The sequence below is a fragment of the Phalangium opilio genome, unplaced genomic scaffold, assembly GCF_054372755.1.
Source record: "Phalangium opilio isolate 3A_F unplaced genomic scaffold, DU_Popi_V2 ptg000041l_1, whole genome shotgun sequence".
Classification (NCBI taxonomy): Eukaryota; Metazoa; Arthropoda; class Arachnida; order Opiliones; family Phalangiidae; genus Phalangium; species Phalangium opilio.
Window position 1 is genome coordinate 5,952,279 of NW_028324165.1, and position 229,348 is coordinate 6,181,626.

At 37.0% G+C, this 229,348-nt stretch overlaps 11 protein-coding genes across 30 annotated transcripts; 6 read left to right on the top strand and 5 right to left on the bottom strand.

Moving 5' to 3' along the window:
* The first annotated feature begins 13,654 nt into the window (after positions 1 to 13,654).
* Positions 13,655 to 17,586, top strand: LOC149679573 (uncharacterized). The gene is made up of 11 exons (XM_089835690.1): positions 13,655 to 13,658; positions 14,011 to 14,094; positions 14,463 to 14,515; positions 15,258 to 15,311; positions 15,369 to 15,389; positions 15,489 to 15,509; positions 15,629 to 15,658; positions 17,117 to 17,180; positions 17,250 to 17,314; positions 17,396 to 17,449; positions 17,517 to 17,586. The coding sequence occupies exons 1-11, from the start codon at positions 13,655 to 13,657 to the stop codon at positions 17,550 to 17,552; spliced, it is 486 nt and encodes a 161-aa protein (XP_089691816.1). The 3' UTR covers positions 17,553 to 17,586.
* On the bottom strand, positions 17,475 to 24,849 carry LOC149679574 (ileal sodium/bile acid cotransporter-like). The gene is made up of 5 exons (XM_089835403.1): positions 24,542 to 24,849; positions 22,033 to 22,238; positions 20,489 to 20,696; positions 20,173 to 20,433; positions 17,475 to 18,772 (listed from the first exon to the last, which is right to left on the bottom strand). The coding sequence occupies exons 1-5, from the start codon at positions 24,701 to 24,703 to the stop codon at positions 18,632 to 18,634; spliced, it is 978 nt and encodes a 325-aa protein (XP_089691529.1). The 5' UTR covers positions 24,704 to 24,849; the 3' UTR covers positions 17,475 to 18,631.
* A 1,518-nt stretch (positions 24,850 to 26,367) lies between these two features.
* Positions 26,368 to 43,471, top strand: LOC149679575 (uncharacterized). 8 transcript variants are annotated; one of them, XM_089835393.1, is made up of 5 exons: positions 30,257 to 32,146; positions 32,203 to 32,803; positions 32,862 to 33,219; positions 40,110 to 40,362; positions 41,097 to 43,471. In XM_089835393.1, the coding sequence occupies exons 4-5, from the start codon at positions 40,158 to 40,160 to the stop codon at positions 42,146 to 42,148; spliced, it is 1,257 nt and encodes a 418-aa protein (XP_089691519.1). In that variant the 5' UTR covers positions 30,257 to 32,146; positions 32,203 to 32,803; positions 32,862 to 33,219; positions 40,110 to 40,157; the 3' UTR covers positions 42,149 to 43,471. The 8 variants fall into 8 exon arrangements, with proteins under 8 accessions (XP_089691517.1, XP_089691516.1, XP_089691519.1 ...); XM_089835394.1 differs by having other exon boundaries at positions 30,284 to 30,391; positions 32,663 to 32,803; XM_089835391.1 differs by lacking the exons at positions 32,203 to 32,803; positions 32,862 to 33,219 and having other exon boundaries at positions 26,368 to 30,391; positions 40,115 to 40,362; positions 41,178 to 43,471.
* Positions 43,472 to 43,804: 333 nt separating this feature from the next.
* IleRS (Isoleucyl-tRNA synthetase) lies at positions 43,805 to 61,541 on the top strand. 2 transcript variants are annotated; one of them, XM_089835375.1, is made up of 19 exons: positions 43,805 to 43,993; positions 44,293 to 44,449; positions 44,514 to 44,670; positions 44,743 to 44,862; positions 45,546 to 45,765; positions 46,356 to 46,484; positions 46,583 to 46,731; positions 48,869 to 48,964; positions 49,040 to 49,353; positions 50,486 to 50,686; positions 50,746 to 51,027; positions 52,330 to 52,679; positions 52,795 to 52,886; positions 56,178 to 56,477; positions 58,180 to 58,557; positions 59,923 to 60,195; positions 60,272 to 60,387; positions 61,104 to 61,227; positions 61,320 to 61,541. In XM_089835375.1, exons 2-19 carry the CDS (start codon positions 44,331 to 44,333, stop codon positions 61,455 to 61,457), a joined length of 3,558 nt encoding a protein of 1,185 aa, XP_089691501.1. In that variant the 5' UTR covers positions 43,805 to 43,993; positions 44,293 to 44,330; the 3' UTR covers positions 61,458 to 61,541. The 2 variants fall into 2 exon arrangements, with proteins under 2 accessions (XP_089691501.1, XP_089691500.1); XM_089835374.1 differs by having other exon boundaries at positions 43,807 to 43,993; positions 44,323 to 44,449.
* Positions 61,542 to 65,898: 4,357 nt separating this feature from the next.
* On the top strand, positions 65,899 to 81,012 carry LOC149679577 (E3 ubiquitin-protein ligase UHRF1-like). The gene is made up of 12 exons (XM_089835356.1): positions 65,899 to 65,943; positions 66,579 to 66,645; positions 66,730 to 66,954; positions 72,656 to 72,873; positions 74,101 to 74,304; positions 75,452 to 75,585; positions 75,662 to 76,167; positions 77,686 to 77,792; positions 79,024 to 79,186; positions 79,253 to 79,390; positions 79,483 to 79,695; positions 80,674 to 81,012. The coding sequence occupies exons 5-12, from the start codon at positions 74,192 to 74,194 to the stop codon at positions 80,896 to 80,898; spliced, it is 1,599 nt and encodes a 532-aa protein (XP_089691482.1). The 5' UTR covers positions 65,899 to 65,943; positions 66,579 to 66,645; positions 66,730 to 66,954; positions 72,656 to 72,873; positions 74,101 to 74,191; the 3' UTR covers positions 80,899 to 81,012.
* Positions 81,013 to 84,115: 3,103 nt separating this feature from the next.
* Positions 84,116 to 99,194, bottom strand: LOC149679578 (E3 ubiquitin-protein ligase UHRF1-like). Its single transcript, XM_089835357.1, has 11 exons — positions 98,754 to 99,194; positions 98,534 to 98,683; positions 94,351 to 94,679; positions 92,272 to 92,478; positions 90,927 to 91,060; positions 90,310 to 90,827; positions 89,145 to 89,254; positions 88,311 to 88,473; positions 88,109 to 88,246; positions 85,848 to 86,108; positions 84,116 to 84,412 (listed from the first exon to the last, which is right to left on the bottom strand). Exons 1-11 carry the CDS (start codon positions 98,919 to 98,921, stop codon positions 84,185 to 84,187), a joined length of 2,406 nt encoding a protein of 801 aa, XP_089691483.1. The 5' UTR covers positions 98,922 to 99,194; the 3' UTR covers positions 84,116 to 84,184.
* A 15,902-nt stretch (positions 99,195 to 115,096) lies between these two features.
* On the bottom strand, positions 115,097 to 227,021 carry PMCA (plasma membrane calcium-transporting ATPase 3). 7 transcript variants are annotated; one of them, XR_016365827.1, is made up of 22 exons: positions 226,754 to 227,019; positions 226,126 to 226,191; positions 159,594 to 159,656; positions 157,793 to 157,990; positions 156,648 to 156,842; positions 156,295 to 156,528; positions 154,412 to 154,537; positions 153,432 to 153,566; positions 150,776 to 150,814; positions 142,519 to 142,599; positions 137,819 to 137,989; positions 136,766 to 136,968; positions 136,563 to 136,698; positions 136,128 to 136,476; positions 135,610 to 136,054; positions 135,341 to 135,535; positions 135,081 to 135,272; positions 134,801 to 135,014; positions 134,500 to 134,711; positions 133,077 to 133,367; positions 118,770 to 122,105; positions 115,097 to 118,668 (listed from the first exon to the last, which is right to left on the bottom strand). XR_016365827.1 is itself a non-coding variant. In XM_089835368.1 (21 exons), the coding sequence occupies exons 4-21, from the start codon at positions 157,950 to 157,952 to the stop codon at positions 121,500 to 121,502; spliced, it is 3,984 nt and encodes a 1,327-aa protein (XP_089691494.1). In that variant the 5' UTR covers positions 157,953 to 158,041; positions 159,594 to 159,656; positions 226,126 to 226,191; positions 226,754 to 227,020; the 3' UTR covers positions 115,097 to 121,499. The 7 variants fall into 7 exon arrangements, 6 of the variants coding, with proteins under 6 accessions (XP_089691494.1, XP_089691493.1, XP_089691495.1 ...); XM_089835368.1 differs by having other exon boundaries at positions 115,097 to 122,105; positions 157,793 to 158,041; positions 226,754 to 227,020; XM_089835367.1 differs by having other exon boundaries at positions 115,097 to 122,105.
* LOC149679580 (uncharacterized) lies at positions 143,756 to 146,051 on the top strand. The gene is made up of 2 exons (XM_089835386.1): positions 143,756 to 144,014; positions 144,089 to 146,051. The coding sequence occupies exon 2, from the start codon at positions 144,166 to 144,168 to the stop codon at positions 145,768 to 145,770; it is 1,605 nt and encodes a 534-aa protein (XP_089691512.1). The 5' UTR covers positions 143,756 to 144,014; positions 144,089 to 144,165; the 3' UTR covers positions 145,771 to 146,051.
* On the bottom strand, positions 146,026 to 148,902 carry LOC149679581 (uncharacterized). Its single transcript, XM_089835384.1, has 4 exons — positions 148,650 to 148,902; positions 148,141 to 148,575; positions 147,888 to 148,064; positions 146,026 to 147,826 (listed from the first exon to the last, which is right to left on the bottom strand). The coding sequence occupies exons 2-4, from the start codon at positions 148,430 to 148,432 to the stop codon at positions 146,511 to 146,513; spliced, it is 1,785 nt and encodes a 594-aa protein (XP_089691510.1). The 5' UTR covers positions 148,433 to 148,575; positions 148,650 to 148,902; the 3' UTR covers positions 146,026 to 146,510.
* Positions 179,706 to 181,802, top strand: LOC149679582 (uncharacterized). 2 transcript variants are annotated; one of them, XM_089835364.1, is made up of 3 exons: positions 179,706 to 179,961; positions 180,028 to 180,153; positions 180,229 to 181,802. In XM_089835364.1, the coding sequence occupies exons 1-3, from the start codon at positions 179,706 to 179,708 to the stop codon at positions 181,758 to 181,760; spliced, it is 1,914 nt and encodes a 637-aa protein (XP_089691490.1). In that variant the 3' UTR covers positions 181,761 to 181,802. The 2 variants fall into 2 exon arrangements, with proteins under 2 accessions (XP_089691490.1, XP_089691489.1); XM_089835363.1 differs by having other exon boundaries at positions 180,028 to 181,802.
* On the bottom strand, positions 181,747 to 188,390 carry LOC149679583 (uncharacterized). Of its 5 annotated transcripts, none has more exons than XM_089835361.1 (3): positions 183,676 to 188,390; positions 183,173 to 183,599; positions 181,747 to 183,100 (listed from the first exon to the last, which is right to left on the bottom strand). In XM_089835361.1, exons 1-3 carry the CDS (start codon positions 184,036 to 184,038, stop codon positions 181,818 to 181,820), a joined length of 2,073 nt encoding a protein of 690 aa, XP_089691487.1. In that variant the 5' UTR covers positions 184,039 to 188,390; the 3' UTR covers positions 181,747 to 181,817. The 5 variants fall into 5 exon arrangements, with proteins under 5 accessions (XP_089691487.1, XP_089691485.1, XP_089691488.1 ...); XM_089835359.1 differs by having other exon boundaries at positions 181,747 to 182,709; positions 182,779 to 183,599; XM_089835362.1 differs by having other exon boundaries at positions 181,747 to 182,455; positions 182,567 to 183,599; positions 183,676 to 188,389.
* Positions 227,022 to 229,348: the final 2,327 nt, after the last annotated feature.

Consider the following 229,348-nt stretch of genomic DNA (forward strand, 5'->3'; position numbering starts at 1 on the left):
GTGCATTGCGATATATTTTTCAAAACAACAACCAAAATGGGAAGCTCCTCTCAGAAACATAATAATTTCTTTTCTCTGTATATGAAATGAAAATATGGATAATATTGCGCTCCTTCTTTAATGGTATCAATCCTTGCCTGTCTATTAATATTTTACGTAGTAGTAATACGTTTTTAGCGAAGTCTAGAGAGGATAAACATAAGCGAGATTGTTTCGGCAAAAAAATACTGCTTCCACTAATGGGTTTATACTCCTTGTTACTCTTGTTGTCTGTGTGTGTCCGTCCATTGTTACATTAGTGCGTCGCGTTAGCAGTTAGCCTTGTGTTGATGTGTTAAGAAATCATACAGAACCTTAATATTCCCTTTTTCCATAATATAAAGTGAATATGTGGAAGTATTTTTCGTAATTATGATGCATTTAGTACTTTTGTAGCTTTAAAGCTCCGTTTCATTTTGATATTCCAAAGATTTTTTTTAATATTGTTATTTGAAATGGCTGTTTATATATTGCTTAAGCTATACTACATCTGTATATAGAATAATGCTTGGTTTAGTGAATTCATGAAGAAAACTAAGACTTAGACTCCGGCGCGTATAACAAGGGCTACGTTCAGTAACTGCTAGCGTACGCAGCGCTGCGCGCATCGGAGACCGATTTTTTTACTGTACGGTTTTTCGCACTTCCGGTTTCTACGTCACGCTACGCATCGATGTGACACCGATCGCAGCGGCTGGAAGAGCAGGTTTTTTCGATGCGAATCGGATTTATGACGTCATTAATTGAACTTCAACACCGCGAGCAATGCAGTCCAAAGCCACTAGCGAAACGATAACACATATTTCCTTTATAGATCTTTTCAAATGAACTGGAATTAAGGTTATTTCCGATTCATCATCGTTAGATAGATCATTTAATAACAAAAATAACAGTTTTCTCCTCAATCCAAAATCTCTAGCAGACGCCATCATGGAAAGTATCATCAAACGCAACAGAGAGAGGAAAAAAACGTTCAGTGACGTCTGACGTCACTCTGACGTAGCGCTCGGATAAAAACACACCGGTAGCGATAACGGCTTTTTCCGATTCCTAGTTACTGAACGTAGCCAAGTATTATCCGCAATAGGCTTAGTGAAACAAAGAGTAAATAATTGAGGCCTGAGGTGAAGTAAACTTTTGGCTTTGATTTTCGTGTCTGAAATGAACAGACATCAACGGTTCAGAGTGAGCCGAAAGTTAAATACACTCTTAAATAATATAATAAGATTAGTGAAAGGGATAATGGTAAAAGGGTAGTAACTACAGGCTTATTATTCTCTTTATGGTGCGCATTGACTATTAGTGCGTCTAGCTACAATTTAGCTTTGGTGTTATTTAACGTTAACATTCATGTTGGCAAACTAAGAATATTGTTGAGGTGAGACGAGACGATAGTATTTACACTGCAAACCAGTTGTGAATGTAGCTTTCAGAATATAGGGTAAACAGCTGAAGCGTAGACTTCATTTCCTGTTCTTTTCCCCATTGGCTGATTTCCATGTGTCCAAGATTTATCCTTATTGGATGTAAAATGTCGTCTGCTTTACTGTACATTCGCTATGTTTGGAATACTGCTTCAATATTTCGTAAATTTTTATTTCAAAAAAGTGAAATAATTCCATATCTAGGTAAATACGTTTGTAGTAGTAGACCTCTTGACACGGAGAGGTAATATTTTGGTTTTCCCAACTTGTCTGTGATCATTTAATCAGTAATGTGACCTACCAACGGATCGTGTTTTTGAATTTTTATAAAGTACACTTACATACGTACTATTCTTCAGGCTGTTATCAGTTTATAATATTTTGGAAAAGGCATTTTATAATTCGAGAAAGGTTATTTATTTTGGAAGTAGATGATTGTAAACATTAATTTTTTTGGAAAAGGCGTAACATTGTTACACCATTTCCAAAATATTACTAGCCTAGCTAAGTCTAACCAAACGAAACAAAACCTAACCTAACCTGACCTAATAATATTTAGTTGAAATAATCAACTTTAACCTAACCAAATTATCCATATCTGACCAAGTTCTTTTTGAGTTCATATAACCCAGCTGGGCAAGCTTACACCATAATTAATAACTATGGTTTTTCGCATATCTGTTTTTCCGCTCTTTAGAGAACTGCTGTAAAAGATACGCCGCGTTTTCGAGAACCGCTGTATCGGTAATTGCTGTAATGGGTAAACTGCCATTTCGGGAACCGCTATTTAGAGAACTGTTGTTATGAAGACCGCGATTATGAAATCCGCTCATAAGGGAACTGCTCATGTGAAGGCTTCCCACGTTAACTTGTTAAAATCGCTTTTAGCAATTTGTTATACGTTATCACGACCCCTAACATAATTAAATTAGGATTTTATACAATATTATGTTATTTTTCATATGAAAATCACTCTATCTCAAAACATAACGCGTTAAAATGTTCCCATATCGCGCTTCCAACACACAGACTCAAAAGGCGCCTTCCTTCTGTTGGCTACTCAAAACGCGTCATAGTCTTAGTAAACCAACACTAAAATCAAATCGACAGGCTAGAAAGGGTCTAGCATACGGATGTATATTCATTGTTTCATAGATTCATAATTTTACTTATGGCACTTGTCACTTTCGTTTTAACAGAAAATGCTAGCAATGGGCCCAGGAACAGCGAAAAAAATAAAAATGGCCTGCGAGGTAACAATTAGTAAAATCTACCTTAAGTTTGCATTTCAAAACCTCATTTTATTACTCTAATTTCACAGTTTAAAGCTGACTTGTTGAAAGTTAGTAAATAATATCCATTTATAGTTTAAATTCATTTATGTATTTATTCTTACTCATTATAATTTTAGGCAGGTATGACTCTAGGTAGGGTAAGTCAGTCAAATTTTGTAATTATAAATTATTAACAAATTCGTCAGCCTGCTTTCAAAATTAAAAGTTTTGCTAACATTTACTTGACAGATAATTGTGAAATTTTTGGCTAGTCTGGGTGTAAGTGTAAATACAAGCAAAGGCAAATAGTAATATTAGAAAGTATGCGTATTTGAAGTTAGAGCTTTGCCTCAGAGCAGTGAATACAAATATTTGTGCTCCCTGCTCAGAAATAACGGAAAATATTTATTGCCACGCCCTCCCCCCTGCCCAGCGCGGTATAGATCTATTTCAATTCAGGGGGAAAGGCGGGTTTTTGAGGCGGGTTTTCGCCAGTCCCCGCCCAGGCGCCTTTGTACGTGAAATTTTGCTTCTTCAGCGGAGGGAGGGTGAAAACTGTTTATTGGCAGGCCCAACTGTGACGTTTCCCCCTTTCAACTGATATAGAGGAAATTCGCGTATAGACCGTTTCGATGTGAATAAGGGGGTAGACAACCCTCCGTATCGGGACGTTCAAGTGGGTTGATCCCTATAGCTAACTCTACGTTCGCACACTAATGATCTCCCAAGCCCACAGCGCAGGCGCTAAAAAACGGGATAGAAGGCAAAGTTTTACCTTCGTGCCTTTCCTGTTTAGTTACATCGAAGTGGTCTATAAATACTAGCGAGATTACATGGGCAAACCAAATTATAACTACCAAGTTTACATTATGATCACCAAGAACCAAAAATATTCAAACGTGCCCTTAAAGTCGGACCAAAGAAGCTAGAGAGGTGTCGAACACGTTAGACCTTGAGCTTCACGAAAGCGTCACTGTCTGTTATTTATATTTGCCTTTGATATGACTTGACGTTACACACAAACTTGAATGTTTCATCTAACAAGTGTTCCTTTATATCAGCCTGAGTGCGTGATGAAACCTAAATAAGAAGATCATCGTTTCAATTAAATGGCGTACATTAATAATTATAATTGTGTTTAAAAAATAAATTAATAAGAGAATATATTCTTTAAATGCTTTCAATTTTTACCTCTCCGAGTGACGTATGTCACGGAGAGGTTCTAAATTCGACGTGTCTGTCTGTCTGTCTGTCTGTCTGTCTGTCTGTCTGTCTGTCTGTCTGTCTGTCTGTCTGTCTGTCTGTCTGTCTGTCCGTTGTTATACCCACGTGACCGCGTTCGCAGTTTGCAGATCGGAGCAAACGTGTATTCAATTTCCAGACCGCATTTACCGTCCCGGAAATTGTATTCCACTTACAGGCTATAACTCCATTGTCTGTCTAACAACTGTTCATTTGTCCACCCCACATGGACACCAGTCTGAACTTTCTAGCTTCTAAACACCACCATCTTCTAGTCTTTCGCCCATTCCACATGGACACCAGTCTGTACACCTGGCTTCTAACACCACTATCTTCTGGTCTTTGTTTTTGTCCATCCCACATGGACACCAGTCTGTACACCTGGTTTCTAACACAACCATCTTCTGGTCTTTGTTTTTGTCCATCCCACATGGACACCAGTCTGTACACCTGGCTTCTAACACCACCAACATCCTTAAGGTTAAGACATACGCGGCGATCGGCTAGGGTTACGAGAAACGTCTAGCCTTCCAATGGAGGGGTCTTCCTCCAAGGTTCACGCAATTGCGATGTTCTTATCTACAGCCGCGATTCGAATCCCTTATATACTACCTATTTGAGTAAGTCGAAGCAGCCGGCGTATGCTTCATTTCAAACGCCAATATTAGTCAAGTCTCTCTAGAATGTTTAATTGTTCTATATCAAAACGATGTAACGTTCAATAAGGCAAACAACTGACGAAGAAAATATTTAATATTAATTATATTTATTTTAATATTTAAGATAATCTTGTTTCTCATCTCAAAATTAATACGGAAAGAGTTAAAAAGCAGCTTATTTTTTTGTCTGTGTGTGTCCGTCCGTTGTTACACTAGTGCGTCGCGTTAGCAGTTAGCCTTGTGTTGATGTGTTAAGAAATCATACAGAACCTTAATATTCCCTTTTTACATAATATAAAGTGAATATGTGGAAGTATTTTTCGTAATTATGATGCATTTAGTAGTTTTGTAGCTTTAAAGCTCTGTTTCATTTTGATATTCCAAAGATTTTTTTTAATATTGTTATTTGAAATGGCTGTTTATATATTACTTAAGCTATACGACATCTGTATATAGAATAATCCTTGGTTTAGTGACTTCATGAAGAAACCTAAGACCTAGACTCCGGCGGGTAAAACAAGTATTATCCGCAATAGGCTTAGTGAAACAAAGTGTAAATTATTGAGGCCTGAAGTGAAGTAAACTTTTGGCTTTGATTTTCGTGTCTGAAATGAAGAGACATTAACGGTTCAGAGTGAGCCGAAAGTTAAATACACTCTTAAATAATCAGGTAAAGATTTTATAATAGAAGAAAAGATCATGGTGGCAATTAGATTAGTAAAAGGGCTAGTGGTAAACGAGTAGCTACAGACTTTTTATTCTCTTTACGGTGCGCTATGACTATTAGTGCGTCTGGGTATAATTTAGCTTTGGTGTTATTTAACGTTAACATTCGTGTTGGCAAACTAAGAATATTGTTGAGGTGAGACGAGACGATTGTGTTTACACTGAAAACCAGTTGTGAATGTAGCTACCAGAATATAGGGTAAACAGCTGAAGCGTAGACTTCATTTCCTGTTCTTTTCCCCATTGACTGATTTCCATGTGTCCAAGATTTATCCTTATTGGATGTAAAATGTCGTCTACTTTACTGTTTGCTATGTTTGGAATACTACTTCAATATTTCGTAAATTTTTACTTCAAAAAAGTGAAATAACTCCATATCTGGGTAAATAAGTTTGTAGTAGTAGACCTCTTGACTCGGAGAGGTAATATTTTGGTTTTCCCAACTTGTTACCTCTCTAAAATCGACAGGCATGTCTGTGTGTGTGTGTGTATGTGTGTGTGTGTGTGTGTGTGTGTCAGGCTGTTGTTATTGACTTACACCCCAGGGGACCGCGTTCGCAGTTTCCGAATCGATGCAAATGTGTTCGCCATTTCCGGACCGCATTCACAGTTCCTGGAAAATTCAAAACTTGAGGCTATCCACAATTAAACTGGCCACTACTATTTCATCTGACTAGTCAATTGTCCATTCGACATGAACACCAATCTGTATTCACTGGCTTCTAACACCACCACCTTATGGGCGTTGCTTTTGTCTATCCCACAAAGACACCAGTCTGTACTGGCTTCTAACACCACCATCTGCTGGTCTTTGTTTTTGTCCATCCCACATGGACAGCAGTCTGTACACCTGGCTTCTACACCACCATCTTCTCGTCTTTGTTTTTGTCCATCCCACATGGACACCAGTCTGTACACCTGGCTTCTACACCACCATCTTCTGGTCATTGTTTTTGTCCATCCCTCATGGACACCAGTCTGTACACCTGGCTTCTACACCACCATCTCCTGGTCATTGTTTTTGTCCATCCCACATGGACACCAGTCTGTACACCTGGCTTCTACACCACCATCTTCTGGTCATTGTTTTTGTCCATCCCACATGGACACCAGTCTGTACACCTGGCTTCTACACCACCATCTTCTGGTCATAGTTTTTGTCCATCCCACATGGACTCCAGTCTGCACACCTGGCTTCTACTCCATCATCATCCTTAAGGTTAAGACATACGCGGCGATCGGCCAGGGTTACGAGAAACGTCCGGCCTCCCAATGGCGGGGCTTCCACCAAAGGTTCACGCAATTGCGCTGTTCTTATCCAGAGCTGCGATTCGAAATCCTTATATACTACCTATTAGAATAAGGTGAAGCAACCGGCGTATGCTTCATTTTAAACGCCAATATTAGTCAAGTCTCTCAAGAATGTTTAATTGTTCTTTATCAAGACGATGTAACGCTCAATAAGGCGAACAACTAACGAAGAAAATATTTAATATTAATTATATTTATTTTAATATTTAAGATAATCTTGTTTCTAAACTCAAAATTAAAACGGAAAGAGTTAAAAAGCAGTCTATTTTTTGTCTGTGTGTGTCTGTCCGTTGTCACACTAGTGCGCCGAGTTAGCAGTTCGCTTTGTTTTGATGTTTTAAGAAATCCTACAGAACCTTAATATTCACTTTTTCATAATATAAAGTGAATATGTGGAAATCTTTTTCGTAATTACGATGCATTTAGTACTTTTGTAGCTTTAAAGCTCTGTTTCATTTTGATATTCCAAGAGTGTTTTTTAATATTGTTATTTGAAATGGATGTTTATATATTACTTAAGCTATACTACATCTGTTTATAGCATAATCCTTTCTAAAGTGATTTCAAAAAGAGTGCAACTATATTGGTCAAATGAACTTTTATTTGTCAATAGGCCTAGTGAACCAAAAAGTAAACGCTTGGGTTTGGTTTTCGTTTCTGTAATGCAGAGACATTAACGGTTCAGAGTGAGCCGAAAGTTAAGTACACTTTAGGCTTAGATATTATAATCATGGTGGAAATCTGGGCCGCGTTCAGCAGAGCTCAGCGCTGTTAGCAGTGTCGTACAGGACGGGATTTTGCTTTTGAATTTGACGTCACGGCGCTGAGCCAGCGCGGTCTTCAAAGAAAATAGTCGGGTTTTGGGAAAACGTGACGTAAAACGCGTAGTTCTCAGCTTGGCGAAAAAACATGGAGGAATTAATACAAATAGCTCTTGCTGATTCTGATGGGACTATTTAATTGGCGTGAAACCATTTGATGACGCGAGAATTTTAAGAGACATGTTACTTTCTAATTTTAATTATAAAAGACGTTGTTATCTATCTCTTTAAATATGTTATCATACAATTTTTGTTAAGCCTTGGTACCTTGCACGCTTTATTGCGCTAGCGTCATTTTTAAAACACCGATGACCGGAAAAAAGCTATGACGACCGTTTTCCAAAATCCGCTGTCATTTTGGGGAGCTCTGCTGGACGCAGCCCAGACCAGTGAAAGGTCTGATCGTAATCGGATTATAGCTTCGTGTTTTCATGCTATTTATGGTGCGCATTTACTTCCAGTGTGTGTAGCCACAAATAAGCTTTGGTGTTATGTAACGTTAACAGTCATGTTGACAAACTAAGAAAATCGTTGAGGTGAAACGAGAGGATAGTGTTTACATGGCAACCCTGTTGTGAATATGGCTTTGAACATAGAGGGTATACAGTTGAGGAGTAGAAAATTCGGCCTTTACAAAAACGTAAAGGTAATATCCCTCCAAAGGTTTAGCTCTTCATTTCCCGTTTTTCCCCCATCGGATGATTTTAATGTGTACAAGTATATCCTTATTGGATGTAAAATGTCGTCTGATTTTCAGTATATTTGCTATGCTTTGTATACTGCTTTAATATTTCATAAATTTTAACTTCAGTATTTGTTCTTAAAAAAAGAAACATTTCCATATCTGGGTAAGTAAGTTTGTAAGTAGTCCTCCTCGGAGAGGTAATATTTTGGTTTTCCCAACTTGTTATATTTATTCTATTTTTTAAGGCTCCCGTCATTCAGTCGGGAGTCGGGACATTTTTGTTAGTTTTCGGAACTCAATTTTAAGAGCAGACGTCAAATCGAGCAACAAGAGCCATAAGGCCCGTATAAACGAAACCAGACCGGTACACTAATTCTTATTGAACTCGGTTGAAACGTGCAGACACTATTTTCAGAAGGGGATAATAGAAGAAGGATGACACTCTGTATGCTCTTAATGCTTTAAGCATGGTTTTCACTTGACCGAAAAAAAAACTACTTTGCAGCTGGACGTCAAACGTCAGATTTGCTTATTACGTTGTCGCCCAGCGTTATAGCGTTTTCACTTAGCGTAGTTTCCGCAAATAATGGAACCAAGGCTTAACAGATAAACTGAACACTGCACTAATTGCGGCCCATCTCTTGTCTTTCGTTTTTGCAATCTTTGTTTCTAATATCATACAGATTTGTATTGTTCCTAACCTCTTCAATAAACCTTTCAGCATTGAACTTCGGCATTTTAAGGGATTTGTATTTGTAACTGACTCGATTAGGATCGAAATAAATAAAAAGATGGCGGACCGCGGACGGCCTCTTCCGAACACGCGTGGTCGAAAATGACGTCACGACTCTAGCTTATTGCTGATTGGCTCGCGCAGAGCGTTAACGTTGAACGCGGCCGAAAAAATAGAAAGCTAATATCGCCACACTCAACGTAATTTCTGTCCAGCGTAACTATGTTTTTTTTTCGGTTGTCGCTTGACGTCGGGCGAAAAGTCGTGATTTACGTCAAGTGAAAACCATGCTTTAGTTATGTAACGTCATTCTTCCCAGGCTCACCATTTTAGTTTGCTTTTCCGTTCATCAAACTACAAATAGGCATCGCATCGTAAGGTGAATTCTAAAATTGTTTGGCACTAAATCCCCAGCAATCATCCCACAAACCTCGTCTTGACGTGCGAAAAAAATGCACAAGTGCGTCTTGCAAAATATTTCAACGCTAATAGAGTAATGATGAGGAAACTATTTATCGTGTATGTGATTCGGTTTAGTAACCTTGCTCTAAGGGTTCCGATGTTGGGAAGAGTGACGTTACACTCACCCCCGCTTTGTGGTACACTTCTCTCGAAGAGAAGTATTATATACTTCTGCTATTATATAAAGAAGGTTTTTAGTTTTTGGACAGCCATTTAAAAGATAGCGGCAATTGAAACCCAAGAAATTTAAGAAATATAATTTAAAAATAATGGAAATTAGAATCTATTCCTATTTTTCACGGCATTTTCCGAAAAGAAATGAATTAGCCAAGAAACCATCCACAAAAATCGATACTGTTATCGATACTGAATCGAGTTACTCGATTGAAACGAATACTGGCCCGTGACTAGTTTTCAGTTCGCTAGAACTCGGCAAATATTAGATCAAAAATTTAATGATCCATTCATAAGCTCTACCATAAGATATGTACCATAAGTTTGGCACTGGTTACTGAGAGCTTGTCATGAAGTGACGTCACGTAGGTGAAACGTCACAGATTCTCGTAAAGCGATGACTGGTGAAGCGCTGTCAAAGACGTAGTAATGCAGACTAAATAGGAAGATTTACTGCAAAATTAACCGAGTGTATTAAATTCTCGCGCCGTTCTCGAACTAAGTCTCAGTAAGTCTCTAAAATTACGAAGTAAATGTATTGTCATACTTATGTAACACATCTTAGACACTTATGGCTATAGTATCCTTCTAAATTTTAATCCGCGCTGTTTAAATATACCATTGAATGTTCTAGGGATATCACCGTCTTGTACTATACGATCATTAAAGTCATGTCGCAATGAAGTTAACAATCTGTTTAAATAATTCGTTTCGAAATAATAAACTAGAAATTTCTACATCATTAGCGTATTAGTTTTAGGGATTTATTTAAACTTGTTTCCTTACCCCTCCGAGTGACGATAACGTCACTGAGAGGTATTACATAGTACATGTATGTCTGTATTACGCTGTCCGTGTGTCCGTGACAATGTTTGGAGTTTGCAAATTTCTGGAGCAAGTTCAAGGTTCACAGAAGTTTTGTAAATCTCTATTGCACTTAGCAAAAACGGATTTATGTAGGAAGAACGTTGAACGAACCCATCCTCTACTACTTTGTATTTTTTGATGGGAGTGGCTTATACTTTCAAAACTCGCGCTCTCCATCTATCGGCCTTATTCTCGTATATCTTGGCCTTTAAATATAGATAAGGCAAGTAAATAATAATAATAACTTATAAATTTACTACAATAATAATTTTAGTACAAAGAAAGAAAAACCAGGTAATTAAATGTAAATATTTAAAGAAACATCAATTATATATATATTCTTAACTTTAAAACTTAATTCCACTAAATCGGGAGTTATATCGCACTGTTGTCCACTTTGCTTTTTTACCACTACTAGCGCATTTCGAAAAAAAAAAATAAAAAATAATTTAACCTCGAAAATAGAGATAAGAATGACATTTTCGACCACTAGAAGTCGCTATATACAAAATTTGTGGGTGGAGTCAAAATATAAGCAGACGAAGTTTCTCAATAAAGTATGCGAGGATGGTACTAGAGGCTAAAGCTATGATCATGGAGAAAGGGGGGAGGAGTCGAATTGAGTAGCGTTTCTCGGTCACTATGCGTAGTAAGTTTCACCCCCAAGTGGGAGAATACTGTGGGGGATGGAATGGGGAAAGATTCTTACACACTGTGGTAAAACCACCATGATGCTTCTTTGGCTACATTTATCACGCCCTCTCTCGACCATGTCACGACTTAGCAAATTCAAAATATAGTGGCAGCGTGGTTCCAGGCTTTCATCGTTTTAGATAATAACTTTGGCTTTTATACACGCAGTATATGCCCATATTCAAATAATTAATACGTGAAATATTACCAAATTCACAAAATGCTTGCCTCCGTTCCTCCGTTGAAATCTACGCGCCACGAAGTAGCAGAAGGCAATTAAATTAAACTCGCCACCATGGTGCCACAGACGGCGCCAGCTAACTAGGTCACGTGTGTTTACCACTATTTCAACCCACCCCGTCCTCCCGTTTTTTATTCACGGACTTCATTCTTGTACACGATGTCAAAAAAATCTTTGAGATGACCCCAAAGACTTTTTAGCAAACCACCGTTTATTGTTTACGTTTGTGAATAAAAAACAATGCTGACAGTCATGACGCAAACGTAAAAACAAAACGGTGGTTTGCTATAAAGTAACGCGATGTTGTTGATAACGTCACAGTATCACTTCGAACGAACGTGTGGTAGTACAGTATGGCGTATACCAATGCAGAATATGCAGACATGCATCTCATGTATGGACTGGCGCAGGGCAATTCAGTGGAAGCACAGCGGCGATACCAGGAACAATTTCCGCAACGACGCATACCAAATCGTCGTACGTTCGAGGCTGTTGACAGGCGCTTGAGGGACATCGGACAAGTACAACCCAACAACGTTCGAGAGCGAGACATTCCAGAAGACATGGAGGAAATCGAGGAAGACGTCCTTGCCATGTTCGATGAGGACCCCTCGACAAGTACCAGACAAGTTGGACGACAATTACATGTTAATCACGTTTTGGTCTGGCGAATTCTCCGCGGACATCAGTTTCACCCGTATCATATTCAAAAGGTGCAAGCTCTTAACCCGGCAGATTATCCAAGACGCATCGACTTTTGCGAGTGGTTTTTGGCCAGAGTAGAGGACAATCAATTTCCACGGGTCCTTTTAGTAACCGACGAGGCACATTTTTCCCGGGATGGAATTCTGAACTATCACAACCACCACGAATGGCGCCAATTAAACCCACACGCAACTAGTGTTAGAAGTCACCAACAGCAATTTTCTTTAAACGTATGGTGCGGCATTGTCGGTAATCATTTACTAGGTCCGCATTTTCTTCCACCCAGACTAAATGGTGAAGCATATCTCACGTTCTTAAGAGACACTTTACCTGAACTACTCGAGGACATACCGTTAGCATTACTTCGTGACATGTGGTTTATGCACGACGGGGCACCCCCACATTTCAGCCGTGCAGTTAGAGAACATCTTAATGCTACGTTTAATTTGAGGTGGATTGGGCGTGGAGGACCAGTTGCGTGGCCAGCCAGATCTCCGGATTTAAATCCGTGCGATTTCTATCTTTGGGGTCATCTCAAAGACATCGTGTACAAGAATGAAGTCCGTGATGAGGAAGACTTGCGAAGACGAATTATTGAAGGTTGTCAAACAATCAGGAACATGCCAGGAATCTTCCAACATGTCCAAGAATCTTTCGAAAGACGGGTTCATGTTTGTCTTAACGCCGCTGGTGGACATTTTGAACAATACCTGTAACGTCCATGTTAACTTGTTAAGAATAAAAGTAATACCAACCGAAAGGTACCATGATACTTTGAATTTACTTTACTAGAGTAGGCATACTTCTACTCATTTAATACACTTCTGCCAGGTGAAAGTTCAATAACGATGTTAGAGGGAAACTATTGAAATTGTCTCATTATTTCTAAACAAGTTGATAAGGCTGAATTTGTTTTAGTCTACATTTTCGAATATTTTCTTGTTTTAGGGGCCAATGTTTGGGGGGCCATATCTTCGTTGCAAATTCTTGTACACCCCATGTTCTTTGACACTTTCCACTCAGTTTGACCCAAAGAACACGCCCCTTGATTTATGGCAGACTTATCAGAAACACCCTGTATTATGGTCTTGTAGAACCTGCTACAAAATGGTATAATTTTCCTATAATTTACCTTGTAAAACATTCGCGTGTGCACCAAATATCGAAGGCAAACACAAATAACGGAAAGTATTTAGATGCTGGGGTTGCGGAAAGCCTTTTGTAGTGCTAAGTATTAGCAAAGTATCTCTTTCTCTCTAGCTTCTTTTATCAAAGTTCTACTCATCTCTTTCCTTATCTTTTACTTCTCTACAACGAAAATAGTTCGACTTTTAAGGAAATTTGTTTCGGTAGAACAATTTTTGTTTCTTTTTGATCATAAATCTCCTGGTAAAAGTAGGTAGTAAGCGATAATATCAACCTCTTCGATGTAAAAAAGGGAGTAGGCAGTCCTCAATATCGAAGGGGATCTATCTATTGCCGTCTCTGCGCACTCTCTGGATTTGAAACCCCTAGAGCGCAGGCGCCAAGAAGTGAGATGGATGGCAAAGTTTCCCCTTGTGCCTTTCTCTTTTTAGTTACATCTAAGAGGTTTATTCATGGGTAAGGTTCCCCCTAGTACTACGCAGGGGGGAACGGTAAATATTTTTTCTTTGGCTCAGAGGTAAAACGAATCCCGCATATCGTCTACGGTCTCCTCCCTGCCTCACTTTCGGTTATTTCCATTTGCCTTTGAGCGTAGTGATTCGCTTACGTCTGCGAAAATCCTTTAATATTTGCTTAACTAAATGTGGTAAAATAAACGATTTACAAACTAACTAGGAGAAAAAGTCATTAAACCAAATGGGATTTAGTCTCGAAAATATCTTATGTTTAAAATAGAATTGAGCGTTTAAAATAATTTCAAATTTGAAAGGCTAAATGTTCGTTTGTATTTTCGGTTTGGTTGGATTAGGGCTAGTTATAGCTAAAGTTGAGAAAGAAGGGAGTACTGCAGAAGTGGGTAAAGTGATGATTGAGTCAATTTGCGGAAAACATTGTAAGATTGATGGTTTGTCTAATGTCTCAACATGTATTTTAGGAAAGGAGCGTTTCTATCGAGATGAAATTATGATTCATATACATGGCCGATATCGTAAATTAACTGATGTCGCTATCGAAGTTATACTAGAATTGATACCGATTTTAACCGATTAATATTCAAAATCGGTAAATTAACTTCGAACCGATATATCGCTTTTTGTTCATATTAAATTATTAATTAAAAATATTATTAAAATTTACAAATATTTTATGGTTGCATCTGGGTACAACGCTCTTAGTAATAATACTTGTTACAGTATCAAAAGACGGAAAATCTGGTGTATATTGTACTAATTCTTAAATCTTTTTGCTATATTTTCTTAGACGAGTCATTTCAAGCAAGTCAAAGCGTAAATTATTCCGCAGACTGCAAGAAGGTAGTATTTTATTCTTTCCAATCAAAATGTGTTCATTACATAATAATTTATAATAATCTAATAGTATATAATAATTATTTCACCTAGTAACTATGAATATATTAACACAGGGATAGATTAAATTTTAGATGTAGGAATGGAGAACAGAGTAATGTGGGTGCGCGTCAAAGTCCCGGACCCCCCTTCCACGAGACGGGGGTCGTTGTAAATCATTCTGTGTTATTTATTGGATGTTTCATTATGCAGACTGGTCTTATAATTAGTAGAAGAATCGATAAAAATTACTTGATTTTCCTTTTCACCCTCCCTTTAACGAAGGCAATCGGAACAAGTGCAGTTTACCAGGCACTCTTTAAAATAGAAAATAAAGTTGATATTCATCATCACCCTCAAAATAGCTAGAAACAACTAAAAATATTTGTCGAAAAATCTTTTGAAAAACCAAGGAGTATTATATCGGGCCCACGAAAAATTGTAATGTAGAATATTTTTTCAAATATCACTAACTTCACCTAGCTCAACCTAACCTGAATCTAAGACTTACACGCTTTCATTCATGTGCTAAACCGTAAATGGCTTAGTTCAAAAGGTTTTGGTAAGCGTTTTGCTAACCCAAATAATTTCGACAAATAAATTTCATTGTTTCTGAATAATTTGAAGGTGCTGAATACAAATATCGACTTTATTTTCAATTTAAAAAACTGTCCGTTAAACTGTACTTATACCTATTTGTAATTTACAGAGAGAACATGGAATCAATGACGAAATAAATAAAAAATATGTCGAAGCATGCGCGGTAAGTTATAGCACTGTTAGCTACACTTAATCTCTATTAATTCAATTTAAATTTCAGGGAAAGGATGATATAAAAAAGGTGAGACATATTTACTTATTTATTTATTTATTTATTTATTTATTTATTTATTTAATATTAGTTTAATTTTAAATAAAAATCTAATTAAACAATCTTTAGACTTGCGATGCTCTGGATGAGGTAAGAGTAGTCCCTTCACTTTGTTAGAGGGGCTAATCTCTTTCGGATTACACCGAGTGATTGGCCCCTCGATGTTGTAGAGTATCGAATGATGTTTTTATAAATGTATATAACATTAGGTCTTTAAAGAATATGGCAAAAAAATGGGAGTAAGTAATACAAATTTCATTTCTATTTAACTATGAATGACAATATAGACCATTCCATTAATTCCAAAAGAGAAGCAAACGCCTGAGGCGCTGGGCGGCTTTCTTGGCTTTTTTCAATCGCGCCAAGAAACACCGCTAGATCGAATCAGCACGAGTCGACTAGCCTCCCGCGTGTAGTGAACTCGGGCTCCGCCTAGCGTTGCCTCTTGGCGCGAATTGCACGCCGGAAATAACCTAGTAAGGCGACCTTCCGTTTATGTGTTGGTTGCTGCAAGTAGTTAGTCTGTTAGAGTTTCAATTGAAACTTGTGATGGGTTCTATAGGGCGTTGTCAGTTAGATGTAGCATTCTAGCTACCCACCACCATTGAAATATAGCCCCCCCCTGGCAATTAAAGGGACTGTAAAGAGGTCGGTGGACCGTTGAAATTGTTTTTGAAAAAGATAACCCCCACCACCATCATTGACGTCAGCAACTGATGTAAAACGCGCCATAGACGAATTAATTCGTGGTTGTAATTTTTAAAGCGGTTCCACACATCCGTTGAACCGCCCAGCTCCGGCGTTTCCGAGATTTTGAGACCCCCTCTGCGTTTGCTAGAACCGTCGACAAAGCAAAGGAGCTGTGATTGGCCCAATAGACCCAACCAACAAATATTTTAAATTTTTATAACGGCTCAGATCTCGTTCTTGGGTTTTGAGGCGAGAAAGGGAGAACCTGATTGGCTTGATTTTGCCATGCGCAGAACCCCAAGAGTCAGACTCTAATACAATCAGAAAAATAGGAAATTTATTTTTGTCGCTCAACGACAGATGGTACTACAGTCAACTTCGTTAGTCACGTGATCCTATCCCATGCCAACTTGTTTATTTGTTGGTTGGGTCTATTGTTTCTCCTGTCGGATAGGGTTTACTAAAACAAAAATAGGAAAATTTCTTTACATTCTTTTCTCGGAAAAACTTTTGTTTTGCTTCCTTCGGGGAGTTGTGACGTCGTTAACGACTTTTTTAAAAATAAGAAACTCAACGGTTCGCCGTCTTCAATACAGACCCTTTAAAGTACATTTTTATTATTATCAGAAGTAAGATAAGGGACTAGAAGTATCGAGCTAACCAAATTCTTCACTTGGCGAAAGTGAATATTCTTGATAACACACCAACAGTTGGCCCTCTAGTAGCGGTTTCTGAATTTTCCCTCCAAAACGTCAGACGCTCGTGGCGGTAGACGGCCGAACTAGATTCAAGCACCCGCGTCCGTGTTCCGCGGCTTTAGATTCAGAGGAAGGGGAATAGGAAATATTTTGGAACTCGACCAATTCTTTTCTCTGTAGTGTAGGCGCGATGGAAACGGCATAAAATCCTCAAATTTGTTCACTAGTGCCAGGATCTACTACCAATGCTAGAGCACTTTACTTCTAGTCCCTTATCTTACTTCTATTATTATTACATACCAATATCAGAAAATATGCATGTCGTCCAACCTGTGCTTCGATGACGTTGAAAAATCGTGCCAAAAGCAAGAAGGTATTCCACAAATTGTTTAAAATATGGGATTAAACTAAAAATAAAGAGAAACAAAAACTGTATTTATAGATGTTGAAAATTACATGATTTATCTGTCAAAAGTGGGATATCTTATGACGGATGCTTGTAAAAAGGTCTGCTTTAAACATATTAAAGGGATGGTAGCGTTAATTTCGACTACTTAATTATGACACTTGTTGATATCTTTTTAACAGAAAGTTCTAGCAGAGCGCCCTGCAATGTTGAAAAAAATGGAAATGGCCTGCGAGGTAAAAGATAGAAAAATTACCTTAATTATATATTTCAAAACATTATTTTATTACTCTAATTTCACAGTTTAAAGATAAAACGTTGATAGTAAGTATTTATTAGCCATTTTAACTTTAAATTCACCAATATCAGGGATAGATGTAATTTTAGAATCAGGAATGGAGAAGGGTTAGTATTTACTTCAGTCCGAGTCATAGCCCAGTATAGAGCTACACGTAACGAAAATTGGCTCACTTAAACTACGTTTTGATGACGTTGCTAACGGGGACGGCTAAAAATACGTTATTCCTTTTTACCTCTATCGCTATGACCCGCCTCTTCTTTCATACCCCTCCGTCCCGTGGAAGGGGGCCCGGGACTTTAACGCGCGCCCACATTACTCTGTTCTCCATTCCTACTTCTAAAATTACATCTATCCCTGCCAATATTTTAATTTTTATGTTTTATAATTTTAGACACTTGGGAATCTAGAAGAGGTAAGTCAGCCACAAATCGTTTTTTTAGTTATAAGTTATAACAAATTCGTCAGCCTATTTTCGAATTTAAACGTTTTGCTAACATTTACTTGACAGATACATATGAAATATGCCCTTCGTCTGAAAGTAAGTGTAGATATGATGAAAGGCAAATATGAATTTCAGAAAGTGTTCGTAGTTGACGTGAGAGCTTTGCCTCATAGATAACGGAAGATATTTATTGTCCCCCGCCCGCGGTATAGTAGAGGGAAACTTACCTATAAATATTAACGATAGTAGCATGGACAAACCAAATTATAAATATACCGAGTGCCTCTGAAGTCGAACTATTTTCGTTTGAGTGAACGCTGATTGGTCGACCATAGAAGCTAGAGAGAAAGCTAGTCTTGGCGTCGAAAACATTAGACCTTTGTCAGAAGCGTCTCTCTCTCTGTTAATTTTATTTGCCTTTGATATTACTTAGCCTTACATGCAAACTTGAATGTTTAATTTAACACGTGTTCCTTGATATCAGCCTGAGTGCGTGTTCAAACCTAACTAAGAAGATCATTGTTCCAGTTAAATGGCGTACATTAATAATTATTATTGTGTTTAAAAATAAATAAAGAAAAAATATAATTGACGTATTAGAAGCTTTTTGTCCACTCCACCGATTCTTTTATAGTTATGTTAATTTAAAGAAACTGAAGGTATTTAATTGTTACATTATTTTGGTAATTCCTTAGAAACGTCCTGGGTTTCAACGTGAAATCTTTTATATACTTTATATACGATTACCGCGATAGTGGCAGTTGCTAACATAGGCACCGGGTAAAGATATGAAAATGCAATTACTGACTTTTGCGTCTGAAAAATAGTCAAATATAAAAATGTGTAATTAAACCTATTAATTTGTTTGCGAGAGTAAATTACTAAGATTGAGGAACTTTAACAATGGTTATTTCAGTTGCATAAGAAGAACAGACATTTGTAAACAGGGTACGATCAAAGCACCTCAGGTTGCGTTGATGTTTATGGGGAGAATTGGATGGACTAAATCTAATCTAATCTAATCTAAGCTTTTGCCTACGAAGGGATTTCCACACTAAGCCTGTGGCTTATTTACAGGTGGGTCACTTTACAATGGATAGAGGGGTGGTGGCTAGCCCCAATGCACAGCTAACCTACAGCGCCCTATACTAACTATTACCGTTAACCTCTTCAAGTTTTGATGGAAAGGAGAAACCGGGTTAGACCACGGAGGAAAACTCCTTTAACAAGCGGGGAGAGAACTTGCAAACTCTACGCAGAAGGATTTGTTCCCAGATTTTCACCCGGTGCCACAGTCCGGGATCGAACCCGGGATCCTCTTGCTGCGAGGCGAAAGCGCTAACCGCTACGCCACCCCATATGTTGGTGGTAGTCTGGGAAATAAGAATATAATTTAAACTATTCCTTAATTGGGACCAGTGATCCCATAGTGTCCAAAATAATAAACCGGTCCTTCAACTTGTCCCACCTTAGTTTCCCTATAGATCTGCAAAAATAAACTGGTCAAAAGGATCAGAAACCGCAATTTCTGATCTAAAAACTGGTCCAGTCAATAATCAAATAAACTGGTTTCGGACCAGAGGAAGTGTGCTATTTCTCAGACTGGTTGGTGGGCTTTGTGCTTGGGAAAATGTCTCACAAAGGATACATTGCGACTTGTGCACGCTTCTACCTATGGTAAGGGACTTGCGAGTGCTTGTGCGTAGCGTCTTTTTTGGAAACTGTTTTCCATTTATTGCATAAAAACTAGCATCTATTTTTATTTTAAGATACAGGAACCATCTTCGAGTTTTTGGTACTGTACCATAAATAAACGCACTGTAATAACGTTTTGTTTAAAGAGGGAGAAAATAGGTGAGATGGAGTGGTAATGAGGATGGCCGACCTGCGGCAATGAAAGTCACCCAGTGCACGCCCCTTACTCTTCGGAAGAGGCGATTGTTAAATGCTGCGCCTTATAGCGCCATTGTATTTCAATGAGAACTAGCTTCTCTTTTCAAGACAAAGGGGGCATCCTTTACGTTTCCGTAGAGTACGACCCTACCGAAACGCTGAGCATGCTGGGAAGACTTCGTTGCCGTAGATGGGGGTACAGACTGCAACGTTGTAGGTAACTCTATCCCTCTCCTTTGTAGAAAGATTGTAAAATCACATAAGGAAACTGTAATTTTCTCGAGTTCCTAACTCTTAGTTGATTTACTCTGGCCCTGTCGCACCTGATAAGAAAACGATAAGGCAATAACAGTCAATGAAAGTCCAACATTCTGCATACTGCATTCCATGGCGATGGTACGTCGTATTTTTGGCGTCTGCCGAAAAACCAGGGCTAAGACATACCCCAAAATAAAACTAACTCCTGGTAAGATCAGCAGTATGGCGTATAGGTCCGAATTGATGGTGCTGAAGATATCCGGATAGATGATTAGTTCAAGCGCTTGCGCTAAAAAAATCAGCGCAAATCCGCAGTAAGTACCAACCTGCCGAGTTCAAAATATTATTAAAAGGATCTCTAAAGGTCAGGGTTGAGTTTACTTTTGAGGAGATTTCGGCCACTCTGGGTAATATCCGTTTGGTCAGTATACCAAATGCGACTGGAGTGGTTACAAATACTATGGAGAGGCCAATCTTACTGTACGGGATTTTAATGCATCCTTGGCTCTCAATTAGTTGCCCGTAAAGCCATACATTAGTGGGCATCATACCTAGTGCCAAGATAGTTGAACAAGTTGTCATAGAAACGCTGTAATGGATAAATGTGACAAGAAAATTCAAAGACCATGTTTCGGAGAGGAGCTAAAATTCGTGAGATGATTTCCACGGCCATATTTGTGGTTTGAATGCAGGGGGGAAAGCTGAAACCCACCAATTATGGCTGCCAGAACAGTGACTGAGGAAGGTTTCTTGAGTTCCTTGAAGGCAAGACTTTTTCGTTTTAATCGAAGGAGCTTATATAATGAATATGTCAATTGAAACCATGTTCCTATCTACAATATTAAAGAAGATACAAGCAATTAAAATTCCGTAATGGACACTACGCCTAAACTTTCCCGTGAAGCACTGGGGAGTATCCCTGTTAGAAGAAAACGTCAATTGGTACTAGGCCTCCAATAGGGGTACTCCCCAGTGCATCGCGGGAAAGCCTAACGCGTAGTGCCATCCATTACTAAAGCTAAATTCACTCGTATCTTCTTTAATATTGTAGATAGACACATGGTTCCAATTGATATATTCATTATTTTATACGCTCTTTCGATTAAAAAAGAAAAATGTCTACTATGCCTTTAAGGTCAAAGGTTGGAACGTAGGCCAACCCCTAGCCATTAAGCCTGTTAAGGACATTCAATTTCTAGACCAGTATAATTTAATTAGCTTTATGATTAAAAACATCGTTGCATTGAATTTGAAATTAGTAAAAAATATCATGCAGATATTTAATAGGGTTGGACTCAAAGGCTGTTTAGTGTTTAGCATCTTCTTTTAAATTCCGACTTCCATCGAAAAGAGTTCAAGCGAACTGAAAACCGAGTGCTCATCGAGACTAACAATGGAGCGACCGTGCCGAGGGTTCTAGCTAACTGAAAGCCGTGCAATGTGGTTCTAGCGAACTTGAGATACGCAATAGAGAATTTCCTTCTGGGGAAAGCAAAAATTCGAGAGGAAATAAATTTAAAAGGATTTCTGTTGTTCATCTTCAGTTCGCTAGAACCACATTGCAAGGCTTTCAGTTAGCTAGAACCACATTGCAAGGCTTTCAGTTAGCTAGAACCACATTGCAAGGCTTTCAGTTAGCTAGAACCACATTGCAAGGCTTTCAGTTAGCTAGAACCACATTGCAAGGCTTTCAGTTAGCTAGAACCACATTGCAAGGCTTTCAGTTAGCTAGAACCACATTGCAAGGCTTTCAGTTAGCGAGAACCCTTCCAACCTTTGCCCCAGTGGGGCTTCAAAAATCGGCACGGTCGCTTCATTGTTAGTCTCGATGCTCGGTTTTCAGTTCGCTAGAACCCTTTTCGCTGGAAGTCGGCCTTTAAAACCCGGGCGGGGTCGGTATAGTTTAGCTAATTTATTATATTTACCTTAGAGATAGGTCTCCTTCGGTAAAGTAAGTAAAAATATTTGAAGAGACACCTCCGGGTGAAGACGCCAAAATTAGTACTCCTGTGGCTTGTAACGAATCAGTTCCGAAAATTTTGACTAAGCTGAAAGCCGCGAATGGTAGTAGCACGAATTGGCTGACCATGCCGATAAGTACTCCTATTGGTCGACGTAAGTGAACCCATATCTAAATTCAAAACCATGAAACTCTTACAAGAAGACAGCAAGCTAACCTAACCCTAGACAGGCCTAAACCTAAAACATTATGAATATAAAGGGGTCAGGTTACTGCCTTTCACCATTAGCTTTTTGATCAATCATGAACACATGCGAAATTTAGAATAACCTTGACCCTAATCTCCCCTGCACGTGCCATATGGTTATGGTAACGCCAAACCACGTAAAGTTTACAATCTTAAGCAAGTAGTCCACTTAGCCTTGCGAAACCGTATCGTTACCGTTTTAAGTTCGTAAATCATCCGAAAGAGGGCGCCCATTACATAAGTCCGAAAGCATCGTTTAAAAAACGTCATCAGTTGGCGTTCTGTTCGTATTTGGATACGTGACGTTACGTTAACGATACGGTTTCGAGAGGCTTAGTGGACTACTTGCTTTTAGTCCATACTGAAAGTGGATTTTCTTTCGGCATAGAGCTTCGAATCTGAAATTCCAACGATCTTACACACCACGGATAGATTTAATTTTAGAAGAAGGAATGGAGAACGATTAGTATTTACTTCAGTCCGACTCATAGCCGAGTATAGAGCCCCTCCCTCCAACACGTAACGAAAATTTTAAATTATCTTATTGGCTCACTTAAACTACGTTCTGATGACGTTGCCGATGGGGACAACGAAAAATACGTAATTCCTTTTTACTTCTGTCGCTATGACCTGCCTCTTCTTTCATACGCCCCCCCCCTTCCCAGAGAAGGGGGTCCGGGACTTTGACGCGTGCCCATATTACTCTGTTCTCCATTCCTGCTTCTAAAATTACATCTATCCCTGTAAACACTTTGGTTTCCTATCTCTTATCTCATTGAAACAATTGAAATCGTCATTGTTCTAACTAAAATTACGACGGTTCTAAGAGCGAAATACAAAGTCTTAAGTATTAAGAAAAAATTGGAGAATTTATGAAAGCAAACAAAGTCATTGTTTTCCAAACAACTTGCGGGAAATTTATGACTTGAAGTCAAAATCAATATTGCAAAATTGGGGCTAAGGACGAATACTTTGTGTCCCAAAATGAGGTCGCGAAAAATCCAATATCATAAATTCCGGGTATCAGAGTTTCTGAGAAATAATATAAGTAGATATATATCGAAAAACAAGGTTAGAAGTTCATTTAATAGACATTTATTGCAACATAAAACCCTTTATATCATAAGCAACGTATAGTAACAACAACAACGAATAGCGTGACTCTGAATGAGATAGTTACTTGAACTTTGTTGAATACATGGTGTTTCTTAAAAGTCTGCCATAAATTATGGAGGGTGTTCTTTGAGAAATCGTTTTCGAGTCGAGAATAATCTATGGCATTTTGCTGTCCGGACCACCGTTTTCAATTTCTCTGGGAAGTGTTTTACTGATGACCCCTTAATTCAATTAGAAATCATTGTCCTTCAGTTTGTTAATTAAATATAAGGGATCATCTGTAAAACACTCCAATCATAACTTGGAAACAGGGCCGGATTAAAGGGGGGCCGAGGGGGCACTGGCCCCCGGGCTCAAGGCTTGTTGGAGGCGCTGTGAGTTAAACTATTCCTCCTCAGCAAATTTGCTGTTCCTTTTTCCTCTACTTAAGGGGGCGCTTACTATATCAGCCCCCGGGTGCAAAAATTGCTTAATCCGGTCTTGCTGAGAAACGGTTGCCCCTAGGGCAAAATGGCATAAAACATTTTCGACTTGATCTCGTTCAAAGAACACTACCCTTGATTACTGACAGACCTTTGAGAAACACCCTGTATGTGTAGAGGGATGAAAAAAACCCAGCCTTTCAAAGCACAACATACATTTCAAGACAAGGGAAGTAATTTTCCTAGAGGAAAGAGTTGAGATGGAGTAGGGATCTCCATACATATAACGCAGTCTACTCCCATCTAAGGACACGTAAGTCCTCCCAACATCCTCGGCGTTTTGTATGAAAACGTCGACAATGCCCCCTGTGTCTGACAAATATAATCTAATTCATGAGATCTAGCTTCTAATAATCCCATATCAAAGGTAGGGGCGTGCGAAAGTTACTGTGGCCCTTGGGAGACAAGTTTTCATTTCCACACATGGCCCTACAACATTACTATTCCAGCTCCCCTTATCCTCCAAGATTTTATCATTGAAGCTATATTGTAAAATTTGTAATACAGCCTCCATGGTTTTATTTAGAAAATATGTTTTAGCTTGCTAAATTTACATAGCCTTGAAATTACACAGCTAGTATCTTACGTAGTTTTAAACTTAATGTGAAATGTAAAATTAGAATCTTTACCTCATTGATTGTGATTAAACATCCCATTGAAAACATGATCATTACTAAGAGCGTAACGATCAATACGTCGTGTATTGTTTTAATAAGTGGAACTCCATTTTCAGTTGAATTACTTAAAGTTAAATTTAAATTTAAATCACAGTTATCCGTAGTGAAATTCATGATTTAAACTACACAATGAAGGCTAACCCAAAACTCAACAGTACAGTATAGCAAAGATTAAGATGGTTCAAAGGCTACTATTTTAAAACGTCTTGAAAAAGTGCCCTTGTTAAACACATTCTTGAACTTCGACTACTAAGGCCTCAATTGCTTCTACACAGAGCTGAATCAACTGAAACTAATAATAACATAAGGGTATAGCATTTCATTATTTCAGAAGTAAATAAGCCGAAGTTATCGAGTTCTTTTTTCATCCTGTTCCTACCCACCACTCAATTCTCCTTTTTTCATCTAATGTCCTTAATGGTCATAGATTTAAGAGCACCTAGCGTGAAAATTAAAGGGCAAGTCTAATTTAAAATTCTATTTTTGCGCAGAATTTAGTGAGGTAGGGTGCATTTTTGTCTTTAAAGGGACTGTGAAAAGGACATCAACGGATGGGTTAAAATTAATTGAAATACGTCACAGGCACTACAAGACGTCAAGACACAAGGACTCAACATGGAGTGGGACTGGACACCAAGTCCTTGTTTTTCGCGAGATTTCAGAGCCAATTCCCCGATGTGGTAGTTTTCGAAATAAAACGAACAAAGTTTCTTTGAACCACGCCTTTCCTCAGTCACGACTTATTTCAAATAATTTTTACCCATCCGCCAATCCCGCTTTACAGACCCTTTAAAGTAAATCAAGTTGTGTTAAAAACTTTTAAGCAATTTAAAAATCAGGTTCACCCAAAAATATCTTCTCATATTTGAAAAGGTCTGGGATTATTTATCTTTTGCCTTTTGCGTCATAGACATAGTTACGTGAGAGGATGGTTCTCGCAAAAGCGCTTATCAATAGCATTAAGAATAAGATTAGGCCTAATCCTAAGCCTTATTTCCTGTATACTTTTCATCTTCTAAGCTAAGTCACAGGGAACTAACTTTACTAACTTCAACTTTAGATAACGCGAAATTTTGAGGATTTTGTTTTGAGGTGACAAAGCCACTTTTTGTCATGTATTTATCATTTCATAAGGCAAAATTTTTAAGTTATTGAAAAATTATTATTGTATTTATACGTACTAACGTATTTTATTAACTTATGGTAATTGCGTGTTTCAAATTTAACGATATATCTATCCCTTCATTGATAATGTCGGTTCATTTACTTCTCGTGATATGATAAATTAAAAATTCTTTTAATCTGAAATGCGTGAGTAAGATAAATCCGGGAAAGATATCAAAGAACAGACTACATTAAAATGTAACCAGGGTAATCGAAGCGTGTTCTCGCAAACCCGTTTAATAGGGGTTGAGGAACTTGAAGAATTTCGATACTCTTATGAATATCCTTCCCCATTTACAACTAATATTCCAATATATTCATGAGATTAAATAAAATCTTCAAAATTAAAATATCAATTCTGAAAACGTTAGCTACATTTAAATCCTATCTTTTGTAAACAATCAGGGATAGATGTAATTTTAGAAGCAGGCAGGAATGAAGGACAGAGTAATCTGGGCGCGCTTCTAAGTCCCGGACCCCCTTCCACGGGAGGGGGGGTATGAAAGAAGAGGCGGGTCATAGCGATAGAGATAAAAAGGAATTACGTATTTTTTTCCGTTCTTGTCAGCAACGTCATCAGAACAGTGAGCCAATAAGATAATTTAAAATTTTAGTTACGTGTTGGAGAAAGGGGCTCTTTACTCGGCTATGAGTAGGACTGAAGTAAATACTAACCGTTCTCTATTCCTGCTTCTGAAATTACATCTATCCCTGAAACAATATACTCAACATGAGTTTTGACGGTGTGTTTTAAACACAGTTTATTGAAACAAGAATCGAAATTCATCTATCGAATGACCTATAAAAATAAGAAATTAAATTAAGTTCAAATTTAGAAACACCCTTGAATATAAAATCTTTATTTATTTTTAACTTAAATTAATACAAAATAATGCAATAATTAATTAAATTTATGCATTTGTTACAATGGCAGTCATTTTTGAGACATTAATCACTAACAATTATAGGCCGTCTATTTTCAGAAAATTAGACTATAGTTCTGTAGAGTTTTGTAAAACAACGTACTCAATATCTTCCCGTAAATATCATGCCAAAGACCCTTTAAATTTGAATACTAACCTAACCCTATAATGTATAAGTATGGTTCTACCGTATCGGCATTGTCTATGCTGGTGTAATCCAAATTGTAATAGGATAGAGGCATGACTTACTGTTGTTTTCTTTCTCGGTCTAGTCGAATTACGCATACGATACTAACTATGAATAATTTGATTAATTAAAACAATATACGTCATAACCATTCCTAAGACAGTCAATATCAAATACTTCCTTATTGCGAAACAATCCCAACCGGTTAAATAAACATTGCGATAATTCAAAGTTGACATTAAAATGACCATATTGTTATAAACATAAGGATCTTGCTGTTGCAGTTTACAAGTCATTCTACGCAACAAATGCAACAGATCCTCGCTGCAATCGGCAATGGACGAGGCCGATATGGTGATCGATATAAACAAAAAAGAGTAAAAGATTGCCAAAGTTGCCAAAACAGATCCATCCAATACATTACCATTACCGAACATGTCAATCCCAGTTGGAAAATAATGTACAATACGATGCAACAAATCACTGTACCACAAAAACACAACCGCCGAGTATGTGTTATCAATATCCTTAACCAATGAGGAGAAAGCGTCCCATATTTGCATCAGTTCAACAATATGGTTTGTGTTAATTCGATCACGATTTGAACAATCTTCGAAATGGGTCAGCAATTGTTTCAATGTTTCTTTTAATTGTAAGCACAGCATTACGTATAGTACTATATTCAATACGCAAATGAATCTAACAAAACAGTAAGCCACGCCCCTGGATGTACGTATAATATATCCCATAATAATCGGACAGCCTTCACAATTCTTGAAGAAATAATATTTCATCATAGGGCTCGGTGTTATCCAAATGACAGCGATAGCCTGTCCTAAAAGTAGTACGAAATAAATCCACGCTAGTATCACCAAGAATATCGCTTTACGTTTCAAAGTCACAATGCGCGAACGTGGGAATGGTTTTAACATTGTCCAGTTCTTGTTGAAAGATGAACTGATTCTAGTTTGGTTTTTGAATAAGTGAACGGTAGTTCCCAAACCGACAACTAGTTCAAAAGTATCGCTGATGGCTGTAGGAGCTACTTTTATGCCGTATGTTAGAGCGTAGCTAATGGCAGTGGCTACTTTGAATACCATAAGGGCGAATAAGATTGTCAGAAAAATCCAGCACCGTATCTTCAAACCTTTCCAGGGTTTCTTGGATTCGATGTTTATGTTTATTACGTGTTTCTTCCAGAGTCCTAGAACTGTAAATAAATAAATAAATATTTTAGAACACAATATGGAAAGCTGGGAGCGCGTATAGGAGAGGTTGACAGAAGTTAAGGAAGTTGAACCAATCCCGAGCCGGTTCTGGCTAGCAGACAGTTCTAAACGAATGGCGAGGCAGTAGTCAGCGTTTTTAAGATAATGCCAAGAAGTGATTATTTATCTCCAGTCCAAACGTACGTACGGAGTTAATCCCCGCCTCTAAATTACAACCAGCATCTCATTGGTTCTTGAAAACTCACGTCAGCGCGACGCGAATGACGAAACTTACGTATTTTCCGACTGAGGAATAGCCCGGCCTCCTTTTACCTTGTATTTTGAAAGGGGGACTGGGACTATGGCGCGCGAATACTTCGGCATCTTATACCTTCTCCCTAGATATCACTTCTTGATAATGCTTACGTCCCCCCTTGTATTTTGAAAGGGGGACTGGGACTATGGCGAGCGAATACTTAGGCGTCTTATACCTTCTCCCTAATAAACTAGATATCACTTCTTGATAATGCTAATTACTTTTACATTAATTTTTTTTTATATATATATTTTCCCTTCTGTTTTTTAGAAAAAGGGCCGTTCTTTTAAGGTACATAAATTCAAGGATTAGATTGTACTAGTATGAGACAACAGATGAAGATTTCGCGTCACAACAGTTTCTTGCTTTTTCCATCGACTGTGCAGCGTTGGAACAGGAGGAGGGGGCAAGTAATTTTATTATGGTCTCAAGTTCTGCAGCGCCATAATCGAGGGGTTGAGTTACCGTAATTGACTTTTTAGAAAAGGCCACGCCAGTTTATTTGATGGTTTGTCCCATCGCAGTACCAAACCTTTAAGTGCTACCAGAAGGGGATAATGGAAGAAGGATGACACTATGTACCCTCTTAATACTTTATTTATTTAACATGATTCTTCCCAGGCTTACCATGTTTTCTCTGCTGCTCATCAAACTAGGGTGAATTCTATAACTGTTTGGTATTTACTAAATCCTCGGCAATGAACCTTGTCCTGACGTGGGACAAAAATCTTAGTTTTCGTCCCCTTTATAAAGGACGCTTGCTCATACCTCGTATCGTTTCGAGTTTTCGACCCATCTTTATGGAGAATATTATAGGGTTATGGCGGAGCCTCCGAAATGAACTAGGCCCATGCATGTCAAATTTTATGTGGGGAAATATCCAGTTTGTTTAGGAAAATATTTTCACCATATATGTGTACGAGATGGCGCTTATATTACCGTTGTGACAGGGCTCTTCCTTAAACTATCGTTGATATTATAGGGGTCACTCATAAAATTTTTATGATAGAGAAAAGTTTCATCCTAAAATTAACGTAAATGTTTTTGGGACTATTCCCTTTTTATTGAATCTTTTGGTTAGATTGTATTGATGACAACAAAATAAATTATTTCAATTAAAATAATTCAGTAAGAGTAATGAAAACGTATACTTACAATCCGCGACCTTGGCCCAAATACTTAAGCAGTCGACAGGGTCACGGGGTTGAACTTTGTTTATTTTACGGTAAAATAAGCGCCCCCAAGCGTAAAACCACGGCGAACTAAATTGATTTAAAAAATATTCTCGCTTCGCGACACGCATGGGCCTAGTTCATTTCGGAGGCTCCGATCTGACACCACCGAAAAATTTAATGGTTTTGGGGAACTTGACATTATTTTTTAAAGTAGCAATTGGAATAGAACAAAAAATGCAACGGCTTCATCCTTTTTAGGTCTCATTTTCATTATCACTTTACTAGGCCATGTTTTGAATTTTTTATGAGATATAAGTCTATTTTTCATCTGAGGCTTTATTACCGCATGAAGCGAGTGGAAGAAGTCACGTTTTTCCTTTAAATTTAGATAGTTTTCAAAGTAAAGGGTCTAGAGTATCCCTCTCCCTCAGTTTTAACTTCAGTGCAGTGTTGCCAAGCCCTTAGTGAGCCAATTTAGTTCAGTACTGATTCTAACTGTACCATATTGTCTCTTAACTCAACGAACGCCGATAAAACACTTTACTCTTACCCACTAACCTGAAACCAATGAAGTTAAAACGAATTTTAAAAAAATACCTTTAAAATGGCACAAAACGGGTTGCATTGCGTGGCAGTGATCGAGGGACCCTTCAACGTGAACAGCGTTTTTGCGTCCAGCTCCGAGTACATCGCAAATTCCAAGAGCACCAATGGACGGACCCCGAGAACAACCTTCCTCCAAGTACCTTGACGGCATGGCGCAACAACTAATGGATCTTTTAACACCAGAAGATTCCGTTGAACTGAGTCTCTTTTCCATAATAATGAGGTACGACAAATTTTCACAATAAAAATACCAGGATATGGCTTTTCAACTGCATTTATTTATAAAACGAGTCAGCTGTTTAGTTTCTCAGGGTTTCGAGTGCACGGACACTGAGAAATTGGGAATATTGAAACAGGGGACAATATCTATAGTGATTACTTGTAATGTATGCAATGTGCACGTCCACGGGGAAACCAACGTGAGGTGGTTTCTCATATAACGCTTAATGATTTACGATTTTCATACGTGTAGTAAAATTTCGCGCATCGAGGGAATATATATGTAGGGTTTAATCGAGATAGAAATCAGGCACCGCTCTAAGCTTACCTTAAAAAAGGGTTGGGGAAAGGGGATAAGTGTACTCGGTTCTTTGAAGGTGTTATGAACTAATTCGTTTGCGTTTTGTAGGCCTAGTAGCTAGGTTTTTGCACGAAAAAGTTGATGAACTGCAACCAACTTAACTTTAGAGAACCAGTCGCAATCAAGTTTATTTAATCCAAAGGGACCCGGTGTTAATTGGCTGTCAGGGAATTTTTCGATATTTTTGTGGCTGCCATTTTAAAATATAGTCATGGCATATTCAACCCCAAACGGGTAATGAATTATTGAGTCCGTGCATAGATCAAATTATCGGTATCGGTTGAAACGTACTACGGTCATTATTCCTTAAGAAAGGTTTTTAGCCGCCATTTTTCAAGATGGCCGTGGGTTGTGAATGTATATCTTTGTATGTATACACAAGTAACGTCTCTACAAATTTTCAACTTCCTCGGTAAAGCAGTTTGAGTGAGGCGTTGATTATCAGTCAGTCACCACTTCGAACGGAGGTTTTTTTTTGATGAGACTCAACTAGATGGGTCAAAATGTTTAGTCAAACAAAATTGGTCAGTGATAAATTTTTAATTTGGTGATTCAACTTGTTCAACTTCTGTTCACGACCCAACTAGTTTACTCAAGTCAAGCTGACTCATCTAAATAAGTTGAAAAGTTTTTAAGTCACTTGTTGGGTATTTCACAACTCCTTTAATCAATAATATTTTTCAAGGCAAAGGCTAGGGTATAAAGACGTTTTAAGCAATATTATAGGTTTGTTATTTGAAGGGTGTGGTTAGATTTATTAGTTTTCGTTTAAATGTAAACTACATAGCAGTTAAAGAAATCGATTTTTAGTTCTTTACCATAAGTAACGCAACTTCAGTAAGTATATACAACACTGAATCAAATACGTTAATGAAAGTACCCGGGATAGATTTAATTTTAGAAGTAGGAATAGAGAACGGTTAGTATTTATTTCAGTTCGACTCATAGCCCAGTGTAGAGTCCCTCCCTCCAACACGTAAGGAAAAGTTTAAATTATCTTATTGGCTCACTTAAACTACGTTTTGATGACGTTGCTGACAGGAACGGCGAAAAATACGTAATTCCTTTTTACCTCTGTCGCCATGACCCGCCTCTTCTTTCATACTCCCCCCCGTCCCGGGGAAGGGAGTCCGGGACTTTGACGCGCGCCCACATTACTCTGTTCTCCATTCCTACTTCTAAATATAAATCTATCCCTGAAAGTATATAATACTTCTCTTCGAGAGAAGTGTACCACAAAACGGGGTAATTGTAACATGATTCTTTAACAACATCAAAACATTTGGAGCAAGGTTAATAAATAGTTCCCTAATCATTACTCTGTTAGCACTTAATTATTTGCAAAAGTAATTTGCCAAGGCGTGCTTGTGGATTTTGCCCCGCGTCAAGACAATCAAGGTTTGTGTGTCGATTGCTGAGGATTTAGTACCAAATAGTTATATAATTCACCCTAGCGCGGTGCGATGCCCATCTGAAGTTTGATGAGCAGGAGAGCAAACAAAAAGGATGAGCCTGGGAAGAATCATGTTACATAACTAAAGTATTAAGAGGATACAGTGTGTCATCCTTCGTCTATTATCCCTTTCTGGCACCATGGAGTAATATGGTTTTTATAGTTGCCTGGATTTCACGTTAAACCTCTATAACCGGGGCATTTAGCATTACAGCAAAGATAAGTGTTTGCTTATTGCTGTTACATTACTTAAGTTTTACTTAAAAATAACACGCTATTTTGATACATGTAATGCACTTAAGTAAGCAAACACAAACTATAGAGTCTTTGCCAATGTTTGCCAAAGAAATAACCTTCACCTTGAAAACATATAAAATTGCTATATTATCCAGACTTTCATAAAATAGTTTTTCAAATTATATTTAGGAACTTTTCTTCCATCTTTTACTAATGTTGATCAGATAATGTGTGGAATTTGGCGAATATTTCGAGTACTTCTGTATCGCGGCCTAAATGATATATTGGATATAAGACAACCTAACAAGAAGTGGACCTAAAATTAGAAATAAATCTTTCCGTTGGATAAATTCAAAATTTTTACGGTAATATGTCGAACATTCCTATTTCAACTTTAAATCTAAATTCTATTCTTCCTACCAGTAATTCTTCAACTTGGAATCTTTTGACGGACATTTCTTGGGGTTTTCTGGTTGAATTAAAGCAAAGGGCGGCTCCGTTGATTCCCCTGAAAGATGCCTTTTCTGCTACACGTTGGCTAAGCTTGGCAAAGGCTAGTTAAACCAAAGGCAGGAACCAATGGGACCTAGTGCATTAGGTCTGATTGGTTCCTGCCTTTGGCAAGGTAAAATTCGTGTCCAGAAGATTAACCAGCATGCTAGGGGTGATAATGGAGCCGCCGGTTTCTTTAAAGGGGGAGGTGTAGACACCGTCACCCATGACGTCATGCATAATGCATTTGAACTTGGAAACCACGTGATACTAATGAAACTGCCATAAAGTAAGTAAGACTGATTGAAAAGTGTTAAAGGACACGGGGTCTAAAACATTTATTTTCGGAGGTACGGGCCCCCAAACATTAATAATAATAATAATCTAGGCTTTGTCTATGAAGGGATTTCCTCATTAAGCCTGTGGCTTGTTTACAGGGGGGTCCCTTTACATTGCATAGAGGGGTGGTGGCTAGCCCCTATGCCACAGCTAACCTACAGCGCCCTATACTAACTATTACCGTTAACCTCTGCAAGTTTTTGAAGGAACATTGGCCCCTATAACAAGGGAATTTAGCCCAAATGCCAGAGTAAGACATATCAGAGTACCCATCTTGTTTAGACAATTTCAATAGGCTCCAATCTAAGAACGTTAAGGAGCCTTTGTACTTTTAAAGGTAGAAGTGTGCCTAAGCTGTTAGTGTAAAAGTTGTTCTAATCGTAAGCACACCCTTCAATTTATGGCAGACCTATCAGAAAGACACTGTATATGAAATAGCCAATGAAACGCTAGGAAGGAGGCACGGGAGGTTTTTCGAAGTTTTAAGCCCTTCCCCTTACTTTTAATCAGATATTAGCATGGGGTCTATGGCCTCTTAAAGATTCCAAGTCGAAGAAATCTATATATTCCTGGTATGATAGAATTTTATTTGCATTAACATCGAGATAAAATCTAGGGTAGAGCTAGAGCTCTTTCTTCTTGAGAAATCGAGTTGTTACGTACAGAGTTTGTTTAAGGAGTGTTTGATGAATTTTAAGAGCGACTGCCAAGCTCAAGGCGGAATTTTTCTTGACGTATAGCCAACGCATTTCTGTTTCTATTTATTGCGAACCGTCAGTGTTGCTAGGCAAGTTTGGACTTTATAAGAAACTAGACAATTCAAGAAACTTAACGAAAACCGAGTAATCACATTGTAATTATAGTGAGTTAGGTTATGGTGATGTTAGGTTACGGTTCAGGTTACCGTCTTCTAGCCGAAAACGTGCAAATTTTCAAAGTTTTATAACGAATAGAGGTTTTCCAAAAAATTCATTAAAATTATGTTTGTGCATAATCACAACCTATTTGGTAAGCTAGGGATACTATACGAAATTAACTATTAGTTTTAAAACTTTGAAACTTTGCACCATAATTTAAAACTCTTCAATATACCTTTCACTAAAATTTCAAGAGATTTGAACCAAGTGAAATCGAAACCCCTTTGGTTTTAATTTTTATCCAAAAAACTATGAGAAGGAAACTTTTGAAACTTTGCACAAAATTGAAAAACCTCATTTTGCAGATCTCATTAAAATTTCAGGAGATTTTAACCAGTGTTTTCAGAATTAGAGTCAAAAAACGGCCTGAGTCCTTTGGTTTTTCGAGCAAAAACTTCGAAATTCCACGATACACAGGAACAAGGAAAGATTTAATTTTATAAGTAGGAATGGAGCAGGGGCGGACTGGCGGCGTTTTCGTGAGGTGGGCATTGAAGGGTCGCGGCCCCTAAAATTTCCTATCATAGCGGCCCCCAATTTCCAAAAGGACCAAAACCGTTCTCCAGCCACGTTTTACTTTTACATTATGAGGTGAATTAACCATAAAATCCTGTAAAACGGCTAAAACATTTCTGACTAATTAACAATTTAAATGTGACTAGTTATCAATTTAAATGTTACTAAGTAACATTTAAATGTTACTAAATAACATTTAAATGTGACTAATTAGCAATTTAAATTGACAGTAATTAACAATTCAAATTGACAGTAAGTAATTAAAAATCGTTTCAGTAGTAGCAACTTTTTATTTTCACACTGTTTTGATTAAAAGCATTTTATGTTAAAATACTTCTCATTAGTTGGGAAAAATTTACTACATACTGATGTATATCGCTAAATGGTACGTTGTTAAGTAGTTCTCTTTCAACCGAAATCAACATCAAAGCTTGAAGATTTTCTTGTCCAAGGGACGATCTCAGTCTGTTTTTTATCATTTTCAATTTTGAAAATGCTCTTTCGCAGCTAACTTGGCTAAATGACAATGTTAATAAATATTCGTAAGCCAGATATAGGTTAGTCATAAGTTTATAACTTATCTCCGATAAGTATGTCACTTCGGCAAATTCCATACAAATATTTCAAAGAGAGCTTGTCACGGAATGACAAAAGAAACTATAGATTGCCAAATGCTCTTAAAAACTTTGTATGCTGTGTTGTTTGTGTGGCTAAGGTCTTATTGGTCGCTAGCTGAAACATCTAACGAATAGGCAGTGAGATGGCGAAAGTAATACGGGAAAAAACGCTTACGAAACCGGAAATTGTATAGGAAACTCGTGAGTCGGTCAGGCGGGTGGGGCAGGCCTTTCTTCGGTTAATCTTATGTCGGTATTCATAGTTTACTGCAGTAAGGATAAGGGTATTTAAATTGCATTTTTAAGTTCAATTAACTAATGAAGAGCGCAAAATCAACCCAGTATAATTATTTCGCTTGAAATCCAAAGAAAAGCGCTTCGAGTCAACAAAAAACGTTGGTACGTTTACTTTGTTTACCGAATATGAAACCCCCTTCCCCATAAAGCCTTTCATAATGTTTTGAAACTTTTCTCTCTGTGGCCATATTGGCATGGGCCGTGGGATGGTGGGAACCAATTTTTTACGATTGTAAATTTGTAAAGAGCGGTCGTAAAGCTTATCTTTCGCCTAGGCTGCTAATATCATAGAGAAAAAATACAAGTCCAATGGCTTGCATTGCCTTGCAAGCTCATAACCTTCTTCTTGAGGCTTCTTCCCCATTTTCCTATCTTTTTTTTTCAAACTGTTTTTGAATTGATTCAAAATAAAAATTTCCAAACAGTTAGTACTAAGACATTTAAATCAACGCCACGGCCAGTCGGCGTGGCCGACCGACCGGCCCCCAAACCCTTATTTTGCCTCCGGCCCCGTGGGATATTGCCCACCAGCCCCCGTGGCCAGTCCGCCCCTGGAATGGAGAACAGAGTAATCTGGGCGCGCGTCATAGTCCCGGACCCCCTTCAACGGGACGGGGGTATGAAAGAAGAGGCGGGTCATAGCAACAGAGGTAAAAGGAATGACGTATTTTTCGCCGTCCCCCTCCGTAGCGTCATCGAAACGTAGTTTAAGTGAGCCAATAAGATAATTTAAACTTTTCGTTACGTGTTGGAGGGAGGGGATCTATACTGGGCTATGAGTCGCACTGAAGTAAATACTAACCGTTCTCCATTCCTACTTATAAAATTAAATCTATCCCTAGTAGGAACTTCTATAGCCCGAGCAGTCGTGCTTAAACTCTCGAATGTAATCATCGCCGACAGAAGGACAATCATATTCCCTATAAAAAGGTTTTAAGTGTTTACACTATCAAACTTGAACTTAACGAAAATAAAGTATTAGATCTCTCGAAATAGCTTGAATTAATGATGTTGGTAGATTTCAGTCTAGTGCATATTCTGAACTATAAAGATTAATGTTTTTATAATAGAAAAGCCTTCCACTTTGGTTTCCACCACACGAGAACGCCTATCAATAACAAATTTATCGACTGAATCAATTCACACCATCAGTCAACCTCGCTTTAGACAAAAACACCGATCTCATAATTCAATAACCACTAAAGTCTATGCAGAAATATATTAACTTAAAGTTAGCCTATTAAGTACTAGCTGTTACCCGCGGCGTTGCTCGCGTGTAATAAGAACTTCCATGAAAATGATGTAAAGAATGGGTAGATTTTACTGATGACTAATATTTTAGTAGCACCCTGTGAGCGAAGGCACTCGGCGTTGCCCGTCAGCCCGTCGGGACATTTTTTATTACTTTTCGTGCGGACATTATTCCATAAAGAAGGTGTTTTTAATTTCTGACCGCCATTTAAAAAGATGGCAACAAATCGAACCCGAAAGACCATTCAATTGTTGTATTTTATCTTATTGCTTGAAAATTTCTGTTTTAATTTACCTCTGGGGACCATATCCATTATAACATTTTAAGAGGTTTCGGATGGTAAACATCGCCATAAAAGCCGTGTGAACACATCACCTGTCAAACGGGTTAAGCCTAAATTAATAGTGGTAACGAAAACAGTTAAAAATATCCCACCATAAACGAACACAGTAAAAAGCCAAACTGCGAAGTTCTCGCTCGGACACAACGCACAAGAAATCAAGACTTTATAAAATGTCGACACGATTAGACAACAATCCGTATCGCAAACACAGCAGAAATTCAAATGGAATGGCTCGTAATACGACTTCAAGTCGTACTGAGGCATCTCCAGGAAAAAACCAAACAATGGAACCAATTTTAAGTCATTTCCGCGTACTTGGACTATGGAAAGACATAACACAAGCGCAAACGGAAGCCATCTACCGCAAGCTAAAACCAAGAGGAATTTTACTACTATTTTATCTACTACTTGGTATCGCCATAAAACTTATTTGCAGCGTATGGTTTACGTTACAAATCTACGGTATGTCCAAAATTACAGGCGCCGTAAGTGACATATTTGAAATGGTCGTGGCATACGGTACAATTGGACATTTTCTGTACAATCGAGATCGTATTGTTAATGCCTTTCAACTGAGTTGGAATTCCGTCGAAAACTTTTCAAATTTGGAGATTATGGGTATCAGACGACGTAATGTTCTTTTGTGCATATTGCCCTGGTTTTACCTTACATCATTATGCGGCTATTCAATATGCAGCCTGAATTTAATTGACGACTCGATGGTAACTAAAACCGTCAGTTATTTTACTGGAAAAGATGTTAAGTCGGTTAAAATTGCCATAAGGGTCGTGATGTTTTTAGCGTATAATCTAACCAGATTTCTTTGCGTATTGTCTATGGTATTTTACGTATCGTTGTGTTTGCAAATGAACGTCAAATTGAAAAAATTGAGTAAGCTTTACAAAGACGTTTCGGACGTAGGCCATATCAAACCAGAAACTATGAAGTACTTGGTATCATTGTGGGACGGATTCTGCACGGTTGTAACTGAAGCGGACGATATTTACTCAGGGGTTGTCGCTTTGTGGTACGCCGATTTGATGCATAGAATGATTTTCTACACTTTACAAGCTTTGGAATATTTATCAGGGAATCAAACGACCAAAAATTTGATGTTTGGAACTATTTATTTGATATTGGTGTGTTTTTATCTTGTTTTGATGACGGTGATTACGTTGTCGGCTGCTGGTATATCTGATATGGTTGATAACTTACAACATAGCGTACGCTCTTTATGTTGCAGGTTGCCATTTCAAGCTGATAATTTAGTTTACAATAATGCCATAATATTAATTTCTAGTTTTAATAATCCTAATATACACTTAACTGGTTGGAATTGTTTCATAATTAGAAGATACATTTTGTTGACAGCTTTGGGGATGGCTCTCAGTTATATGATGATAATTAAGCAAATACTTAAGTAATTAAATTTAATTTAGTACTGCTAATGAATTGACTTTGCAATTTAACAAATAATTAATTAGGTATCGTACTAAATAAATAGCAATTTGTAAAACTTAGCCATTGCTGTTGTATTGTAACATTTTTCTCAAATTAAGTAAGTGTACTTCAAAATTTAAGTGAAACGAAGGTGGTGAAAAGTAAAGGTTTAGTAAACTTTAAGCATTTAGAACTAATGTTTTGTGAAATTTATAGAGTAGAAATATAACGTTTGTGAAAAATTTGCAATCTTCTTTATTTCCCATTTAAACACCTACCAGAATTAAAAACCAAATGGTGTTTCTCATAAATTTGCCATAAATTAAAGGGTTAGACTGAGTGAAAAGTGTCACAGAACATTAGGTCTAAAAATATTTAGTTTTGAAAGTACGGGCTCCCAAACATTGGCCCCTAAAACAAGGAGTGGCACACATGTGGAGAGTAAGATATATCAGAGTGCCCATCTTCTTTAGACAATTTCAATAGCTTCCAACCGAAGAACGTTAATGAGCCTTTATTTAGCAGATGTGTAAGTTTAAATTTGGAAGTGTGCCTATGCTGGTAATGTAAAGTAGTTCAAAGTGTAATAACACAAGAGTGAACATTTGAACAATACATTTAAATAACGATGTTAAATTTGTACGAATAAAAGATACATCAACTTCAAACTCTTGTGCTATGACACTTTGAACTACTTTACATTACCGGCTTAGGCACACTTCTGCCTTTAAACGTACACTTCTATTAGATAAAGGCTCAATACCGTTCTTAGATTGGAGGCTACTGAAATTGTCTAAACAAGATGGGCACTCTGATATGTCTTACTCTCCACATGCGTGCCAATTTCCTTGTTAATTTTAGGAGTCAATGTTTTGGGGGCCTGTACTTTTGAAACTAAATGCCTTTAAATTATGGCAGACTTCTTAGAAACAACCTGTATATTTCATATGTTTGACACGGCTTACAAAGATTTGAACAAGGAATGACATATGAGAAACGTAATAAATTAAACTGTCGCCTGAAGAGACGCTAGTGTGTTTCTGTTTAACAATCTCATTCCGCTACATAATGCAAATTTATGTTCCTGTTAATGTAAATAAAAATATATTGTAGCCAAAAATAGACGCACTTTTGATTTCATTACACCAACACACGATATACAAACATAAACATCGATTGAACAATAATGTTTTTCAAGGTAAATAAATATGCGTGTGACAACCAAAACATTGTCTTTGTATGTATAAATCTATTGTTTCAAAGCTGTATTTTCTAAAGGCTATCGGATAGGCCTACCACGTGTTCGGCTCGTGATGTGAAAAGTGACATGTGTTTAAGGCTTTTTTCATAATAGACTTGTAGAAGATCTATCGATTAGTTTTTGCCACTTTATAAGGAAAATGCATGTATCAACGACATTGAATTCGAAATTAATTTTGCTTCTTTTTTGAATCCCAGTACAGAGCGTCTCTTTCGATAGGGACTCTGAGTCTTTTCTGCGTGTCGATGGAACAAGATATGTACGATATAATGGAACGGCTAGTGCCCCCTAAACCAAGCGATTTTACCACGACAAGTAGGAGAGCGTCATTGGTACCCAAAACGGCCAATTTAACTGGAACGCAACTGATGAAACCATTTTCGTCTCAGTTTAAAATTATTGGATTGTGGAAGGTCAGAAAGTCAGAGGAAGGGAAGTTCAATTTTAAAGGTAGGATTTAATTAACAATAAAATTGGTATTTCGAACAATAGGTTTCGGTTCTTATAATCTAATCTAGGTTAATTTCTCACTATGTTCTGTTTGTAGATTTTTATTTCCAATAATTGCCAATTTAGTTAATGGATAAGTTAAATCAGAAGTGTACAAAGAGGGGGTAATTGAAACATGATTCTTCCCAACATCATTTTACATTTGGAGCAAAGTTGCTAAACCGAATCACATACCCGATAAATAGTTCCGTCGTCATTACTCTATTATCGCTTAACTATTTGCCAAGGCGCATGCGCTTGTGGGTTTTTGTCCCACGTCAAGACAATCAAGGTTTGTGGGTTGATTGCTGAGGATTTAGTACTGGCCAAACAGTTATAGAATTCACGCTAGCACGGTACGATGCCCATCTGAAGTTTGATGAGCAAACAAAAAGGGTTGGCCTGGGAAGAATCATGTTACATAACTTAAGTATTAAAAGGATACAGAGTGTCATCCTTCTTCTATTATCCCCTTCTGGTTACATAAAAATGGTCTATATGTCACAGCCTCACAGGAGCTGAAAATGCTTGAGCCGTGTGCATTGACATCCTCAATTAGTATGTCGCGATGGACATCAGTTTTGAAGCTCCTTTTCAAAAATTGACAAAGGGCTCTTTGACCTCGCAACCGGTTGTTTTCGTAGCGCTTTTTTTAATGATAGTTAAAACAGCGTTTCATTTTCTTTTTAAATTAGGTATTCCATTTCGTTGTTTCGTACTTCTGCTAATCATCTACTCGGGTCTAACCTACAAGATGCTGGTATCCGTTTCCAAAGCGATTTTTGAAGGCATCAGTAAAGTTCCCATCGCTATCAGCGACGTTTTCGAACTAGTAACGGGAATCGCAACTTCAATCAACTTTCTAAAACACCAATTCCAAATTGAAAAGTTATTTCTTGTCAACTGGAACATTTTACAACCATTCAATTCTGAAGAATGTCAGCGAGTGACGCGACGCGTTAGATACCTAACAGCCCTTTCTTTAACATACGTTACTATTCTTGCCGTCCATTGTACGCTAGGTATCACTTCCGTTTTGCCAACCCAAATCCGTTTGCAAAAGGTATTTGGAATAGACTGGTCTAATTATTCTTGGGTGATTGTCTACGGTTTGCGAGTACTAGTCTCTGTGTCTTACGTCATCACTAGATTCATCTGTTCGGTTTCTATAATGATCTACGTCTTACTTTGTCACCAAATGAACGTCAAAATTAACCAAATGGTACGAAAGTTTAAAGAATGGTCCAGTGAAACTGAAATTAATTCCGATACCGTCATGAGAATGATGATAGCTTGGGAAAATTTCGCGTCGCTTGTTCGAAAAGTTGATTTAACATACGCGCCGATTGTTTTTTATTGGTTTGGTGATATGGTTCATAGGTTAGTATTGTATTTCCCCGTTGCGATACAAAACATAACGCAAGGTCATTCGTACGAAGCGGGAGCTATTTATTTGGTTGTGGGAACCATCTACTGCGTCTTTTTTATTTCGATGGCATCAGGAGCATCAGCTGTTAATGACGCTTGCGAAGACATGCAAAGAGTTGTTCAAAGTTTCTCGTACCGACTCAAAACCGCGGATAAGTTGGTGCATCAAAATACTATATTGTTTTTGTCGAGTTTGAATTGCGCTAATGTTAATTTGACCGGTTATAATGTTTTCGTTATTAAGAGGAACATTATTTTGACGGTAGGCGGAATGGTTTTCACTTATATTGTGTTGTTGGATCAAATTACCCAGAGATAAACTAATTTTCATTTAACTATCATTAAAAACTACTTATTTACATTAGTGAGAGCTTAAATTCGAGCTTTAATCTTTCACAAGCGGTCGCAAAAGCTTTAAAAGTTCGGCGATATTAATTTTTTCTCTCTTTTGTATGTTTGAAAAGCCCTCCAACATCTTCGCGTTAATTTCAATGCCCTTATCCCATATAAGAAATTGGAACGCTAAGGAACCACGATTTTTACGCGCGTTTAGAAGATCATAGTGCTGTAATATCAGTTTTACGGAGCCCCACTATTCGTGGTTACATTATATCAAAACCATAATATTTAAAATCAATAAAACTTGAAAAAAATAACTGGCCGAAATAGACACTACGAAAAAAGGCCAGCTCACGCGTTCTTGTGCCGTTTATGGGTTCTTGATCCGTTGCCTACGTTGATCAAGGCCTGTGCGCGGCGCCGATTTTTATTATTTTTTTTTGGCAATTTAAATTGCCAAATTCTCTCACCTGAGGCGCTATTAGCTGGACCTAAATAATTTGAAACAGTCTGGGAAATAAGGATAATTTTTAAACTAGTCCTTGGGACCAGTGACCCCCCCCCCACCTAGTGTCCTAAATAATAAACTGGTCTCCGGAGTGGTCCCAGCCTTTGTTCTCCTATAGATTTGCAATTAATAAACTGGTTCCGAGGACCAGTAACCCCACTTTTTGAATTAAAAAACTAGTCCAAGCAATTAATAAACTGGTTTTGGACCAGAGGAAGTGTGCTATTTCCCAGACTGATTTGAAATGTTCATTTTCTCGCGCTTAGAATTTTAAATACTCAGTTTCGCGCGCGTTTCGGTCCAGCTATCAATGAAATCACGGAGCTTCTATTAACAGGGAGAGGAAACTTCCTTCCCCTCAAGTACTGTAAAGGCCCTTAGGAAACGTAGATTCTATTTGTCCATAAAAAGGGGCACATTATTAACCCCCCCCCTCGGTTTTCACTGGTAAAAAAGGGGAGCCTATGTAAACAACAAAGATGGCCGCTTTCACTCGTTCGTATAAAGACATAAGCCTTGGACTTTTTAATGTTTAATTGCTATAACAATTGGTACAATTTTAAAAATTAAAATGGATTGCGATTACAATCAGTTAGTTTGTAAAAAGGGGAAGAAGAAGAAATGTGTTTACGGAAGCTGTAGAAGCGATTCACGATATAAATCGTCCTTTTATGGCCATGAATTAAAGTTTATACCGTAACTTTTCAGTCTTAGCAGGGAGAGAGGCTTTTGTCTCCATTTGTATAGTCACAAAACCTTTATTTTCAACATAATCACGGAGCTTAATATAATCTGGATTTGTTCAGAGTACAACGGAGCTACACGACCACGTTCAACGTCTTCAAACTTTCAACGGCGGTCGCATAAGCCTTCTCTACAAGCAGGCGTCGCGTTCCAACTTCCTTGCGACAAGAAAATTACGTCAGACTTTGTTCACATAGGCTCGGGGTGCGCGCGAGGAATGAAAACGGTGCGCAGAACCGAGGTACGCTAAGAGCGAGGGGGAAGAGACCGAGTTTCCTCTCCCTGTAATAGAAGCTCCGTGATGAAATCTCACGCTTAAATAGGGAGAAAATAAGAAGTCGCGTTTCTTAAAAGTCCCCCCTTCGAAGCCACTCCGCACAGGCCTTGATTAACGTAGGCAACGCTTGATCTTACGTCAAAAAAGTGACGTAATAATCAGTACTCGTGTACTTTTGCTTCTAGCAGAAGCCACGAACATTTTCCGGGTTTGACTTATTTTTTAAATTGTTTATTGTAATCTCAGAAGGAATTTCTGTCATCAATAAAATCCTAAATAGATGTAAACAAAACATCGTAAGTTTGGCCATTGAATAATTTTACTTTCAGTTATTTATCTGAATTTAGCGCTTGCCGGTAGTTAAGCCTTGGCTTTTTTTTTTAACTTGACATGTGGATTGTCGTGCAGATTGAAAAGAAAAGGGCAACATAGGGAATAGAATGATTTAATATTTGCAATACATTGCGTGTATTTTTAACCGCTTGTATTTTGTGATAAGATCTCCTTACTTTGCATTAAATTAATAAAAATATTTGCGATAATAATAAGAGGTGCAGCTTTTATCTCTGGTCTGATGTTTGCAGTAATATTTTAGTTTCACTTTTACGTTTCCTTCGTTGATAAGTATCGAACATGGCATACCAAGTTCCCGAGAATATAAATTTTCCGCAAGAGGAAGAGAAAATCATACAACTATGGAAAGAAATTGACGCGTTTAAAACAAGTTTAAAGCTTTCTAAAGGTCGTCCTAAGTAAGATAAGATTTAACATTAATTTGAATCTAACGTTACGTTAAGTTCATATTTCGTATTGTAGATTTACATTTTACGATGGACCCCCTTTTGCCACGGGTTTACCCCATTATGGGCATATTTTGGCAGGAACTATTAAAGATATAGTAACAAGATACGCCCATCAGTCTGGTTTTCACGTTGAAAGACGTTTTGGGTGGGATTGCCACGGGTTACCAGTGGTATGTTTCAAAATTAATATTGTTTCACGTATAAAGGTGTTTAATATACATCTAAATACTCTTATCGCTTAGGAATATGAAATTGATAAGACTTTAAACATCAAATCACCCGATGATGTTAAAAAAATGGGGATTAAAGCTTACAACGATGAATGCCGTAAAATTGTCATGAGATACGCGGGGGAATGGGAGGTACGTTTAATTTAATAAAAGCGAGAAGCGATATCTAGTTTACTAGGGAGAAGGTATAAATTCGCACCTACATTTATAATCTAGCTTTATCTCCAGTCCAAATTAACGTATAGTAGGTCCGGAGTTAATCCCCGCCGCCTCTAAATTACAACAGCAGTCATCTCATTGGTTCTTGAAAACTCCACACGTCAGCACGACGAGAATGACAACGAAAATTACAGTCATATTTTCCGACTGAGGAGAGGCTGCGAAATAGCTCGGTCTCCTTCTTTTACGTCCCCCCTTGTATTTTGAAAGGGGACTGGGACTATGACGCGCGAATTCACTACATTTCTAGCTTTATCTCCAGTCCAAACGTATAGTAGGTCCGGAGTTAATCCCCGCCTCTAAATTACAACCAGCATCTCATTGGTTCTTGAAAACTCACGTCAGCGCTACCTGCGCGAATGACAACGAAAATTACAGTCATATTTTCCGACTGAGGAGAGGCCACGAAATAGCCCGGGGCCTCCTTTTACGTCCCCCCTTGTATTTTGAAAGGGGGACTGGAACTATGGCGCGCCAATACTTAGGCATCTTATAACTTCTCCCTAATAAACTAGATATCACTTCTTGATAAAAGTTTTCAAATCTCATTGGTGTATTCTCTATAATATTTTAATGAGGGAAATTATCGTTAAAAGGAAATAATTGGACGCATGGGTCGTTGGATAGATTTTAAAAATGATTACAAAACTCTTTATCCGTGGTTTATGGAAACCATTTGGTGGGTTTTCAAGCAACTGTATAATAAGGGGTTGGTTTATAAAGGCGTCAAAGTAATGCCTTATTCCACAACGTGCAATACCCCTTTGTCTAATTTCGAATCGGGGCAGAATTATAAAGAAGTTGTAGACCCTTCTGGTAATAAAGTCAATTATAATCTAATCTCCTTTAAAGGGAGGGTGAAGTGGAAAATCAAGTGATTTTTTTATCGATTCTTCTACTAATTATACGACCAGTCTGCATAGTGAAACATTCAGGAAATACAGACTCCGAATGATTTTAAAATTATTTCAAATTAGGTTCAGATTTTAGGGATAATTTTAAATAAGCCCCTCCGACCAATCGCGTAACGTCCTGCCTTTTTATTAATAAAATTCTCGTGGCACGTTTCGTTTCGAATGAAATTTATCGCGAGATTTGATAAAATTTGCGCGCGATGTGACAATCGTGGCGCGAGACATGGAGCGTGCCACGAGAATTTTATTAGTAAAAAGGCAGGACGTTGCGCGATTGGTCGGAGGTCCTTCTTTAAAATTATCCTTAAAATCTGAACCTAATTTGAAATAATTTTAAAATCATTCGGAGCTGGTATTTCCCGAATGTTTCACTATGCAGACTGGTCTTATAATTAGTAGAAGAATCAATAAAAAATCACTTGATTTTCCACTTCACCCTCCCTTTAAGCCCGTGTTAACACACTAATTACTCTACATTAAATTTTATTACAGTTATTGTCAATTTTCCATTGGATGAAAACCCAAAAGTATCGCTATTAGCGTGGACTACAACACCATGGACTTTACCGAGCAATTTAGCTCTTTGTGTCAATCCTAATTCCGATTATGTCAAAGTTAAAGGTATATTAATTGTTTTATTTAAATTTATTTATATATAAAGGATGATCAACTGTTATAATAGTACATAATTTAATTATGGTTTTGTAATTGGAATAAAGATAACGCTACGGAGAATATCTACATCATGATGGAAGCTAGGCTTGAAGCGCTGTTTAAAAAAGCAACGGACTACACCGTTATCGATAAGTTTAAGGGGGAAACCCTTAAAGGCAAAGGATACTCTCCGTTATTCCCATATTACTCATCGGTTCGCATGCATTTGAATCCTATGGAAACGTTATTTATTTTCTTACACAGAAGGTTTTAAATGGATAGTAGCTTTTTTAATATTTCGAAGTGTAAAATAATATAGTTACAAACAGCGTGCGAAATAAGGCGGTGGCACAGGGCAAATGACCAGTTTAAAAATTGCCTGGACCAGTTTAATAATTAAATCGGAGGGGGGTCAGTGGTCCATGGGACCACTAAGAAAATTCAAGGGTTTCCAGGGTCCAGACATTAGCTAGTATATTGTAATTATCCGAGGGGTCGGATGTTTGTCAAAATCCCGTACACTTCGTTTGAAATCTGTTTAAAATCTCTCTCGAAATCCCGAAATCTCACGTCAAAGTCTAAAAATCTTAAAATCTCACGTCAAAATCTGAAAATTTTAAAATCTCACGTCAAAATCTAGAAATCCCAAAATCCCTACCTTAAAATCTGAAAATCCCGAAATCCCTATTTTAAAATCTGAAAATCCCGAAATCTTCACCTAAAATCCCGAAATCTCACATTAAAATCTAGAAATCCCGAAATCTTAACGTAAAATCCCGAAATCTCATCCTAAAATATCAAAATCTGAAAATCTCCTCAAAATCTGAAAATCTCCTTCAAAATCTGAAAATCTTGTTCCAAAGCCCGAAATCTCCTTCAAAATGTGAAAATCCTGAACAAAATCCCGAAATCTTCTTCGAAATCTGAAAATCGCGTTCAAAATCTGAAAATCTCCTTTAAAATCCCGAAATCTTAAAATCTTGGACTAGATTTCCAGAAGAAATCTGAGTCAGAATCTCAAAATCTTTGTCAAAATCTTGAAATCTCAAAATCCCGTACACTAAAATGCCGAACGTCCGACCCTTCGTAATTATCCACTTCTTCAATCTAGCAGACGACGCGCCCTGGTCAGTGGTCATGGACCAGTTTATTTATTCCAGGCCAGAGGGGTCGCTGGCCCAATGTCCAGTTTAAAAAAATCCTTATTTCCCACCCTGCTGACAAAACCCACTGTGAGACTACCACGAACTTTCTGGTGACGTCACACTCTCCTATCTCTTATCTTGGTTTTTTTCGACCATTTTGGAGGTTGTCAGATCAGGCCATACACTTTAGACTACCAATATTGACGACGACACGTCCTCGTAGCTCCTCCCCTATCAGTACCCCTCTATGACGTCATTACGGTGTCGCCATCTGGTTTTAAATGTGTGAAAATCCAAATAGTGCGTTAAAAGTTAGTTTTGTTATTCTGTATTCGAAAATGCCTCCCAAATCTATATCTATATAAATCAAAGTCCTGACTGACTGACTGAGTGACTGATAATCAACGCCCAGCCCAAACCACTTGCCCTAGAAGGCTGAAAATTTGCAGGAACGTTACCCATAAGTAGTAGGCGCGTACTAAGAAAGGTTTTTCCAATCCGCCGCCATCTTAATAAATGGCGCCCAGAAATGTAAAAAATCTTCTCTATGCAAAAAAGTCCGCGCGTTTCAACCGATTTCGCAAATATTTAATACACTGGTTTCCTTTAACCTATAGAGGGGCTGAATGGTCTTTTGAGTTCAATTTGTTGCCATCTTTTTAAATGGCGGCCAAAAACTTAAAAACCCTTCATTATGGAATAATGTCCGCATGAAAAGTAATAAAAATGCATCCCGACGGGCTGACGGGCAACGCCGAGTGCCTTCGCTCCTACGGTGCTAAACCTATAGACGGGCTGAAGGGTCTTTCGGGTTCGATTTGTTGCCATCTTTTTAAATGGCGGCCAAAATCTTAAAAACCCTTCTTTATGGAATAATGTCCGCGTGAAAAGTAGTAAAAAATGTCCTGACGGGCTGACGGGCAACGCCGAGGGCCTTCGCTCCTAGGGTGCTACAAAAATATTAGTCATCAGTAAAATCTACCCATTCTTTATATCATTTTGATGAAAGTTCTTAACAGCTAGTTAGTTATGAAAATAAGGTAGACACAGAGTCCGCCATTTGTCTGGCTTATGACGTCATGTTGTGTCGCCATGGTAAAGATCTGCAGCTTTCTTTATAGTTTTACACTACTATCCATTTAAAGGAAATAAATAACATATCTGGCTAGTTATTTCGATATTAAGTCATTGCGCATTGACTTTTAGATGAAATCTAAAGGAGCATTTCACGTATATTGTGACACCTACGTCACTGAAGAGTCTGGTACCGGTATTGTACATCAAGCTCCATATTTTGGCGAGGTACTTCATCCCTAGACGTTCTTTTTTTCATGGGAAATTTCAAATTTGATTATTTAATTACATTTTGCGTAATAGGACGATTACCGAGTTTGTCTTAACAACAAAGTTATAACCAAAGACCAAGATATGGTTTGTCCAGTAGACCCGAGTGGTCGTTTCACAGACCCTGTTAAGGATTTTAAAGGCGAATATATTAAAGATGCCGACAAAAATATTATCAAATATCTGAAATCTGCCGGTAGATTAGTTCAAAGTAGCAGTACTAAGCATAGTTATCCATTTTGTTGGCGTTCCGATACCCCTTTGATTTATCGGGCTATTCCATCTTGGTTTGTACGTGTCGAACAAATGTCAAATCAGTTGTTGGAAAATAATCAAGCAACCTATTGGTAAGTAGACTATATTGCGTTATTGTTAGTTCGTTTGTATTGGAAAGGGGGGGGGGATTTTAGTGATGGGGCAGGGCTCAAGAACTCTATCAAGTAATTGAAAATTGGACTCCATACTTGGCGAGTCCAGTTTTCTGTTACTTGAATTGGACTCGATACTTGGCGGGTCCGGTTTTATGTTTACTCGAATTGGACTCGATACTTGGCGGGTCCGGTTTTATGTTTACTCGAATTGGACTCGATACTTGAGGAGTCCGGTTTTATGTTTACTCGAATTGGACTCGATACTTGAGGAGTCCGGTTTTCTTTTACTCAAATTGGACTCGATACTTGGCGAGTCCAGTTTTCTGTTACTTGAATTGGACTCGATACTTGGCGGGTCCGGTTTTATGTTTACTCGAATTGGACTCGATACTTGAGGAGTCCGGTTTTATGTTTACTCGAATTGGACTCGATACTTGAGGAGTCCGGTTTTATTTTACTCAAATTGGACTCGATACTAGGCGAGTCCGGTTTTATTTTACTCGAATTGGACTCGATACCTGGCGAGTCCAATTTTCTGTTACTCGAATTGGACTCTATACTTGGCAAGTCCAATTTTCTGTTACTGGAATCGGACTCGATACTTGGCGAGTCCAATTTTCTGTTACTCGAATCGGACTCGATACTTGGCGAGTCCGGTTTTCTATTACTCGAATTGGACTCGATACTCGGCGAGTCCAGTTTTCTGTTACTGGAATTGGGCTCGATACTTGAGGAGTCCGGTTTTCTGTTACCTAAATTGGACTCGATACTTGGCGAGTCCAATTTTCTGTTACTGGAATCGGACTCGATGCTTGGCGAGTCCAATTTTCTGTTACTGGAATCGGACTCGATACTTGGCGAGTCCGATTTTCTGTTACTGGAATCGGACTCAATCCTTGGCGAGTCCGGTTTTCTGTTACTCGAATCGGACTCCACTTGGCGAGTCCGATTTTCTGTTACTCGAATCGGACTCGATACTCGGGTGAGTCCAATTTAATTGGACTCGCACAGCCCTGATTCCGTGCTATATTTCATTTCTCTTTATCTAATGTTTCGAAAAATTTGGGAAATATTAGCTTATTCATTTACATTAAAATTATATCATTAGGGTTCCCGAGTTTGTTAAGGAAAAAAGGTTCGCGAATTGGCTACGAGACGCTCGCGATTGGGCAATTAGTCGAAACCGATATTGGGGAACACCCATACCCATGTGGGTTAGCGATGATGGAGAGGAAGTAGTTTGCGTCGGTTCTATTCAAGAACTTGAAAAATTAACTGGCCAAAAAATCACGGATCTTCATCGGGAAAAGTAGGATTAAATGTTTTTAGTTTTGAACTGTTTGAATTAATCTTACGATAAATGTTTAGCGTTGATCACCTGACTATCCCATCCCAAACTGGGCGTGGCGTATTGAAACGTATACCGGAAGTGTTTGATTGTTGGTTTGAGAGTGGTAGTATGCCTTACGCTCAAGCTCATTATCCGTTTGAGAATCGTAAAGATTTCGAGGATGCCTTTCCCGCTGATTTTATCGCGGAAGGAGTTGATCAAACGAGGGGATGGTTTTACACCTTGTTAGTTTTATCAACGGCGTTGTTTGGAAAACCTCCCTTTAAGAATTTGATCGTAAATGGATTAGTTTTGGCTGGGTAAGTTTGTAATATACACTTAACGTTTGTATGCAAAGCGCATGCAATTAAGGCTGCTAGTTTTAGACAAATCTGCATGTTACTTACTTTTAATCGAGTAAGACTTGATTCCTTCACGAAAAAATAATCAGGGGGTTCATACAAACCTGGAAAACCGGGAAAAATCAGGGAAATAAATAGTTGACAAAAACCTCAGGGAAATTTCGAATTTTTAGTAAAGTTCAGGGAAATCAGGGAAATTTACGTCAAACAGGGGCCGAGTAATTAAGCAAAATGTTCGTAAACATACCCTTCATAGGATTAACATTACACCCAACTTTGAAGGCTCATAACTCTGATTATATTAGAGATACGGGGATGTCCTTTGAGTATGTTATGGTCCAATTTGTCCCCCATCCAACCATACTAAAAACTTAGCGCTACGACAAACAGGGGCCGAGTAATTAAGCAAAATGTTCGTGAACATACCCACCTCCATAGGATTAACATTACACCCAACTTTGGAGGCTCATAACTCTGGTTATATTAGAGATACGGGGATGTCCTTTGAGTATATTATAGGCCAATTTGTCCCCCATCCAACCATACTAAAAACATAGGGCTACGACAAACAGGGGCCGAGTAATTAAGCAAAATGTTCGTGAACATCCCCTCCATAGGATTAACATTACACTATACTTTGGAGGCTCATAACTCTGGTTATATCAGACATAAGGGGATGTCCTTTGATTATGTTATAGGCCAATTTGTCCCCCATCCAACCATACTAAAAACTTAGCGCTACGACAAACAGGGGCCGAGTAATTAAGCAAAATGTTCGTGAACATACCCTCCATAGGAATAGCATTACACTCAACTTTGGAGGCTCATAACTCTGGTTATATTAGAGATAGGGGGATGTCCTTTGAGTATGTTATAGTCATTTGTCCCCCATCCAACCATATTAAAAACTTAGGGCTACGACAAACAGGTGCCGAGTAATTAAGCAAAACGTAAACAAACAACCCCCTCCATAGGAATAGCATTACACTCAACTTTGGAGGCTCATAACTCTGGAAAATTCAGGGAAGTATGTGGGGGAAAATGTCTCAGTTGATCTCAGAATCGTGTTATAAAAATATTTCAAATAATTACTATCAAAACACAAAGAAAAGCTTGGCTGTAGATCCCCCTTGTATTTTGAAAGGGGGACTGGGACTATGGCGCGCGAATACTTAGTCACTTATACCTTCTCCCTAATAAACTAGATATCACTTCTTGGTGGGAACTATAGTACGGTTCTAAATTGCTAACCAATTTCAGGGATGGTCAAAAAATGAGTAAAAGAAAGAAAAACTATCCCGATACAATGGAAATTGTGAATAAGTTCGGTGCTGACGCTTTGAGGTTATATTTGATCAATTCCCCGGTTGTCCGAGGCGATACGTTAAGGTTTAAAGAAGAGGGAGTTCGCGATGTTCTAAAGGATGTATTCCTGCCATGGTACAACGCCTACCGATTCCTAATGCAAAGCATCGGAGTTTACGAAAAGGAAACAAACAATCGTTTCCAAGTTAAAGATAACGTGGCCAAATTGTCCGAGAATATCATGGATCGTTGGATCATGTCTTTCACCCAAAGTTTGGTCCTCTTCGTTAAGAAGGAAATGGCGGGTAAGCTATAAGCATTCAAGGTTTAAAGTTTCAGGTAGTGGCTTGACAGATAAAGTCCATTTCATGTTCCCACGTGACCGCACAAGATACCGTTTTAATCTCTAAAACGTTTCAGCATACAGATTGTATACCGTGGTACCTAGACTTGTGAAGTTTGTCGATCACCTAACTAATTGGTATGTTAGAATGAATCGGAAAAGATTAAAGGTAATTAACATAAATTAAAGGGTGCATGGGTGGAAAAGTTTGAAGTACATTACCCCGCGAGTTATGCGGGAAAGGGGATACAGGGTTCATATAAACCTGGAAAACCTGGAAAAATCAGGGAAATAAATAATTGACAAAAACCTCAGGGAAATTTCGAATTTTTAGTAAAATTCAGGGAAATCAGGGAAATTTCGAATTTTTAGTAAAATTCAGGGAAATTTCGAATTTTTAGTAAAATTCAGGGAAATTTGCGTCAAACAGGGGCCGATTAATTAAGCAAAATGTTCATAAACATGCCCCCCTCCATAGGATTAACATTACACCATAGAGAGCTTTCAGTCTGAAATACATTACTCCGCGAGTTATGCGGGAAAGGGGATACAATTAAGGTTCGTACAAACCGGGAAAACCTGGAAAAATCAGGGAAATATATAGTTGACAAAAACCTCAGGGATATTTCGAATTTTTAGTAAAATTCAGGGAAATTTGCGTCAAACGGGCCAAGTAATTAAGCGAAATGTTCATAAACATACTCTCCATAGGATTAACATTACACTATAGAGAGCTTTCAGTTGGGGGAGGAGCTGAGTCTTGTGACATAATTTACGCTGCCATATTGTTGGGTTTAAAGCAGGAATGAAGCTGAGACCACCACCCAATATGGCTACTAGAACAGAATGCTAAGACTTGGAAGGGTGTGACGTGCTGCTATCTCATCTGAATGCCCTCTATATTTTGGAGGCTCATAACTCTGGTTGTATTTGAGATACGGGGATGTCCTTTGATTATGTAATAGTCATATTTGCAAACCCCCCCCCCCCTCCTTCGTTAACATTTGCACCATAGGATACTCCATATACGGGAAAAACCTGGAAAATTCAGGGAAATATATGGGGAAAAACCTGGAAAACTCAGGGAAGTATATGGGGAAAAACCTGGAAAATTCAGGGAAGTATGTGGGGAAAAACCTGGAAAACTCAGGGAAGTATATGGGGAAAAACCTGGAAAATTCAGGGAAGTATGTGGGGAAAAACCTGGAAAACTCAGGGAAGTATATGGGGAAAAACCTGGAAAATTCAGGGAAGTATGTGGGGAAAAACCTGGAAAACTCAGGGAAGTATATGGGGAAAAACCTGGAAAATTCAGGGAAGTATGTGGGGAAAAACCTGGAAAACTCAGGGAAGTATATGGGGAAAAACCTGGAAAATTCAGGGAAGTATGTGGGGAAAAACCTGGAAAACTCAGGGAAGTATATGGGGAAAAACCTGGAAAACTTAGGGAAGTATATGGGGAAAAACCTGGAAAACTCAGGGAAGTATATGGGGAAAAACCTGGAAAACTCAGGGAAGTATATGGGGAAAAACCTGGAAAACTCAGGGAAGTATATGGGGAAAAACCTGGAAATCTCAGGGAAGTATGTGGGGAAAAACCTGGAAATCTCAGGGAAGTATGTGGGGAAAAACCTGGAAAACTCAGGGAAGTATATGGGGAAAAACCTCGAAAACTCAGGGAAGTATATGGGGAAAAACCTGGAAAATTCAGGGAAGTATGTGGGGAAAAACCTGGAAATCTCAGGGAAGTATGTGGGGAAAAACCTGGAAATCTCAGGGAAGTATGTGGGGAAAAACCTGGAAAACTCAGGGAAGTATATGGGGAAAAACCTGGAAAACTCAGGGAAGTATATGGGGAAAAACCTGGAAATCTCAGGGAAGTATGTGGGGAAAAACCTGGAAATCTCAGGGAAGTATATGGGGAAAAACCTCGAAAACTCAGGGAAGTATATGGGGAAAAACCTGGAAATCTCAGGGAAGTATGTGGGGAAAAACCTGGAAATCTCAGGGAAGTATGTGGGGAAAAACCTGGAAATCTCAGGGAAGTATATGGGGAAAAACCTCGAAAACTCAGGGAAGTATATGGGGAAAAACCTGGAAAATTCAGGGAAGTATGTGGAGAAAAACCTGGAAAACTCAGGGAAGTATATGGGGAAAAACCTGGAAAATTCAGGGAAGTATGTGGGGAAAAACCTGGAAAACTCAGGGAAGTATATGGGGAAAAACCTGGAAAACTTAGGGAAGTATATGGGGAAAAACCTGGAAAACTCAGGGAAGTATATGGGGAAAAACCTGGAAAACTCAGGGAAGTATATGGGGAAAAACCTGGAAAACTCAGGGAAGTATATGGGGAAAAACCTGGAAATCTCAGGGAAGTATGTGGGGAAAAACCTGGAAATCTCAGGGAAGTATGTGGGGAAAAACCTGGAAAACTCAGGGAAGTATATGGGGAAAAACCTCGAAAACTCAGGGAAGTATATGGGGAAAAACCTGGAAAATTCAGGGAAGTATGTGGGGAAAAACCTGGAAATCTCAGGGAAGTATGTGGGGAAAAACCTGGAAAACTCAGGGAAGTATATGGGGAAAAACCTGGAAAACTCAGGGAAGTATATGGGGAAAAACCTGGAAATCTCAGGGAAGTATGTGGGGAAAAACCTGGAAATCTCAGGGAAGTATGTGGGGAAAAACCTGGAAATCTCAGGGAAGTATATGGGGAAAAACCTCGAAAACTCAGGGAAGTATATGGGGAAAAACCTGGAAAATTCAGGGAAGTATGTGGGGAAAAACCTGGAAAACTCAGGGAAGTATATGGGGAAAAACCTGGAAAACTCAGGGAAGTATATGGGGAAAAACCTGGAAATCTCAGGGAAGTATGTGGGGAAAAACCTGGAAATCTCAGGGAAGTATATGGGGAAAAACCTGGAAAACTCAGGGAAGTATATAGGGAAAAACCTGGAAAATTCAGGGAAGTATGTGGGGAAAAACCTGGAAAACTCAGGGAAGTATATGGGGAAAAACCTGGAAAACTCAGGGAAGTATGTGGGGAAAAACCTGGAAAACTCAGGGAAGTATGTGGGGAAAAACCTGGAAAATTCAGGGAAGTATGTGGGGAAAAACCTGGAAAATTCAGGGAAGTATGTGGGGAAAAACCTGGAAATCTCAGGGAAGTATGTGGGGAAAAACCTGGAAATCTCAGGGAAGTATGTGGGGAAAAACCTGGAAAACTCAGGGAAGTATATGGGGAAAAACCTGGAAATCTCAGGGAAATTTGTTTTCCAAAAGTTGTATGAACCCTGGCCCGATACTAAACTTTCAATTGCCCTTAGAGGTGCGATTTTCACGACCTCCTTTTATTCCCAAGATACCACAGGCGATGATGTATTTAAAACTTTTCGTTGCACCCCCCACTTCGACTATTTAGTATTCACCATTCATTTAATTTAATATTATATCTGTACAGGGTGAGGGAGGTGAATCAGACTGGAAAAATGCCTTAGAAACCTTGTTCAATGTTCTTTACACCATGAACCGAGTCATGGCACCATTTACCCCCTTTCTGACAGAGTTGATGTACCAAAATCTACGAAATGTCCTAGAAAACAACCAAGATCGCGAAGACAATAAAAGCATCCATTATCTGATGCTCCCTCAACCCAGGGAAGATCTCATTCAAGAGGATGTTGAACGGAAAGTTAGTCGAATGCAAACCGTCATCGAGATGGGACGTCTCATGAGAGACAGAAGAACCTTACCAATCAAGGTGCGTAACAACAACGTTCATGGATGTCTCTCTGGGGGCTTAAAGAGATTCAAATAATTGACGTGCGTATCGCTCTACAATAAATCAGGGATGGTGTGGTTTAATTTTGGACTAAGGGCGCAATTAGAGCCTTGCGGGCGCGGTAGCTTTGCAACATGGATTAACTAACGCAAGCAGAGAGAATTTATAATAGGGAGTGGAAACTGAAGAATATTATGTAGCTTAAAAATCACAAGATGAACTAAACAGGCCAGGTCTATTTCCGGTATGATTTTTGTGGCCCCTCCCTCTAGGGTGGGTCTCTAGGGGAGATGAAATTTGAAAATTTGGCATCTGACTTAAAATATCTCCAGATGGCGCCAGTCGCACTCGAAACCGCGAACCCTTATTGGATAATTGTACAACCAACAGTGATTGAGGGCAAACTTTAAAATTAAAGGAGTGTCATGTGACCGCAAATTTACCTGGGCAATTTTGACGACAGAGCCTACTTGTTTGAGCTACATTATATTTAGCATTGTCAAGGGCAAGAGCTTCTACTCCCTATTATAAATTCTCTCTGACGCTAGGGATTGTTCGTAACCCCTAAAAGATTAAGCATGCGTGTTCCAAACACCCCCTAGCAGCAGCTACTATCAATAACCGCAAGTTATAAGAAAATTGGACGAAATGTCACGTGTCGTATTAAAAATTGGGCGCCGCCATCTTTAAAATCCACAAAAACGATTTATTTTGCCTAGATATGGCGCTATATCTACATCCGTTTTGGTCCAATGAATTGGGGGAATCAAGAGGGGAATCAAGGAATAATTCGGAACATGTAGTTGGCGATAGAAATACATGGGAAACACAGTTAGTGAACAGTCCCTAGCGTTAGTTCATCCATGTTTGCAAGAGGTAAAACAGGGTTCGTACGGAACATGGAAAACCTGGATTAGTCAGGGATTTTGAAAATGGGGGAATAGGTCAGGGAAAATTTGGTTTGGGATAAGCTAGAAAAGTCAGGGATTTTCAATATAAAAATTTCGTCCGAACTCTGTGAAAGCGGGTCCGCCATTTTGAGCGTGTAGGCATTTAGGCAAAGAGCTCAAGCAAGCCTGTCTTGTAAGAGTTCCTATTAAAATTAATACACGGTTCGTACGGAACCTGGATAAGTCAGGGATATGGAAAATAGGGAGATAAGTCAGGGATTTAAAACATTTTCCTAAAAGGTCAGGGATTTCGTTTGGTATATCAAACCATGCTTCAAACAATGCTAAATATGAGCCAGGTGTGAAAAGTGGGCTCTGGTAAATACCTTAAAATGGTCAGGGATATTTCGAAAATTTGGTCGAGATAACCTGGAAAAGTCAGGGATTTTTTCGGGTAAACTACCGATAAATTACCGGGTAAATTACCGATAAATTACCGATAAATTACCGGGTAAATTACCGATAAATTACCGGGTAAACTACCGATAAATTACCGGGTAAATTACCGATAAATTACCGGGTAAATTACCGATAAATTACCGGGTAAATTACCGATAAATTACCGGGTAAATTACCGATAAGTTACCGGGTAAATTACCGATAAATTACCGATAATTTACCGGGTAAATTACCGATAAATTACCGGGTAAATTACCGATAAATTACCGGGTAAATTACCGAAAAATTTCGTACGAACCCTGTAATAAGAAGAAAACGTAATTCAATTTCAGTACCCACTACCCGAGATGGTTGTCATTCACAGCGAGCAAAATTTCTTAAACGACGTCCTATCTCTCGAGAAGTACGTCATTGAGGAACTAAACATTAGATCGCTGGTCATTACAACGGACAAGGAAAAATTCGGAGTTCAACTTAAAGCCGAGCCTGATATAAAACGTTTAGGACAAAGGCTTTTGAAGGAATCGAAACCAGTTTGCCAAGCTATTAGGGAACTCGATGATCAATTATTGCAAAATCTCTTGAAAACTGGTACTCTTAATTTGGCTGGACACGAAATTGGTGCGGAAGATGTTAGAATCCAGTATAAGTTCAGTGGAAATGCGGCTAAGGAGTTATCGGAGAAATATGAAGCTCACGCCGAAGGGGACGTAAGTTTTCAAACATAACATAACCGGCCTTTTTAAAGGGTATGGGAATTTGCAATTACATATCATATTTTACCACGAAAGTGGTATTATGTGTTACACTTTCAAGTCTCTACTTTCAAAATATCAAGTTTTTAATATAATTGAACCAAAGTTTCTATTTTTAAAATCCATTGAAAAATCACGAAAACTCAGCTACAATATATTAATAATTTAGTCTTGTCGGGCTTGTTCGCCTGTTTGATGACGTCACTATGATGTCAGGGGAAAAAAAAGCGCGGGAATCCTATACGCGTCTCGAGCTTCTCGCCCATGGACAAAGCAATACTGATTGGCACAAAGCTAAGGGGATTGGCAACACATGGACAAAGCAATACTGAAGGACGGATGGCAGAGGGAGAAAGTTGGAAAATACTTGTTAATTCGCCTTCTAGCGGCAGATAGTAGCAAACCGGATAGTGGGGGGGGCATATAGGGGAATCAACGCTCTAGAGAGGAAAGCAGCTAACGTCTTACTTTGTCTAGATGGCGCTATCTTTTTCCGGGATTTGACTCAGTATTTTTTACAATCCCCCCGTCCATTTTGGGGCTGAAAAGGGGGAAGTAAGCTTAACATTGGTTGTTTAGTCGCTTAGTATGGGGCTCTATGGGTTGCCATCCGTCCTTCAGTATTACTTAGTCCATGCTGGGTCTGATAGCGGAGAGAGTGGCACCATCCGACGTGAAAAATATATCTGTGACGTCAGCCTACGGGAAACGTTTTAGCCTTTTCGTAAAAAGTGGATTTCAAATAATATCATATGAAGCATTTTCAAATGCATATCGCGGCCAAATAACCAGAAATCGGAGAATTAAAAGCTTCATATTTTTGAATTCACAGAAATTAAATCCGTCTTTTGTTATATAAATCAGAGGTTCTCATTCCCTTTAATGTTATGTTAGCTGACCTTTTTCCTTTAACAGGGTATACAAACCTGGAAAATCAGGGAAATAAATAGTTGACAAAAACCTCAGGGAAAACTCAGGGAAATTTCGAATTTTTAGTAAAATTCAGGGAAATCAGGGAAATTTGCGTCAAACAGGGGCCGAGTAATTAAGCAAAATGTTCATAAACATACCCTCCATAGGATTAACATTACACCCAACTTTGGAGGCTCATAACTCTGGTGATATTAGAGATACGGCGATGCCCTTTGAGTATGTTATAGTCCTATTTGCCCCACCCCCTCTGTTAACATTTGCTCCATGGAATACTCCATATACGGGAAAAACCTGGAAATCTCAGGGAAATTTGTTTTCCAAAAGTTGCATGAACCCTGTTTAAGCGATATTGATTTAACATGGATTTCATTTGTTACTTTCACGCAGGTTTTGGGTTTGTTAGACGTAACTCCCGATAAGTCCATGATGGATGAAGGGATAGCGAGGGAAGTTATCAATCGCGTTCAAAAACTGCGCAAGAAGGCTCTGCTATCTCCGACTGATGACGTCATTGTTTACGTTAATGTTACACCCTCTACTAGCGCTTTGAATGAAATTGTCATTTCCCACGCGGAGTTTATAGAAAATACTTTGAAAGTACCTTTCAAAAAATTTCCAGTGGCCACAAATGGCAAGGTTATCATTAACGAAACGCAAGATGTAGGCCTAAGAAATCTTTATTTATTCTTTTTTTGATTAAATGCGCGATTATTGACAAGGGATGGTTTTATCATAGCTTAAAGAAGCGAAATTGGAATTAACTATAACTGAAGTTGGCACTTCAGGACTAGTAACTATTGAGAATACGAGTAATTCTTCAAGCAATGCTAGTGGAGACTTACCTTTTTGCAGGTATGAAACCAAAATAACGCAATTTCTCCCAAGAGTCGCTCGAAAAACATTGGATATGTCGAAGGCGTAGAGATATGAATCGGTAATTTACCAAATACCGCGTAAATTACCGATTTATATCTTACCGTAATTTGAAATTGGTAAATTACCGCGGTAATAAGCATTTGAAAGTTTTTAAAAAATACCATATATTACTGACTGAACGATTTTTGTTATTCCAAAATTTTAATCGGTAATTTACCCGGTAATTTTTCGGTAATTTACCCGGTAATTTTTCGGTAATTTACCCGGTAATTTTTCGGTAATTTACCCGGTAATTTTTCGGTAATTTACCCGGTAATTTTTCGGTAATTTACCCGGTAATTTTTCGGTAATTTACCCGGTAATTTTTCGGTAATTTACCCGGTAATGTTTCGGTAATTTACCCGGTAATTTTAATCGGTAATTTACCCGGTAATGTTTCGGTAATTTACCCGGTAATGTTTCGGTAATTTACCCGGTAATGTTTCGGTAATTTACCCGGTAATGTTTCGGTAATTTACCCGGTAATGTTTCGGTAATTTACCCGGTAATGTTTCGGTAATTTACCCTGTAAATTAACAATTTTTATTATGGTAAATTCACATCTCTACGAAGGCGCCACTAAATTGACACTAGAAAACAATCATGGACCCATGACTGACTACAGTTTCAACTGACTTAATTGTTAATAATAGGTTCATTAACGTTGAGTTATGCGAAATTCAACCTGAACTTGGCGCTACCAGTCATCGTGGTACTATTCTATTAGAAAATCCCATTGGAGACTTTAATTTAACTTACGAAGAACTTCTCATTAGGGTAAGAAAAAAATATTAAAATTTTGTAATTAATTATTCAGTTAATTACTAATTAGGGTTTGTTTTTTTAAACGCTCTTGGCATTTATTTTAGGTTCGAGTTGTGTTTGGTCTGCAACAACGCAAAATTAAGTTATCTTTAACAAGGAGTAAACGAGAAGCTTTAGATTCAATGAGTACTGCCGATATTCTCAATTGTCATTCTAAAACATTGTACTGTTACGCGTTCTAAATGCTCTAGGAATTTATGTTAACTATTTAACTTAAAATAAAAACTTTCAAATTCAATAAAAACGATACGCCCTTTCAGTTTAAATCTGTGGTTATTACTTATTATCTGGAGTGTGCGGGTACCCGTCTTCGACCCGACCCGACCCGATACCCGAAACATATTTTTTAGGACCCGAATGGGTACCCGAGTCCCAATTTTAAGCCTTTGCCAATACTGGCGGAGTCGTTATTACTTTTCATCAGGAGTGTGCGGGTACCCGAGTACGAGTCTTTGACCCGACCCGATACCCGAAACATATTTTTTAGGACCCGAACGGGTACCCGAGTCCCAATTTTAAGCCTTTGCCAATACCAGCGGAGTCGTTATTACTTTTTATCAGGAGTGTGCGGGTACCCGAGTACCCGTCTTCGACCCGACCCGATACCCGAAACATATTTTTTAGGACCCGAATGGGTACCCGAGTCCCAATTTTAAGCCTTTGCCAATACCAGCGGAGTCGTTATTACTTTTTATCAGGAGTGTGCGGGTACCCGAGTACCCGTCTTCGACCCGACCCGATACCCGAAACATATTTTTTAGGACCCGAACGGGTACCCGAGTCCCAATTTTAAGCCTTTGCCAATACTGGCGGAGTCGTTATTACTTTTCATCAGGAGTGTGCGGGTACCCGAGTACGAGTCTTTGACCCGACCCGATACCCGAAACATATTTTTTAGGACCCGAACGGGTACCCGAGTCCCAATTTTAAGCCTTTGCCAATACCAGCGGAGTCGTTATTACTTTTTATCAGGAGTGTGCGGGTACCCGAGTACCCGTCTTTGACCCGACCCGATACCCGAAACATATTTTTTAGGACCCGAACGGGTACCCGAGTCCCAATTTTAAGCCTTTGCCAATACCAGCGGAGTCGTTATTAATTTTTATCAGGAGTGTGCGGGTACCCGAGTACCCGTCTTCGACCCGACCCGATACATATTTTTTAGGACCCGAACGGGTTCCCCAGTCCCAATTTTAAGCCTTTGCCAATACTGGCGGAGTCTGACAAAATTCCCACGGGTCCAGTTCATTCTCGCTCCAAAAGTCAAAGGAGTCAGGTTTTAACATGACCGTCTATGGGAGGAAAACCATTTTTTGGCCCTAATTTTGCAAATACTGCTGCAAAGATCTTGAAATTTTAAGAGATGTGTAAAACAAGGTTTGAATTTCTAGGGCAAAGTTTCAAAAGTTTATCATTTATAGATTTTTTTTGTTGAAAAATTAAAACGAAAATTAGCCATAAATAAAGGGTTTAGGATTCGAACGGTTTAAATGTGATTTCTTCGGTTTCATTGGTATTTGGTTCGAATCACTCGAAATTTTAGGGAGAGGTATATTGAAGGGTTTTAAATGAGCTTGCAAAGTTTTAAAACAAATAGTTATTTTCAAAAAAATTCATTAAAATTTTGTGTTTGCCTAATCACAACGTATTTAATAACTTAAGGAATTTTTATGAAAAGAACTATTTCTTTTAAAACTTTGCACAATCATTTAAAACCCTTCAATATACCTCTCCCTAAAATTTCAAGGTGTGTGATACGCGTTTGCGGCGTTATGAGGCGGCCGATTGAACGGGCTTCTATAGAGCTATTTCAGAGGGGGTAATGGCTACGTCACCAATGCTATTTGCCCATAGAGAAACCCTCACAAAATGGCCGCCCTCTACACTCAAAGGCAGGCCCAATTTTCGTAGCAGACGAAATATTTCCCCCACTGAAATAGCTCTATAGCGCTTGCAGCCAAAAGCGTGATCGAGTCGGCTGTGATTCCATCTTCGGTTGTCAGGACGCGCAAAGCAAGGTAGAGTGGCTTTGTGTGTACTGACAAGAGACGAAAGCAATACTGATTTTCAGGATTTAACATATCTCTAAAAAATTGGAAATGTCCGACCCCTTAAATATTCGGAAAACTTGATATTTCGTACACTAAAATGACAACTATCCGACCCCTCAACTATTCGTAAAACTTGAAATTTTGTACTACAATGCCTAAGCCAACCATGATATTGGCCGTTCCAGCTTTATTTCATTTTTTTTATATTTTTTTTGCGTGGCAACACTGAAAAAAAAAACACTTGACGTGACCTGCCCGAATTTCCGGTATCAACAATGTCTATGGGAGTATGGATATCAACAACAAAATAGGAAAACTGCTGTGGTGTAGTGCATTACACTTAAAGGTACTGTATCTGTATCGCATTGGCGGGTGGGTCATTCTAAATTTGAAAATTTAAAGCACTGATTAAAAACTGGAGATGTATTTCCCTACCAGTGGTGGGCACTATCCTATCATTTGATAGTTTTTACACTTGATACGATAGAGAATTTTCTTGAACACTATCAAACTATCAATTTTGATAGTTATTTTAAGAGAAATTTATTTTATAATGATCGATTGAGTTTGAAAGCTCAGAAACAACACTCTAATTTGAAATTATCGATTGATTTGTTAAGATCGCTCCGAAAAAAATATTGATTCTTTTATATGATTTAGCTAACTCCATCTTTTGGATATCTAGAAAAAAAATGATACGCAGTGTTTTTCATAAAAAGTATTGATTTTTTGAGTGATATTATGTGCAGCCATCTAGCGAAGAAAAGTAAAAAAATTATTGCTATGTAGTAAATAATGAAATGAGTTATAGAATTATTTCGTCTTATTTTTTACTAAATGATTTTGAGTTGATTTTTAGTAATAATGGCAAGTAACTTTGATAGGTGATATCTATCCATTTTTTCCCCAATAATTTTTAGCTGATTTTGAGTTGATTGTTACTAAGTAACTTTGATAGTGATTTGATAGTTTGGAATTATGATATTATAGGTCAAAAGACTCAAAATCCCATAATTGTAGTTTTGAAGAATGTTAAATTAATTTTTATGGCAAACTTGTCAGAGGGCTCTAATTTTCGTTAATGTATTTAGCGTAAATCTATTTCTCAGTTATCAACTTATCAGCCTCACCACGATAAATAATAGAGTAATTTCGGTTGAGAGGTGGAGTGAACTGTGTATCCCAACGTTGGCCAACTTTGTAAGAGAGTATACTATTTCCCCCCTGTAAGGGGGATATTACTAAGGTAAGAGATAGAGGGTTATGACGTTGCCATTTATGGGAAACAAATTACCAATATGGGGTTAGTATAATATCAAGCTAATTAAGATCTATAAAATTAAATTATTTCCGACACTATTTAAAATCAATTTCGTTCAATATTTCAATAAGATATCCAAAAACACACTACTTAACACTATGGTGATTGGTGAAAAACATTCCCCGGTGCACTGAAGCTAATTAAAAATTTTGTTGTAATTAGAAAATGCTATACAAGACAATAACAATAGTTCAATATATGTTAAAATATATTATTTTTCTATGGTTCACATTTGATGCGTATTTTCCTCTCCTTTATAAGTTGATTGGTGCATTTTTTCAAAATTTGGTTTAATTAAATAATTAATCCAATAACTAAGTTAATAAGGGACATAAATTGGTAGATAGTTGAAACTCTTAAAAATATGCATTTTTTTATGCAGGAGCAAAGGGGCCAGTTTTATATTTATTTATTTATTTTATTAATGAGAGTTTCTTATTATCTTTCAGAATATGATTGAAATATTTATCTACCGCGGAATTTTGTTTCGCAAGTGATTTAAAAATTGATTTGTAGCGATATTTCATTTATAAAATTGAGAGAAAAATTGATCTGTAACGATATTTTATATATAAAATGAGAGAAAAAATTGATCTGTAGCGATATTTTATATATAAAATGAGAGAAAAATTGATCTGTAGCGATATTTTATATATAAAATGAGAGAAAAATTGATCTGTAGCGATATTTTAATTATAAATATGAGAGAAAAATTGACCTGTAGCGATATTTTATTTATAAAAATGAGAGAAAAATTGACCTGTAGCGATATTTTATTTATAAAAATGAGAGAAAAATTTATAGTTCGGCAAACTATGATACTTTGAAAGGAAAAAAATGATCTGAAGTAGCAAGCGCTTACCCTTTTATTTTTTTATTGAAAGTGTATCGCCATCTGGCAGCAACTACGTGATTTAAAAATTTATCGATCGCTCAATATTATAAAATGAATCATCTTAAAATTGATAGTTTCGCCATCTATTGATATTTTGATAGTGAAAAAATTTATCTAAAGAGCAGTGCCCACCTTTGTTCCCTACACTCAGAGTCATAAGCCTTAAGTCCCCTATATAAAATATGTAGCTGGGGGGAGAAAGCAGCGATGGAACGCGTTTTTCAATCTGTTTCTGCGCAAGCAACTGTTAAAATTTCTTTTTTAAAATCGCCTATTGTGTTCGGGTTCCAAATAAATTACTTCTTTTCACTACCAAAAATTACTCCAAGCTAAACAGAAAACGACATTAGATAAATTGGCCTTTGCCAGCATGTTGTGTTACGAAGCTTTCAGCGTTTATGGTATGCATACAGTTGCTCTTACGGTTAGTTGATCTTATGAGACTTGGTCGGGTGTCTACTTTTTAAAAGGCTGGAAAATTCCGCTACCGCGGTCAGGAGCGGGCTCTGACGGGTTAGAAAAGGCGGGAAATTCCATAACTGTGGCAGTTGTGAGTGACTTGTAAAACACGTGCGATGCATTTGCGTTTATGGTATTTTGGACTTACATACAGTTGCTCTTACGGTCAGTTGTTCTTATAAGAGTTGGCCGTGGCTCTACTTTTTAAAAAGGCGGGAAAATTCCGCTACCGCGCCGCCGCTCTCAGGGGCGGGCCCTGACGGGCGGTTAGAAAAGGCGGGAAATTCCATAACTTTGGCAGTTGTAAGCGGCTTGTAAATCACGTGCGATGCATTTGTTCGCTCAGTTCGCCAATTGCTAGCATAGTCGCAAGTTCGGTGACTGCGCGGAGTGCGGGACTGCGGGCTCGGGGTTTAGTTCGTTAACATCATTTGAATTAAATTTAAGTGTTACTAGATAAATAGATTAAAAGTAGAGATATGCGACTTAAAGTCGATTACGCCGACGGCTCGCCGTCGGCAGTATTTTACACCGATCCAAAAAAATTTTCTAAAACACTAAGGGTACAAAATTTCAGGAACCTTGTATCAGAAACAATAAATATTCCTACGGATCGATTTAATTTAATCTTTAAAGGAAAAATCGTAAGTTACGCTTTGTTCTATTGTTCCGGTATTCATCTACTTTTATTTATATTGATTAATTAAATTAATTATGAATCAAAACAGCTTACCGATACACACACTGATAAACATGGTGCCGTTGAAGAAGCGCTGGTATATCACTACGGCATCGAAGAACGCAATACAGTTCAAGTGATTGTTAAGATTCAACTTGATGATGACGTTACCACTAACAGCGAAGCATCCAATAACGGCGAAGCCACCACTAACGATGAAGCTAGCACTAGCGATGAAGCCAGCACTAACGGTGAAGCAGCCACTAACAGCATTGTACGTAACGTTACAACTTTTTACATTTTGGGCGGTAATGGAACCAACCACCAATCATAACTGTAATTTAACCGTACTTAGTTCATGAAGGGGCAATATGTAGCAACATTGCATTTAGACAAGTTGCAGTTGCCAAAATTAATTGAGTATTTTCTACAGGGTTCGTACACGACCTGGAAAACCTGGTAAAGTCAGGGAAATTGAAAATGGGCCTAAAAAGTCAGGGAAATTGAAAATGGGCCTAAAAAGTCAGGGAAATTGAAAATGGGCCTAAAAAGTCAGGGATATTTAAAATGGGCCTAAAAAGTCAGGGATATTTAAAATGGGCCTGAAAAGTCAGGGAAATTTAAAATGGGCCTAAAAAGTCAGGGAAATTTAAAATGAGCCTAAAAAGTCAGGGAAATTTAAAATGGGCCTAAAAAGTCAGGGAAATTTAAAATGGGCCTAAAAAGTCAGGGAAATTTAAAATGGGCCTAAAAAGTCAGGGAAATTTAAAATGGACCTAAAAAGTCAGGGAAATGTCAGGGAAAAATATATTGGAGGGAAATTTAAAGTATAATGGTGACCAGAAAAAGTTTGGTCTGAGATTTGAGCAAGCCCCAAATTGGCGGAGCTCGCTTCGCTCGCTCAGGTTATTTATGATTTACTTTAAATTAAATTTAAACAAATTAATTGGCTAATTTTTATAAAAATAACTCGTGCAAAAATTATTTGAGTGAATATAGATTGGTTTTCATATACGTTCGCCATGTACGTTATTGCAAATGGTCAGGGAAATTTGTGGAATTGAGTCAGGGAAAACCTGGAAAAGTCAGCTAGGAATTTCATTCCAATAATTTTGTACGAACCCTGTTCTAGCAGCGCCCCAATTCTCGACTTAACATTATTTGTTGTAATTAGTCATGGGGTTTAATGTTAGGAATACCATTTCCATGATTTTGTTGCGTTTCTCACAAAGATGGCATCAAGTACGCTGGGGGAAATTGCGTGGGTCTTTCTTTGGAGTAAAACCTGTTAAACTAATTAATTGGACCAGTTTTTAAGTTTAAAAAGTGGAGGTTACTGGTCCTGGGGGAAACAGTTTATTAATTGCAAATCTGTAGCCTTTAGGAAAACTATGGGGGGAACTAGAACAAAATTTTTGGATCCCAAGAACTAGTTTAAAAAATATTCTTAATTCCCAGACTGGCATCAATTCTTAAAGATAATATTCTTAATAGAGTAATATCGGTTACGGGGAGGGTGACATTAAAACTCCGCCCATTCGCCCTTTTGGAGGCAGAATTTAACATGAGCTCTATAGCCACCAGAAGGTGACTCCATCTGTTGGCTTGTTGGTAGGATTGCACTTTACGTGACCCACCCAACTAACAATGGTTTCTAGTTAATTGGACCATGAGGAGTCCGAAAAAAATAGTTAAAAAATTATTTGGCCGCCGCAAGTTGGTAAAAAAAATTTTGAAAATTTTAAAATCCATGCACTTACCGCCATTGAAGCCGCTATCCGCTTAACGCATTCTGCACTCAATCTTGCAAAATAAGCCAGAGGGGACTGTGAAAAGTTGCCGGACTCGCGCCGGAGTTTTATAGCTATGGATTTTTTTAAGCTTACGGAAACATTTATTTCTGATAAAAGGAGGGAAATATAAATGCGAGAAAAACTGAAATGTTTTGGGAAAATCGTTGAATTTTTTGGGAATTCAATAATTGATAACGGTAAATTTTGAAAAAAACCGTCAAATTATTCGGGATTTTTTTTAATTCACTCAACATTATTTTTGGGAAAATGTGTCAAATCCCTGGTAAATATGATTTTTTGTAAAAAAAAATTTAAATAAAAGGCGTAGAGAAAAGGTGTCAAAATATAGGGAAATTAGCAAATGTCAACGTCAATATTTCAGAAAAGGAGTCTAGTTTTTTTGCAACTATATTTTGGGAAAGGCGACAAATTATTGAGAAAGAACCAAATGTCAACATCAATATTTTGGAAAAGGCGTCAATTTATTTCAACAATATTTCGGAAAAGGCGGCAAATTATTGGGCAGTTAGCAAATGTCAACATCAATATAAATGAGGCGTCAATTTATTTCAACTTTATTTTGGAAAAGGCGTCAATTTATTTCAACTATATTTTGGAAAAGGCGTCAATTTATTTCAACTATATTTTGGAAAAGGCGTCAATTTATTTCAACTATATTTTGGAAAAGGCGTCAATTTATTTCAACTATATTTTGGAAAAGGCGTCAATTTATTTCAACTATATTTTGGAAAAGGCGTCAATTTATTTCAACTATATTTTGGAAAAGGCGTCAATTTATTTCAACTATATTTTGGAAAAGGCGTCAATTTATTTCAACTATATTTTGGAAAAGGCGTCAATTTATTTCAACTATATTTTGGAAAAGGCGTCAATTTATTTCAACTATATTTTGGAAAAGGCGTCAATTTATTTCAACTATATTTTGGAAAAGGCGTCAATTTATTTCAACTATATTTTGGAAAAGGCGTCAATTTATTTCAACTATATTTTGGAAAAGGCGTCAATTTATTTCAACTATATTTTGGAAAAGGCGTCAATTTATTTCAACTATATTTTGAAAAAGGCGTCAATTTATTTCAACTATATTTTGAAAAAGGCGTCAATTTATTTCAACTATATTTTGGAAAAGGCGTCAATTTATTTCAACTATATTTTGGAAAAAGCGTCAATTTATTTCAACTATATTTTGGAAAAGGCGTCAATTTATTTCAACTATATTTTGGAAAAGGCGTCAATTTATTTCAACTATATTTTGGAAAAGGCGTCAATTTATTTCAACTATATTTTGGAAAAGGCGTCAATTTATTTCAACTATATTTTGGAAAAGGCGTCAATTTATTTCAACTATATTTTGGAAAAGGCGTCAATTTATTTCAACTATATTTTGGAAAAGGCGTCAATTTATTTCAACTATATTTTGGAAAAGGCGTCAATTTATTTCAACTATATTTTGGTCAATTTATTTCAACTATATTTTGGTCAATTTATTTCAACTATATTTTGGTCAATTTATTTCAACTATATTTTGGTCAATTTATTTCAACTATATTTTGGTCAATTTATTTCAACTATATTTTGGTCAATTTATTTCAACTATATTTTGGTCAATTTATTTCAACTATATTTTGGTCAATTTATTTCAACTATATTTTGGTCAATTTATTTCAACTATATTTTGGTCAATTTATTTCAACTATATTTTGGTCAATTTATTTCAACTATATTTTGGTCAATTTATTTCAACTATATTTTGGTCAATTTATTTCAACTATATTTTGGTCAATTTATTTCAACTATATTTTGGTCAATTTATTTCAACTATATTTTGGTCAATTTATTTCAACTATATTTTGGTCAATTTATTTCAACTATATTTTGGTCAATTTATTTCAACTATATTTTGGTCAATTTATTTCAACTATATTTTGGTCAATTTATTTCAACTATATTTTGGTCAATTTATTTCAACTATATTTTGGTCAATTTATTTCAACCATATTTTGGTCAATTTATTTCAACTATATTTTGGTCAATTTATTTCAACTATATTTTGGTCAATTTATTTCAACTATATTTTGGTCAATTTATTTCAACTATATTTTGGTCAATTTATTTCAACTATATTTTGGTCAATTTATTTCAACTATATTTTGGTCAATTTATTTCAACTATATTTTGGTCAATTTATTTCAACTATATTTTGGTCAATTTATTTCAACTATATTTTGGTCAATTTATTTCAACTATATTTTGGTCAATTTATTTCAACTATATTTCGGAAAAGGCGTCAATTTATTTCAACTATATTTCGGAAAAGGCGTCAATTTATTTCAACTATATTTCGGAAAAGGCGCCAATTTATTTCAACTATATTTTGGTCAATTTATTTCAACTATATTTTGGAAAAGGCGTCAATCTATTTCAACTATATTTCGGAAAAGGCGTCAATTTATTTCAACTATATTTCGGAAAAGGCGCCAATTTATTTCAACTATATTTTGGAAAAGGCGTCAATTTATTTCAACTATATTTTGGAAAAGGCGTCAATTTATTTCAACTATATTTTGGAAAAGGCGTCAATTTATTTCAACTATATTTTGAAAAAGGCGTCAATTTATTTCAATATTTTGGAAAAGGCGTCAATTTATTTCAACTATATTTTGGAAAAGGCGTCAATTTATTTCAATATTTTGGAAAAGGCGTCAATTTATTTCAATATTTTGGAAAAGGCGTCAATTTATTTCAATATTTTGGAAAAGGCGTCAATTTATTTCAATATTTTGGAAAAGGCGTCTAGTTATTTCAGCAATATTTTGGAAGTCATTGCAACTATATTTTGGAAAGAGTGCCTATTTTTCGGCAATTTGATAAATGTAAACACCTTTTCCAAAATATCGTCCTTTACATTTACCAAATTCGGGAATAATTTGATGCCTTTTCCAAAGTATCGTCCTTAACATTTATCAAATTCCCGAATAATTTGGCACATTTTCCAAAATATCGTCCCTTACATTTATCAAATTCCCAAATAATTTGACACCTTTTCCAAAATATCGTCATTCACATTTATCAAATTCCCAAATAATTTGACACCTTTTCCATATCGTCATTCACATTTATCAAATTCCCAAATAATTTGACACCTTTTCCAAAATATCGTCATTCACATTTATCAAATTCCCAAATAATTTGACACCTTTTCCAAAATATCGTCATTCACATTTATCAAATTCCCAAATAATTTGACACCTTTTCCAAAATATCATCCTTCACATTTATCAAACACCCAAATAATTTGACACCTTTTCCAAAATAACGTCCTCCAGATTTATCAAATTCAGATTAATTTGACACTTTTTTCCATGATATCGTCCTTCACATTTATCAAATTCCCGAATAATTTGACACCTTTTCCAAAATATTGTCCTTCAGATTTATCAAATTCAAGAATAATTTGACGGCATTTACCAAAATTTACCGTTATCATTTATCGAATTCCCCAAAAATTCAACGATTTTCCCAAAACATAGCAGTTTTTCTCGCATTATATTTCCGTCCTTTTATCAGAAATGAACAGTTTCAGTAAGCTTAAAAAATTCCATAGCTATATCTCCGGCGCGAGTACGTCAATTTTTCACAGTCCCCCCGGCTTATTTTGCAAGATTGAGTACAGAATGCGTTAAGCGGATAGCGGCTTCAATGAGGGTAAGTGAGTGGATTTTGAAATTTTCAAAAATTTTTTTAACTAACTTGCGGCGGCCAAATAATTTTTTAACTATTTTTTTCGGACTCCCCACAGTCTAATTAACTAGAAACCATTGTTAGTTGGGTGGGTCACGTAAAGTGCAATCCTACCGGCTTGTTAATTTCATTGGCTGAAAAACCAATGACGTCTCACCCCCCTCAGCAAATATAACTCTATTCCCAGACTGGCATCAATTCTTAAAGATAACATTATAGAGTAGATTGTAAGCTGCGCCCCCTTTAGTGAACTTTGCATTATTTGTTGTTGTAAATAATCATGGGTTTAAAGCAAAGCGCGGGCCACGTGGTTCCCCTACAATAAGTTGACTTTCCTTGTCGCGTTTCAGTACATTTTGCGCTCAAAGATAGCATCGAGTCTTTAATTAACACATCTTTATTTATTTTTTTGCTTTGAAGGAAGAGATTAGTACCTCGCCAACTCTTGAACCAGCAATTAGTCAGTACTTTAACATTGGGGAGCTGGTTGACGCTAAAAACTTCCAGGAGGGGTTTCAGGGAGCATGGCTGGAGGCCAAAATTGTAGGGATTTTTCAAAAACCCGAGGAAGGTACTCAACCTTCAACCTCAAACGATACAGGAGACTCGCTTATTTACTCCGTGGAGTTTGAACTGGAGTGAGTATATTCGAAAGCTATAGGGTGCTGCCAGAGAGGTGTGGCTTAAAATCATGGCTCCTCCCCTTTACACCACCAAAATGGCGGCACAGGGTTCATACAAACCGGGAAATTGATTTTTGCGTCAAACAGTCAGGGAAAAATCAGGGAAATTTCAAATAAATAGTAAATGTCTGGGAAATCAGGGAAATTTCAAATAAATAGTAAATGTCTGGGAAATCAGGGAAATTTCAAATAAATAGTAAATGTCTGGGAAATCAGGGAAATTTCAAATAAATAGTAAATGTCTGGGAAATCAGGGAAATTTCAAATAAATAGTAAATGTCTGGGAAATCAGGGAAATTTCAAATAAATAGTAAATGTCTGGGAAATCAGGGAAATTTCAAATAAATAGTAAATGTCTGGGAAATCAGGGAAATTTCAAATAAATAGTAAATGTCTGGGAAATCAGGGAAATTTCAAATAAATAGTAAATGTCTGGGAAATCAGGGAAATTTCAAATAAATAGTAGATGTCTGGGAAATCAGGGAAATTTCAAATAAATAGTAAATGTCTGGGAAATCAGGGAAATTTCAAATAAATAGTAAATGTCTGGGAAATCAGGGAAATTTCAAATAAATAGTAAATGTCTGGGAAATCAGGGAAATTTCAAATAAATAGTAAATGTCTGGGAAATCAGGGAAATTTCAAATAAATAGTAAATGTCTGGGAAATCAGGGAAATTTCAAATAAATAGTAAATGTCTGGGAAATCAGGGAAATTTCAAATAAATAGTAAATGTCTGGGAAATCGGGGAAATTTACGAGGATAGTGTACTTTTCGCCCAATCCAGTTTATTTTCGATTGAGGTAGCCGAAAGAAAAATAATTTTCGTATAATTTAAAAATAATAATTTCCAGCCGTAGAGATGGCTCAAGCGGTACTCGCGTTCCCTTTCCTCTCAAGGCCATGTTTGTAGTTTTATTAGCATACTCTATAAAATTAGGGGCTCTTACACTTGGAAATATCAGGGAAATTGATTTTCCAGATTTTGTATGAACCCTGCGGCAAACTTCACAGAGTGAAAGGCTAGTGGGGGAGGGGTAAGGCTCCTGATTGGCTAAGTGAGGCTCTGACGCTTAGTAGGGGAGATTTTCACCCCTTTGCCCACTCCCTACTCATGACCTTTTCTCAAAATTAATGCCAACCCCCTTTTTTTGGTTTGGTTTGGTTTTGTTTTGTTTCTAGCGAAACCAAGGCTGATCTCCCTTTAAAAAGTATTCGCCCAAGAGCTCGACAAAAGGTGCCATTTGACAAAGTGACACCTGGATCTAAGATAATGGTTAATTATAACATTGATGCTCCAACTAAAATCGGATACTTTTACGATATGATCGTCGACCGCAGAAGTGCAAGGAGATTGAAATTTGTCGTTGGAACGCTCTTGCTTGGGTATTTTATTTTTTTCTCGTTTATCATAATTTTTTGCAGGTTTGCTTTAATCAGCGAACACCCAATTTCTTGTCAACCCCAGTTCCAACGATATTTTCTCTAAAATTCCTAGTTTCATATTTTAAACCAATTGCGCATTTAAACTGAATTTCAAAGGCTTAATATGAATTTTGTAATTATAGCTAAAAGTTATTTAGTAAGTGCTGATTGAGGGGGTGGAGTGGCGTAGCGGTTAGCGCTTTCGCCTCGCAGCAAGAGGTCAGACAATCCCAGGTTCCATCCTGGACTGTGGCACCGGGTGAAAATCTGGGAATAAATCCTTCTGCGTAGAGTTTGCAAGTTCTCTCCCCGCTTGTTAAAAGGAGTTTTCCTCCGCGGTCTAACCCGGTTTCTCCTTTCCATCAAAACTTGCAGAGGTTAACGGTAATAGTTAGTAGAGGGCGCTGTAGGTTAGCTGTGGCATAGGGGCTAGCCACCACCCCTCTATGCATTGCAAAGGGACCCACCTGTTTAACAAGCCACAGGCTTAGTGTGGAAATCCCTTCATAGACAAAGCTTACATTATTATTATTATTCAGGGTTTGTACGGAACCTGGATAAGTCAGGGATATGAAAACTAGGGGGATAAGTCAGGGATTTGAAAGTTTTTCCTAAAAAGTCAGGGATATGTCAGGGATTTTGTTTGGTATATCAAGCCATGCTTCGAGCAATGCTAAATATGAGACAGGTGTGATGAAGTGAGCTCTGGTAAATACCTTAAAATGGTCAGGGATATTGCCAAAATTTGGTCGGGGATAACCTGGAAAAGTCAGGGATTTTCAATGTAAAAATTTCGTACGAACCCTGTTATTATTATTAACTTACCCTAATCCACTTTTAACGCATGCGCTGGAGTTAGAGAGGATGTTAAAAGTTTAATTTCACTTATATCTCATCTTAATCGCTTATTAAACTCCTGAAATTAATGGTTTGATCCTATAAAATCCTATCTTTCCTTTAAAAAAAAAATATTTTCTGTGAAAGTTATCGAGAGTCGAATCAAAAGAAAATTGGATTCAAGGCCTAAACAATTTTATGTTAAGACCTAGGGAAAAAAAGATTTAAGATGTTTCAGTTGCTTCAATCGCGTATTTTTATTTCCCAACAGAGTTGAAGAAACAGCGCTACAGGACCGCAAAATTTGTTTCGTGGATGAAATGTATATTATCGAAGAAAATGTCCTCTTGGCAGATAGAGACGCCGCTTTAAATGAACTTATGCTTAACGGCTCTAGTCTAAAAAGTACAATTTGTTTGTTGCTCAGCAAATTTTAATATATATCGCTTAAATTTTTCACCGTTATCCTTCCTTCCTATAGGACTTCAAAAACCCGAATGCGACCATTGTGATGATAAACCGGACGTTAAGTGCCGTAAATGTTCGTGTTCAGTTTGTGGTGGTAAAGATGAACCGCACAAACAAATAGTGTGCGATGAGTGTCCTCTCATCTTCCACCTTTGGTGCCTAAACCCTAAATTGGATGCGGTACCGGAGGGAGACTGGTTCTGTGACAAATGCAAAAATAAGGGTCCCTTCGTCAAACCTGGAGAATTGGGGGACAGCAAAAATTCCAAGGTGTCTAAAAAACCTTCCGAACGCGATTGGGGCAAAGGTGGCGCCTGCGCAGGCAGGACTAAAGAATGCACTATAGTTCCCATGCACCACTTCGGGCCCATACCCGGAATTAAAGTGGGGATGTGTTGGGAGTCCAGGAATCTAGCTTCTGAAGCTGGCGTTCACCGTCCACCAGTTGCTGGAATACAAGGACGCGCAAAACATGGAGCCAATTCAATAGCCCTTTCTGGAGGCTATGAAGACGATGTTGTTAGTACTAGTAGAGATCAGATTTTCGATGTACGCCGCTCTATCTTGGGAAAAAAAGTGATGCTAAGAGAGGGTTAAAATGGGCTTCTCAATGACTTTATAGAATTAAAGTCGTTTCACGACGTTTTTTGGCTCAATCGCAACGCCTAGTCTTAATAAAAATGGTGGTGGTGCTGATGGAACGTAACGTTTTTAGATTGGCGCTGCGATTGGTCTCAAAATAATGGCCCATTTTTCAAGTGCAGCGTAGATCGAAAATCCGTGTAGAAATTTCAAGCAAAGCTTAATTCAGGGAGCCCACCGATCCTATGATTCCTATATTTTGGAACCAGTCCTATAATATCCTTTATTTTTGACATAGTCCAAGTAATTTATATAGTTTAGCATTAAATTTATCAAAATTTAGCTGTTTTTATCGATATGACTCTTGAATAGACACTGAAATTGCGGAGCTCGATTAGGATTTTTTATATATTATATTAAGGTCTTCTGAATTTTCGAAGTAAAATCCAATTAGTTTTTTTGTTCTTTTTTGAGTTTTTTCTACATAGTTTAAGTCCCAAAATTGTATTATATATGAGCAATTTTAGTCCTATATTTTCCTATAAAAACACATTGTTTTTTCTCCTATAAAATCCTATAATTCCGGGAAAAAATTCCTATTTTTCCTATAAGGAATTTAAATCTCAGAGTGGGCTCCCTGTTAATTGTTTCCCATAAAGATTGCGCTTTTAATGAATTGTCACGTGTGTTGAGGGCAAAAATCAGGGCTGAGCAGCGGGTCCAGATTTTTGGGTGTCAGGTTCGGGTAATAGAAAATTTTACCCACCGCGGGTATCGGGTCCTTCAAAATCCCCAAAATTAGCTTTCGGGTCCAATTCGGGTCTTAGTTTTTCCTTACAGTCCAATTTAAAGCTAGATTTCAAAGCTGAGCAATTATCCCATAGTGTAATTCATTCAACAATATTAATTAATAACTTGTTACTAATTAAATTATTTAATTATGAAAGGCAGAAGTATTGAAACATGCGTGGTAACGTCATGAACTGGACCCGTGGGGATTTTGTCAGACACGGCGGGTATTGGCAAAGGCTTAAAATTGGGACTCGGGAAACCGTTCGGGTCCTAAAAAGTATGTTTCGGGTATTGGGTCGGGTACCCGCACACCCCTGGCAAAAATCTAGTGAGTGCGAGGAAAAATGGTTGCGAAAATTCCAAAAACACATTTCTCGTACACGGTCGATTTTTATCCTCAGCACGCCTCTGAAAACCCACCTTTAGTGTAGCGAGTGGTGCTGAAATGTTCACAAAAGGCTAGTACTGGTGTTTTAAGTAGCTTTTTCTCGCTCATGCAGTCATTTCTACGGGATCAATTTCTCTAGTGAATAAAATACTCGGCTTGAACTTCATTTATGTGGTTGTTGTTGCGTGTGGGAAACGCCTATTTGATAGAAGCGCAATGTTCTTGGCTCATATTATCACGGAACGATAGCAATTAACGTATTCGTTTCTTTTTAGGATGAAGGAGAGAGGTTCTATTATACCGGTAGCGGCGGGCGAGACCTCGTAGGGAATAAGAGAACGGCAAAACAGTCATGTGATCAAGTTCTAACACGATTTAACAAGTAATAATTATTTATTCTAAAAGGGATAAGTAGTTTTTGACGAGTTTAATGTTTTGGGGATCTACTAAAAAGAAAACATGTAACTGAGCCTTTTGAAAATTGAGACGGGGAAAATAAATTGGGCATACAAGCTTATGACATCATAAATATGGTGTCACCATCCGGTTTAAAGATCTGTAGTTCGCGCTGGCGTTTGCTTCGTGATAACACTGAAAAATTGTAATTAATCAGGGTTCATACAAACTTGGAAAAATCGGGGAAATATATGGGGAAAAACCTGGAAAATTCAGGGAAGTATGTGGGGAAAAACCTGGAAATTTCAGGGAAATATATGGGGGTAAAACCTGGGAAATTTCAGGGAAATATATGGGGGTAAAACCTGGGAAATTTCAGGGAAATATATGGGGGTAAAACCTGGGAAATTTCAGGGAAATATATGGGGGTAAAACTTGGGAAATTTCAGGGAAATATATGGGGGTAAAACATGGGAAATTTCAGGGAAATATATGGGGGTAAAACTTGGGAAATTTCAGGGAAATATATGGGGGTAAAACATGGGAAATTTCAGGGAAATATATGGGGGTAAAACCTGGGAAATTTCAGGGAAATATATGGGGGTAAAACCTGGGAAATATATGGGGTAAAACCTGGGAAATTTCAGGGAAATAAATGGGGGAAAACCTGGGAAATTTCAGGGAAATAAATGGGGGAAAACCTGGGAAATTTCAGGGAAATATATGGGGGTAAAACCTGGGAAATATATGGGGTAAAACCTGGGAAATTTCAGGGAAATAAATGGGGGAAAACCTGGGAAATTTCAGGGAAATATATGGGGGAAAACCTGGGAAATTTCAGGGAAATATATGGGGGAAAACCTGGGAAATTTCAGGGAAATATATGGGGGAAAACCTGGGAAATTTCAGGGAAATATATGGGGGAAAACCTGGGAAATTTCAGGGAAATATATGGGGGAAAACCTGGGAAATTTCAGGGAAATATATGGGGGAAAACCTGGGAAATTTCAGGGAAATATATGGGGGAAAACCTGGGAAATTTCAGGGAAATATATGGGGGAAAAACCTGGAAAATTAAGGGAAGTATGTGGGGAAAAACCTGGAAAATTCAGGGAAGTATGTGGGGAAAACCGGGAAATCTCAGGGAAATTTGTTTTCCAAAAGTTGTATGAACCCTGTTAATGCTACTTTTTTGAATGTGTAATTTACTTTTCTAGATCTTTAGCCGTAAATTGCGCAGCGCCTTTTAATGATAAGAAGGGAGCCGAAGCCAAAAACTGGAGGAAAGGGAAACCCATTAGGGTTATAAGAGGTTTCAAAGGTCGTAAACACTCCAAGTACTGTCCAGAGAAAGGTTATCGATACGATGGGATATATAAAGTGAGGAAATAACATGAAGACTCGTATTTAGTGTTTAGCTGTAGCTAACTAAAGTTAAAATTGTAGGTAGTCAAATACTGGCCCGAGAAAGGCCGTTCCGGATTTAAAGTATGGCGCTTCCTGCTACAAAGGGACGATCCGACACCAGCCCCATGGACTAAAGAAGGAAAAAAAATAATCGAACGTCTCGGAATTAAAATGGAGGTAAAGTAATTTGGAAGCGAAGAAATATTTTGGGTTGAATAGAAATAGTACTAATTTTTTAGCAAAGAGTTTAATTATTATATCCTTTGTAGATGAAATCGACAGAAACCAATGAAGAAAGCGAGGAAAATACGGCTTCTAGTAAGAAAAGAAAAGGATCCAAAGACTCTGGTGCTCCCAAAGCAAAAATAAACAAACCGGCTCCTTACGTTATACCTAAAAGTGTAGCAGCCCTGATATCAAAGGATAGCGTGAATAAAAAGATTTGGCAAGAGTGTGGCTCGTTCTGCGAAAAAGGCGAAATTGTAAGTTTATATTTTATAATTACAATTTGATCACACATTCCCTCGCATTGTTTTATGATAATGAGCAAAGAAAATAGCTTTCCCCTGAGCCAAATCTTAGCAACTTAAGAATAATGGTGTGGCCACAGTCCCTCACTAGGAGGAGCTATCTTTAGCCACACCCCTGAATTCTCCAACATCCATCTTGCATTGTAAAAAGAAAAGACCCACCTGTAAGCCTAAGGTTTAGTGTGAAGACAGGGTTGCCACGGGTCAGGGAAAACCTGGGAAAGTCAGGGAATTTGAAAATGGTTATGGGCCAAAAAATTTCAGCAAAGTCAGGGAATTTGATTTTAGTGGGTAAAATTTCTGTGGATAAGTCTTTATTGAAAGAGTAATGAAAGTTTCTACTCATCCTCTCTTAACACAGAGTGAACTCTAGAGCAATCCTTAAAAATGCTGTCTAGAATTGTTTTTGTAAAGTAAATTCTTTTTAAAGAAATCTCTCAGACTGTTATTTATAGTTAAAAATTTTCTTAATTAATTTTGGTACAACAAATACATTGGAGAGGGTTTATTTAATTATAAGCACTTATAACGTGCTGTAAACATTTACACTTTCGGCCAAAAAAAGGTCAGGGAAAACCTGGAAAAGTCAGGGAATTTGGTTCTGTAAATTCCGTGGCAACCCTGGAAGAACTGAAGATCCCTTTGTAAAAAAAAGCTTAGATTATTATTATAGTTCCGTTTATTAATTTAAATATTAATTATGTAAGATTAGATTAGTTTTTCGTGTGTTATGTTAAAAGGATAGTAGCGTTCAATTTCAACTACCATAAAAATGTGAAAGTAAAATGGACGGGTTGATGATGTTATAACGATGTCACCTTCTTGGCGTTTGTTTCAGAGACACAATATATTCTGTTCAAAATTATTTTAATTGATCTTTAAATTTTGGATCCTAAAAATAATGACAGCTTCTTTTTGTTATCATTTCAGAAATATAAAGACAAAGTGAAAGAATCCTTTACTTGCGTGATCTGTCAAGATTTCATTAAAGACCCTGTGACATTAGAATGTGGTCACTCCTTCTGTTTCAGCTGCTTGAAGCGGCAGCTCAAAGGGAAAATGTTAGAATGCTGCCATTGCAGAAAAGGAATTACAAATGTTCAGCCCAGTGTCAATGAAAGTCTAAAAAAAATTTTGACCAATCTAATATCTTGAACAAAAAAGGTCTTTGTAAGAAGCCGCTGTGTAAAAAAAAAGTGAAATTTACAAATTGTTAGTTTTAAAAATTTTACCAATATTAAAAATTAATTTCAAAGTTTTTAAGAAAAACTTTTTCATCCCCAACTAATTTGTTATCTAATACAGATTTTTAATTTTTATAATTCATTAATTCTAGAATGAGTTTAATTATTTACCTATTTGGTTTCACTGAATTCGAAATTCACCAAATTGTTTGCTTTTCCAAGCAAGCGTCTATAAACGCCCTACTGTTTGAGGGTAGGGGCCTAACCTAGTCTCGGTTTTCAGACTAGACACCTGGACCAGGCAGGGAGAGAGGGAGATGCCGCGTGAATAGCGCGAGGTGTCTCTCTTTTGGGTGGGGGAAGTAAATTTCCCAGCCAACGGGGGTAGTGTCGCCCGGGCCACCGCGAGCTCTACTGCGCAAAATCCAAAGTTTTTATATCGTGTAGCGACTATTCGTGATGTCACTTCGCGCATGCTCAATGATCCACCGAATGACCCAAGGTAGAGAGAGAGAACATAGTATTTCATACCCCCGTTTTCAACCCCTTCCCGCTAGATACGAGTTCTGTTAGCATTAGGCGGCTTCTCCCTCTCTCCCTGGACCAGGCTTGTAATTGTTCGTGTTCCCATGTTCCCGTTTTGCGTTTCCATTCCAGGGTTCATACAAACCAGGAAAATCAGGGAAATAAATAGTTGACAAAAACCTCAGGGAAATTTAGAATTTTTAGTAAAATTCAGGGAAATTTGCGTAAAACAGGGGCAGAGTAATTAAGCAAGATGTTCATAAACATACCCTCCATAGGATTAACATTACACTATACTCAGGGTTCATACAAACCTGGGAAACAGGGAAAACCTGGAAAAATCAGGGAAATAAATAGTTGACAAAAACCTCAGGGAAAATTCAGGGATATTACGAATTTTTAGTAAAATTCAGGGAAATCAGGGTAATTTGCGTCAAACAGGGGCCGAGTAATTAAGCAAAATGTTCGTAAACATACCCTCCATCGGATTAACATTACACCCAACTTTGAAGGCTCATAACTCTGGTTCTACTAGATACTGGGATGCCCTTTGAATATGTTATAGTCCTATTTGCCCCCCCCCCATTTAACCATACTAAAAACTTAGGGCTACGACAAACAGGGACCGAGTAATTAGCAAAATGTTCATAAATATATACATTACACTATACTTTGGAGGCTCATAACTCTGGTTCTATTAGACATACGGGGATGTCCTTCGATTATGTTATAGTCCTGTTTGTCCCCCATCCGTCCTTCGTTAACATTTGCTCCATAGGATACTCCATATAATAAGAGAAAAACCTGGAAAATTCAGGGAAGTATGTGGGGGAAAAACGTCGAAATCTCAGGGAAATTTGTTTTCCAAAAGTTGTATGAACCCTGCGATTCTTTACTGCAGGCCTCCGCCTCTTTCGTTCCCTCCTTGAATTCGGAAGTCAAATTTGGAACCCCTACATGGCCTGTGATATTCATATGCTGGAAGGTGTCCAATCTCGCGCGTCAAAAATCCCGTCCACTTTGCGTCACCTTCCGCGTAACGTGAGGTTATCAACCCTGGGTTTGGGGCTCGTTGGCTACAAGCCGTACCTACCTTGAACTTGTAACCCGATTCCGGTTGTTACTTAAAGGGGCTGGCCAGAGCTGTTGGGGTGAAGGGGGGGGGGTTAAACTGTTGGTTAGCATATTGCTTACCCGCCCACCGCGACGGTGGCGCCATTCCTTATGGCCAAAGATTTGGGTGTTTTCCCCCTGAACTGAGGGCGGACTTCACCCCAACAGCGCCGGTTAGCCCCTTTAATGGAAGCCAGAATGCCTTCACCTCTGCCCCCCTCACCTGGTCACAAGAGGTAATTAGCGTAAACCTTTTCTACCCCCCTCTCGTCGTGATCCATTGAAGTACTCTTTCTTGCGTCGGGTGATGACCATCTGGAATTCGCTTCCCACTGATGTGCATGGTATCCGCGACTTCAGTAGGACACGGTCTTATAAAACCCCTGTCCTCGAATTTCAGGTGTTTTATGGCTATCTTTTTCCCCTTAATACGACTAAGTACTTAAATTCATCTCAAACTATAATAACCTTTGAAATTAACCTCTAGCTTTAATAACCATGAAATTAACTTATATTGCTACCCTAATATTCCAGGGTTCATACAACTTTTGGAAAACAAATTTCCCTGAGTTTTCCAGGTTTTTCACGTATATGGAGTATCCTATGGAGCAAATGTTAACGAAGGAGGGGGGGGGCAAATATGACTATTATATAATCAAAGGACATTCCCTTATGTCTAATAGAACCAGAGTTATGAGCCTCCAAAGCAAAGTGTAATGTTAATAGTATGGAGGGAATGTTCACGAACATTTTGCTTAATTACTCGGTCCCTGTTTGACGCAAATTTCCCTGAATTTTACTCAAAATTGCAAATTTCCCTGAATTTTACTCAAAATTGCAAATTTCCCTGAATTTTACTCAAAATTGCAAATTTCCCTGAGTTTTCCCTGAGGTTTTTGTCAACTATTTATTTCCCTGATTTTTCCAGGTTTGTATGAACCCTGTTTATTCACTCTTAATCCAATGTACCGCGAATTTTAATAAATTTTCGGGTTAGTAAGGCTGTTTCAGGCCTAGCTCGTCAATTGCAAGGGGAAAATAAAATTAACCCCAATATGCTAAGGTTGTACAGCATCAAACAAGGCGCTAAGGACATACGGTGGCGCGCATACATTATAACTGTATGTAGACTAGACTGTACACTTTTATTTGAGTTATACTCCATTACCAAAATATTGATTGCCACCATGGAGCAGTAGTAAAGGAGACATACTTTCAAGTCAATAGGGACTTGGCAGTAATACGTCATGCAACGTCACCGTTAGCCTCTTCCACTAGTGCTAAAAATGTACCGGGAGGAGGCGCTTAAATAGTTTTTATTCTGTAAAAAAACATAGCATAATGGCGCTGGGGATGGAGCTAAGCTCGAACTGCCTAACTTTCGTTGTCAATGCAATAATAAAACTTTTCAATGGAAAATACCGATAGCAACGTCAACGGTTTTTCGGATGAAAACGTTTGCCTTTTACAATTGCAATATTTCCGTGGAATAGTTTTAATGGAGTGCGAACAAAAGTGCCACAGTAGAGCAATATTCAACGAGACATAAATTCATTAAAAGAAATTTAATTAAACTTTAATTACAATACAAAACAAAATTTTTCATATTTTCACTTTAATCAACGTACTAACAATTTTAAAATTTCTCTTAAGACCCCATTTGGGTCAGTGTTGAATGTTTTGGGTATAACATTTCTACAGTGTGCACACTCCCATTGCATTAATTTTAACTGGCGTTGAATGCAACATTGGCAAAAAGTATGGGCGCATGACAGAGTCACCGGCTCCTTTACAAAATTGTAACATATGGGGCACGTGAATTGTTCTATGACTTTTCGTCTAAATTCCTAAAATGATAACAATATATAATATTTATTTCGCGAACCAAGAACCGTTTAGTCGTTTGTTTTTTTTATAAAAATATAGGATTTTATAGGACGGTTTTCCAGAATTATAGGATTATATAGGACTAAAAATATTAATTTTTCGTTTATTAAATAGAACCAGTACTGCGAAAAAAATAATTTCCTGCCTTTTTTGATCTAGTAAATGACGTAACTAATAGAAACTCCCTATTAGCTGGCTACACGCAAAACTCACACCATGGTGGTGCGCATGCACTGAACGTTCAGTTATCAGAACCACAATATAACGAGCTACTTTTAACTAGTTAAAGGGACTGTAAAGAAGGGATCGGCGGGTGGGTAAAAATTATTTGAAATACGTCAGAGGCTCGTGACCAAGGAGCTTAGTTCGTTTTATTTCGAAAACTACCACTTCATGGAATTGGCGCTGCAATCTCGCGAAAACAAGGACTAGATGTCCAGTTTCACTCCATGAGGAGCCTTTGTATCTTGGCATCACGTGGTGTCTGTGACGTATTTCAAATAATTTTTACCCACCCGCCGATGCCTTCTTTGCAGTCCCTTTTTAAGCTACAATACTAGGGAAACCAACCCTATTTTATGATATTTTTTAGACCAGAGTCCTGGTTTAACCGATATGGGTTGCTTAAAATTCGCCCAATTTTCAAAATTATTGGATTTTTTGCGATTTTAGCCAAAATTATAGGATTTAAGCGATTTTAGGCAAAATTATAGGATTTTTGGCGATTTAAGCCAAAATTATAAGATTTAGGCGATTTTAGCCAAAATTATAAGATTTAGGCGATTTTAGCCAAAATTATAGGATTTAGGCAATTTTAGCCAAAATTATAGGATTTAGGCAATTTTAGCCAAATTATAGGATTTAGGCAATTTTAGCCAAAATTATAGGATTTTTGTCGATTTTAGCCAGAATTATAGGATTTTTTGCGATTTTAGCCAAAATTATAGGATTTAGGCGATTTTAGCCAAAATTATAAGATTTCGGCGATTTTAGCCAAAATTATAAGATTTAATCGATTTTAGCCAAAATTATAGGATTAAGGTGATTTTAGCCAAAATTATAGGATTTTTGGCGATTTTAGCCAAAATTATAAGATTTAGGTGATTTTATCCAAAAATTATAGGATTTTTGTCGATTTTAGCCAAAATTATAGGATTTAGGCGATTTTAGCCAAAATTATAGGATTTAGGCTATTTTAGCCAAAATTATAGGATTTTTGGCGATTTCAGCCAAAATTATAGGATTTAGGTGATTTTAGCCAAAATTATAGGATTTTAAAGGAAAGTTTTAAAAATATAGTATTTATAGGAATTATAGGACCTCTGGGGGCCCCGTGGTATTATTGAGGTGGTTGGTAAGACTCCCATATGCTTCTTATAAAATATCAAAACTTACCAATTCTCCTTTCTCGCAATAAGAGACGCACTCTGCCCAAATCTTTTCATTTAAGTTGTCCTCCTTTATCATCACCTGTACACCCATTGGTGGACTATAAGTCACTGGCTTCAAGTTCGGTCTTTTGACTTCAAATTCACTTTCAGAAAAGCCACTTTCATCTTCACTTTTTTTTAAACTCTCTATAGCTTTTCGTTTTTGAGACAGTTTGACCTTTAAAACTGATCTTTTCTTAGTTTGAGGCAAAACTTTGGTTTCAGCCTATAACATAAACGTATTCGAATTAAAAAAAAAACCCACTGAATGAAAAGGATTGCGCAGTAAAGAAAATTATCAAGGCTAGTACGATTCATATGGACTATGATCATGTGATAGGGTTAGTCCCCCTATTATCGGACACATTTTAAAACATTATGGTTAAATGTAAGGAAATCACAGAAAACCTTTGAAAAGTTTATGAAATATATATTTTGAACGTTTCTGCACCTAATGGTATAGAAATAATTCAAAAAGAACGATGTAATGTTGTCCCAATCATGGATTTTATTCGGCAAGTATCGTACCCTATTATCGGCTATTTGGATGTTGATTCGGACACCCATGTTCCATTTATCGGACGCCTATACATCCAACTCGGACACTGGGATCTCAGAATCGGACAGTGGGTCTTTGTAGCCCGGACACTGGGATCTCAGTATCGGACAGTGGGTCTTCGCTATCGGACACTGGGATCTCAGAATCGGACAGTGGGTCTTTGCTATCGGACACTGGGATCTCAGAATCGGACAGTGGGTCTTCGTTATCGGACATTTGGATCTCTGTATCGGACAGTGGGTCTTCGTTATCGGACATTTGGATCTCTGTATCGGACAATGGTTCCTCAATTGGAATACCAATTTTTTTTTAACAATAAAAGACCCGTGAAAATTGTTACTTCTCTGACACTTCTGGATCCATTCTGAACATCACTAACCGCTTTAAGCATTAAATATTTACAATCCCTCTAAGCCTACGTTAAATATTTGTCTTTAAAACGTGTTTGAAAGCTGTCCGATAATAGGTTTTCTACATTAGATACGATTCGCGTTTTATTTTCATGTAAAGAAACCTAGAACTAACTGTTAAAGTAGCAATTTATAGAAAAAGATTCGGGCTTTACAGCCATACACATAACTTATAGTTGGCTTCTATTTATATACCTCAAAACACGATTTAAAAATGGGGGGAAGAATTTTTCCGGCCCCTCAATTAGTTTTAATTAATCAAAAAAATTGGATATCTGGTTCGTTCGCGCTTTCCTCCTCTGACATCGCGCCCCTTCTCTGTTTTTACATGCAACATACAGATTTCGACACCCTCTTTAAAACTAGGTAACTTACAGTGTTCCTTTTTTCCCCGGCAGTTTTATAAACAACTTTTTAAAAATGTGTCCGATAATAGGAGCGTCCGATAATAGGGGGACTAACCCTAGTTTAAAATACTCTTAGGCCTGTGTTTGTCTTGAATTCTGCATTTCGAGTAATCTCAAACATCGAAAAACTTAACAAGTACTCAACTTGATACTAGATCGGGTAAGTAATTGGCTAGAAATTCGATCGAGTAAGTAGTTGGAAATTGTGCAAGTACTTGGTCCGATCAAGTAAATAATTGGCAATTGTGCAAGTACTTGGTTCGATCGAGTAAATTATTGGCAATTGTGCAAGTACTTGGCTCGATCGAGTAAATAATAGGCAAATGTGCAAGTACTTGGCTCGATCGAGTAAATAATAGGCAAATGTGCAAGTACTTGGCTCGATCGAGTAAATAATTGGCTATTGTGCAAGTACTTGGCTCGATCGAGTAAATAATTGGCTATTGTGTAAGTACTTGACTCGATCGAGTAAATAATTGGATATTGTGTAAGTACTTGGCTCGATCGAGTAAATAATTGACTATTGTGTAAGTACTTGACTCGATCGATTAAGTATTTGGTAATGGTGTAAGTACTTGACTCGATCGAGAAAATAATTGGCAATTGTGCAAGTACTTGACACGATCGAGTAAATAATAGGCAATTGTGCAAGTACTTGACTCGATTGATGAAGTAGTTGGCTATTATGTAAGTACTTGACTCGATCGAGTAAGTAGTTTGCTGTGGCGTTGTAAGTACTTGCCTCAATCGAGTATGTACGTTCGAATTTGTGAATATAAAATTAAAATATGCACAATCCAATGCTATAAATTCTCCAGCCTTAATGCGAGTAAGTTTCTCCATTGCTTACCAGAACTTCAATTCCAAGAGCTTTCATTCTTTCTTTTCCCTCATCAGTCCACGGGGCTGGAATTGGATCATCCCTCTGAAGGCGAAAGCGCCAAACATTAAATCCCGACTTACATTTTTCGGGCCAGTATTTTACGACCTAAATTTGTGTTCAAATTTTATAAGGTACAGCTAATAAGAGTCCTACAATGTTAAATATTCACTTTATAAATTCCGTCATAACGATAACCTTTGACGGGACAATAAATGGAATGTTTGCGACCTTTGAAGCCTCTTAAAACCCTAATGGGTTTCCCGCTCTTCCAATCTTTAGCTGTGGCACCTTTCTTACAATTAATAGGGGCAGCGCAATTTAGAGCTAAAGCTCTGAAAAGAATACAAATATTTTGTTTTCTACACAAAACATATTGAGAGTGGCAGCTTTTTCTTAACAAATAAAGAATTATATCAGGAAAAGAAGCACCACGTCTTTGCTGATGTCAATACAAAGAGGGATACATTTAATTTTCGAAGTAGGAATGGAGAACAGAGTAATCTGGGCGCGCGTCAAAGTCCCGGACCCCCTTCCACGGGACCGGGGGGGGGGGCTATGAAAGAAGAGGCGGGTCATAGCGACAGGGGTAAAAGTGAATTACTTATTTTTCACCGTCCCCGTCAGCAACGTCATCAAAACGTAGTTTAAGTGAGCCGCCAATAAGATAATTTAAAATTTTCGTTACGTGTTGGAGGGAGGAAGGGGCTCTATACTGGGTGGCCTATGAGTCGGACTGAAGTAAATACTAATCGTTCTCCATTCCTACTTCTAAAATTTAATCTATCCCAGCCCAAATATATATCATATATAAGGATCAGAATGTCAGGGGTGAGCTCGCCGCGCTTTGGTACAAACTGATTAGGTTCTACTTCCGGGAACCTGCCAACTTCGTCCAGCGCATAAGCGGAAGTCAACTGCAGAAGTTTGGCGTGCGCCCCCCCCCTCCCCCTTATATGGGATAAGGTAACCTACTAACGAGAGCTTAATAATATTTAATTATTACTTGTTCCGATAAGTTAGTTCTTGATCCTTAGATTGTACGGCAGCGGTGCGTTTGTTATGGGAAAGGTCCCGCCCGCCGGAACCAGTGAAAACAATAGATTCTCCCTCATCCTAAAACAATTAATGCAATAAATTTTACCTTCAATTTCTCTTTTTAAATCTTTACAAAAAACACGGCTCCATTGGCACCCCTAATAGCTAATCATGTACACACAAAGAACGTTTTTAAAAGTTTTACGGGGCCGGAGCATCTTGTTGAAATGGTATTGCAATGTGCGTATATTATTTGAAAAACATGGGCGCGTTTTATTATTCTGTAATTAGTTTAGGCCTTGCCCTTGTTTTAAAATTAAAAACTACCATTAAATTATACTAGCTTTTACCCGCGGCGTCGCTCGCGTGTAATAAGAACTTCCATCAAAATGATATAAAGAATGGGTAGATTTTACTGCCCGTGACTAATATTATGGGAGCACCCTCGGAGCAAAGGCACTCGGCGTTGCCCGTCAGCCCGTCGGGATCCCGTCGGAACATTTTTCTTTTATTACTTTTCATGCGGACATTATTCCATAAAGAAGGGTTTTTAAGTGTTTGGCCGCCATTTAAAAAGATGGCAACAAATCGAACCCAAAAGACCATTCAGCCCGTCTATAGGTTAAAGGAAACCAGTGTACTCAATTTTTGTGAAATCGGTTGAAACGCGCGGACTTTTTTGCATAGAGAAGATATTTTACATTTCGGGGCGCCATTTATAAAGATGGCGGCGGATTGGGTGGGAAAACCTTTCTTAGCACGCGACTACTGCTTATGAGTAACGTTCCTGCAAATTTTCAGCCTTCTAGGGCAAGCGGTTTGGGCTGGGCCTTGATTAGTCTGTCAGGACTTTGATTTATATAGATATAGATGTAAAAGTCCTGACTGTCACTGACTATTAATCAAAGCCCAGCCGAAACCGCTTTACCTGGAAAGCGTACATTTTGCAGGTACATTACTCTTCAGGATTTCTTCGAAAACATCTGTCTAGGAATCAATTAGAACTGATACACAAGGTCGGATCCTTTAAGTAGCCTTATCACGCTGTATATAGAAGAAAAGCCATCTTTATGGGGCGCCAACATGCAGCTATAGAGCCGAGCTTCGCTTCAATACTGCTACAAAAAACTAACCTTATCACCATCGTATCCCCCTGAAAAAACAATGGAGAAAGCGCCTTCATCCGTCCGACCATGTATTCCGGGAACTATTGAACGATGCACACCCGTTCCAGCAGCATCGACCCTATATTCCCATGACATCCCGACTTCAACCCCGGGGATGGGTCCAAAATGATTTTTTCCTACAATTGTACATTCAGTACTAAGGCCGGCACAGGCCTTGCCCATTCCCCAGTCGCGAATCCCGGGTCCATTCACAGGCCCTTTGCCTTTGGATTTTTTCTTGCTGCTTAGGTTTTCTTTGCCGGGCTTGACAATGTCGTCCTCATTCTTACAATTAGGACAGAACCATTCGTCTTCGTCAGGGACTGAAGATAATTTCACGCACCACGTGTGAAAGAAGTTCTCACACTCGTCGCATTGAATTTGTTTGTTGGCGTGAGCTTTTCCACCGCATACATAGCACGAACATACTCGGCATTTAACATTCAAGCGATCCTGACAAGAGTCACACAGCGCTTTAGTTGGACCTACATGGGCGTCAGAAAGGGCCAATTGGCCGGGGTTTTAAAGGAAAAGTTCAAACAATCTTAAAGGAACGAGAAAGAAAGATTAGGGAGCTGGTTTACGTTTTTCAGGAGGTCCTATAATCATAAGTCTTTGTTGAGAGTAATCGCGAGCTTTAATGAGAAAGTTCTTCTCGATGACATACAAGTGATTGACGAGACTAATATTGCAATTGTGAAGTTGAGTATTATCATCGCTGTTAAAAGAATTTAAAATAAAATAATAAAGTGAGAAATATGTTATAACTAACTCTCTCGCATCGCAGTCTCTTTCATTTTGAGCGTTGAGTTTGCTTTTCTACTAATTACAATACAAGGATTACTGGGATGGCACCATAAGTTCAGAAGATATGTTCCATCCTTAAGCTTGTCACTGGTTACAAACTGGAGCTTGTCATGAAGTGACCTAGGTCATAGACAGGGTTCATACAACTTTTGGAAAACAAATTTCCCAGGTTTTTCCCCACATACTTCCCTGAGTTTTCCAGGTTTTTCCCCATATACTTCCCTGAGTTTTCCAGGTTTTTCCCCATATACTTCCCTGAGTTTCCCAGTTTTTCCCCATATACTTCCCTGAGTTTTCAAGGTTTTTCCCCATATACTTCCCTGAGTTTTCCAGGTTTTCCCCCATACACTTCCCTGAGTTTTCCAGGTTTTCCCCCATACACTTCCCTGAGTTTTCCAGGTTTTCCCCCCATACACTTCCCTGATTTTTCCAGGTTTTTCCCCATATACTTCCCTGACTTTTCCAGGTTTTTCCCGTATATGGAGTATCCAATGTTAACGAGGGAGAGGTGGGGCAAATAGGACTGTTACATAATCAAAGGACATCCCCGTATCTCTAGTGTAACCATAGTTATGAGCCCCCAAAGTTTAGTGTAATGTTAATCCTATGGAGGGGATGTTTATGAAAATTTTACTTAATTACTCAGCCCCTGATTGACGCAAATTTCCCTGATTTCCCTGAATTTTACTAAAAATATCGAAATTTCCTAGAGTTTTCCTGGAGGTTTTTGTCAACTATTTATTTCCCTGATTTTTTCCTGTTTTCCAGGTTTGTATGAACCCTGTAAAGTGACCTAGGTCATAGATTCGAGGTAAAGCGACATACGCCTGGTGAGGCGCTGTCAAAGGCTTAGTAATGCAGACTAAATAGGACCTAGATGGAAGTGTGGCAAAATTAAAAATGTCCGAGTGTAGGACTTCAATTCTCGCTTTTGTCGTTCACTCGAACTAGTTATCTCGAGCTGTAAGTCTCTATGCTATAGCATTACGAAGCATAGAATTGTCATACTTATGGAACATATCTTACGCTTCAACCAATAACGCGTAATGTAGTGCTAGAACTAATAAAGCAAGACTGCAAGGGGGGTGGGTGGTTAGAATTTGGTTACAAAGTAATAATTACCCAAGAATAATGGATCCAATCACAAACTTCTTAGTTCGCGTGTCTTCTTTACTGGTTACAAGGAAATCGTAATAGTAGCCAATTTTTGTTGGGTCGTCCGTGTTGTAATTGACCATTATTTTGGCTCCAATAACAACGTCGTCAACACTGATCTTCTTTCGCGCTCTTGGGCGAATGCAACTGAGCGAAAGGTACACTCGGTTGTTGCTAAAAATTAAAATTTACCACACAAAATTAATGGGACTAGTAAAAAAGACTGAGGAAAACTGATAATTGGCATGAAAGGAGCTTTGGGCAATGAAGACCATACTTTTTTGACTATGGTATGAGGGCCTTCAAAGGTTTGGGAACCGTACACAAACTACTTTACTCTGTTGGAGGACTCGAGGAGGGATGAGGTTTAAACTTATGATGGTCCATGACAAAGAATTAGGAAGGGGTGCTACTATTTGGGACGTCACACTTTGGTAAATGCAAGGACTATAGTGGTACCAAGAAGCGATATCTAGTTTATTAGGTAGAAGGTATAATTTCGCCAGATTTCTAGATTTATCTCCAGTCCAAACGTATAGTAGATCCGGAGTTAATCCCTGCTGCCTCTAAATTACACAAGCAGCATCTCATTGGTTCTCGAAAACTCACGTCAGCGCGACCAACGCGAATGACGAAAATTACAGTCATATTTTCCGACTGAGGAGAGGCTGCGAAATAGCCCGGCCTCCTTTTACGTCCCCCCTTGTATTTTGAAAGGGGGACTCGCGAATACTTAGGCATCTTATACCTTCTCCCTAGTAAATTAGATATCGCTTCTTGGTGGTACTGAGAGGGGAGGAGCTACGGGGACGTGACGTCAATATGGGTAGTCTAAATTGTATGGCCTGAGCTAACGACTTCCAATATGGTCGTAATATGGAGGTAGGGGGGCGTGACGTCACGAGACCGGTCGAGGTAGCAATAGTTGTTTAAACTATTAGTAGGGAAACTAATCGATCTTTTATAAGCATACCGAAGCCAACTTAAATAATAATGTTACACAACTGCGAGGGGGAAGACACTCAGGTGTACAATATGACTTGAACTCAATGTACTGTCAAAGCTGAACTCCTGAGTTCCGAAGGATTTGAACTCAATGCACTGTCAAAGCTGAACTTTTTTGAACTCAGGTGTACACAGAGATCTAGAGCGTCTACCCCCTCGCACAACTGGCACTAAAACATTTCTTACCATTAAAAAAAAAAAAATTTCTAAATGACACTGGGGGTTTAGTTTATAACAATACTCTGGGCTTTATTACACGGAGGGTGTTTGCTAGGCCATATTTCGTTCAATAGCTAACTATAACTGTTCATAAGATATGTTCAATAAGTTTGTCACTGGTAACTTAGAAACTGGAGCTTGTAATTTTGAAGTGACCTAGGTCATAGATTCGAGGTAAAGCGCCATACGCCTGGTGAGGCGCTGTCAAAGGCTTAGAAAGTTCAGACTAAATAGGACCTAGATGGAAGTCCTGCAAAATTAATTAACCGCCGAGTGTAGACAATCAATAGAGTGCTGTCAGTTGTGACGTCAGATCCAAGGTTAAACGTCACGAGTCTGCCTTTAGTAATGAGCGGCCATGACAGTTACCGTTTTTTCTTTATGGGAAAACAGCATGGGTGACGTCACACCAGCGCTTCTGACAGCACTCTATTCTCGCTTGTCGTTCTCGAACTAGTTATCTCGAGCTATGTTAAGCAAGTAGTCCACTAAGCCTTGTGAAACCGTATCGTTAACGTAACGTCACGTATCCAAATACGAACAGAACGCCATCTGATAACGTTTCTTAAACGATGCTTTCGGACTTAGGTAATGGGCGCCCTCTTTCGGATGATATAAGAACTTAAAACGGTAACGATACGGTTTCGCAAGGCTAAGTGGACTACTTGCTTAAGTCTCTAACATTACCAAGTATAGGAAGTTGTCATACTTATGGAACATATCTTATGACGTATTTTAACTTTCCCCTCCTTAACCATTCCCTTCAATTGATTGGAAGAAAAAAAAAACCCCCAGTTCTAATGTTTTTTAAAGGTTACATACTTCTTTTCAAATTCAACGGTATACGTTAAACCATCATCTATGTTGGAGACCGAGGAAGGATTTGTTTGGTGGGCTGAGGAAGGAATAGTTTGGCTGTCTCCGTCATTGCTGGAGCTTGATGACGTACATGGCTGATTAGAGCACGAACTTTGAGAGCTGGATAATTTCGAGCCCGGATGAGATTTAACAGTAGTTTCTCGTGAAATTTGAACAATTCTGGCCTCCAACCAAGCTCCTCCAAAGTCCATGTTTTTGGCATCGACAAATTCGCCAGTTTTATAGTACAGGCTAACAGCGGGTACTAATTTAACTGAATTCGAATTTTCCACCTGCAAAAGAAAATTTAAAATTTTTTACGTGTTCCCTAATAATTTGCACTATTTGGTTGGATCAAGAAGCGATATCTAGTTTATTAGGGAGAAGGTATAAGATGCCTAAGTATTCGCGCGCCAGTCCCAGTCCCCCCCTTTCAAAATACAAGGGGGGGGACGTAAAAGGAGGCCGGGCTATTTCGCAGTCTCTCCTAAGTCGTTAAAATACCAAATTTTGAAAAATTTTCGTTGTCATTCGCGTCGCGCTGACGTGAGTTTTCAAGAACCAATGAGATGCTGCTGGTTGTAATTAAGAGGCGGGGATTAACTCCGGACCTACTATACGTTTGGACTGGAGATCCCATACTAATATGTGATTGAACGTAAGGAGAAGGGCTTAAAACTTCGTTAAACCGCCCGCAAGAAGTGATATCTAGTTTATTAGGGAGAAGGTTTAAGATGCCTAAGTATTCGCGCGCCATAGTCCCAGTCCCCCTGTTCAAAATACAAGGGGGGGCGTAAAAGGAGGCGCCGGGCTATTTCGCCTCTCCTCAGTCGGAAAATCAAAATACGAAATTTTCGTCATTCGCGTCGCGCTGACGTGAGTTTTCAAGAACCAATGAGATGCTGCTGGTTATAATTTAGAGGCGGGGATTAACTCCGGACCTACTATACGTTTGGACTGGAGATCCCATACTAATATGTGATTGAATGTAAGGGGAAGGGCTTAAAACTTCGTTAAACCGCCCGCAAGAAGCGATATCTAGTTTATTAGGGAGAAGGTATAAGATGCCTAAGTATTCGCGCGCCATAGTCGCAGTCCCCCTTCCAAAATACAAGGGGGGGGCGTAAATGGTGGCCGGGCTATTTCGCAGCCTCTCCTAAGTCGGAAAATACGTAATTTTCACTGTCATTCGCGTCGCGCTGACGTGAGTTTTCAAGAACCAATGAGATGCTGCTGGTTGTAATTTAGAGGCGGCGGGGATTAACTCCGGACCTACTATACGTTTGGACTGGAGATAAAGCTAGATTATAAATGTGGGGGCGAATTTATACCTTCTCCTTAATAAACTAGATATCGCTTCTTGGTCGGATCATAGAGGTTCAAAATATCTTGGTTTTTCAGACCATCGCGACTACATAGTAGAAATATCTCGGGAGATACGTAAAAGGAATCGCGTATTTCTCTTGGAAATTGAGAAGATGGATGTGAGAGAAAGAAAAGTATGCACTAAGGCGAACAGTTACCATTTGCTGGGAATCCAAGTTTTGGCTGATAGTCCGAAATTTTGTGACAACAGAGTCACTTGAGCCTCCGTTACGGGCTCAGTAAAGAATAAAGAAGAAGTTGGTAGGTAGACATTTTAAGACATTCCATGATAGCTTTGTCAGAAATAGAACTGGATGTCTGGAAAATCGTAAAAGCAGAGTTGATGCGAAATATAGGAGAAGAATAGGATGAAATTGATATAAAATATAGGGGAAGAATAGGATGAAATTGATGCAAAATATAGGAGAAAATAGGAAGAAATTGATGCAAAATATAGGAGAAAATAGTAAGGAATTGATGCAAAATATAGGAGGGAATAGGAAGAAACCATTGCAAAATATAGGAGAAAATGGGATGAAAGCTTTGGAAAATTTAGGAGACAATAGGAAGAAACCATTGCAAAATTTAGGAGAAAATAGGAAGAAACCATTGCAAAATTTAGGAGAAAATAGGAAGAAACCATTGCAAAATATAGGAGAATATATGAAGAAACCATTGCAAAATATAGGAGGATATAGGAAGAAACCATTGCAAAATTTAGGAGAAAACAGGAAGAAACCATTGCAAAATATAGGAGAATATATGAAGAAACCATTGCAAAATATAGGAGGATATAGGAAGAAACCATTGCAAAATTTAGGAGAAAACAGGAAGAAACCATTGCAAAATATAGGAGAATATATGAAGAAACCATTGCAAAATATAGGACAATATAGGAAGAAACCATTGCAAAATTTAGGAGAAAACAGGAAGAAACCATTGCAAAATATAGGAGAATATATGAAGAAACCATTGCAAAATATAGGAGAATATATTAAGAAACCATTGCAAAATTTAGGAGAAAATAGGAAGAAACCATTGCAAAATATAGGACAATATAGGAAGAAAACATTGCAAAATATAGGAGACAATAGGAAGAAACCATTGCAAAATATAGGAGAATATATGAAGAAACCATTGCAAAATATAGGAGAATATATGAAGAAACCATTGCAAAATATAGGAGGATATAGGAAGAAACCATTGCAAAATTTAGGAGAAAACAGGAAGAAACCATTGCAAAATATAGGAGAATATATGAAGAAACCATTGCAAAATATAGGACAATATAGGAAGAAACCATTGCAAAATTTAGGAGAAAACAGGAAGAAACCATTGCAAAATATAGGAGAATATATGAAGAAACCATTGCAAAATATAGGAGAAAATAGGAAGAAACCATTGCAAAATATAGGACAATATAGGAAGAAAACATTGCAAAATATAGGAGACAATAGGAAGAAACCATTGCAAAATATAGGAGAATATATGAAGAAACCATTGCAAAATATAGGAGGAAATAGGGAGAAACCATTGCAAAATATAGGAGAAAATAGGAAGAAACCTTTGCAAAATATAGGAGGAAATAGGGAGAAACCATTGCAAAATATAGGAGAAAACAGCTGGAAGAAACCATTGCAAAATTTAGGAGACAATAGGAAGAAACCTTTGCAAAATATAGGAGGAAATAGGGAGAAACCATTGCAAAATATAGGAGAAAATAGGAAGAAACCTTTGCAAAATATAGGAGGAAATAGGGAGAAACCATTGCAAAATATAGGAGAAAACAGCTGGAAGAAACCATTGCAAAATTTAGGAGACAATAGGAAGAAAACATTGCAAAATATAGGAGAAACTAGGAAGAAACCATTGCAAAATAGGAGGAAATGAGAAAAATCAATCATTTTAGAATTTCTTTTTTCCATCACGGTTTAAGAAACAAATCTATAACTTCAAATGACGTCTGACTAATAAAAATTATTCCAATTTAACATATGGGAATTATCATGATATTATATAGGAGAATATATTAAGGACTTAAAATACAATAAATAATTAAATATGTAATAGGAAGAATGTTCACTATAAAGACAACTTTGTTTTTTTTTTAACAAAATTCACCCCACAGATAAGGAATAATTAAATACATCATTAAAGCTGCGTCATAACACACAAATTACTTAAAATATGGCACTAATGTGTTCAATATTCTTATAATATTGAAGACCCTCATCTTAAAAGTTGTACTTCTTCAGCCTACGCTACAATAGAGTGCTACCACGAAGCTAGGGGGGGAAAAACTGTGACGTCAATATTGGGTCCCGAATTTGTATTGCCCAAGCTGACGACGCCTCGCGACTGCCAATATGGTCGCCTGAAAATAAGGTAAGAGATAAGAGCATGTGACGTCACTACAAAGTTCGTGGTAGCACACTATTCCAAATACTTGACTTTCCTTGCTAAAGCGTTGCTTTAAACAAATTGGTTAGAATTTTATACTTGAAATTCTTAATTTTCAGCGTTACCGCAAAAAATAGTTGTTTTTTTTTTTGTTTTTTTTTTCAAATTCTTTAACGATTTTCCCTGATAATCTCTAAATAATCTATGAATTATTTAGCCCAATTAAATTTTATACACTAAAACAAATTCCCTGACCATTTTCACTCATTTTGAAATTCCCTGATTTTTATTCCAAGTTGTCCCTGTGGCAACGCTGTTTTTGATCTAAACCCCACATGCCGTATAAAAGTAAGCTTTGACATTAGTATATCACTTGTCGTACAGCTTCATTAGTTGCCGCTGTTTTCGATTTTTCATTGGCGTCAGCAATCACTGCCTTTTCAGCAACTTGCAGAGTAAGTGAGAATTCGATATCGTAATAGTGAAGGTTGTCCTTTATAAATTTTCCATCTTCTTCATGGACGTCGCATAACTGTTGACATTTTTAATTATATTGCTTGCTTAATTACGCCCTGAAAGTAAGCTTAAAAATTGTAACTTACCTCTTTCCCCAGGAATAGTAACCTAACTCGATCAATAGGAATGCCTGATAATTTAGATACTAGTTTTCGAAACCTAGCAACATCTGTAAGTTTAGAAATCTTTTCTTTTCGCTCGTCAAAAGATAACTTTTTAACAGTGCCGTCGAGGTAAGAAACATGTAACTGCATTATAAAAAGTCTTGTGATTTAAATAATGATGAAAAAATCGGGTTATTTGGATAATAATTTTTGATCAAGCGATGCCGCGAACGCGATAGCTAGTTGCCACCGGTAGGCACGCCACACGATGTTGCTTGAGCTTCTTTCTAAGCAGACTAAACGAGAATTTCCCGCCTTTTTTAGTGTTTACAGGTTTAGTTAGTGTTAGATCCAGTCATAGTTGCAACTAGGCACGCCGCACGATGATGCTGTTGAGCTTCTTTCTAAGCAGACTAAACGAGAATTTCCCGCCTTTTTTAATGTTTACAGGTTTATAGCGTTTTCCTTTGGGTCCTCGCGGAGCGCTCCCATGGAGGAATAAAACTAGGAGATCCTATTCTTCAAAAACAGTCTTTAACGAAGCTGGAAACTACTACTACAATTTTTATTGCTCCTTGGGAGCGCTCCGCGAGGACCCAAAGGAAAACGCTATAAGTTAGTGTTAGATCCAGTCATAGTTGCCGAACTTGCCGGTAGGCACGCCGCACGATGTTGCTGTTGAGCTTCTTTCTAAGCAGACTAAATGAGAATTTCCCGCCTTTTTTAGTACCCACAGGTTCAGTCTGGGAAATAGCACACTTCCTCTGGTCCAAAACCAGTTTATTAATTGCTTGGACTAGTTTTTAAATTCAAGAAGTGGGGGTTACTGGTCCTCAGGACCAGTTTATTAATTGCAAATCTATAGGAGAACAAAGGCTGGGACCACTCCGGAGACCAGTTTATTATTTCAGACACTAGGGTGTCACTGGTCCAAAGGACTAGTTTAAAAAATATCCTTATTTCCCAGACTGCACAGGTTTAGTGGGTGTTTGGTCCAGTCATAGCCCACTCGACAACGCAAGCCGTGATCGAGTGGGCTATGAGTCCAGTGAGGGAGCCACCCTAACCCCCCTGGCCTGGAATAAATAAACTGGTCCATGACCATTGACCAGAGCGTGTCGTCTGCTAAACTAAAGAAGTAATTAAAATAGTTGAGTTATTGTCTGGACCCTGGTTTCCCTAGAATTTTCTTAGTGGTCCCGTGGACCACTGACCCCCCTCCGATTTAATTTTTAAACTGGTCCAGGCAATTTTTAAACTGGTCATTTGCCCTGTGCCACCGCCTTATTTCCCACGCTGACCCTGATATTAAAGGGTGTATTTTTTCTTATACAGCAACACGGAGCTTCTATTAATAGAAGCTCCGTGACAGCAATAAAGAAACCTTGCTTGGTCCCGGCCCACTCGATCACGCTGGTTCCTCCCGTAAAGAGGCCTGAAAGCATGCTCAAAGCACCTATCTCACATTTTTTAAATAGAATTTGACCTGATTTGACTGCCTTCATACCCATTAGCAAAATGTTTTGGTCCACAATTGTCATAAACATCCGATAAACCTTTCTCTAAACAACCTTTCGTTTATATAATGTGGCGTGAGAGCTTTGATTGTCTACGTCTCCCACTTTACAGTTTTTTATTTTTCTCTGTTACTGTTAATTTAGTAAGCCCAATCGCCCGCCAATTTCAAACACTTTGACACTAGTACGAGAAAATAAACGCCAACGCAGTTTTACTACTGTATATTATATGGAAATTAGAGAGTTTTCATGACGTTAGCGATCATAAACATAAATATCTCTTAATTTTTATATGATCTGAAGATACTTTATGATTATAAAATTTCCTTTCAATGCTAACTACGTAATTTTAATTGCAAAGAATAATTCTATCAAGCTGTTATTTCCGATTCACCTTTCCTTGTTAGGTGTAAAAATGTTATTGCAAATTGCCTAGGAATATTTTGAACAAAGCTACAGCTGACAATAAACCTGATAATAACTTAAAGGGTATGAGAAGCTTCGTTTGAAAAACCTCTGATTTATATAGCAAAAGATAGAATTAATTACCGTGAATTCAAAAATATCAAGCTTTTAATTCTCCGATTTCTAGTTATTTGGCAATATGCATTTGAAAATGCTTCATATGAAATTATTTAAAATCCACTTTTTAAGAAAAAATTAGAAAGGCTACAACGTTTTCTTGTTTTTGACGTCACACACGCGAGATGGTGCCACTCTCTCCGCTATCAAAGCATGGACAGAGCTCGAGACGCGTATAGCTCGCGCTCGCGCTCGCGCGTATAGGTTTCCCGCGTTTTTTTCCTCAACGTCATAGTGATGTCATAAACCAACCGAACAAGCTGACAAGACAAAATGATTTATATATCGAAACTGAGTTTTCGTGATTTTCAAATGGATTTTAAAAATAGAAACTTTGGTTCAATTATATTAAAAACTTGATATTTTGAAAGTGGAGACACTTGAAAGTGTAATATAATACCACTTTCGTGCTAAAATATGATATGAAATTGTAAATCCCCATACCCTTTAAAGTAACAGGCGGCTCCATTATCACCCCTAGCATGCTGGCTAATCTTCTGGACACGAATTTTGCCTTGCCAAAGGCAGGAACCAATCAGACCTAATGCACTAGGTCCCATTGGTTCCTGCCTTTGGTTTAACTAGCCTTTGGCAAGCTTAGCCAACGTGAAGCAGAAAAGGCATCTTTCAGGGGCATCAACGGAGCCGCCCTTTGCTTTAAAGGAGAGAGGAACGGAGTGGAAAACCGCATACCTATAACGTTGGCTCTGTACCCCCACCTAAGGCACCGAAGTCCTCCCAGCATCCTCAGCGTTTAGGTAGGGTCGTACTCGTACAGTACGGAATCGTAAAGGAAGCCCCCTTGGTCCTAAAAATAGACGCTAGTTCTCAACTTCTCATAGAATGATATAAATACAGTGGCGCTACGCGGCAGCACTTAACAATGACCTACCGAAGGGTAGGGGTGTGCACGAAAAACACTGGGAAAGTTTCGGTGCCGCAGGTCGCCCATCAACATTTCAACTCCGTCTCCATCCTACCTCATTTCTCCCTGGCCATGGTTCTACAAAAAGGGACTAAGTCTCGGCCAGGAATGGGTCATAGGTCAAGTACACTTGAAACTGCGCGTCAAAACTCCAAAAAACGGTTAACTATTTTACGAAAATAAAAACTTATCAGGGGCCTAAATAACAAAAACTTAAATAAAATTAAAAAAGGGATAAAGGCAAAAAATGGGAAAACAAATTTTATTTTTAACAGTATATTATGAATTGGATGGAAAATGTACAATCTCATAAAACAGTAAACGTACCAGGGGGGATAATTTTTAATTAAATCTTATTTGTTTTTAATCTTTTTTTAAACACTCAGCATTTTTATTTTCTGACACATTAACGTTCGATATAACTACGGAAGGGAGAAGAGAGGAATTAAAAAGGATAAATATAAGAAGATAAAGTTGATTCTTGCTTTTGTTACTTTTTTAAATAAAAACCTTGTTATTATTTGTTTTTCCAACAACCCAAAGGGGTCTCAATTTTTTTATTATTTTTCGTATTTAATTTGAATAACACTGAGCTAATTATATAAACCCTTTTTTTTCATTAATTAATAATTGTTTTTCATAATTTCGAGAAAAAAAAACAGGGTTTCTTTGTATTTTTCTTGTATTTTTATTCGCCTAATAACTTGTTTTTCGCTACCTTGGGTGCACTTTTACAGTAAAGGGTATGCTTTTTGTATTTGATATTTTTTAATTCTGCTCTTTTAATTTTTTAATATCACGCACACAGATGACAGCAATTTTTTAGCAATTTTTCTGATGGTTGTATGTTTGTATGTTTTTGAAAAAAGATAAAACATTTGGTTTTTTTTTTGGTTTTTTAAGAAGATATTTTTTCCAAGTGCCAAGCCTTCTTGATTTTTTACTTAATATTTTTTGGTTTATTTTTTGTTTTTGCACAATTACTGAATTTAATTTTTATATTTTTCGTTAACTTTCTTCAGTGGAGGTTTTTGGATTTTTTGTAAGGGTTGTTTTTAAGGGGTTATAGGTTGAAAGGTAAGGGGGCAAAGGTCGTGTTTTCATAATTATATGCAATGAAATTCAAAGTATTTTTATATATATATATTTATAATGTAACAACATAGTTAAGGAGATTCATGTTTCTTTTTTTTGTAGAATTTGTAATTTGCCGCTACATCTCCTATTTTTGTATTATGTTTTTTAAAGCTGCACTGACTTTGCGCAAAGCTCGATGTTGCTAATAATATATTTAAATGTTTTTTTAATCACTCACTTTTTTTCGCTAAAAAAATCTCAGCCTCCACTTACAGCTAATTAATCGAAATAAAAAACTAAAATTATTAATAATCTCAATTAAATTAACAATGCGAGAAATTGTTTTTCATTACGTTTTGCTGAAATATACGTTTAAACATAAGTAACAAGTCGTCGTTACCTATGGTTTAAATAACATTCAAACGTCGGTGAATTGTTTTTGGTTTTTTTTTTCTTTTTTTGTTTGCAAAATACTACAGGTTTTTATTTCTTTTAGTGTCTTTTTTTTACTGTGGAGTATTTTACAGCATTATTTCTTTTTTTATTTTTATTATTTATTAATTTTCGATGCACCCGGAATCACAAAATGGCTCAATTTTTATTAAGTAGTGTTTAATTAATTAATTATATTAGCGTTTCTCACCTAGCGGGTTTTGACAATTATTTTTTTTCAAACATTAGGCTGTATGAGAAAGGCTAAACTCGGTGATGTTTTTTTTTTAATTTGAAGATCATATCCGTTTCAATCTCGGAACTCCACGGATGTTCATTTTTGTGGTTTTTTGCAATTTTTTTTTTACATTTTCCAAAGTTCATCCGCGATCATTTTTTGTCCGTTTTATTTTTTTTTTCTTTCACGCGGCAGATTTCAAAAACAAAATAAAAAATTCATTTTGAAATATTCGCCTATAACATATTATTTGCCAACTCTTTAACTATTTATTTTACTTGCATTTTATGTCCAGTTCCAACTGCCATTTTCCCCACTCTGCTATTTTAGTAAATTTACCCTTAAAACTACGGAAACACGATTTTTTTTTTAAATTGAAACTTTCTTGATAACGGTTGTTTTTATCTTCTCCATTTGGGGGAAGGTTAAGATTAAATTTAAATTACTCTGTGGCGATTTAATTATTATTAATTATTCGGGGAATATCAGATTAAATTAATCAAAAGATTAAATAAAATAAAAATCCGTTTGATATTTTGTTATTGGCTTGTTTTTCAATTCAATATACACGATAAAAACCAATATGGCAGAGATTAATTAGATTAACAAGACCTACATTAATTGTTTTTCAGGAACTTCTTGGAAATTTGTTTTTAATTTTTAAATATATTAATTTTAATTTTAAATAGGTTTAATGAAATAATTTATGTACATAAAAAGTTGCGCCACAGTTTAAATTAAGTTAATTACGATTCTTTTCTTCATCCAGGACGAATTATTATTATTATTAATTTATTATAATAGCCTATTAATAAACTATCAACTGGTTTTTTTTTAAATAAAGTTATTTTCTTTAAAATTCATAGATTAATTCGTACAATAACAAGAAGGCTACGTATTTAGTTAGCTCAATTTTTCACCTAGCTTCACCACAATGCGATAATTATATATTTGAATAATTTACTTTTATTTAAATTTGAATATATTAACTAACATACGCTGAAAACGGGTATTTTATTATTATTATTAAATTTAAATAATATCGTTCAAACTTAGGCATTATCATAAATAATATGAAATAAATACACGTGAAAAGGTGGGATTTCATTAAGGAAATTAAAAGCAACGATTTTTCAGCATGGAAGTGAAAATTAAGATTAAAAGAATTTACTCAGTAACAAGCTAATAAAAAAAATTATAATTTATAAACAGGGTATTTGTCTAAACGCATACCCCTTTTACAAACGCAATTAACAAGAAATTAATTAATCTTAAAATTAAAATTAAGTTAAAAAAACGAATTTTTTTCCTCGAGCTATCGTAAACATTCCATTGATTATGGTAACTCTTCAACCGCTAAAGTGCTAAATCTCCGCTGAAATTCTCCCAATACCTGTAAAATGGTTTTATATATATATATTTATATATATGTATATATTATTTATAATATTCTTTTAAGATCTCCCTAAAAATTATTATTTATGGTATTCACATTTTTTTAAACTTTGTTTTAAATAATGATGATTAAATTTAAAAAACAAACAAATTAACCGCTACTGTAGTATTTAAAAACACGCAAACGCTATATTAAATAAAATAAAACTCGAAATCCAAAAAAAAATATTAAAAACCTTAAAGAATTAAATTATAATTTATTTAATAATAATTACGATTAATCGGAGGTTATGATTTTTTTCCCTTATTTTCATTCGCATTAATCATGAAAAAAAGGGGGTAAGGTTTTTCTTAAATTTTCGTTCAAAATGGTGATAACTTTTTTGGTAGATTTTTTGCGCTTTTTTTAATAAAAAGTTTTGTTATTTATTTTGAATATATTAACCCCCGTATTAGCTCCGCGAAATTTTCCCACAGTTTGTATGTTTATTTTTTGTTGCAGATAATTAAGTCACTTAATTAGCGTTCCTTCATAATTAATTATTGTATTTTTAAACTTCTAATTCCCCGGAGATGTTCGAAAAAAAAATAAAAAAAATCCGCACTTCACCCGATCGAATTTTTAACACCCCAAAAAGCGAAGTTACTCGATTTTTTTCGTCTTAATTAGATAAGATTGTTGTTCGAGTTTTTTTTACTCTAAACTGATCTCTCTCCGGGATTGTTTATTTTTTGTGTTTGTTTGTATTTTTGTTAGTTTGGTTAGTTTTCTCCGCGGTTGTCGTTATTATAAATTGAATAGATTTTTTTTTATAATTTTCATACGGTAGTTTCGACATTTTCACCGGTAGCAGACGCTTTTGGGTCTACGTCTTGGGGGGACTTGTTAGACTTGCTAGCGGGTTCCCTATCAGACGACGGGTTTCTAGCAGCGTCGTCTAGCGGTATCGACGCTGCCTGGTAGCTATCGACCGAAGCGGCGGACGAACGTTTGGCCGAAGAGGTAGAAGCCCCAGTGCCGGATGCGGTTCGTTTCATAACGGTAGTCTGAGCAGGGTTGCGAGTGTCTAAGCCGCTGCGAAAAGCGTTAACTACCCGAATCTGTAAAACACGGAGTAAAAAACAAAAAGAGAAAGAAAAAGAAACGCAAAGAGAAAAGAAAAACGATAAGATGACAAAGTAAAAATGGTGATTTTTCCATAGAGTTTCGTTAAAAAGCAATATAGGTAATTTAGAAACGCATTTAGGAGTTTTCTATCTTTAAATAAATTTCAGAAATAGGCATAGGTAAGCGGTGTGAAAAAATGGACGAAAGGTATAAATTGATAGAACAGTGTATAGGCAAGGATATAGTGCCAGTTTTTAAACATTTTGCGATTTCGTTGAAATTAAACATCTAGGCCTACATCTGAAAGGCGTGACACTTTTTCAGTTTAACATCATCGAGCTTACGTGTAAAACTGCCATTCTTCATTGAACTGATTTGATCTAAATGACTCATTAAGTTTATTACGAAAAAGTTTCCAAAGCTCCCAGTCTACCACGTTCGAAACTGAACTGACAATCGACGTTTAGCTTCAGTGAAAAATTTTCAACTACCCTAAGTCCCGGAGAGAATTATTTTGACTCGACTTTCATTTTTTTGGGTACATTTTTTCGATCAAAGTCTTAATGACAGTTTTCTACGTTTAATCTGATAAAATAAAAGATTCCAATAAAATTTTTAGTGTCACGCCTTATACATAGTTTTCAGACTCAGAGGATTGATACCATTTACACGAGCAGGAGGTCATGCTACTTGGTACTGCACTTTGTCCGCCAAGTAGCTTGGCCTTCTGGTGTAAAAGGTATCAATCCTCCTAGTCTATAAACTAAGTATAATAACTATTAAAAAATGTCATCGCAAAATATTTCAAAATCAAAGGAAAGAAACGATTCCCTACATTTTTACATCATCGTAAAAAACAAGTGATGTAACGAAAAAAAAAAGGAATTCTAAAAAAATACATTGCCAAAATTTTGTTAAGCAATATTAAAGCCATATATATCAGCCTTGTAAGAATATTGTTATTTTGAAAAAGCCAAAAAATTCATGCTTCACATCACTTTGTTGAAAAAAAAATTAAAATATTTTTTGCAAGCAAAAAAATTCTGTACATTTGTTTTTTCAGATATAATAATAAAAATTTGGCAAATTTCCAAACATTTGCCAAAACATTTTTAGAGTTACTAGAATTTTTTTGCGCAATTAAAAAATATAAAATAAACACCGCAGCAAGACGAGCATGTATTTGCAAAATTGCATTGAGCTCTTCATGATATTTGCAGTTTATTTGCAATTTTTAACACCTTTTTTACGGTTACGTGTTATATTATTAAAACAGCCTTTTTTCTTTCATCATGATCCAAAAAACATGCGGTTTTCTTTTTTTTTTAATTTTACTTTTTCTTCGTAAAATTTTCAATTTGTTGAGCCAGCCATTTTGTTGCGTAAATCCTTATTTATTAGGATTAGTTAACTTTAACCTCTTTAAAGTCGATCGACATGCTATAGTCTACCGTATCAAAATATCTGATAGGTGAACCAAGCCGTAAGTCTCGAATAATAAAAAAAAATTAAAAACACCCTGAAATTACACGACCCTGCCAATGGAAGTTTGAATTGAAAAAAAATCATGCTTAAAAATTTGTTTTTTTTTCTCCAAAATATTACTTATCAAAAATAACTTTTTCGGTAGTTTTTAAGAATCCTCCATGCTAGGGTCTCCTTTTATTTAAACAAAAACATTATTTAAACCGCGATAGGAAAAAAGGTTACGTGCCTCGTGTAAAAAATGGTTCAGACCAACGAAACGAAGAATAGGGGTCAATCTGACCTTCAAACAGAATGAAAACACGTCGAAATTGGACAGTTGTAGTCCGATTTGGACGTCGTAGTAAAATTAGTATTTAGCCTAAAGATCTTGCTTGACAAGTTTAATCAGAAATCCAAGAGCCATTTTACACGACACAAGATCCTTGATAAAAAATCGCGAGGGCGTTCCTACCGTAAACATTTAAACCCCTCCCCCTTAGTTAATTTTTTTAAATAACTAAAATAAAATTAAAATAAGAATAAATTAAAGCCAAAAAATTAAGCTTGTCAAATGAAAAACGTTTGATAAACTAAATTGATATTTTTAATACTTTTTGGATTAATTAATAAATAAATAAAACTATGCCAAGCAATACTTAATAACCACAATGTAATGTAGCCAACGGACGTTTCTTATCGATAATTCGATATTTTTACAACTATATAGCCATGCGCTGCTTGATATTGTATCAACAATTAGCCATGTACACCGCTGCATATAGAGATATAGGCCTGCAGCTCTAAAATAAACGTAGGGTCGAATTTGCAGTGAACTATAAAGTGTCGGATTTTCCTTAATTCCCACGTAGATTTTTTTCACCCTAACTATAAATTAAGATCACTACGTTAGCGGTTGTACTACTAAAATGAAATTAGCAATTAGTTAACGAGCATCGTTAATTGTTAATATAGAACACTGCATGGACCCTAGTGTACCACGCGTTTCGAGCTACAAGCCAAAATGGAAATGATACGTAAGCAACTAATAAGTAGTACACGCGCATTTATCTACCAGTTGCCAGCTACTCTTGTCCATATTATTTATTTTTTTGCTTGAATCGGCAACATGCAAGTAATTATTACAACTTAAAAAAGCGTAGTTTTACTAATTAAATACGCTATTTTCCATTGATTCTTTAAGCTTAGCTCAAAAATACTAAAATGCAATATAAATTATATTTTTGAGCTTTAATTTTTCGTTCGCATGCCTAAGAGGGTTAGAAAATATTTCAGTTTTTTTTTAATATTACTCTAGTATACTACAAAAATGTGCAAGATGTCAGATTAGATCATAATTTCTTAGTTGTTAAAATTAATCTACGAAACTTAATTATAGCTAAAGAGAAAAAACTACTATAGGTTCTGATTAAAATTAGAAAATTAGGACTAAACAAATTTCTATCTTTTCCTCGATACTGAACTAACAGTTTTCAATAGGATGCTTAAATGATCGAACAAATATTTTTAATTAAAGACACGTGTCTCTAAATAGCGTTTAAAATTTTTGAGAATCGCAAAAATTGGAATTTAGGTGCCTTCACAGACAGTAGCTAAACTAGAAAACACTAAATTGTACCTAAAATCGCAAGAGCATTCTGAGAAACTAAATTTTAAAAAATAAACTATTTAAGCCTTGGTTTTAGCTTAATTTCATCGTAGCTCAAGATTCAGTCTATAACTTTGATTGGTTGTGGTGATAATATCTACCCTAAGTTTGGTTTCAGGTACACTTCTTAATAAAAACTCTCTTCAATAGCAAACTTTAAAAATTAAAGTCAAATTTTGAAGAATTCAAAATTTGTTTAAGGCAGCTAATAAAAATTCTTGTTGGATCATTTGAAGTATCCATTTAAAGGGACTGCAAAGAAGGCATCGGCGGGTGGGTAAAAATTATTTGAAATACGTCAGAGGCACGTGACCAAGGAGAGGCGTGGTTCAAAGAAGCTTAGTTCGTTTAATTTCGAAAACCACCACTTCCTGGAATTGGCGCTGCAATCTCGCGAAAAACAAGGACTAGATGTCCAGTTCCACTCCATGAGGAGTCTTTGTATCTTGGCATCACGTGATGTCTGTGACGTATTTCAAATAATTTTTACCCACCCGCCGATGCCTTCTTTACAGTCCCTTTAAGAGGATATATATAATATATATAGATATTGAAGATATCAATACCTCAACATTTGCGTTTGGTTTCGTAACTGGGTTGACCTAGATAAAAATTTTCTATTAGAACAACATACTCAATGTTAAATAAAAATTAACATGATCGTGTATAGAAGATTCCTAAAATATTTACTTACAATGAATTTGTATACTAATTTTTTTTGCTAAGTTCTACACACTACTTAGCCTTTAAGTGAGTTTTTCTACAGCTAGAATACGCCTAACACGGTGCACATTTATAAAATAACAGCTTAAATAAAATAAAAAAATTCCGAGAATAAATTTTAGCGCAGCATTTTTGGTGGTGGTTTTTTTCGTGAATTTTCGGTGGTTTAGTATCTACGTAATTTTAATTCATATGGTTTCGATAGTACTTTCGGCGATTGATTGGTTTAATTTCTAGTTTGTTTCCCAGCTTTTAAATTACATTTTATTGTCGAAGTACTCGGAGAAATATTAGATACATTAAAAATAAAATGGGAGGAGGTAACTTAACTCTAATCGTGCGCGAAGTTCTAAGAGGTAACCTAACTCTAAACGCGCGCGAAGTTCTAGGAGGTAACCTAACCCAAATCGCGCGCGAAGTTCTAGGAGGTAACCTAACCCTAATCGCGCGCGAAGTTCTAGGAGGTAACCTAACCCAAATCGCGCGCGAAGTTCTAGGAGGTAACCTAACCCTAATCGCGCGCGAAGTTCTAGGAGGTAACCTAACCCTAATCGCGCGCGAAGTTCTAGGAGGTAACCTAACCCTAATCGCGCGCGAAGTTCTAGGAGGTAACCTAACCCTAATCGCGCGCCAAACTCTAGGAGGTAATCTAACCCTAATCGCGCGCCAAACTCTAGGAGGTAACCTAACTCTAATGAGTCTAATCGTGCGCGAAGTTCTAGGAATTAACTTAACACTAATCATTCGCTAACAAGTTTATATTTGTGAACAATTTTAACTCCCTGGGCTCGAAGAAAAACTAGTACTATTAGGCACGAGATTTGACAGCTAGTAAAGATTCAACTAAAAATAGTTCAACATTTAATTGGCAATTTAAGAAAAGTTCTTAAGTAAATAAGCTATGTTACCTTTCAAAGCGAAGTGCTCGGCGGAAAACCACATTCATTAAGCCATTTATTAACCAGCTTGCAAACTCAACTTAATGTCCTAGTTATATTTCAACAATTATTTTACCATTAATTGAGTTTATAAAATGAAAATAAAATAAAAAGTTTCACAAAATCCTGAAACGTTTTCAGAATTAGCAAGTATTCAAAAACCACATGAAAAAACTGGGAAACCAACCAAAAACTAAACACAGCAACCGCTGTAAAGCACAATTAACCACACAAATTAAAAACACTATTTAATTTTTTTCTTCTTCAAACAACTAGACAACAAAATGAAAATTGAAACTAAACAGGAGTAATTTTACTTGGTTTTTCTTTAATTTGAACTCTGCTATCTTTTCCCTCTGGTAAATTTAAAAAACTCAGTTAAAAGAAAAAAGGCGATAAAAAGTAAATATGCAAAATAAAAAGAAAAATAAACCATGCAATATTTTAAATCAAATACAAATATTTAAAAGTAATTTTTTTTTTTACTTTTAAATTTTTGTTATACGATCTAAAATTCAAAATAACTCCAAGTTATATAAAAAACATAATTTTCTGTAAATTAAATAAAATTAATCGAAGTTAATTTTTTAACTAGGAGGAGGGTTTTTAACTAGGGTTAACCAACTTTAATTAAAAAATTGAACGTAAAATTTAAAAAAAAATCATTTAGGAATAATTTGTTAATTTTTTTGAAATCTAAAATTACGAACTATTAAAATTTTACCAAAATTTGCACCCAAAACCTTAATATTATGGTGGGAAAGATAGTTTTTGGGGAAAAAAACTCGAGCAAGCATATCGGATAATCGGAAGAAGTATTTTTTACTTTTTTTCACTTAGTAAATTTGTCGATTTTGGAAGATTTTCTCGAAACATAATTTTGCACATGCATTAGACGGGATATAAAAATAGTTATATTTTTTAATGTTTTTAAACAAAGTAAAATTTGTTTTTTGACGAAATAAAAGTTGTCTCACAAAAATCCATATTTTGACGGACGAGAATGTCCAACGAAAGCTTCAAAATGAGACCCGTATTAACAAAATTGAACGAGAAACTTCGCACAAATGTCAATTTCCTACTTTACGTAACTTAATTTTTAGTTTCTGTCGTTGTTCTCTTGCTTTTAATTGATATTGTTTGCCTTTGTTAACGTCGTTTTCTTTATGGCGGACCCCTTAAAAACCACTAACTAGCGCCATCTTCATAACAAAGCAATAACTAGCGCTAAAAATATTCTTAGGCAAAGAACGATGCGGAAAAATATAGAACATTCGTCCGACATTGTGGGATTCATACTCCCTTTAAACAACTTTAAAGGCGCATTGACAACCCATATTTGTCAAAAATACTCTAACATAAAAAATTTTTCTAACATAAATGGTGTACCCGTCGATTAAGTCTGGATTTTTTATGGTTTATAATCCATTTCATTTATTCCCCCTCCCAAAAAGGGCGGGTTTAGGCTAGGGGTGATGCCAATACACCTCATTTTGAAGCTTTCGATGAACTCTTATTAAATTAAAAATTCGTGATAACCAAAAACGTGATTTTTATAAGACATGTCCTTTCATTAAAATATACTTCCTGCAAAAACTTGGGCTCAAAATAATACAGTTGATTTTGCTGAAATGCGTAATGTTACTTTGCAGCAATATACGATTTTCGGTAGTTTGTGTATTAATAGATAATTTGCTGACACTTAATTAACGCAAACGCAAAGGGGGCAACAAGATGGGAAATGAGACTGAGAAAAGTTAAATTTTCTACAAACGTGACGTCATAGTTATACCATGGTTATACGGAGTATAAAAAGGGTGGCAAAAAGCGTCTGCTAGAAAACTATTTCGTATGGAACTAGCGACCTCAAGGAAGGGTGTCATAGTGGTAGCTACAGGTAATTAGATGATCAACCCAAAAATAGGGCTTTATACTCCCTCTAGAGGCGGTTTCTATAATCTGTTACCATCAAGCTACCACCTTTAGAGACACTGCCCTCTTTGTAGCTTCCTTTGTAAGGAGGAAAACCAGAAATAGAGAAATTAAAATAATACGGTGTAGCGCAATGTATTTATATTGCCGCAAAGTAACCGTAGCTCCTATCAATCGCAAAAAATAAGCGCTGTTTGCAGCCAATAATGTAAGACTAACAGTATATAATAGCTATATACTTAAAAAAAAATAAGATATATTTGTAAATAACAAATTTGAAGCTTACAGCTTGATCTGTGGCACTCTTGCTGTATGGCACTGGGATCAAACGATCCTGTAATTCTCCGCCAATCACCTTTTGAGAAACACATCACCAAAACAGTGAAATTTAACCAATTTTAAATTAAAATTTATCTACGCACAACTCATTCAATTAAAGGGATACATAAATGATTATATTTTGATAAAAACAAATTTCGTACATCATTTATGAATCCATTTAGACAATATTTATATATTCCCCCCCCCCAGGGGTTTCACTTTCCACCAAATGCTAGCTAACAATCCGGAGAGGGGGTAGATTTGGTGGTAATTAATTGTTATCGTGTATAAATGAAAAACCTAATTTAAGGGTTTGAAGTTTAAAGAGTAAATTCAACAGGTCTACTACAAAGTATCTCTAGTTGATTTAATTCATTGTTTAAACTGGGTTTAAAAATGCTCGTTAAAAACCTAATAAAAAACAAAATCGAAAATAACCCTTGTGAGTCTGATCTTTCATAAACCTGGTTCTCAACGTACGTTTTTGAAATAATAGCGTTACGCCATCTAGTGACCTTTGTTTTTATTAAGATAGAAAAGTTAGTAAACCCGAATAAAGGGGTTGGCTATAAAGGTCCTCTTGTTTTTCTCTCTTAAATCAAATATTGGCTCCCTTTGGCTTCCCTTTCTACACTACACACCAATTTTACCGTTACCAAAGGCCACCTCTCGACTATGGAAGCATTTAGCGGCATTTGTTTCAACTAAATCAGAGCCGAGAATTGATTTAAAAACTTAACCGAAAAAGTGTACGACTATGTTTATAAAGTTTAATTTTCTCAGATAAGTGTTAAGCCTAACTGAAAAGCTTCACGTATTCTTGATAGATCGTTAGTGTTGAGCGGTGAAAACCAGGTTTAATGGGGTATATTAACAAATAGGGAATAACACAATTCTAAAAGTTGAATTAATTAGGGGTATAGTTACATATAGGGATTGACACAATTTCAAATGTTCAATTAATTAAACATTTTGGGTGGGAAATACATATGAGGGTAAAATATGATCAGTGTGATTGTCAATGCTAAGCAGCTCTGTAAATTGAACTAACCGTATGTGAATCGGAGTAGCAAAAAATACATAAAACTTTGCAAAAGCCGCAATATTTAAACATGGAATTTAAAATCGTTTCACAGACGGTTTGATTTTGTCATTAACCAGAGATGCTATGCGTTGACTGCTTATTTGACCACAAATGTGATATTTTAATCAGTGATTGAAACAATGTAAAGTTCAAGAAATTTACCGAAAAACGTGTAGGGAAACGTCTAAAAAAATGTTTCAAATTTCACGCAAGAAACATACGCATTTTTTCAGTTTTAAAATTAGGCTTAACGTATAAAATTTCACGTTTTTCGGCGAGTTCCTTAAACTTTGTAATATTTACGTTCCAATTTTAGGCTGAACCAAGCTTTTTGTGAACATTTTACGGTTCCTTACATAATTAATGTCACAAAATTTTGGTTCAAATCTAAAAAGTGGAGATGAATACTTACGTTACTGTAAATTTTGGGAACTAATAACAATAACTACAATAACAATTACAACATCAACACGAAACAACACCAATACGGTTACAACATCAACAGCAGCGGTTAAATAGAAGAAATAAACAATTTGCGACGTTTAAATGAATAAAATTTCTATAAAAAATAGAAACGACGCTTGCGTCATGATACAAGCTCCTCCCACATCTCGAAGTATCATCGCAGAACCATAAAAATTTGTGTCGCTTCTTTTACTTCTCTGTCGTGCAACGAAGCAAATTGAATATTTCTTTACACACAAAAAATTACAAATTCTTAAAAATTAAATAATAAAAATACTAAATCTAAAAAGGCTTAAAAAATTAATTAAAAAACATTGCGCTGTCTCTAATTTGTATATTTTATAAGCTAAATTATTTGAATTTACTCTGTTAAACTGTGTTAATTCTGGTTAAGCGATTAGAGGTTTTGTTAAATTTTTAAGCGTTAATAACGGAAAAAATTAAATATGTAAAAATTTTCCGCTTTAACTTAGTTATTTTTTTTTTAATACTTTCTATGAGATTTCTGTACATCAGGGTTAATATCACATTACGGTACAATGTTTGTCTTTTTAGTAATTTTAGGTAATTTGTTTAAAATTAAAAAATTCGAACAGTTAATTAAGGTAGCTGTTAGTTTGTTTTAGTCATATTTTAGTTCTTTATTATTTCTTTTAAGTTTCCTTAACCTCTTGAAAGAGATGACAACACCTAAAATTTATAACCTATTTTTGTTTCTGTTTCTTAGTTTAAAAGCGTAAAATGAAGAATATCCCTTCAGACAATGTTTTGTATTCGTATTACGTGTTTAGGTTTCTTAATTCTTACTATATATTTTTAGTTGTCGCAGATACAGTTTTAAAGATTTTTTTTAACGTAGGGGACGACTAGAATAAGGAAGTTTTTAATTGTTTTTTCGTCATTAAAAAGCTAAAAACAGCCATGGTTGGTCCTTAATTTACTACAATTAAAATGTGTCGGCATCATCAGTGAAAGCTTATCAATTCCCACGATCAATTTTTTTTTACTAAATAAACGTTTTTAACTAAATTAATATTTTGGTTTGGCGTAATATTTATATACCCTAAGATGAGTTCATTCACGGGATCTACGTACCCTTTTTGGTAAATTTAACTGTAATTAAGAATTAGGAACATTTTCAATTGAAGAGGTCGTGTTCTAACTCAATAATTCGCCTAAACGTTGGACTCGTTTTGACCAAATCATCAAAGACTAATTGCAAATATTAAAAGGGGATTCGTGGAAAAACTAATCCGGGGTCATAGGGGACTCGCGGAAAAATTAATCCGGGGTCAAAGGCAACTCGTGGAAAAATTAATCCTGGGTTAAAGGCGACTCGCGGAAAAATTAATCCGGGGTCAAAGACGACTCGGGGAATAATTAATCCCGGGTCAAAGACGACTCGTGGAATTATAATCAATCCGGGGTCAAAGGCTACTCGTGGAATAATAATTAATCCGGGGTCAAAGGCGACTCGTGGAATTATAATTAATCCGGGGTCAAAGGCGACTCGTGGAATTATAATTAATCCGGGGTCAAAGGCGACTCGTGGAATTATAATTAATCCGGGGTCAAAGGCGACTCGTGGAATAATAATTAATCCTGGGTCAAAGGGGAATCGTGGAAAAATTAATCCTGGGTCAAAGGGGACTCGGGGGAAAAATTAATCCGGGGTCAAAGACGACTCGAGGAAAAATTAATCCGGGGCCACAGGCGACTCGTGGAAAAATTAATCCTGGGCCACAGGCGACTCGTGGAATAATTAATCCGGGGTCAAAGGCGACTCGCGGAATAATTAATCCGGGGTCAAAGGCGACTCGCGGAATAATTAATCCTGGTCAAATCCGATTCGTGGAAAAATTAATCCTGGTCAAATCCGACTCGTTGAAAAATTAATCCGAGTCAACCAAGACTAATAAAACGTTAATTCCGGTAAACAGAGACTAATAAAATTTAATGTAGGGCAACATAAACTCATGGAAATATGCGACTACTTCAATATCAGCTCCTGGAAAAATTAATCTGGGTCAACATCAGCCAGTGGAGAAATTATTCCATAATTTCAACCATTTTACCTTCCCTCCACATTGATTATTTAGACAAGTCTTCAATTGATAATGTTACTATATCATTTACAAGTAAATTTATCAAATGGGGTATTTTTAAACCTTCACCTGTATGTATGTATGTTTGTTTAGCTTGGTATATTGGAGAAGATTTCTTTTTATAATAGTGATAAACCATATATATATATTTACTAAAAACTTTAGTCTTTTTTGCTGATATTTACTGAGCAAACCACTCATGCTAATTGTTTTTTAATTTGTTAGGTGAACGCAAAAAATAAAAAAAAAAAAAATAATGTTGATTTGGTATATGACGACTCATTCTCACACATACATGCCCTGTATTGCTTTGAATATGTACACACTTACAGGCATAATTTTTTTTAATTCAAATGTTTGTTTTCTTAAGTGTTTTTGTATGATAATTTGTTTTGTATGTTAGTTGTCTTTTAAATTCATATTTTGGTTCATTTTTTTATTTTTAGTTGTCCTTTTTAAAAAATTTGATATTTCACGTTTAAACCGTAACCTCTAGGGTATACGACTACGTACGTGATAACTAGCGTAGATATATCTTTATAACCTGATTATGTCTAACTATTAACGTTGTTTTAACGTAATATCGTGTTTTTCCCTCGTTTAAAAATGAGTCTAACTAATCTACGCTGGCTCCGTGATTTATCTATTTTAAGTTGCTTAAAGAAATGATTAAAAAGTTTTGATACTTTATTTACGGACCGTTTTAATCCACCTTATTCCCTTTCACCGGAAGTTAGGCTTAGCTCGGGATTCATGGGGGTGAGTAACGGAAAGAAATTCGTCTGTCGTCTGCTACAAAAGCCAAAAATATGTAATGTAGCGGACGACAGACCAATTTCTTCCCGTTATTTACCCCTATGAATCCCGAGCTAAGCCTAACTTCCGGCGAAAGGGAATAAGGTGGATTATAACTAAATAAGATGCCTCTAAAATTCATTAATAAAAAAAAATAATTATAATTAACCACTGAAATTCCTAGATAAGTCACGGAGATTTTGGTGAAAATTGTTGTTGGTTTTTTTAAGTACTTTACTAACGTGTTAGAAAAACGAAAAAAAATATTAAAAATAAATGTGAGGTTTTTGGTACCAATTGCATATATATAGGAGTGTTTTAGGATAATGTTTTTTCCCCATACCCCATATCATTAAAGGTATATTTTTAAGTGTACAATTTTTACATTAATTAATAATTTCTCTTATATTTTAATAGATATAAAAATGATTCAATTTTGTTTCTATTACGAACATAGTTACAAAACTGAAACATGTTATTTATTAATTTTTAAAAGCTCGTTCTTTTCTTTTAAGTTTAAATTAATTCTTTTAGGGTTAATTTGAATCAATCGAACGTAAAATATGGGCGAGCTAATAATATCTACTAAAATTTTGATTAGGATTAGTTTAGCCGCAAATTTTAAGAATAATGTCCCTAGTATTAAAATTAATTTATAATTTAGGCTTAGCGTATTTAATCAGATCTAAATTCTGGCTTCAATAATGCGCCAGTAGTAATGCTTAAGCCTAAATTAATTCGTCTAAAAAAATTGTGATTTTCACAAAGCATCAATCAAATCATTTACAATTTGAAGCGCCCTTATTATCAAGTTATATCATAAGAAAAATAACGTCAAGCTCCGTATAAGTTAGGATCAATTTACGTAATAAACATTTGCCCCCTCCCCCCAAAACCATGGTTTTCAACACCATCTATTGGGAATATGTGAAACTAATACCGTTAATAATTTGTAGCTTAACTAAGGGAGTTTTCTATTTGTAGGTGTAGAATGTTTTAGTGTTTTGTAAGCATGGAGTAGTAAATTTAAAACGTACATCGTACCTATTTAAGCGCGCAAAAACGTAATATAGGGGTCACCACTTGTTCCATTCAAGCTTCTTGGCTAATTTAGCTGTTTCTCAAACCTATGGAGAAGACGTTTTACTGGTCACAGAGTGTCAAACGGTTCTCTAAATGTTACTCGGGAATAGGATAGCTTCTTGGCTAATTTAGCCGTTTCTCAAACCTATGGAGAAGACGCTTTACTGGTCACAGAGTGCCAAACGGTTCTCTAAATGTTACGCGGGAATACGATATGATAAATATTGCGGGAAACTGGCAGGTGGCGCCACCTCGCTTAAGCTTCCCTCAATTTTTCTTTAACGATTGCTACGTTAAAGCTAAGCTCTTCCAATAACCATTTCAACTGAAGATTAAGGGGCAAATTATTCTCTTCTAGGTTAAAGGCGACATCTAACGCCTTATCTTTCTTAGTTCGTACTTGAATGTTCACGCTAACTTATACGGAGCTTCATTATAATTTTCTTATGGTTATACACTCCTGAAAACCTCAATTTTTAAGAACCAAAATTAAAGATCTTTCAGAACTAAACCGCTTATATTAATTTTTTGTTTACAATTCCTCATCTATCAAATCCCTATATGCTATATACAATATACTGCTTTTCTCTCTAAAATAAAACCCCAAAAAAATCTATCAGCCAGCAAAATACATTTAAGCCTAATTAGGGTTAATCGTGGGTGGTGGGGGGATTTTTGATGGTGATTACTAATTAGTAAATGCTAAACATGAATATATTACTCATTCGACTCATTCACACATTGGATAAAATTTTCTTGGTCCATTCACGCGTTATCGAAAAAACACTTATGTGCCTTTGATCGTTGTGTTTTAAACATTCTTTACAAATAAAAATAAAAAGAAGCTAAAGTTATATATACCCTACGTGTGTATTTGTGTTTGTGTGAAACTTTTTGATTAACACGTGTGTTCTTTTTTTTTTTTTTGCGGTTTTATGAATTAGTACAACAGCGGAGTAAACGTACTAGTTGAAAAGCTTTTTTTTTTGGAAATTTATATTACGCAGTAAGGTTAAGATTAAATTTAATTAAAAAGCTGATTATAATTTAATAACACCTACATATGTACCAGATTTTAAATTTATATGCAAAGTTGTACTAGTTAGTATTTTTTTTAAGCTACATACGACAACTCGATAACTTTGTGTTTATTTGGATAAACATCGGCCTAACGGAGGAAGAGGTGGGTGTTTAAATGCCGTAACAAAAAATAGTTAAAACGTTTGTTATAAAATTAAAATAATAAACAATGTAGATGTAGCAAATATTGAGGAGGTATTTTTCGTTTTTTTTTGAAATTTGAGTATTTTTGAAAATTATCAAATTTTAAGGATATCGGGAGAAAAAAATGCAAAAATTAAAAGTTCGGTTATAAATATAAGGAAAATTAAGACAAAGCCAATTGGAATCGCTAATTGATAAGCTCAAAAAAATTAACGCTCAAAACTACGTGTAAAAAATTAATTAGGTCTAAATAGTTGACACACTCACTCCTAATCAGTAATTAAAAAAAAAACAATGATTAAAAATTAAAACAAAAAATTTGGAAATGGGGTTAGAATTTTTGTTTTTCATTCACACCATCATATACCTGAATTACGCATTTTTCCACACAATTATTTAATGCCAGATACTGGCCACAGATAATTAACAAAGAAATTTAATTGTTTTTTGTTTATTATTATTATTAAATTTTTATATGATCAACGATGTCTTTTTTTTTTCTTTAGCCTAAATGTCGAAGATTTATTTCTAGCTGCACAGTTTATTTTTTTTTAATATGTATATTTAATTTAAATTTAAATCTCCAATACTCAATTTTGGGGGGGGGGGGGATAATGACAAAACTAAATCAGATTCGAAAATTAATTAATACTGTATCCTAAATTAAAAATAAACCAAAAACTTAAAGAAGATCAAAAATGGGCCAGCTAATTAAAAATGTCGCCGTCAGCGAGGATTAATTAATATTAAAACAAAAACATAATATAACCTAATTAGCGGTATATAGTTATTAACTAATCGTTAATCTTATTGTATATTAATCTTTTAATTAAACGCGTTCGAGAATAAATGCATGGTGGTAGGGAAATTAATTTAACTAGAAATTGTTCTTCAATTTGGGATAATAATGCGAAAAAATTTTTTAAGCCTTGGTAGCTAGCTAATTGCTCTCGCAATTCAGATTCTTCAATTTGGGGTAATAATGCGAAAACAATTTTTAAGCCTTGGTAGCTAGCTAATTGCTCTCACAATTCAGATTGGTAATAAACGGATAATTAATTTAAATTGGAGATGATTAACTGTTTAAATAATAAACCCTTGAACACAAAAGATGGTGGAGACGAGGTCATTAAGGTGGTGGTAGTATTTGTTGTATACATGTGAGAAAAATATTAGGGTATGAAACGCAAAAAAAGAGAAACAAAAAAATATAGTAAAACTGCCCAATTGATCCCGTACCTTCTGTAGAATAAACAGTTCAATATGGGTTTGTTTATATCGTGAATCAGACTTCTTGCGGGGCCACTAGTTTAAAAACGAAAACTCTTAACTGGAGTTTTCATTATCCGAGAGAGACACACTTAAAAATTTCACCAACAATCACCTATAAGCCTTATTTAACCCTAATTTAAGGTTTCGCAAGATCATTCATTTTCCCCCGCATTTTAATACACGACGTCGACGGTAAGTCTAAAATTTTTGGCAGGGCCATCTTTCTATACCATCATCATCATCAAGGTAAGGTGGTGGTGTGTTTTGCGTGATAGTTTTAGTTTCGATCGTACAACGACTTTGTTTAGTAATTACGAGGAAATTAGATTATTATTAGATATTATTATTAAGGTGATCGAGAATGGTGATTAGGCCCGATTCATATACTGGTTTCGTGAATTTTGCTGGGTTCAGTCAATAAATGATATCCCTGATTCAAAGGGTTCGCGGCGGCGGCGGTGGTCGAGGTTGCGACGCGGTTTCCGTTGTTAGCCGCTCCGAAAGAAGCGTTGGAAGAGGATGAAGAGTTGATAGGCGTAGTTTGGGTTACGTTGAGGCCCGACGGGGATAGGCCTTGCCCGGGGGGAGAATGGGGTAGTCCCCCCGATAAGGGTGAGGAGCCATTGCGTTGGTCCATCAAGGGGGCAGTCTCGGACGAGGATATTTGATGGGAATCGGGTTCGCTGGCCGTGGGTGAATTATATCGGCTAGTATTGATGGCATTGTTACGGTGAGGGCCCGAATGCTCTTTCACGTTGGCGTTCTTGTTAGTTGCGCTGCTGGCCTCTTTATTGTTTTCGTACGCGTAATCGTTAGGAGACGGGGTTTTGGTGGCGTCTTCGTCAATGTAGCTAATATCGGAGAGAGGTCTGGGCCCGGGATGGCTACGGGAGCTACGCAAGCTGTGTAAACTGTGTAAGCTATGTACGCTACGCCTTTCCTCCATGTCTTCCAACGTGCTCTTAAATGCTCTCACTACTCTCAGCTGCGGAAAATGGAAAAAAAGGGAGAAAAACATACATACAGCATACAAATATGAAAATAAAAAATTCAACAACAAAAATTCTACGACTGAAAAAGTCAGTAAAAACAAACTTGTAAAAAAACCATGTATTATGATTAATACATAACACAGGCATGACTTCCGCTTAAAGGAACTATCATACAAAAAACCAGCCGAGTATTTAGGCTTGCGCATTAGAATAGCTCATTTAGCTTCGAAGCGAGATCGACACACTTCAAAGCTACTCCGATACGCAGCTATAGTAAATCCCAAACTACTACAAAAACTACGCTGTATCAATGGGATAGACTATAGCACGTAAAACTCGCGATTTTCGTATGACGTATCCTTTAATTTCAAAAAAGAAAATTAATTCAAATTCCATGAGATGAACATGAAATGTTAGTTAAAACATTAAAAAAAATTATAAATAAACACATCTCTTGACCATTTCCCCAATTAGTAATTGGGCAATAAATTTACTATTAAAATAGCAAAATCTCAACCTCAGGATTATTTTTGTTTTAACTAATTCGAATGTAATTAAAATTAGTAATAGTTATATTTTGGTAAGATTAGTTTCAATATTTTATATAAATATCGGAAATTTCGAAACACATTTAGACAGACATGCTTCATTTCCAACTTTTACGATTGTGTTGTGTCTCCTCAATTATTATAAACTCAGAATTGTTTTTACATACATGCTACGAACTAAATGCTAAAGATACAATTAACATGGAAAAACTACATGTATTAATCTAAATATTACAATGGTTTCTAAAAAAATCAGGAGTTAAAATAAATCCATGTTCAGTATTGTTATTTAAATGTTAATATTGCAGGATATTATTGAAGGAAGTCGATACGCAAACTAATTACTAAGATCACTGAAAGGAGCAAATTGTACATGAAAATTTTCACTGCTAACCATTCCTGTCCGTTTTTGCAACTTTGAACATTAATAATCCGACATGCTTAAGTTCACATTAAGCCTCTTCAAGAACGAAATTAAATGCATAAATTCACCACAAAGGCAGAACCCGCGCCGCTTATTTTGAATTTCGGGCCAAATTAACGCCATCTTTGATAGGAAATGAAAACTAACATAGCAACGCTTTCTAGTGGCTCTGTCTGAAATTAATACAGGACCGACAAAATGAAACTGAAACTAAAAGTTACCGGCACTTTCTACACGCAGATTTCGATACCTAACATAACTGTGAATTTACGATTTACTAAAGCATAAGTTTATAAGTTATGTTCCATAAGTATGACGCTTCCTATACTTCGTAATGCTGGACACTTATAGCTCGAGCTAGTTCGAGAACGACAAGCGAGAATTGACTACACTCTGTTAATTTTGCAGCCACACTTCCTATTCAGTCTGCATTACTAAGCCTTTGACAGCCCCTCACCAGGCGTCACTTTACGAGAATCTAAACCTACGTACGTCACTTCATCACAAGCTCTTAGTAACCAGTGACAAACTTATAAAACATAACTTATGAACTTGTGCTAAAGGTCTGTGTGGGCCACCATAACCTATCGGAAAGCTGATATTCCCAACCCTTACATCAAACTACGTAGACTTGACCTACAAGTGACCCGAGCCATTTTGATTAATAATATTACCCCTAAAAACGTTTATTCAATTTCTGAAGTCAACGAAGGTGCAAAAACGTTTAGCAATGGAAAACCTGATTTTCATTAATTACGTTCTGGTTTTACTCGATACTAATATTGAGTTTATATACAAATGCACTTGAAACGGTACCTAAAAAGAGCAAAAATTCTAAGCATAAAAGGATTAAAAATTCATTATGTATCGATACAAAAATGGTAGCTAGGGCAGAAAAAAGTGATTAGAAAAAAATTAGGTACAGGGAATTACAAAAGAGTATAAAAGCTGAATTCTGCGGCGATTTGAAGGTGGTAAGCTTAGCGATATAAGAGATTGAGAAAAAAGGTGTTATAATCTCGAGAGTCATGTCAAAATTAATTTGATAATTTTGTGGGAAATGGTCAAGGGGTTTTTTCAATAAGAGACAACATCACTTTTGATTTTCAAAAAATTTCAAAAGTAGTTTATACGTATATAAACGAGCTGGAACAAACATGCGTTAAGTAGTTTATATTTGTCACAGTGCTGTTGAAAAAATCACCAGTTTGAGATACGTGATCAAAAATCATTAGGCTTTAAAAAAATCATGCCTTTACTCATGCGTGATTAAGGTTTAAGAGTGATTTAAGTTTTTATAGAAAAATTAATTAAATTCTAAGAGACTTTAGACAAATTATGAGCTCTTAGATGGCGGCACCTGTCCTTAAATGGTCAGTGTTGTCCCGTGCTAGCGGAGTCTGGGAAGAAGCAAACTTGCTCTGGTCCAAACTCAGTTTATTAAGTGCTTGGACTAGTTTTTAAATTCAAGAAGTGTATGGGGGTTACTGGTCCTCGGGACCAGTTCAATAATTGAAAAACTATAGAAGAACAAAGACAGGGACCAGTCCGTGGGCCAGTTTATTATTTCGGACTCTAGGGTGGTAACTGGTCCCAAGGACTGGTTTAAAAAATATTCTTATTTACCAGACTCAGGGCTCCCACATAAATTTCTTAAAATAATAGTGAAAAAAGAGACCTTTCAAGGTAAAAATAGGGTAAAATAAGGACCAAATTCTTGGAAATAGGAACCAAATAGAGACCAATTCAAAATCAAAATTAGATCTTTATTTGTACGGAAGTATCACAAAAAAAGTTGGGAAACCAAAATAAACCTCTCCGAGCCAAGACGAATTTACTTTCTAAACACAGTTCCACCAGCCAATGAGAAAAACCGGAAAAACATAGTTCAAATTGGCGAGATATTGCCAAGGTCATTTGTAAAGGTTAAAGCGTTTAATAATTCCCTGTGGATCGGAGTGAGAATAGTTTTACTGTTGCAAAACATTTTAGATGGAATATTAAAAACGGGAATTTTTGAAAATAGGGTGGTTTAGAGACCAAATGGCGATTTTAGGGTGGTTTAGAGACCTACCCAAAAAGTAGAGACTTTAGGTATTTTAGAGACCAGATGGGAGCCCTGCAGACTGCTTCCTACATCACTTAAATCACTCTTCACAATTTTCAATATATTAAATATGGCAATATTTGAAATTTAATTAGCAAAGATTGTCTTAAAAAGTTTAATTGATCAATTCGAAATTTCGCTGAACAACATTATTAACCAATATCAACTTATTTTGACAACATTAACCAACTTAAATTTTAAATATTGCCGATCAAAAAATGTTATTTATTTCCCGAAGCAAAAATGTTTTAGAACCGCTCTTATTGGGCGTGTGTTTGCAACCTTAGAAAAACGAAATATTTAATTACCCAATAAAATACTAATAAAAATTTAATTCTAATTAAAGTGGAGCCATTTTGCTAAGGGAAATAAACAACTGTGAAATTAATAAAAATCACTGAAACTTAAACAAAATTAATTAACACACTTTGTTACGTAAAAAACAAAAATAGGGATAAATGGATTTGGACAAAATTTGTGAGAGAGTGTTGTAGAAAATAGGTGGTTAAATGGATAGATTAAACGAAGAAGTAGAAGTAGTAGTAGAAGTGTGGAAAAATTAGAACCAATTTTAAAAAAGTTGGTTTACCGTGCAGATTCAAGAGTTAGTAACGGCTTAATGTGCGAAAAAAGGACACGTAAGAAAGTGATCTTTGTGCAATTGGAAGATTTATGTTTGCGGATTAACATATATCACATTTAAACCTAATACAACGACTTATTAACAAAACTGGTGGCAGCTTATTTTGATAGCTATGATGATATTTAGTGTTTTGGTACAACTCTGCGTAGGGGTGGTTTTTGGGATGAAATGGCGGTATTTTTCGAGAGAGGAGGATTTAGGACTACCGGAGGAGTTTCAAGGTGACATTGAGGTGATATATTTGTGGAAGCTACACCAAGTACCACCTGACACATTTACCCCATTATAAATTAGCCAATTAGATGTGAGAGTGATATGACGTGGTTGAGACCAAAAGACCTCGGAGTTAAAACTTATAAGGGACACTAGAACGGTACTCAAGGTTGCATGACGTCACGCACTATCGTGTGAACAAGATATTGGCGCAATCTAGTGTCCCTTTAAGATGAAGGGCGTGGCAATTGTACAAACTCCCAGTATCAATAGATGTAGTGTAGGATGTTGCCAGGCCCTTATTATAAATTAATTAAAAGTCATCTGTTTGAAAATATCACGTTGGTAATGATTTGTAAGTCACAGCTTTGAATTTAGACTTAATTATAATTATAACTTTTAAGTCAAAGAAAATAATTGTGTGTGTAAAGTGATGTAGTAAGATACTTTTAATAATATTCAGAGAAATATGTTGATTGATATTTTAGGATTAAAGGATTGTACAGTAAAAGCGGGGGTAGAATTTGAAGGTATAGTGAAAATATTGAAATTGAAATTTAATTTAAGCTTTCTAAAAGATTTCTCGGCTAAAGCGGAAAAACTTACGATAAAAATTAATTATCTATGGAAGCACATAAAATTCATATAAAAATCGTGGATGAGTATTCTAATTCATATTCTATTAAAATTTTGAGTTTATCTTTCAACAAGAATTCATTTAATTTTACCAACAAACAAATTTGGTATTAACTACGGTACTAAGAACTAAGATCACCCCTACGAACAACATGGTTATAACATAAGACCAAGTGACCAACTATACTTAGAGTTAGTACACGGTGGAGCTGAAAATTCTTTCCCCCAAGGGCGTGCCAACTACGGGGGCAGCGGGGGCATTCGCCCCCGCTCAAATTTTCAACTCTATGGGACTTTAACATTAGGCAGCCATTTTGCCCCCGCTTCAGTAGAACATTTTGGCTCATGTTGGCACGCCCCTGCTTTCCCCCATTTAAAGTCGACATATTAAACATTATAACACTTCTCATTGAGAGAAGTGTACCATCACAAAGCGGGGTAATTGTAACATGATTCTTCCCAACATCGTTTTACATTTGGAGCGCACAAGGTTACTAAACCGAATCACATACGCGATAAATAGTTCCCCCTCATCATTACTCTATTAGCGCTTAACTATTTGCCAAGGCTCATGTGCTTGTGGATTTTCGTCCCACGTCAAGAAAACCAAGGTTTGTGGGTTGATTGCTGAGGATTTAGTAGCTAACAGTTATAGAATTCACCCTTAGCACGGTGCGATGCCCATCTTAAATTAAGTTTGATGAGTGGGAGAGCAAAGAAAAAGGGGTCTCTCGCCTGGGAAGAATCATGTTACATAACTGAAGTATTACGATGATACAGAGTGACATCCTTCTTCTATTATCCCCTTCTGGTTTTATTTATATTCTCACAACAAATTGCGTACCTCTGATTACGACTCGGACAAGTACAATGCAATTTATGGTAATAACGACACTAGTCTTCCATAGATGATATTGTTGGTATAAATAAATGAATTCTTAGTATTGGATAAGTCTAAAAATTTGATTTAAGCGCGTCTTTTGAATTACACCTAAACAAATTCACGATTTGCGTGAACATCGTTGCATTCTAAACTATTTATATATAATCTTAACAGTAACTTCCTAAAACTTGTTCAGAGGTGGCTGATTATATATTGTACTTCTTATTAACCTTAACAAACGAAGTTATATGTATATTTTCATAATAACTCGTGGTGCACACTTCAGCAGTATATATTTAATTGAGCAGTTCAGATTTAACGATAATTAAAATTGGTTTTTCTATAATTTCTAAAAAATGTAAAATACGATTAAATATCGGTAGGCCTTTTCATGGAATACTGATTATTATTATTATTTCATAAAATAAATTGTTTTTCTCGAAAATTCTTCGTAGGTCCCATTTTTGAACATCTTCGAATGTTACGTCAAAAATTAAAAAAATTCTCCATTGTCGAAAATTTGAAGTTAATATTGCTTGAGAAATATATGTTGACGATGTATTGCTATATCGCTTTCCTTTGTTTAAAAAATATTTAACTCTCTATTTGTTCCTTTGTTTAAATCGGTGGTATGTTTTTTTAAAGTTTTATCAATCACATTTGAACCTCGGAAATTCCGTTTGAAACAAATTTCAAATTTTCTAAGTTTCCTTTTGTAACAATGATACCCTATATGAAAACATTTGAAAAATATACCTTAATTGATTTAATTAATTCATTAAATTTAATTTAATTAAGGCCTGCTTGGTGTAAAAGTTTCGGAATTTAAGAAACGGTTTCGTTAAGAAAATGAATTTTCAGTTTTAAGAAATTTTCAAGTTCCGCACGTTTGCGTGAACGTAGAACCTAACGTGTGTATGTTCTGAAGTGTGCGTGTATATGTAAGGCACATGAAATAACACATGTAATGTGATTTTTTAGCCACACAAAACATCGGCGCGGGCTAGAAATTGTATTGAACGAAAAATAATGTTTTTCAATCATGCATATTTTCAAATTAATCAAAATTAAAATGAACTTCTAGATATAAAAATCAGCCACCTCAGACAACTAAATACCATAAACTCTAGAATACCACATCATGGCCATTTTTAATTAAAGAGATACTTAAATGATTAAACCGTTTGTCAAGCCTTGTATGCCGAAAAACTACCAAAATGCACCACCTAATCGTAGCTTTTAAAGTTTAAATTTAATGGCAATTTTAATTGCGTATTTCCAGAACCAAAAAGAAACGTTTAATTTGACGGAATATTTAAATATCAAATTGTATTTAGGCATCCATCTACATTATTAAAGAAGATACCTACGCGTTTGACCTTTCTGTTCTGAATAAACCAGGGATAGATGTAATTACAGAAGCAGGAATGGAGTACGGTTAGAATTTACTTCAGCTCGACTCTCTCATAGCCCAGTATAGAGCTATTTCAATTCGGTGGGGGGGGAGGAGAGCTTTTGAGGCGGGGTTTCGCCAGTCCCCGCCTAAGCGCCATATTGTGCGGAAAATTTAGCACAGAGTTCTTCAGCGGCCCGCACGGAGGGAGGGTGAAAACAGGCTCCGTTCATTGGCAGGCCCAACTGTTTCCCCCCCTCAACTGATATAGCTCTATAGAGCCCCTCTCCCCAACACGTAACGAAAATGTTATTGGCTCACTTAAACTACGTGTTGATAACGTTGCTTACGGGGACGGTGAAAAATAATCAATTCCTTTTTACCTCTGTCGCTATGACCCGCTTCTTCTTTCATACCCCCCGTCCCGGTGAAGGGGTCCGGGAGTTTGACGCGCGCCCAGATTACTCTGTTCTCCATTCCTGCTTCTAAAATTAAATCTATCCCTGAATAAACTTAGTTCCAATTCGAAATAATCATTATTTTATAAACTATTTTAAATTAAAATTGTTGCGTGGATCTTTTGGTAGTTCTTTAGGTAAAGCAGGGCTAATACATAAAAGTTAAATCATTTAAGTAACCCAATAAAGATAAATTGGTCAAAACTACGTGGTATTCCAAAGATACAGCATCATTTAAAAATATATTGCACTTGCTGCTCAATAATAGAAGATCGCAAAAAGGTAAGCCAAAAAAAGATATACTTTTTGAAAAAAAGCATTTTGTATGAATCTCCAAAGTAGCGAAGAGTATTCATCAGTTCATTTACTATGCAGCAGCGCCACAGCGGAAAAATATAAAACTAGCTTTAAAACATTATTGTCCTGCAACATGCCCGAACTTAATACTAGTCAATTTTAAACCTAATGTTTCTTTAAATTTAACTAAACAATGGGGGTAGTGAAGACAGAAATGAACTCGATTATCAATAAAATTTTGTATTGAAATATTATTAAAAAGAAACGCTTCGTTTTGAAGAATACATATTGTTCTGATATTGTTTCATTATTAATAAAATTGCAGTTATGGCGACGCTGTTTCTATAAATACGGCATACTTTACCACAGCCCACTTAATCACGCGCAACACGACGCAAGCTGCTCGCGCTACGACTCTGTAGACAGAGCAAACGCCAGTCGCGAGCTACAGATGTTTTCAACAGAAGGCGACATAGTTTTATTCCATTTTTGAAACATTGCCGATTTTAAAATAATACTAAGGGTAGAAATTAAAAAGTAAATGCCGCCCTGTGGTGTCCCTAACATGCTGGGTAATCTTCTACATACGAATTTAACCTTCGCAAAGACAGGTAGGGACCAATCGGAACTGGTTCACGAGGGTGAAGGTCAAACCCTCCAACCATCGACTATGGGATCATCTAGTGGCATTTATTTAAACTAAACCACAGCCGAGACTTGATTTAAAGTTTAAATTCTACAATCCTTTAATGTGCTTGTTTACTGAAGTATTTCAATATTTTATAAACTATTTCTGGTGATTATAATAATACCAATACGAAATGGTTAAACAACTTCGCATTTTCTGTCTTCACGCTCCCTTAAACTTAAGAAACAGGGACATACATTAAAACTCCTGATTATATTTTTCTTTTAAACTTAATTAAAAGGGTGGTTTATATAAATATAATAATTAAAATATCTATTTTAAAGAATTTTATAATTAAACGCAAAGCAAAACTTAGAAGCAACTATGCGTTTAATTGTAAATTCTTAACCAAATCTTACGAAGCTGATATTGCTTGAACAAGTTTAAAATAATAAAAGAACTTAATTTAAACGTCAATAAGCATGCTCACAGCGAGAAAATATTTATACAATATATATATAGTTTGTAATATACATATAAAAAAATCTACGACGTGAATTTGAAATAAATTACTCATGCTCAGAATTAAGCGCAGATTCGACGAAATCTTTTCGCAAACATGCGATATAGCTCAGCCAAGGCTTGGAAAAAAATAATTGTTTTGCGAAAGCTGTAAAGTTCTTATAAGCGTGGCAGAAATAATTTGTTCTATTTTAGAAAACTTAAAATATCCTTTAGAAGCTAAAATAGGCAACACCATGTTCAAAATTGATGTTTAAAACTACTAAATCAGCCATTTTCTTTTTATTTATTTTAAATTGTACAGATCGCATGCCTATACATGTTATTTTTTTCTTTTTACTAAACTTCACGTCACTAAAAGGCACAAACATCATGCAATCAATAACTTTTAACAATTTGTAAATGCTGTAAACATCTTTTATTTTACCAAAGGAATTGTAATTTTTTTTAATTTTTCATTTACTGATCGAACTAGCTAGTTTATCACAATTATAAAATTATTTTGTACCAAAATTTGTCCAAAATGACGAAAAGCTTTCGTATTTTGGATCAGTTCTCCCGTTACCAAATTCTATTATATATTAATAATATTACTAAATAATTTAACGATATTGGTTGGTGTAACCTTTAACCCTGCGGTACAATTCGACGGGGGTAATTTGAAAGTATTACATAAACATCAATTTTGAAGAATAGTCATCCATTTTTTCGTGGTTTGAATTCGAATTATCCTGTATTGAGATTTTTTAAATATCTAATATCAAATCTACTTAATATTATTGACTAATCTAGGAGTAGTATTTTGATTTTAGTTTGAAAATCTATTGGGGTAATCAAGGAGATTATGAATGCATATACCATAGTAACCGACCATTAGGCCTTGGCTCAGTTTAACCGGCACTTATAGACCATTTAAGGTGGAATTCATAAAAGTCGGACGCAACGCAATTTAGTACAGGCAAAGGCAGGGCGTCGTGCGCAAAAGGCGGAAGTTTGCGCACAACGCCCTGCCTTTGCCTGTACTAAATTGCGTTGCGTCCGACGTTTATGAATTCCACCTTTAGAAGGTAAACAAAGGGTTGTGAACCCTCAGTATCAGGACATACTTGGGGCTACGCACTCTCATAATATATAATCATAAGTTCATGAGATATGTTATTTAAGCATGACACTACCTATACTTCGTAATGCTAGTAACTTAGTGTGAGCTAGTTTGAGAACGACGCAAGAGTTGACTACATTCGGTTTTGCTGTCCATCTTGCTATTAAGTCTGTACCAAGCCTTTGACAGCGCCTTACGAGGCGTCACTTTACCTCGAATCTATGACCTACGTCACTTCATGACAAGCTCCCAGTAAACAGTACCAAACTTATGGAACATATCTTATGAGCTTATGCTATAATGCATACGAAGCAGGCGCCAAAAACAAGTGTTTAAAATCGAAATGGTCTATCTCTATGCCTAATTACGTAATGTGCGTGAAGAGAGCTATGGTAGGTTACAAATTAAACCCTCTTTGCCTGTAAAGTTATCTTCAGAGATAAGGAGACAACCAACAAAGGATGACATCATGTCTCCTCGTTGTGGTAGCTTAGTATGCAAACTTTTAGCAGTACCTTATCGAAAACACCTGCAAGATGGGGATGTACGCTACAACTTTCTCCACAATAATCGAGCACAAATAATCGTGTTGTCTACTTAGAGGACCTAAAGCGCAGATGCGACTCTGTAGAAAAATCTACACATAAATCCCCACTTGGCCGAACGTTTGCGTTAAGGTTAAGGGTTAAGTCTAATCCTAGATTACCCAATAGTTATATCAAACCAAAATCCAATACCATATCTTTAATTAGAAAAGTTAAAATTCTACTGAAGTTGGTTAGTTCATAACTGGCGATATTGGCTATAAAAATTCCTAAAAACCTTAAGTTAAAAATCTGTAAATTTGATGCCAATTATAATTCATTTTAATTGAATTGTATAAATGCAAAAAAGCTTTTGAAAAAAGAGTGAGATTTGGTGGGATATTATTTGAAAAATTGTACTGAGTAAAATACGTAAGAATAAAAGTTAAAAAAGAAAAAAATGAAAAAAAAAACCTAATAACTTTTCTGGGCAGCAAAGAAAAACAGTGCTAGTTTTTGACAAAGACAAAATATCGAATAGAAAACGTATTTTTTTTTTTCAAAGGAAAGTTTGGTTTTTTCCTACCTGAGTCTGAAGGCGCGTCAATCCTCTGATCCAAAGTATTTGTCCTGTGCGTTTGACGTCTTGCGATATGGAGCCGCTGCTCCCGTCTTCCGCCAGCGAAACCGCTTGGTCTAGCTCTTCCGGCGAGCCAGACCCCCAAGTAAATGTTTTGGGAATGCGCTTGGTGGGGATGGTAGTAATGAGCTGGCCCCATACCATCGTACCGGCGCCAAAGAAAATGCACCACAGCCACTGATCTAACGTCAGAGCCGTTGTTGAGAAGGCACGGCCTCCAAACTGTACAATTACCACCTGAAAACGCGACCAGAAAAACCTTATTTAATAGCGTAGTAATTGTAAAAATAATCAACAGCACGTCATATAATCCGTTTCTATAATATCCTTAGGCACTAAACCTTTTTCTACCACCCACTTCTCTTTATCGAATTTAATAATACTAATATAAGCTTTGTCTATGAAGGGATGTCCACACTAAGTGTGTGGCTTGTTCACAATGCATAAAGCTAACCGACAGCACCCTATACTAACTATTACCTTTAACCTCAGCAAGTTTTGATGGAACTGCGGACAAATTCCTTTTAACAAGTGGGGAGAAAACTCGCACACTCTACGCAGAAGTATTTGATCCCAGATTTTCACCCGGTGCCACAGTCCGGGATCAAACGCGGGATCATCCTGCTGCGAAGCGAAAGCGCTAAGCCACCCCACCCTTCAAGGTCTACTTCTTCAACAAGGGCGATCGCACTGTGATATCAATTTATCATTGTTTTGTGCCTTTCACGCCCACTTCATCAAACCCAGCCCATATCACTGATCAACGCGTGGTTTGTTAAGAAATCCCTGACTTATCGACTTATCAGTTGATTTTTTACTGAAAAATGTAAATTCCTGACCATTTCCCGCATTTTTCAAATGCCCAACTTGTGCATGTTACATAAGAGCCCTGACAAACTTCTTCCAAAATTAGCCTTATTCCTGATCAGCGCCACCTACCCATAGCGGCGACTTTGAGAACTACTGTAATCGGAAAGCCAATCAGATGTCGCTAAAATATGGTGACGTCACTGACGGGCACTCTCGAAGCGGGGTTTTACCAAAATGACGTCACCAGATTTTGGCGACATCTGGAGTGGTTGGCTTGCTGATTACAGTAGTTCTCAAAGTCGCCGCTATGGGTAGGTGGCGCTGATCAGGAATAAGGTTAATTAACTGTGCTACCACCTTGAAAAACTGTGCTGGCATATTTAACACTAACAAGTATTTTCAATTTTAATTAAAATTACAAAATTAGTATTGAAAATATAGCAACTTCCTCACTACCAAAATGGCAAGAATAATAGCGAGCAACATGAAGTCGTGTGTCATACATATATAACGACACGCTGCCAAATCAATTAAACAAAATGAGATTGTTGAAACATACCTGTGAGGCAGCCGTAATAATTAAAATGCTATAGAAGATGGGATTTGTCCTTAGGCCTTCAAATATGTTCCGCTCCCCATGAATCTTTCTAGCGTTAATCTCGTTGAACAATGTCATCATGACAAAGGTGTTGAAAATGATGGTAAAATGTTGAGAGGGAGGGGCGTGCAAAGAAAGATTCAAACCCGAGTCAATGTCAAAAATTACATGACCTATAACGGAAAAAAAAAAAAACAATATATTAAATTAGACGATCATTTTAGTAAAACATTAGCGGAGTTTCAATGGTTACGAGTCTTACCAACAAAAAGCAGCGTGAAAATCACAATAAGTTGGTAAACGGCGTGCCCAACAATGTTTTTCATCATGGTTCTGGAGATTAGGGGTTTGGTACGACCGTAAGGTCTTCTTAAGAGCAAATCGGCAGTGGGAAGTTCGGTGGCCAATGCTAGGGAAGCCAGGGTGTCCATAATGAGATTTACCCATAACATTTGTACAGCTTTCAATGGACTGTCCTGTTTTTCATACGCGAAACCATGTTTTAGAACCAAATAAGCCTTGAAGAAACTAAGAATCTTTACCTCAATAGCGCAAGCTCCGACAAAAGCAACAATAACTGCCACAACATTAACAGTAAGCTGAAACTGTAAAAACTTCGCGATGCTGTCGTACACGTTTCTGCCCCACATGACAGCTTTGACGATGCTACTGAAATTGTCATCAGTCAAAATGATATCAGAGGCTTCTTTGGCTACATCCGTTCCGGCAATGCCCTTTAATAAAATTATAAGTTTAACGTCTTGGAATATAACACTCGAAGATAGTCATTTTAGAAACATACCATGGCAAAGCCGACATCAGCTTTTTTCAGCGCAGGACCATCATTTGTTCCGTCACCTGTCACAGCGACTACTTCCCTATTGGCGCTAATTTTACTCTCGATAATACCTTTAACAAGAGTATATTTGTCCTGAGGCGATGATCTGGCCAAGACTCTCAACCTGGGCCACACTTTGTCTAGGAGGTGTTGTTGAACCTAATAGCGTGAAAAAATTAGGTTTTAGCCTCAGCAACTCACCTTATTGAGTACATAGTATGGCAAATATTTACCTCATCATTGGCGTCTCGTATCCTGGCATTGAACTCTTTTCCTTCAAGGACTAGAAAATCGTCACCCGGTTTTATGATACCACATTTGAGGGCGATGGAGCGGGCGGTGTTGACATTGTCGCCAGTCACCATGCGAACGGTGATGCCCGCCTTCTGGCACTTCTTAATTGCATCAGGAACCTCCGGTCGAACTGGATCTTCAATGCCGACAACCAAGAGGCAAGTCAAATCTCTAATGATCGTCTCTTCACTTTCCCAATCCGGTTCACTGTCGTAGTGAACTTGATTCGGCTCCGCTGGGCCAGGCACATAATCTTTGTACGCAACGCAGATGGTGCGAAGGCCATCGCAAGCCATGGGCTCGATGACCGATTTTACCAAACGTAAAGATTGCTCGGGGCTAAAGACCTCGAGCCTTCCCTCTGCTCCCATCGTGAAGCTGCACCTATTTACGTCAATACAATTTGAAGCGACATTAGAACACTCAATTATACACTGGACGCTGTGGTCAAACTTACTGTTTTAAAACCATTTCAGAGGCTCCTTTGGTGAAGACACGGTACCCGCCAGTTGGTAAAGGTACAACGGTACTCATCGACTTTCTGACCGAGTTGAAAGTATACACTTTGAAGAGCTTCTCCTCTGGCATGTCGTCTCTGATTGCCTGAAAATCTCTTCCCAAGTCCAGGACGTAACCCAACAGGGCACATTCAGTCTTGTTACCCACTTGCTTCGGCAACTCTCCGGGGTTTTCAGGAACCATACATCTTGATGTATAAGAACTATTGATGGATATTGAGCTGACTATTTTATCCACAACGTGGGTTGGTATAGCTCCCCTTGGAGGAACAGTTTTGAAGTGCTCCGCTGGTAATCGAATACGGTTAAAATTAGTCTTTTAAGAACTAACTTGAAACGCTTGAACATTGCGAATTCAATACGAAATTACTTACAACACGTGTAGCTTTGTACCACCGTCATACGATTCGTAGTGAGAGTTCCCGTTTTATCTGAGCAAATTGCGGTTGCATTGCCCATAGTTTCGCAAGCGTCTAAATGCCGCACTAAATTGTTGTCTTTCATCATTTTCTATTAATGGAATTGAGTTATAAAAATGATGGATTTAAGACAGTAATGGCGTTATTTGGGGGCATACCTTCACTGAATATGCTAAGGCCAATGTTACTGCTAATGGAAGACCTTCTGGTACAGCAACTACGAGTACAGTGACTCCAATGATAAGGAATTTCACAAAGTGCTGCGTGTAATACGCGCTCCAGGGTAATTTGTGAATAACAAAGGTATCAATCGCAAACCGAATTATCAATATAAGTACTGTTAGGATAGCGATAGTAGAACCTGAAACATTTTAAAAAATATTTAGAACAATATATTGTTTGGACAAAAATTTAAATTCCTTATAGGAATAACATGGTAATTTCCGGAATTATAGGATTATATGGGAGAAAAAATGTGTTTTTATAGGAAAATACAGGATTAAAAATGCTCATAAAAATCCTATTTTACTTAAACGAAGTAGAAAAGTATTAATACTAAACAACAAATTGGATTTTACTTTGAAAAGAGGAACATAGATGAAGAATGCGCGTGAGGAAATTTGTTTTCACGCTATAGGATCGGCAACTCCCCATCTCGAGCGACAGCTTATTCTGTATATACTCTGTTACAACATCGGTTGTCAGTACGCGCAAAGCTAGGTCTCTATGTAACCTAGCTTTGTGCGTGCTGACAAGAGACGAAAAACTCGCGGATATTAAAATCCTGAAGATCCTGAAGTTTTTTTGGTCTCTTGACAGCACGTACAAGGCTACGTTACATAGAGACCTAGGTTTGCGCGTGCTGACAACCGATGTTGTAACAGAGTATATACAGAATAAGCTGTCGTTCGAGATAGGGAGTTGCCGATCCTATAGCGTGAAAACAAATTTACGCACGCGCATTCTTCATCCATGAGAGGAACTTAAAAATCCTGAACTCAACAATTTCAATGTCTAGTCAAATGTGATCTCGATAAAAGAGCTAAATTTTGATAATTTATGCTAAACTTTAAGAAAACTTCGACTAGGTGAAAAATATAGGATATTATAGGACCTTTCATGAAATTATAGGATTTTATAGGACCACTGTGCTCCCTGCATCTAGATTTCGTCCTAAATAAATGTCTGTAAGCGTCCGAAAGATATATTACCTGCATAGCCAATCTGGATGGCTAATTTAGTGAGTTTCGCCTGTAGGACAGACTTTTCCTTGCGCGGATTGACTTCGTCGTCTTTCTTAGCAGGAGCTTCGGGCTCTTGAACGTGAGTGTTGGCAGTGGTGGCGTTCATTAAATGAGAGTTACCCGCAGGGGCTTCTTCGTCTAAATTTGCGATAATTTCGCAAATAACGCCGAAACGGAAACAAATTGGTATAAAATTAGTTTAATGAAAAATTTCACAACTTATCAAGCCGCGACCTTTTTGTAACAAAGGCTTTTCAAATTAGCCCATACCACCTAGCAAAAAAGTAACCGAATTAATTAGCCATAGCGAATAGCTGGAAATATACAACCCATGACACTACACCAGCTGCGTCTGACTTATTTTCATTTCTTCAAGTATGACTTACCAAGTGACTTATAAAACCACAAAATCATATATATACGGGAAAGTATAAGCTTACGGTAAATTGCGACTAGATATAAAGCGTTTCAATTCATACTTACAAGCCCAACACTTAAAACACAAAAGCCAATGATATATAGAAGCATGATATATATATAACATTAATTCACCACTATATAAAGTACAGTAACACATTTCTATTAAGTTCCCCTTTGAAAGAACACTTCAGTAATTCCCGAAATACCAAGCAATATTTGGTAGAGAAACCTTAAAGAAACCAATAGGAGCTGAAATTCAAAGAAGTATAAGACGCAAAAACCCCGTAAAAGCAATTGCACTTGATATTTAGGGATACTGCAGCAAAGACTTCATTTTGCGACTCGCATTGCAATAATGGCGGTTAATATAATTTTAAGTTGTTCAAATCGGCCGCAATTAAATCGTAGAAATACAACTTGAAACTAGTTATTAATTAACAACTAGTTGAATTTTTCTGATTAAATTCAATTGTGATTTGCTGAGTTCAATAGGCAGTGGCGTCGCTAGGCCTTTCCAAACTTAGCCCCCCCAAAATAATCCGTAAACCCTACCAAAAAATTGCTGTTAGCAACCTAAAATTCTGTAGCAATATATAAAAAATTTTCAATATCAAACAGTAAAATTTTGAAGAAAAAAACAGATGGAAACAAGTAAAATGTTTCATGTTCTTTCGAAGGGAGTCCCAATAGTGTGGACTAAAAGCTAACCAAAACTAAAAATAAACCTAAGACGTGAACCCACTATGCAATTTTAGCCACATCGTAGTATACGATAGGCTCTTAGTTTGACCCGAGCCGTAGTAGTACTGGCCGGGGTTTTCGCTTTCGTTATCGTCAGATTTTAGCTTAAATGGAACCAATAGTGGTAGCTGAGCTCAGTTAGAGATTTTATTTTAATTAATAATTTTTCACACCGCACCCGGGAATTGAACCCGGCTGGCTGGCGCAGCAGTAAGACACGCTACCACTGTGGGGTCGGACACTTCTGATTTTTGTTTAGGGTCTTTGAATTTTTTTCTTTTTATTCATGTGCTAATTAAATAGATAACGATGTGGCTACTATTAAGTCCCAGCCCTTGGGCCATCTTGTTTAATATTAAGTTCTTATAATAACTTTAAAATAGTTTGCCCAGATTTAGCCCCCCCAAATTTCAAACCCTAGCGACGCTACTGTCAATAGGCCAATCCATTAATGCCAAATAGTGCCGCTAACTGTGGAACGAGTCAGGTCCGGTGGTACGCCATAAAATGGGGGAGGAATACACGGGAAAATGGCGGGCGATCTTTCTGATTCATCAGGCCTACGCTACACCGCCCGCCATTTTTCCGACTATTTCTCCCCCCATTTTCTTCGTCCCACCAGACCAGAGTCGTCCCACAGTTATCGTAGCGTGCCTATTTCACTCATCCTTGTTCAGGTTTGCTTAACTGTTCCGCGGCTTGTTTTGATAGATTTTAAGTTCTCTTTGAGCTCAACTTAAAGGACCACAATAGAGTTTGAAAATTTGTTTAAATGCTTCAGAGGTTAAATTCACATTAATTGTAATTCACGCTAATATTCGATTTAGAATGAGAGCTCGCAAAACGAAGCTATCTTGGCCCTTCATAACCTAAGCAGAAAACACGCCATTTTTGCAAAACGAGTCTTCGAAAAGTGGATAGTTTTTCACCCTTATTTTACACTTCAAAGCATTAGCAAAACTCAGCGAGTACATAGTTTGGTTCAATCTAAACAACGCAGTACGATTTCATAGATTTATTATGCTCAGCCACCAATAGAATTACCAGCGTGGAAAGAAAGTTCTTTTTTTGGAAGCGAATAGCGCCCAATTTCAGATATATAATAAAAAGCAAGTACGCAAAGTTTCGTAAGCACATCAGTGTACGTAAAAAGCCCAAATTAAAAAAGTTTTGTATAAAAAAATAAATGAATTAAAAGAGTATCTACGGGAAGAAAACCCAGCGATACCATGCAGTAAACTAATCTCAAGTAATAAGGAGAGTATCACTACGTAATAATGGTACTTATAAACAAAAATAAATAACGGATGAACAAAAACATAAATTCTAGTGAATATTTTAGATATTCATGCACATAATTAGTACGATACGTTTGGGGAGTGTGTGTTAAGATTTAAAGCGGTTAATCCGATAAAGAATTGAAAACTGATTGTTACACTACGAATTAACACTAAACTTCATAATATGAGAAGTATACTATACTTGTCTTCGAGACAAGTGTAAGACAAAGCGGGGTAATTGTAACATGATTCTTCCCAACATCATTTTACATTTGGAGCAAGGTTATTAAACCGATTCACATACGCGAAGGATAAATAGTTCGCTCATCATTACTCAATTAGCGCTGCTTAAATATTTGCCAAGGCGCATGCGCTTATGGTCATTTTTGTCCCACGTCAAGACAATCAAGGTTTGTAGGTTGATTGCCGAGGAATTAGTACAGAACAGTTATAGAATTCACCCTAGCATGGTGCGATGCCCATCTGAAATTCGATGAGCGGGAGAGCATACAAAAAGGGGTATCACGCCTGGGAAGAATCATGTTAAATAACTGAAGTATTAAGAGGATACAGAGTGTCATCCTTCTATTATCCCCTTCTGATAATATCTATTTAACATATTTTAATAATTTCCCGAAAACTTCGCAGAAACTTGCATTATTAAATGGAAATACCAGTCCAAATAAGATTTGGACCGCTTTAAATCTTTACATGTAATGTTCCTAATTGTGACATTTGGGTGGTAAAAGGGAGGGTGTTTCGGAATTCCAACAAGGTGAATATACTGACGGTACTGAGTTATAAGCTTTCGGTGTTCACGATGTTACCCACCCATTTCCAAAACTCTGTATTGTAGACAATGTCGTAGTTAAAAATCATGTGCATTTATATCTAAAATGATTCGAAACTAAAGTTTGAACTTAGTTTTCCGAAGAACATAAAATAAAAGTGAATATATCAAAATGTAACCGTATCTTTATGGTTTCAGTTTGATAAATTAACTACTTTTATAGTTCATTAAGAGGACAGTGAATTCGACGTGAACAAATAAATTTTTTATACATTCCTCGTTGATTTAACAAGCCATCTTATCCTTTAAAAACCTACCAATAGATTGATGGGGGTGAGATTCGCGATTTCACTGGCTAGATATGAATCACGTGGTGCGTAAAGCATTAATAAATAAGAGATAGTGTTGGACCGAAACTTCTTTCACTAATAGAAAGCCATTGATATATTTATTTCCCAAGAAGTTAACTGCCTGCTAAGCTAGGAAAAGACTAGTTTTAGCTCCGCCCTTCTAGACGGTTTCCGATTGGTTCCTGCCATGCCCATTAGCAATGTAAAATTGGTTTGTAGAAGATTAGCCTACATGTTACGGGAGCCGCCGACACGTTCCGGGCGCCACGGGGAGCCGCCGACAAGTTACGGGCGCCACGGGGAGCCGCCGACAAGTTACGGGCGCCACGGGGAGCCGCCGACAAGTTACGGGCGCCACGGGGAGCCGCCGACAAGTTACGGGCGCCACGGGGAGCCGCCGACAAGTTACGGGCGCCACGGGGAGCCGCCGACAAGTTACGGGCGCCACGGGGAGCCGCCGACAAGTTACGGGCGCCACGGGGAGCCGCCGACAATTTACGGGCGCCACGGGGAGCCGCCGACAATTTACGGGCGCCACGGGGAGCCGCCGACAATTTACGGGCGCCACGGGGAGCCGCCGACAATTTACGGGCGCCACCGGGAGCCGCCGACAATTTACGGGCGCCACCGGGAGCCGCCGACAATTTACGGGCGCCACCGGGAGCCGCCGACAATTTACGGGCGCCACCGGGAGCCGCCGACAATTTACGGGCGCCACCGGGAGCCGCCGACAAGTTACGGGCGCCGAAATTCGCTTTAATACTCTCACAACCTAACGATTGTATAAGCTAAACGATGATATATCTTCAATCAAAGTACAATAACTGGCAACTAAGGGCGACATGATGAAATATTAACCGTTTTGGAATTACAATAGCGTCTAATCTTCCTATGTATAATTTTGTTCGTACCAGTTCATGGAATGCATTAAAAAATTAACTGTTCTTCGTAAATTCACTTTTAAAAATTATAAATTAAAATGGGTTACAGTTGACTTAAATCTAAACGTAAAAAAATACTACATAAAAAAATTGGTCACTACGGTTTAAAAAAAACGAAACAAAAGAGGGGTAGAAAAACAATTACCATCCAACGGTTCGTCAGGAGAGTTTAGACGGGGAGTCAGGGGGGATAATTCCTTGGTACTGTTAGCGTCTTTACGACATGCTGTTTACGAGAATATATAAATATATAGAGATATGTAATAAAAATTTAACACAAAAATAAACACTCCGTTACACATGCACAAAAATCGTATATATGATCACATAACACAAAATTCGATGGCCACAGCTTTTTGCTCAAATTATATTTGGCATAAGTTATGAATAAAACAATATAATAACGACAATACATAAATGTAGAATATAAGGTATTGAAATTTATCATGCAATTGATATTAAGTATATCCATAAGTAACTCAATAACAATAAGTATGACACTTAACTATTTTTATATAGAGGGTTTTGTTGTACCTTGTTATTGATAGGTGAAAACTTGATATTCATGTTTCGCGCAACTCTAAAATCAAAGTACTATCTCTGGACTTAACAGAGATCGATTCTAAGAACATTTTTAAAAAATAACGTGTTGGTTGACGGGAATTATGTTTTATCCATTATCATTGTCATACTTAATGAAGTTATTGTTGTTAAGTGACTTATGGTGAACATGAATTTCCTAGAATTTTAGCATTTCAAGTATATTACTGTATGATTGTTTTAAAAGAGAACTGACCATCTAACATCTGATACGCGTAGATCAAAACTGGCTGACGAGATAATTTGGGAATTTTTAAATTCACAAGAAAACCTTTTTGGTTAAAATATCTTAATAATTACTTTTGCGCCTTTGGGCTCGACTAGACAGCTTTTTACTATTTTCTTTTTCCAAATGTGTAATCAGTTAAATTTTCTACGTTTAAGACCAACAGTTCTACGTGTCTCTACATCGTAACCCCGAAACTGCCCTAAATGGACTTATTATCACTCGCCCATAATATTAGTGTCAAGCAAATAATTATATCGTATATTACACGAATTCCTAGTGGGTATTCCTCAATAGCAGCTCCTATTGTTGAGTCTTAGTTCTCTTTAGATACAATCAGACAATTAGAACTACAAAAATCAATCCAGGAAATTCATTTAGGATACATATCCATGCATTGAGTTTAAATTTACACAGAAATTATGTAGATTATGCCTTGTAATATACTGAATTGGTAAGTTTTACGACGCTAAAAATTTTCAGTTAGGTACTTCGTGCAGTAAGTCTACTCTCTACAGTTCAGATGTTTTAATATTTCACGAAACCCAACTAGTCGTTTGAATTCGCCTTATGTTTAATCAGCGCCACCTAAGGTGTAGCGGCGACTTTGGGAACTTGAAAAAATCGCGACCAATCAGAGGACGCTGTTTGTCCGACTATTTTTTTTATTGGGGATATTTGGAGAAAAAAATGTTTAGACGAGTGTGATGTAGATTTTAACCATTTTCGGCAACTAAAACGGCTGATTCTCGTTAAAACGGTTAGAAAACTGGCAAATCGTGTTATTCTCGAAGATATATAAGCGTTTAAAACAAGTAAGACAACTTTTTATTCGTTTTATACCCGTTAAATCCATCAAATCGCGTTAAGCCTTGGCTATTTCTTGCAGCATTTTCCATTGATTGACGTCGTTTTCACTGTCCAAGATTTACTTTTCGAGAAATTTAACATTTTACTTAAAGAAACATGGCATCAAAGAACCGTTGTTTCTTAAAATGCTGCAACAACAGTTTGAAATCCCTTTCTTACCATTTTTTCCCAAAAGACGCCACAATGAAACAAAAATGGATTGATGCCATAACTAACGCACTAGGACCGTTGCCCACCGACCTGTATAGCGCCCGAGTTTGTTCGAAACATTTCATAGAATCAGATTATTTCCCCACCGCTAAACCAAAGCCTAAACGCTTAAAACCTCAGTCGTGTCCGTCTGTATTTCGGAATACTAACGTAATGGTTGAAACTGATGAACACGTTCCGAAACAGCCTTTCTGTCGTTTGAGCCCTGAACAAAGAACTGAAATTTTGGAAGAAATGGGAGCTTTGTCTTTTGATCTGGAAGAGCTTGAGGAATCAAATGGCGGTGATATTAAGAAGGTGGAGTTGCAAGATCCCGACCCAGAAAACCCATTACCTAATATTATATGCCTTCACGATGCTGATGAGCTCGAATCTGAGTCTCAGAGAAGCAGTATTGCCTCGGTGCAGTCAAGCCAATCTTTGTCGTTACCTAGCAGCGGAATTTCTTTGAAATCTACATACACTCCTAATACCCCTGGCAAAGTACAACTTGTGAGAAAACAATTAGAATTACTATCCTTGCGTGCCAAAGAAAAATTTACTGTGACTAGATTTGTTAGCAATGATACTGCTATTAGATTTTATACAGGCTTCCCTTCATATGAAGTTTTTTGGGCGTTTTATCAACTTCTGTTACCAGAATGCGCAAAATTAAACTATGTTGGTCAGGAAACGAACCAAATAAGAGATAACACCGATAAAGACTTTCATGAAGTTGTCAAGCCCGGCCGTCCTAGAAAATTAAACCCAATAGAGGAGTTTTTCTTGACACTGGTTCGATTAAGATTGGGAACCCAGGAACAGTTTTTAGCTGATCTGTATAATTTGTCGCAAGGGCATGTTTCACGAATAATTAACACGTGGGTGTTGTTTCTTTACGAACGTTGCCTTCACCTACCAGTTTTTGCTTCATTGGAAAGGGCTCTCGAGTTGACCTCGGCCAAAATAAAAAAACGTTATCCAGATTTACGGATCATCGTAGACTGTACAGAGTTTAAACTTGAAAAACCATCTGCGTCAGAAGCTCAACGAGAAACCTTCAGCGCTTATAAGCATTGCAACACGGTCAAAGCGCTTGTTGGAATGGCTGGATCAGGACACTTAACTTATTGTTCAAACCTATACTGTGGAAGAACATCTGATAAAAAACTTATTCTTCATTGTGGCCTTTTGGACATGTTGGAAGAAGGTGACGGTATCATGGCTGACCGGGGTTTTGATATCGCTAAAGAACTTGCTTTGAAGAAACTGAAGCTATACATTCCTGAATTTCTTCAAGGTCGTGACCAGTTCACCGCATCACAACTCTCCGAAACACGCAAGATTGCTTTTGCCAGAATACACATAGAAAGAGCTATTGGTCGGGTTAAAGAATTTAAAATTTTGAAAGGAGAAATTCCATTGACTTTAACACCTATGCTCGAGAAAATATATGTAGTATGTTGCCATTTGTCAAATTTCACCGGTAAGCTGGTTCAAAAATTGGATTAAAAGTAGATTGTGCTATCTACCGATGGACATCAAAACAGAAAAGTCTATAAATGTTTTTAAAAACAGGCTTAACCAATACATAAAACAAGATATGGTTTAAAGATAATTAATTTTAAAATTTCTAAAGTGAAAAATAATTTTAAATGATTATAAATATTGGAGTGTAAAATAATTTTAAATGAATATACATAATGAAGTGTAAAATAATTTAAACTACAGGACACCTTTGTAAATAAGTTCAGACTTAAAGGTATATCCTAATAAAAGCTTTTTATTATTATTATTATTATTATTATTATGTTTTTGGAGAGGTTTTAATAAAAACGGGCTCATTCGTAAGGCTTACAAAAAGATGTGACACGAGAAACACCACATCGTTACCAGGCTGGGAAATAAGGATATTTTTTAAACTAGTCCTTGGGACCAGTGACCCCTCTAGTCCCCGAAATAATTAACTGGTCTCCGGACTGGTCCCAGCCTTTGTGCTCCAATAGATTTGCAATTAATAAACTGGTCCCGAGGACCAGTAATCCCCACTTTTTGAATTAAAAAACTAGTCCAAGCAATTAATAAACTGGTTTTGGACCAGAGGAAGTGTGCTATTTCCCAGCCTGATCGTTACTCATTGGGAGTTTTGTTTTGGCAGGTCCCATTGCCTACTGCCGTTATCATTTAGACATAAAGATTTTATTTTTTAAAACAAATGGTTAGGATGATACACCAAATTTTCAGTTACGTTCTTACTCAGTTGGTTTTTCAAACATTTCCTTGGCAAAGGATGGTAAGAGATGCATGTAATATTTAGTAGAAAGTTTGGGAAGTAAGCTGCCGTTGGTGAAATTGTTATTTTTCATTATCATCAAAATTTCAATGTCACCAGGTGGTACAAATACCACCAAAAAACACACAGGCATATTGCAAACTAGAAGCTGTCCCTGAATTTGATGGTACACATCCGAATTTTTCTTAAGCTCAAGTTCTTCAGTTTCTTCATCCACAAAGAGATAAAAATTACCAGAGGCAGCTTTTGTCCTAATAGTTTCCTTATTCTTAAAAATAGCGTACGGGCACTTTATTTCTACTAGGTATAGTTGATCTTCAATCAATACAAGGCGATCAGGGCTAGCTCCGAGAAAACAAAACTGCGGGTTGACAATTAATCCAACAGAAGTGTGGCTTTGGGTCTTGATGTTCTGTGTGAATAACGAGAAAGCTGCCGGCTCGTATTTCAACCCATGATCCAATGATTTCGCTGTAACAAAATTCCTCTTTTGTTGAAATGTTTTTACTGGATCAGTCTCATCTCGCATTTTTACAAAAGTTCCAAACATGGATGCCGTGAGCCGATGACTCCTCTGCTTATGCCAATAATGTGAGCGGCTTTGTAAGCGAGTTTTAACCTCAGTATATTTTGATCCAGCTAAATCTACTTGGATACTTTTCAATACCTTAATTTCATTATCAGAAATGTTCAGAAAATTTTCATTCCTTTCCCTCGTTGGAGTTTTAGCTACCCATTCCCACAACTTGTCGATCAAAAATGTATTTTGGTGTATTTTAGGTTGGACTGGAATACACTCGTTCGATTTTATTGTACCGATGACTGGCATACTTATGTCCATTTTGTCAAAGAGTTTAACGAAATTTTCCAATTTTTCTTTAGATATCGGTTGAGACCCCGGTGGCAACACATTAAACGTACGAACCGCGCACCCTAAAAGAGCTTTCCTTGGTTTGGCTGGGTCGTGTTTAACAATTTCCAAATCACTAAGAAGAAACGGCTCGTCTGTTTTTGGTTTCTTGACATGCCACATTTGAAGCCTGCTGGTGCACGTCCCACGTAGCGGCAAGGTTTCAGCTTTTATTCTTACGATGTCAATGAGTTGATATAAAAGTGCTATCGAATGTTTACAATCACCGTCATTTCCCGCAGGGCAAGAGCATGCTATCCATTTTAATTGATTTGGTTCTTTGGCGATATTGAAACAGGCAAACATGTTGTAGGTTTTGGGTCTTCTATCCGCGTCACATGTAGCTCTTATGAAAATGACATTTCCTAGAGCACCGGTTCAACTCTAATTAATCTCAATCAATCAAAATGTCATAATGTGACATACCTTTTCTGTTGCTTTGAATACCTAAAATCTTCTCCTCCCTAAAAAGCATGAATCCTTCCTGTTTCTCACGCTTTGTCTTTGAGTGACTTTCGGCAATCCCATCTGACAAATCTGTTAGAAATACGTTTTCACCCCATCCTTCCTTTGGGGTAACTCTTCCTTGTAAACGAAGGAGTCCTTTTTATGAAATAACAAATTTGGTTTATTTTCAAAAAGGCTGGTGGCCATAATGAATATCAGCAACTTCATTCACCTTCTTTTGACATGTTTGGGTTTACAACCATTACGTCGATGCATGCTTTACACATATAATCATCTATTAAGTCCAGGCTGTCTTCATCCAAATTCACGCAAGTTAGATGGTACCATTCTACGCACAATGAGCATTGCACCATCTTTTTGGAGTTGTCTTTTGGTTGCTGGCACAGGCAATACAACCTAGGAGAATCATCTCCCAAAGTACTTGCAGTTGTAAACGCACACGGTTTTTTCTTCACTTTCGCTGACACAACGTCAGCCAGCTTTCGTTTTGGCAAAGCCATCATGAAGATTTTATGAACAATATGAAGCTTAGGACGTATTTAACGCAAAAACAAAACAGTTCGATCTAAGTAAATTCACAGAAAATGTTAAATTTCTCGAAAAGTAAATCTTGGACAGTGAAAACGACGTCAATCAATGGAAAATGCTGCAAGAAATAGCCAAGGCTTAACGCGATTTGATGGATTTAACGGGTATAAAACGAATAAAAAGTTGTCTTACTTGTTTTAAACGCTTATATATCTTCGAGAATAACACGATTTGCCAGTTTTCTAACCGTTTTAACGAGAATCAGCCGTTTTAGTTGCCGAAAATGGTTAAAATCTACATCACACTCGTCTAAACATTTTTTTCTCCAAATATCCCCAATAAAAAAAATAGTCGGACAAACAGCGTCCTCTGATTGGTCGCGATTTTTTCAAGTTCCCAAAGTCGCCGCTACACCTTAGGTGGCGCTGATTAAACATAAGGCGAATTTCAAAATATTGACTGGAAGGCATCGGTAAAACATCGAAATTTTGAAACGTTTCTAATATACACGTTCTTGTGAAATCGAAAACGATCTTTCGAGATTATTACGATAAAACTTAACTAGTTGGTTTTTAAGTGAAATACACATATGAACCTAAGCTACAAATGCTTAAAACCAGTTGTAAGTTGAATTACCAAATTGAAATTTGAATGAATTGAATTAATTTGGTAAGGAATAAAGATCTTCGATTTATAAAATTGCAAAACATTTTATAAAGCTAAGATATTTACTAATTTCATTTGATTTGATTCTTATACTAAAACATTCTATCTAAAGACATCGGGCTTCTACTTTCTTTAATCTACAATAACAATTAAAACTAATCGTTCAACTAACTATAGGGAGTCGGGCTTCGCAACCCTAAGATGGTTACCATTATTTAGTACATTTTAAAAACACAACTCTACAAAACACAGTTAATACACATCATAATTCACCAGACTAAATAACAGACTTCACATTGTTAAACACCGGAATTAAGAATTGTTCGCGTTTGATTATATTGTTATCTTGGACAAATTAAACGATTACGCTTGAACGGTAACCATCTTAGTTCGTAATAATTTCCTAATATCAGATGCGGATCTAACAGAAATTATCCAATATATTCCAAGTCACTCAAATTAATAGCGTATCGGAGATACTGACGGTTTGTCATTAACTACAGTGTCTTCGTTTATAATTTTTCGTTTGTTAGCGCAAGATGTAACCACAAAGCGTATTCAATCAAAAATCCTAAAAAAACCACTAATAATTTAAACTACGAGCCAGAACGACTTGTATGAAGACTTAGATCCAGGAGCTGGAAGCCACGCAATAATAAAGGCATGGCGTGTGGGCACGGTTTTCACCAATGGTGTGCGAGTACTCGTTATGTTCGAGTACTAGACTAGATACTCTATAAGAACATATTGAAATGCTCGAGAAAAATTCTACTAGCTTTGTAACTAATTAAATACTCGAATCCAAGGCTTATAATTTTAGCAGACGATGTGCTCATGAGCATTTATTTTGAAAATAACCCGTTTCATGTTTCATTGTTCACTAACATTCTTTTAAACTTGTTAGATATTAAATATTAGATATTAGAAAACTGAACATCTTCGTTATTTTCTAAAAATTTACTCGATTAATGCTCGATAAGTAAATATGTGGGACTCGATAAATACTCCAAAAAAAAAGAGCCAATAAGATCATTTAAACTTTTCGTTACGTGTTGGAGGGAGGGACTGGGCTATGAGTCGGACTGAAGTAAATACTAATTAGCCGTTCTCCATTCCTACTTCTAAAATTAAAGCTATCCCTGGTAACACTAATACTTCAAAATATAACGCTTTAAAAACCATTCTAGGTATCCTCGCATATTGTCGCCCTACGAACGCCTTTTAATCGGGCTCTCTTTGTGACAGTATAGAAACCACATCTTGTAGCATCATCAAACGAAAATAATTAAACGAAGAACAACGTATCAATGACGTTTACCAAATAATTCGATCATGCTATCCTCGTATTGAGAGATATCACTATCTATATTACATTAATAGGCGTGGCCAATCTCCCAATTTCATACCAATACAACTAACTATTATGTCTAAATTGATTGGATAATTTCCGTACAATCGACATCTAGATTTAATTAAAACTATTATACTATCCAAAATAGTGCATAAAAATCCTCTTTACATTATCCTATTTAAAAGGTTATTTATTCCCTTATGAACATGCATGCACCCAAGTATCAGAGAGATGGGGGACCAAAATTTGTCATCTGTCGTTTGTTTTAAAAATATAACGGAAAAAACAAACAAATAATCACCTGTGCCATCTTTCTTCTTTTTACGATTCTTTTTGGCTTCTGTATTTTGAGATTACATGCAGGCATAAACGGGAAAATAGTCAAAAAAGATTAGTCGATGTGGCCATTTAAACGCGCGTGGTGGTGGTGGATAACACCATATTATAGGTAATTCCCGACACTCAGCCCTAGTAAAAAATGGGGAGGTACAAGCCGTATAATAAATTCGGGTGGTCCGAGGTTACACACCTAAATGGATCATTCTGGTGGTGGTACATTTTGAAAAATGCAATTGGAACGATAAGATACAATAGGGACTGTAAGATTTTTATAACACCAATAGAGTGTCTTCGAGTTTGCTCTGTCCAGGTTTTAAAATCGAAAGTAAAATTTATTCCGCAGTTTTCAGTGGCTTACTTCCGACTTTAATTTGGAGCAAAATTAAAGACCTTTTTTTGTTAATAACGATGGGGTTTCAAGAGATTTTAGTGTTGTGCTTCAGTTTTCAGTGATAAACATGAGAAGTTTCCATGATCAAGGCGATGATATAAAAAAGTGGCTACTATTAACTTATTCCATTTACTTGTCTGGGACACTCTGAAAGCGCACTGGGAAATTTTCTATGTTCCATTGTAATTCACTATAAGATGCTCCGAACATGAAGCATATTTTGTTTACAGAGCAATCTGAAATTAACTATCCTGGCCCTCTGCCAGATTTTATGACGCAATTGAGCAAGTAGCCAGCGATCTCTGAGCAGCAATGAGCACGTATGAGATGAAGGCTTGGAGAGACCAAATTCTCTGCACATGCGCAATAGGCGCAACAGTGAAGCTATAGTTAACCACTCTGATCTCTGTGAGCCAGTAACCGTCTTTTTGTATTTACCCTTTTTGAATCCGAAAGACAACATTTCAAAGATAACAACAAAATTGTGAAAAACTTTTATTTTTGAAATTACTTTAAGTTAAATGACATTAAATTTAAAGTTACTAATTCCAATATATCTTGTCTTTCCGTCGTTTAAATTGCATAAATTTTGCATACACGGGCATTTACAACTACGCTAGTGGTTAATCGAGACACTTTTGCAAAATGTCAATTATTTAACTAATTTATTCGCCTAATTAGTTACATAATTGACATTTTGCAAAAGTGTCTCGATTAACCACTAGCGTAGTTGTAAATGCCCGTGTATGCAAATTTTATGCAATTTAAACGACGGAAAGACAAGATATATTGGAATTAGTAACTTTAAATTTAATGTCATTTAACTTAATGTAATTTCAAAAATAAAAGTTTTTCACAATTTTGTTGTAATCTTTGAAATGTTGTCTTTCGGTTTGTAAAGCCTTGAAATTTTTTATTTGAAACACTTGCTTGGAAATGAGCAGAAACTAAAGGCATATGAACAACCCCTCCCCCCTTCCCAAGTTGGCTTTAGCTCGACCTTAACGGATCACGTGACGTCTGACTCCTGGGCTGTGCGCCGAGGTAGGTGCGCGTGAGAGATAGATTGGGCTGAGCCGTTTTAGTTGCCTTCCCTTCTCCCGCTTTGACTCTCCTTATACATGCTCACTGTGAGCAGGTAATTGGAATACGCCATATTAAATACGTACTCATGAGGGTCAAAAACCTTTTAACTGATATTTGTTTAGCAATAAAACTTCTTCACGTAGTATCACCTGAACACAACACTAATATATCCACAAATTCATGGTATTACGCTTAAGATTTCGTTCGAAAAAGTTAAATGGGATGGGGGTGTACATGTGGTCATGACTGTCATCACATGCAATGTAAATAATTTCATTTTCAAATATACTGAATAATAGTATACATATGAAAAATTTGATTTGGGTCCAATTCAATTTTCCATATATTATCTAAACTGATGTGGTATACACATAAACTGAAGAAATTTGGATAAAGTAGGTTTCGTTTTTTGGATGGCAACCAACTCATGCTTTTGCGGAATAAAACGAAGTTTGAAAAATATTATTTAAACCCAAATTTGAGCTATTACAGAAGGAGTACTAAAATGAATCAACAAGAATTTTATGGTTTTAATAAGCCCACTAAAATGTTTCGTACAAAGAAGCTTTCCTCAATAAGTTTATAAGATATATTCCATAAGTATTATACTTCGTAATGCTAAGCCTTTGACAGCGCCTCACCAGGCATCGCTTTACCAGAATCTATGACGTTTCACCTACGTCACTTCATGACAAGGTCTCAGTATCCAGTGACAAACTTATGGAACATACCTTACTGTGGGGTGAATTTTGTAGATTCAAGTACACGTGGTATCCTAAAGGACGCTTGTTGAGTCATTTAAGCACCCCTTATTGATAAAATTAAGATTGTGTAATTTAAAATTTGCCATAATTTTGATGTGCAATGTGTCGTACTCTTCGGAGCCTCAAGTGCTCTGCGGAACTGAACTGAACTGAAGGATACTGGTTTAATACGCCAAAAACCGTTTTATGCGCAATTAAAGGCATTTGGGGGCTTCTTGAATTTTTGCCTATTTTTTTTACCCTATTTTGAGGGGTCGGGGCTGTAGCATTGTGCATTATTAAACCCATTATGTTATTATTGGGCTATATTCCGAGCTTAAGGGTTCAAGAGTTAGGGTCGAACATGATAAAACGAAATAGAAACTGGGTTACAGCACCTTTCTTTCGCTTCTTTTTCTGGGCATCATCTTCCGTTCTGGCAGCACCGAGGAGGGTGAAGATGATACCAGCCTGGGAATTCACTCCGACTGCTGTTACCACCATTTTCCCACTTCCCTCCATGACATGGGTACCTAAGAAATAAACGGCGTTTTTGAAATTACAAACCTTTTTTGAAAAGAAAATATCCACTAACGACTATTTCACAATTTACTGCTTAAATTTTGCTGCGAGTGAGTACTGTCATGGATAAGGAATACGCGTGAGGAAATTGGTTTTCATGCTACAGGATAGGCAACTCCCTATTTCCGACGGCAACTTATTCGAAATAAATACTCATTTGCAGGATTTAAATCTCGAGATTTTCGATTCGGACAAATGGATATTTCTTTCGTCTCTTGTCAGCACGCACAAAGCTACGTTACATTGAGACCTAGGTTTGCGCGTGCTGACAACCGAAGCTGGAATAATAAGAATAAACTGCCGTCGGAAATAGGGAGTTGCCTATCCTGTAGCGTGAAAACAAATTTGCTCACGCGCATCTTTTATCCATGGTATTATGTAGGCCTGTGCGAGTACTCGAATGAAGGCGAGTACTCGATCGAGTCTCGATACCAATTGAAAGACTCGACTCGAGATTCTATAAGAGCTTTTTCAAGGACTCGAGACTCGACTCGAACCCTAAAAAACTGGACTCGCACAGGCCTAGTATTATGTACTGGGCTTAAATAGTACGCGTGAGTACTCTAGTAGTAAATATTTCCCAAGACCCAATAATACTTGACGAGAGACTAAATTACGAATATTCAGAAAGATAATTTATTCCTGAATGTTGCCCCTTCAACTAATGACTAATTCGTTATTTACAATTAAAATCTTTTCGTTACACTCGCGAGTACTAAGCTTAAATAGTAAATCTTTGGCCAGGGCCCCAAAAAATACTCATATTCAACCTAGTAGTTAGCAAAAGATCTCTTACCCGAATAAAGTACAGGATCGGTGGCCTCCCCCTTTTTGACATGATCAGACTCTCCTGTTAAGGAACTTTCGTCTACTTTCAGATCGTTACTTTGGATAACTATACCATCCGCTGGAAGCAAGTCGCCTGCATAAATACAACAATAAAGAAAATCATTAGCAATTTTTAAATTACATGACAGTTAGAACCCCTTGTTCATGACGTAGTACTGGCAAAGTAGCAAGTCCCTATTATAACGTCATCACCCATGACGGGCTTATTACAGTCAATTTTGAATTATTTATTATAACTATTAGAACCTTATGGTAGTCGAGATTCAACACTAATTTCCAATTAATGATATTAAAACAGAGAATATAGGATTAAATTCGTCAACCCCCTTTGCAAATTCATTTTGGACAATGCAAAAAGCCTCAAGAAAGTGGCTAAATGTGCGCCCGTTTTTTGTTATTTAGAGTTCAATAAATTGCCCCTTTCCAATATAACCCTAAACTTAACAGGTTTTCATCTAAAACATCGATACCGTTTCCAAATTATTGCTTGTTTATCGCGTCATACTCATGCAAGTTAGAGTTAGGTTGCATGACGTAGTACTGGCAAAGTAGCAAGTCCCTATTTATTTATTTATTTATTTAGTGGAACTCGAGGGATAGGGTTGTGAAGCCACCAGGGCTTGAGTACAACCCCCCTCCATGGTAAAAACAAAAACAGCATAGTAGCACATAAAAAAGAACAATATGAACAGAAAGAAAACAAAAACAAAAACCAACAAAATAAATTAATTAAAAAAAACACTAATGGACACACGGGCACACACACTGGCGGTTAGGGGACGGAAGAGAGCCAGGTCGAGACGGCGAGTCGAAACGACTTTCGGCCAGGAGAGTCGAGGAGGGCGGGGGGGAGCGCGTTCCAGTCATTCACCACACGGGCAGTGAAGTGGTGCTGGCGATGGCGAGTGCGGGCTTATTACCCATGACGGGCTTATTACAGTCAATTTTGAATTATTTATTATAACTATTAGAACCTTATGGTAGTCGAGATTCAACACTAATTTCCATTTAATGATATTAAAACAGAGAATATGGGATTAAATTCGTCAACCCCCTTTGCAAATTCATTTGGGACAATGCAAAAAAGCAGAGTGAAAGTGGATAAATGTTCGCCTGTTTTTGTTATTACAAACCCAGTAAAATGCCCCTTTTCCCAAATATCACTATATTGAATACGTTTTTATCCAAAATTTCACAAATTATTGCCACCTTTTCCACAATATTGCTATTTTAGTCACATTCTACCCTAAAAAGAGGCGCTCTTTTAGCCACTCGTCGTTTCTCGACCATTCACATTCACTTTTGAATTCTGTCCAAGTGGGCTACAACTATATTATCTCCCATTTGCCAAAGTTTTCCGTATAATATATATTGCATTGAAAGTAGTAAATCAGCACTTTTAATTTTTGTGACGTGATGAATGCACACTTTTTTTCGAACACGATTTATTAAGGTTTAAAAATCGGAACAAAAAAAAAACACTAAACTTCACCACTCGCTTCAAGCAAATGAGAAAATGGCTACCCCGTTTGATATTTTAATCATAAGTTTATAAAATATGTTCCATAAGAATGACACTTATAGAGAAATTGACTACACGCGGTTTAGCAGTGCAGTCCATCTTCCCATTTAGTCAGCATTATTACTAAGCCTTTGACAGCAGTGCCTCACCAGGCGTATGTCGCTTTACCTCGAATCTATGACCTAGGTCACTTAAAAATTACAAGCTCCAGTTTCTAAGTTACCAGTGACAAACTTATGGAACATATCTCATGAACTTATGTATGTTTTAATGGAGTAAAAATACGAAAGAGGGTAAATGGTACTTACCGTATTTCACTTGACATATATCCCCTACTACGATTTCATTAACGAGTAACTGTAGTAATTCCCCGCCTCTGATCACAGTAAACTTATGTTCGCATTCTATCCTGTTTTGCAATCCTCGAAATTGTCTCTCCTTGGTATAATCGTTGAACGCCGTTACTATAACAACGATGATTACGGATACTAAAATTGCAGCACCTTCGATCCACCCGGCTTCCGCCTCCCCTTCTTCTGGAACTGAAAAGTACAAAACAATATTCATTTTAAAAAAAAATTATTGTGTTCAATGATGGAAAACAGAAGATCAATTGATGCTGAACACATCCACCAGTGTACCAAGCTTGGGTCATACATACCTCCTACATCTGGAGGTGGTTTGTAGAAGGCGAGACCTAGCGACACGACAGCCGCTACTTCCAAAATAATTAACGTTACGTCTTGTAGCGCCTCCCATACTAACTGTAAGAATGTTTTGGGAGGTTTGGGTGGGATAGAGTTGGGACCAAACGTTTCCCGTCTGTGTTCCAAGTCAGCCGCAGACCCGCTTAGCCCTAAAATAAAAAAAAAATCGCAAACAAAATTAATTCTCTAATTCAAATTAAGTTAATACTAGTCATAAAAACGTCATTTATACCGCATATTATATTTCAAAAATGGGTGGTAGGGCCGAACTACAATGAGGGTCAATTTTGAGTTGAAAATGTACAACATTTTGCTATAAGGGACACCGTAAACATTGAAGGGGGTCATCGGAGCCGTTGAGGTTAAGTCCGCCCATGGACTAGTGGTGGTAGAGAGGGGTGTAGACTGTGTATCCCTCCCTCTGGGCGGGCTCTTGCAAGAGGGGATACTGTACGCACCCAGTAGGGGGATGACACTAAGCTAAGAGATAGAAGGCTTTGACGTTTGCATACCTATACTACAATTACTCTATAGTACCGGGGAAAAACACCATCTCTTGGCCCTAACCAATATGCTAACTAACAGTTTGACCCCCCCCCCCCAACTTCAACCCAACAGCTCCGTTCTGTTCTTTACGGATGACCGCTTAAATTTACGTTAGGAGTCTATAACACAATGCTAATGGAGACTGGATTTCTGTTGGCTGAGCAGTACGTCACACCGTCCCCTAAGTCTTACGATGGCAGCCATATTGGTGGTGGGTTTCGGCTTTCCTTCTGTATTGAACCCATCAACATGCCCACGTAAATTAACTCACGAATCTTAGCTACTCCCCCCGAAAAAAAGCCATTTGATTAAGGGGTCATCCATAAAACCCTCCAATCGTACGGCGGCTCCTAGGGAAAAATATCACAGAACACTATTGACTCAAAATTGAGTTTACATAGAACCCACTGTACTTCAGTCCTACAACCTTTTTGGAACACCCAGTTAGAAGAAGAAGGTTAACTTCTATGTAACTAATAAGTTATCCATGATAGTACTGTTCTACACGATAACTTTGGATTAAGTCAAACGTAATTTAAGGCGAGACACTTACCATCGGTAGGCGATGTGTAAAGCTTCCTACAAAATTCCTGAACACCTCCGTATTCGTTTCGTATCCTTTCGACAGCCTCCCTGCCCCGAGTCTCCATGAGCTCCCGGAGCTGCTTGACGCTAACTCCATATTGAGCCGGTCTGCCGTCCACCAGCGACATGTCGGTCTACCTCTCCCCGAACGGGTGTTATCCAACGGCTTTAGCGAGAAAAAATAACCAACAAACCTCCGTAAGAGACGCTTACTTCACTTACAAAGTTCAAAAAAAAAAAAAAAAAATGTTTGGAAAAACATCAATTATAAAAAATATAACATAAAAAAATTAAAAATAATTATAATCTAATACTAGATAACACTTTCTAAAGATTGTAATCAGCTTAAAATTCTGAACTGCTATCCTTTCTTTCTGAAATTGAGCTATCTCAGTTGTGAATTCAGTGCTTAGGTAAAACGTCACGGGCTTGGCTTTGGCAATGGGCGGCCATGTTTGGCACCAGCGTGGGAAATAAGGCGGTGGCACAGGGCAAATGACCAGTTTAAAAATTAAACCGAAGGGGGGGGGGGGTCAGTGGTCCACTTAAAGAATTCAAGGGTAACCAGAGTCCAGTCATTAACTCAAATATTTTAATTGCCGACTTCTTTAGTTTAGCGATCAACGTGCCCTGGTCAAAGGTCATGGACCAGTCTATTTATTCCGGGACAGGGGGGTCGCTGGTCTAATGTCCAGTTACTAAAAAATCCTTATTTCCCACCCTGTTTGGCACCGTTTTGGTTCTATGGGTCAATAGCATGGGTAACGTCACACTAAGGCTTCTGAGATGACTCTATCTCTTGGCTCACTAACGACCTGGCAACACTGTGGGCAAAGGCCAAAAAACTCTTTAGTAGAAACTGTATTTGGGACTGAAATATGACAGTTCTTTAATATCTGGACCTTCTTGGTTGGGCCCGGCTAAGGTAAGGAGGTAAGAGGATAGCTAATGTCACAGCTACGCTAGTTGAAGCTAAACTACTTCCGTCTACAAATGCCACTTCCAAATGTGGAAAACTGTTTCGCTGGAAACAATGCAGTCTTGGCGCCAACATTCATGTTAAATATTTGGGGCAAAAACCGGAAGTAAACAGTTCCCTCCTTGATCTAAACTTTTTACCTAATTGAAATATTGTTGAAGAAATAAAGCAATAAACAGGGTTTTCCAAAAGGGTGATAGGATCAATTTACAGCGAGTTCTATTGGCGATTTTGAGTCGAAAATTTTCTATGACATTATTTATGATTGTAGTGTTTTAGTGATGACCCCATTAATTAAAATTAAAGAAGTGAAAGACAATACTAATTAAAGTAAGGGGTCATCCGTAAAACACGTCATTCCTAAATTGTAAACTGTGGTCTTTTAGACAAAATATCAGAACATTTTCAATTCGAATTTTCCATAGAACCCATTGCACTTCGGTCCTACAACACCCTCTTTGGAACACCCTGTATATTTCCAAGGTGTAAACAAGAAGCGATATCTAGTTTACTAGGAAGAAGGTATAAGATGCCTAAGTGTTCGCACGCCATCCGTAAAAAGAGGCCGGGCTATTTCACCTCTCCTCAGTCGGAAAATACGTAATTTTCGTCATTCGCGACGCACTGACGTGAGTTTTCAAGAACCAATGAGATACTGGTTGTAATTTAGAGGCGGGGATTTATTCCGGACCTACGTTTGGACTAGAGATAAAGCTAGAAATGTGGCGAAATTATACCTTCTCCCTAGTAAACTAGATATCGCTTCTTGATGTATAGTTAAATAGTTTACCTCAATTATTGCATGGGTAAGCATGAATACATAATTTCAGGAAGAAATCCACATTTGATCTTCCTGCAAAAGATTAAAAAACGAAAATATTTAATAAAACATTTGATTTAAAAAAAACTAAGTGTAACAAATAAAACGATTGGATATTTATAATAGTCAATAACAACAGCTTTATTAATCTTTGAATTAATATAAAAATAACTATATATTAATTAAATAAGCCTATGAGAAACATAATTAAATACAAGCTGAAAAGAGTAAACTCATCTTCAATAGAAACCGTGTAAAATAAAACTATTTTCAGAGTGAAACGAGTTTGAATTTTATTGGACGTAGCGTGTTAAGGGAGGTCAAGCGCGACTTTACGGGGTCATGAACTAAACTAGACACGAAAGGACAAGGGTCAACTTAGTACGTGATCCCACGACTCGTCGCCCAACTTGTAAAGCGAGAAAAGGATTGAATAATTCATGCATTTACAGGTAAAAAAACGTGTATCCTAGACCTCCCTAGGGCCCCACTATTTGAGTCTTCAAATGCTTAACTAGGCCTAGGCCTATATAAAGATAGCTCGGTCTTGTTAGGATTTATGAGCAAAAGGTATTCTATTGAAGTATAAATAAAATCACCAAGCTTTTTTTCTATATTGTCAACTTCATTCATTTATTATACAGAAACAATAATGACAGGGTTTATTATTATAAGCATAAGTTTATAAGATATGTTCCATAAGTATGTCACTACCCATACTTCGTAATGTTAGAGGCTTAATGAGAGCTAGTTCAAGAACGACGTGAGAATTGACTACACTCGGTTTTGCAGTCCATCCTCCTCTTTAGTCTGTACTAAGCCTTTGACAGCGCCTCACTAGGCGTCGCTTTACGAGAATCTATGACCTACATCACTTCATGCATGGAGGAAAAACAAGCTCTCATTAACGAGTGACACACTTATGGAACATATTTATAAACTTATGTTATAAGTACGATTTTTCCCCCGTTATTTTTCCAAGGTAAAACTACAATTTTCCCCCGATATTTTTTCAAGGTGAAACTACGATTTTCCCCCGATTTTTTTTCAATGTAAAACTACGATTTTTTTTCAATGTAAAACTACGATTTTTTTTCAATGTAAAACTACGATTTTCCACCCGATTTTTTTTCAAGGTAAAACTACGATTTTCCACCCGATTTTTTTTTCAAGGTAAAACTACGATTTTCCACCCGATTTTTTTTTTCAAGGTAAAACTACGATTTTCCACCCGATTTTTTTTCAAGGTAAAACTACGATTTTCCACCCGATATTTTTTCCAGATAAAACTACGATTTTCCACCCGATATTTTTTCCAGATAACTACGATTTTCCACCCAATATTTTTTCCAGATAACTACGATTTTCCACCCAATATTTTTTCCAGACAACTACCATTTTCCCCCGATATTTTTCCAATGTAAAACTACCATTTTGCCCCGATATTTTTCAAATGTAAAACTACCATTTCCCCCCCCCCCCCGATATTTTTCCAAGGGAAAACCTCAATTTTCCCCTGATATTTCTCAAGGTAAAACCTAATCTAATGTACGGATTTGTCTATTATTCACATACGTTTTATGATTTTATACATCCTACCTATCTGTTAGTGAAATCTTCACCCATTAATTTTGAAATTTTAAAATGAACTTTTATATACAGTGTATATCTTAAATTGCAATCTTGAAAGGGTCAAATTTTCGCGCTTTATTTCGAGTCAAATAATGGGATATCAAATTGAGTTTTAAGCGGGAAACGACGGAGCTTATCAGTTGTTTTTTTATGAGCTACAAAATGTTTCGCGGATTTTTTATCTATTCCGGAAACTAAACGACAAAATTATTTCGCCAGGAAAATAATCAAATTTACATCAACTGATAAAACAAGCAATTAAATTTGTATTTCAAATTATGATAACGGGTAATTAGATGGTTGCGCAAAACAGTAAAAGTAAATATTATTAATTAAAACTGACCCGCGATTAAAAAATAATACCAAGAATAATTAAGCAGACAGACATTGAGGGTTTTAATATAACACTAAACCGCAAATATTTTTTTACACCCCCAAATTAGAATTGTACTTAAATAGTAAAAAATCTCACGGCTACAAAATGGGTCAAATTACGACCAAATCGGAGAAATTTAGTTGTTTAGCATCATTAATTTAATATTTTTAAAATTTTGTGATTTCAATGGCCCCTAAAACAAGTCTGGGAAATAAGAATATTTTTCAACCAGTGACCCACCTAGTGTCCAAAATAATAAACTGGTCCTAGTAGTCCCCCCCCCCCTAAGTTCCCTTATAGATTTGCAATTAATAAACACAGGTCCCAAGGACCAGTAACCCCATTTCTTGAATTTAAAAACTGGTCCAAGCAACAACGGGATTTGGACCAGAGGAAGTTTTTAAAGACTACAAATTTGGGACAGACTTCAATCTAAGAACGTTGCTGAACCTATAATTTATCCAAGTGTGCCTACGCGGTTAAAGTAGAGCTAATTGCTCCACATGAACATTTCTTTGTTTTAGGGGTCAATCAATGGTTGGAAGCACATATCTCCGTAACTAAATGAAATGTTATTATAGACAGTCCCCATGTTCTTTGACACTTTCGAGCTCAGTTTGATCACAAGAACGCAACACACCCTTTAATTTATGGCAGACTTATCAGAAACACCCTGTACATGGTACCATGCCTTAGGTTTTGTTGAAAAATAGAATATGATATGGCTACAAAACATGTCAAATAACAACCACAAGAGTTAGTGATTCAAATAGTTTGAACGTGATCCAATTTTAGTTAATTCACATGAAAATTAATGTAAAACTGATTCATCGATTAAACATATGGGCAGAGTTAATTAATAACAATTAAAATGAGAGAAATTTTATCAAAATTAACTCAATCTCACATTCGTAGATCGTAAAGGCACATTTTCTTTAACAAATTTTAGAATTTAATGCCATTTATATTTTAATTAATTTTGATTAAAACGTGGGAACAAAAACAGATCGTAAAGGCACATTTTATCTAACACATTTTTGAATTTAAATCCATTTTATATTTTAATTAGTACAGATTTCAACGTGGGATCAAAAACAGTCGCTAAGCCTAACCAACACGTTTACCGGCATTTAAAAATAAAATGTAATTAACTTACGATTTTAAGGAAGCTTCCAATTATTGAAATAACAACTCGCGATAATTCACAACTCTACACACACAATTAAACAACCTAAATTAACTAAAATAGGTAGTCATAAACCGCAAATTCAATACTGGCTCCTGCAAAATTTGTCCGAGAAAAAAACCCACTGAACTTCGTTCGACCACTGCAAAACTGCAAGAGATTAAACCCTATCGGCTATCCTCGAAAAAAATAAAGATACGAAAACCATACAAAGCTAAAAACCACACACGGTCACACCCCTTTGACCCCAATTTTGAAATAAAACTTTCTTTTCAAATAAAAACTTTCAAAACGAGCTTTCATTGAATTTTCTTAAGAAATACCACCTTGGACACTGGACAGATAAGAAAAAACACCTGAATGCATAGTAAAAACCCAACCAAAGGGTTGAGAGTAAAAACTATTCATTGCTAGGATTAGGGTGGTACCAATGTGTTGTATGGAAAATCAAGGATCTCGTTTCATACAAACGAGGGGGTTTTTTTTGGTGTTATAAACCATTCCGTTTATTCTTTGCAGATAAACTAACACAGGTGAGGCCGAAGATCGCTATCTTGGGGTTATTTACCTGGGCCCAAGAGGAAACACCAGGTGGAGCCCTAGTTCACTACACGCGGCAGGAGGTTGGGCCAAATCCGAGGGGTTAGTCACTTGAATAATCAGGTGCACAAAACCGATTACTTGATTTCTAGAATTCTTCAATCAAAATCATTCTTGTGGGTAATCAAAGGTAATCAGAAATCTCCGATAATCACTGGTAATCACGTGAAATATGGAGAAAATCAGAAATAATCACATGATTAGTAGTAATCTTTTGTAATCACCTCGAAAATCACACATTTCGTGAAATAATCACGTATAATCAATCGAGGAATTCGAAAATCCAAAATAAAAATCGTAAACAGTTGAAATATAAATAATCACTGCATTCACCGAAATTCATTAACCAAAAAAAAAATCGCCGGAATTCATTGGAATTCAAACAGAAATCACAAGTAATCAGCGGCAATAACGGGAAATCAGTGAAAAGATTATGGAAATCGCCTAAAATAATCGTAATCACGGAAATCAAGGAATTCATTCAGTAATCAACGGAATTCACATATAAATTCCGAATTCAGAAATTTTGGCGAATGACTAGCCCCTCGGCCAAATCGCCCGAGAAGGCGCCTCGGTGGTCTTTGATTCTGTTCTGGAATTAATGGACAGGTCCATTATAGGTAACAATCATGAAAGAATCCCCCCAAATCTAAACTGAAGCACCAAACTCTTCTTAACCTTTGAACCCGCGTTTTGACAGTTTAAGTGTGACAAATAAAATAACCCCATCATTATTTGGCCACCCAGCGTCAAACCCCGACTTCTTTGTGAATATGTCATGGCCGACGGCCATACCTCTGAGATTGAAGTACCAAACTAGTTCTTAACATTTCCACAATTGTGAAAAATAGAATAACCCCATAATTATTTGGCCACCCTGAGTCAAACCCCGATTTCTTTGTGAATATGTCATGACCGTAGGACTAAGGTTGAAGCACCATAAGGTTTGTAAAAACCTTTGAAATCTTGTTTTGATAATTGTAATCTGAAATAACCTAAATTTATGTATTCCCAGGCCATCCCTAATGAACTAAATGGACGGACGTCTCAGATGTTTAAAGCTTAAAGGGAATACGAATTTACAATTTCATATTACCACCAAAGTTGTATTACGTTACACTTTAAAGCCTCTATCAAGATTTTAATATAATTGAACCAAAGTTTCTATTTTTAAAATCCATTGAAAAATCACGAAAACTCAGTTTCGATATATCAATAACTTTGTCTTGTCGAGCTTGTTTTCCCGTTTGATGACATCACTATGACGTGAGGAAAAAAAGCGCGGGAATCCTATACGCGTCTCGAGCTTCTCGCCAGTCTAAACTCTGGTTCTGATAGCGGAGAGAGTGGCACCATCTCACGTGAAAAATATATCTGTGACGTCGGCCTACGGGAAACGTTTCAGCCTTTCATATAAAGTGGATTTCAAATAATTTCATTTGAAGCATTTTCAAATGCATATTGCGAAATAACCAGAAATCGGAGAATTAAAAGCTTGATATTTTTGAATTCACAGAAATTAATTCTATCTTTTGTTATATAAATCAGACGTTTTTCAAACGAAGCTTCTCATTCCCTATAAACAAAAAATAAATTACGACCTAAAATTTTCATACTGCCAAAGGCAGGACTGTGGCGCTACTACATCTACTACTACTACAGGGCAGGTCAAACTAAGAGCCTCATCGTAGATATACATCATACGATATGGCTAAAAAAGGATTTTTTATACTTCAGTTTAATCTTCTTCTAAGTAATAAATATCCCAAAACGCAAATAAAACAAGAGCTTAAACCCAAAACCAACCCATATTTTTACAACAGACAGAAGTCGGTGGTATTTCCGTTCATGAGCAGTTAGCAAAACAACTACCAAGGTTCAACGCTCTGTATTAACACAACTATCGGTTTTTTGCTAACTGCAAACTGATCTTGTATATACGCGTTAAGTATGGTAGTAAATAAAATGCCGGTTTCCCAGAATTTTTAAAACAAGCATAGAGTGAAATATTTAAAGGTACACTTAAATCATAGAAATAAATTCAAACAGCCGTTAGGGTACAAATGTTATTTAGAAGTGAATAGAAATTATTTCAATTTTTGAACCCATTTGAAATTATATTAGGTTATATTTCCCGAGGCTCATTAATATATAATGTTAAACCTCGTAAGAAGAAATAGTGCTTGTGAAGTATATAAAATTTTAATATTCAAATAACCGTTTCTAATAATTATTAAAAATATATGAGCAACTATTTCAAAAAAAAAGGGGGGGCGTAGTGTCGTCTGCTTAGGGTTAAGAAGGAAAATTAATGGGCATGTGAAGTTAAGAGACCCTTTTCAAAAAGGGGGGGGCGTAGTGTCGTCTGCTTGACTTAGGGTTAAAACGAACATCGATGGGCATGTGAAGTTGTGAACGTAAAGACGAAAGATAGGGCTTCAAATATACCAGTCCACCAAAAGTACTTTGTTTGAAGTCCACATCCCCATAAATATTCCGTCATGAGAAGACAAGACAGAGGTGATCAATTAAACACCAGACTATTTTATCCCTTACATTTGAAAATGGTCCATTAACATACTACTAGATGGCGCCTGCGCATTAGATTAGGCCTTCATTGTAACTAAAACAGTCTGCAGACAAGCGAAAAAAATCACTCATTTACGAGCGTAGGCAATAGTAAATCAACTTAATTATATTTAATTTAATATTGTTGATAAACACAAATTAAAAATTGAACTAATTTATCAACTTCACATAAACCAAATATGAAAAGATGTAGGTAACACGACCTTGCTTATTAACTAACAACCCAAGAAAATTCGTTACTTCATTTCATTATCACTTTAAAAGAAAAAAATAAAATAAATTGAACAATTTATAAAGAAGACGCTTAGCTATGCTTCCCAAGCTCCCATAAAGATTCCCCTTCGACGTCATCAGGCGGATTCCGAGGAAGCTCAAGATGAGGGATGCGGCGGAGTGAGAAGTTTGTTGGATGAGAGAGAAAATGAACGTGCAGAGAAATTTGGCAAAGGAACAAAAAAAAAAAAAAAAAAAAAAAACGCCAAATACATAGACAGTTTAGACACGGAGGGGAAAGCAAAAAGAAACGAAGAAACAGTAGGGGTCCCACTCGAGTCACATCACCCTACTTCCTACTACAAAACCATGGCCAACTAGGAACACCTTCTTTCAGGGGTTTCTAGAAAGCCTACCAGCTTGAAAAAACTACAAGAAAATGCAAGCTTTCCCAGTTCCTACTTTTGTCGATAGATGGCGCTATCAGCCGAGATTTCCTCGTAATGCAGTTTTTTATTAGGGTATATTGTTTTGGAAGTTGAATTTTTAATGTATTTAGCGAATATTTTCGAGATTGAATTTTAAATGATAATTCAAGTAAGTTCTAATTTACATTTTAAGTCCTATTTCATAATTTTTCGAAATTCGAAACTAGGCCACTAGGGGCGCATTTCGACACAAGTTTTTTTAACATGGCGGTCAAGCAAAACTGGCGGGCCTTCTTAAGCCGAAAGAAGGGTTTTCCAAGTTGGCCATGACATAAGCAAGGAGCGAGGGATGGAGAATGGGATTAAAATTGCCAAGAGCCGGGCGCGTGCAAAGGACAAGTACTCTGTAATGCCAAGCTCACGCGTTTCCGACATTGGGTCTTTCACTTCCTCACCTAACCTCTCTCTCTCCTTCCCGGATACTATCTCTTCCTTGCTAAGCCTTGCCAATATGACAAAACATAAATAAAAACCTTTACAAACTAAATTCATTCCGTTTCTTAGGTATTATGAAAGAAATACTACAGTTCCGATGGATGGTTGGTTGGATGAATTCCGGAAATGTTTTAGAAATAAGTCAATAATGCCAGTGACTTTTTTTGGGAAACTTTTGGGTTTTTTTTTTTCTTTGAAATAATTTGATATTTGGAAATGTATTTAAGGGAGTAGAAAGATGTGATTGGTTGGATTGTTTTTAATGAATAAATTATATATTATTCAAATTTTGGGGAATATTTAAATATTGTATTAGTACTTTTGGGAACTTTTGTTAGTCGAAAAATGGATAATTTCAAAAATAGATCAAAAATGTCATGGAAATAGCAGGGCCTTTTAAAGATAGGCCAAATATCATGAGAAAAGCAGTGTTTTTTAAAAATAGACAAAATATAAAGGAAAAAGCAGGGCTTTTTAAAGAATAGACCAGAAAGGTCATGGTGAAAGCAGGGCTTTTTAAAGAATAGACCAGAAAGGTCATGGTGAAAGCAGGGCTTTTTAAAGAATAGACCAGAAAGGTCATGGTGAAAGCAGGGAATTTTAAAAAATAGACCAGAAAGGTCATGGTGAAAGCAGGGAACTTTAAAAAATAGACCAAAAAGTCATGGTGAAAGCAGGGAATTTTAAAAAATAGACCAAAAAGTCATGGTGAAAGCAGGGAATTTTAAAAAATAGACCAAAAAAGTCATGGTTAAAGCAGGGAATTTTAAAAAATAGACCAAAAAGTCATGGTGAAAGCAGGGAATTTTAAAAAATAGACCAAAAAGTCATGGTGAAAGCAGGGAATTTTAAAAAATAGACCAAAAATGTCATCAAAAACCTGGGACTTTTCAAAAATAGACCAAAACTGTCATCAAAAAACCTGGGACTTTTTAAAAATAGAACAAAAATGTCACCGAAAACCTGGGACTTTTTAAAAATAGAACAAAAAAATGTCACCGAAAACCTGGGACTTTTTAAAAATAGAACAAAAAAATGTCACCGAAAACCTGGGACTTTTTAAAAATAGACCAAAAAATGTCACTGAAAACCTGGGACTTTTAAAAATAGACCAAAAAATGTCACCGAAAACCTGGGACTTTTAAAAATAGACCAAGAACGTCCCCGTAAAACCTGGGACTTTTAAAAATAGACCAAGAACGTTCCCGTAAAACCTGGGACTTTTAAACATAGACCAAGAACGTCCCCGTAAAACCTGGGACTTTTAAAAATAGACCCAAAAAAATCACCGAAAAAATCTGGGACTTATAAAAATAGACTAATAAAGTCACGGACAAAGCAGAGACTTTTAACAAATGTTCCGAAAACGCCTTTAAAAAATCCCAAAATACCAAGAAAAAGTTGGTAATCTCAAAATCAGTGACGGAATTGACAGATTTGCTAAAGTCGCGGTTCGAATTTAATAATATAAAATTGGAAGCAAAACTGAATATTTTGGCGCTGCTGCTAACTCAAAAGCGCTAGAAAGATTAATCTGACGGATGAGATACGAGCGAAATATTGAAAACAGGACGTCAAGATTCATCTTGGAAACATACAAACTACGTCATAGAATCAATTATCGTTGATGCGGCTCGTAAAATTAGCCCCAAGAAAAACAAACAGAGAAGGGGAAAATAGGAGAATTATCTCATTGCTAACAAATTTCAATGTCATTCGGAACTTCGGAAAGCTCATTAAGAATAAACAGGGAAACAAGAGAATACATTAACGACGTCACAAATAGTTATAACGTCATATTAAAACTATGATGACGAAAATTCTTAGAGGAGAGGAGAGTATTTTGAAAATAGAAACGATTTAAAGTATAGTCTGTAAATTTTACCATAAGTTTATAATGTATGTTCCATAAGCATACGACACTATCTAATATCATATCTACTTAATATTATCAGGGATGGATTTAATTCTATGAGTAGGAATGGAGAACAGAGTAATGTGGGCGCGCGTCAAAGTCCCGGACCCCTTGCACGGGACGGAGGGGGATATGAAAGAAGAGGCGGGTCATAGCGAGAGAGGTAAAAAGGAATTACGTATTTTTCGCCGTCCCCGTCAGCAACGTCATCAAAACGTATAGTTTAAGTGAGCCAATAAGATAATTTAAACTTTTCGTTACGTGTTGGAGGGAGGGGCTCTATACTGGGCTATGAGTCCGACCGAAGTAAATACTAACCGTTCTCCATTCCTACTTTTAAAATTAAATTTATCCCTGATATTATACACTAATCTAAGTGTAGTATTTTGACTTCAGTTTGAAAATCTATTGGGGGAATCAAAGAGACTGGCAACACTTGTCTGCGCACTACTATTTATATCACTTAGCTTAGCTTTAATCTTATACCTTATAATCAATCATAGCCGAGTTCGATCTTACAAAAACTACCTCAGTTCAGTTCTGAAAAAGACACGTTTACAATTTTTTATTCTATATAACATTGCCAACGTTAGTAACTGTACATTATTACTAGAAACAGTACAATAATTAACGTATATGACTATACGCCCACATATCCGTAGGGCCTCTTGTATTTCCGTTGAATAATACAAAGATACAGCACACCCTGTTAAATTTCCCATAATTTTAATGCCATATAAGGATTAATGATGCCGATACTTTATCGGTATAGAAACAGGGAGTTAACTTAGTGGCAACTAAATTATAGCCCACGTTGTTACAGCCCTCATGATTAAAACCCTTAGGAAGAAAGTATGTGAAAATGCCAGGTGAAAAAAATTCTTAATTTGGATTGAAATATTTATTCAAAGATCACGTGCTTTCGAGATTCCAGTAAAAAAAATTAAGTTGAAATACTAAAAGTTGGGCTTTCGACTTTAGTTTAGGACTGCGAGGATAATCAAAGTTCAAATGTTCAAAATATGCGTTTGAAGCTTTTAAAGTGTTATGCTTTCTATAACTGCTTCTAGAAATGGTCTAAATATTCACAATTCTGATTCAAGTCTAAATATTCTCAATTCTTTCTTGCAGCTTTTAGTAAAAGTTCTAAACATTCAAAATTCTAACTCTCAGCTTCTATAGTAAAAGATCTAAACATTCAAAATTCTATTCTAACTCTCAGCTTCTATAGTAAAAGATCTAAACATTCAAAATTCTAACTCTCAGCTTCTATAGTAAAAGATCTAAACATTCAAAATTCTAACTCTCAGCTTCTATAGTAAAGATCTAAACATTCAAAATTCTAACTCTCAGCTTCTATAGTAAAAGATCTAAACATTCAAAATTCTAACTCTCAGCTTCTATAGTAAAAGATCTAAACATTCAAAATTCTAACTCTCAGCTTCTATAGTAAAAGATCTAAACATTCAAAATTCCAACTCTCAGCTTCTATAGTAAAAGATCTAAACATTCAAAATTCCGCTTACAAGCTTTTAGTAAAAGGTCTAAATATTCTCAGTTCTTTCTTGCTGCTTTTAGTAACAGGTCTAAATATTCTCAATTCTTTCTTGCAGCTTTTAGTAAATAAAAAGGTCTAAATATTCTCAACGCTGATTCTCAGCTTCTATAAAAAATGTCTAAATATTCAAAATTCTGACTTGCAGCTTCTAGTAAAAGGTCTAAATATTCTCAGTTCTTTCTTGCAGCTTATTGTAACAGGTCTAATTATTCTCAATTCTTTCTTGCAGCTTTTAGTAAATAAAAAGGTCTAAATATTCTCAGCTTCTATAAAAAATGTCTAAATATTCAAAATTCCGTTTAGCACCTTCTAGTAAAAGGCCTAAATATTCAAAATTCTGCTTAGCAGCTTCTAGTGAAAGGTCCAAATATTCGAAATTCTGCTTACCAGCTTCTAGTGAAGTCTTTAAATACATTACAACTCCAGAAACTTATAGTAAAATGTCAAAACAGTGATTAGACGTAGCCTGTAATTATTGTACGGGGAATTTAAGCGACTCAGAATATAATAATAATTTCCTGGCCAACATAAACATTCCCAAAAGGTAAAACAATAACAAAAATATCTTAAATACCATAGAAACAGAAGTAAATTAAAATGTACCGAAGTTATCAATGAAAAAAAGATAACGAAATTGGAAATGCGTTCACCATTCATTTTGGACCGAAAAGGTGGTGAGTGCAATGCTTTCTGGGACATATAACGCTTCAACGTTACAAGTATACCAAAGTCCATATAACAGTAAAAGGGGCGTGGCTTCAGACGGCTCTTCTGATATACCTCTGCATGTTGGAGGACTTTGTGAAGTAGAAGTGCTTATGAACAGTGTGAACTAAAGGGGCTAGAGAAACTTCCTCCCACGTTTCTTAACTTTAACCGTGCTTCACAGAGTTGTCAGTAATTTGTTATTAGAGCATCTGCAGGTTTAGAACTGAACGATCACTGAATCGAACTGAATTCTACAAACTTTTCAGTCTGTTGTAGAAAGCGGTGGTTAATTTCACTCATAAATTACTGGCAACATTTTTCCGCACACTGTCTATTACCAGAAGGGGATAATAGAAGAAGGATGACACTCTGTATCCTCTTAATACTTCAGTTATGTGACGTGATTCTTGCCAGTCTCACCCTATATGTTTGATCTCTGGCTCATCAAACTTAATTAAGATGTGCATAGCATCGTGCTAGGGTTAATTCTATAACTGTTCGGTATTTACTAAATCCTCAGCGAGCAATCAACCCACAAACCTTGATTGTCTTGACGTGGGACAAAAATGACCACAAGCTCATGCGCCTTGGCAAATAGCTAAGTATAGCGCTAATAGAGTAATGATGAGTGGGAACTATTTATCGTGTATGTGATTCGGTTTAGTAACCTTGCTATAATAAATGTTAAAATGATGTTGGGAAGAATCATCTTACAATTATCACGGACGCTTTTAGCTGGTACACTTCTCTCGAAATGAAGTACTATATACTTCAATATTCCGAAACGACGCGATGTCACGACATAGGGAGCATTATAGGAGTGGTCAATCGTCCTTCATAGCTTCTGTTCATTCACTTCTGTTAATAGGGCGATAAACAGCAGATACTAGGAAAGCGTTGGGAGAAATGGAATTAAGCCATTATAAAAGGGCAGCGAAGTTTCAGCAGACCAAGGCGATAATAAAACGACGGTGGCGGCGATTTCCAGGAATAGCCGTGTCGGCTCGTGTCAGGCGAGCAAAACAACCGTTACGGGGCAAGAATAACCCACGGGCATATATATACTATACAGTGTATGGGTAAAAGATCGATGATATAAGGGGGACTGTTGGTAAAGGCCGGCCGTCCGTCCGTTGGTCACACGATTGGGTGGAGCGGAAACACACTTTTTTCTTTCAAGGGACAATTCTCAGCGTTTCCAAATAGCCGGACGACGGAGAAAGAATTTTTTTTTATTTTCGCAATAAGTAACATCAGGAATGCATACAACTAACAGGAATTATTGTGTAGACATAATTTTCTCAACGTAAATAGGTCAGGTGCGGATTTCGTGGGAATAGGTAGACTATCATCCTGACCTCCGCGTTGATACCAGTCAATTGAAATTGCAGTTAAAAAGACGTTGACCAGAATTATTAATAGGCGTGAGGGATAGTAAGTTCTCAAGCCCGGCCCACTTAACCCGCGTAGAAAATAACATGGAATATATGGGGGCACAATGATTCCTGTTAACTGTATGAATTCCTGGTGCTTGTAAGTGACATAGAAGGTGTCTTAAATTCAATTAAGAAAACCCTTTCCCTTTTGCAATGGGTTTATTGTTCAAACAGGGTTTGGAGGAAACAAGAAGGAATATCTAGTTTATTAGGGAGAAGGTATAAGATGCCTTTGTATTCGCGCGCCATAGTCCCAGTCCCCCTTCCAAAATACAAGGGGGGACGTAAAAGGAGGCCGGGCTATTTCGCCTCTCCTCAGCCGGAAAATACATTGTAATTTTCGTCATTCGCGTCGCGCTGACGTGAGTTTTCAAGAACCAATGAGATACTGGTTGTAATTTAGAGGAGGAATTAACTCCGGATCTACGTTTGGACTGGAGATAAATCTGGAAATTTGGCGAATTTATTCCTTCTCCCTAATACACTAGATATCACTTCTTGGTTGGATCATAGAGGTTCAAAATAACGAAATTTTTATATTGAAAATCCCTGACTACTACAACTTATCCCTACCACTGACCCAGTGACCCAGGGGCCAGTGACCATTTTAAGGTATTTACCAGAGCCCACTTGAATCACAACACCTGGTTCATAGCAAGGTTTAATATAAAAGACGAAAACCTTGATTTTTTTCCTGACCTTATCAAAATCACTGACTTATCCAGGTTCCGTACAAACCCTGTCAAAGCTTATGTATATATTTGAGAACGTGGTTTGTTTGTTCTTAATGCATAATTACAATTACTTAATTTCCTAATTTGATTAATCCTGCTTCAGTAACACCAGGGGAAGGTTCATCAGAAGTGACTTGGTTGAGTTATTCTCAAAGTTTTTACGATGACGAACCTCTAAGCCATTTAGCCTGTTAAGAACATCCTATTCTAGACGTTAATGATTAAACATAGTTTTATTGCAATTTAAATTTGCAAAATAATAATTAATTCCATAAATAATTACATAATACAGATATTTCCCAAGACTACTGTTTGCATTTTGATTGACAGTTACGGTAACTAACACTTTGCGGTTTCCAGACGACAGACGGGTCGTTTTTATCACCCCACAATGAACTTTGTCAACTGCGCCTTAAATGTCGCACAAGCTAGGGGACGCTTTTAAAACAAGACAAACTGCCGATAAACATTCATTTAAAACGATCTAAAAATACTCTGTGTAAAATTGAAAACGCGAACTTGATATTAAAATTCAATCTTTAAAAAATTAGATTATTTCTGGTTCTGCTAAATTCGCAAGTAGAGCTTGACATCGGTTAGCGTTTATTTTTATTTATGTTTTAAAATAGTTTACGCAACATACAGGGTGTTTCTGATAAGTCTGGTGGCATAAATAAAGGTGAATGTTCTTTGGGAAATCGATTTTGAGTCAAAAATGTTCTGTACTTCTATCGCCATTTTGTTTGCCCAAAGGGACACTGTTTTCGAGTTATGATTTGATTGGTGTTTTAAGGATGACCCCTTAATTAAATTAGCAATCATTGTCTTAATCAGTTTCTTAATTAAATTTAAGGGGTCAACCCTAAAATACTCTTAACAATCTTAACTTGAAAACAGTGTACCTTAGGTCAAACAAAATGGAGATAGAAGTTACGTCATTTTCGACTCAAAATCGATTTCCCAAAGAATAAACATCCCCCTTAATTTATGCCACCAGACTTATCAGAAACACCCTGTATATTGTTTCACGTCGCTCTTGCGTTTGGAACCTAATGATCACTAAATCGAACATAACTATAAATACAAGCTTAGTTCAGTATGTTGTAAATAGTGGTTGAATTGCACACGTCACAATTTAATAACTGGCAACACTTGTCTACACACTATCTAATCAATCTAGCCCATGAGAAAAACTAAATTAACTCGGTGGTACGTAACTTCACCTTATATTGTTTGCTTTTGAAAATAGTCAGCTAATTTTAGATAGTCGAGAGCGCCTGCAGTTTAACTAATAATAAAACGTAATCAGCCACGCGTGCATCGATAACACTCGTGTCGTGTCCCTCAAGTGTAAAGGTCAGAGGTCAGATTAACGTTTATAAAGATAGCGTTCTATACGACGAATACGTGACTTAATGAACCCCCAGAGAAATTCTTGATTTTATCTTAATTGTTAACATTACAAAATTGAAATTTCCATGCCTCATATTTTAAAGTAAAATCAGATACAGTCAATATTAGAGACTTTAGTTTCATAACAAATAAAACAGGTTAGGTGAATTAAACTAGCTTGAAAGGCATCTTTAAAAGGGGAATTTGATAAACAGACCTTTTTAGACAGTATTTGATCACCTTAACTTCGACTTAAACGGCTCAAAGATTAACACATTTAACCCTAACGTCTGGACTTAACGGTTTAAAGGTTAACGCAATCTTAAGCCTAACGTCTTTGGACTAAAACGGTTTAAAGGTTAACGCAATCTTAAGCCTAACGTCTTTGGACTAAAACGGTTTAAAGGTTAACGCAATCTTAAGCCTAACGTCTTTGGACTAAAACGGTTTAAAGGTTAACGCAATCTTAAGCCTAACGTCTTTGGACTAAAACGGTTTAAAGGTTAACGCAATCTTAAGCCTAACGCCTGGAGAAAAACGGTTCAAAGGTTAACGCAATCTTAAGTCTAATGTCTGGACCAAAACGGTTCAAATGTTAACGCAATCTTAAGCCTAATGTCTGGACCAAAACGGTTCAAAGGTTAACGCAATCTTAAGCCTAACGCCTGGACCAAAACGGTTCAAAGGTTAACGCAATCTTAAGCCTAACGCCTGGACCAAAACGGTTCAAAGGTTAACGCAATCTTAAGCCTAACGCCTGGACCAAAACGGTTCAAAGGTTAACGCAATCTTAAGCCTAACGCCTGGACCAAAACGGTTCAAAGGTTAACGCAATCTTAAGCCTAACGCCTGGACCAAAACGGTTCAAAGGTTAACGCAATCTTAAGCCTAACGCCTGGACCAAAACGGTTCAAAGGTTAACGCAATCGTAAGCCTAATGTCTGGACCAAAACGGTTCAAAGGTTAACGCAATCGTAAGCCTAATGTCTGGACCAAAACGGTTCAAAGGTTAACGCAATCTTAAGCCTAATGTCTGGATCAAAACGGTTCAAAGGTTAACGCAATCTTAAGCCTAATGTCTGGACCAAAACGGTTCAAAGGTTAACGCAATCTTAAGCCTAATGTCTGGACTAAAACGGTTTAAAAATTAAACGTTAACACATCTTAATCGTAAAGTCTAGACTAAAACGGTTCAAAGGTTAACACACCTTCAGCCTAAATAAAAAAGTTCAAAAGTTAACACACTTTAAGCCTAACGTCTTGTCTAAAACGGTGTCAAAGGTTAACACATTTTAAGCCTAACGTCTTGTCTAAAACGGTGTCAAAGGTTAACACATTTTAAGCCTAACGTCTTGCCTAAAACGGTGTCAAAGGTTAACACATTTTAAGCCTAACGTCCTGTTAAGTATGATTTAATCGTTTATTTCGGACAACGCAACTAAGTTTATTGAACCCTAGATGTTGTGAGGGTTTATATTAGTGACACTGTATGCCAGTGCCACTTCCATGCGATAAGCAAACGGTACGTATATATAGGGGCTAAAAATAAAGTTGACTCCTCCCCTAAACGAAGTAGAGCAATTAGAAGATTAGTCGGTGATGACACTCCGTAAACCAGGACTAGCATAATAATAAAGCAGAAATGAGGATCACAGTACCAGCCATTAGGTACACGAAAAGTCGTCAAAACAGGAGAACGTGAAGTCACGCGCCACAAGAGAGAGGAGAGTATGTTGGGAAGGAGAACATAGGATCGGGGTCGATGGGGAGACAAAACACGATACCGCTTTAGCTGATTTAATTACTAGTACCAGGAATAAATTATATTTCACAACGGCTATTTCTAACGCCACTATTATCACAATTTGCATAGATTTTAGCTTAGAGGGTTTGTTTGCTATATATCTTAAAAGTAGTTTTTGTGGGTTTTATGTATGAGTTGCTAACTATTTTCGTATATACAGGGTGTTTCTGATATAAGTCTGCTTTCTATAAATTAAGGGGGATGTTCTTTGGGAAATCGATTTTGAGTCGAAAATGTTTTAACTTCTATCTCCATTTTGCCACAAGGGACACTGTTTGTTTTCGAGTTGTGATTTGAGTGAGGGTTTTTTGTTAGCTTTATTATGACACAGGGGGCATTATAGAAGTTTTTGTACCGAAACGCTGAGCATGCTGGGAGGACTTCGTTGCTGTACAGACTGCAACGTTATAGGTATGAACAGGAATACATAAGATTATTTCTACTTGAAATCTTAAACCGGTCCCTTCTGCTTGAAAGGGGGAGGTTGTGTTAAATCCGTCACCCCTTCATTTTAAAGCATAGCGCGGCTCTAGTGGACTTTCCTTACGAACTCCAGTTTTGGCTTGGCAAAGCTAGAGGCATTTGTGGGCCGTATTTATACGTGCATGTATAAATCCCGCCCACTAGCCTTTGCCAAGTCAAACCCGAAGTTCAGGAGGAAAGCCCCCTTGCAGGGGACCCACTGGAGCCGAGCTATGCTTTAACCACGTGATATTGACGTAGCTAGCGACCTGTGCCGAGACTCCCGCGACCTATTAGCGTCGAACCCGAATGTAAAAATGTTCTCTTTGCATGTTCTGAGGCAGAAAATATAGGGTAGATGGTTGTGCTATACACGTGAATAGCCAATGAACAGCTAGCGACCTGTGCCGAGACCGCGACCTATGAACGTCGAACTCGAATGTGAAAGTTATCTTTGCGTAGTGTGAAGGAGTAGACCTCGGGGTCAACGGTTGCCTTATATATGTGAACAGCCAATGAAATGCTAGGAAGTTGGGAGGGGGCTGTTTAAAAAAGTTTTAAGCCCTTCCCCTTACCTACAATCACATAATAATAATCTGAGCTTTGTCTATGAAGGGATTTCCACACTAAGCCTGTGGCTTCTTTACAGGTGGGTCCCTTTACAATGCATAGGGGGGTGGTGGCTAGCCCCTATGTCACAGCTAACCTACAGCGCCCTATACTAACTATTACAATTAACCTCTGCAAGTTTTGATGGAATGGAGAAACCGGGTTAGACCGCGGAGGAAAACTCCTTTTAACAAGCGGGGAGAGAACTTGCAAACTCTGCGAAGAAGGATTTGTTCCCAGGTTCTCACCCGTACCCGGTGCCACAGTCCGGGATCAAACCCGGGATCCTCTTGCTGCGAGGCGAAAGCGCTAACCGCTACGCCACCCCACTGTTATTATGGCCTTTTAAAGATTCCAAGTGGAAGAAATCTATATATATTCCTGGTATGAAGGTTTCAGCTCCAAGGTAGAATCCCCAAATAATTCTGAACCCCCCTCTTTGTCTCCAATCAATTTCTTTTTTTTTTATCTTAAAGACGGTAAGCCTCCTACACCCATACCCTTGTCTTTAAAAAGAGGACAAAAAGTAAAAGGGGGGGGGTGGAAGGAATACGTTGGGAAAAACGATTCCCAGGCTCGACTTCCTCCCTCCCTCCCTCCTTTACCATATCTATTTCCCAAAGAGAGAAAGAATGACTAGGCCTAGATGTAAAAATGGGAAAAGGGAAGCGGTGGAGGCCATTAAGCCTTTGCCTTTGCCTTGCTCCTTCTTCCCAACACTTTTAATCTTAAGAAAGTGTGAAATAGGCTACAGGGAAAGTGGTGGTGGAGGAGGCTAGAGCCCCCATCGCCCGATTCCAAAGGAGGGGGGGATAAAGCAATGCAACCTAGTTTATATCGATATATTTAAAGGGATCGTCGCAAAAATTAATAATAAGTATTTTAATTGTGTTCAAATTTTATTGTACTACCGATAACCCTTCCAGGATTAATCTATTGATGAATTTTTTTACGACAAACGGCCAGCTAAATCAGATAACATCATTAATGGTTAAAATTTGAGAAATTAAATAATTAAAGCAACGGTTAATTGCATTACCAATTCTAATTTCCACTTTTAATTGAACAAACGTCACTGTTTTAAAATAATTTTTAACATGAACTTAAAAATATACGAGTTCATGGTATTAATTCAAGAAGAATAAAAAATTCGTCGAATTTCCCAGGGTATTTCAGAATTTTCAGGTACTATGGAAACCATGTAAAACTAAGAGAAACATTTCCAGGACTTTGTAAACCAAGAAGTGATATCTAATTTACTAGGGAGAAGGTATAAATTCGCCGCTTTATCTCCAGTCCAAATTACAACCAGCAGCATCTCATTGGTTCTTGAAAACTCGTGCACGTCAGCGCGACGCAAATGACGAAAATTACTTGTATTTTCCGACTGAGGAGAGGCGAAATAGTCCAGCCTCCTTTTACATCCCCCCTTGTATTTTGAAAGGGGGACTGGGACTATGGCGCGCGAATACTTATATTAGGCATCTTATACCTTCTCCCTAGTAAACTAGATATCCCTTCTCGATACAACTATTTAATTTAGTATTTATGGTGTTAAAAATTGTCAAATGTCGAAAATTACGAAACATTTCATGTTCAATTTCTTCGTACAACAACATGATTGTGGTCGCTCATCGTTAACGCCGTACATGGTTCCAATTTGGAAATAGGGAAATTAATGATGGAAAACTAATACGTCACACCTCGCTATAGCAGTTAGTAGTTCACATCAGTTCAGTTCCTAAATGTGTAATTATGTTATGCCAGTTCACTGAACTGCCTTCTATCTAATAAGGCGGCCATGCTGGTGGGACAAAGTCTAAACAAGGTGTTGTACCGTGTATGTACTTTTAGTTAGTCTTTAACTAGTTATTTGTTAGTTTAAAATAACTATTGTTATTCGTTATTTTATCACGGGCGATTACGGAACGGGTTATATGTTAAAATGGTTCGGACGTGCTGCGTTAAAGGTTGTAAAAGTTCAGATAGGCCTAGGCCTAACGTTAGAGATAACTCAGATAAGTCGGATAACAAGACTAAACCGCTAAAGTTTTTCCGAATTCCACAAGTAATAACACATCAAGGAGAAAAAACCAATTTATTATCCAGCGAAAGGAAAAGGAAGTGGTTAAAATGCTTAAACCTTACAACCGAATCACTCCGTGATTACATGAGGGTGTGTTCTATACATTTTTCACAAGGTATGGATTTGATTTGACCAACTCTTTTAATAAAGGTCTCTAACGTAATTTGTAATATATGAAAAGGACCATCAGCCCTATATGATAATACGAACCCTGACTGGCTCCCGACCAAGTACTTGAATGCTGACAATTCCAGTAAAGAAGAAAGTTCAGGGGATGTGTCAAAGCTCGAGAGATACGAGAGAAAACGTAGGCGAGCTAATCTTCCGCTAGTTGTTAAAGAAAAGCGACGAAAAACTGCCATTACTGAACCTTCATTATTAGACGAGAGTAAAGATTCTTCTATTTCCTTGGAATCCTCCTTTATTACTTCTACATCATTAGACGAGAGTGGAATTTCACTTGGTACATTAAGTATGCTTGACAGCTCAGTTAATACCTCTACATTCCTGGAGGAGAGTCCAGCTTCTCTTAGTTATCAGAATGACGACATGATTTTACCCGAAGAAGTGAAAAATACTAACTTTGGAACACAAACCGATTTTAAAACAGAAATGGCAGATTCTGAAGTGCAAACTAAACCAGAAACATTAGATTTTGGAACACAGGTCGATGCTATAATAATGTCAGAGTTTGGAACGCAAGTCGATGCTATAATAATGTCAGAGTTTGGGACACAAGTGACCAATTCTGATTTGATTACTTATTTAGAAGTTGGTACCGAAACAAATAGAAAAGAATTCCAAGAAAGTGGCACTGAAACTATTTTTCGAGTTATTGAAATGTTTGAATTGGAAGCTAGTTTGCTAAAAGTGAAAGACTTAACAATTGAGAATGAAGTATTAAAATCGAAATTAACAGATTCGCTAAATTTAATGGAAAAGTTGGAAAGCAAACTGCGCTCGCTAAAATGTGAGTTTGAAAAAGTTAACGGAGAACGTGAGAACCATCTTTTGATGCAATCATCGTTTGTATCCAACGATGCCAAAGTAAAATTTTTCACAGGCTTGGAAAATTATAAAACGTTATTGGTATTGTTTAATGGTGTAAAGCCGTTTTTATTTGAAAAGTCTAAATTAATGCCATTTCAACAATTAATACTGACCCTAATGAAATTACGTTTGGCCTCGAAAAACAGAGACTTATCCTATAGATTTGGTATTTCGGAAGTAACTGTTGGGAAAATATTTTATAATTGCCTAAATGTATTATATAAACGGTTAGAAAAATTCATTAAGTGGCCTGATAGAGATTGTCTGCAAAAAACCATGCCTATGTGTTTCAGAGAAAACTTTGGCAAGTCCGTTGCAGTAATTATAGACTGCTTTGAAGTTTTCCTGGAAAAACCTTCAAACATATTAACGAAAGCTGAGACATGGTCAAGCTACAAACATCAAAACACAGTGAAGTTTTTAATAGGCATTACTCCCCAGGGAACAGTTAGTTTTCTTTCTAAGGGGTGGGTAGGACGCGTAAGCGATAAACGTTTGACGGAAGAGTGTGGTTTTCTTGATAACCTTCTTCCCGGTGATGTAGTACTAGCTGATAGGGGCTTCAAAATAGAAGAGGCTGTAGGGTTGTTTTATGCTACAGTTAAATTGCCAGCATTTCGACAAGCCGGGAAAAATCAGCTAGATCCACGAAAGGTGGAAGCAACAAGAAAAATTGCAAACGTGCGAATTCATGTAGAACGAGTTATCGGTACTATCAGACAAAAATACACGTTACTACATTCAAAACTCCCAATAGAACTATTACACGTGGTAGAAGGCGAGGAAGTTTCTACAATTGATAAGATTGGTGTTGTGGCATGTGCGTTAACTAATCTTTGTAAATCAGTCGTTTCATTTCAATAAAACAAGATTTGTTTAATTCAAAATAAAATTTTTTAAAAAGTAGGAACTAGATTACATTTATTTTTTTTCTTTTCTCTTTTTGTTAACTCTGTTCAATTTTGCGCAGTCTGGGCAATACCATTTGCCTCGTGGTATTTTGTCTATTTTAAGGCAATCAGTATGAAACCACTGGAAGCGACAGTTTTCCCCATCACACCCAATCATTGATCCTTCGTCTGGCCCCTTGCAGTAGCACCAAGTTTGTACTTTTTTCTTTGACTTTTTATTTGTAATTGAAGAGAGTACCATTTTAGTACCAGAAAAGCTGGGTTTTGTGGTGGATGGAATGCACAAGTCGGGAATACTATTTTCATCTCTTGTTCCCTTATCACCAGTAATTATGTCGATATAATCACATGTAGCATTGGCATTAACATCACAATTAGCTTTTACATTATTATCACAAGTAGCTTTTACATTGTTATCACAAGTAGATTTTACATTATTATCACAAGTAGCTTTGGCGTTTTCATCTGCAGTAGCTTTGGCGTTATCACAGGTGGCTTCATCCTTGTCTAGTGTAGGTTCATCCACTTCTTTACTATAAAATTTTCCAACAAGTTCAGGTAAAATTGCACACCTAAATATTTTTTCAGCTTTTCCTACATTCTCCTTCCAAAACTCCATATCAGGTTTAATTCGTTCTACATGCATATCTACATTGGTCCAAATGCAAAAGTCAGCATAACGCGACTCTGTTACAAATAGCTGAACTTGTATTTGATAGTAGTAAGAGTGCTTTTTATCTAGGACATAGCCAGACTCACTGTTTCTTAGACAGGAATTCCTATGCTCCTCATGTGCAGATTTGTCTTTCATAGTAAAGGGGCATTTTATTTCCAGTGTCCCTTTACCACAGCAGGTGCAATCCAGCAAACCATCAGGGGAAGCTCCCAGAAAGGGATAGGCGCTGTTTAACCATAATCCTGAATTTGTAACTCTAAAGTTCTGGTGTTTACCTATCATATAATCTTTGTACTTAATTCTAGCAGTGTTTTCCATATTTGATCCCCATTTTGTAGCTTCAGTTTGAAAATTGTGAGAGTTAGGGTAACAAATTAAGTTGACAAGCGATATGGAAGGCATTGCAGGATCTGTACTGACAGCATTCTTGAACGTTGAAGCAGTTATTCTACCGGCCCTCAGCTGCTGCCATAGCTTGTTCTTTGACTGAAGCTTTGTATCTTTCTCTGCAACATTCGCTTGATCTTGTGAAAAGTCAACATTTATAGTTTGGCAGTAAGCGAGAAGTTCATTAAATGCAAAGTTCAATTTTTCTTCCTCAAATAATTCAGACAACACTGGAGGATATTTTGAATTTAAACACTTCGGGATAAATCCACTTTGAAAGTTCGGTAATATACTAAAAATACCACTCTCTGGGTTGGCTTCAAAAAATTCAGCGCACCAAACTTCAAATTCATCATTAGTAATAGATGGTACATCTTTTTGCTTTCGAATATCTGATTTTAAGTTTTTTGGTGGTATCGTTTCTCCTTTAAGACTTTCATTCAACTGTTTCTTTTTAGTTTCTGCTGTTGAAATGTCAGCTTGCCAAACAGGATAGTATGAAACCGTCTTTGTAATGGGTACAACCCATTTTGCTTTAACGCCAGTACAACTAACGGTTTCTCTAAACCTCACAGCATATTCAATATAAAATAAAAGGGCCCCAACATGTGTACAACACTCGTTAAGGCCAGCGATGCATGTGCAATGACCACAAAGTACGGTGCCACTGTTATCTGCGATGATCCAGCAGTCCAACGGCTTATCTCGAAGTTGTTGTGAGTGCATAACCTAAAACAAATACAACATTATAAATACCTTTCTAGAATCTAGAATCAATAACAAAAACAATATTAAAAATACTTACTAGGCCTCGAACAACCACATTTCCAGATTCTTCGAACTTCTTAACCCGAACATCTCTCACAAAACCATGTAAGAATTGATTATAGGCCAGTAGACTTTTATAGTTTCTTAATTCTTGTTGAGTGTATGGCGAAATGCCAGATATTAAATAAATAAATAGGTCCCCAAATGTTATTGGAGGTAAAGCTGCTTCACCTTTCCCTAAGCCTTGGCCGTCACGCACTTTTTCAAATTCTTTCGGATCAACTTTGTATGGATCACAATTCCCGATATATCTAATCTTATCAACGTATCTTTTTTGAACTTCTAAATCAAGACTTTTAATATAATCTATTGGTTGTTTTAAATCTTTAGATTTATCCATCTCTAAGTTCCGTCTTTTAAACTACTCAGTACCCACCAACATGTCCGCCAAAATGCCAAGAGTGGAAATAAGGAATTTCATTTAAATAACTGTAGGGATAGAGGGCGCTAGGATAGTGTACTTTCAAAGTTCGTGACGTCATGAAATATTTCGCGCCCCGCAACATTAATTTCCCTATTTTAAGATTCAAAATCCCTGATTTTACCAGGTTTTCCCTGGCCGTTTTGGATCCATTTTGAAATTGACGGCAATTTCTGACCTTTTGGGTTTTGAAATTCCGCGAAATTTCCAGATATTTTTGGCTCACTTTGAAATTACCCCTGACTTTTCCAGGTTTTCACTAACCCGCTACAACTCTGCACCTGTACCAAAAAAATCACGAATAATCTCTGAAAACCCACCCAACCCTTGACAGTGAGTGATTACAAGTAACCCACTCTGTTCAAAACGAACCCGAGACCGAGCTGAATAGCCCCTCGGTCACCAGCTACCACGCAAAATTAATAATAAACTAATTAATTTTTGCGTGTTAACTAGCCATACACTTGACCCCCAAAATGTCCCTGACATATTAATAAAAAAAGGAGTAGAAATCACTTTCAATTTACCACTATCCCTTTCGGTTCGGTATCGGCCCTGAAAACTGGTAGCTCGCTAGCTAACTCATTCGCTCTGTTACAGCGCGGGGGTAAAAGCTAAAGCTAAGCTAAAGCTAGGTCGTCATAGCAACGCAAGTGACGTCACGAAATTTGATGACGTAACCGACACCCCGCTTTATAGATTTCTACTCCATCTCTGCTCAAAGTCCAGCCAGCGTTTCCCAAAACTCGAGTTCCGGCCCGAAGCTTCGACGGAGTCGTTTTTCCTTTGGGTTTCAGTAAATCGAAGCCTGGCGTCAAGCGTCAACTTATCCTGATTAAGTTTGTAAGTCGAGCATAGAGAGAGTCAGTTTTCCCCCCGTTTATTATCGCTTTTAAGTTAACCTGACGCCGGTAGCTTACCGATTCCGCGTCAAGTTATCCTGAAAAGGGTTTTCCAATAGAGAACCGGTTTTTGCAACGTTATTTATTATCAGGTTAAGTTGTCGTTGGGCAACCTCGGTTGGCCGGTCAATGGTCTTCTTACCACCACACCACGATGCTTTTAAGATATAACTTTTTGCGCTAGCGTTAATGGTTTTTATCTAAGGTCTAGGGATAGCTATTTCGCCATTAAGGAAAGCTATTTATATTATTTTTTTTTATTTAGTTTATCCCTTTTATTTCTATTTTACTTCGTCTGTATTATATCTGTTATGTTCAGGGTGGAGTTGGACAAGTTAATCTTCCGAGATGACCCCCTTCATTAGTTTTGTTGTCACTGTTATTAGCATAAGTTCATATGATATGTTCCATAATAAGTTTGTCACTGGTAACTTAGAAACTGGAGCTTGTAATTTTGAAGTGATTGAAGTAGGTCATAGATTCGAGGTAAAGCGATGTACGCCTGGTGAGGTGCTGTCAAAGACTTAGTAATGCAGACTACATAGAACTAGATGGAAACTCTGCAAAATTAACTAACCGAGTGTAGTCTGCAATGCTCGCTTCCGTCGTTCTCGAACTAGCTCGAGCTGTAAGTCTCTAGTATAGGCCCAACCAACAATTAAACAAGTTGACTTGGTCTCGACACCATCTTAGGGATAGGATCACGTGACTAACGAAGTTGACTGTAGTACCATCTGTCTTTGACCGACGAAAATAAATCTCTTATTTTTCTGATTGGGTTAGTGTCTGACTCTGGTTCTGCGTATGGAAAAATCAAGCCAATCAGGTCATCCCTTTCTCGCCTCAAAACCCGAGAACGAGATCTGAGCCGTTATAAAAATTCAAAAGATTTGTTGGTTGGGTGTCATACTTATGGAACATATCTTATAAACTTATGTTATTAGTTATATATATAATTTTTTGTCAACGCTTTGCCTACAAAGTTCTATAATTGTTATAAGTCCATGACGTTTGTATTGAACATAAGTACAACACTTATCTTAAATACAAGGTGTTCCCGAAAGGACCGAAGTTCAGTGAGTTGATTGTATTGGAAATCGATTTTGAGTCGAAAATATAATTTCTGTGACATTTTGCCCTAAGGCTCACATTGGCCCTAAGGGTTATATAGTTTAACAAGTTCTGATAATTTGAGTTTTGTTTAATTAAATTGCATTGTCTTTCAGTTTTCTTACTTCAATTAAGGGGCCATCCGTAAAACATACTAATCATAACTCATATGAATGACCCAGACAGGTAAATTTAATAGAAATTACATTTTCGGCTTAAAATCGCTCATAGAACCCAATCTAGTTCCGGTCCTTTCACCTTTCAATCGATTAATATTTAGAAAGTTTTATCAAATATTTTATGGTCAAATAGTATTAGTGATTAGTCTATATCGGCGCCATTTTCAATTGATTGTCGGCTGCTACTTTAATCCTAACCTTTCAAGAAGCTCACCTTTGGAAGTAAATCTACTTAAAAAATTGGCGTCAAACTGTACTACAACAGAATTGCCACGAAATTTTGAGATGAAAATTCCCTAACTTTTCCATGTTTTCCCTGACCTTATTTTACGATTTTTAATGAAGTTTTAAGGCTCAATTGTTTGTTGTTCTAGATTTAAGAATAGGTGATAGACTAGAGACGTGAAATTACCTTAATTTTTAACAATGGTAATTTATCGGGTAAATTACCGATTAAAATTTTGAAATAACAAAAATTACCGTAATTTATGGTATTTTATATTTTCACAGGCTTATTACCGCGGTAATTTAAGTAATTTACCAGTAAATTACCATTTTAAAATTACGGTAAGATATAAATTGGTAATTTACACGGTATTTGGTAAATTACAGCTAACTTACGGAAGGTAAATTACCGACAATTTCGTTTATGAATATTTAAGGTGCCTTCAGAGAAAAAATAGCAAAATGACTGTTTTTGCCATCTCGCAAAAACCCGTTTTTCAGTTGAAGGTGATTATACACCGACATGAAATTTTTAGCATTAAAATAACAAATATCCACCTATAATTTGATATATTTTTGGTTTTCATAGTTTAAATTTTCTTGGTTTTATTTAAGTTTTAAAATTGCCATTTTAAAGTTGAGGGGGTCTCAGTTAGAGGAGTTCATACTCTTCCCAAATGAAACGTTTCCATCGCAACAGGCATATAATTTACGAGCACAGGATAGGCTATCCATTGATCTATGTAAAAACTAAATCGGCCTTACCATTAAAATAACAATTCGTCTTAATCGATTTACTCAAAATATCTGATTCAGTATTTTTAAGATTAAAGCTAGAGCTTTTATCACACAATAAAAAAAAAATACATCATTGGATGGATCGTGATTTACCGATAATTTTAAGCTCTGTTTTGTAATTTTGACATAAAAAATCATTGATCTGAACTCCTTCATAGATTTCTCGTAATACATTTCAGTGCTAAAACTTTAGGCAACTAGTTCGTATATTTTCCGTAGATGGCAGGATATAAGTAGTGACTTTTTTCAAGGGGGGTAACAAGAGGGGTCCGTAGTCTACAGACTGAAAGACGTTTACCAATTAAGGGATGTCGGCATCATGTCGCACGCACCGGCGCCTTAACCCACAGTACCCACCCCTCACAGTAAACCACCCAAACTTTCGGGTCAGGTGGAAGAGAAAAAGACATACAAAGCACTTACCGGGAAGAGGGGGGGGGGAGAAAGAGGCGAATTTTGAAAGACCCTATGCACAATTATTGAAGAATAGGCGATATCTTCTTCTTCTATTTCCCGTCCCACTTTTGCAAGTAGAACAAGAAAAGGCTTATACAATATCACTAGTCATTTCTGAAAAGTGTAAAAACGGAGCTCCTTTCCTAAAATTTTCCTACTTTACCTAAAAACAAATGGCTAAAAAAACGGAATTGTAATGAACAGTCGGAGCAAACGGGCTCAAAAAATTAAATCATTCCATCGAGATAAACGGGAAAAATTATTAATACAAACATCAGAGGTGGGTGATTGTACTGAACTTATAAACTTACAAGTCCCAACCAACCATGTGAAAGAAATATTTACACTGTAAAAAATTGTGGTGTATAAATAGTGCCATAATGGTGTTAGAACAATGTGCACTATTTGTACTCCTTGACAAGGTGCTGAAATAGTACGAAAATAGTTCGGTATTTTAAAAACACCATTAGCTTAAACGAATGGTGTAGAAATGGGTTTATAAAACATAATTCTTTAAAAGGTGTGCAAATGATACCTTAATTAAATAAAATAACCCCATCGAATACCCCATTAAATGGTGCTCAAATGGCATAGAATTAGTGCGATATTTTTTAAACACCATTCATTAAAAGGCGCACAAATGATACCTAAACGATATAAAATAACACCTTCGCAAGGCCAGAGTTGGGCACTCCTCCTTAGATAGATTTTTTTCCTATCAAACTATCATAGATGGCGAAACTATCAATTCTTCTGGCTATATTTTAGAGTGGAACTCCTTCTTAGATAGATTTTTTTCCTCTCAAACTATCATAGATGGCGGAACTATCAACTCTTCTGACTATATTTTAGACTGACATTGCTGGTTAGATAGATATTTTTCCTCTCAAACTATCATAGATAGCGAAACTATCAACTCTTCTGACTATATTTTAGACTGACACTGCTGGTTAGATAGATATTTTTCCTCTCAAACTATCATATTTGGCGAAACTATCAATTCTTCTAGCTATATTTTAGACGGGCATTATTTGTTAGATAGATTTTTTCCCTCTCAACAAATCATAGATGGTGAAACTATCAAATCTTCCTTCAATATGTTAGATTGGCTCTCATTGTTAGATAGATTTTTTGCCTATCAAATCAAATTGAAATCTTTAGGAACGACTAAATTAATCGATTATTTAATTTCCGGACTTTAAATTTGATTGTTTTCGATCAAACTGATTTGGGCTCTACCTACTTTTACTCTGTTTAATCGATTCCTGATATTTCCTGATTTTGTAGAATTTCTAATATTTTCATATATTCATATAATTTCCATAATCTCATTTCTCAAGTTTGACTTTAACTGTCTATAGTTCAAAAGCTACTATCCAAACTTTTTCAAATTATTCGCCCTTGATTTAATCTAAACCATCTACTATAAACGGTTAACTAATAATAATTAAAGGCAAAAATTGCAATTAAAACTGTGGGTAATAAAAATCAGAAAATCTACACTTTAATTTATCTAATTCTACGTTTGGATGATTTCGTGGAATCGTTCTTCCTCCTCGAGTAGTCGTTCACATCAGTGACAGCACGGAGCTTCTATATACAAGAAGCTCCGTCTTCACAGTTTGAACTGTTGAACCATCGTTTATTTTATTTTTATTTATTTGTTTGAGAGGGTTATAACGACCACCAAGTACAGAATCTTCTTATAGAATAAACCTACACTTGCTAACGTTCAAATATATTAAAAACTTCGATATCATTCAAAAAACGACTTATCTTTCCAGAAATTTTCATAACTATCAAAATTGCCTATCAAAGATTAGCACATAATTTTTTAAAATGAAATCAGAAAACAGATGTCGCCAAATAAACTCACTCAAAGAATCAATTTATTTCTCAAGGAATAATGCCTATCATTTTTTATGATTTCTAAAAGATGGGGTTAGTAGCCAGATCACGTTGAGAATCGATATTTTTCTCTAGAAGATTTCAACGAATCAATGAATCATATCAACTTCGAGTGCACTTTCTAAGCTATCAAACTCAATCGATCATTATAATTCAAATTTTTCTCGAAAATAACTATCAAAATTGATACTTTGATAGGGGCAGATTTAGTTTTCTATCGTATCAAGTGGTAAAACTATCAAATGATATGATAGTGCCCATCTATGCGCAAGGCCCATATAAAAGTGTTCAAATAATGTGAAAATAGAGTAAGGATTTCCCACGTCTATCCGATTTTCTGAAGGGCATTCAAATCAACATGTGAACACAAAATAAGATTTTATGGATCGCGGGGGGGGGGGGTGTTAGCTCTAGAATAGAGGCTCTTTGGAAAAAAGTCTAGTTATTGAAATGCCCTAAAATAGGTTGGCGCCCCATACTAATAGCACTAATAGTAATATATAAAGCACTTTACCCCGGGTGCGCGAACTTAGACGCGGGAAGGAGTAATGCCGACCATCTCTGCTTTCTCCCCTATCCCACTTTAGAAAGTCGAGCAAGAAAACAAACAGATACTATCGCTACAGGCGATTACAAAAAGTACGTTTCACCAGGTTGGGGGCGCGGATGTGAAGAAAGCCCGCGACAAAATTTTTGGTATAGGGAACTTTCTCTTTTGTTCGATTTCAGGGGTGGGGTCGGGCTTACTGATGGTTCAAAGGGTTTCCACGAATTTCCTTTCTATACGTTCCAACAACTTCGGGTGTCAGAAACCAGGAGCGTCGATGTTATAAACATAGGTTTTTCCTTCGCTGTAAAGAGCTCTGGTGGTCTCAACTTTAGTGGGACAAATTATAAAATTGTCAAAAGTTTTGCAAAAACGGACCACTATTGCTATTTTTGAGCCCCTAGCGGAAAAATTTGTAAACTTTTTTCTCTGAAGGCACCTTAACGTAAAATTTTGCGATTTCAGTTTCTGGTCAAACAGTCGTAGCTGGAGCCAGGGCCGGAAATAAGCACAGGACACTGGACATTGTTCAATAAAATTTTAAAATGTCCCATAATTTTTTTAAAAACTAAGGGGTCACTGGACAGTTGACCAGTAAAAGTTTCCGAAGTTTTGATAGCTTGACTATGAAGACGCCACACAATTTTTGCTTACTCCAGTGGACAATGTCCTATAAATTTTCCAGTCAGAGGGGGTATCACTGGACACATGTCCTATAAGAAATTTCCCTTATTTCCGGCCCTGAGCTGGACTATTAAAATTCCTGGACTTTTCCATGACTTAATTGAAATTCTTAAAATTTTCCGACTTTTTCTACTAGCATTTCTACTAAAATTAAATAATAAAAAATAAATATTTAACTAAAAAAGAAATCTTGAAAAAATATTTCTCAAAAACGAAAGAATTGCGCTGTTTCGTGTCAAAAATCACCTGAAAATCTGACAAAACCATTTAACCCTAAACTAAATAGATCTCACAAGAGTTTTATATTAAAAGTTTTAATTAGAAATTATGTATTTACTTGAAAACTGAAAATATTGTCCTAAAAATATGTCAAAATCTGGCAAAAGAGTTTAACAATAAAATTATAATTAAAAATTATTACAAATTACATATTAATTCAAACAAAATACCCAAAATATTATCCCTAAAAACATGTCAAAATCAGACAAAACCATTTAAAATAACCTAGATTTTAGAAAACGGTTATACAGTAAGGCGTCAATTTAGGTTTCACCGTTAATGCAAAATGGTGGGTTTGGGCTTTGAGCTTGGCGGTGGTTTTCAAGACATACAGTCAGTCCTCAGTCGGGTTACTGCGGCGGTGGTAATATATAATAGGCTTAGAAGAAAGGGGGCTAATGACTCTTATTGATTTATGGGAAGAAACGCGTACTACTATTTTCTCATTAAACTTGTTCGCCAGAAATTCTAGGCTAATATCGGACTAACACGGAATACACTCGTTTTAGCGCGCAACTGGTCTCGCGCATAATCAAAGCGAGCTTTCAAAATACTCCCAAAACAGATGAGAAAGTAACCGTACCAAACAATTCAACAATACGCATATTTTAACCTTTAAAGGTACAAACAATTCCACAATTTTGATACATTTAAGCAATACAAATTGAATTTTTCAAAATAAATTGAATTTTCCCGATTATTTTGAAACCGAATTTTCCCTAATATTTCAAAATAAATAGGACTTTCTCAAATACATTAATATTTCAAAATATAATTCACCCAAATATTAATTCCCTAATATTACAAAATAAATATACTTTTCCAAAGTATTTTGAAACTGAATTTTCTCAAATATTTATTCCCTAATATTACAATATAAATATAATTTTCCAAAATATTTCGAAAAAGAATATTCCCAAATTATTTATTCCCCAATATTTCGAAAAAGAATATTCCCAAATTATTTATTCCCCAATATTTCGAAAAAGAATATTCCCCAATATTTCGAAAAAGAATATTCCCCAATATTTCGAAAAAGAATATTCCCAAATTATTTATTCCCTAATATTTCGAAAAAGAATATTCCCAAATTATTTATTCCCTAATATTTCGAAAAAGAATATTCCCAAATTATTTATTCCCTAATATTTCGAAAAAGAATATTCCCAAATTATTTATTCCCTAATATTTCGAAAAAGAATATTCCCAAATTATTTATTCCCTAATATTTCGAAAAAGAATATTCCCAAATATTTATTCCCTAATATTTCGAAAAAGAATTTTCCCAAATATTTATTCCCTAATATTTCGAAAAAGAATTTTCCCAAATATTTATTCCCTAATATTTCGAAAAAGAATTTTCCCAAATATTTATTCCCTAATAATATATTTTAAAATATAATTCTCCCAAATATTTATTCCCTAATAATATATTTTAAAATATAATTCTCCCAAACATTAATTCCCTAATAATATATTTTAAAATATAATTCTCCCAAACATTAATTCCCTAATAATATATTTTAAAATATAATTCTCCCAAACATTAATTCCCTAATAATATACTTCAAATCTCCCTTGCTTTCTACAATCATGAGAACTCTGCTAAAATTAAACCCTACAATCCTTTTTAACCGATTCCGAATCTCAAAGCATTTACAAACCATAAAGAAAAAGAACGGAGCCGCATGCAATTAAGAATTCAGAACTCTGGAATTCTTACAGGATGATGCCATCAATGTCAAACTAAACGTACACTTCACTCTTCCCTCCTGTAGCTCTCACAAAACATTCTTTAAAAACAGTTCTGGGTGTTTTTAAAATAGCTTCGTCAAATTGCGTAACATTAACTCGGAGGTCGTCTCAGTCCAATTCCTCTTTTTATATTTAAATATCGCGTGAAGAAATTCCAACACAGTTAAAACTAGAATATTTAATTTATGCTAATCACGCACTACGATATCGTCGTCTTGTTAGCTAAGGACGGACGGTCATTAAAAAACGTTACGGGAGATTTTAACCAAATAAAATTATTTCATTCATAAATATTAAAATTAATACCACGGAGTTTTTTTAATTTTGTAATTTTATCACAAGGCGATAGTTTTCCATCAATGTTTCTCATAAATAACTAAATGTTTCAGTAATTTTAAGGATGTTTGTAATTGTGAAATAGCTTTGTTAAGAGCCATACATTTAAGAATTTTTAATCTTCGCATTTTAAAATGAAGTATTTGAAATAATAATTAAAAAGTTTAAAAAGTTGACATTTTTTAATGAATTAGGTTTTTTCGATAATTGAAAATATTTTTCAATGACCAATTTTAATTTCACTTTTATTTATAGAAAATTCAAAATTCTGTGATCAAAAATGACTAGGCCTAAAGCTAATTTGTAAATATTTAGCAGTTCAAACTACCATCATATTTTAATAGAAAAATTATCTAACCTATACGAAAATTCCACATTTCTGTGGCAATTTTAAAATTTGGGGTGTTTTTAACAATAAAGATGGCTAGTTTTTCTAAAGCAAACTAGAAAGATATGTTGATTTTCGTTCACGTTTTTCGGCCAGTATATCAAACTCTACACTAAAAAAAATTATACAGGGTGTTAGAAAAAAAGGGTGATAGAATCAAAGTACAGAACAACGGGTTCTCTATGGCAAATTTTGAGTCTAAAATGTTCTTTCTATTTTGTCTGTTTTTGAATTTTCCCTTTACTACAAGTTACGATTAGAGTGTTTTACGGATGACTCCTTAACATGGCTAAACTGGGGCATACTATAGTGAGTTTTCAGTTGCATGAGTACGTCACACCTTCTTATGACTTACCAGAGTTCTGGTAGCCATATTGATGGGTTTCAACTTTTCCTCCGCGTTAAGGTATCTCACTAATCTTAGCTCCTCGCCCCAACCGAAAGCTCTCTATAGTCCTAGCAGGAAGTGATATTTAGTTTACTAGGGAGAAGGTATAAATTCGCCACATTTACAGCCTTATCTCCAGTCCAAACGTAGGTCCGTAGTTAATCCGCGCCTCTAAATTGCAAGCAGCATCTCATTGGTTCTTGAAAACTCACCTCAGCGCGACCAACGCGAATGACGAAAATTACAGTCATATTTTCCGACTGAGGAGAGGCGAAATAGCCCGGCCTCCTTTTACGGCCCCCCTTGTATTTTGAAAGGGGGACTGGGACTATGGCCTCGCGAGAATACTTAGGCAACTTACCCCTTCTCCCTAGTAAACTAGATATACCTTCTTGGTCCCAGTGAGTTAAAAATCTACGAGCTCAGTACAAAATAAAAATGTAGAAAACAATCCCTTCAACCATTTCTCAATGAACCCTGACCGTCTAGGTTCAGTTAAAATGATATTCCCATAGTTTTAACTACAAGTAGAATACTAATTGGGGCATACCATAGTGAGTCTAAAAATCTCCGGAGCTCGCTGAATACAGTACAAACTATATAGAAAACATTCTCTGTTCATGCACGCGCGACTTATATATAATATAAACCCGGCTATAGTGAGTAGTGAGTGAATGTGTGTGTGTGGCTCGCGTGAGCAGACTAAAAATAGCGCGCGTAATCTTTCCCGCCTTCTCTCTCTCCTCTTCCGCTATATATTCTATGTATATTCCCTCCACAATACTCCCTGAGCACTCTCTCTCTCTCCCTCCCTCCTCTCACGCTCTAAAACTAGACGAGATGGAATCCCAGGATAAAATAATCATTCTAGAAAACGACTTGGACTCAGTCCTTGCCTGCCTACAACCAGGAGAACCCCTACCCTACCGCTCTTCTATTTCTATTTATTTCTATACCAGGGAAAAAGACCATCAACTAGAGTTGAAAATTAATTTCTATTATATAATATAATAGGTTTAATAAGGAATACATATAGCTATTAGGAATCACTGTGTACCCAATTTCCCAACGTATCAATACACAGTTAACAGACTAGGAGGAATCATACCATTTACACAAGGAGGCCTTACTTTAGACTCACCCAGTGTGTCGGGTCTCCTTGTGTAACATGTGAAGCCTAGCCTCCCTGTGTAAATGGTATGAATCCTCCTAGTCTGTAAACTATGTATACTAATCACATTATGTATAACGAATAATCTATCTCGCTGCCTGTTGCACCTTGCACAAGGCGCGCCTAGGAGCTCTCGTTGCTACCAACCAATGAAAGCACAGTTAGAAAGACGTTGATCAGAATTATAAGGCCTGACGGATAGTAAGTTCTCAAGCCCGGCCCACAAAATCCGCATAGCAACTTTAATGGAATTCCCTTTGTTGAAATTCTTAAAAATTCCCCGACTTTTTTTGGATAATTTTGAAATTCCCCAAAATTCCCTGACCTTTTTGAATAATTTCGCCATTCCCCTGTCTTTTCATGACCTTTTAGGCCTATTTTGAAACTCAACGACTATTCCAGGATTTCCCTGCCCCTTTTCGGCCAGTTTTGAATTTTCCTGACTTTTCCAGGTATTCCCTGACCTTCTAAGCCAATTTTGAAATTCCCTTACATTTCCACAGGTTTTCCCTTACCTACTTGGCCAATTGTGAAACTCCCTGACATTTCCAGGCTTTCCCCGATTTTCTTGGCCAATTGTGAAACTCCCTGACATTTCCAGGCTTTCCCCGATTTTCTTGGCCCATTTTGAAATTCCCTAACATTTCCAGGATTTCCTTGACCTTTTTGGCCCATTTTGAAATCCCCTTATATTTCCAAGTTTTCCCTGACCTGTTACAGCCAATAATATTAACGTTTTCGAACCTTTCCCAAAGCAAATAAACTATTCACGCTCCCTTGATTCACTTTAACTTATTGTGTGTAATAATTTTCCCATAACTTATTAATTCCAATAGACCCATCCAACAAATCTTTTGAATTTTTACAACGGCTCAGATCTCGAGCACGGGTTTTGAGGTGAGAAAGGGATAACCTGATTGGCTTGATTTTGCCATGCGCAGAACCCGTTTTACCCCAATAGTCAGACTCGAAACCAATCAGAAAAATAGATTTATTTTCGTCGCTCGACAGATGGTACTACAGTGAACTTTGTTAGTCACGTGACCCTATCCCTTAGATGGAGACTAGACCAAGCCAACTTGTTTATTTGTTGGTTGGGTCTATTGAAGGGCGTACGAGTTTTGTCTATTTGAAACTTTATTCGATGGTCTTTAGTTTATACATATAGTTTAAGCAAAATGTAGCAGGCAGGCAGGGTCCTAAAGCGAGATGAAGAAAAGTGTATTTTTTGTCTTTTTGCCAAGTATATTTTCTTTGGGGAAGGTCTAGTTCCTAGTCTACCAACCAACCAACCAACTGTATGTGTACCTCAGTGTTTTCGCATCCCTGAAATACCAAAAAAAAACGTACTTTTTCTTTTTTCATTCTTTTTTTCTTTCTTTTTTGTATATTTCGAGTTTTCTAACACTGGAGGCGCAAACACCCTCGCAAACCGTTTCAATATTATTGAAAACGAGAGCTTCAAGCTGATTCAGGGTTTCTTCAACTAAATGGTTAACGGAATGTAGGCTACAATGTGTTATCGTAAGATATCTAACCTGTTGTTAAGTACGGTACGATGTGGCTACTATTATGAGCCCAGCCCCTGGCCCATCTTGTTTAACTTTTATTTATTAGAAATTTTGTTTTAATCAAATCTTTCGTGTTCAAGCATTATTATTTGCCGGTTCAAGCAAATTAATTAATATTTCTGTTTAGTTCTATCATGGAAGAACTAATTTATTTATCCATACATATATATAAATCAAAGTTCTGACTGACTGATAATCAACGCCCAGCCCAAACCGCTTGCCCTAGAAGGCTGAAAATTTGCAGAAACCTTACTCATAAGTAGTAGGCGCGCACTAAGAAAGATTTTTCCAATCCGCCGCCATCCTAATAAATGGCGCCCAGGAATGTAAAAAAATCTTCTCTATGCAACAAAGTCCGCGCATTTAAACCGATTTCGCAAATATTTAGTACACTGGTTTCCTTTAACCTATAGACGGGCTGAATGGTCTTTTGGGTTCGATTTGTTGCCATCTTTTTAAATGGCGGCCGAATTTAAAAACCCTTCTTTATGGAATAATGTCCGCGTGAAAAGTAATAAAAATGCATCCCGAACGGGCTGACGGGCAACGCCGAATGCCTTCGCTCCTAGGGTGCCACAAAAATATTAGTCATCAGTAAAATCTACCCATTTTTTATACGATTTTGATGGAAGTTCTTATTACACACGAGCGACGCCGCGATTAACAGCTAGTGTTCCATAAGTTTCTAACTGATTACCGAGGGGGTTAGTCACTTGAATAATCAGGTGTACAAAACCGCAGAAATAGATTACTAGATTTCTTAGAAAATCATCAGTAATCACAATCATTTTTGTGGGTAATCAAAAGTAATCATAAATCTGCAAATTAACCGAGTGTCAAACTTATCATGTAACATATCTTATCATATTGTAGATAGAAACATGGATCCAAATGATATATTCATTAATTTATACGCTATTTCGATTAAAAAAGAAATTTAGATCTAGCCCGAAGTATTATTTTAAGTTTTAAGATATACCATTTTCGAGCTTTCTTCGGTTTAAATGGTTAGAAAAGGTAAAAAAAAAATGTTTATACAATCCAATTTTATTTTTAATATAGAACTGGTGGTGGTGGTGCTGTTTGGATTAGTTCAAAGTCCCTAACATAAACTGAAAATATAAACTATTTTGACTTTTTATTTTGATAAAGAACTAAATTACGAGGTAGGCTGACTTTCCCCAACGTTGAAAACACCTAACACGCACAGGTTCTTAACTTTAATATTTTAGAAACGAATCATTTTCGCGTGTGAGAATTGGATCATGGGAAGCTAACAAGACGTCGCGTGATAACAGTCAATTTATACGAATTAATAATGCTTAAAATACAAGCCATTAAAATTTCCCCATTACTGGTAGATCTCGATTAAAAATTATTATTAAAATTATGGTGCGTAACTAAATTTGAAATATTTGAAAAACTAATTTCATTGATATTTCTGTACAGGGTTAAGAGAGTTATTTCCGATAAAGTTCAGAAACACCCTGTATATATTTCGAAAGTTCTACTGCCAGCACCTCTATAGCCGAGAAGTATATGTGCTTCAGGCTTAACGACGTTACTAGTATCATAAGTAGAGATGTGAGTCGGTAATTTACTGTCCGTAAATTACCGGTAATTTACCAAATATCGCGTAAATTACCGATTTATATCTCACCGTAATTTTAGAATGGTAATTTACCGGTAAATTACAAAATTACCGCGGTAACAAGCCTGTTAAAACATAAAACTACCATAAATTACGGCAATTTTTGTAATTTCAAAATTTTAATCGGTAATTTCCCGGGTAAATTACCGAAAATTTACCGAACCATTTTTAAAAATTACAGTAATGTCACATCTCTAATCATAAGTTTATAAAATATGATCCTTCCATAAGTATGACGCTACCTATACTGCGTGATGCTAGAGAATTACAGCTTGAGATAACTAGTTCGAGAACGACAAGCGAGAACTGATTGTCTACACTCGGTGCTTAATTTTGCAGGACTTGCTATTTAATCTGCATTACTAAGCCTTTGACAGCACCTCACGGTGAGGTGCTGTCAAAGGCTTAGTGAGGTCCTCACCAGGCCTACATCCGAGGGGTCGGTCATTCATGAAATCCCGTACGCTACCCGTGAAATCCAATTTAAGAAATCCGAAATCAATGCTGATTTCGAAATCAAATAAAAAATCCGAAATCAGCAACGAAATCACAAAATCAGTAAAGAAATCATAAAATCAGTAAAAAAATCACAAAATCAACAAAGAAATCACGAAATCAGAAGCGAAATCACGAAATCAGAAGCGAAATCACAAAATCAGAAGCGAAATCACAAAATCAGAAGCAAAATCAGTAAAGAAATCGTGAAATCCATTACAAAATTCACGAAATCCAAAATCAAAAGAAATCACAAAATCCGACGAAATTACGGGGAAAAATCTCAAAATCCGAGGAAATCATGCGAAAAACCTAAAAATTCCAACGAAATCAAGGGAAATATCGCAAAATCAGTAGAAATCACGGTAAAAATAGCAAAATCCGACGGAATCACTGGAAAAATCTCAAAATTCGATGAAATCCAATGGATTTTATCGAATTCTGAAATCAAACAAAATCCGATGAAATCAAACGAAATCCGATGAAATCAAACGAAATCCGATGAAATCAAATGAAATCCGACGAAATCAAAATGGATTTCGAAATCCCGTACACTTTTTCCTAAACGTCCGACCCCTCGCCTACATCGCTTTACCCTGAATCTATGACCTACTTCAATCACTTCATGACAAACTCTCGTTAACCAGTGACAACGTTATGGTGAACATATGCTAATATTAATGACCATTTCGTTTTCAACTCTGTGTCCAAGTTGGGGTCCGAGCCCCCATTAGCTTTTCTAAAAAAAAAACCCTTCACCATAATGGTTTTCATTTTCTATCAATTATAGATGTTACAGAAATGACCTAATTGCCGAAAAGGGTGGCAATAAACTGTAATTCCGTGACGCGACAGTTCTACTCGTTACATTTCTGCATTAATATTAACCTTAACGCAATAAAATAGCACGAAAATGACCCAAAAACGTTCTAACGCGGTCATTCGTGATACAATTAAGACAACAAAAGATCAACAACAATTCCTGCCTCGCGTTGTACATTGGACGGTTCAATATTTTAGTCTAGCCATGGATATAATAAACCCATGTAGGAGTTGAATAAAAACTTTGTAATTAAGGGCTTTGTTGATACAATACAGTAATTTTGAAAGACTGTAATTTATGGGGTAAATTGCGAATTCAAATTCTGGGGAAAAATAAATTTCCATTCTGACAGAAATTAATTATGTTTTTTTAATTGTATGTATATTTTATTAAACCCCCGTTGAATTGCAAGAACTTTATACCTAGTTTAGGTGCTTGAAACAGCGCCATCTAATGGGAAATTGAGGAAAAACTGGACTACCCCGAGTAAAGGCGCTCATTTTTATAGTCACTGGAATTCTAGTACACTTGGTTTTTTATTAAAAAAGATTTTCACTCTGGATTTTGGAAACTATTTGGTAATTTATGATTTGTAAAATTAAGGTATGATATAATTACGCCGGTATTTGGTAAATTATCGGTAACTATAACGGCGGTATTTATAAATTTTGAACGTTAAATTACCGACTCGCATCACACCCCTACAATAGAGCCATCACAGAAGCCTTAGTGTGACGTCACCCATGATACTTGCCCATAGAACTAAAGCGGTACCAAACATGGCCGCCCACTGCCAAAGCTAAATGGGTGACATTTTAATTAGGCACTGACGTCACAACTGAGATAGCGAAATAATCACAGTGCTGTAATCGAGGGTGTTCCAAAAAGGGTGGTGGATCGACCCAAAGTATTTGAGTTGAAGATTATTTATAAGCTATTAGTGTTTTAGGGTTGACCCCTTAAATGAAAATAAGAAACTACAAGAAAATGCTTATCAGGGTAAGGGGGTCATGTATAAAACACTAATCCTAACTTGTAAAACGGTGACCTTAGGGGTACAATCGATCACATAAGTTACATTTTTGATTCAAAAATCGATATCCCAAGTGCTGTACTTCGGTCCGACGTAATGACACTTTTTTGGAAAACTCTGTAGAATAACCAAACTAAATACATAGTTTACACGCAAGGAGGATTCATACCATTTGCACAATGAGACCAGGCAACTTAGAGTGTAAAATAGCAGACGATTTTACACTCTAAGTCGCTTAGTCTCCTTGTGTTAATGGTATAAATCCTCCATGCCTTTAAACTATGTATAAAATATTTTCGTGGTGCCCGATTTAATTAAAATGTACCTTACCTTCAATATAAGACCTTTAAATTTACATAAACTTCAATTTAAGTTGTTTACAATAAACACGTTAATAGTACCTGTTATAAAGACGATATCACAGCTAACACGAAGGACTCGTTCAACGATTTGATGTCGTTTGAATATCGAACTAACTAAACTAGAGAGAGAATACGTATTTCTGAACAACGCCGCTATATTCAGAGCCTTGAAAAACACTTGTGCTTTGACACAGCGTCAATGTTTATTTGTTATTCAAACGCATGTACTACACATTGGAAAAGGTTTTCCAGTCCGTTTTTTAATAGCACGTGACACGGTGCAGGTAACATCATAGCATAACCGTGAATACGTGGAAAATTCGCCCGTTTTAAACCGATTTTGAAATAAGAGTTATCTGTTTTAATCTTCATTCGCAGCTAACAAATCGTGAAGGTAATACGATACCGTATGTTTTGATTGGTATTTTTAGGCAAAATAAGTAGACCTTGTGTTACTACGAAAATTTATATGAATATATAAACATATGTTAAAAAGCAAAAGCCAATAAAAACAACCTTCGCATTGGGGAATAACAACTAGATAAAACAAGAAGTGATATCTAGTTTATTAGGGAGAAGAAGGGTAAGATGCCTAAGTATTCGCGCGCGCCATAGTCCCAGTCCCCCTTTCAAAATATAAGGGGGGACGTAAAAGGAGGCGCCGGGCTATTTCGTCTCTCCTCAGTCGGAAAATACATAATTTTCGTCATTCGTGTCGCGCTGACATGAGTTTTCAAGAACCAATGAGATGCTGGTTGTAATTTAGAGGCGGCGGGGATTAACTCCGGACCTACTATACGTTTGGACTGGAGATAAAGCTGGAAATGTGGCGAATTTATACCTTCTCCCTAGTAAACTAGATATCACTTCTTGATAAAACTTTGCAAACATAAAAGTTGTTGAAGGTGGTAGTAGAGGCCCGAGAACGTTCAGAGACAGAACAGGCCCTTTCCTTGGAAAGTGGAAGGTAAAATATAGTCTGGTGTTTACAAACACCTTGTGTTCTTAAGTCGAAAAAATGATAGGTATATTGGATTGCAAAGAGTTAAAAAAAACTTCAGATAACATAACGTTATACCTTAAATATAAAAGGAAAATGATCTCTTATCACAATATGATAATTAGCATTTAATTAGTCTTAAAAAACAATCAAGGACTACTGCGCCTTCCGCCATTTATTTATTGTCGTCTGCTATATCGAACCTCTTACCTCTACGGGATTTGTTGAGCTCTCACACGATGAGAGAGGTAAGAGGTAAGTGGTTCGATTTAGCAGGCGCCAGTAACCCAAAGGAGGCGCAGTAGTCCTCATTTTTAAAACTAATTAAATGCTACTTATTTTGTAATAAGAGTTCATTTATTTTAATATTTAATTCCTTTTATATTTAGAAAAAGGCTGTTCTTTTAAGGTATAATGTTAATTTTAGATGAACCTTTCCATTAAGATACGCTTCAAACCATAGGATTTCGGTGGACTAGTAACATCTTTGTTTTAAACATACCAAGAAAACATGGCGGTCGGTCAAACACGATACTATTTAACCTAGCTAATATTGAAAAGGGTCTACTCGCTGTTGATAGAAGTTGGCACTCAACACAGTAATTTAAAAGCATCATATTATAATAAATATAAAGCTATTTAAACAAATTAAGAGATATAAATCTTGATAATTTTAACAAACTTTAGGGTCTGTATACCAAACTAGGATAGTTTATATTTTCCCCTTCACAAACCTTGAATAACTTCCATTGTTTTTAAGTTAAATACAAAAAATTTATCAAGCAAATTGCAGAGATTGTTACCAACGCATAGGGGCGGGGCCACCATCGAAGGTTATATCCCTGGCTAGGGCTGGAAATAAGCACAGGACACTGGACATTGTCCAATAAAATTTTAAAATATCCCATAAATGTTTTTAAAACCGGACATTTTGACCAATAAATTTTCCTAAGTTTTAATAGCTTGACTTTGGAAACGACACTATTTTTGCACACTCCAGTGGACAATGTCCTATAAATTTTCCAGTGAAACAGAGGGGTCACTACTCACTAGACACATGTCCTATAAGAAATTTTGGGAATTTAATTTTTCTTACCTCATATACTTTCCAAAAAACCAAACCACAATAAAATCTGAGAGGTGGGTGGTATTCTTGGAAATAGCCGAAATGTTTCTTATTTCCGGCCTTGTCCCTGACACCAAGACGCACACCAGACGGAGCCAGCGTGGCCAGGGTTCGTACGACTTTTCCAGGTTATCCCTGACCAAATTTTGGCAATATCCCTGACCATTTTAAGGTGTTTACCAGAGCCCACTTCATCACACCTGTCTCATATTTAGCATTGCTCGAAGCATGGTTTGATATGACAAACGAAATCCCTGACATATCCCTGACTTTTTAGGAAAAACTTTTAAATCCCTGACTTATCCCTGACTTTTTCCCCTATTTTCCATATCCCTGACTTATCCAGGTTTTCCAGGTTCCGTACGAACCCGTGACGGTGCTGGCAACTCGCACTACCTCTAGCGGTGAGACTTCTTGGCATATAAGGAAAATAACCCATGAAGGTGACCTACCCAGCCCCTGTGGTGTTTGAAACTACTGGAATTGTCCATTCATCTGAACTATCAACTTACGTTTGACCAGAAACATTTATCTCGGTTCTCTAGGCCAATTGGATTGGGTGGGGAGTTCACAATTTCTACCTACAAACTCGAGAATCGGGACACGAAAACTACCAACTGTATAACGATGGTTTGACTCTATGAGAGGTTAGTAAACCTATAAATTATCAGTTTTACACATACACTTTCATTCACATTTTTATATCGAGCATATGTCGAAATTAAGCCAAAAATGCAACTAGTGTCAAGCATAAAATAATTCGATTTTTAGCCGCAGTTGTATTTCATAGGGATGAGCAAATATAGAGACTACATACACGTGATCAAGAAGCGAGATCTAGTTTACTAGGGAGAAGGTTTATATTCGCCACATTTTCAGCTTTATCTCCAGTCCAAACGTTACGTAGGTCCGGTGTTAATCTCTGCCGCCACTAAATTAGAACCAGCATCTAATTGGTTCTTAAAACTCACGTCAGCGCGACGCGAATGGTGAAAATTACTTGTATTTTCCGACTGAGGAGAGGCGAAATAGCCCGGCCTCCTTTTACGTCCCCCCTAGAAGTGATATCTAGTTTATTAGGGAGAAGGAATAAGATGCCTAAGTATTCCCATAGTCCCAGTCCCCCTTTCAAAATACAAGGGGGGGGGGGACGTAAAAGGAAGCCGGGCTATTTCGGCTCTCCTCAGTCGGAAAATACGTAATTTTCGTCATTCGCACTGCGCTGACGTGAGTTTACAAGAACCAATGAGATGCTGGTTGTAATTTAGAGGCGGAGATTAACTCCGGACATACGTTTGGACTGGAGATAAAGCTAGATTATAAAAGTGGCGAATTTGTACCTTCTCCCTAGTAAACTAGATATCGCTTCTTGGTCCCCTCTTGTATTTTGAAAAATGCTGAGCGAGCCTTTGAAGCAATTTCGGTGTCTAGTCAAATGTGATCTCGATAAAAAAAGCTATATTTCGATAAATTTAAGCTAAACTACATGAAAACTTTGAGAAAGTCAAAAATACAGGAGGACCTTTCATCAAATTATAGGATAATATAGGACAGGTTAAATAATATAGGATTTTATAGGAATTATAAAGGACCACTGCGTTCCCTGTTACGATATTTTCTTTTTAATTAAATTGTAGTTAGGCATTTAATAGTTGTTCCATAAACCCAAAAAAAGAGAGAAAATTGTCGGAAAATCAAATAGGATGAATTAGATTAAGGTTGAAATCGTTATAACATGTTAAGTTTGTCATTTGACCTATATCATGGCCTAATATATGATTGTGTTTACCAAAAAAAAACCCAAACTAACCTAATTTTTATAGAGTAATGGTAGTCTCCCAGCTTTGACTGTATTAAAGTCTATGAGAAAGTAAAATGGGGTGCCACTAGTCTATATAATTAGGTTTAGGCTAATGTAGAACGAGTATTAGGTAGATTACATTGAATTTCGGGATCGGAGCTTTCAATGAGCTTGAAAATTGCAATAAAATAAGTCCGTAAAACGTTCGGTAAAATTGCAATCTTATTACGTTATTTTATTATTAAAGCTAATTGGCATCAAACCGAGAACAGAGATCATGAGATTCCGGTACAAACACAATAGGGAAAAACTAAATAATTTAAAACTAAAAACCCGAAATTAACTTCTAAAAAGGCAAAAGTGCACTTAAGTAATAAAGTGTAATACCAGAAGTGAGATGAGACTAGAAGTACTGAGCTAACCAAGTTCTTCACTTGGCAAAAGTGACTATTCTTGATAAAACACCAACGGTTGGCCCTCTGGTAACGGTTTCTGAATTTTCCCTTCGAAACGTGAGACGCTCGCGGTGGTAGACGGCCGAACTAGATTCAAGCACCCGCGTCCGTGTTCCGCGGCTTTAGGTTGAGGGGAAGGGGGTAGGAAATGTTTTTGGAACTCGACTAATTTTTTTTCTCTCTGGTGTAGGCGCAATGGAAGCGGCATAAAATCCTAAAATTCCAGTGCCAGGATCTACTACCAACGCTAGAGCTCTTTACTTCTAGTCTCATCTTACTTCTGGTAATACTTATAACTGTTCAACACAGGTTTAGAGTATAGACCATTGCATTAAATACTTGCAGACAAACAAAAGCACATAGGACGTATCAGAAATCAGAAGCCATAATAATGGACGCTTTCTAAGATCTTACGTCGTAATAGTATTTTTGTACTTTCGAGCCAGACGGCGCCAGCTGACGTATCAGTGACGTCAGAAGTGAGATGAGACCAGAAGTACTGAGCTAACCTAATTCTTCACTCGGCGAAAGTGAATATTCTTGATAACACAAGAATGGTTGGCCCTCTAGTAGCGGTTTCTCAATTTTCCCCAAAACGTGAGACGCTCGTGGCAGTAGACGGCCGAACTAGATTCAAGGAGCCGCGTCCGTGTTCGGCCGCTTTAGGTTGAGGGGAAGGGGGTAGGAAATGTTTTTGGAACTCGACCAATTTTTTTCTCAGAAGTGTAGGCGCGTGGGAAGCGGCATAAAATCCTCAAATTTGTTCAATGGTGCCAGGATCTACTATCAATGCTAGAGCCCTTCACTTCTAGTCTCATCTCACTTCTGGTGACGTTTATCTAGATAATGTGCCCCGGGCTCAGAAAGGCTCAGAAACTTCTTCGGAAAGGCCTACTGGGCGTCAAAATCTTTAAAATCGGCCAAAAATATTTATTTTGCCTAGAGATGGCACCATCCGTTTTGGTCCAATAAATAAATTTGAGGAATGGAGAGGGGAATCACGGAATAATTCGGAACATGTAGTAGTTGGTGGTAGCAATACATGAGAGTGAACAATCCCTTAGCGTTTGTTGATCCATGCTATTTCCCTCGCGCTAAGAACCGACACCAGACGGAGCCCGAGTTCACTACACACGACTACACTACCTCTCGCGGTGATTCATGACCCCCCTAACCCCCTTAATTTCTGCCAGGCCTTTCAGTGAACGCACTGTACAGTTTTATGATTACAGACTTCTTAGGACGCGAAGATGATAACAATCTAACTAATTTTAACCACCACTTAAGTTTAATCAACATATGCCGGGTTTTGAACGCGATAAAGTAGCTAGCTATATCCGCCAAAAACTTTTAGGCCGATAAAAACACACAAGAGAGGTCGAACACTTCACCAAGAAATAGCTATGTTATTAATTTGAATCAAACCTGATTTTAGTTTAAATTGATTCTACCATTAACAGCCAATATTTTTAGCAAAAAAAATGTATATTTTGGGCCCAAAGGAAATGTAGAGGCGACACGGGGAATTGTTTAGGTTCCGCGTCGACAATTAGACACATACTGACCCTTTATGGGCGTCACCATGGCCAAAGCGTGTACATCTGTTAGTTCCATTAAAAGTATACCGGTGTAAAAAAAAGTACACTCCGTTGAAACTTGCTTACGCCGTGTAATATGAGAAGCCCTCCTTTATCGCAGAATAATGTTGACCCCCTCTGCCTATGACTATCTTCCCGACCGTGGTACAGGGAACACGCCGTGAATAGGCTTATAAAGTAGCGAAAGCTAGCTCTAGTACCAAAAATTACCGTTTGGATCGCCAGTATCAAGTACTACTTTCTATAAACCCATGACGTCAAAAAGCTCTTCCCTGAAAGGTTAGCTCCTGTAGGCCGTTGAACGGAGGGTCGTCTACAGCCAAAGGCGGCGAATTGTAAATGAAGTATACTTTTTGTTTTTATATCTATATACTTTTGGTTCCATCCCTACATAATACGAGTAGATAATTCCATGTGTGGCTTCTACCTTATCCTGATCAACTGCATGCGGCTTAATATCGCCCGTACCTTCCTAAATTATAAATAAGGTGCAAAACAAACGGTGCCAGATTAAATAGAAATCGATACACCCTTAATAATAAAGACACTTAAGCCTTGTCCGTGTGAACGCCTCCTTTTTCTTACCCCTTATCAAAAAAAAATTGTGGAGTTAAAACAAATTGAACAGTAGCTTCGCGATACTACAGACTGTAGACTAGACGACGTCTCCCGATTGCATTAGGGCAAATTTATCTTTGTATAAAAATCTGATAAAATAAAGCGTAACAATACAAAGAAAAACGTCAAAATATAATTCATCAAAAAGACGTCTTTTTTCGCACCCAATTTCATTTTACACAATAGAACTCGATTGAAACAAAATAGCCACTTCAGCCAAGCGGAACACGTTTTAAGTTAATAGATAATCTGATATCTCTTCAAGTACCCACATCTTAAGAAATGGGAGATATTTTCAAGTATTTCTACTTTCTTTTTTTTACTTCAGACTTACGAGTAGCGAGGTGTCGGTAGATAAATTAACAAACGCCACCGTATATTACGGGCATAATTACCAAACGCCGCCGTAAATTACGGGCATAATTACCAAACGCCGCCGTAATTCACGGGCATAATTACCAAACGCCGCCGTAAATTACGGGCATAATTACCGAACGCCGCCGTAATTCACGGGCATAATTACCGAACGCCGCCGTAATTCACGGGCATAATTACCGAACGCCGCCGTAATTCACGGGCATAATTACCGAACGCCGCCGTAATTCACGGGCATAATTACCAAACGCCGCCGTAATTCACGGGCATAATTACCGAACGCCGCCGTAATTCACGGACATAATTACCGAACGCCGCCGTAATTCACGGACATAATTACCGAACGCCGCCGTAATTCACGGACATAATTACCGAACGCCGCCGTAATTCACGGACATAATTACCGAACGCCGCCGTAATTCACGGACATAATTACCGAACGCCGCCGTAATTCACGGACATAATTACCGAACGCCGCCGTAATTCACGGACATAATTACCGAACGCCGCCGTAATTCACGGACATAATTACCGAACGCCGCCGTAATTCACGGACATAATTACCGAACGCCGCCGTAATTCACGGACATAATTACCGAACGCCGCCGTAATTCACGGACATAATTACCGAACGCCGCCGTAATTCACGGACATAATTACCGAACGCCGCCGTAATTCACGGACATAATTACCGAACGCCGCCGTAATTCACGGACATAATTACCGAACGCCGCCGTAATTCACGGACATAATTACCGAACGCCGCCGTAATTCACGGACGTAATTACCGAACGCCGCCGTAATTCACGGACATAATTACCGAACGCCGCCGTAATTCACGGACGTAATTACCGAACGCCGCCGTAATTCACGGACGTAATTACCGAACGCCGCCGTAATTCACGGACGTAATTACCGAACGCCGCCGTAATTCACGGACATAATTACCGAACGCCGCCGTAATTCACGGACGTAATTACCAAATCCCGCCGTAATTCACGGACGTAATTACCAAATACCGCAGTAAATTACGGACATAATTACGATGAACCGAACTGCTTGGTTGAAAACTGGTTGGTTGTTCATAAGAAGTGGAAGTGGTTTGGTTCAGTTCTTCATGAGGTTGGAACGGAGGGGAAACTCTAGCCATTAAGCCGGTTACGAACGTCCTAGCTTTATGAATAACCCCTATTTAAGCATAGTTTTATTGAATTTGAAAGAAAAACACAACAACATGAAGATGTTTCATGAGGTATGGTCCAGAGACTATTTAGTGTCTATATGGACAGGAAAGGTTTACCGGTTTCCAGTCCCTTTAAACAGCAGGTCAACGCAATATACCTTAGCTAGTATTTTGTATATTCCGAAACTTTCACAGCTAGACGAAATTTTATGTTACACGTACGCGTTCACCTGCGGTATTTCACAAAAACAATTGCATTTAATAACAGCTTTTCACGTTCAATCTGAATAGTAAACGGGTAAAACCCAGCAGACGAGACAATTGCCTCTACATTTAATCGTTTTTCTTTAAAAGTTTGTTCTACAAACCGTGAGTTTTGTTCAAAGAATCACAATCGCCAAGGCAAAAAGCTGTGAACGTTATAGTAACGCCCCGAGGCTGACATCTCAGCGTGTCAAGTATGGACTTCCAAGTCCCAAGTACGCTCTTATTATTGCTAAGGCCCATACCCATACGCAAGTCTGGATTGCTTCCCCTAGAGGCCATAGGACAAAATTGTACTCAAACCGTACTCAAGAAAGCTTAATGGCGCACTCATATTGTACTCAAGAAAGCTTAATGGCGCACTCATATTGTACTCAAGAAAGCTTAATGGCGCACTCATATTGTACTCAAGAAAGCTTAATGGCGCACTCATATTGTACTCAAGAAAGCTTAATGGCGCACTCATATTGTACTCAAGAAAGCTTAATGGCGCACTCATATTGTACTCAAGAAAGCTTAATGGCGCACTCATATTGTACTCAAGAAAGCTTAATGGCGCACTCATATTGTACTCAAGAAAGCTTAATGGCGCACTCATATTGTACTCAAGAAAGCTTAATGGCGCACTCATATTGTACTCAAGAAAGCTTAATGGCGCACTCATATTGTACTCAAGAAAGCTTAATGGCGCACTTATATTGTACTCAAGAAAGCTTAATGGCGCACTTATATTGTACTCAAGAAAGCTTAATGGCGCACTTATATTGTACTCAAGAAAGCTTAATGGCGCACTTATATTGTACTCAAGAAAGCTTAATGGCGCACTTATATTGTACTCAAGAAAGCTTAATGGCGCACTTATATTGTACTCAAGAATCATTAAATGCGCACTTATTATATTGTACTTGTTTCTTTAAGGTTTAAGTATTAATAATGAACGTCACGTCATCTAATTTGTTTATTACGAACCAGTACTCAAGAAAAAGTAGGATACTCGAGACAGCCTAGGCGAAAAGAGGCCCCGCCTTATATCGTGCTCGAGACAGCCTAGGCGAAAAGAGGCCCCGCCTTATATCGTGCTCGAGACAGCCTAGGCGAAAAGAGGCCCCGCCTTATATCGTGCTCGAGACAGCCTAGGCGAAAAGAGGCCCCGCCTTATATCGTGCTCGAGACAGCCTAGGCGAAAAGAGGCCCCGCCTTATATCGTGCTCGAGACAGCCTAGGCGAAAAGAGGCCCCGCCTTATATCGTGCTCGAGACAGCCTAGGCGAAAAGAGGCCCCGCCTTATATCGTGCTCGAGACAGCCTAGGCGAAAAGAGGCCCCGCCTTATATCGTACTCGAGACAGCCTAGGGGAAGGAGGCCCACATACAGTATTCTAGATTCTTAATGGTGATAGCACCCATATTTTTTGTACTCGAAAAGATCCAAGGCTTAAGGCGTCCGCATTTTTTGTACTCGAAAAGATCCAAGGCTTAAGGCGTCCCCATTTTTTGTACTCTAAAAGATCCAAGGCTTAAGGCGTCCCCATTTTTTGTACTCTAAAAGATCCAAGGCTTAAGGCGTCCCCATTTTTTGTACTCTAAAAGATCCAAGGCTTAAGGCGTCCCCATTTTTTGTACTCTAAAAGATCCAAGGCTTAAGGCGTCCCCATTTTTTGTACTCGAAAAGATCCAAGGCTTAAGGCGTCCCCATTTTTTGTACTCGAAAAGATCCAAGGCTTAAGGCGTCCCCATTTTTTGTACTCGAAAAGATCCAAGGCTTAAGGCGTCCCCATTTTTTGTACTCGAAAAGATCCAAGGCTTAAGGCGTCCCCATTTTTTGTACTCGAAAAGATCCAAGGCTTAAGGCGTCCCCATTTTTTGTACTCGAAAAGATCCAAGGCTTAAGGCGTCCCCATTTTTTGTACTCGAAAAGATCCAAGGCTTAAGGCGTCCCCATTTTTTGTACTCGAAAAGATCCAAGGCTAAAGGCGTCCCCATTTTTTGTACTCGAAAAGATCCAAGGCTTAAGGCGTCCCCATTTTTTGTACTCGAAAAGATCCAAGGCTTAAGGCGTCCCCATTTTTTGTACTCGAAAAGATCCAAGGCTTAAGGCGTCCCCATTTTTTGTACTCGAAAAGATCCAAGGCTTAAGGCGTCCCCATTTTTTGTACTCGAAAAGATCCAAGGCTTAAGGCGTCCCCATTTTTTGTACTCGAAAAGATCCAACGCTTAAGGCGTCCCCATTTTTTGTACTCGAAAAGATCCAACGCTTAAGGCGTCCCCATTTTTTGTACTCGAAAAGATCCAAGGCTTAAGGCGTCCCCATTTTTTGTACTCGAAAAGATCCAAGTCTTAAGGCGTCCCCATTTTTTGTACTCGAAAAGATCCAAGTCTTAAGGCGTCCCCATTTTTTGTACTCGAAAAGATCCAAGGCTTAAGGCGTCCCCATTTTTTGTACTCGAAAAGATCCAAGGCTTAAGGCGTCCCCATTTTTTGTACTCGAAAAGATCCAAGGCTTAAGGCGTCCCCATCTTTTGTACTCGAAAAGATCCAAGGCTTAAGGCGTCCCCATTTTTTGTACTCTAAAAAATCCAAGTCTTAAGGCGTCCCCATTTTTTGTACTCTAAAAGATCCAAGGCTTAAGGCGTCCCCATTTTTTGTACTCTAAAAGATCCAAGGCTTAAGGCGTCCCCATTTTTTGTACTCTAAAAGATCCAAGGCTTAAGGCGTCCCCATTTTTTGTACTCTAAAAGATCGAGGCTTAAGGCGCCCGCATCTCTGTACTCGAAAAGATCAAGGCTTAGGTTTAAAGACTCAGGACGTTCCAAGCTGCCCACATTACTGTACTCAAAAATATCAAAACCCTCCCGCATTACCGTACTCAAAAACCCTCAAACCCTACCCGCATTACCGTACTCAAAAACCCTCAAACCCTACCCGCATTACCGTACACAAAACCCTCAAACCCACCCGCATTACCGTACTCAAAAACCCAAAGATACTTGAAAAGGTAAAAAACACCCCCGGATTAAAAAAAAAGACAAATATACCACAATTACTGTACTCAAGGCTTAAAGAACTCACATTTTTGTACTCAATTAGGCTACGGGCCCAACCAAAAGAACTAGCTAACGTAGCCGGCCCTAACACCAAAAGCTTCGCGTAGAGCAAGATGATTCACTCACTCTCCAAAACACCATTAGTTAATTTAATAACAAATTATATCAATTTTAAATAACTTCACCCCTTTTCCCAGAACCTCAAGAAGGAAAGAAAAAAAAAGGATCGACAACGTTAGGCTTAAGGCACCCGTACATTAAAAATCTATAATATATCAATATATATTGATATCAAGAGACGTGCTTACCCAAAATCAATAAAAATGCTTCAGGAAGGGTTGATATATCGAAGAAGAAAAAATCCAAGTGAATCTTCCAAGTTGAAAATTCGCCAGAAAATAATTCACAAAACCGTCCGTAGTTTTAAATTTTTCGACAAAATACAATTTAATTTTAGGCGAAAAAAGTAGATCGATTCACACCAAAAAAAAAAATAACCAACCGAGATGATAATTTTCCTTTCGATTTTAATCCAACGGCACAAATCCAGGAATAATAATTCCAGGTAACGACACTTTTCAAAATTATTAACGAAATTGTTCCGTTACATCATTTAATTAATTTTAATTAAATAATTGAAAATTCACCACGAAACCTTAAATAATAAAAACGCTACATAATTACCGATAAAGGAAAAATAATTTGTTGACCGAATTTTTCAAAAAAAAAAAAACGTATTCCGTGAGGTGAGGTGAGGTAGTAAGTCCAAATTCAACTTCAACTTCGACGGGAAAAAAAAATTTATTATTATTTCACCACAGCACTTTGAACCGCCGCCGGAGATTTTACCATTAACTTAATCAGGATTTAAACATTTTCTTTTTTATTTAAACACTTTACTAATTAATACTAACTATATAAATATAACCGAAATTAAAATTATTTTAGGAACTTGGTTGGTCGAAAATAAAGTCTTATTTCTAAATAAAATAGAGAGTCAGGAACGAAATTTTTCACCACGAATTTTACAACGGGCAAAATTCGGGTTCTCTACTGCCTTCCCGAGAGCCATGTTTAAAGGGGTTCGCTATGAATTCTGGGCAGAGAAATGGAACCGCGCAAGTCACGATCTATCCGAGCTTGCGCGAGAACACACGGAGCTATGCGTGGAATCTCTCTTGCAAGGCGTCAGGGGAATTGGAGTGGAGGTGGAAAGGGGGGGGGGGTTGTAGAGACGACATAGATATGAGAAATATATTAGTAAAGCGACATACATTATCGATCGACAAAAATAAAACTGTCTAGGGTCTACTTTAGGTGTTTCGTTTGTGAAGTTCGGACTAAAGCAAGTAGTCCACTAAGCCTTGTGAAACCGTATCGTTAACGTAACGTCACGTATCCAAATACGAACAGAACACCATCTGATAACGTTTCTTAAACAATTCTTTCGGACTTAGTTAATGGGCGCCCTCTTTCGGATGATTTACGAACTTAAAACGGTAACGATACGGTTTCGCAAGGCTAAGTGGACTACTTTCTTTACGCAGCCTTGCGAAACCGTATCGTCACCGTTTTAAGTTCGTAAATCATCCGAAAGCATCGTTTAAGAAACGTTATCAGATGGCGTTCCGTTCGTATTTGGATATGTGACGTTACGTTAACGATACGGTTTCACAAGGCTCAGTGGACTACTTGCTAAACAAACTGGTTAATAGAGAGCTTTCAGATGGGACAGTAGTACGTCACACCCTTCCAAGTCTTACCATTCTGTTCTGGTAGCCATATTGGGTTGTTCTCACCAATAAGGCTGCCAAAACCATGTGTGTGTTAGGTGTGACGTTACTACTCGCCCAAATGAAAGCTATCAATTGGGACTTGGCAGTACTGCGACATGAAACCAAATCCACCAATATGGCTGCCAAAACCACATGTGTGTTTCTAGTCTACAAAATAGAATACCAGAATGGCGGTAGGGGCGGAGCTACGCCCGAATCACCAAGTCCCTATTGGGAAAGAGTTGTTTTTGTGACGTGGCGCCAGTCATGGCTAATAGACCATTTCAACGTAACTAAGAGGGAATTACATGGGGAAAAACATTGCCTTCCATTTCTTTTATTAGCGCATGCGCTGTAGGCGTTTCGGATCCCGAGATTGCGGAGGACACGGCAATGGACCATTCCCTTCCATTTCTTTTATTAGCGCATGCGCTGTAGGCGTTTCGGATCCCGAGATTGCCTACCCACATTTTTACATCAAAATGGCCCATTCTTCCCTACCTTCATTCATAGCTCGAATGGAGAAGCAGTGTCACACTAATACTATTCAAGCCGTAAATTAAGACATGACGACACTTTTCTTGACACCAACTAAATGCTTATTAAGTGACAGTTACTTTGAAGAACAGGTTAATATAAGAGTGGTCAATTACAAGATGAAATTTCTTTAGAATTAAATCTAACACATTTAGGCTCTTCAATGTGTAATTTTTCTAACTAGGCCTATATACTTCTTCGCTAAACACTTCCATCAAATAACCAATTACAACCCATCGTTCCTCACAGCGAGGTAGGTGTCTGGCAATTGTCGAAATTCATTTTTCAGCACGTTCAACGTGTTGATTAATATATCTATGAACGTTTCAAACTAACTTTGGAGCGTTATCAAGGGTTATCAAGATACAAGAATGTCTTTGCTAGCGGTAACTGGGTTTACAGAAAAACCTTAGAAATAAGGGGTCGCCAATAAAGCGCCGAAAGAGCCGGGTGAAGCCGCAAAACTAAATTAAACCGAAGAAATATAATTTCTAATAGTACCAAAATATTGTGATTAACCTAGAGTTTAAAACAATTCCATTAAATTCTAAAATTAAAGGGTTAGGGGTTAAGGACAGTGAATGTCTAGATAGAAGTTATCGGTGCATTGGAAGAGCTACAGGCATTTACGTTGTATCTATCCGCCGAGTCGTTGCACGTGACTTTGCCCGATCACTACTCCAGAAAAAAGTAACACTACTACAAAAAATAGTTCCTGACACACCTCTACTACAAAACGCATGGTGGATTCCTTTAATATACAAATCATCTAGACAAATGAAATTGAAATTTTAGCAAGCCCCCGTATCTTACAGGAAGTTAAGTCTTCGCGTGTGTAGTGACGTCAAAGTTTGGTGGGGGAGGGGCTATCATCAAACCGATACTTGAAATAACCAATGAGGCAACGTGATAGAAGGTAATGGCGGGTTTTTGCTTCGCTCAAGGCAACCTTGGACTTAGGACCTACAGATACTTCGGAAATTGACCAAAACGTTCAGTAAATTCTAAAATGTCGTCTGCTATAAACAAGACAAGATATTCTTTTGAAACCGGTGTATCTCAAGACGTTCATGCCTTGACCACTTTGATGGAACTAATAGAGAATGACTTGGGGGTAAAACTTTGTCTTATTTAGGATTTTGGCGCCTACGCTGTAGGCGTGGAGAAAAGAGGGGAGATGGGGTAGAAATAATCTCCATAGCTATAACGTAGCGTTTGTACCCCCATCTACGAAACAGCAACGAAGTCCTCCCAGCATCCTCAGTGCCGATTTGGTAGGGTCTACGGTACGTAAACGTTGACAATGCCCGTTTGTGTCTTAAAAACCGATGCTAGATCGTGAGAACTAGGTTCTATTTTCAAATGGCGCTATGCGGCGTGCGCAAGGTACTATGGGGGGGGGCTATCATTGCAGGGCATGACCCATGAACATTTTTACTCCATGCCACTCTTTCCTCCAAGCTGTAGGCTTTTGGGTATCATGAAAGTGAACAGAGATGGCAATGGATCAACCCCCCCTTGTATGTCCCCCTTTATCTACATCGAAAACTTTTTCGTGTTTGATTGTAGGTGTCACTAACCCTTTAAAAGGAAACATTACCCCTTTATTACAGTAAATTAAGCTTAACCAAAGATGAAAATATAGCAGCGGTGGCGGCCCTGTTATGGCTGGATCTTGGGTCGATTATGTCAGAGCACTATGGGTGTTGTATTGTTGTTGTTGGGAAAGAGAGTGAAAGAACACGGCGCGCGACACGCCCTGTAAGTCAAAGGTTAGCCTTAGGCGCTATAGTCTCTTCTAAAATTATCAGAGAAAATATGACCCATATCAGGGCTGCCACACAATGTTCAGATTCAAATTCCCTGACTATTTCCTGGGATTTTGTATAATCTTTTTAGGACAAAATCGTCAGGTTTAACGGTACAGGTTTTCCCTGACTATTTTAGGCAAAAGTTCTAAATAGTAGCAATAAACTATTTAAGTAAATTGACAATCTTATCCAATTTTTCAAATTCCATAACCTGAAATTGCGCATATCATTAAATTTTAAAATAAAATTCCCAGTTTCGATTTATATTTTTCCAATACCCCAACTTCTTCCCGTGACCTTTCAAGCCAGTTATCAATTCACGTGACCTTTCAAAGGCCAGTTATCAATTTCCCGTGGTCTTCTCTCCTTCCCGTGACCTTTCAAAGGCCAGTTATCCATTCCTCGTGGTCTTCTCTTATACACGTTACCTTTCAAAGGCCAGTTATCCATTCCTCGTGGTCTTCTCTTATACACGTGACCTTTCAAAGGCCAGTTTCCAATTCCCCGACTTCTTCCCTTGACCTTTCAAAGACCAGTTATCTATTTCCCGACTTTTTCCCTTGACCTTTCAGGCCAGTTATCTATTCCCAGTGGGCTTCTTCCAGTGACATTCCAAAGGCCAATTATCAATTCCCCGTGGACCGGTTTCCAATTCTCCAACTTACTCCCGTGACCTTTCAAAGACCGGTTTCCAATTCTCCAACTTACTCCCGTGACCTTTCAAAGACCGGTTTCCAATTCTCCAACTTACTCCCGTGACCTTTCAAAGACCATTGTTCAATTCCCCAACTTATCCAGGACTCCCTAACAAGAGGTTTGCATACCCTTAAAAATTAAATGAATAATAATTTACAATATCTTCGGTTTAATTTGAGTTTATGACAAGTCAGGAGTGATATTTCAAGCGGTTCTCTTTTAGGGCTAAGGTAGGTACTAACTCAATTGGTGAGCGAGGAGTCTGCAAAAGTCACGTATTCCAGGTATTCGCCGAGCTATGTCCGAATTCACGGGCAAAATGAGATGAAATCCCCCCCCCCCCCGATAAAATACCCGCTCAACAAAACGGACAAAGTTAAAATTAATGCCATTTCGGTTATATAATAATTGAAAATATGCAAGGGATTCAAGTTGCAATAGCTGTGAAATCGTCGTGGCAACAGCTGCGTGTTGCTTTATCTACAGTATTGGGTTTACGTGTATCGTGTAAAATTGCGGTTTTTTTTTAGATTTTATAAGCAAGACCTTGTATTGGTTTCACGATCTAAATTCGGTTAACGTACAGTGTAAAATTGCAGCGGTAAAAGCGACAGCTGCGTTAGTGCGTTACATGAACGGATGTGGATCCTAGATTCAGATCATATTAATTTTATGTACGGACTAATTCAAGGTGTTTTTCCCATCAACTAGTTTCGTTTTATTAAAATTGGTTTTTCAAATTCTAGGGATTATCGTTCATATTTGGATGGGCCAATTGACCCAAGTCTTCGGACTTTTAATTTTAAATTTTATGATCCAATCGATATTTCCTAACGCCACTACCATTTTGAAACGGCTTGACTTTCCTTACAATTCATAATCCACCTTAATACACATTCTGACTTTCCTTACGATTCATAATCCACCTTAATACACATTCTGACTTTCCTTACGATTCATAATCCACCTTACAACACATTCTGACTTTCCTTACGATTCATAATCCACCTTAAAACACAGTCTGACTTTCCTTACGATTCATAATCCACCTTAAAACACAGTCTGACTTTCCTTACGATTCATAATCCACCTTAAAACACAGTCTGACTTTCCTTACAGTTCATAATCAACCTTAAAACACAGTCTGACTTTCCTTACGATTCATAATCCAACTTAAAACACAGTCTGACTTTCCTTACGATTCATAATCCAACTTAAAACACAGTCTGACTTTCCTTACGATTCATAATCCACCTTAAAACACAGTCTGACTTTCCTTACGATTCATAATCCACCTTAAAACACAGTCTGACTTTCCTTACGATTCATAATCCACCTTAAAACACAGTCCGACTTTCCTTACAGTTCATAATCCACCTTAAAACACAGTCCGACTTTCCTTACAGTTCATAATCCACCTTAAAACACAGTCCGACTTTCCTTACAGTTCATAATCCACCTTAAAACACAGTCCGACTTTCCTTACAGTTCATAATCAACCTTAAAACACAGTCCGACTTTCCTTACAGTTCATAATCAACCTTAAAACACAGTCCGACTTTCCTTACAGTTCATAATCAACCTTAAAACACAGTCCGACTTTCCTTACAGTTCATAATCAACCTTAAAACACAGTCCGACTTTCCTTACAGTTCATAATCAACCTTAAAACAGTCTGACTTTCCTCACAATCCAGAATCCACCTTAAAACACAGTCTGACTTTCCTCACAATTCCGTCTCCACCTCAAAACAGAATTAACACATCCTGATTTTCCTTACGATTCAGACTCCACCTTAAAACATTCTGACTTTCCTCACAAATTACAATTCATAATCCACCCTTAAACATTCTGACTTTCCTCACAAATTACAATTCATAATCCACCCTTAAACATTCTGACTTTCCTCACAAATTAAAATTCATAATCCACCCTTAAACATTCTGACTTTCCTCACAAATTAAAATTCATAATCCACCCTTAAACATTCTGACTTTCCTCACAAATTACAATTCATAATCCACCCTTAAACATTCTGACTTTCCTTACAACTCAGCCTCCACCTTAAAACATAATCCGACTTTCCTTACAATTCACACTCCACCTTAAAACACAATCTGACTTTCCTTACAATTCAGACTAAGCATTAGTCACTTTGCCAAAAAAATTAACAAAACCCTAAAAATTTTTAATTAACTTTCTTAAGACTTTCAAATTAAAACATCCCTTTCATTTTGTATTCGACACTTGCCACATAAGCCTAAATAAAAATATCACCAGTACAATCTTATTTGTACCCTAAAATATTTCGCATAAAATATTTCAAATTAATTTCAAAAGTGGATTTCACAACAATTTTGACACAAGTTCAAAATTCAAAAGGGTGTTCCCCGCGTCATATATTAGCGTCAAACCAGTATGTACCTCCAAAGCCCACTTCAGTTACTTCAAATATATGTCCAAACGCGTACATACATACATATTGACGTCATGGGAACCCACTTCCACGTCAACACCCTTTTAATCATTTATAAATTTATCTCAAAACTTCTAAATATCTTTCGTATATTTAGTGAAACGATGTGATATCAAACAATATAGGCCTACTTGACAATCAAAGGGTTAGTCGCAAATTATTTTAAGGCCTGATGAGCTCAATGGTTCTACGACGAAGCCACGCCAGGGATAGATTTAATTTTAGAAGTAGGAATGGAGAACGGCTAATTAGTATTTACTTCAGTCTGCCTCATAGCCCAGTATAGAGCCCCTCCCTCCAACACGTAACGAACAGTTTAAATTATCTTATTGGCAGCTCACTTAAACTACTTTTTGATGACGTTGCTGACGTGGACGGCGAAAAATACACAATTCCTTTTTACCTCTGTCGCTATGACCCGCCTCTTCTTTCATATCCCCCCCGTCCCGTGGAAGGGGGTCCGGGACTTTGACGCGCGCCCAGATTACTCTGTTCTCCATTCCTACTTCTAAAGTTAAATCTATCCCTGGCCACGCCTTAGAGTTTCCTGTTAATTCCATTTTTTAATTAAAAGAAAAAATGGTCGATAAATTTATTACGTCATACTGTCAACACTAAACGCGATGATTTCAATATCAAAATAAAAATTCAATGAAATCTTTCAAGCCCTAATTATTAAAATATTGGTTGCTTAGCAACGCTGTGACGTCATCATGAAATTGCGTAAATTTGTAAAATTAATTTATGGTTAATTACACGCGAATTTTTTAGATCCAAACCGGATAAATAATTGAATCATTTACTTTAAAAGATTATCACTTAAAATTTTCAAGTATTTAAATGGAAAACCCCATTCAAATAGATAAATATCACAATTCAAACAATGATTGTATTTCACCAATCTACCCAATAAAAACCAGCTTAAACCAAATTTACATTAAATACATCGTAAAATATGTTAATTTCCCTAGAAAAGAGTGTTAAAGAGGAATTTCAAATTTAACAATGATCTCCATATTATTTTGTGGAGATAAAAAGGAAGCGTTTAGGAATGTTTTTGTTATCAACGCTAAGATTTTTAAGAGTCCAGTATTGGTAATTTCAGGAATGCATACAGCTACTCGGAATAATTGAGTAGCCAGTTTCTCAACGTATCTAGGCGGAATTTGTGGGAAGAACTTACTATACTAATCATTATGAGCAGTGACAGTGTATTATCAACGCTAAGATTTTTAAGAGTCCAGTATTGGTATTTAGGGGAATGCATACAGCTACTTGGAATAATTGTGTAGCCATTTCTCAACGTATCTAGGCGGAATTTGTGGGAAGAATTAGGCTACAGACTAATCATTATGAGCAGTGACAGTGTATTATCAACGCTAAGATTTTTAAGAGTCCTGTATTGGTAATTACAGGAATGCATACAGCTACTTGGAATACTTGTGTAGCCATTAAATCAACGTATCTAGTCGGAATTTCTGGGAAGAACTTACTAGACTAATCATTATGAGCAGTGACAGTGTATTATCAACGCTAAGATTTTTAAGAGTCCTGTATTGGTAATTTCAGGAATGCATACAGCTACTTGGAATAATCGTGTAGTCATTTTCTCAACGTATCTAGGCGGAATTTGTGTGAAGAACTATAGAGTATAGACTAATCATTTTGAGCAGTGACTGAGTACAGAAAGCCGGCCCACTCAAACACGTATTGAAATTAACATGAGAAATATGGGGCGCAATTATTCCCACTAGATGTATGCATTCTTGGTAATTTAAATTGTAAAATTAAGGTATGCTATTAATCAATAAGGTTCTTGGTAAATTGCTGATTCTAATCATCTCTAGTTGTATTAACTCCAAAATCGCTAAGTTAATTGGTAATTTACGAAGCAGAGCTTTAAATTACGGCTTTATAACATAGCGTACCGTAGTTTAAAAAGTGGTCATTTATTACTAAGATTACTGCTAATTTTAGTCAGTTGATTTTAGCACTTAAAGTGCACGAATAAGTTAATACTACTAACCTAACTTAATACTAACTAAAACCAAAACCTAAACCTAACTCAACCCTAACAAAAACCGAAACTAAACCTAACTCAACACCAGCCTAATCTACCCAAACCTTAACCTAACTCAACACCAGCCTAATCTACCCAAACCTTAACCTAACTCAACACCAGCCTAATCTACCCAAACCTTAACCTAACTCAACACCAGCCTAATCTACCCAAACCTTAACCTAACTCAACACCAGCCTAATCTACCCAAACCTTAACCTAACTCAACACCAGCCTAATCTACCCAAACCTTAACCTAACTCAACACCAGCCTAATCTACCCAAACCTTAACCTAACTCAACACCAGCCTAATCTACCCAAACCTTAACCTAACTCAACACCAGCCTAATCTACCCAAACCTTAACCTAACTCAACACCAGCCTAATCTACCCAAACCTTAACCTAACTCAACACCAGCCTAATCTACCCAAACCTTAACCTAACTCAACACCAGCCTAATCTACCCAAACCTTAACCTAACTCAACACCAGCCTAATCTACCCAAACCTTAACCTAACTCAACACCAGCCTAATCTACCCAAACCTTAACCTAACTCAACACCAGCCTAATCTACCCAAACCTTAACCTAACTCAACACCAGCCTAATCTACCCAAACCTTAACCTAACTCAACACCAGCCTAATCTACCCAAACCTTAACCTAACTCAACACCAGCCTAATCTACCCAAACCTTAACCTAACTCAACACCAGCCTAATCTACCCAAACCTTAACCTAACTCAACACCAGCCTAATCTACCCAAACCTTAACCTAACTCAACACCAGCCTAATCTACCCAAACCTTAACCTAACTCAACACCAGCCTAATCTACCCAAACCTTAACCTAACTCAACACCAGCCTAATCTACCCAAACCTTAACCTAACTCAACACCAGCCTAATCTACCCAAACCTTAACCTAACTCAACACCAGCCTAATCTACCCAAACCTTAACCTAACTCAACACCAGCCTAATCTACCCAAACCTTAACCTAACTCAACACCAGCCTAATCTACCCAAACCTTAACCTAACTCAACACCAGCCTAATCTACCCAAACCTTAACCTAACTCAACCCTAACAAAAACCGAAAATAAACATTACCTAACCTAACTCAACACCAGCCTAATCTAACCAAACCTAAACCTAAATCATCCCAAAAACCAAAACTAAACCTAACTAAACACTAGCCTTAACGGTCATTAACTCAACCCTAACAAAATTACGATTCAACTACTATGAATTTAAGGATGATTTATAATTTGAACGAGAGACCGGACAGTTAGACCAAGGGGCCGATCACTAAGTTTAATCGGTGTACACGGCTGTGCCTTTGACTGTACTAAAGTGATAACACTTAATCTTTAAAAGCCCTGCCCTTGATAATGTTAAAATAATTACACTTAAAGGAATAGCGACGTGATTTAAAAATTATCTCAAATCTAAAGAAAACCTTACTTTTTTGAGAGTTTAAACTCTTCTGATTCCAAAAATATGCTTGATTAATATTTAAATATGAAGGAAAACACGGGAAAAAACACTTTGAAAACTTGAAATTTGGGGGGGCAAAAGCAATTTTGCGGAGAAGATTTTTGGCGGGTTTTTCTCCTTGCTACGTCACTCACGGCATCTCGCGGAAAAGCCAGGCGCGAGCGCCCGAGTCTACTAATGCCGCGCGAGTCTGAATAAAATAGGCTTAACGCGGCGCTGAGACACTTACAGGCGTCACGTGAGCGATATCTAGAGTGAAAATTTCTCCTTACTACGTCATCAAACGAAACAAAATCTCAACTAGGCCTTTTCCAAACACTAAACTTTGATTGCAATTTTACAAATTTCTACGAAACCAAATACAAAAGTAAACATATCATAATAAACTAGATTTTTCAAGGATTTTTTTAGCATTTTAAGTTTGTGGGTGACGAAAATTATGTCACTAACACTTTAATTCGTATTCGGTGTACGGGGAATCTTACAGTGGTTAGTCCCTCGAGTTAGACAAAGACTTTTGGTTTAATACTTTAAAACTAACGTTTCAATTGATGACAATTTAGGCCTATAACAATTAAAAAATAATTCATGCTAAGTGTATTAAAATTCACCACCGTTCTTGCTTATAAAATTAATTTTATATACAGGGTGTTCTGTAAAGTGTGATAGGAATGAAGTACTGTGGGTTCTATGACCGATTTTGAGTCAAGAATTAAAAGTTCTATGACACTTTGCAACAAGGGCCACTATTTTAAAGTTATGATTTAAGAGTGTTTTAGAGATGACCCCTTAAACGTAAGTAAGAAACTACCAATTTAATTAAGGGGTCATACGTAAAACACACAAATCATAACTCAAAAGTGGTCCGGACGACAAAATGTAACAGAAAATTTTCGATTCTTAAATCGCCCACAGAATCCACTGTACTTCTATTATACCACCCTGTACTAAACCGATTTAAATTTAATTATATATACAGGATGTTTCTGATAAGTCTGCTTTAAATTAAGGGGAATGTTCTTTGGGAAATCGATTTTGAGTCGAAAATATTCTATAACATTTTTGCCATCCGGGCCACTTTTTACGAGTTATGATTAAAGTGTTTTAGGGAAGACCCCTTAATTAAATTAGCATATTACCATTGTCTTCCAGTTCTTTTAATTAAATTTAAGGGGTCATTCATAAAATACATTTTTGCCATCCGGGCCACTGTTTTCGAGTTATGATTTGATGGGTGTTTTAGGAATGACCCCTTAATTAAACTACAAATCATTGCCTAAATCAGTTTCATAATTAAATTTAAGGGGTCATCCATAAAAGACTCCAATCTTAACTCGAAAACAGAGTGTCCCTCGTATCAAACAAAATGGAGATAGAAGTATAGAGTAATTTCGGTTAAGAGGGGGAGTGAACTGTGTATCCCCTACGTTAGGGGCAACTTTGTACTAGAGAACACTATTTGCCCCCGGAAGGGAAGGGGAGGGGGATATCACTAAGGTAAGAGATAGAGGGTTATGACGTTGCCGTATATGGGGAAGAAATTACTCTATAGAACATTTTCGACTCAAAATCGATTTCCCCCCTTAATTTATGCCAATGCCAGACTTATCAGAAACACCCTGTATACTTTAATACTTTAACTGCAGTAACCAGCTGCACTAACTTCACCCCCTTTTAAACTACCAAATTTTTCCTGCCGATTTCATTATATTAAACATAAACCTAGCTGCTGAATTATAACTTCGAAAAAGGCTTACCAAAAATAACAAAAAAAAACTTGTATATGGTCTTTACAATTAATATTAAAAATGTACGCATCATAAAACATTGAACAAAACACCATGAACAATAATTTAAAATTCAAGAAAACCTCTAGTTATAAACTGTCTGCGCTTTATTTTGCGCTGTCCGGGAAAAGGGGGGGGGGGCTAACAGTCCACAGGTGTATGTAAGTATATAAACAAATTATATACCAAGGCCCTAAAAATCAATAACTCACATAAACCCATAAAACCTAACTTAAAACCATTTTTTTTTCTAATCTTCCCCCTAGGCCAAAAAATTTATCGGGTTTTATAGTCGCTAATTATGAAACCGGACTTTCTCGGTGAACTTAAATTGAAAGACAATTTTTGACGACTGTCAATTACGACTTAGTTACGAGATTATGTCACCCCCACAGTACTACAGTAGTAATTGTTAAGCAGAGAAAAAAACCGGGTCGAAATATGTGCCCTAATTTCATTTCACACAAACTCAATATGACCCTAACACACGCCTAAATTTAAAGGGAGGTTTATTTTTACCGTAACAGCAAATAATGATTAAGATTTTTTCGAGAAAAGTAGAAAAGGTTGAGTTGAGCTATTTTAGTAGAGCAACTAACTTTCTTGGGCCTTGGCCAATAGTTAGGCTTAACAATTTTTCTATTTTAAAACGATATTTACGCGAAAAATTGGTTAAATTGTTCGATTAAGACGTTATTTAAGTGTTTTAAATAAAACCCCGGATAAAATTATCATTTTAATACCGAATTAGGCCTAAGTTTTGATCAACCGGCGAATTGGTATGGGTAGCCCTACCCTTCAGAAGTTCAGATTGAAAAGGTTAGAAAATTTTCGGGTAAAAACTCACCTAATTTTCATAATCCAAGTTGATGATAACGTAGATTTAAATACACATCAACAACCACAAAGAAATCTGAATGATGGGATTAAAAATAATAGGTTAATTACTAAACTTTTTGGCTTTAATTCGCTGGCGTTAAAAATGAGTTTAAAAATAAAGTCAAATATCGAATTTTTTCGCCGACGCAAGGCTTAGGGGGTTGATCGACAATTTAATTTCAAAGTAATTGTAATTAGTTGGTAGTTAATCCTAATTAGGGTTAAGTTATACCGATTACTACGCGGCGAGAACACTCGCAGTCGGCGACGATCTTAAGCCTAGGATTTTTTTATTAAAAAGTAAAAGCTGCGGGTAAAATTGGTAAGAGAGAAACCGGGCCAGCGCAAAACTGTGTCACCTCGACCCCGCCATTCCGTACAATTTCTCCGCGGCTAAAGCGAACCAATTGTACAGTACTGGGCGACGAGGCTTAACTCGCCTCCTACGATACGGGGGAAGAGCCGCTCGCTAAGTTCCAATGGGGAAAGCCTGGAAAGGGGGAAACGTTAGGCCTAAGCGCCGACCGACCGAAAGAGTTTACCCTTTGCCAAGACGTATATTAAAGAGAAATTAACGAATTAGGCTTAATTTTTACCTCTTTGACGAGAAGATCTAATCCTCGGTTAACGGGAAATTCGATTTCGAACGCCTAAACTCGGGTAATTTTCGCGTTAAAAAAAGAAAACTTCGCGGCGGCAAGAGACCTCCAGACTCCGGGATCGAAAAATCTCCCCGAAAAACTCCTACAAGCAAAATTTCCTATCGGAAATCCACAACGCGGGTTGCTAAAGAGAAGCCCGCAGCAGCCGTAGGGAGGAGAGAGCGGTAAAATTTCCCGTATTTTTCCCTTTTCTTCAACAGCAGCGCACTCTCTCTGCAGCGACGAAATCCTCCAAGCGGCTCAATCGTGTAATTTCCCAGTTTCTGGAACGCGCGCGAGAGTCCCGCGACTTGCAGAATCCACAAGAAAAAGGGCGGGAAAAAATCGTTAAGCCTAATATACTAATTTAATAACTAAATTTTACTTAACAATAAAAACAATAAATTATTTTAGAAGATTTGACACTTTATAGTCACCTACTATTATCTTTTAAAAGGGATTTGTCTACAAAGCAAATATTATCTTATCTTAAAACTCAACAAGGTGACAAAATGGATCGGCAACTTTTAAAAGAGGATATTAGGCCTACCTCCACCACCGTATCTAGGTTTGCCGTCAAAACTCGTTTTAGTTCGTGCGTCAGTGACACTTTTGCATAATTTTATTGTTGCATTTATTTCGGTTTAAAAGTTACTTAATCTTGAATTATTAACGGATATTACAGCAGTGTGCTTGATTTTAAAACGCGATCAAGTTAAATTTCCCATAATCGGGAAATATCTCTTACGGCAGTATCATTATTCTTTCTCAATTTCCTCTTGGCATAGACGTATTTCCTTCAATTTGTAATATTTCTTCAATAATTGTATTTATCAATCTTTATTAATCACTTAAAATGCAATCGGAATTTGATTTCTAATGTACGATACGGATTTGAGTCAATATATGTGAAATTCTTTAATTCCGCTGCTTACATTAAACTGGGCAATAAAGGTTCAAATTTTTGTGTACGTGAGTTCAAGCTGATAATTATAAAAAACCGTCTTGGTTTGGACCAAGGCCGAAAAAACAAACGATATGTTTGAGGTTTATCAATTGACTGAAGTTTCAGATATTGAAATTTTTTTCTAGTTATTTTTATCCACTCAATCCTTAATCAATATTTAATTCAATCAACTGATTTTACTGTTAATCGATCTAGTCCCTCTAAATTAATTGAAAAAATTACATATCTACGCTTTTTCAAGAACAATTACATTTCCCGAAAACATTTTATCATGAAATTAATTATTTTGAAGGGAGTACTAGAGCTCGGAATTTGTATAACTTTTGTTGCTTAGGTACGATCTCTTGAATATCAATCAGATCTATCCATTCAAATAATTTAAGCCTATCTATATTTTCCAAAAACCTTATTCGAAACCAAAACCATAAATGTGTAATTTTATCCGTTCATGATTTCGTAGCGTAATTTTGGATTCGTAAAGGAGTAGACATAATCTTTTGCGTACGTTTTAAGAGCATTAATTAACAGATAAAATAATTAAATAATAATTTTTAACGTCAATTAAATACGTTTCTTTATTTACAAATAATATTGTTACCGGATAGTTTAATCTGCAATTAAAGTAGGTGTATATAATTTGATAAAAAACCAGCAACCTTATCTAATCCGATTTTGCAATACTATTTTTTATTCAGAGTTAAGTTAATGCTTAACACGGATTTTCAACTGTCAGTTTATAATGATCTGGCGGGTCACTCGGGTGGTCGTGAACGGTGGTACTAGTGTTTCGGAATGTTAGTGCATGTAGACCTTGGTTAATGGCTACAGGTTGTTCTTCAGAACTCAGTTTACCTGAATCGTCGCAACCTGACGTTGCACAAACGTGAAGTGACTGTTGGCGGCATTTCAACATCTCATATCGAGAGTCTTACCATGGCAAAACAATTTGCAAAATGACTGCACTGTGATAAATAAGTACCAACGTCTTATTTGTTGTATATTATGTGCAAAATTAGTAACTATTTCTTACAAAAGTGCGTCGTATACCCAAGGATCCAAGACCAACATAAGGACAGGGAACTTGAAATACCACGTTGAGAAGAAACATCCCAAATATAATACTGATCGCGATTATCAATGGTGAATTGCAATAGCTAATACCTATAGATGAATAGAAATCATACTTTTGTAAACAGGAGAAGTCCATATCCAGTGCATAAACAGGTTTAAAAACGTCAGACTTCAAATATGGCAATTCTTTCAACAGCCCGCATATTATCTTCACCTGTTTTTCCGTTTCCGTGGTATTCGTTTTGAGGGTTGTTTTGTTTGTACCCAACCGCATTTCTGCAAAAGCGCCTTCAATGTCGCTGTTTATCAGGATCTCATATCTCTTATCATGCTTCTTGAGCTAATTTTAACGTGTGTTCTTTCCCTAGTAGCATTTTCTATCCGTTTTGTAGTCGGATTATTGTCGGTACAGGCGGTTAGTTGTCCGAATCGGTTAAACGTCGGTAAACGTCTTCAAACCACCTTAAGTCGGATACACGACTCAAAACACGACGTGGAATGCACCTTGCCTA

Coding starts and splice junctions, on each gene's coding strand:
- LOC149679582 (XM_089835363.1), top strand. CDS start 179,706: ATGGTTCGGACGTGCTGCGTTAAAGGTTGTAAAAGTTCAGATAGGCCT. Junction 179,962..180,027: donor TTCTATACATTTTTCACAAG/GTATGGATTTGA, acceptor ATATATGAAAAG/GACCATCAGCCCTATATGAT.
- LOC149679573 (XM_089835690.1), top strand. Junction 14,516..15,257: donor ATTCCGCAGACTGCAAGAAG/GTAGTATTTTAT, acceptor TGTAATTTACAG/AGAGAACATGGAATCAATGA. Junction 17,315..17,395: donor TGACGGATGCTTGTAAAAAG/GTCTGCTTTAAA, acceptor TCTTTTTAACAG/AAAGTTCTAGCAGAGCGCCC.
- LOC149679574 (XM_089835403.1), bottom strand. CDS start 24,703: ATGAATTTCACTACGGATAACTGTGATTTAAATTTAAATTTAACTTTA. Junction 22,239..24,541: donor GTTTAATCACAATCAATGAG/GTAAAGATTCTA, acceptor TTTTGAATTTAG/ATATGGGTTCACTTACGTCG. Junction 20,697..22,032: donor GAAGGAGACCTATCTCTAAG/GTAAATATAATA, acceptor TATCCATTACAG/CGTTTCTATGACAACTTGTT.
- IleRS (XM_089835375.1), top strand. CDS start 44,331: ATGGCATACCAAGTTCCCGAGAATATAAATTTTCCGCAAGAGGAAGAG. Junction 46,732..48,868: donor TATTCCCATATTACTCATCG/GTTCGCATGCAT, acceptor ATTGACTTTTAG/ATGAAATCTAAAGGAGCATT. Junction 60,196..60,271: donor TCATTAACGAAACGCAAGAT/GTAGGCCTAAGA, acceptor GTTTTATCATAG/CTTAAAGAAGCGAAATTGGA.
- LOC149679581 (XM_089835384.1), bottom strand. CDS start 148,432: ATGATGGCTTTGCCAAAACGAAAGCTGGCTGACGTTGTGTCAGCGAAA. Junction 148,065..148,140: donor CCCAAACATGTCAAAAGAAG/GTGAATGAAGTT, acceptor TTTCATAAAAAG/GACTCCTTCGTTTACAAGGA. Junction 147,827..147,887: donor TATTCAAAGCAACAGAAAAG/GTATGTCACATT, acceptor CCGGTGCTCTAG/GAAATGTCATTTTCATAAGA.
- LOC149679580 (XM_089835386.1), top strand. CDS start 144,166: ATGGCATCAAAGAACCGTTGTTTCTTAAAATGCTGCAACAACAGTTTG.
- LOC149679577 (XM_089835356.1), top strand. CDS start 74,192: ATGGTTAATTATAACATTGATGCTCCAACTAAAATCGGATACTTTTAC. Junction 75,586..75,661: donor TAACGGCTCTAGTCTAAAAA/GTACAATTTGTT, acceptor TCCTTCCTATAG/GACTTCAAAAACCCGAATGC. Junction 79,391..79,482: donor GTCTCGGAATTAAAATGGAG/GTAAAGTAATTT, acceptor TATCCTTTGTAG/ATGAAATCGACAGAAACCAA.
- LOC149679575 (XM_089835390.1), top strand. CDS start 30,273: ATGGACGGACCCCGAGAACAACCTTCCTCCAAGTACCTTGACGGCATG. Junction 30,392..40,114: donor CTCTTTTCCATAATAATGAG/GTACGACAAATT, acceptor ATCCCAGTACAG/AGCGTCTCTTTCGATAGGGA. Junction 40,363..41,096: donor AGGGAAGTTCAATTTTAAAG/GTAGGATTTAAT, acceptor TTTTTAAATTAG/GTATTCCATTTCGTTGTTTC.
- LOC149679578 (XM_089835357.1), bottom strand. CDS start 98,921: ATGCAGTTACATGTTTCTTACCTCGACGGCACTGTTAAAAAGTTATCT. Junction 98,684..98,753: donor TACTATTCCTGGGGAAAGAG/GTAAGTTACAAT, acceptor AAATGTCAACAG/TTATGCGACGTCCATGAAGA. Junction 94,680..98,533: donor CAGCGGCAACTAATGAAGCT/GTACGACAAGTG, acceptor TTTCTTTTGCAG/GTGGAAAATTCGAATTCAGT.
- PMCA (XM_089835368.1), bottom strand. CDS start 157,952: ATGTCGCTGGTGGACGGCAGACCGGCTCAATATGGAGTTAGCGTCAAG. Junction 136,699..136,765: donor CCTTAGCATATTCAGTGAAG/GTATGCCCCCAA, acceptor TTCCATTAATAG/AAAATGATGAAAGACAACAA. Junction 136,477..136,562: donor GGTACAAAGCTACACGTGTT/GTAAGTAATTTC, acceptor TTCGATTACCAG/CGGAGCACTTCAAAACTGTT.
- LOC149679583 (XM_089835358.1), bottom strand. CDS start 184,038: ATGGATAAATCTAAAGATTTAAAACAACCAATAGATTATATTAAAAGT. Junction 183,600..183,675: donor ATGTGGTTGTTCGAGGCCTA/GTAAGTATTTTT, acceptor TATTTGTTTTAG/GTTATGCACTCACAACAACT.